The sequence below is a fragment of the Miniopterus natalensis genome, chromosome 9 (genome assembly GCF_054644295.1).
Source record: "Miniopterus natalensis isolate mMinNat1 chromosome 9, mMinNat1.hap1, whole genome shotgun sequence".
Lineage (NCBI taxonomy): Eukaryota > Metazoa > Chordata > Mammalia > Chiroptera > Miniopteridae > Miniopterus > Miniopterus natalensis.
Window position 1 is genome coordinate 79,919,768 of NC_142089.1, and position 288,358 is coordinate 80,208,125.

Here is a 288,358-nt window from a genome sequence, read left to right on the forward strand (position 1 = left end):
AGAAGGCCCATGGCTTATCTCCACCAACACTCCCTTCAATTTTTAAAAGTTGCAGTACACAATCATATCTTACGAGCAACAAATCTGAAGACCATACACATGTAAACAGGTTGGTATATTATGATCAAAGAAAACAAACAAAAAGTTAATCTGAACTTTCGGTTGTAGAGGGCAGACCGAAACCACATACTAACCTTAGCTGTAACCAAAACTACAAAAATGACAGTGCAGTTCTGTGTGCGCATGCGGATGCACAGCATATATGTTTATATACACCTATGTACGCACAGTAAACGTACTGCATATAATATAGATAACTATATGTAGTTAATACAGCTTATATGTATATATACGTGTGCGTGTGTATAAAGCATAACTCCACAAAGGAAAAAGGAATGGGAGAGGAAATCATAGCTAGGAGCCAAGTGGAAACTGATTTAGCAGGTCTAAAAACATCAGGGCCTACGCCGGTGGTACTGTCTGTAAAAGAAAGCTGCAATCTAGTTTATACTGCAAAATTCCCAAACGGCTCAAGAGTTTGTGGTAAGGAAACTTCTGGAAGTGGGGTTAAAACCAAATGATTAGTTTAAAGGCTGTCTAAGAAGCAGCCAGATGTTCCCAGGTCGGCTCCTTCCCACGCAGCTGGGCAATGCCTTCCATCTTCGCTCCAGCAGAAGTCTAGAGTCTCTTCTCCAAAGAGGGTAAATGCCGAAGGTCATGGGACAGCAGACCCGGCTGAGAGCAAGGGTGCTGCCCTGACAAAAGCGATCTTCCAAGCCCTCTTCCTCTTCTTCCTTCTGGAAGGCATAAGATCGAAAGAACCCTCCTCTCTGGGAAATCTAGCAGCCCCAGAAATATGGCCTAAATACGTTACGGATTCCCCAGGAAAAGGCTCGCACAGCCACCCTAACTGAGGCTCGGCTGGTGAGACCCGGGACTGCGTGCAGCTTACGCCCTGGTCGGCTGTTCCCTGCACTACTGCTGAGTATGACGAGGCACCGAAGCCTGACAGAAACCTGAGGAAAGCTTATGACATTTATTCTAATATCTAAGACAACAGAATCAAACAAATGGGAGACTGTGCAGAAGGAAGAAAACTTCTAAAAGAGTATTCTTCTCAGAGAAAGTAAGAAATAAACAAGCCTCTATAAAAAAGAATATTCAGAGAGAAAACTTCTTATAAATTAAGAAAACCCCACAACACTGCAGAAACAAAAACACAAGAAGGTTGTACGATAAATGTGAGAAGTTTCTCACAAAGTAGAATAAAGACAAAAGAGATAAAACATGAAGAAAAATATTTTAAAATCTCTAAAGACCAGGATAGGAGATCCAACCACTAACGATGAATTAAAAACAGGAGCAGAGGGAGTCAAAGAAATAATTAAAAAAAGAACTTCCAGAACCTGAAGATGTTAGACTCCCCACTAGGAATAGAACGTCACATCCAGAACTAAATGAACTTTAAGAAAACAGGGAAGAGCAGAAGGTTCTGCAACAGAGACAGACAGACAGACAGACACTGCAGAACAACAGTGCAAAGGATTGATATTTGGAGGTAAAATGATTTCCAACTTAGGTTTCTATATCCAGCCAAGCAATCATAAAGATTTTCATACATATTCAAGGTCTCAAGAACATTACTTCCCACATACTCTCTTCTCAGACAGCTTCCAGAGGTTAAGCTGTGTCACTGGGGGAGCAAACCAAGAAAGGGGACAGCCCGGGACACAAAAGCAGTTGGTCCAACACAGAAAAGAGGCAGGCGGAATAAAATCCCAGGGGACGACACCGACGGGAGGCCCAGCGTGACAGGCGTGAGGCCGACCGAGCGCGCACCCAGGCCGACCGAACCAGAGGGGGCTGTTCAAAACGCACCCGGTGAGCCTCGTGTCTGAACACAGGGCACGGGCATTTGCATGGCCTGGCTGGAGGAAGTCCTGGGATGAGTGCAAACTACAGAGAACGCAGAGAAAATACAAAAAGTAAACAGGAAAAGGCTCTTCCTATAGACTGGCTTTGGCACTGACTGGCACTTACACAGGCATAAGCTGCACACGGATTATGCTCAAACTAAAATGAACACACTGGGACGAACGGTTAAGGGACGTGTGGGTGTGCGGGAGAGGCGATGAAAGTGCTGAGCGCTGAGGTCTCACCTGCTGCAGTGAGACCTTGGCGACTGAAGCTGAAGAACTAAAAAGCAGCCACATAAACCTGTTAACAGAGACATGGACGTCAGTGTGAAAAGAATCATTTCTGCTAACAGCTGAGTGGACGGCTTTAGGGAGCAGGCAAAGGGGCAGGGAGATACAGCTCTGTGGGATCTCTGGACTCTGTGAAGTTTGTATTTAATTAAAAAATATAAAAGGCAACATGACACATCTGCTACTATATAACAACCCACCAATATTCCCGAGGGCTTCCCGGGTGCCAGCGGCTGGGCTAGACCCTGCCGCCGCCACACTGAGGCAGCCCAAAGGCAGCTGGCTGCAGCACATGGTGCTTCACGGAGGCCCTTCCAGGGTCGGCTGAGAGCGGGGCACAAGGACACGGAGAAAACAGCTCATGGTCACGGGACACTGCGCACACAGCCAGGTGAGGCCTGGCTCCAGCAGCCTGTCACTAACGAGGGAAACTTGACAAGCACTTTGAAAGGGGAGACCAGAGGAGGGCAGCAGGAACTGCCCAGGCAACCGGGGGGTGACTTAAGCAGCGGGTGCTGAGGAAGAGCCTCAGAGCCCGGCCCTCAGGAGTGTCACACTGTGCTGCGGCCCGGATGCTTGGTGATCTCTAGGAAGATGCAGCGCTCTTGGCAGCCCCTGCAGGGAGTGAGGAGAATCGGTGCAAAGCGTTAAGCGTCCCTGATTCCTTCCTCACCCCTCTGGTCGCTATGGCTGTCTAAATGCCACGTCTAGCAAACCCTTCTCAGTACTCGCTCTTTGGACATACCTGCAACATTTTCACTCCGACAGCACCTGATCCTTTATTCTGACGGGCTCTGTTCTGCCCCTGACTTTTGTGACCCTCTGGCCCCACTCTGCCGGCTTCCTCTCCTCCCTCTGTGCTGAGTCCCCTGTGAGCCTGCCTTGGCAATTAAGTTCAGGGAGCGGTTTGGTTCTTGGGATTAGTGCCTAGTTAAAGGGTTTGTAGGCAGGTGGGACAGGAATATTTTTTAAAATGTCATCAAAATAACAATACCAACCACAACAGTATCAACAATGATCAGAGCAACACAACCGTGGGTGCCAATCATGGTGACGATGCTGAAGACACAGCAGCCAGCTCAGGGCTAACCTCGTCCAAGAGTTCATGGGTCCAGACAGGAGAAAGGTATCTGACATCCTGTCGGCTTTCATTAGCCAAGTTACAGCAGGTAACCCAAAGAACCGGATCCTGTTTGTAAAACATTCGCTGTTACGTATTCATAACCTGGCCAGGTACAAACAGGCTTTCCAGTGACACGTAGAATAAGACTAAACGTAAATGTGGATGAACAGAAAATGAGACATCAGCACTAAAAACATGACGACTCTACTATATAAAAATGTAATCCGTGCTTAAAGCAGCTAAAGTCATTAAAATTGTTGTTTTAATTGCAGTATGCATGTCAAGTATTCAGTCTGTCTTTTCCACTTTCAGAGCAGTTTATAAATCCTTAGGAAAACTTTTATGATAATACTGCTAGGTAAATGCTTAATGGCAAAAATGTATGCAAGTTTCAATTTATAGTCGAGCATACTTATTTAAGCACATATTAAATGAAATATAGTTAACTTATTTTAGAAACCTCACCTTTACTTAAAAGCTGATTTATAACTTTTGGAAAACACATTATAACATCCTTATGCAACTAATAATGAAACATCCCCCACCACGCGACCCAAACCGAAGCGCACGTGACCACCTTTTACGGCGCCTGGGCCTGAAATGCAGTCTGCTCTTCTTCCCTTTGGGAAGCTCACAGCAAGGCTGCGGTGGGCAATGGGGCAGTGGCTGGGGGCCCGGCCCGGCGGAGCAGAGCTGGCCTGTGTCCCTGGTCACTTCCAGAAGGTGCCTCAGTACAGGCCACAGGAAGGCACAGTAAATCCAGTACCTCTGCAGCACCGAGGGGAGCCCTTTGCTAGGTGAGTGCAGCCGGGCCGACCACACGTGGATGTGCCAAACCCCAGCCACCTGGTGTGAAAGGCAAGCACCTCGAGCGACTTCAGTTTCCTCCCGGCTCCTCTTTGTAAGCTTGCTCCAAGCCTCTCAGAATTCGTCTTACCTTGTATTCCGCTGTTTCCTCTTAACCACTAAATTCTTCTTCTGTAGCTCAAGCAGCTCTTAAAATTCCCCTTCTTTCCAAGAAAAGCCCTTGACTTGTTGGAACAGTCATCCTTGAACCACCTCACTTGGGTCTGGGGTTTTGATGTGCCTGCCTCCACTCTCCGAGCCGTGAAAGCACTTACTGGTCTGTGTTGCTTACACTTCATACCCCCTCACGTCCTGAGCTGTGTCACCGGTGCAGGGCCAGCAGCAGTGTGCTCCGCTGGCTGCTGGTGGCGGTGACCTTAAGGAGCCCGACGCCTGAAAACTCTGAGTGCGGCAGAGCCCGCCTTGGCAGCCTGTAGTCTTAGAGATGCCACCGACGCCTCTCTAAGCCTTGATCACCTCATCTGTGACATGCACAAAATACCACCGAGCTCCCAGTGTCTTCCCAAGGCTGCGGGAAGTGCTAAGTGAGATGACTTAGCACAGTGCTAGCAAATGATAAGCCCTCAACAGGAGAGAATTAGCAGGACACCCGACTAAAGCCTTCTGACAACGATTAGACAGACATAAGGTAAACTGGGATTTAAATATTTATTCTGAGTGTTAAAAAGTTATATAGCTAATAAAAATGTCGAAGTAAAGATGCTTAGGGAAAAAATGTCAACTAAATTACATCTTCTATTGAAGACACATTCTTTATTGGCTGAATGTTCTACACTAGATATTTAAAATAACACAAACATTCAGTATTGCAGTTTTATAACTTAATCCATAGCCATGTTAGCTACAATGGTTAATGTGCTTAAGAGAGACAATATTCTTTATATTTCTTAATAAGCTTGGCATTTCAAATAAGGGTATTCTGGTTGAAATAAAGCATACACCAACATCTTTCTCAGCTATTAATTCAGGAGAAAAAAGAGAGAGAGAAACTGCAAACCTAACGCTTTATATGGAACAACTCTAGGGCACCTAACGAGAGTCACCCGCACTGGGAATCTTCGGATTGCCCGTGCTCTGGAGGCCTCATGTTTTCATCGCGGCTGAAGCAGCCTGGAAGCAGGTGAGCTGCAGGTGCATGCTGCTCTTGAACTTGTTCAGCAGCTCCTCCAGGAACCTGCAGGGGCAGAGACAGGTTACAGCCCGACAGAAGGGAGCTCGGGAAAACATGCAGGAAGCCACTGCGCTCTTCACCTACGGATTCCTCACCCAGCTAGAGATCAGTCAGTCACAGACGGCAGTAAAAAGGAAAACACATATTTATGTTTACAGAGAAGACTCTCCCTCCTGTTCCCTTGCCCAAGATTAGAGCCCCTTCCTAAAACAGACTGTTTGCACCTGTGCATTTCCTTCACTCACTTTTCAAAAATTTACATACATTGAAACGTTCTTGTTGGTACCCAGTTCTCTGCATGCTGACAGACGCATCTTAGCAGCCAAACAGCTCCCAGAGCTGGGACGCAGAACAGGCCCAGCCTCTTCCAAATTCTCTTGGCTGCCCCTTAGCCACCTGTCCCTTTACCCCCACCCCAGGGCATCTACTTTTCTACTCTCCGTTCCTCTTATTTTGTATATACTGACAGGTGGTAACTAAAGCCAGAAGAACCAGGGTTACTTCAAACTCCACTGGGCAAATCATTCTACTACTTGACAATTCAATTTGTTTTCTTAACTGGTCTGATTTGTCCATATAACTTTAGGATCAGAAGGGATCTTAGATTCATCTGGTTCAGATTAAGCAACCAAGAAGTGGGCTGAGGTCAAGAGATGAGTTCATGGTTTAACAATGCTCAGTATTAGGACACTGTCCCACCAGTAAAGCAAATCTATAGGGGAAAAGTACTTTTCTAAATGCTCAAATGTTATAAAATACTCTATTTATAGAAGTAATCTTCTGTTACAGCCAAAGGATTTGCTGTTAGAAATAACTCTTGAGTTTTATGTTGTGCATCTGGGGTTCTAGTTATTTCAGCGCTGGTGTTTTAATCAGCAGCATCACTGTAAGCGGTGCTTCAAAATGTGCACTAACTTGTTGGAGCTGTGGCTTTGAACATCTGTGTGATCAGCATGTGGCACTGGCTCCCCATTAGCCAAACGAGTTACTATCCACCCCACCAGTCAGGCAGCAGTTCTGTGAGGCTGAACTACTGTCTGAATACACACACGGTTCAGGGGCTCGGCCTTTATCAGGAAACGACATTCGGCAAGTGGCTGAACATAGAGTTCCGAACGTTAAGGGTACGCTGCAAACAACCAGCCATTACTGTGTGCTTCGCAAGTCCTGAGCAGCTCTGACAAAAGCAGAGCACAAATTAGACACAAAGGATCTTTGTGGCTCTTTGTTCTCTACACTAGATTGCTGTTTGTGTGTGAGAACTGCATTGCTTATGTGGCACACAGTATTTATAACTATATACTTTATAGAGGATACATTAAAGTCACTGGTATACAAATATTCTGTACATATCCTGTGAAATGTGTCCTCACGTGAAATAGACCTGTCTTTACCATACTGAGAGAAAATAAGGGTAATTGTTTTAATCTTTTATCATATTCATTGTGAATAAATGAACATGTTGAGAATCAATTCAGATGAGCCTGAGAGTCAGTGTGGGAAGGAAGTGGGAACATGGCAGACAGGGCTGCGGGGGAGTGTGGCTCACACAGCCACCCCCTGGCCCACTTAGGAGCACACACGGGGCCCACAAGCACACGAGCTGATCTGCTGCGACTCTCCCAAGCCCAGTCCACGTGTCCATGTGACATTCCCCACTCAGTTCAGCCCCACGTGTCCTCTGCCGAGTCTGCACAGCCACCTGTGCTAGATCCCAGGCCCCACCCTGAGTTTTCAGGCAGCTGACCACCACCATAAATATGTTTACGGGCTGACCAGCCCAGTGCAGAGGTGGGCAGACTTCAGTTACCTCAGAGAATGAGTAAAGGTCTACAATGTTCCCGCTGCCTCAGCTGAGGGTAGGCTGCGTGTTCCTGCAACTGGCCTGGCCTAGATTTTGTCTCAAGTCAGAATTTCCTGTTACACAAGTAGCAAAGTTTAAACTCAGACTGAGACAACCAATACTGTATTAGTGAAACATGTATAACTTTACTATATCATATTTACAAGCCTATTCTCTCTTAGTGCTTTATATTAGGGGAGTACAAAATGTACACTACTGAGCTACTCAAAGGAAAAAGTGACTGAGCCCTGCATCTTAATACGCTGTCCTCTCTTTTACATTTCTAAGTATTAGCTTCTTAAAAATTTAAGACAGTGATACTGTTCACTGAGTCAAAATAAACTTTCTTACATTTTCTATCCTAGTCACTTAAAACAAGAAACTAGTTTCTAAGTTGTCATGATGCCAGGAGAAGGCTGTGCCGTATCTGCGCTGGGAGACAGCAAGGCCAGCCCAGCACCATGCACCATGCCCGGGCTCAGGGCTGTGCCCACGGCCCCTCCTCAAACCCAGCCCTCCTTAGGCAAGAGCCTGCGGGCTGCCGGCCCCGCGCCCGCCTGCCCCGCGCCCGCCCCGGCGCGCACTTACTTCTTGTCGGCTCCGCTGGAGAGCTGGGGCAGCGCTTCCAGGGCCTGCTTGAAGCTGGACCTGGAACAGAGCAGCAACGGGCTGAGCAGCTCCCGCTCCTCGGGAGCACAGGAAACACTAAGGGCCGACGGGCACCTTAATATCAAGAAGCTGGTGCGACGGGAGCGCGCGGACAGGAGGAAAAGCACGAGCGAAAAGCGCCAGCAAAGGGGGAGTGCCGTGCAGACCCAGAGGCTCCGTGGAGCAGGGTCGAAAGCTCAGGGAAAGGAAGCAGAACTTGGAAAACTGAAGGAGAAACCTTGGAATTTTATAGAAGGACACTCCTCGTGGTTGATGAAAGCTGAATGAGGACATTTAATTTTTTAAGAAGTCTTTATATCAAAACAAAACTGAACTCTAGATAAAACAACTAGTCAGAATGGAAACTTAGTAGAAAAAGATCTTGTGAAAGATCAAATGGGGACATTTATAGTATTGATGTGTCCAGGCCTGACTTACAGCCAGTATCTTATAATAACTGAACACAGTTTTATAGAACTTAGCTATTATTATGTTTAAAATTTGTAGGAGAATGGAGCGATGTGTATGTGTGTGTGTGTGTGTGTGTGTGTATAAAATGCAACATTATTTCATTTCATGAAAAAGAAGAGAGTGAATTTTATTTAATTCTCACCTGAGAATATTTTTTCCATTGATTTTTAGAGAGGGAGGAAGGGAGGAAGGGAGAGAGGGAGGGAGAAGTATCGATGTGAGAGACACATCAATTGGTTGCCTCCCACATGTGCACTGACCAGGGCCAGGGATCGAACTTGCAATCCAGCTACGTGCCTTTGACCAGGAATCGAATCCATGACCCTTTGGTGCATAGGCCGATACTCTAACCACTGAGCCACAATGGCCAGGGCGAAAAAGAATGAATTTTAAAATCACCAATTTGGTACATTTAGCTTGTTAATGTAAAAAGTACCAGAAAAATTACTGAATCAAATGAGTAGCATTTTAGGGGAGATTATTTGATAACAACTTGCACCATTCACTAAAACAGCTGACTAAGGCGAAGAAATAAGTGTGATTACTCATGACTTGAAAGTGCTCTCCGATTTGCACTGTAAAAACATCCTCCTTGGTATATGCCAGAAAAGAACTTCTGAGCAGTACACACAATGCAAAGTCCCAACAGAGCCATAAAAAGTGGCACTGGATGCCCAGTTGTTTCTGGTGGCGGCAGGGTGTGGGTGCGGGGCAGGTACAGTCAGTGGGACCCTTAGCTCCCTCCCAGCATGAAATCAGCTCCCCCTCCCCTGGCGTCCAGGGAAGTCTCTGCACATCCCCACAATCCTCATTTTCTGTAACTCTCTTCGCAATTAATCAAATAAACCGGATGCTATTACTCTTTATTTGTACATTGTGACAATGATGATGAAGATGATACTGCCTATTATTTGTAGGGCACCAACAGTTTAGAAGGTGGGTTGACATAGTTTCTCATTTAATTTCCCCAAAACTTTGCCTACAAAGTATGACCGTCTTCCTTTCACACTGAGGGGCTCAGGCTACGCGAGGCCGAGAGAGTGAGATGAACACACGTCCTTACAGGAGGCACCATGCACATCACACAGGGAAGGAACTGTCCATCCTCTGTCATTCAGCACTTGGTGTAAACATGACGGCTAGGAAAAGGGGTGTAGGTAACTGACCTGGGGGCCACCTACACATGCCTCTGGGCAGCCATGATGAACAGGGGGAGGCAGCTAACTTTGTCGGGAAAAGGATTTAAGAGGTCTTTCAGCGGTGAGCTGGCGTAAACCACGTTATCAGAAGGTGGAAATGAGTGAGTGTGCACTGCACAAAATACGAGTAAACATCTGTCTACCGCTGGCTTCTCATGCACTCCAAAAGCGTCACCCGAATTTCCTGGGTGATGTCGCCAGTGGAGTCAACAATTCTGTAAAAGCAGCAGTCAGTGCTGTTTCAGTCCACCTACGGTATTTCAATGATAGAAAATCCTGACTTTCATTCAAAACAGCTAAAAATTATCACCAAATTTCCACTACAGAGTTTTGCAGAGAAACCACAGGCTTCCTCTGGTGCTGACAATCACGGCGCAGGGCCTGTCCTCGGGTCGCTGTAAGCAGCTCGCTTCTCTCTCTGCTCCCTGAAGGGGTGCTCAGCTCCAGCACGTGTGCGGCCCGCATGGGTCTTGCAGGGTGAAAAACGTGAAATGCTACCAGATCTTTTTTCCTCTACATTATGCTACAGATCTCCAGTCTTAGGAGTCCGTGGCTCAGTATAGGTGTACGCTTTTAAACTAAAAACTTTATCAACCAAATATAACATTTTCACATCAGAGAATCATGAGCACTCACTGTGACTAATCTTTCTGCAGGGTTTACACGGTGTAAGACAAGCTTATTTCTGAAGAAGCTCAGATAGAACCGACAGCCTCTCACCTGCTTTCGGGAGTCAGGTAGACAGCCACAGTGTCCCTCAGCGCCCAGATTTCAAGCCTCGCCTGAAGAGAAAAAGCACAGAGTGACAGTGAGGAGCTGTGGTGATTATCACATAGCAGGAGGCAGGAGGGAGCCCGTCCCCAGCCTCTTACCCAGACACTACTGACAGAATACCACAGGCACCGGGCCACCTCCACCCGTGACTATTAGTGATGAGCAGACTTCTGGAAAGAGTCCAAAGAAGTCAGCTGTGACAAAGTTCCCCGACTGAAAATTAACTCACAGTCACGTATGACTGAGTGGAGGCAGGGAGCTAGATATCTTGCCCTAAAAGGCACACACTACACAAGGAGTTGCCAGCAATCTGCGTTCACTGTCTAAGCAGTACTGTTCCTCTAGCCTGCCCGTGCGAGGAAGGGGCCTGGACACTGCCCTGGACACTGCCCCCCCCAGGCTGAGGAGGCAGCTGGCTGACTCCCTTACGCCTTTGCCCTTCCAGGCGCCCGGCACGAACCACAAACGCTGAGCTCAAGTTCTACAGAGCCAACGCAGTGCCTATTAAAATCACAGCTGGCTTTTTTTTTTTAACAAAAATTGACAAGTTGGTTCCAAACAGACAAGACAATCTTGAAAAAGAATAACACAGTTGGAGAAACTCACACTTCCTGATGTCAAAACTTAGTACGAAGCTACGATAATCACGGCAGTGTGATGCTAGTACACGGACAGGCACACAGGTCAACAGTCCAGGACTGAGTGTCCAGAAATAAGCCCTTTCAGTTATGATCGACTGATTTCTGACAAGGATGCTGAGACCATTCAACGGACAGTCTCTTCAACAAGTGATGCTGGGACAACTGGACATCCTCATGCAAAAGACTGAAATTAGATCCCTTCCTTAACACAAACATTAACTCAAAACATAAGCAATAAAACTGTAAAACGGAGTCAATCTTTGTGACATTGGCTGGGCAAGCCTTCTTAGAAATGACATTGAAGTACAAGTGAGAAAAGAAAAACTAGATAAACTGGATGTCATCAATATTAAAAAGTCCTGCGCTCAGAAGGAAACCATCAAGAAAGTGAAAGAACAAGAGGTCGCCTTTCACGTAAGGGTGGCTGTCACCCAAGAGGCAAGCGGGCAGAGGGACTGGAACCTCAGGCACTGCTGGCCCGAAAGTGACAGGGTCCAGCCACTCAGAACACAGCCCGCAGCTCAATACAAACCAGAAAGAGGACCCACCCAACCCAGCAATTCCACTTCTCGGTATACAGCAAAAGAAATGAAAACATACGCCCACAAAAACCTTGTAACTGAATGTTCACAGAGGCATCCTTCATATCAGCCCAAAGTGGAAACCACCCAAATAGTCACTAGATGATGAATGGGCAAATAAGATGTGGCATGTTACACAGTGGAATATTATGCAGCCATGAAAAGCAACGGCGTGCTGAGCCGCGCTGCAGCTAGTGAGGGAAATCAGTCACAGAAAACCGTGTCTGTATGATTCCATTTGTATGAAGCTTTCAGCATATGCAAACCACGCAGACAGAAAGCAGACTTGTGTTTGTCTCGTGCTGGGGGTGGGGGAATGGACAGTGACTGCTAACGGGCCTGGGGTTTCTTCCTGGGGTGATGCCATGCTCTAAAATTGATGGTGGTGACGATTACACAATTCTGTGAACATAGTAAAAAAATCGCTGACCTGTGTGCTCTTTATCCTGTGGACACACTGCACAGCATATGAATTACAGCTGCACAAAGCTTTATGGCAGAGAGGCTAACACGCTCATGCTTGTTTGCAAGCCTGAAGAGGTGAGGCCTGACTCAGCGCCGTGCTCCTCCAAGTTCTAGAAGAGCCTCCGGCGAGAAGCCCACGTCCTTCGCCTGACTAGGCACCCGGTGCGGCTGGTGCGCACGAGACAAGAGGGAACGGCCCTGTTCTCCGGGACCATGTAAAACGTCACGGTCACAGGAGACACGGCAGGTTCTGCAAATTAGAGCTAAATGCAAAATCTGTAACCAGCCTTAGATAAAAGCTGATTTAGTTAACATACAGTATATTCAGTAAAACTTTTCTGTTTGGAAAGCAATTGTTTGGTCTCCTTTTCAGTGCTTTAGAAGCTAGAAAAGCACTTTGTAACTAGAAAGCACATGTATGACAATTTACCTCTACTGTTTACGCTCTAGTTTATGTAAAAGACATACCTACAAGGAAACTATCAAAGAGAAAAAATATGGTGGAACTTTTAGTTAATATTTTAGAATAAATCACTGTATAACTGATTTTCATGTAGAAATTTTATTCAAACAACGTGTTTTAATTAACCTATGACTTATGCCAATTATAAGTTGTCATTATTTATAAAACATACAAAAAACTGCATGCCAAAAAAATCATGCTAAAGATCAGCTAAAATCACCAACCAGTCTCTGCACTCCTCTGCCCTGGCTCTCGGGAAGGTCTGAAAACTCATGCCCTGGCCTTTGATATGAACGACTATTAGAGATCATTGACCTGGAGTCTTTCTCAGTTATCCGCTCAAAAAAAGATGTGAAAACAGCTTTCTCAACGGGAAAGGGTGAAGTGGGGGTAGTTACACTCATTGGGACTTTTTCAAAATAGAAAACGGCCAGCCCAGTTCCCAGGAAGTACAAAATGTTAGGAGGCCGAAGAGTCATGGTGGCCGGTTGTCTCCTGGACATGTGAACCTAAGTCCTCACTCAATGTCATCGACAGGTTCTTGGAAACTGTGAGGACATTCAGAGAAACAATGTACAATGAAACCAATTTTACCAGGGGCTAGTGGCCAGAAACAAGAGTTAAGTTCCCATGGCACATTTATGGTCACAAAAACACCACCAAACTTCTAAATAAAGACCCCAAACACTTCCAATATCAAACACTGAAATAACAGGTAGCTATATATATATTTAAGAAAAATTAATATAAAAAGTAACATTATCATCTTCCAACCCCCTTACTCCATTTCAGGAGTGTGAGTGGCAGAAGCCCACCCTGGCAGCCGAGGGCACAGGTAGGCCCCACCCCGGACAGGGCACCCTTCCATCATGGGGCCCACCATGCACCCCACTCACTCAGAGGGGGGACAGTGTACACACGTACACAGCTCTGGGATATGGGAGTCCCCAGAGAAAAGCCCCCTAGACGTGGGGAGAACACGCAAACCCTAAACAGACAGTGGCCCCAGCCAGGAATCAATTTCTTTTCTTATCAACGTTATAATGAAATGACGTTGAACAAAACAAGGGTATCTGAGGACCTGCTGTCTATGGAAGAAGTCGCCGATCTTGGTACCTCTTCCTAAGCTCCGCCCACTAGCTTGGAGAGGGATTCTGCATCTGGTAAATGGGTTGCAGAGGTCATTTGCCTGGAGGGGAGATTTTTGTTATAATTTCAGAACTGCCTAGGTCAACTGTAGTTGCTACAGCTTCCTTTTAATTAATGTTCAGTATCACAACATTTATGCTACTGCTCTCCTGCAACAGAACTACTATAATAATCATTACCTTTCAACTTTATATCAAAAGTTTGATAAATCAAATTTTTGGAGAAAACGGGCGGCAACTGGAAATACAGCAATTTTTGTAACAAATTTTCCCCTAACCAACTTGCCAAATTAACAAGTGCTTTCCATTCCTATTGCCTACGAATATTTTTGTATGAAAATTTTCCAATGTACAGAGGCTCTGAAAGAATTTCACAGTGGACACCTGTAGCCCCACAGAATCTACCATTAACATTAGTAGCATTATCACTTATCTATCCAATGATCAGTCCATTGCAGGGCTTTACATACTTCACCATGATGATTAACTACAGTAGATTGTTCAATTCTTTTTTTATTTTTTGAGTTATAATGTACATACTGCACAATTGGCAAATCTCCAGTGTATCATTTGATGAGTTTAGACTGACGCATACACCTGAGCAACGGAAACCGTAGAACTACCCTGTGAAGGTCCTTCAGGCCCCTTCCCACCCAACCTCAACTGCCCAGAGGAAAGCCCTTTCCTGAGGCTTTTCTGCCACAGATGAGAAACCCACAGTCATGTGTGTGCTTCGGTGTAAGGCTTCCTTCACTCAGCCGAGTGCTCCTGAGATTCACCCAGGTGGGAGCAGCAGTTTGTCCCCCTTCATGCTGAGCATTTGGTCACATGAACATACCACAGCCTGTTTATTCTGCTGATGGACACCTGGGCTGTTTCTAGTTTTGGGCTATTATAAAGAAACTGGTTATGAGCATCTTCTATGTTTTTTTAAGAACGTATGTTTTTAGTTCTCTTGGCTAAATACCTAGGATTGGAATGGCTGGGTCACAGAGAAGATGTATGTTTAGTTTTCAAATAAACTGCAAGCACTTTCCCCAAAGTAGCTGTAAGATTCACATCCTTAACAATGTGTGAGCTCCAGCCGCCAACGCTGACCAGTCTTTCACGTGCCGAGTGGCCGTTCTGACTCCGCTGAATTATGTGTATGCTGGACCTTCGGACGTTGCCCCAGGAACCTCTAGAGCTCCGTTAATTTTTTCCCCAATTATTCTTTTCTCTGTTTTTCATATGGAATAATTTGTGTTCACCTACAAATTCCCTGATTTTTCCTTTTGTCCTCTCTACTCTGCAGTTATTCCGATCAAGCAGATTGTGAAAAATTCATATACATACATAGTCCTCTTTGGAACTTCCATTTAGTTCCTCTCGTAAGGTTTCCCTTTTTCTGCTGAGATTTCCTATCTCTTCATTCATTTGAGCCCAGTCTCCTTTACATCACTGAACACAACTGCTTTAAAACCTGTGTCTCTGAATTCTAACAACTGGGTCATCTCAAAGTTGCTCTCAGTTAGTTGACTGTCTTTTCTATTGAAAATGGGTCATGTTTTCCTGTTTTGTTCTGTTTGTACATTTCAATTAAATTTGGATTGTATCCTAGACACTGTGCATGTTATGCTGTGGAGACTCTGGATTCTGTATTATGCCTCCGAAGAGTGTTGATTCTGTTTTGCCTGTTTTAGCAAGCAATTTACTTATTTGGACTCAAACTGAAAACTCTTGGCTCCTGGGAAGCATTTTAACTCTCACTTCAGTTCTTTTGGCCTTAACTGGGCTGGCTGTAGTGGAGTCCGCCATGCATATATAGTTCAGGGGCCAACTAGACACTTAGCAGGGTATACACACAACTTGTAGCTCTGGCTTTCTGGAACACCATCCTTGCTTTCCTGGAGTTGTGGCTGCCCTATTCTTCAAGCCCAAAAGATGCAGGTCGTGTGGAGTTTTAAGTATCCCCGGGCCTGCCTTCAGACTAAAAAACCCATAAAAAGTGGAATTCACCCAAGTGTCATTTCTCCCAGAATCACCCATCAATGGTCATTTCTCCAGTGTCTTCAGATTTTTCTTTTTCTTTCAACACTTAACATTTCTTATATGTTATTGAAGATTATAGTTGGTGTCTATAGGGGCTTGGCCTTATAAGAGCTTCTTCAGCCATTACTGGAAGAAAACGGCCAGGACTTTTTAAAAACACACAACGTTCCAGGCCACTGAGCACCCCATGCAGGTCATGCTCCTATCTGCCTGCACACCTTGGCTCCCAACGAGTGTATTACACGCACACCAAGAATAACTTGGTTTATATAAGTTATATTTGCTATTGTGATTATGTAATTTAAATAACTATGACATAAACCAATGGGATATAAGAGCAAAGAGACCGTTGTTTCTAAGCAAACTACATTGAATAGTTTGGAAAGACTTATTAAAAGTTGCTAAAAATTTCTTGTGAAATTAAATGTAGTGAAGACAACTATAAAATAAGAAGAGAAAAAAAATCACAGAACCTTAGAGGGAATCTGCATTCAACTACTTCCACCAGGCTGGTCAGGTCCTGCCCTGCCCTAAGGACAGGAACTCTGGACCCTGTAGATGAGGCAGGAGGGTATGGCTACGCAAGATACACGGTGTGGCCTCAGATCAGAAGAGCCATAAAAACAACTACACACGCACATGCTCATGCACCCATACACACACAAAACAACCCCGACCGTCTGTCTAGGATGACACTGAGGACTCAGAGCACATGTGCACGTCTGGATGAAATGGAGTCGATGTGCCCGGAGAGGTCTGGTACCTGCAAGGCTCCGTTTCTGCTGAAGGATGACACACACTGCATGAGTCGACTGAGCTCTTCAGAAACTGCTTCCACCACCCTGGACAGGACCCGAGGCACTAATTCTTTGGAAACAGTGAACACCTGAAAGAAGGTTTAAAATAAGGAGAAATGGTGCACTATGGGGACTTGTCCTGACAAATTTGTTAAAAACAAAGGAATGCACAAAAAAGTTGGGGGAAAAGACCACCACAAAAACCATCAAATTAGCCTCTTTTTTCCAGTTCCCCATATCTCTTAGGAACATCTAATGATAGCTTACCTCTGCATGCACCGCAATTATATTCACCAAGGCTTCTTTTAAATAGTTTCTGACACCTAAAATCAAGGTGGGGGAGGGAAAAGGCATTTAATGGAAAGGCGAGCTGCCCGCCCCCTGCTGGCATCGCTGTGCACAGTACAGTTTTCTAAGGAGAAACAGAAAGTAACACCGCTGCTGTCTATTTCCTTTAGAGAGCCAAACGGTGAAAGGACTATTTTTGTACAGGCTTAAAAAAAAACTTAAATTATTTAAGAGTTTTCTTTCATTTTTCCATTCTGTCATTGTTTATGTTCTCTATAACTGTTGGTCAGTCTCCTTCAAAATTGAAATTTTAAAATGTCCTTTGGTTTCTTCATATATGTATTCTTCACATACATGCATATACACACTCCAATTAAGACAAAAAATAGACACCAGAAGAATAGTTACCAAAACTTATAAAACATCTGCTCAGTATCTATTATAGCATCATACTTCCAAAGGTAAAAGTTAAGCAGAACTATTCTGATCTTTAAAAAGTTACTTCTGGGAGAAACTTCTGACAAAACCCCACTCAATCTGATTCTGTAAGGCGAGTTAATGACTGGACAAAACACAAGATTTCAGATGGCACAGAACTAATGAACACGTTTCACTCCAAAGCAGGCACACACGAGACTTAGTGGACGAGTCGGAAGTCAGGTGATCTTGGACCAGACCCCAGTGTCTTAAGCTACACACTGTAATTTCTGCAAGAGGACTGAGCTGCTTTCTCTTCTATGATGAGTGTAAGAATAGTGCCGATCTCGTAGGTTACAGTGAGGATTAAAGAAGATAATGCATGTGATGGGCCCTGGTAGTCACAGGGTTCATCAACACAGCTTCCTTCATAATGAAGGCAGTTAATTTTGCAAGAAAATATGTGAAAACAAAACACCACTCTATTGTACCTCCAAAACAATGACTTCCCCTTGGAGAGGAGTGACTCCGAATGCCTTCCAAATTAACGGCACCCCGAGATTCCTTCTCTGCAGAAGAGGGCACACCCTCCTGCACTGTGAAACCGGGTGCTAGCAGGATGGTGCGAGGAGAACCTTCCCCAGCATCATCAAGCTAGTGCCTGCTGAGGAAAGTGGAGACAAAGGCGAAGACTGTAACCAACTGTTTCCATGGCATCTCCAGAGTCTAAATGTATAACTAGCTTTTGATTTGTCATCCACGATGGTGTATAAATAGGTGCAACAATTTCTTTTGTGGAGCCAATTTCATGTATATTTCTTTGGGATATGAAGGTTCAGGTGTTATTAATTACATTTTGCTAATGAAAAAACAGAGAGAGCTGAATGAAGAATAATTAAATATAATACAGAAATTAGTTGATTCTTCCTGAAAAAAAGATAATTGCAAAGTAACAAGTCTTACCTGGGAGGTGGGAGAGAAGATACAGGGAACTATTATAAGTGAAAGTGAAATAAACTGACTGCTCAAGGCCAGAAAAGCTTCCTTCCTGCGAGAGAGAAGCCACGCCAGAGGTGCTGCCTGGGCTGCTCGCTGCAAGAGCTGGGGCCCGAGGTCCAGCCTGGCTGTGCCCTGTCCCGGTGACCACGCTCACCAGGCCCGTAGGCCACATCTTGTTCCCTGCTCTCAGGGCAGCTCTCCAATGTGATGGGGGGAGGCAGGGAGGGGCAGTCTGGGTCCCTGCACCCAGGTCTAGGATCTTAAACTGCAACCCCGTGGAAGTGTAGCTCATAAATGCAGACACACATAAAGTGTGCATGGTTACTAAAAACACAAGCACATTAGGCCAATGATGATCTAAGCAACTTACGAGTAAGGAATTCAACAGCCTCTGCCCTCCATGAAAACCAGGGTCCCATCAATGCTACTATGTGAACAAACCTCAGGAGTCTGGGTTCTAGCAATGTTCTAGTGACGATGACTGAAAATAGGAGGGCAGTTTTTAAGTTTAAAATTTTTTTAATGTTAGAGAGAAGAGTGGGGCCAGAGTGCTGACTAAAAAACAAAGAATTAAACTTAGATGAAGCAAGACAGTGCCACATGCTCATATGCTATAAACTCAACTCCCACTCTGACCCTGACAGGAAAAACATTTCCTGGCAAGAGCCCATCAGACTAAGCATTACTAATAAAACACCCTGTAAAAGAGATAAATCTAAATTACTCAGTACAACTCTAAAGAAAAAGCTGTGAATAGGAGGATGAAAGCACAGGACACTTTCAGCCAGTAGAATCCTATTTCTGTTGATATGAAATTTGAAAAAAACAACGCCCAAGCTTCCTGTCTTACGCTGGCCATAGGTTTCACAGGGATAACGTATTGGAAGGAGCACAGAGCCTTAACCTCGGGAAAGGAAAAAAAGTCTGGATTTCTTGGAGACCTTATTTTTGTCAACAGAAAAAAATGAAACAACTACCACCACCCCGTGTCCCCCAACAACATAACAAACTGCTCCAGGGGTAAGTGGTGATGTTGGAAAGGAGAAGGGGGAAGTGTGTGGTCCTGAGGATGAACAGAAAAGAGCAGGGCTCCCAGTCAAGTCCCAGGAGGTCAGAAAGGGTTCAGGGGGACAGCGCTAAACTGAACACATCTGGAAAGGGAGCGCTAGCTCAAGGCCGAGCTCAGTGAAACAGGGCTACAGCCTCCCGAAGTGATGCATAAGCTGGTGTGCTAACTTAACAAGAAACATTTAAAACATATAAACAAATCACTGATTGCTTCTCTCCAAAGCTACCCATTGTGTTAATAGAGAGATAAGTTTTTTTGTATTTCCTACTGGGATGAAACTGTTTATTTCTAAGGGAATGACTAAAAGTTCTCATTCCTTTAACATAAATTTGTTGCAATTTCAGGCCACACTGCTAGGCACACCTCAGAGGCAGGCAGACACTAGGTCCTTCCATTAGAACACGTAAGTACCCAATAATAGTAGGACCTCACAGTGCTTAATTATTTTTACCTTCATTTACTGGTGTTTATATGTATCTATCTACTTGTATGTAGAAGTTGGAGCTAGATGGCTATATGAAAGGGTTTTAAAAAAATTTTTGTACTCCAACTTAATGTGTGAAACATTTACTTGCTATTTCTATTTCGTGCAGTTTTCAAAGGTTAAAGAATAGCATTTAGGGAGAGGTGGCAAAGTCAGGGCCTAAAGACTAGACAGTGTCTAGGGAGTGAGGTATGAAGGGTTATAAACATGACACAGATAAGATCTCTGTGGTCTTCCTAGTTAAGAATTTCAATTCCTTTCTCTCTTCACTCTGTTCTACAGCCAGCTATCTAATGAGAAACAAAGCCAGCATCAAACCCTGCTCACCTGCCTTCCTTTCCCAGCCTACTCAGGGGGCCACACTGAGTCCTGAAGATGGGCTTCTAACAAACTAAATGCAGATTAACCCTTGGGCTTGTCTGTTTCTTTAAAATGCTGCTCCAATTCAATTGCAAGAGGACTGTCAGTTCAGTCAAGTCTGCACCAAAAGAGGCCTGTCTGTACCAGTGGCAGGTGCCAGAGGTTTCCTCGCTTGCTCCATGCGGCACTGACATCAAAGAACGCCACCAAAACACAGCTGGCAGCAGGTGGCAATCTCCTTTTCAGGAGCTAGAGTGGCCAGTTGCTCTAGTCTGACTGGGAAAAGAAAGTATGGAAATCATGCCAGAGGATAGAAATGCAGGCCTCAGAGCTGGAAGAGACGAGACCTGGGTTTTGGGGAATGTGAAGTTGGGTCTTCCTGTGATTCCACTGACAGCTGGGCCACACTCAGCAGACTCTTCCTTGAATGGAAGGGGCAGATTTGGAAAGTAAGACCGAGGTGGCAAGGACACCAAGAAGGACGCTGCCTGAGAAAGACCCCGGAGCTGTCGGAGGAGGGCAGCAATATGTTCTGCTGTCAGCGCCGGAGGCCCTGAGGCAGACGGGAGAGGAAGTGAAGGAGTGTAAAGGGACCACAGTCATGGCGCTTGGGGTCAGGTCCATTATCGTGACCATTTTGTAGTTAATTTGGGTTGTATGTGTTCCTTCTCTTCCCACTACACTTTATTCTAATTTTAATATTATTAACAATAGAGGTTAATGATGACTTTTAAGTTTATTGAGGTAATAGGAAAAACACTCAATGTAAAGTCAGAAGACTTGGGGCCCACGCTCCGGCTTACCTGTATACTACTAATAAGGCCTCAGGCAAAAATAAGCTCACTTTTTAGACAACTGCCTTCTTTGCGAAATGTACAGATTACAACATGTTTTGCTAACAAAGCTGTTATAAAAATGTAACATGTTTATTCCTTTATTCCTCAAATATCTATTGTGTACGTACCATGTGCTAGGCATTGCCAGGTGGTGGTGTATGTGTATCTCGGGTGATACTTTTTTAATAAAGACATAAACAGTTGGGGAAAAGGCATGTATGGAAAAAATACACTAATTTCTCTTTCTGAAACACCTGGTATAGAAGTCTTGTCACCTAGCTGCAGATGTCCAACTTGCAGGTGGAGCCCCTCCGAGGGTGCCTGGAACTAGCAACAGGTGAGAAATGGGGGCACAGGGAACCTGGGGACAGCTGGGGGTGCAGGTGAGAACTGAGGGCAGCAGGCAGCCTGGACACAGATCAGAGCTACTGGAACGCTCTATGACCGGCAGAGACTTGTCTGTTATGATGTTCTTGCTTTGCTGGTTTACAAACATCTCTGGAAGTTGGCATTTTAGTGGAACTCTTGTGCTGGTTTTGAAAAGAAAGGCTGAACACCACATACTAGGGAGGCTGGGAAGGCTGGCTCCTATGTGACATCTGAGCAACGGCCGGAATTAGAATTCTACAGCGTGGGGCACAAGTAGGTTTAGAGTTGTGAGTTGCGAGACAGAGCTTATTCTTGTGTTATTTATTAATTATTGCATTATTTCCCATGGAACCGTAAACCTACTTTTTGCAGCACCCCATTTATATGTGAACAGAAGGCAGAAGCAGATGCTAACCACAAATACCCATGTACTTACTAAGCAGTCACCTTTGGGCAAGTTTCTGAGCGGCTCTAACTTGTCATTCTCTCTTTATAAAACAGACACCATGTATTGAATGAAATGTCGCTAAGTAGCTAAGGGTAGCAGGGGGTCAGCATGTGGAGGCAGTGCGCTGGCCACGCCCACCGGCGCCCCCTTCTGTTTCCCTGTGGTGCTGCCCTGGCTGGCTCCCCACCGAGCCCCACCCCTCCTCCGAAGCAGCTCCCCATTTGTGCAGCTGCTGGACAACCTTTCTCCCCTGTCAGACTGTCAACTATAAGCACACGGATCACCTCGCTTACCTCATCTTTGTATCCCCAGTACCTGCCACAGTGGCTGGCCTGTAGCAGATGCTCAAAAATATTTATGAGTTAAGAAATCAAAGAAGACAAAGACCATGTATGCCTTGCTCACTAGTAAGTTTCTAGGATTTAACTCTCTTAAATAAATGGATAAGTGACTGCATGAGTGAACAAATACATCAGAGAAAAACATAATTAATTCTACATCTGAGTCATCCACTACAAATGTAAGTTGCTCAGTTTATGTGCAAAGGAGGCATCCTCTGCTACAAAGTGCATCTCTCCCTTCTCACAGGGTCCTTTTGAAATAACTTTTTAGAACTCACTTGAAAAATGCAATTTGAATTAAGGAAGTATAAAACATTGTAGAATAAAATATTGCTGAGGCTAAACACGTTTGTTTTCTAAATGTTTATTTTTCTAGCTATAAATTTAAACACAGCTTATTCCAAATAATCATGAATGCTCACCACCTGCTAGATACTAAGGCAGATGCTCAGATATATCAGAACACAGTGCACACTCCGTAAGTGTGTCAGGAAATCTAGGTTTTAGTTTCAGCTTCAACAGGAGCAGCTGAAAATGCCACCTTTATGGTACAACTGGGGAAGACGCTGCCCAGGAGGACAGTGCGCACAGGAGAAATAAGGCAAACAGATCTGCTCCTTGAAATCACAGGCACGTGCTGTGCTATCATCACGTAGCAGTAAGTGCTGCTCTTACAAAGACTCCCCTTAGGTGAACCCCCACGACTTCCCACGCTATTTAGGCAAGAGAACAAGAACATTTAGAATATGTATCTCCTGTACTCTCTGAATATGAAATTAGAATGTGTCATGATATTTGACCAAAAAAGTGTCCCCGCCCACACAGTATCAACCTAGACTATCACTTAGCAATTAATCTAGTGGCCCAGTGTGGAAATTCCCCATGGAGAAAACAGAGCTCGTCGCTGCTCTGAGTGAGAACTTGTAGGCTTCCTTTCGCAGGGTGGGCTTCCTGTAAGTGGGTCTGCTGGCCGCACACCACCTTCAACAGCAAGGGCTGTGTTTTCATACACCACAGTAGAAAACGAGTCTTTTTTCTTGCTGTATTTGTCAGTTCCCTCTTTTATCTAATAGGGAAGGCACCTGACTTTTAGAAGCAGCACACTGCTAACAATATTTCCTGACTCTACTCCAGATGCTACAGCAGTGACTGAGAGAGCAAACCCACACAAAACAAAGTCCCTGTCCTCACAAGACCTACATTCTAGTGGGGACACATCCAGATTTAAGGAAACGTGACCATCTTGCACATGGGCGAGGCTTACATCACCTCCGATACAGCACCAGAAAGCAATCACATGGAGCAAGGTGATCCACAAATAGTAAAACCCACACTGGCGCACAGGGAGCTTCCATTTGATCAGAATCCTCAGCACTCTTTGTGGAAAAATGAAAAAAGGTTCCCTGGTCTGTTGAAAAGATTTTAGTTTTTCTCATGTGCCAATTTCATGAAATACTGCCTAGCAACAAACTATCACAGACGTAAAGGTGGGTATGCAATGCCTCGGGTTTAAATCTTAGCTGAGAATCAGCTAATTCTCTGGGGCTTCAGGTTGTCTTTGAAGAGATATACTTTATAAACTGAAATGGGTACAAAGGCAACTTTGATTCTTCTTACAATTAATAGTTTGGACAAACTGCTAGGCAGACATTAAAGAATAGTAGACATTTTTGATCGCTCAAGCCTTTATTCTTGGTTATTTTTTTTAAAAATTATGTGTTCACTGCAAAGGGGTAAAACAAGAAAGAAGTGTAAGCTTTCACGGTAACAAGTAAATGTGCAAGGAGCTGCTCTCTTCTCCCTGGTTCCTTGTGTTCTTCCAGGTCTTTCCTACGAATGCTTTTCCCTAAACCATGAGATCATGCCACACAGTCTCTCCCTGAAACCTGCTGACTTCATTCACAGTACCCACAGGATCCTGCCAGGCCAGTGCACACACGGCTCCCTCGGACTTCTCAACGGCTGCCCGGCCCCACAGGACGGCGCCCTGGCCCTCCCCGGCTGCTCACTGCTGTGCTCGTTCGGGTGCGTGTCTGTCCGCTCCCAGCTGCTCCCCGGCAGGCGGCCGGGGCCCTTCCGGCGCCACAGCAAGGCCGCAGCGGGGGACTCACGGCACATCCTCGGGGCATCTTCCTAGGAGCGAGCTGCTCATCCCAAGGTTTTGAGTTACGATGGATTCTGCTAACCTGTCGTTCAAAAGGCCACAGAAAATTACACCCCTGATTCATGCCTTTTTATTTAACTTGGACTCTCTTGTTACTATAATTAATAATAACCATAATATATACACCTCTTCAACTATGACGACAAAACTTTCAATTAAAACACTAAAAAAATTTTAAGCTAAATACAAAGGTCAAAGGAAATTTACTAAAAGTTACACAAGAAATACTTAACCTGACTGTAACGACTGTCTGAAAAGGGCTGGAGAGAAAGAACACTGTAATTACAGAAAACAACTGCTATACTATCTGAACCTTTACCAAGAATGCAAACTTTTCCATGAAGCACTTCCTGTCATAATTGGAAGACACTCCTTCAAACGAACCGATTTCAAGGTACGCTGCCTAATGTTGTTTTGAAACATGATTCTCTTCAGTCAATAGTATAAAAAAATCAAACTTTGGAAACTCTGGAGTTACCACTTACATTATAAACCACATTTCCTGTTTTTAACCCTGTGCCCTAAATCAGTTATCGGTCCTAGTCTACAGATATAAATAGATTGAAAAATACTATAAATATCCCACAATGTACTTTTTTTGGGTCAAAATGAAACACTACATGAAAGAACTTTGAAGTATTATTTTTTCACGTAAATTATCTATTCAATCACACTCTGAAGACACATCATTGAAGGTACTGCTTATTAAAAACACGGCAACAAGAAACTGTAGCAATAGTGCCAGACAAATAAAAAGTCTAAATATTCTGCAACAAAAATACCTTTTGTTTGAATAGAGTTTTTTTTGTATGTCTGTGTGCTTTTTAATCCTCACCCGAGGATATTATTTTCCATGCTTTTTCAGAGAGTGGAAGGGAAGAGAGAGAGAGAAACATCGATGTGAGACACACATCTGTTGGCTGCCTCCTGCACGGGCCCCAACTGGCCCGGGATCGAGCCTACAACTGAGGTATGTGCCCTCGGCCAGGATGGAACCCAGGACTCCGCAGCCCGCAGGCCTACGCTCTAGCAGCTAAGCCAAACCAGCCAGGGCAGAATAGAGGGTTTTAAGTCCTAGGTTTTCATGTTTTAGTTCACTTATTCCTAAGTTAATCAATGTCTTTTGCTATATAGGGGAGTCAAAAGTGAATATTCAAGGAAAGGACACCATTCATATGAAGTATATGAATGAATCACTTCAGCCTCTACAGTTTTCTATTTTCTTCTCAGGATCTGGGATTTTTTTTTTTTTTGGGGGGGGGGCTTTAATTAATATGATCTCCTAACTTTTAAGTGAATAGGAAAACTTCCTTCTATGAAAACCGAAAATACTACAAGCAGTGAAAACAACAGTAAAATGATTTCATGGTTTATTTTCTCCATTTGCAAGAAAGGATTAAACTCACAAGAATTTATTTAGCATTCGTACACTTCATAGGCACCTTTCAAGACTAAATACAGGCAAGGGAATGACAACCGCTCTCATTTCAAAGTTAAAGTCAGATGTATAAAACAGACTGGTTATACTAAAAAACTGTTATAGAATACTTTATACATTTAGCTTAGAGTATCAGTTTCATTTGAAACTTGATACACTAAATTTCAGACTTAAAGGCAAAATTTTAATTAATATTACATTAACTGATAAATCAAACTCACTTGTTTCAATTTAGTCTTTTTCATTAGACGGCAACTTCAATTAGAAAAGTGAGTGACAAGAAAATGGGATGCATTCTATATATGCAAATGAGTGTATTTGTTTTACAATATGAGGCATCACATTTATATATAATATTTCATAAACCGGTCTGTAGTAACTGCTCAATTTTCAAAACCTCCATCGATCTTTTTGACCGAGTATTGGCCGAGGTTTTGAGTTTTTTAAAACTAAGAATGACTGCCATTAAATGAAGACTAGTAAGCGCCTAGGAGAAGCGGGGCTGCAGAAGCGGCTCTGGAGCCCTGGCTCGCCCTTGGCCGCCGCGGGCGCGAGCAGCGCCGCAGACGCCCCCGGACGCCGGGCACTGCCCACGCTCCGGCGCCGCCACCGCAGCCCGGCCCTTGGGCTCGCTGCCATGGAGCGCAGTAAGGAAGCGGTAAGGTACAGCCCCTATTCTCAGTGCATGATTCCACGTGCAATTTAAGACATAAAATCCCACTATTACACGTTTCAACCATTAAACTAAAGGAAAGGCCTTGAAATGAAAGCGGAGTTGTAGTGAGACTGAAGGGGAAAGTAAATGTGAGAAGCCCACAGCTAGCCTGGAGTCTGAAGTCTCGCTTACACAGTAAGAAGTCATTAAAACGACAGGAGTGCGCGGGGCGCGGCCGGCGAGGCCCTGCGCTCCCGCGGGGCGCCTGCCTCCAGTCCACCCAGGGCGCCGCGCAGGAGGGGCACGAAGGGTGCGTTTCGCGGGCAGAGCGTGGTTTCTTTGACTCTCTGTAACAAACTCTTCATTCCACTATCTGAATCTAAGTTATTTTTTCTCTCTTGGAGACTTTATATAAACAACAGTCCCCTGCTTTTCCATCTTCGCTACCAATGCTTGCTTTTATCACTCTACCCAACGTGTTGCTTAGGGCTCTGCTAGTTTTGTGCAAATTCTTTATCCAAAAGTAAAAGCAACCTCTCTATTCTTACTAGCACCCTCACCACTCCTTACAATGACCTCTGTAACTGTCGTACTTAGAAATGGTCCAGCATGATTTGCCAGGACCGAGTCACGCTGGACACAGGCTGTGTGGCCTTGACTAAGCTGCCCCGGTTTCCTCAGCTGGGGGCCTCGCTCCGGGAAGGGGAAGCGCTGCCTGCTTTCGGCTGGCGAGATGCGCCTCAGACAGAGGAAGGCACAAAGTACTTTTTCAATCCAACTATTTACAAAATACTAGGATATGCAGAACTACACAGTATTGTTACCGTCTGGTCTGGCCCATCTCCAGTGTCCCATACACTTCTCCGGTCAGAGTGACGGAGAATCTGGAGACAGAAGGACTGTGCTGAGGGCCTGGTTCTAGTGCCTTCAATAAGCCGAACCTTTTCTAGTTCTCCAACTCTTAAGAGCCACCAAGTGGAGAAAATAATGCCTTACCCCAATGGGGGGACACAATGCAGTGATGTGTATGAGTAACAGTTAAGCTGTAAAATATTTTAATTTAAAAATGGACCAAATGATGTGTCTTAAGAAATTTATCAAGCTTTCGATAGGAGCCAAACAAATTGATGTTTGGTATTTTATTTTCAATGCTACAAGCTTTAAAAAAACACAAAAATGGGCCAACCTTACAGCTCTGTCTTTCCATTCACACTGTTACGGCTTGACCCCAAGTTCTCCCTCATTCACAGTTTCTAAAGCAACACACAGACGCAGGAAGCAACACCTGCATTCCTCCTACAGGCACCTAAAAACATTAGTACTACCTGTATGAGATGTTTTCTTATCAAGAGAAAAGGTTAAGACAGAATAATTCCCAACTTGGGAAACCATTCATCCAATAAAGCGTTCACTTGTTCAAACACATGCTGAGAATCTATTATATAAAGGGGTTTCTTATGGTGGGGACCCCATAGGTGACTAAGGCATGGTGCCTGCCATTAAGAGACATAGTCTAAAAGAGTAGTCTTCAAACTTCTTTGATTATGCAAGTAATAGGTAAAAGAATTTTATGCCCTTTTGATACATGTGTTTTTGTCTATAAATACATATAAGGTTATAGTATATGATATACAACTTCTAATTTATAAAGATATCTACCATTATATTACTACATTATACAGAAATTATATAACATGTAAACTTATAAAACATATAATTTATATATATGTACATTATGTATTCCATGCATAAGAAAAACAAATCAGAAAAGAAAGCAATAAAGAAATAAAAATTATTTCATTAGTTTAAATAAGCTAGGTTATGCTAAAATTAAAAAAATCACCACCCTAAAATGCCAGCAGGTTAAGACAACAGCAAATGTATTCCTTGCTCATGAGACATGTCCAGCAAGGGGTCGCTGTGATTATTCAGGGAATCTTAGGTACTTGGAGGTTCCACATGACACAAGCCCCCATGAGCACAGAGCAGGGGAGGGGAAAAACCATGGCTGGGACTCAAGAGTCTGGCCAGGGTCCCTGCACTACAGCCTGGGCCGTGCCTGGCCTTGGCACGTGGAGCAGCACAACCCTCCCTCGGGAGAAAAATGGGGACTTCGATGAAGGGAAACAGAACCTACTATGATTTTTTTTTAAGGTTTACATTTAACAGTATAAAAAGTATTTCTGAATGGAAATCACGATTTAAAGGTCTGAATCTAAGTTAACTTTATTTGGATACTTGGGTTTGGTGGCTTTCACAGCTGAAAATACTAGCACTATACAGCCTCACACAGACATGCGTTTGGAAAAGGTGTGTATGTAACTGGCTGGACTGTCACGATACTCTGTTGCCAAGATTTTTATGTTTGCAGATAGCTTCCCCTTGCTGTTAAGATGAAGTATAAGGTGCACATAGTAAAATGTATAAATCTTAGGTGTATAACTTGACAGTTTTTATATTTGTAGCAGGTAACCACCATCCAGATCAAGACACAGGCTATTTGTCTCCAGCACCCAGCAGACCGTCTGCACTCCTTCCCAGTCAGCGCCCCAGCTGAACTCTACCTGCAGTGGAGGGTGACCACGGCCCTGACCTGCCCCACTGACCGGCCCCCAGACCTGGGAGAGCGCGCAGAAGCAGGCAGCAGCCTCCTCCTGGGTCTGGGGGAACCGTCCCTGTGGCGCAGACAGACAAGGGCGTGTTCTCTCTGCTCCCTGGAATTTTACTAGGCTGTACCACAATGTATGCAGCCACTCTGCTGCTGATGGGCATCTGAGCTGTTTCCGACGTTGAACTCTATCGAAGTAGCTGCTTTCAATGTCGCTGCCCGTGTCTTCGGTAGGCATGAGCACTCAACGCCCTTAGGGACTACACTGGCCTAAAAGCTGGTTCACTGCAAAGCTGCATGTGTACCTTGAGTGGCACTGTACCCAGTGGGGGAGAAGAGCAGCGGTGTGTGTCCCACCGAAAGCACTTCATTGTCAACCTTACTGCATGTGTAGTCTTGCTGAATACGGGCCCACGCATCCAAAAGTAAATCTTGCTGTAGTTTTTTAAAAAAAGGATTTGACATACCCATTTTCCTTAGCATAAAAAAAGCTATGCCACAAAACTTAAAAGAAGAGAAAAAAGTCCAAGAATATGCACTAAATCTTCTTTCAATTAATGTAACCCAGTCACAGAGTACAAGAATATTCATTTCTTTCACATCCATCACATTTAGAGTCTCTGAAGGTGGATTTCTGTGATTTCATAAACCTATTATTAAACTCCTTCAATACACACACTTGCTGAAAGTGACGTTTGTTCTACATATAATTCGTAGTCCTCGCTGCTGTGATCACAGGCTGTCACACATTTGCAATTAGAAATGACAGTAATTTCAAAAATGAAAAATGGGTTTTCAAATACATCATACTTATGAATTTACTTTGGTTGACATGCACACATTTTGATTGTTAGTATGAGATATTATTTGAAAATTGAAGTAAATTGATCCAAAGGAAAATCTATATCCCAAGTACTGTGCTGTGAAATAGAAATATAAAGATTTTACTAACACAATCTTTAGTTGGTTTTGTTCATGTCTACTGCTTCAATCACTTAAAGTCTAGCCCCACACTGAGTTTTGGGTTCAAACTACACCACTGCTGGACTGTTTATTCAACACAGAATTCACCACATTAATGAACTTGCTGATAAGCGATAAACTGAAGCAGAGGAGAAAAGTCCCAGTCTTGTCAACCAAACAATCTCCACGGCCTTAGTTAACCTTCCACCTGGGCCTCGGTCTCCTGAGCTGTTAAGGGAAGGATGTGTCTACCGTAGACTCCCAGGAAATGTTCACGACGGTGTTGTTTTAAAAACACATGCTCAAAGTTTTCCACTGTGATCTTCAGAACAGTCATCAGGATGGCAGCTGTGCGGCACTGTCAGTACCTCGGGCATGGCTTCTGCTGCCTATTAAGACGGTTAAGGACGCTGGATGTGATTCACCCAATAACTACTTACTAAAGTGTCTTTTCTCTCTCAGATTCTCCCCTGGAATTGGGAGAGAGACAAAGATGGAGATGGCATTTCTGACCTCAATTTATGACAGATGAGAGGACATGAAACATACAGAGAATCACGAGAAGAGTGGGCGCAGCTGCCTCGCATCGTGTCTGGCGGGCACCGTAGCCACCCGCAGCTCTCGGGGCACGTCCTAATCAGGGGTCAGAGCCAGGCAGGCCCTCCAATGCACTCTAAGGCTTTTCACGGACCGTTTAAAGACAAACACTTTTAAGTTCAGGGTGAACATTAACCCCAAAGCTAACCGAGGTCACAAGGAGATAAAAAAATAGATGGGGGTGCAGAATATATACCTGTCTCGGTTATCTTGGTGTTTACCACGGCGTGCACACTTGTGAAGTGTGTAAATGAGTTTTAGAAAAAGATTCTTAGGTGTAAAATAAGACAAAATCACGTAAATTAGGAAAACCAATCCCTACCACTTTCCATAGGGCCTAGAAACAGAAGCTCCACATTCACAATCACAGAACATACGCCCAGTTTTTCTAATGCCTCACTGACCAGGAGATGCCACGGTAGAGGGATGTGACCTTCCTGCCAGGCTGGCAGGCTCTGTGGCACTAAGGAGTGGGCTTAGCTGGTGCTGCCTTGAGCAGGCACGATGGTAGTGCTGGGATTTAAGAAACACCAGGTAGTGGGACTGTTTTTAACACTGTCCAATTCTAGAACAGACTTTTAGACGAGATTTAATGAGAGTTAGGTTTACAAAATGTCAGGGGTACAGGGAAGATAGAGACAAAGTGTGGAAAGAGTAATAGAAAGTTAAGAGACAGGAAGTTTTTTCCTATTTCCTATTATTTCCTTCCTCTCCAGTGGCCGATTCCACACCCAGGACGAACGAGCTCGGTGCGCACGGAACACCTTCACACACTGCCAGCAGGGGCACTCCAGGCTGTGGCATCAGGAGCCAAGGCAAGCGGACAGGACCCCAGTGAGAGAGGGTACAATGTGGCTATTAAAAAAAATAACAACTACTATCATGAGTTGAAACTCTTTAAGTATGCTCAAACCATGAGTTAATAAAAACAATACAAAATAAAAAATATCTTGTTGATCACCTTTAAAATTATGAGGCAACTAACTCATTCGGAAAACTCCTAGGTAAAGAATTAAATATTCACCCTGACTTTCCTGTAGGAACCGAATAGCTGACAAATTTTCTTATTTTTTTTACTTAGTGTTCCAGCTAATGAGCTAATGATCGTCAGTTTGCAATCCCTAAAAAGGACTGGGTCATGGCAACAATTACATGTAGTACTAAGACCATTAGATGAAAGGTTATGACAAACTTTTAAAGGGTGGATCAAGCTACCACTTATATCCAATTTCAATCTTACCATAAAAAAAATGAGACAACCAAACACGATGTACCTCCTGGAGGTAGCAAACAAAATTAAAACAAAATCAAACCCTGCAACTGATGGAGCTTCTTTATTAGTCCCACATTAATAGGAAACAAGGGACAGAGGAACATAAAATGATACCATGAAGAGGCAACCTGAAAAGCCCAGAAAGTGAGAGTGTCTACAGAACAAACAGCCTGATTTATTCAACAGAGAAGCTGAAGAGGGATCCTAGAGAGCAAGTAATAAAAAAAGTAACCAGACATACATCAACCAAAAGCAACATGTAGACTTTGATTAAATCCTAATTTGAATACACTGACTAAAAAGCTTTCATGAGAATGTTGACCATTGATGGGATATTTGATAAGATTAAGGAATTAATTGTTAATATTTTCCAGATCAGAAAAGGTATTGTGGTTATGTTTTTAAAAAATAAGCCCTTATCTGATCTGTGTATGGATGAAATGATCTAATGTCTGGGATTTACTTCAAAATACTATATCCCAGAGGTAGTGGGGAGCAGAGGGGTACAGATAAAACAAGACTGGCTATGAGCTCATAATTGTTGAAGCTAGCCAATAGGTCAGCCAAGATTTGTCAGAAAATGTCCAAAATAAAAAAGTTGAAAAATGACTTTGACTGTTTATTTGCACAACAGTACATTAGTTTATCCTGATGCCAAATAGCATAGTTTACAGCTATCAATTTAATCCATAATAAAATAAGCACTTTAACAGATAAGGCATGCGATGGAGACAATATGTAGGCCACAGGTCATCTCAAAGTTAATAAATTTCATATTGAAGACCATTAGAGCCAAAATTTAGCTTTATTGAAAAATGCTTGGCAGACAAAGAAATTATAACCAAATGTCCAAAGCGTTGTACAAATGGTTTTACAGCACTAACTTAATACATTAAACTGCTTATAAAAAGGAGAAAATGTCTGGGGGGGAAAGTGAGATTAAATAATAAAACTATGATTTAAAAAAAGATGACTATGATTATGTCCTTTTAGAAAATGTGAAGTTGCTTTTCTCTTACCAACAGAGCAAATACAAGTTTATTAAAATCTACTTCACAATACTTTTTAAGTGAAATTAATAAAAATAGTCCGAGGAATTAATAAAAACTATTTTCCTCAGAGTTCAGTGCAGGAAAAGGTCATTGACTTAGACTGCTCTCTTCAGAGATGACGCTCACTCACTTGGCATCTGTTCTGATCAAGAGCAGAGTAAGCTGCCAGCTGCTCCGTGGCCAGAGGGGGAAGGCCTGTGGCCGACTATCATGGAGGAGCAGCGCATCACTGAGGGCCACCACGCACATTCCAATCCACAGAGAAGGTTTTTAAGTGTCAAACAAACAGCCCCAGGAATATGAGGTTCACAAAGTTCTGCCAGGCTCCAACAGTCTTCAGAATAATTTTGGAAAGGTGAAATTATATTTAAGAGATACTGGGTGTTATTCTGTAATAGTCTAATTATTTCTAAATGGGTAGTTTACATTATTTTTGGTAACTGTTATCTAATCAACCAAAGTTCTCTCCTTGGACATTAATGATTACAAGAAGATAATTCAATCTCATATTCTGTTAAAAACATATTTTACTCTTAAAAACTAAACTGTAAATTGGCGTTTTAGTTGACGTTTGTTTTCCCCTATCATCTCTGGCTGGAGTAACTTATGCCAAAATGTTTCTCATTAATCAATCAACTGGTTCAATAAATCTCTTGCCAAAAGCTTACTATGAGGTAGGGCCCATTCAGAAGCTATGGACAGAGCTGAGAAGCAACGTCAAAGGCCTGGAGAAAGAAAAGCTGAGGGCAGGCAGCCGCTAGGAGAGGAGCAGGCATGCGACTGGTCGGGAAGCAGGGCAGCCAGCCCGGGAGAGGCCGAGGAAGGAACCGTGGACACACATGCAGCTCAAGCCACAGGCAGGACTGAGAAGGAACCAGAAGGGAGGGAGGGTCTGACCGCTGGACTCCATCATCCAGAAAACCAGAAGTTGGCTGTAGAGTGAAAAACACTTCAGGGTCAATTTATTTCTTTACAAACTGTCTTTACAACTGATCCTTTAACTGCCGGCAGAGGTATTTTCTTTGTAATAGGCATTGCTGTGTAGATTCTGAAGTTACTCTGCTTCTCTGTATATTAGTAGAATGCACACCTATTTTATTTGCTGAATCGGCTCCCATCTTTTGCCTGCATACCCAGAGCCAGCCATGTCTCGGAGGTTTGGTTTCTAATGAGAATGGAGCCCCCCTCTGGGCTGGGGGAGTGGGACTGCCCGACACCCCTGGCCTCCCGTCTCACTCCCTACTCCTCTCCTACAGATGGGGCTTCCCAGGGGGCGGCGCATGGACGCGCCCACCTGTGGCTGGGGTGAGTGAATGTATTCAACCCCTGGGAAGGGAGCTTGGTCCCTTTCTTCTTCCCTCTCCACCCTGGGCCCGTGAGGCAGATGGATTTGCTCTGCAGTCTTGGCCTCTCCCTTCAGCGGCTTGTTTCAAGGTGGAGGCTGGCGGCTGGGAAGCTCACCTGGCTCTTCCAGCTACAGCGTGTTCTCCAGGATCGGCTCTGCACCTGCTGACTCTACTGTCTTACTCAACGGTCTGAAACGTGGGCAGAGAAGAGGGCTGTTATTGATTCCAACCCCCCCAAGTTCAAAGTGTTCGCCTGTCTTTCCTTCCATTTAGGCTGAGATATTGATGGGGTGAGAGCTCCTTCTCCAAATCCAAACATGCCTACTGATCAGTGAGGAAACCCAGAAAGCAGCCTTCTCTGCGTAGGCCCTGTATCACCTGAAAGGGCACTTTAGTAAACTCCCTGAAAAACTTCAGAGAAAAATTTTCCCCATGGGTGGTTACAATTTAACAACTGATGAGTGTGATGCTTAAATAGGGGGTGCCAATTTCACGATACAAACGGGGAGCAGCCTGCCCACCGCTTGGGAGTTCATGCAGAAGTGCGGGCAATGGCTCACTGAAACACAGCAACCTAGCTCAAATCCCAGAACAGCATTAGGAGGAGAGTGCTGGGGAAACACGACCACCACCCAGGATACTCTCCACATGGCAGTGGAAATATATTTTCCTTAGGTAAATACAAAGGAGGAAAAGGACAATTTAAAAGAAAATACGCAGCACAGAAGTTGTTTTTCATATTTTTCCCCCTCACATAACCCAACGGATTTTAATTTTAAAGGGAGTCCAAGTAGATACACTTTGTAAAAATAAACAAATATAAACTCATAAGAGAAGACAGATCTACTTTGGCACGTAACTCTTTTTTGCCACCTAATGTTTCACCGAAACACCTCCCTTCTCACACACACCACCAACCACCCAGGAGGAGAAGCATGCGCCACAGGTGCTCCTCAGCAATGCCCGGCTCATTGAGGCGCCCGGGCAGGGAGGGCAGGGAGGGCAGGGAGGGCAGGCAGGGCAGGAGGTGGGACTCCTGAGTCCGCCGCCTGGCTCTCCTCACGGCCCCAGTCCCACAGGAGAGCGCACGAGGCTGAAGCAGGGCGAGTGCTGTCTCGCTTAAGAATCACCACGGCTTCATCTCAAACTGTGCACGAGCTTCCCCTACGCCAGCTTCTCTATTTACATTTCAAAGGTGGAAATGAGGAACAACTTGGAAAAGTTGTAGAGTACCTCGTATCTAACAGACTTCATATTTGCTAAATGTGTGAGTGAAAATGTATTTTCTATCTGTAGATTAAGAAAATATTTTATAGACTGAGTAGAGAGAGTAACAGATTCATTTCACTTTTTAATTCTAGTCTCAGTGTTGTAAATACATATATTTCCACCTCTGGCCAGGGCACAAAGTATGAATAGGTCCTTCAAAATTTACTGGTGAACAAGTGCTAACTTGCATAACTGAAGCAACATTTTTAAATTCCTTTAGGAGAATGTACTATTACTATTCAGAATGAAAAAATACCATATTTTCCACTGAATTTATATATTTACTATTAGTCTAAGGTGATGTGTGTTAGAAGTGTTTGTGGTGGAGTGCAAGGCTGATCAGAATTAAATACTCAGAAACCTAAGCATATACGTTCTTTTTTACAGGCAAAAGGAAAGAAACCATTATTTGTACAGTTGATCCTGGAAAATATATGGAGTTTGTATGATGCCGTCTTTTAAAGGTTAAGAAGTTTATCAATAGAATCAAGAGAAGTTTATCTGAATGCTTTAACAAAAACTGAAAAAGGAGCTAAGGGGAGAGAACCTGAAGTTTAGTTAAACAGAGGGGAGAACTTTGCATATGGCTTTATTTTTTAATTGACAGGAAAGTAAAAGCAGTATATATTCAGTGGGAGGAAAAAATCTTCTAATACTTACTCAGGCATTCGTTAGGACACTTAAGGATGGGGAAAGAGCTGCGAGACGCAGCGATGACTGCAACTACGTGGGTGTCATCTTGTGAAACATCAGTGTGGCTCCTGCCTCAGTCAGTCAGCAGAGCCAACCAGTGACTGCCAAGCAGGCCCCGCCAGGCAGCCAACAGATGTTAGAGGTGCAGAAAAATCTAGGTAACTTAGATAATTCACTTTCTTAGTTTAACATTCCAGCAATGTCTCTAATATGCATAATTGAGCAGTGACGTACACTAAACTATGTGAACTGAAGTAACTGATTTTCCCCTTTAATTTCTAAACATATATGAGAGATTCAATTCCTGCTGTGAAAAGAAGTTTTACATACTTAATTTTAAATTTAATTATTTTTTCTAGCATAAAACAGTTAGATACACTGCTGAGTGAAATGTGAAAATGCTTGCCTGGCAATTCTCCCCAAGTTGTAAATATCTCTATTACATTTAATAATGCTGTTATCTACCCCACCCAAGCTCACAATCCCCTCACCTTACTCCAAGACTTTGGGGATGGTCTCCCCTTCACACCTCCTAACCCACAACCATGCAAACTTGCCATCACTATATTAATAACTTCCCTTGACACTTCACGTCAAGTACATTACTTAGCATTTTTGGAAACCTACAGGGGCTTGGAATGTCCTACCATACTAATTTCAACTCCCAATCCTACCGGTTCCTCTGGATACCCACATGAGGGCAAGTCTGGTCGTCACAGCTAATAGGAGCTGGGTCTCGTCTCCAAGTCCCAAGGCCATGCGGATCAAGCAAGAGACCCTGGTAACCAGCATATCCAGTTGGCTGGTCACCCTCCATGTGAAAACTGGCAATTACACTGCTACCCCCTTGACTGTAATTCTAATAATCTCTGCAGCTATACAGAATGAGTCTTGTGGGGTTTTTAAATCAGATATTTGAAGAGCGCTATTAGATCTGTCCCTAACCCTTTCTCCAGGCTAAAACAGTCTGTTCTGACGACTGTTTCTCATGTAGCCTGGTTGTATGACTATATAATGACTCCAGGACACAGGAATCGGCCTCTTCTATCTCTGGACAAATTTTTATAATTGTAACTATTATTTCACTGCTGCGCAGCCACGTCACAGAGCACTTGGAACTGCCAACGTCTAAAACCTTTAGAGTGCATGCATGAGCTCTTACTGTTACCTCTTCCCTCCTATTGTCACCCTCACAACTATCCTTATACAATTTACATGTGACTTTTTAGTTCCTAATTATACCCTGTTATTTTTTGTATGCTCTTTTGTAGTAATTAAATTTTTATTGTACGACTTTAACTTTTTTTCTAGGCATTAAATTTTTTAGGTAAAATTTATATACGGTGCATGCACAGATCTTAAGTGTACAATTTGATGGGATTTGCTGAAAAGTGCGTAACTGTGCGCCAGCTCCACAATCGTGATGGAGGACATCTCCAAGGCTCCGAAACAGTTTTCCGGAGCCTCGTCTTCTCCAGCCCCCAGCACCCCCACAGGCAGCAACCGTGCTGGTTTCTGTCAACACAGATGAGTGAGCCTGCACCTGAAGGTGGGTTAAATGGAGCCCTTCCTATATGATACACTCTTCTGTATTTGGATCTCTCACTTAAGCGTCATGTTTTGAGACCTATCCACATTGCTAGGTATCAATAACAAGATAAGCTGCTCCTCATTGCATGGACACTCCTGTGCTGCAGAAACTTCATACATTCTCCTCCTGATGGGCAGTTAGGTTGTTTCCAGTTTTTGGCTGTTAAGAATAAAGCTGTCATGGTCACGCTGTGCAAGTCTATTTGTGCACGTACTTTCTGTTCATTTAGGAAAATTCCTAGAAGTGGAATTGCTGGGTCCCAGGGTAGATGTATGTTTAACTTTATAAGAAGCTGTTTCCAAAGTGGCTGCACCATTTTATAGGCTCAGCAATGTACGAGCTCCAGTTGCTCCACATCTTTGCAACATGTAATAGTACTATCAATCTAATTTTAGCTATTCTAGTAGGTGGGAAGTAGTATCTCTTTGTTTTCCCTGCATCCTCCAATGACAATACTGCATACTTTTCATTTATTGGCTACTTATGTATCTTCTTTTGTGAAATGATTGTTCATATATTTATCCACTTGTTGCAGTATATCTGTTGGAAATTACTTGGTGTCTCTGTCAAAAATCAACTGTGTATGTGTGGATCTATTTTAGTATTTTTTATTCTGTTTCATGGATCTCTTTGTCTATCCTTATGCTAATGCCATACTCCCTTTATTCCAGTAGCTTTAAAGTCTTTACATCAATTAACGTATGACAACTTTCCCATTCTTATGGTTGTTTTAAATATTTAAAGCCCTTAACCCTTATAAACAAATTTTAGGATCATCTTGCAATTTCTACAAAAAATCCTGTTGAGGTTTTGATTGGGGATGCACTGAATCTATGGATCAATTTGGGAGAAGTGACTTAACAATATCGAGACTTCCAACAGAAAAACACAGCATATCCCCCACTTACTTTGGTTTTAATTTCATTCAACAGTAATTTCCAGTGTAGAAGCCTTAAATGTCTTTTGTTCAATTTACTCCTAATTGTGTATGTTTTAATGCAAATAAAATTTTTATAAGTTTATTTTTCAATTTTTGCTGCCTATTGTATGTTAAATACAAATGATTTTTGTATATTGATTCTGTATCCTGACAATTTAGAGTAGCAGTTTTGTAGATTCCTTAGAATTTTCTACATAAACAATAATGTCTTGGAGTGAAAACACTTTTACTTGTTTGTATTATTTTTCAATATTTTTCTTGCTTTAACAACAGCTAGGATCTCCAGGGCAATGTTGAATAGAAACAGTGAGAGCAGACATCCTTGATTCCTTTCTAATCTTTGAGGAAAGTATTCCATATTTCATCCTATAACATTAGCTATAGAATTTTCATCAATCTTTTAATCAGGTTTAGGAAGTTTCTTTCTATTTCCAGTTGGCTGAGAGTTTTTATCATGAATAAATGCTGAATTTTGTTAGGTGATGTCTCTGAACCTATTGAGATGACTATATCATTTTTCTTTTTAAGACTGTTAAGATAGTAATTGATTTTCAAATATTTCACTAACCGTGCATGACTGAGATAAACTCTACTTGGTTATATGTACAGATAATACTGCTTTGATTCACGAAACAAATTTGTTAAAACTCTTTTTTTACAATGTTCATGAAAGATACTGGTCTATAACTTTTTCTCCTTGTAATGCCCTTGTCAGATGTTTGGTTTGGGACTATGTGGGCTTTATAAAATGAGATTGAACATGTTTCCTCCTCCTGTATTTTCTGATAAAGTCTGTGTAAGACTGGTATTAATTCTCCTTAAGTGTTTCATAGGCTTTACTAGTAAAACAATCTGAACTTGGAGTTTTCTACAAAGAAGTGCTTTTGATTATGAATTTTAAATTTAGTAAATTTTAGGGATTTTTCTCCATCAAACAATTGATTTTAAAAAAAATAAACTAAAAACCAAAGAACCCATTTGCCTTTATATTTACCCACATATTCAGCATTTTCAGTGATTTCATTTCACCTTTAGATGTAAGTTTCCCCTACTGTTCCTTTCTTCGCCAGCATTCCTTATAGCACAGGCCTGTGGCTTTCTGCTGGAGTAGTAATCACCAGGTGCTGCAGGCTGGAGAGCCCTCAGGGGACAGCTATATACACAGACAGACCTCGGGCAGTACAGGTTCACCTCCTTCAAAGGCTGAAGCATTCCTTCCAGTTTCTGTTTGCTTTCTAGGATTCCTCGGTGCTTAAAATGCTTGTTTTCTATATTTTGTGCAGAGTTTACAATTTTTAACCATGGAAGGGTTAGCCTGCCTGACAGGTTCTTCCACCCTTTCTGGAGACCAGAATTCCTCTGCAGGTTCTATTTTTGATTCAGTAGTAGTATAATTAATAAAGATGCTGCCTGGCGGGGCATGGCTCAGCGGTTGAGCATCGACCTAGGATCCAGTCGATCAGGGTTCGATCCCCGGTCAGAGCACATGCCCGGGTTGTGGGCTTGATCAATGACTCTCTCATCATTGATGTTTCTGTCTCTCTCTCTCCCTCTCTTTTCCTCTCTCGGAAATCAATAAAGATATATTTTAAATAAATAAATAAATAAATAAAGATGCTAAATCTGTCACTAAAGTTAGGATGTTCCAGCAGAGGCTGACACAAAGCATCACAGAAACTCTGTAAGTACAATGTAAGATAGGGTTAGATAGCTAACCTTACTAGATTTATCTTCATAAATTTGGCTATAGTGGTTTTTACTACTCCATTTTTCAAATGGCTAATAAAATGTTAAACGTTAAAAAAAATCTTCTTGCAATAACTAGAGACTTCCCTCTGGACTAACATTTAGATCCTCTGGCTATAATTATTCTAGCAATGCTAATTCCAAAAGCCTATCAGGAAAAACTGCCAAACGACTTGCTGAAACCTAGATTACCTGGTGTCATTTTTGGACTGTCAAATCAAGTGTGTGTCTATGAAGAAAATTAGTGTTACATGCACCTTTTCTTTCATGAGTGTGATGACTCTCTGGATAATTTTCCTTCATATTTTAAAGATAAAAATTTCTTTTTAAAAATAAAAATGCATGCTCTGTGCAAGTATTCAAACGCAAAATTTTAAAGTAGAAAATTAAAGTTTTGTGAAATTCTACTTCCCATCCTTGCAAAGATACATTTGTATATGAAAAATTGTACATATTGTAAATGATGTATTCTTTTTTAAAATGAGGATAATAAATGCATCTGTCTACCAAATATGTAAACAGTATCTCTGAGTATGTGTGTGTGTGAACCTCATGCATTGTAAAGGTATGTCCACCTCACCCACTGTAAAGGCTGCTTAGTATTTAATTAGATATATCATAATTTGCTTAACCCATTAACTAATGAGAGCACTTAGGTAGTTTTTTAGATTTTGCTTATATAAAACAATGCTTCAACAATAAACATCACTGTACATATTTTCTTTGCTTACTTGTCTGATGTTTTTCTTAAGATAAATTCTTAGAATTTCTAAGTAAATTATGTATGCACATACATGCACGCATATATACATAAACACACATGTATAAGTGTTTGTGTACAGTTGTGCCAATCTACTTCCTAGGAAGATGATGGCATAGCATGTTTCTTGGTGTCTTTGCCAAAAAGCAACTATTATCAAGCTTTTTAACATATGCCAAATGACAATATAATGCAATCTTAATTTAAATCTCTTAGTTTTAATATGTTTTCAAATTTACTGGCCATCCTAGTTCTTTTGTGAATTTCATGACTTGTGTCTTTTCTTCTACCAGGTTATCTGTCTTTTTCTTAATAGGTTTTCAGTGGAGGTTATGGGCTCTTTGTCTACCATGACAACACAGTGCTTTTAAGTAGAGGCTGCTGGATTTGAACTCTGAACCCCAGCACCACCACTTCCTAGCTATGTGATCTAGGGCAATTTATTTACTCTCTTCTGTCTGTGCTCAATGGCTTCATCTAGGAAATGAGGGTAAACTGTCACTTATTTCTGGAGGACTAAATCAGATAACCTATGTAAAGTCCTCTGCCTGGCACACAGCACATACTCAGTAAGAGATAACTATATTACCATGTACGTACACAACAGCAAATGTGTGTATATAGAAACGTGTATATAAGTAACGTGTGCATAAATACATACATACATATAGCATATACAATTTACTTCTTTAAAGGGCCCACAAACACTTTAATGATCCATTTGCTCAAAGAACAAGTTTTTGAGGTCTGTAGCTTTCCATTTTCGGGGGGGGGGAATTCTGTTTTCCTTTCTCCATTCTTCTGACATTTCTTTTATTCCCTAGAAATGCTAAACTGGCCTGAGTTTTGAATTACTTACATTACCAGATGCATGAGATCACGTATTATGAAGTAGCTCTTACAGAGACAGACAATGGAAACGTCTAAAAGATAAGATTCTGAGACGGAGAGATCTAATGTAAAACAACAATTCCCTTGAGAAGAAGGAGCGCAGATTTAAGCTGAGCTGAGATGTCCTTCTCCCCGAGTTAGATTCCCATTTCCCTTCCTCGCCACGTTGACAGGCTCTCCCAGCACATCACACTGCAGCGACAATGGACATCTAGTAATGCCCGCTCACGAGTCAAACAGCACTACAGGGCCAGAGGTCTGGCATGTTACTGACTATGGAAAATTATTCTGCTCCGGATTATATATATCAGTAATCAACTCTTTATGCATTTATATATTTTTAGAACTGTACTATGTTTATTCATGCCACGAATATATAAATGTCTTCCCTTCCCCTTATAATTTCAATGACTACAATTTATATAAAAGCATTTTGCATTAAAAAATCACTGAAGTGCCCGGCCGGGCGTGGCTCAGCGGTTGAGCATCGACCTGGGATCCAGGCGATCGGGGTTTGATTCCTGGTCAGGGCACATGCCCGGGTTGCGGGCTCAATCATCATTGATGTTTCTGTCTCTCTCTCTCCCTCTCCTTTCCTTTCTCTAAAATCAATAAAGATATATTAAAAAAAAAAATCACTTAAGTACTTTACCTACATAAAAATGGTTAAAATTCATTTATTAAATATCTTTAAGGAATATACATTTTAGATAGAAAAAGTTAAAATATTTAAGTAAAAAGTTGAAGAATTTTTACTTATTTAAATATTTATTAGATGTTTTAAAGGCTAGAACATCCATGTGTATTTATAAATGGAGACCAATCATATTCTTAATTTAGCTGAAATTTATCAAATACAAATACTCAGAGCGCTTAATAACTGTGGACAACAGAACAATTAAACAGTCAGTTAGGTGACTCAGAACTAGCCAGAATAATCTTTCCTGACATATATACAAATAAAGAAGAGACAACAATTTAAATATCCAACTGTCAGGTTGAAAAAGCAAAGCTATGGCTTTAATGGTATCTCGAATCATGAAATTACTCAACTGAAATTTTAAATTACTACATACAGTATCAGAAACTAAATTTATTGCTAGCTTCAGCAATAAGTAATTGGTTACCTATGTGATTTATAAATTTCAATTTGGTAAACCAGGAGATGAAAACTCTAAAGACAGCACTAAGGGTGTTAACTGAAATTACTTAGAAGATGAAGTCACAGCACTTTGGCTGTTCACTTTACATGAGGTCTCAGGTCACCTTTAATCAAACTAAAAATCACTAGATGACTATGCAAGACTGAGGTTCAGTCAGCGATCACAGTCAGAAGTACACAAGAACAGAACTAAGTACAGTTTATAAAAGTGAAATGGACACTGACAACACGAACTGCTTTTGGAAACAGAGGAAGAGAAAACAGACTGCTGACATTGCCACATGCCCTCTGCTAATGAAAGTCTGTTTACCTTAAAAAAAAAAGGTTAGGTAAAAACACCACACCACTTAATGTCACACAGGCAGCAGAATCAATTTTGTTTAAAAAATTATCCAGAGGCCATAAGCCATTATTACTCACACGAAAGGCTTACTAGTTCAATTATTCAATTTCATGCTGAGAAACTATGGAGGGAGATATCCTCGCTGAAGCCGTCCTAGGGTCCACCATGGTGTGACCCCAGCCTCTGAGGTGCTGTGAGCTGACTTAAGGGAGGGGAAGACCTCATCACTGCTGTTTGCCTAAGATACCCTGAAATAGGTGAACTGATAAGAAAGCAAGCCTGCCTCCTACTCAGTCAGGACCTCTGTCATTGCTGTTGATGGTCTTCAGCATGCTCGAAGGACTCCTGACTTTGTCAGGAGAAGCTGCAAGTCAAAGGTGGGGTGTGGCGTGGGGTGGGGTGGGATGGGGGTGGCGAAGAGAGTCCTCCTCTGCATCACTCACAAGTAAATTGTTTCTCAATAACATTTAGACTTTAAATGGAGACAGATGTGAGCAAGTTCATAGAGATTGATGCTTAGTGACCAAGTCCTATTTGTTGTAGCAATCATTAAACACACAAGAAACTTGCAGTAGCTGTGTCATAATTTTTCCTATTCTCACAGAAACATCACAAGTAATTTGATGACCTTGAACATATCCACCAGATAATTTAAGAATAATGTCAGTGCTAATAATTATGTTCAATACATGCTAATAACTGAATATTAATTTTAGTAAACTTAAACTATCCCTGAATAATATGTTACATTCAGCAACGCCCCATAGAACTGCTTTTATGTGTTGGGTAGATATGATACTTATATTTTAATTCAGCTGCAATTGCTCAAAATTTAGGGAGTGCACAATAACTACCATATAAGAATTCACAGGACATAAGAAAATGAGTGTTGATATGCTCATTTTAATTCAATTCAATATGAATGTTCACTGTGTACTATTTATTAAAAAGTGAACAATGATCATGGAAACTATAACATCATATAATTTATTTTCCCACTGGAAAAAATTTGAGAAAAATAACTGCAAAACCATACAGCAAACACTTGGCAGATAACAATTGAGGATGACCTGCACATTTAGCAAGACTGCATACTAATAAAATAAAAATAGTCAAGAGAAAGCAAGATAAGGCGGAGGTGGGCTGCCCAAGGGTGAGAAGCAGTAACCAGGCTGGTTGGCAGAGTTCAGGCTCTTCTGTCTGGTCCTCCTAGGACTGGGGTGACATTCAGCTCTGCTAAGAGCTGCCGGACAAATTTGAAAGAAACCTGGAAACAGTTTACCACCAGCAGGCTAAGAACCCAGTAATATCTCAGTATTGCACATTGTTACTTTGAGTAAAAAATAAAACCATTTTATTAAAAAATCCTTCTGATATCTGTCCTTTGGAACCTACATCTTTCAGTTACTACTCTATACAAATACTTAAATAATATGAAGTCTGGGAATGTGAAAGGAAGCTCCTCAGATCTTTATTTAAAAATTCCCCTAATACAAGGTAACAAAAAGATACAAAATAAATATACATGTATAATGTACACTACTAAAGAGAAGAGAGGTTAAAAGGTATAACAGGAACAGGAGAACCACCCTGCTGGTGGGAAGGAGGAGGACTTCTTGGAGAAAGCACGCAGAGGTGGCCCTGAAGCACAGCAGGTCAGCCAGGGGTGATGGTGACCAGGCAGTGAGGCCACTGGCAAAGGCACCTGTGAGCTCCCAGGGGTCACCCATGCAGTTAGGAAACGAATATTTACTGATTAGGCACTAGGAACCAAGCAGCAGTCTGGATACTGGACATACAGAGTTGAGGACAGAAGATTTTGTCTGTCAATCTGCAAAGTTGTGAGCTCTCGCGGTGGCATTTCTCACTTGAACTGAATAGAATGTTATTATCACTTCATGTTTCTCTGCTGGAATCCCTGTTGGGTATGTAACATAATATATATGGTACATACACTATATTATATTTCTAAAATCCAAAAATATTGAAATTTCAAGTCATCTGGGCCCAAGACTTTTGAAGAGACTGCAGATCAAAAGTCCCAGAGACTGCTGACTGAAGATCGTGAGATGCCAGAGAAGGAGCATTTGTTGTTGAAAGATTTGTTCACTTAGTCAGAGGCCATGCTGACCACAGGTCAGTTTTATCAACAATCTTGTGGTAATGAACTCACAAACTATGACTTAGGGATTTAGCTTTATAAGCTCACTCAGAATAAAGGCTCCTGCTAGAACTACATTATAACATTCTCCCTGGAAATCCTCTTTTACAAATGAAATAGGAGTGATTTTCACAGGTAGCCTAAAGTACCATGACTGTTCTCCACTGGCCATGGCATTTCTTCAGGTCGGATGGCCGATCCAGTGAGACCTGAGTGACAAAAGGGAGTCTAAAGATATGGGAGAACTGCTGTCTAAGCAAAGGAAAAGCAGTCTTGCAGAGGCAACCCAAAGGCCCCGTGTCGGAGCGTGGCTGCAGCGGTGGGCGGTGGAGGTGCACGAGGCACGGAGCTGCTCTGCAGATTGCGCTGTGAGTGCAACGGGAATATGCTGCAAGGATTTTCAGCATGAAACTGACAGGATCTGATTTAAACTTTAAAAGGATATATTTGGGACACAAACTATAACCCAGTTTGGTAACAGCAGAGTCGTATAGAGAAAGGTAATGGAGTTCAGAGAAAAAGATCTATTATGACCAGCTGTAGGTAAAAGGCTTCATATGACTCTCTCCCTCCCTCTAAAACCAATTTTTAGAAAATGTGATAGGTAGCTTGGTTTTATGTGCTGCACACTACTAAATACAAGGAAACCGTATTTTATTAATCAAAGAGTTTCTCTGACTTAACAATCAATAGTTTGTTCCCCCCTCACCGAGGATGTGCTTTTTTAACTGATTTTATAGAGAGGGAGGGAAGGAGGGAGAGGGAGGGAGAGAAAGGGAGAGAAAGGGAGAGAGAGAACGAGAGAAACATCAGTTGCCTCCCGCATGCTCCCTGACCAGGAGTCGAACGCGCCACCTTTTGGTGCAGGGAGATGCTCCAGCCAACTGAGCGACACCAGCAAGGGCACAATAGTTACACATATGATAAAGTAATATACGGTAAAGCAACGTAACAGACTTCCGTTTGACATCACAAAGACCAGACCGGAACTGTGTCAGTCATTCTCCTGAAGGTCAATTTTCTTTGCTAAATTACTATGATAATCTTACTCCTGCACTTTTTCCTTCTACCCTTCACCTGTCAGCATCAATAATTAGGTCTTATGTAGACGTGCCCAGATTTCTTAACTAAATTTTTTGATGATAGTCACAAAGTCGTTGCATAAACTGTCGAAGTTTGTTATACCTATGCAATAAAGGGATAATATCTCAGGAAGTAAGTATGCATTACTAAAAATGATCACGTATTGTAAGATATAATTAATTATTCTCTGGAGTTCAAAAGTAACTAAGTCATTAAGTATTAATAATTAAAAAGTGTACTAAATTCCAGACTATCAAGAAATAGGCTTAAGCTAATAAAAAGTTACGAACTAAAATCTCTTAGTAAATATAAGAAGTGTGAATAAAAAGCATTTTAAGCATATGTTAATCGATAAGAAGCATATCCATATTTATTACTCTAGCTGTATTAGACTATTTTTAGAGAACCTGAATAACTGAGACCACTTACCTGTTGGAGGCAGGCAGTCTTTCCAATCGAAATAGCCTGCATAAATCCCAGGTTCCAAGGAGCCAACGATGGGATCTGCCTTCAACTCAATGTAATTCTCAAACAGTCTTTGGTCTAATTCTTTCAAGGAGGCCATGCTAACCTAAAAACACATAATAAAGAGTAATTATAAGGTGTCCATTTGAGGGTGAAGGAAAAGGTAATAATGTAAATTTAAAAGTACTTCAGCATATTTTAAAGTACATATCAATTTTCCTACAAAAAACACATCTTTATTTTATTTATGTACAGTAATGAAGACCATTTTTATTTTTAGTACAGCTCTTCCGGGGAATCAGGATGAATCCCATGTGTGGACTACAGGTCATTTACAGAACGTCCAGCCCATGTGTACTGGGAGTTCCTGCCGGAGGTGGGAGTAGACAGGGTGAGGAGGTTAGTGAGCACCAGTCCAACAAGTCTGTGCCGCCTCACTGGCACCCAAGAGGCCAAGCAGTGACAGTGGGCGCGTGGGGCACCAGGTGTGGGGAGTGAGGGGGTCTGTGCCCACATTCCTCTGCAGTTACAGCGGGCGGGTGGGGCACCAGGTGTGGGGAGTGAGGGGACTAGGCCCAGGGTCCTCTGCAGTTACAGCGGGTGGGTGGGGCACCAGGTGTGGGGAGTGAGGGGGTCTGTGCCCACATTCCTCTGCAGTTACAGCGGGCGGGTGGGGCACCAGGTGTGGGGAGTGAGGGGACTAGGCCCAGGGTCCTCTGAGGTGGACTGGTAGCCTGGCTGCTTCCACACCACTGATCATGAAATACAAGCTTCTCTTCAATATCAGACCAGGCTTTAAGAAAGCTAATGTTGGAAACCAAACCCACAGCGAGAGTCTCACAGCTGCAACAAGAACACCTGTTAAGCAGTGAGATTCAACTGTAAGAGAAAAGGCAACAACTAAACTTAGAAAAGTAATGAAAACCCTTAATGAGATTAAAGCATAATAAAAACTAGACTTCATGAAGATAAAACACGATTTCCAAAGCTAGCAACGGACTAGATTAATTGAAGAAACTACTGGTCACTGTAAGATTAAAATTAAGTGCAGTTAAGTACAGGAAAGCACAGAGTAAAAATGTAAAGATGTAGAAATTATGAAGTCTTAGAAGGCAGATCCAAGAGCAAAAAAAAGAAATAAAGTTCAAGTAGAGAACTATGAGCAGTTAGAGAAAAGGTAATAATTAAACAACCAATAGAAGAAAATTTAACTGGATCTAAAGACAGAGTCTGTAATCTAAATAGGCTTGCTGACTTCCAGGCTAGACTGATAAGACACTATACACATCTAGGCAAATACTATTAAAGTACCAGTTTTCTAAAATAATAAAAAGAGAAACAGAAATTCTTTCAGGCTTCCAGATAAAAAAATAATTCACCTACAAAGGAAAACAATTGGCCTGACATGAGCTTTCTCAGATGCAGCACTGTAACCAGAAATCACTGGAATCACATTTGTAGGAGTAAAAGAAATGCAATTCAAGAGTCCTTACTTAGCTAGGGCACCATTCACTAACAGAGTCCAGAAACATATTTTTGAATACGCAAAACTTCAAAGAATACATCACCCATGTAACCTGAGAAAGGGCTCTAACCTAAAAGCAAACACACCAGACTGAGGAGAACAACTGAGGAAACAGTGGTTCTATAAACACCAAAGAAATTAAACCAGTCACTAAAATCATCTCACAATGAAAATGCCAGGCCTAGAAGGTTTTACCAGAGAATTCTTCTTAATATTCAAAGAACAAATAATTCCAATCTTACACAAACTTTTCCAGAGGGAGGAAAAGGAGACTCTCTCTAGTTCATTTTATAAATTAGTAGAACCTACATATAGCAACATGAATAAATATCAAAACGATATTGAGTAGAAAAAGCAGGATAGAAAAATACATACCATAGAACCCCATTTATGCTATTTAAAAACCCAAAACAGGTAATATGAAACAAAGTATTGTTTCAAATCCACAAAGTGCAGCAGTGACGCCACAGGGAAAGGAGGGGGTGCAAACAAAGGGCAGGCACGGAGGACTCTGGACGATGCTCCGTTTCTTCACCTGGGTGGTGGGGGCGCGTGCTCATTTTATTATTCTTATATCTACATAAGATCTATTCTTTTGGAAAGATAAAATATTAAATAAAAGGGTTTTTTTTAAGAAACATCAATGTGAGAGAAACATCAATTGGTTGCGTCACACATGCCCTGACCGGGGCTGGGACTGAGCCTGCGACCAAGGCACGTGCCCTTGGCCACAATCGAACTCAAGACCCTTCAATCCTCCAGCTGATGCTCTAACCACTGAGCAAACCAGCCAGGGCTATTTAATAAAAATTTCTGAAAAAAGTGTGTAATCTGAAAAAGAAGTATACCAATATTAAGCTAACCCAAGGTAATGCGCTGAAATGCTATTCTGGGGTGTGAAGGAAGACGGGTCGGAAGAGGAAGATTAGATTTTCCCTGTACTTCGGGAGAACAGGTAAGGAGAGGCCCGAAGGGGCTCTTCACAGGACCAGACGTCTGTATCCGAGATAGGCTTGAGGGGTGACAAGATGCTGTCGAGTCGAGACTGAGGACCCGGCATTCCAGACAGTACAACACAGGCTGTAGGTAAATGTTCTTACAGTAGAGCCTGGTAAGCTAATGCTGAGTCAACGAAGGAGCAGACAAATTGCATGAAATGTCCAAGGAAAGATGAGAGGCTAGCGGAACGGGGGGCGGGGGGGGGGGCGGGCAGGGGAGATGTGCCATGGGAGAAAGGTTCCAACTGTTCAACCGCCAGCCTAAGGGACTTAGGTTTTCCTCTGCAGACAGAGAGGAGCACTGACCTGCGGGAGGGAGAAAGGGCAATATAGCCAGGCCTGTACCTCTCAAAGCCCATCCACAGATGAGGAGCTGGAGAGTGAAAGAATTGAGAGATTAAGCAAAGAATTTGGGAGGGAGGCTCCTACAACAGCACAGTGGTGACAGAGGACTGAGTTTAGACAGGAAGAGCAAATGGGAGAGGCGGAGTCAGGTTCAGAAGACGGTTCCGGGCTGAACTGAGAAGGCTCAGCATAAACCCTCGTGGGGCATGGAGTCAAGAACGATTGCCAGGTGCCTGGCCTGCTCATTCAGCAACTACTGGCTAAGACAGAAAGCAGATAAAGAGAAGCTGATTTGAAGAAAAAATATTATTTTTGTTTGGGCCAGTTGATCTGAAATCACAGTAGAAACTTCTGATGAAGATGTCTGGTAGGAAATAGAACTGAATCCTAGGAATGCTAAGAAGGTTAAAAATAAATATTTTGGGAATCATGGGCCTGGATGATAAATGAAGCAGCAGGAGAGGATGAGGTCTCCTACGGAAACCGCATAGAGTGTGCGGGGGAGCAAAGTGCAGCCCAGGAAGAGGAATAGCAGAGGGAGGGTGAAAGACAACTATCTAAGGCGTAGGAATTTATCTGCTCAAGTTCAAGGTTTCTGATGTAGCAATCCCACATCATGCTGCAGGACTGGTGAACCAATGGTTTTCCCTATTTACTTCCTAAACCTCCCTAACTTTCCAAAGAGACTTAGAGCCTTTCTCTCATCTCTGCAACACCACCTTTTATGTGAAAGCTTATATCCTTCCTTGATTTGGGAAAGCTTTTCTGAATTACTTTCTGTATTGGGGAAGCAACATTATAAATTACATAATTTATAAATTATAAGGTCTTTGGGTCCTTAATACTGTACTATCACTTTATGTCTGTCTGTTTCCTTCTTCCCCTTCCCATTTACACAAGGGACTCCAGGCCACTAAATAGGGTTGAAAATTAAGTTCAGCCCTGGCCAGGTAGCTCAGTTGGTTAGAGTGCTGTCGCGATAAGCCAAAGTTTTGGGTTCGATCTCCTCTCCGGTCAGGGCATATACAAGAAGCAACCAGTGGCCCTGGCTAGTGTGACTCAATGGGCTGGAGCATGGTCCCATGCCCTGAAAGGTCCCGGGTTCAATTCCTGGTCAGAGCACATACCTAGGTTATGGGTTGGATCCCTGGTCAGGGTACATATGGGAGGCACTGATGTTTCTCTTTCTCTCTCTCCATCTCTTTTTCTCTCTCCCCTTTCCCTTCTCTCTAATATCAATGATCCTCACTCTCTAAAATCAATGCAAATATCCTCAGGTGAGGGTTAAAAAAAAAAAGCAGAGCAACCAGTGAATGCATGAATAAGCGGAACAAATCGATGTTTCTCTCCCTCTTTCCTTCTCTCTCCCTCCCTCCACCCCTCCTTCCTCTAAAACCAATAAATAAAAATTTAACAAAAACTTAAATTCAGTATTTAGTAGGCAGGGACACATCTAACCAATTTATAATTCCTGCCCGTAGATCTTAAATTCCGAAATGGATTAATTTACAACTAATTTATTTTATTAAAATAGCCTCTAAACAAAATTTAGCTAATTTGTATTATGAAGAGATGGGAGAAATAAAACAAAGTGAGGATGTAAGCTATAGTCATTCATATCTGTGAATTCAAATGGTTTGATACAAAATTTAAGAATTATATACAATTAAGCTAAACATAATCAAATATGAAAATATAGCACATATGGTTCAAGTGACACAAAAATCTTTAAAACTGATTGCTGTAGGTAAAGAATATTCCCTGGGAGTATTCAAAAAGAAAACTGCCCTCCTCCAACCCCCATGTTGGAGCAAAACCTCAATCAAGAATTTAATGACAGACTTGTTTAATGACTACAGTCCCAAGTAAACTGAAAATCTGCAATTATCAAACTCTAAATTGGACGTTTGCTTTATAACGACTAAAACAGGTTCAAATAGAATTTTATATATGTAAAAAATTTCCTTGGAATTATATAATTACAGCTACTACAATTTTCCTATTCCTTTGGTGCATTTCCATGGGAGCAATTTTGTTATTTACTTTAAGATACATGGTGCTGGGCCAGAAAGCATTCTGGATTTAAAATGAGAAAACTTAATGTTGGGTCCTGCTTTACTCTGCTACTAAATAGGTCAAATCATTGCTTTCTCTGAGCAACTTTCTATATGAACAAAATGGAGTTAATATGCTAATACCTTAATTACTCCACAGGGTTATTTGAATCAAATATAACTATATATAGGAAATCATTCCAGCTTTAAATGATCATTGGTCACTAAATTTAATAAACTCCTAACCAGCACTTGGTTATTTGTGTACTATTCCATATTAAAATTCTTTTTACTTCTGAAGATGGGGAACAAGATTTAGGGAATTAACACCTGGTCATTTTCCTTCTACTGGTAACCAGAAGTACCAATGAGAAAGCAGGAGAAAATAAGCCCAGGTGAAGCCTTGGCAAACCACCAGCTCATACCTGGAAGGAGGCCTGAGAGAATGTCTAGTGTCCAGTGACACTCAGCGAGAAGCCCACAGTGAGCCTTTATCTCCAAAGGGAAAGAGCGGGTGCCAGTAACTCATGTGACCTGCACGCCCTGACTTTTCAGGGATCTTGCCTCTAGAGCTCTCTGTCATTTGAAAACAGATTGTGAAAAACAGCAGCAGTAGGCAACCTTTTCTCCCTTAACGTAAAAATATATTTTACTTGGTTGGCAACATGTAATTAATGAATTTACTCATAACAAACCGAATGAATACAAATGCTATCATTTAAATCTAGTTCACTATTTACACAACTGAATAATCTCAAATATCACTGGTCAATTAAAAAATTTCCAAATTTTCAATGAGAAAAATAACCTACCACTTATTCTAAGCTGCACCCCCAATTCCTTCATGTTACTTTGGTCTCAAAATGATTACAAAGACTAGTGACAGTATCTAAGCCTATTTATATGTCACTTTCATTCTACTTCTTAATGATATAAACTGAAACAACAGATAGTTCCTATTTATAACTTTAAAAACCTAAAGAAAACCAAACTTACTGTTTCTGCTATATGTAATTCCTATTCATTTCATGTATTTTTAAATGATTAAAAGTTCAAGAAATATATTGGTGTCATTATTGTTGCTGCATAAAAACAAAGTGTCCACTTTTTACTGCAAGAGAACAACTTACAATTCTCACACAAAAATTTCTGGAAATAAACTCGACTTTTGGCGCTACAGCCTAAGTCACAACATTTCTCATCAGAATGATTAATCTTTACGAAAAGACAGGAAAGCAAGACAGAGCCACCCACTTTGATATTTTCATTCTTTGAAAAAAAAAATCCCAATCAAGCTCATGAACTGGAACCATCATTTGTAAAAAGCATGTAATCAATCAAGAGTACATTTGATTGTAAGATTAACAAGATCATTATCTTTCTCATTCTTTGCACTGAGAAAACTGTACTGACATTAAAAAGTGGTTCCAGCTTAGTTTTACTTAGAAATCTGATAAACTTTTGCCCAGGAACCAACTAACCTTTAATAACAGGGTTGCTTCATTTTTTCCTTCTCTGCTTACTTAACAACACAAACAACAAAACAGGGCTTTCTGAAGCCCTTCTCCACTGACACAGGGTCATTTCTGTTCAACCTCACTACACCCAAGGAGGAGTGTGGAGAGTATGTGTTTTTCAGGTAAAATATTAAGCAAGACATTAAGCCTCCCACAGCTGCTGTGAGCCTGCCTCGTGCATGAGTGTGCGCATGTGTGCATGAGTGTGCTTGAGTGTGCGTGTGTGTGCGGGCGCGCACGTGTCCATGCTCAAGCACCTCGTAGCTGCTCAAGGACTAAAGCGCAAGCATCGCTGCAGACACGCGGAGAGGGGAGAAAGTGCAGACAGGCGGGGAGAGGTTTTTCCTGCAGGCTCAGGGCATCTGCTGTTGGCTCTAAGTAAACATTTTAATCTAAAAGGAGCCAAATTCGAGATGATTCTTAAAGGTTTGGGTTTTATGCCTGTCGGTCATTATTTTCTTTCCTCGCTTTTGAGTACCTTAGGTGGGGAATAAATCAGCTCTAACCTTGGGGAACTTTGCTCTTGAGGAAAGAAGAGAGTATTAAATTAATTATTCCAGGTGAATTATGAGAAGGACGGGAATCGCATAAAGACAGAGTGGGATGAAGCGGCGGAAGGAATGTGGGTGTGGGGCGGGCAAGACAAGGAAAGAACAGGAAAGCAAAAGAAAGGGTGCTGAGAAAAAAGTGTGGAAACTAAACTGATAAAACAACCAACTTGTCCATTTAACATAATTCATTTACCTGTGTTATTTTCTCTATTCCCTGGAAGTTGTGCTTTTCAAAATGTTCTGCTATATTTAGGAACGTGTGACGTTGCAGGTAGCAGCAATTACTTAGGACTATCAAAAGTTGCTGTTCCTAAAAGTAAAACAAATTTTTAGAAAATTACATTTATAGTAACAAACTGAGAGTCTAACAGGTCTCATTTACCACTTATTACATTTAATTATAATCTCTTTGTATTTAATATCAATATTTAATACTTTGGTTTTCTTGGCTCCTCTTTCCCAATATTAACAGAGAGAGGAACATAACACAATTCTACAGCTCTAACTGCTCGTTATTACATAATACACTAAGAGTCAAATACTGCTGGCTTTGAAATGTAACAGCTGTACAGAGAAGGACATTGATGAAACACAGTTAACTAAAGTCGGATCAGCTGATGTTCAAACAAAAGCAGTTCTCGTTATTAGTTATTCTACTTAATACTTTGTGAAAAAAGCTATAAAGAGGATATTTTTAAGTGATTGCAAAAAAACTGTAGAAACTCTCAGAAAATCGTTTATAAGAAAATTATAATACAATCCATATGATGAGCTCCTTCAAAAACGTGGAACTTCACAGAATTTTTTATGCAGGACAGTCTCCCTCTCTTGGGGAGTGAAGGACTGACTCCCCAGTGTCAGTAATAGACAGGACTAGAGCCCCATGTTCAATACTCTCCAGAGTTCTAGCTGCTTAAAGTCCTTTCTCATCAAAACCACAGGCCCCAATGCTGATAAATAAAACATCTCTTACCGTTCAGAAGAACCATTTTTGTGAATGAAATTCCAGGAATGTCATCTGTCACTGCTGCTGAGGCTCACAGAGAGCCCTTTCCTGGTGCTCCCTTAGGTGTAGGAGCATTCTCTGGTCAAATGTGACTAATTTAAGGCCTTAGTTTAAGATCCTTTGACTAAAGACTAAGGCTAAAACCAATTTCCAGGAAAACTTCTCACCCGTATTTGTTTCCTGTTTCATATGTAATCAGAGTAACTTATGATAAAGTCAGTATGATAAACACAGAAATAAATAGGCCCCTGTCCTTTGAGGTATATAAACCACAGATGAAATATACTTTTTAAACTCAACTGCCAAACTGACAAATTATCTCTCTCAATAATTTCATTTGGCCCCATCAAATTTTTAAAAACTTTCTAAATTTAATGTTCAGACACTTAATATGTTCCTGTCTTTATTTCTGGCAGAGTGTATCTATTCAATGCCTTCTCTGGTCAACAACAAGTATAATTAAAAGGCCAAAGAATTAGTAAGGCACCTTCAAGCAAATGAAACACTGTTGATGGCCCTGATGAACTCTGGGTGGGAAATGGAGTGCAAAGCAAGGTAACGAGGGCTATGGTGTGTAAGCTCCTCCACACTCTGTGTTTAAATGGCAAGTAAAATCAGAGACAGAACAGCGAACAGCACTGGAAAGGTGCACAGGTGAGGCTGGGGGCTGGGAGGCCATATTTCCTTTTTGCCCCACACCTAGTGTTACCCTTATGCGGTCCTTGTAAATAAAGCACATGAAATAAAAGTAAACATAATGTCTCACCAGCCATTCTACACATGCTGCACTCCCTGAAATTCTCATCTGGACTCCCAGTTAGAAAATCAATTCTTAGTTGCCTTACCCTTCACCTCTTCCCTCCAAATATTAGCCTTATCTAGGAGTCCACCTAAGTCTGCTGCATATTCTGACCCCTACTGACTTTCTTTAGTTGAAGAAAAATGGTTCTTCCCCCAAAATGAAAAAACTACTTGAGTGATTTAAAGTCTTATCCTTAGTAAGTGTTCCCCCCCAATCTAACCATTCAGAAGAAATAAAAGTGGAAGAACAATGAAATAATCAAATTCTTAATAACACAATCTAATAATCAACAGTTTATTAACAATTTAGATGAACGTATGTGTTTGAAAATAACAACCCAACCTATGAAAGGTAGCACTTGCAGATTATGGGCTAGAACCTCATGTATTATTTCAATTATTGCTCACCAAATATCTGAGATGTAGGCATGACCATCCCAATTTTGTCCAGGAAAAAACGACGCCCTCAGTGATATGCCCAAGGTTATCCAATTAGTAAGAAGCAGACCAGGACAAACCAGTCTCCGACTTCAAACCTAGACCTCTTTCTATCTTAACTGCCTCTGCTGGATAACAGAACAAGACCTTAAGAAGATTTCAATAATCTGGACCAAATCTAAAAAGATACCACAGAAGGGGGGAAAAATTAGAAAATAAATTTGGTACCAAATGAATAATTTTGGGAGTAAAATGGAAGAGGTAAGGTCTTGTGAGTAGCAGAAGCAAGTATGAAACTTGGGGGGTTTGGTTGACAGCTCAATTTAAGTCAACAGAGAGATGTAACCTAGTGTGTAGTTCTGGCTGCTTCTCAATAGTCAAGGTCGCACTGGAGTCCTATGTCCACCCTTGAAGAAGAATCAGAGTAGACTCAGAGAAGAACCGTACCAAGTGACTACAAGCATACGAACTGGGAGGTGTCTACGTGATTTAGAGTGTTAGTTAGGAGAAGGGAAGTTTCCAAGCGTACACAGCAGCTGTTTTCAAACACTGGAAAAATTATCATGTAGAAATTAGACCTGTTCTAAAAGACAAGAAAATGGCTGGCAAGGCCTCTCTCACTTTAGGAGGATCTTTCCTCTAGCTCGTGTCCTTCTTGGCCCTCTTTCTATGCTAGCAATGGAAAGAATGGTTTAAACTCTCCCATCAACTTCCTCAGCTCCTGTTCACTCTGACCTTACAGATGGCCCCTAAACTGTCCAATGATGTGGTTCCCCACCATCACACACAGCCTCCTACCTGCCAACACCATGAGGCTCCAGTTTCCATCTGGTCCAGCCCAATCCTCCGCCTGTCTCATATACTGCCAATATTCCTTTGTCTAAGTGCTCTTTCCATCTGTCTCAGGAACACTGTTCTATCTGGATTTCCTCTTTGGTTATTCCTTTACAGAAAACTTCAAGGCTCTCTGCCGTCCATTAAACACTGGTTCCCCCCAATATTACTTTTATATATTTGGCTTTCCTGTCATTCTACCAGTACTTTTGCTAGTATTGTCATCCACTCCCAAGCCTCATATTGCTGATTCGTAATTCTGTATTTAGAGTTTTCTCCTGGGGGACAAATAAGTATATCTAATCCCCCACTAAATATTTCTACCTGAATATCATTATCTAATAGATCTGGTCCCAAACCAAATTAATCTTTCTTTAGAACCTATTTTTTCTGAATTCTCTCTGTCAATGGTACCATTATCTACCTAGCCACCCAAGTAATTAAACCTAGAATAGATTTTATTAAAAATTAATTAAATTAAACTTTTCCCAATATGGGAATATAGACAGGTGCAGCCACTGTGGAAAACAGTATGAAATGTCCTCAGAAAATTAAAAATGGAACTGATCTTTGACCCAGTGATTCCCACTTCTGGGACTATATCCTAAGAATCCCAAAACACCAATGAGAAAGAATATATTCACCCCTATATTTATAATTGCTAAGATCTGGAAATAGCCCAAGTGCCCATCAGCAGATGAGTGGATAAAAAAGCTGTGGTACATTTACACAATGGAATACTATGCAGCTGTAAAAAAGAAGGATCCCTTACCCTTTGATACAGCATGGAGGCACCTGGAGACTATTATGATAAGTGAAATAGGCAAGTCAGAGAAAGAAAAGTACCATATGATCTCACTAATATGTGGAATCTAATGAACAAAATAATCTGATGAACAAAATGGAACTGGAAATGTGTATGCATGGAACAGATTGGCTGGTGCCTGAGAGGAAGGTGTGGGTGACTGGATAAAGAAGGTGAAGGGATTAGCTAAAGAGCATATACACATACCCCATGGACATGGACAAAAGCTTGGCGAAGGCCAAGGGAGGGGGAAAGAGGGGTGGGTGGAGGTGGGCAAAGGGTGGGGGTAATGGTGGGGACACCTCTAATAATGTCAACATTAAAAGTTTCCAATATAAAAATTAAAAAAACAAATCCCTTATTTAGAAATTCATATTTATAAAAATAATTGTAGAAATTATGTAAGGCAGAAAATTTAGGTCTTATGTTTTCTTACTTGATACACACACACATGCACACACACACACACTTCAAGCTAATGACAAACCAGAGAGGGTTATTTTTTTAAGATAGCTGGAGTTTGGATTTCAACAGCTATAATTTATACATGTGATAAAGTATGTGTGAGAATCATCCTTAAATACATGAATATGTTTTAAAAAAAGTGTATACACACACACACACATATACGTGCATATATACACATAAGTGTTTTGTTTTTGCCATGGAACTTTGTGTTCAAATAAAATGGTATTAGGGAACTTACAGATATAAAATAGAGAAAAGCAGAGCCTCTCTGTTTAAAGGGGAAACGTGAAGGGAGCAGGCGTATGTCCTTTGCCTCCTCTCCAACTTTCAAGCACCAGGGAACTACTAGGATACCTAGTTCACACTCAAGAACCTGCATGATGTAGAGAGTAGGTGGAACTAGTTAAGATGCAGCTTCAGCTAAAAAGACTTTAAGTGCAGACTATATATAAAATTGTACTTTTATTAACATTTTCACAAAATAAAACACAACTCCAAAGTACAGAGTAGTATGCTAAAGCACTAATGCAGTAGGTAATTGAGATGGATTTATGAAACAGTCATTTCATAGTTTTAAAATGACATGTTTCGCTATCATCTTAGTTACTTATTGTCTTACTTACAGAAGTCAAACTGAAGTCTTCATGAATACTTCCAAACAAATCAGGGGAAGAAACATCAATGGAAAGACTGGATATAAAAACAACAAAGAGAACAGTTAGCACCAAAGCCCTAAAGTAAAAAATGCTAATAAATGCTATATGTCAACTGCGCCTCAATAAAAACATGCAATGAACCTTATGTTAATTTGACTTTAAAACCTTTTGGTCAGTTCTCTGGGTAGTTGGAATAGAGATGGCAGAGGAGGTAGATCTTGAGTTCACCTCCTCCCACCAACACACCAAAACTACACCAAATACACAGAAATAAGCACAGCAAGACAGGCAAAACGAGGAGACGGCGAAATACGTTCTAAACAAAAACAGGACAAAACCCCAGGAAAAGAGCCTAAATGAAATGGAGATGAGCAAACTATCCAACAGAGCTCAAAGTAACGGCTATAGAAATGCTCAGTGCTTCAACAAAGAGGGAGAAAACCTACCAGAGTGAAGAATACAGTAACTAAAATGAAAAAAACAACTACAGGGAATCGATAGCAGATTAGATGCTGCAGAAGAACAAATCATAGATTTGGAAGACAAAGTCGTAAAAAATCAACTAATCAGAACAGCGAAAAGAAAAAAAGTATGGCGGATCTCTGGGACAACACCAAACATACTAACATGTGCTTGTAAAGAAAAAGGAACCCCTGCTTACGGTGCTGGGATTGTAAATTCGTGCAGCCACTATAGAAAACAGTATGGAGGTTCCTCAAAAACCTAAAATAAAATTACCACACTATCCAAACGTCCTCTCATGGGTATTTATTTTAAAAAAAATACTCGAAAACACTAATTCAAGAAGACATATGTACCCTATGTTCATTGCAGCATTATTTACAATAGCCAAGTAATGGAAGCAACCTGGGTGTCTATAGATGAATGAATGGATAAAGACACTGTGATACACACACAGAGGAATATTGTTCGGCCATATAAAAGAGTAAAATATTGCCATTTGCAACAACATGTGTGGACGTAGAAGGTACTATGGTAGGTGAAGTCAGTCAGACAGAGAAAGACAAATACCATATGATTTCCCTTACATGTGGAATGTAAAACACAAATCAAATGAACAAATAAAACAAACAGAAATAGACTCATAGATACAGAGAACCAACTGATGTCAGATGGGAGGGCGGCGAGGGAAAGGAGGAAAAAGGTGAAGGGGATCAGAGGGGTACGAACTTACAGTTACACAGTAAATAAGTCACAGGGATATTATGTACAGCTAAGGGGATATAGTCAATAATGTAACAGCTTTTATGAAACAGATCGTTACTAGAGTTATCACGGTGATCACTTCTTAAGGCATATAAATGCGGAATCACTATGTTCTACACCTGAAACTAATATAGTATTGTATATCAACTATAATTTTAAAAAATTAATCTTTTGGTCAAAAATCAAATAACTTTTGGTAAGTTTCTAATATTTAACAATTAATAGCTCAAAGTAGACACTATAAACTATTAACATGGGCCATATGAAATTTGCTTTTGGTCTCCCCGATCCTGACTTAATTTAATTTAAAAACAAATCATCAAGGGAGAAAATAACACAAAATTTAATTTCTAGGTACAGACTTACATAATTGAAATGACTGTGACTATCAGAATCTCCATGAAGCTTTTTCAAGCTTGCCTTCATAGTTAACCATTTACAAGTGAGTTGAGTTAGGGAATTAGTTAATAGCTCACAAGTTAACAGATATACAAAATTATGAAGGAGGGAATACCATAAATCTACTGATTAACTTATAGATATAACAATAGCAGGAATTCTTTTCTTTAAACCTGACCAAATGATTTTAGATTTCATAAGGAAGACTTATAGATAAAAATATCAAACAATATTTTAAAATAGAGAAGCATAAAAATATACCAATCTAAAAAATGTTAAAAAATAAACTAATGATAATGGAAACAACACAAGCTGACAGAAAATACAGAATGAGTGAAACAGAATGTAAAATTCTGAAATAAACTGCATTATATATTAGAACTCAGTAATGCATGAAACAAAAATTGTAACCAAACAATAGGAAGGAAAGACTTAATCAATTGTATCAGGGAACTAATTAATAATACAATTTCCTGGTGGATTAATATGTTAAACATACAAAATCAAATTAAAGGAAAATTAGAAGAATTAAGTATTTATTAAGTCTCAGAGAAGTGACAGTTTTCTATACTGAGAGGCAAAAACCAATACCAGGAAATAGATAAAGAGGAAAAAAATTATCCATTTTTCAACTATGAATTTAACAGGGATTTATTTCAGCATTGTGTGTGTCAGAGCATAAATCTTAGGTGCACAAAAGTTACACAAGCCAATGTCATTCAGAAAAACTAGATTTTTAAGAAATCTTATAGCACATTCTGAAAAAATATTAGAAAATAAAAGAATTATCATGTGGATTTGTAAATACCAAGAATCAGTATTTGTCCTCTGCAGCGCAAATAACAAAGCCTGACCCAGAATTAATCCCACTAACATAGTCTTTAACAAGAGTATTAGTGAAATCCTCTAAACCAGGATCGTAAAAGTTAACAAATAAGAGTTATATATTTTATTTTCTACTTTTTTATAAAACTTCATTTGAATAATTACTGAGCTAATCGTGTGTTCAGTTTGCGCAACATGTCTCTAGTAATGCAAAGATGAGTTTAGAAGATAAAGAAATTATGGAAAGAATATAGGTCAAATGTAGAAAAATGTAACTTTCATATAACAATTTCTCTCTCTTACTGGAAGTCTTAGGATATAAGACCAAATATATAACATCAGTCTGTATTTTCAATTGTCCTAAATGCATGAATGAGATGAATTTCAGTTTTACGTACTGTGTAGTATCTACATCCGCATCAGGCTTGGTGCTCAATTGTTCCAGACAATATATAAAAATCTAAGTAAAAGAATATGAAGTTTCAGTGACATGAACTCTTAGATTCTAATCTATTTCAACATTAAAATAATTTTATGTAAATATAAAATTCAGAAATACGTATCCTTATAAGAGGTATGTATTTATGAATGTATGTATATATATCTCCCATGATACAATATACATCTATCAAAGTATATTGCATAAGTAACAGAAAGTTAAAAGCACCTATATTTTGATAGATATTGAACTTGCATATATTTTAGAAAAAACACCTTTTCCTTTCTCTCACTCACGCACATGCTCAACTTTCTTTGTGTGTCCACAAAGGACTGGTCCCAAAGAAGGAACTGCACACTCATGTCATTTCATCCGAACACAAAACAGGGAGAATATAAATGAAATATTGGAGTACTGTTAAAACAAACTGGAATTTTACCTTGACCTTTGTTACCTTACTTACTATAAACTATTATATACTGATAAAAATACATATATTTACTATAATGTATGTTATACATATATTCTAAATAAGAGGGGGTTGACAAGTAATTTGCATTATTTCAGGCTCAGGGTATCAGTGTTTTTACTTTATTACCTGCATGATATTGATGCTTAGTTGGCAAACCTCCTCTTGTGTTTTAGGTTGCTGAAAGACCTGTAAAGAAGAATTTTGGTGAAAATTTTTGGACTTACCTAAGAAAATAAAATTTTATGAAGTTCAGTATAAAAAGTAAAACTGCTTCTAGTGTGTATAACCTTACTTTGAAAAGGGACATGAATGAAGAGCTGGACTACAGGTAGCGAGGGTTTCTACCTGCAGTGATTTTGCTCTGAGAAGACACTGATGTGGAGCTGCTTAGCAACACCTAAGTCACTTGTTTCCCTGGTATACAAAGTGTTAACAATGCAAGCAGTCTACCTACAACACTTACATTCACATTTTTAACTTTCATCAGCCTCTCTTGGAATCAAGAAATCAACAGCCTATACATATAAATGAAATAAAACAAACCAAGCAGTCAGAGGGAAAAGCTCTTCAGCTGAAATGACTCAAAAATTTACAACTGTGATTCCCAACAGTTCATTGGGAAAGTCTGCAATAGAGATGGAATAGAACAGAAAACTTACACTGGCTTCTCCGGGCTTACAGTCTAGAACTCCTTTAAGTGATTGCAGAGAATGGACAATGCACTGTTCAAACTGGTATGGCTGAAGGGAAAAAAAACACATGTATCTTAAAATTCAAAATAAGCAATGGTTATTAAGATATTAAAAAAAGTGAATATAGCCAAAAACTCTCAATTTTTCAGATTTTATGGAAAGAAACAGAGAAACAAACTGATAATCCAGTCATCGAGGGCCATAGTCTGAATGAGCTCGATCTCTCAGATCTTCCACATGCTGGTACTGTTCAAGAAAATTTAACGTTAATAATGAGCTGGAAAAGACCCAAGATCTTTAAATTAAAAAGTCATGGCAGTCATTTCCTACATGCATTAAATCAGAAAATTAAATTTGAAAAATGTGCAACAAATAGCATTCAAGAGAAATTTGAATGAGTCCCATCATCTTAGCTTCTAACTGTATTTAAGGTTTTACTTTGTGCCAGGCATTCTCCAGGTGATAGGAATATAAGAGTAAGAAAGACAGAGTTCTCATTAAGTGTAAATTCCAGGGAGACATTAACCATAAAAGAAAGATCAACAGAGCTCTTTCAAAAAACTCTTTTTAAAAGTAAAAAGTACAGAAGTAAAGTAAGCACAAACCCAAACTAATTGTCATGAAGAAAACAAGTGGAACTCAGAGAAAAAATGGTGATGAGGATCTGTTCTAAACAGGATGGTTAAAGGCCCGAGACAGTGAGAACATTTCAGCTGAGAGTTGAAGGACAAGAGGAACCAGTCCCTAAAAAGAAAAGGGAAAGAGGGACATGAGCTCGGAGAGAAGAGCAGTATGTGCCTAGGCCACACCCAGGGTGGGCAGAGCCTGACGGGGCTGAGGGGCCACAGTGTGTCACAACCACTGAGCATGAGCTTGGACGCCAATAGATGAAGCAAAGGATCCGGATTCCATTCAGGGCTGTAGAACTGTGCAAGTCTCAAAGCTCCATTAAATCAGCTCTGTGCAAAAATCTGCAGTAAGAACCTCTCCTCAAAGCACATTTCAATTTTTAAAAGAGTTGGGGAAAAAGGAGAAAGAGACACCTGTATACAAGGGGAAAAGAAGGCAAGCTTATTTTCCAATAAAAAGGAACCCAGACTTAATGAAAGCTAAAACAGAGCAACTCTAATGCCATTTTAATACTGCACTTGGGAGCCACGAGAGGGCACCATGAAAAACACTTAAAAGCAGAAGTACCAAAAAAAAAAAGGGGGGGTTGGTGTGTATAGGATGAAATACTAACTGTGCAGAGAGTATTTTAAGAGTCAAAATGTTTGCCAGATACCTGATCTTATCCAGCCAATGTACATGACTCAACAGGAATGAAAACCTAAGATGTTAACATAATAGAATTAAATCCAAAATTCAACTGTGGGCAGTTAAATGTTGAAATTCATGTGTGGTAATTGAGATTTCTTCTGTTAAAATATGAACTAGGTTTTCTTATTTTTGTTTTATATCTATATTAATATAATAAATGGATACTGAAGATCCCAATGAGCAGTTTCAGTTGAACTAGAAGTAAGTAATAGTGAGGAAACAGTGCTATCTCTGCATATTACAGTGAATCACCAATTTGGCTGACCAAAAGGAATTCCCACAAATCATTCCAGTTCTTCTGAAAGAAGAAAATTCTCAGATTTATCCACATTTTAAAAAGAGAGTATATTCAAGATGAGAAGAAACCAGGACGCTTCCCAACCAGCTCCTGCAGAGCGTGGGAGTGAAGTTCACACTGACGATGATACTCCAGCTGAAAGAACAGTCCTAAGGAGGCAAAGCTGTGTTCATTCCTCTAACGTGGTAAAGGAATGTTTTCCTATCTGTCACAGGGAAGGAAAAACCGAATCTCATTTCAACCAAATGGTTCTGGTGCTATAGAAATGTTCACAAAATATACATTAGAGATATGTAATTTAAGTCAGTGTTCAAAGTAAGAGTTTTAGTTAAGTTAAAAATACTCCAAGCTGAAACCTAGACTTTTATTCTAAGCACTGAAACTTTCTCTCTTAAGTGAGGTCCATGCTGAATGGTGAGACCCATGCTCAGCGTCATCAAGCCTGTCTTGTCGGCATGCTTCTTCAACAACATCTGATGAGCAGGACTGTCTGGCACCACGAGTGTAACTTTCTGTGGGCCATTCAGCTACAAGGAGCAGTGTGTTTAGTTTTCTGGCTTGTGTGTGTGAGGCCCAACGTGAAGTTAGTTATAGAGGAGACAGTTTCTTACTACTACAGTTAAAATTTCATTTCCACAAATCTCAGCTGGAACAAATCAAAACCAAGCAGCAAGGGAACTTGCTGTCTCTCTGCCCCAGCTTATTTCATTTGCAGTAAGTTTTTCAGTATTTGATGGTCCAAGGGTCCCCTTCTTTAGCCTGTCTTCCAGACTTGCTGTGATAAATCAGTGGGAGAGGGTTACATGAAAGAGCTTTGAAAATACTACGGCATAACAATAAACTTAAGATACTATTAGAGCCCGGCCGGGCGGGGCTCAGCGGCTGAGCGTCCACCTGGGACCCAGGAGATCAGGGTTCGATTCCCGGTCAGGGCACATGCCTGGGTTGCGGGCTCGATCAATGACTCTCTCATCATTGATGTTTCTACCTCTCTCTCTCCCTCTCCTGTCCTCTCTCTGAAATCAATAAAGATATAGTTTAAAAAAAAAAAAAAAAAAAGATACTATTACAGTGGCCTCAGTATTACAGGTATTAGTTGAATGAATAAAACTCCTTTATTGCGCACAAAGCTTTGTAGTTCAGTGCCCTATTGTACAGCATCTCATTTAATCTGAACTAGCAGCACTGTGAAAAGTGTTCTGCTGCTTCCTTAACGAGGGCAGAGGTTAGTGGCTTCTTTAAGACTGCATGGCTATGACAGAGCAGAACACAGGACTGAACCAGACTGATTCCAGAGCCAGTGCGGCATCTGCTCCGATACCAGCGCTGTCCCGCAAAGGTATAATCTGAGCCCCAGACACAAGCCATGCATACAGTTTCAGGTTTTCCAGTAACCTCATTAAGAGAACTAAAAAGAAAAGCTTAATTTTAATAAAATTTATGTAATGAAATATATCAAATTATTATTTCAACATGTAATAAATATAAAAAGTTGAGATATTTCACATTCTTTCTTTTTGTACTGAGTCTTTCAAATTTGATGTGTATTTTACATGAGCCATGCTTCAAGTGGCTGCTGTATTGGATGGCACAAGGTCTGTCCAACCTCCTTCCTCTAAATATTTAGTATGATGGAATTAGTTATAGAATAGTTTGTATTTAAACACAAATCATTATGAAAAAGAAACCAAATGAATCAAAACAGGTTTTTTAATTAAAAAATTCCTTTAAAATATGGTTACGAGGGATTATTTAAAATAACAAGTTCCCCTAATTTCAAGCATGATTTAATTTACAAATATGTGGAAGGAAGCACTGCTCTCCTAAACCACATTGTTATACATATAAAGGAAGGGACACTTGTACACATTTGTGTCAACTGAAGAAAGAGCCTTGACCTTTGGAGAAACAGAAGGAAAAATGTCAACTTGTCAAAAACTCAATTGTGAAAGGAAGACTGTCAATTAGAAATGCAGAAATTCGAGGAAATAAAGAAATATTACATGGGATTATTGCTTCTCAACAACCTGACTCAAATAAGTCATGGGGACATAATGTGCAGCACAGGGAATACAGTCAATGACATTATAATAACTTTGTGGAAAAAATGGTAAAGGGGGAAAAACCTGACTTCGCCACCACTTTATAAATTTGGCAAATCAAAACCATTTTATTCTAGTTTCCTTACCCACTCACTGAGTAGGCAGAAACTGGTCCATGACAAAGACATAAAACACGGTAACTGATGAAAACTATTCTCAAAGGTGGTTTTTTGAATCCTCACCCGAGGATGTTTTTCCATTGCTTTTCAGAGAGTGGAAGGGAGAGAGGGAGAGAGAGACACCGATGTGGGAGGGACATCGACTGGTCGCCTCCCGCACGCACCCCGACGGGGCCGGAGATCGAGCCTGCCACTGGGGTACGTGCCCTCAACCAGAAACAAACCCGAGGCCCTTCAGGCGCGGGCCAGCGCTCTAACCACTGAGCCAAACCGGCCAGGGCCAAAGGTATTTTGAAAACCTAAAATTCCCATCTGAAAAAGTGATCATTCTTCTGAATGAAGAGATCACGGCCACCGGACCAGCGTATATATCTGGAGGAGTTTGCTGTTGTTTTGTTTTGGCCTAGAAACCAGCCATAGCATTTTTTTCTATCCTGCTTTTATGAAAAATTCAAGTTGCTGAGTAACTTAGAATTAAGCATAATCTCTTAGAAAATACAGTGAAACAAAACTAGTAAGTGATACAATGAAAATGATTATTCCAAAAAAAGTCCACTTTTTATTAATTTTTAAGTATGTGTGGTTAGTGTTCAGTAAAAATGACCCTGAGAAGAAAACTTTAAGTAATTTATTTTTCTATTTCCAGAAACTATTTAGCTTCAATAGAGAGCACATGCTCCTTATTAATACAATAAATCATTTACTTCGAATATAATATGCACTAATGATTAGCCATTTAAGAGAATTTAAACTTACTAGAGAAGTCAGCCCTTCATTATCCACAACCCAGTCCTCCTTCTCAGCCAACCTCTTCACTTCTGTAGGGAAAACAAAGACACGAGTGCTTTTCACTTTAGTTATTTCCCTGAACTTTATAGAGATACAAATCTATGGGTTAGGGTTTTAAATTGTTTTTTATAGGTTTGTAAAACATTGGTGAAACTAGGTACAGAATTTAATTCTGGTAGACTCAAGGATTTAAATGTGATCACTGGATTTTTCTAATAAAACATTAATGTAAGTAAAATTTTTGACTACATAGCCCAATTTGGAGAATGCTAGACTAGGTTTAATACTAATGTTAGACATTTATTACTTATTCAGCACCGCTGATAATATTAAACATGTACAAAATAACTCTACAATGTTTTTTTCCTTAAATTTCTAATGAACAATTTAGATTCTGTTTTAACCCTATGCATTCTTGACAATGGCAGTCTGATTCTCACTTGGCTAAAGGAATGTGACCTGTCCAAGCCTTTAGCACTGTGGTCTGGTTTAGGTCCCTGAGAGGAGGAGGTAGTGAATTAAGAGGACACTGTTCAGTTTCTCACTGGATTCCACTCCTTTTCCATTTACAGAGTGTATTAGCACCAATTCTGTACAGACGTGAACTTCTTACTGATGGTAATGATGATAGTCATGCCTAAAGGGCAGCCTTGTAATGATAATCTTAATTGTTTTTTATAACTGTATGCAAAAATCCCCCAAACTCTAGAAAGTATGAAGAAAATGAGCACTACCTATAATTTCTGCTACTTGAAGAACCACTGCTAACGGTCTTTCTTCTGATTTTACATTGCTCTTTCTAAATTAAACTTTTCAAATACACATATATATTTTTTCAAAAATGGGATAACAGTTTATATACATTTTATATTCTACTTTTTCTACTTAACATTGCCTAAGGATGTTTTTATAGCCTTAAATATTTTTCAAGTATATCCATCTTTATTTCTGCATGGTCTGGTGTCTCAAATTTTTTAGAAATTCCTTTTGAGAAAGTTCTATTGAGCAGCTACAGATGTTCTAAAATATTCAAATTTCCATAAACTTCTTGGTTTCAATGATTTGGAAACTAGAAAGAGGTGACATATTCAGATAACCATTGTCTAGTAAATGTCATCAATTTTTCTTAATATACCTTCCGCTGTGTGTTGCAGTGTGACCACCACACAACGAACTCGGAGATCCAAAATAAGATCCTGGATCGTCTGTAACATGTCATTGGGAATTTCAAGGGCAGTCAGTGATTCATAAGTAAGCCTATATAATAAACACAATGAAACAAAAGTGAGCAGAGCGCAAACAAAGCAGCCCATCACCATTTTGGCCACGCTGTAATAATTCATCATGGAGCTTAGAAGCTGCAATATTATGTTGAAAATAAGATAAAAGTAAGACCATAAGATGGATTATAATATAACACTAACACTATGTTAAACAATGTAAGATGCACAACCAGTATGACACGCTCATCAAACGTAAGACCAGGAGGCTTTGAGAGCTGCTAGATGACACAGGAAACAGTGGGGCAGAAGGACACAAAGTAAAATTCTTCGTAGGATATATTAAAAATCTATCACATCCCGAGTATTTATTTTGACAGACAAAAAAATTTACCCTTTTCAGGAAAATGTGTTCCTGTTTACCTTATGGTCTGGATGACATGAGCGAGCCACTGTCCAGAGAGCTCAGGCTTCACCTCCCAGCCTCCATACTGTCTCAGGCCACCCTCAGGGATGCTGAGCGGGAGCAACGCTCCACGGATCAGCTTCACGAGACACTGCATTACTTCCTGAATCATTTTCTAGACAATAATAAAGAAATAAACTGCAGTAAAAGTCACTAATTTGATTAAATCAGATGAAAGATTCTGCTTGAGAGAGGATGAATATATTGACCGTAAATAGTCTTCTACTGTGATTGAGAAAACCCTACCCTGTGAAAAGTCTACATATTTATCCTTAACTTACCTTAAAATCATTTTGCCTTTGCCTGACGTTCTTCGATCTTTCAATCTGGCCTGACTTCTCAGCAGTCTTAAAAATTAAAAAACAAACACACATTTATCTTTTGAAATAAGTTACAAAAATAAGAAATGCTTTAGGGGTTGTATACAGAAAACCATGAAGTGTGGCTCTAACTTGATGAAAAGAACTGCATAAGAAACAGTCTAACTTTCTGATTAAAGGGTGATTAACAGGAACCTTTCTTATTCTAGCAAAAAGTTAGGAGTCTTCCTAAAACACAAAAGTACAATTCCCAAAATGAACATAAGTATTAACTGACACTACCTTTCTTTATAGGGACATTTCTTAGGTCATTTTCATCAAAAATCTGATATAGTTAAACCTAAAAGTATCATACCCATGGTAACATTCTCAATACCATTTCTCACTGACCAGAATTGAAATAAAGATGAACTCCAGATTAATGTCTAGTAATCTCAGGACATCCATTCCACTCCCTTGACAAATATTTTTATGCATATAAGCATTACATCTGACATTTTATATTTAAAAAATTACAAATCATTGCTCTTCTTCAGAGGTTTTACAGTCTACCTTAGGATAAAATATATGACAGAATTCTGAAATTAATTTTTTATCTATTTACTGATACCCATGATTTCCTCTGATATTTCTCTCCTCCTTAAAGTAATGTGCAGATGACTACATTGCATTGATTAAAGAGAAATCTATTCAATTGAATTTCAGTTAACTTTTAATTACCAACTTTCCTAAAAACTAAATATTATTATATAAAATGCCTTAGAAAGGCGAGCTTAGGAAACTTTCCAAATAAAGAAGTAACATAATGGTACAATGTAAAAGAAAATTCTGGTATTTCATTAACATAATATAAAAGTTATCTTTTAAAGTTAAAACGTTCATGTATTATTGGTTAAAGACAAGTCAAGAAAACTTTCACATTAAGAATAATTGCATTACAAATGATGATATTGACCTGAAGTTAATTTTAAAACATAAGTAATGTTATACATATTTTATGTATAAGCTAGGAACATAGTGTATAGAGTCGGTTTATATAATGAATATTACTGACGTGAATGCATAAAAGAAGAGTAAGGACTGCAAATGTTTTCAACAAAAATATCAGACACACCTGATAAAAAGTTGTCAGCATACACTCAGACAAACAACTTTTCAGGCTCTAATCTACAGTTAACTGAAAATTTTATGTTAAAGTATGCAGCTTTATCACTTTTTCTTTCTGGAAATACACTTTTGCTGTGAAATAATTAAACTTTAGTTTCTGAAAAGAACCAAACCCAAAATGTACCACAATAATAGTTCAATAAGCAAATTCCTAAGGTCACTGGCAAACAACACTCAAAATTCTTTGCACACCAAGATTTAACTCAGAAACTGATGTTTTTGTCCCTTTATTTTTATGACACGTGAGAAGTGACTGAAGTGCTTTAGAGTTGCAGTGAGAAGTGACTGGAGAGGTCGTGTGAAGAGCGTGACAAGCTGGGAGAGGCTGCAGTTACCAGGGAACCAGGAGGGCATCTTAGGCTGCAGGAGGGCAGGAGGGATCCGGAGGAGAGCTGAGATACTCAGAGGCTTCTGAGGCACAAGTGGCTGAACCTAGTGATTCCACTGGGAGTTTCAGCAAGAAAGGAGATGTCAAGAGTGACTTCCATCTGAGTCACGACCACTCAGGTAAGTCCAAATGGCCCTGAAGCTGTTAGTCTACTTTCTGTTTCTGTCAGGGTGACGCTCTGATTCAAAACAAGACTTGGTGATAGAGTCGCCCAGGTGTGCAAAAGCAGACACGTGGCCCCTGCTTACTGAGCCGATGAAGAGCTATTCTCTAAGTGCTGAGTTTTCATCAGGTCTCTGTCTTAGGTACTTACTCTTTTTCCTTTATACTCCCTCACTAATTTATTCTCAGAGCTTCAAATATCATTTCTATCTAAGGCCGTTCTACTTTGGGACCTGCACCTAATTCTAATGTGTATGTGGGAGGGGGAGGGGGATACGAGGGGCTCCCCACACAACAAATAATTCTCCAGACCCCAGCTGGGTGTCCGATAATTCAACTCAATGTTGACATTACCAGGAGTCAAATTCCACAGTTAGTGGTTCAGTCCTGCAAGACTGCCCCGGCCCCCCTCACCACACACAGGCACACACACACAGGCACACATGCGTGTACACTCAGATGCCAATCACGAGCCCAGGTTATCACCTGTGCTTCTGACTGACTGGCTACAGGCTGAAGGTTCCTACGAACCCCTCCTCAGTTCCAATAAATTTTCTAGAGTGGCTCAAAGAACTCAGAGAAACATAACACTTGCTAGATAACTGACTTATCATAAAAGAATATAACTCAGGGACAGACAGATGGAAATGACGCACAGGGCAGGGCAGGGCACCCCTTCTCTGAGCAGGCTACTGACACAGAATCTCCACATGTTCACCAACTCAGAAGCTCTCTGAACCTTTCCTTTTGGGTTTCAATGGAGGCTGGGTTAAATCATTGGCCACTGGTGACTAAGCTCAGTGTCCGGCTACTTAGGAGGTTTGGGGGTGAAAGCTCCAACCATCCAATCACATGGTTGGTGTTCTGGGCAACCAGTCCTTCAGCATTAGGTGGGGACCCTAAGCCACCTCATTAACAAAAGATACCTTTATTATTCCTCACTTCAGAAATTCCAAAGGTTTTAGGAGCTCTGTGCCAGGACAAAGACCAAATAGATATTCATATATCATATATCACATTTTCAAATTCATATATACAGCCCAAATCTTTCCTCTGACAATTTGAATTTCAGATTGCCTACTTGATATTTCTTCTTGAGTAAGTCACAGGAATTTCAAATGCAACACATTAAAATGAAGAACTGAGATCTTCCCCCAGTGAAGTTCTTTCCCAGGTCTTTCTAGGAAAACGGCACGCCCACGCCCTTGGGAGCCGAGGGAGCTGTACCTGAATCCCTGTCCTCATCACCGTCATGCAACCCATTGGTAATCCTGGTGAACACTGCTTCCAAAACACATACAAAACTGGTCATTTTCTCTCCAACTCTACCAACAGAACCTTAATCCAACCACTGTTTCCTGGCTGGACGGCCTCAAGAGCATCTCACCTTGGTTTTTGTTCCCTGCCAACTCATTCTTGAACAGGCAACCAGAGTGGTCTTTCTGAAACCAAAAAATCTGGTCAGGTAACTCCACCACTCATAGTTTTTCCATGGCTAGCACAGCACCTAGAATACGAACTCCTTCCCAGGCCTGCTCCCTGCCTCGGCCCTTGCTTCTCTCGGCACACTCGCCCACTGCTCAGTATACTCTGGATGCTGTGTCTTTCTTCCTGCCCAGCTCCTGTCCCGTTTTGTGTGTGTTGCTCTCTGCCGAGTGCACCCTGCCTGATGCTTAGTGTAGCTGTTTCCTCCTCTTGCTTCAAGTTTCAGTTTCAACAGCATCTCCACAGATACCTTCCCTGACCTCCAGCCCACCACTGATATTCTTTCTCTTAACACTCTGTTTCTAGTATAGCTGTTACCAAAATTTAGGATGGAGGGGAGAGGACATGTTTATCTTGGTCACTATTTTACCTATATTGTATGTATGTATATTAAAATTTGTGGGTGTATCATATGTGTGTACATGTGTGTGTTTCAGTACCTGGCACACAGAGGTTTTTCAGGGCATTCAATAAATATCTGGTGATGAAGTACCAAGGTTAGGGCTCTTCAGAACCTTCTGGAACCCATTTCAGAAGGCATGGTGGCCCTGAACACCACCAGCTTAACTGAAAGGGCTTCTTTAAAACACCTGAGTCTCCACACAGTAGGCTGACCCTCTGAAGATCTGTGGGCATAACCCTGTGATATGCTCCTGAAATGTCCAGCAGATCAATGCTTCTCCTGGAGACTTAAGATGTCAACAAAAGGGAGGAGCAGAGGTTTAAGAAATGTGTGTGAATGCTGGGGCCGGGAGGACTGTTTTAGGTGTGGATTTAGATGTTGCTGAGAAGCCAGAACCTACTGTGATGTCAGGAGGTATCCTGTAACAGGGAAATCTACGTTAAGGACATGGTGATGCTTAATTCTCTGTGTCAACTTGACTGGGTCATGGATGCCCAGAAATTTGGTTACACATTACTCTGGGTGAGTTTGGGAGGGTGTCTCTAGATGTGATTAATATTTGAATTCATAGGCTGAAGGAAGCTGCTTGCCTTCCTCAATGTGGGTGGGTCCTGGCCAATCAGTGAAAGGTCTGAATAGAACAAAAAGGCCAAAGTAGGGGGACTTGCTACAGCTTGACTGCCTGAGCTGGGACATTTGCCTTTTCCAGCCTTCAGACTGGAACGGAAACAATGGTGATTACCAGGTCTTAAGGCCAATGGCTATCAAATGGGAACTACACAAGGGCTCTCCTGAGTCTCCAGCTTGCTGACTGCAGCTGAGCGTGAGCCCTGTTAACCTCTATAATCATGTGAGCCAATCCTCATAATAAATCTTTGTCTTGACATATATGGCTGGACACAGAACCAGCATCCTCTTGATTCTGTTTCTCTGAACCCTAATAGAGTCCTGGGCTAGTGCTGTGGAGGAACGGATGGAACTCTGAACGAAAGGTGTCATTTGTCTCAAGGAAGGGTCATGCCAATATAAAACTGTGACATATCTTGACCGTCAGATGGCGTATTTTCTAGTTGTATCTGCCATAGCAGCTGATACTGAACTTTTCATATATTGGGCTTGTTCACTGGGAAGATTATTTCATAGTCCTTTGTCTGTGAAATATTTTCAAATCAAAGAAAAAAGTGAGAATCAATTATTAAAATACATGTTAAAATTAAGGCAAAATTTTGTCAGAACAATTTTGCCCACCACACATGCTAATGAATACATGATGCCATCTACTGCACAGAATTATTTTATGAACTTCAAGGGCCCGTCTCCAAATATGTGAAAAATGGAAGGTAAGGGGTTAGCTGTGAGGAATACTTCTTGCCATCATTAATTAAAAACAGCTTTCTTATTGTTTTAACCTAATGAATAATTGAACACCTCCAACACACTGAATTATGTAAGTCTGCTCTATTTTTTAAATCTAATTTTGAAACATAAAATGCTATATACTATAAATTATAAAACTTTTTAAAATTCTGATTCCTACTATTTAAAAATTATTTGTATGCTTTAAAATTTTCATCCCAAAATACCCTGTATTTAAAATATATCTTAAGGTGAGATCTTAACCTACAATTAACCATTTCGTTAACTAAAAACCTTAACTCTTTCCTGCACACACAGACCAAAACTACTTTGTGGTGAGACCAACGGCTAGATTTCACTGTTTTGATTCACATATGTTACTTTACATGGGCTTGACTAGTTTGAAGAACTGACTATTTTTTAAACTGTTGAAAACTCCATCTAACTCTTCAACGGATGGGTTCTTAATGAAACAAAGTTCTATAACAAGAAATTTCAAGCAAACTGGGTTTTTAAATGTTACAGAGCTTTCTTGTTGAGATAAAGTAGTAACTATCAAAAGCCCAGAGCTCTTCCCATCTTTAAGTTTCTGGATCTCACTCAGAGAATGAAATGGTAGACACACTTTCTTAACTCTCCCATTCTCTTCTGCTGCCCTTTGGTGTCTTTTTAGCTTTTCAATAGAGGGTAAATAGTTTAAAAACATGCCCAAATATGTAGAGAAATTATATTTAATTAATAATTATTACTATAAACTTCTAAGAAAAATTCATAAATATGATTAGGTAGAAATACTACAGACATTTCCAACTCGGAACAACTAATTAAAACAATTTTTCAGTAGTAATGTTCATGAGTTCAGAAGTAGCTCATTTATTTTACAACTAGGTATAACCTGTAAGGAAGGAAAATGTATTCCCTTTTACTAAAATACCTCTGGTCAAAAGTACCTGGGAATTTTACAAACTAAAAAGACCCACAATAAGGCAACTACTGTCGATGTGTGGTCGACCCACAGGAACTGATCCAATTGGAAGGAAAAAAACCACTTGGCTGGAAAAGAGCTAGGTGTAAAATCCATTTCCTAAGGGGATTCCTCAGATGAGTTCACCCACCTTAACACTGCTCAACACTAATCTAGCAGTGCTATCCAGTATTTCTTAATGCTATTAAACTGTTCACTGAATACCTATATGCACCAGGGCAATGAGATTAAAACCACAATGAGGTGTCACCTCACACCTGTCAGAATGGCTCCATCAACAAATCAGCAAACGACATGTGCTGGCGAAGGTGTGGGGAAAGGGGAGCCCCAGTGCACTGCTGGTGGGAATGCAGACGGGTGCAGCCACTATGGAAAACAGTATGGAGGTTCCTCAAAAAATTAAAAATGGAGCTGCCTTCTGACCCAGTGATCCCACTCCTAGGAATGTATCCTAAGAATCCTGAAACACTAATCAGAAAGAATATATGCACCCCTATGTTCACAGCAGCACAGTTTACAATAGGTAAGATCTGGAAACAGCCCAAGTGCCCATCAGTAGATGAGTAGATAGAAAAGCTGTGGGACATTCACACCATGGAATACTATGCAGCTGTACAAAAGAAGGACCTCGTACCCTTTGGGACAGTATGGATGGACCTGGAGAATATTATGCTAAGTGAAATAAGCCAGGCAGAGAAAGACAAACATCACATGATCTCACTTATATGTGGAATCCAAAGAACTTAATAAACTGATGAACAGAATAGATTCAATGACATGGAAGCATGGATCAGACTGACAAATGTCAGAGGGATGGAGGAGGGCGGGTGGGTGGAGGGGGAGAGAATAACCAAAGAATTTATATGCATATATGTACAACCCAAGGACACGGACAATGCTGGGGGGAGGGACTGGGAAGGGAGATGGGACGGGGTGGAACGGGTCATTGCAGAGAAAAAGGGACATCTGTAATATTTTAAACAAAAATAAAATTTAAAAATTAAAAAAAAAATACTGGAGTAAATGTTTATTCCAAATAATAAGAGCAAATTCTTATTTATCTTCCAGACACTGAAATAAGCACTTCACTTATGTTAACTCACTCAATTCTCAAACTAGCCTTATGGAGTGAGCAGAGAAGTGAAGTTATTGCTAAGGGCACAGCTAATATATGATAAACATTGAGTGTTTCTAATTCGACACCAGTGTTCCGTACAAAAACATGTGAGCACTATGTGGCCATGGCACCGATATGGCAACATCTAGCCTTCCCAGGCCTCATACAAGCAACCTGAGTTAGAGATGGAGCAGATTAAAAGAGGAACTAGGCGAAGTGAGTGGTGCAGCTGTCCCACTGTGGGAAAGGGCAAGAAACCCAAATCTGTTCTCAGCATAGTAGTCATTCAACTCCAATCCAGACAAGTGAATAAAAATGTGAACTGATGGGGAAATGTCTGAAAGCAGAATGTTGAGAAATTTTTTTTCAGGACACCTGAAAAACTAAAATTAAAGCACTTTCTTCCTCAGCCAGCAATAAGCAACTTTGCATTTATGAAGGTCAGCCAAACCCTACATTTATTTTATGGGAGACTGACTTTCTCTGTATGGCTAACTTTTCAACATACCTTTTATATAACCAAGTGATACAAAAAGAATATAAGAAAGTTGTGACACTCATTATTGCTAAATATTTAAATGTTCACTTAGAAAGCACAGTAGCTGATACACATTGAAATTAAAGGCAGGAAAAACACAGTGATAACTCATGCTGAGGGGGCTGACTTCCCTACAGAGGCTGTTTTCTGATGCATTCTCATTATTCTGTTTTCATGCACGAAGTAAACTTCATGGTTTAGGTAACTAACCATTCGTAGAAAGAAGAATCTAGGGATCTACTAGGTTTAAAAGAAACAGTGGAAAAATAAGAATTAAATATACAATGGGGAAAAACAAAACAACAGCTCCAGAGCCCAACTCTTCTTCTTTAAGAGCAGCATACATGTCCGCGGTCAAACAAGGCTGGATGGGCCACTGAAGGCCGTATACCCAGCCACTCTTCACCAAGGAGAGAGGTCCTGAACCACAAACAAATGCTTGGCACAAAAAGGCAAAGACTGTACAGCCCTTTCCACATCCATTGTCTGCTTTGGCAAGTGCGAAAGTAGCAGGAAACAGCTTTACTGTCAGGAAGATCCCGACCTCCCCAGCTCTCCCAGGGCTGTAAAGAGTTCTCTCTGGAGACATGAAGCCAGAGCTGCCTTCTGCATGTTACAAGTGGGGCCTCCCTAGCAGCTGGAGGCAAAAGGTATTAGAGTGTCTATTCCAGGACCCAGGGGCCTCTTGCGGGCACCTGAAGTGACACTACAGAGTGATGAGTCTAAGCTCCAGTACTACACAGAGAAGTCATAACCCCTACGCTACCAATGATGATTAAGGCACTAAGTAAATGTGTGACCTGCGAAAATATAAAGGCTTATAGCAACTTCTGTAGAATGACCACGGGGACTAAAGAACAGAACCTTTACATTCCATCCACCTAGGAAATCGCCTAATTATATGAATTATTTCGAACCCGTGTGCAAGCATTTTATCCTTTGCTCACAGTCCACTGCACAATCATTTCACCCACAATTTCACCTAACACTATACTTCATTCAGAATCCCTGAAAATATTTCAAATTTTCTTTTTTTCTTTATCTCATTTAATCATCACAATCATCCTTGGAAACAGATATACTCAATATTTTCTTTTTACAGTTGAGGAAACTGAGTCCCAGGACAATTAACTTATTCAAGGTCATACAGTTATTAAGTGCTAGGGCTTTATAAGGCTTTTAACTAATCTTAAAATATCTGACACTAGTTATTGGTGTTTTAAGGTTTTAAAAAAGTCACTTCAGAATCTAAAATTTTTAAGACTAAAAACACACAACAACTCAGCTATATCTATAGTCATATTTGTGTACATACCTCACTGAAAAGGCTTCCATTAACATATGAAATCCAGAGTTTCCAGAAGTTAGGCAGCTGACTTAAAAGGAGCTTGGTCAATTTTTCAACAAATGCTACTCGGTGGGGAGATTTGTACCTCCATGCTGGGGGGAGAATGAAACACCATGAATATACTTTGAATCTGGAATAAAAACCTGTTTACACACACAGCCATTCCCGCCTGCAACTGCGCTCCACTTGGCTGCAAAGCAGTAATATGCCATAATATGCCGAAAGACCAGCATGTCGTCTTCCCATCACCCCACCTCCAGGCTGCACTCTCCCCAGAAGTCCCTGCTTTCTCCTCGGGCATGGCCAGCAGGGCAGGGGTAGGGGCAGGCTGTGAGGAGGGCACAGCCCAGAGGCAGGGGGCACTTCACAGAGGAAGTTGTTTTGGCTTTTCAACGCTGTTTGTCTTCAGGATGTTTTATTTCTCTTTAAAAAGTCATGCCTTCAAACAGCAAAGTGAGGCAAAGGCAGGGCTGCCCCACAGCCAGTGTTTAAATTTTGAAGCTAATATCAACTTATTAGAAATGCTACTATCTACCCTATGCAGTGAAAATTCAGTAAGAAGTCAAGTTATCACAAAGGAACATATTCAAGAACAATCATGTAATGAATAACTCCTCCCGAAACAAAGAAATTTAAGAAAAAATAACACTTTTGAAGCCTCTTGGGTTACATGTAGCTTAAGGCAGTTATTGTAGTAAGTGGGAAATGAGGTCTTACAGCTTTCCTACTGGAAGGCTAAGTGGGCGGAAAGGCAGCAATCCTGCGAGCACTGGTCACTGCCAGCCCCTCCGCCTCTCCACAGCGCTCACTTCCCCGGTCCCCTTCCCTCCGCACCTCCATGCATGCCCGGCAGGAGCGGGCAGAGGCACCCCCACAGCCCAATCCCCAGCAAGAGGAGGAGCACTTGGGGCCAACTTCTGACTTCTGCTCCGCAACTTCAAAGCAAGTCAAGAAAGGGAGCTTTCATTAATCCCTCCATCAACTACCCACTTCCTTTAAAACACTCCCAGGCAAAATAATGTTTTGTGGCTTAATATTACCATTATTATCCTAGTGGGAGAAGATGGATTTTATCCTCAAATGGGAATGTTTAATAACGTTCTAAACAGACAATATGTGGTTAGAAAAGAGGACTCCCGTGGTACACAGTGAAGTCTGCCACCCACCCTTTGTCTCCACTGCCCAGTTCGCAACTCCAGCCATGAGAAACCACTGTTATTAGTTTCTTGCGATTCTTTCTGAAATGTCTTTTATATACAAAGGCAAAGAGAAATATGTATTCTCCCTCCACCCAAATGAAAGCACACTAAAAACACAGCTTTTTTTCACTTAGTGAGTCCTGAAGTTCTCCCATGTTTCCCCTCCCCCACAGTTACATAGTGTTTCATGGAAGTATCATTATTTACAAAGTCCCCTCCTAACGGACAGGACTGTTTCCAGTCTTTTCCAGGTAACATCAGTGCTGTACCTCATCATTTAAGCATATGTGCAAGTACAGATGCTCCTCAGCTTACTATGGGGTTACAGTCCCATAAACCCACTGTAAGTTGAAAATATTGAAGGCAAAAATGCATCAAACACATCTAACCTACCAAATGTTATAGCTTAGCCTCGCCTACCTTAAACACGATTCGAAGCCAATATCCCCCCAAAAAAACAAAAAACTGGCAACACAGTATACTGTAGAGCGCTGGCTACCAGCCCACATGACTGCCTCGCTGCCTGGGAGCAGCAGCTCACTGCGGCCCGGCCTCACAGGCCAGTATCCAACGGCGCATCCAACCCAGGGGAGGGAAATCGCAATTCAAAATTCAAAGTATGGTTTCTACTGAATGTGTACTGCTCTCATAGCATCATAAAGTTGAAATACCATTAAGTCAAACCATCATTAAGTGGGGGACCGTTTGTATAAATATAGAATAAATTCTCTTGGATCCAAGGGTACACAGAGTTGTGGTTTTGACAGGTATTATTAAAATGACCTCTCCAGGGATTATTTACACACCCACGAGCAACACATGCAAGTTACAGCTTCCTTACAACCTCACCAATGAACAAACAGACCACATAAAACCCAACACCATAAACACTGGCGTTTTTTGTCAAGCCAGTATCTCACTGCAGTGTTACAGTGCCTTTTAGCTTTTATTATGACTGAAGTTGAGCACCTATTTATATGCTTAAGAGCCATTCAGACTTCTTTTTTGTGGTCCATAGAGCCTCTTAATTTATTGGGCAGGTTAGTCCTTTGTCTATATTATGAGTTGCAGGGAAAGCTTTAAATTCACTTGTCATATATGGGAAAGGCACGGTCCTTACTTAGGTGCACACTGCAAACTTGCACTTGTTCAACCAGCCAACATTTCCTGACTGTCCACCTTGTGCTAACTCTGTGGCCGCACTCCAAGGTCTGTCCATGAGGCTCACCATGGATTGATGCCCAACAGCACAGGTCCCCTGCAGTTAAATGGACAGCCAATGAAAGGGGTCCTAATGGTAACATGACATGAGTCTAGTGAGATAAGAGGTATATCTTATCTGCAGACAGAGCTGAAACAGACTCCAGAGAAGCACTAACTGCTTTCAGAACAGCAGGTAGCATGTTACATAGCACAGGCCACGGCCTAGTGTGTCTTGGGCCAGTGACAAGGTAAAAATAGGACAAGAAAATCTAAACACTGAAAGAGCATTGGAAGACCTGCCTCATACAGTAGGAAGTACTCTTACATGATTTATTCCCAAAATCGATGTTTCAAAAGATGTGAGCTCCTCCATGCAGCTACACTGACCACGATTTTGTGTATCCCTCTTGTGAGAAACTCACCTGGTATGCTTGTATCACATACGCTTTGCAGGGCTTGTTTTAAATTAAAGTGAAAGCAATCTAACCTGAACACAAGTCCCCAGGGGCTATGAAGTTGGACAAGCTCTTTGTGCAGTCTGTCTGGCCTGCATTACTACACATCCATAGATTCTACATATATATATAACCATCATATATAAACGAGTTGGTCTCAAAGATCAGTCTGTCACAGAGAATGCCTCCACCTCAAGCAAAAAGAGGAAACACAGCCTTTTCACCAATCTAAAAGAAAAATTTGTTTTGAAAACTACAAAATAAATGAACATAAAGTAAACTCAGCTACTCTCATGTTAAATATATCAACCAGTAAGTATTCTAACTGCAATGATTTTATGATAGAAGTCTTTAAACAATTTAAGTAAGATTCCAAGAGGCTTCCAAAAAGATTCCTTGAGCTGAATCTTTTTATGGCACATTAATCAGTAAAATTATTTTGTCTGAGTTCACCATAGTATGGAGTGTTAACGTAAGTACTACACAGTATTGTCAGATCACCATGCTGAGTGGAAGTTCTGCAATTACTTAATGTGTTGGAACAGTTCTTGGAAAACAGATGGGTTCCTGTAGCCTACTGCCCAATGACAGAGAACAATTCTTAGTCTCCTGTTTTATTTTATCTTTTTATTAGTAGCAGATTCTTTATATCTGTGTATTGATGTAATAAGAATTCTTTCCCCCCCATTCCTAAGTATACTTCATTCAAATTTTGATCACTGACATGGAAAAATGATTTTGGATTTTCTTTTCTTATGAATTCAACATGCACCAGTTAAAGGACTCCTACATACTCTCTCACTGGCAGAATACCTTCAAGAGGTATTTCCCAAGACTAACGGAAAGAACTAAGTGGATATGGTAGGAATGTCCAAATTTTTTTGATAGAAATTAAAAGTATGTAGGCTCATAAAGTTGCTTTGATCACAAAGTTAAGAACAAGTTTCTTCAACTTTATTCATACCTATTTTTTAATATAAGCAATTTTTCAAAATGTTCCAATTTCAAGTAATAATTTTAGGGAAAATAAACTTGAATTATTTTACTTCCACTTCTAGCAATGTTGGAGTAACAAGAATTGGGTTTAACCTTCTTCAGTCATAAACAACTAGAAAACTGGAGGGAAAAGAGATAAATAGCTGTTTTGAGACACTTAACAAAGAATGGGAAAGAAAAATGTGTGGAGAGTCTACATTTGCCCTGGCTTTCTGCCTGCTGACAATTTCCAGATGACAGAGGCATAGGGAGGAAGAACCTAAACAAAGCCCAGTAGCCTGAGTTGGAAAGATGAATTTCAAGGAGGTGGAAGTGAACGGGGAAATGCAGGGAAGAATTCTGCAAAGTAAGGAGGAATCTGCAGAAAACAAGCTCCAAAACTCTGCATAAGGGTCTTCTTTACCGAGTACTAGGTCCAGCATACACGGTGTAAGATCAAGATTCCCACCCGGCCAGGTATAGCTCAGTGGCTGAGCATCAACATATGGTCCAGGAAATCGTGGTTCGATTCCCAGTCAAGGCACGTGCCTGGGTTGCGGGCTCGGTCTCCAGTGGGGAACATGCAGGAAGCAACCCTTCAACGACTCCCTCATCATTGATGTTTCTCTCTCTCTCCCCTTCTCCCTTCCGCTCTCTGAAATCAATAAAGATATATTTAAAAAAAAAAAAAAAAGATTCCCAGAGATCACATAGGCAGGGAGACTTTCTAGTTCTCAACAGCCTGAGGGAACAGTCCTTGCCAATTACCTGGGCCATTCAGTGAGATCTAAGAGATCCTACCTCAGTTGTAGGGCTGAAGTATCCCTAGAGTGAAGGCAACTCTAGACCTGCTCTAGCAAACTTGCAACAGGTTTTGAATGGATCAAACTTACTGCAAGCAGCTGATAAAACCAAGTCCAGGGCTCTTCAAAGTAAGGCAACAAAACCCTGACACTCGACACTGGATATTCAGTGTCTGGGAAACAATAAAAACACGAAACAATAAAAACACGATTAGCCATGCCAAAAGGCAGGGAAATGTGAACCACAACCAGGCACCAGGAAAAAAATTAGTCAACAGTAACAAATCCAGAAATAATGGAGATGACAGAATTAACCAATAATGGCAAGCTGTCCTTAGGATGAACATTCATTCATATTTATTAACGAAAGCTTAAAAAAATTCCCTACTTCAATACTTGTAAGAATAACATGAAATACTTCCAAATAAACTTTAGAGGTATCTGAATTTAGTATAAAGAAAGGTATTTCTATTACTCTATTTGGATTTTTTAATTTCTATTATTGAGGTTAGAATCAGAAATACCAGTGACTAAGAGCATCTAACTGGCACACAAATGCATTAGAATCAATATATTTTAAATCTCATATAGGTAAATAAATAGGTAAATATCAACCTTACAAAGTTTAGAAATGTAACACAGTACAATCTGAGATGCCTTATCTCATGAAAAAAGACTAACAATTAATTTTTGATTAACAATAAATCCTTCTTTCCAAACCAAATTTTAAAATTCATTAGTAAGATGTCTTTCTCTGTATTGACTACAGAAATTACTTTGTTGCAAAATTCATCTTGAGTAAGTTCTCACAGAATTTTTTCTGTGGCATATTTTTAAAAATTAAACCACAGCAAAAATAAAACTAGACTCTTAACCTAATATGTTGAATAATACTAACCTGTGGCTACTGACTTATTAAGAAATCAAATGGCATGTATTTAATGTACAACGTAAGATGCATTTTAATTATTTAAATTTAATTACTGGGTAGTTACTTAATAAGAAGAGATGAGGACTGGTAATATTTAGCAGTAGTAATAGAACTAATTATGGAAATTTCCAAGAGAAAAATGTTTTAAATTACACAAGTATCAATTTAAAAGACAAAATGGGCATAAAGAGAGACACTTACTGTCATCTCGGCCAGACTGAAAGCTGCTGCCCCGCTTCAGCGACGCTGTCTGGCTCAGATGGCCCAGTGCTGAGGGCCGCACATCGCTATCCAGGTCCACCACGGGACCGTGCAGGCCTGCAGTACCTGGAAGAGAGGGGACATTCTGTCAGTTCTATCTATTCATACTTAGTTAATTTCATTTAAAAGACTGCTTCTCTGAGTTATTTCTTGCTCATTTTTCCATTCCTTTAAATACAGCATCTACTAAGTAAAATAAAAAATATTTCCTCTAAATAGCTTTTAAAAGTCAGTCCCACCATGGCGGATTTGGAGGATTCAATCCATTACTTTGGATTAATACAGAGATGCAACAAATCATGGAGTGAAGCCTTTATGGCCCTTTAGAATGGATGTTCAGTAAAGCTGGGGCGGGGGATGTTCTAGAACATAAAAACCAGCACGAGAGAAACCACTTTTGAAAAACTACTTGGCACTGGGAAGGGAAGACACAGAGGTCTGAGTTTTAATGGAGCAGATCCACAGCACAAATCTTTGACTTCTCCCTTAAAACTTAAATCTCCAATCCTGTTTCTTTCTTTCTTTGGGATGCGGAATCTGGGATTTCTATCAGGGATTTCTATTCCTGATGCCAGTGCCAGCCAAGCTTGTGTGGGTCCTCTTCACCTCACAGTTGCTATTCCAGGAGCCTCATGTGTCACTACTGTCAAGAAATTCTCATTGTCCTGGATTAATATCACTGAAATATTCCAAAATGTCCCCAGAATTCCAACCCAAATCATTCTTACAACCAGGAAACATTTTTTTCTAAAATGAGTATCAAGAGCTATTAGGAACGGAATCTCACGTTGCTAAATGTGTTATTAAGACACATTTATTCACTTTAAGTGGTAAAATGTTCCGTTCAATAGACAGAGGTGCCTATAACCCCCGCCCACTCTGAGCTCTTCAGTTGAGCATCTTCCAACAAGCTGAACTCAATGAACATTTAGAGTGCTTTCCGAGCACAGGACACTAAACATTCCCTGTGAAAGTGCATCACACACCTCCCTGCCTTATTTTCCACTCTCTCCCGAAAGGCCTCACTCATTCCTCTTCTCCCCTTCAACTCTCATGCTTTAAAATGCTAACTGCATCAAGTCCTGCCAGTCTCTGGGTCAGAAACTACTTTTTCCGGGGTAAGGGTTAAACACTGTATCTTGGTCCAGTTACTGGACTTTTGCAATAACTCCCTCAAAATACACGGAGTGACACTGATCCTAAATTAGTCAATAAAAACCCTATTCCTTATTTCATAAATTAATAAAATATTAAAAGCTTACATATTTGTTTTCAGGTGCAAAAAATAAAACATGTTTGTAAAATAATAATTTTATGCCACTGATAATGTTAGCTATTCAGTAACACTGAACAATTATTTATTGGACAGCTCCTATGTGCCAGGAACTGTACAGACCTTGGGGATAAGATGATGAATAAAAGATAAGGCCTTGTTCTCAGGTGTTTACATTATGGTGGTGGAGGCACAAAATAAAACAATAAATAAATAAGCAAAATACAGTAAAAAGTGCTATGGAGAGCCTGTTTTATGGGATCGTCCTATCATGAGCAACTTACGGTGCTATCTCCTGTATTCTCACAAATTCTACCAGGTAGGTTTTATAGAAATAGAAATTAAGTCATTTGAACAGATTTTTTTTAGTGGAATACAATTTTATTGAAGACTTAAACTGTGTTTCAACTATTGTGCTAAATGCTTTACTTACATGCATTTCTACTTTGGTAAACATATTTAAAATACGAAGGTTTAAATAATTTTAAGAAAACAAAATAAATGTAATTCAGGGTAAAAAATACAAACAATGGAAAAATAGTACTTTTTATAACTGATTTTTTCTACATTAAAGAGGAATTCATATAGTCAGCACTACTATATATTCTATATAGAATTCAGGAAGTTAATATCAAAATACCAATTTTCTGAAACAACTTCAAAGTATAAAGAGGCTTGAACTTAGTATCACATTAAACATTTATATAAAAATTTATAATTTATATTAAAATGTATATAAAAAGGTACAAGAAACGAATGCTTTAATTTAAAATGTTACATGTTACTCTTGAAGGTTTCAGGACTTTAAATTTCTGACTAAAAAGGAAAAGACTTCCTAGTTTCCTGAAAGTACACTATATACCATTCTTACAAAAAATATAATTATCATTAAGTAAATTTTCAGAAAAAGTTTTTCTACATAACTGATATGTTTACAACTTTAATCTAAGTTGTTTAAGATTAAGGTATTTATGTAGCTTAATTTAAGTAACTCGGATTCTTAAACTGTTAAAGACTGATTTATCTTTCCCTGAATTAAGAATATGCTGTTCTTCTATTAGAAACCATAGCATAATTTTCTCGGATATCAGTAAAAGAAAGATAACATGAACTAAGTTCTTAATTGGTGGTGTTGAAGTACCAGCAAGTAGGTCACAGCAGCAGGAAGCTAGAACAGCAGTCCACCCCCGGGACTAAGGGCATCTGTAACACATCTGCAAGGCGTGTTTCTGCTGAGTGGCCAAAAGAGGGAGCTTCAGCACTGCACACAGACACTGCCCAGCAAGCAAAGAGGCCATTAACTCAAATGGGTTTTACTCCCTACCATTTTGAACCTTTTTTCTGTCAAAAAGAAAGGTCTTATGATGAGTTATTTTACAGGAAATTAATAGAATTATCCTTTGAAGAGAAAATTAGTGAAAACATTTTAAATTTCAGTTGTCAGAAATCAAGTATATTTAAAAAACCCTCGAAGATTCAGATTCCTTTTAAATTTTTACCCCACAAAAGAATTAACAAATATGAAGTGGTTTTGATAACAAAGCATTACTAAAAAGAACCAAAAAAAAAGAATGAAACAGAAAAACATTTTCTGTAACAAAATCAGCAAAAGGTTTTAAAATATCTTACAAGAAGTCAGTTTATTTTCTCTTGATTGTTTAACCTCACAATATGATAGCAATACCTCCTGATGTGCTTAAGAGAAATATGTCTATTTCTCATGGAAAATATATGGTTATAAATGAGAATAATTATGAAGTTTCATAATATCATGCTCTGATTTACATGCAGCTTATATGCAACTGAACAGTAGTATTTAGCACATTTTCCCTGAAAACCTACATTATCTGTCCCTTGATATCCAGCTGAGGACAGTGTTTAACTGTATACACACACTTCAGTTTTTTCATTAGAATGTTAGCTCGCAATGGGACATTTTTTAGGTGTGATAAACTAAAGTATTTGTAAAATTGCATCTGACTTTGTCTTCTGCAAACTTAATACTGCATTAATATGAGTTACGAGAAGTTATGTTTTTTCTTGACAGTAAATTTTCTCTAGAAATGAAGTGCCTATGGTTTTTTCTCGATGGAAAATTTTAAGAGCCTTTTAACAAATAGGATTACAGCCTCTCTGCCCTCATTTGTGCTGATATTAACAACTGTTCCCTATATTTGAAACTGGGGAAGGGTTTAATTCTACTCAAGGTTCTCATGGCTATGCAATTGGTATGGGGTTTTGCAGCTAGCTTAAGGAGTCATAATAGGTGCTTTATCACCTGTAAAAATTAGGGCTTGCAACTATGCAATTTTTAAAGTCTTTTTTAGCTATAAAAGTCTGATCCTATTATATGAAGTTTAATTCTGAAACTTTAAATCACCACTGAGAACAAAATGGAAAATATGCTTATTCTGCTCACCACTGCTACAATTTAGGACACTGATTAGTGCTGTCATCTACATGTATAAAAGGTCTGCCTCTACACCGAGAGCATATAGAAAAACGAATCCTGAAAAGTGCATCAAGAAACTATTACAGGTGACCAAAAAAGTAACAGTGAAAACGTCATCAGAATTTTATGATTTTTATTGTGAACCTTACAGCTTAGATATTTTAAAGGCACTAAGGAGAGTAACCAATAAATGTACTCAGATAAATAAGTGCTTTCAAGATCCAAATTACTTGGCTATAACCTGTCAAAGTTATCTGAGAGGAACAACTCCAGAATAAAGACTACGCTAGAGAAAAAACTGTACACAGGAGCACACCCAACAGCATGAGCACCACCACTACAGTATTTGTATAAAAATAACAGACAAAATTCTAGAAGTTCTTTGGGTGTAGCTCTATCTTCTAAATTCCACAAACTAGTGTTAGAGTTACAATTTTACCAATATATCAAAGAAAAGGTAAGTATCTTATCTACAGATGCTTGAAAGAAGCATCTTGGAAGAAAAACTCCTTTAAGCACTTAAAATTTCTTGAAAAGACCAAGCTTCTTAATTACTGACAATCAAGGTCAATAATTTGATTCTCCAGTTAAATAAAGCTTCTATAACATGCTACTAGCACTCTCAAAAGAAACTCTTTTTCTAATTGTGAATACACAGGAGTAATTTAAAATATTAAAAACAAACAAAATTAGAAAAACCATTTTTGGATATAATACTACATTTTGCTTTAATATGAGAAAAACAGAAAATTTCTTTCAGAATTTGCAGAAGGTACTTTCTTCACAATACTAATAAAACAATCCTAGTCAGGTCACTAAAAGGATAAAAGCTGCAGTATAGAAATAAGTTTAAACTGCTTTATTTTCTAAGAGAAAATTAACTAATAATATTTTACAATTCGCTATTAACAAACTGAAACATTTGCTATTTTTTCCCTTCAACTGTGAGATTTCTACTAGATAAAAAGTCTTCAGCTTTATGCTAATCTATAGATCTGAAAAGATTTGCAAAGCTCAAAAACTTAAGGGTTTATATTAAAATGTTGATTCTTACCAAAAACTGATAGTGACGTTTAGAAGACTTTATAGAAAACGCTTATCATACCTAGTATTCCAAAGACTTCCAGGAAACCTTATCATGTATCAATCAAATCCTTTCAACTCAAGCTGTGCAAGTTTTCCCTATTTTAAATGAAAAGCAGTCAATATTTGTTTTAACAGGCCCTATATAACATAAAGGGCAGAAGAGACCTTTCTTCAGGGGAGCCAGCAAATGTGGAGCCAGGTGAATAAATTCACTGTATTTTCTCATCCTTTGTGCCTCTTGCAGGTTTTCTCACAGTCTAGGATAATGTGGGCAACACTGATCTATAGCCCCAACTCTCAAAAGGGCAGCTGACTTCCTCACTGCCCTTAAACACCTTTGAACACATTTTCCTGAGCACAGCGGGCCCTTGTCCCGTGTGCAGCACGACCACCCACTGTTGCTTGTTGACCAAACATGCAGGGCCAGGAGCCTCCACAGACACAGGCAGGATGGGATTCCTTTCAAGCACAACACACAGAAGAATTTCAATGCCAAAGCTGGGGGGCAGGGAGGGTGTATCAAGGCAGAATTACAAATTCCTCATGAATTAGACCTGTGTCAACAGATAAAAATGTTCTTTTTGATCTTATGCTTCTGTAGATATTTAAGGTTCCTATAGGAGCATTTCCTCAATTTAAAGGGGATCATTTAGTCAAATTAAACAAAGGGAGACATGTTTAACATGCTTTGCTTCACTCTTTAGGGTGTGAGGACTGTCCTTAATAGGTCCCAGGCAGAGATTCTGATGTAATATTATTCACAACAGTAGTTGACAAAAGAAGAACAATTTTAAAAGCAAATCCACAGGTGTGAACTTTGAAGAAGCATTTATTAGCTAACACTGGCTATCTAAGCAAGAACCGTAAAAGCTGGATGGGTGATTAAGCAAAACACAATTACTTGTTTTAATTACAGTGCTACACTTTTCTTGCAACTATATATATAGATTTAAGTAGAGAAAACATGCTTAAAATATATAATAGACTTATTACCAAAATGACAGAAAACAGAATTAAAATGTTTGTAATGATGAATTTTTTCAATTACGTTAACGCTAGCATTCAGTGTGTGCATGACATTCATTCTCAAATTCTTTTTCTCTTAAGGACAGGGGATGTGCTTTAGACACGAAGTGGCTCCCAGCCGCAAGAAGTCTTCTTCCAGATATACAGTAAGTAAGCCCAGACAGCAGAAGAGAACCAGCTGCCAGGATAACAAATTGAAAAGTCTTTTTGACATAAGCCTGTTGGCTGGTCTGATCTAACAAAGATAGATCATTCATTGTTAGGTAAATAGGATCTAGTATAAAATAGAAGAAACAAGCAAAGAGCACTTAATCCAACTCTTTTCTAGGATATTCAACAGCTGTTATTTTACTATACAGGATCTACAAATGAACACTATGGTATTCAAAAAGTAAATCAAATTCTCAACTCCTAGGTTACAGACTTAAAAACAACAAACTGCTTAAGTTACCAGCATTAATTACCAAACTTAATTTTAATTTGGAAACTAAAACTGTCTTTTCAAATTAAATTAAAAAGCAAGTCTACAATCATTATGTAAAAACCCGCTAATCTGCATTTAAATAATTAAAACTGCTTATATAAACTTATACTATTTATAAACAAGAGTGACAATTTCTAATAGTATGCATCAGAAATTCTAACGGCACACAAGTAGTTGTAAATTTAATCCATGGCACAATGAGTATCACCTGGGTTTTTTTCTCTTTGTGAAAAAAGACAAAAGGAAAGGGAAAATCAGACCACCAACTTTGCTGGAAAGTTTTTTTCATTACAATCATAAACTGGTACTTTTCTTCTGCTTCTCTCTCTTGAATCTATTTTCTTCTATACATACCTCATAGCTTATAAATCGTAAAGCAAATAAATAAAACCGCACTAGAAGCATTTAAAAGCATTTCATCTTCTAAAGCCAATTTAAAAAGTGCTCTGTAGTCACAACATGCAAAAGAACAAGTGTGCAGATAAAGCTGGGGCTGTGGAATCTACATTTGAAGAGATATAGTTGCAGGGAGAAGGTAAACATCAAATTAATGTCTCATATTGGTTCTTGCTGCAGGTGTGCTTTCCTGTTTTCTTTTAAAATCAATTTCTATTATTCTGTGTTCATACTGTTATGATAAACATTCAGAAGATGAACTATTTTTAAATCTCCAGAAAATAAACTTCATTAAAAAAAATCTTCCTAATGTACAACTTCATTATAGCAACTTTAAAATAAAAATTATAACATTATTAAAATTTAATATGTGTATAACGACACATCGTTACTGTTTTTTTAACCATGAAAATATTTTTATAGTCCCACAGAAAATTCAATGAATCTGCTGCCAGTTTTCTAACAGAGGTTGAAGTTTAATCAAGTATCAAGTAAAAGTCTACCTAACTCTGCATTATGGAAATACCAGAATTATATTTATTAATACTTAATACCTCACTAATTAAAAACAAACTCTAAGTTATGTACATAAAGGTCAAAAAGTATCAAGAAAACATGCAGTATGGTTGTACTGTGTAAATTCACAAAATTAAACATAAATTGTAAAATATAATTGATGTATGCATTTTATGAGCTTTTAAATGGAAAATACATATGGCCTTTTTATATCTTTAGGTCACTGCGTAAACAAACATTTTTATTTCAGCAAGTAACTCACCTAATTATCTACTCAATGTCTGGAATAATTAGCAGAGCAGGTATTAGCCCAGCCTCTACAATGTTCTCATTATTTTTCTTCTACAATAAATCCATACGGGGATAATTCACAATAAACTTTTTAGGTGTGACATAGCATATATATTTAAGTTTTCAAAGAATACCTGAGCCACATGTAAATGTATTTCCTTCTGTTATGTGGCTATTTTAAAGAATCTCTTGCCTACTTAAGTTACTGCTCCTATTCTAATGTCCACCCATGTGTCCCATCCTAGTATGTCCTTATGGAAAGTCCTAATTAAGTGCATATCTGAAAGAAGAGAGTAATTCCTCTGTGAGCAGACGGAAGCCTTTCCCTCGAATTATTTCACATAGCCAACATCTATTTTAAGAGTTAAACCCATTTTCAGAACAAAGGAAAAAACACCTTTGAAGTCTACCTTTAAAAGTCCTGTTTGGGAATGTCAGTAGGGGGTTAACCAAAGGCTTTTCCTGGCAAGAAACCTGAAGACTTAGTCTAATTTTGGATCTATTTCACAGGAATTTTAAGGGACAAATGACACTTCTTATAAGGTGGTAAAAGTTTTCCTTGTGCAACAGTTCAGGATACAGGGCTGGTCTGAAAACAGAGGAACCGAAGCAAATGGTTAACCGTTCAGGCTGCAAAAAAAAAAATCACTCTTCCATTAGTATTCAAGCTTTCAGGATGAGTGTTTAAAATGTTCATCTTTATTTCCTATCTTTGTCTCCCCTTAAAAAAAACAAAAGATCATACATGGGCTACAGAGAGGTAGGTCACGGAAGTGAGTGCAGAGTGTTAGGGGACAATGGCACAGTGAGCTGAAGGTGCAACAGTAATCCCGTTCTTGTGCCCTAGAGTTTTTAATATGGAAGATGCCACCCTCTTAGTATCTGCTATTACTATAAAAACTGGAATCCAGGGAAATCCTTATGCAGTGTTCATAAGAATATCAACCTCATGACCTCCCTCTGCTGACAAGTGCTTCATAAACAAAACAATCTTCCCTGGAAAAGGTACCTTTTCTATGTAGGACTGCTGTCTCTAAAATCTATCACCATCTTCACTCATGAAGTTTTCTCTGAAGACCACAAGATTAAATACAATTAAAAATTTTCCTCTCAAACCCCCAAGTAAAGACTTTAAGTCTCAAAAAAAGTATATATTAGAGACCAGCTTTACTTAAGACACAAAGAAACCTTTTCCTGTCTGAAACACTTCTAGTCTACCTATTTAAATTTGTATTTTATTTCCCAAGGCTGTCTCAATTCTTAACCACAGTCCTGCCTGTAGATTTACTTAAAAAATTACAACTATTTCTCTTCTCTAATGTTAAAAGGCCAAGCACAGACTGTAATACAAGGACTCAGAACTTCTTTAGATTTAGAAAACGGGTTCCTGAGCATAGCTGAGTAAAAATCTAAGCTTCGTAACAAAGCGCTAGGGAAGACGCAGGCATGGTCACCAGCATGTTCACCGTGTTCAGAAATCCTGTGAGATGGAAGCATGTGCTCCAACAGTAGAACACAGGCAGGTCTTGTGCAACGTGCTGTCCTCCCTCACTGACTCAGAGGGCGTGACTCTGGTGGGATGGTGAGAAGTCTGAACCACTCACTCCTCCTGCCACTTCTCAGGCATGAAGAAGCTGAGTTGTTACCTGGCTTCTCTGAGATACCGTCCTCACATGCAGAATAGATCTAAAGTCATCTATTGAACATCTGCTGGGAACAGACAATTTTCCAGTTTTCTTCCACAACTAAAAGGTCATAATTATGAGAGGATGTCCAATAGAAAGTCCAAATTACATTTAGGAGCCTTTCTCCATATTATATTATTTATATTATGGCACTTATAAATATCAATTAAGAGTCCATCATGAACAACTGGTCATAGCTTATATAAAAGAAAAATTGTGCTTATTCCCAGCAAACTTATAATTAAGGCAAATATTTTATATTTGCATATACCTCTACATATATACAGCCATATACCCATACTATATGGTATAATTACATAACCTGTATAAATGTAACTAAGTGTATATTAAATAGCTAACACGTAAAAAATGACACATGCAAGCATTAATGACGACAACCAGAAGAGTATCTTAGTGCAAAGTGGCCAGAGTGGACCATGTTTACAGGAGGCTAATCTTCCATCCAGGAAACACATATTCTTTCTATGTCTATGTAGGTTTTATGTCATTTGCCTTTGCACTGAGTATCAGTTAAAAAGCCATGGTATTAATGTACTTAGATACTGAAGATATTAAACTGCTTCTGAATTTGAAAATTACATGTACTTAAATATCTGATAATATAAAGACCTCACTAATAATATTTTAGGTAATGATAATGGTTTCGTTAAAGTTTTTTCAAAATTACATAATGAAATAATTATGGATGAAATGATGTGACCTACTTCAAAAATAATTCAGGGCGAGGGAAGCGGTAAAAACAAATGAGGGTACAGATAAGGTTGGCTATGAGCTGATAACTGTTGAAACATGGGGGGTTACTGTATTACCCTTTCTGCTTTTAAGTATGTTTGGAATTCTCCAAAATCAAATAATAAAAGCTCCTTCTGATGTGAGCTCGATAGAGCACACCAATCTTGCAATTCACTCATGTTGTTTACATTGGTGAAAGCTGCTGACAGCAAGAGAGGGCACAGGTAAGCATGTTCTTCTGACTGTCAAGGACAACTAAATAGTACCTATAAATATCTGACCAATGAATTTTGGAAGTTTACGTTGTCTTGTTATGAAACCCGTAGAGTAAGTTCAAAGGGTTGTTATTTTTTTACTTCCTAATCAAAAGACCAACTTATGAAAATAACTTTAGGTAAAGCCTGTCACTAACAAATGGATCCATTTAATGTACACTATTTTAATTCTTTCACAAGTGATGAGCAAGTTTTGCAACAAGCTTGGTCAGAATGAATTCAAAAAGTAGGATTCCAGTTACACATAAGCTACTGTTGTTTTTTTAAGAAATATTGATTTTAAGCAGTTCTGGATGAATACATACAGCAAAACACAACATCAAGATGACAGAAGGCATCATCAGATAAAGCTACTCTCCATTTATCGTCAAGAAAAATTCAGACCCCTGGCACTGTAACAGTGGTTATCCGATATTTCAGATATGGATGTGACAATGAGATATGTGAAATTTCCAATCTGAGTCTCTACGTTGCCCTCATAATATACACACAACGCCGAAATTCAAATATTTTCGTAACCAAATTATACAGATTGTTTCTTATAGGCATAAGCAGGAAAATCCTTTATCGGGCCATGTACCTTGCTAGTTGTCTGAAGAATATCATCACTGTATTTAGGGGAGTGGAGAATGAGGTGCTATTTATTGAACACCTACAAGGCATGTGGACTATGTCTCCATGCCTCTTTACCTGGATAACTGACGTTTATTATTTGGGTTCAATGGAAATATCACCTCCTTGAGAAAACTTCCTTGGATCTCCCCCTTACTGGACTGGAGTAGAATTGTGTAGTTCCCACTTCACAACACTTTTCAAAATTATACTTATGTAATAAGTACTTACATGATTTTTTAAAATATATTGTCTCTCCCACTAGACGACAAAGTCCAAGAGGTCAGAGGTCATGTCCGTCTTGCTCGCCACTGTACTTTCAGTCCCCTGCACAGCATCCGGTGCACTGATTATTAAGCCTGGCTGTACCTTAATCATCTGGAAGCTTTAAAAAATGCTGATGCCTGAACTCCACTGCCAGAGTGGAAAGTACTCTGATTCATGACAACACTGTGCTATGAAGAAGTAACTGTGAAGTCTTCACTGTACTTCCTTCCGTGCCAGGGCTGTTCTCACGTTACTTCCCTTACTCCTGGAAACCTTAGGAAGTGTCACTACGCCTTCTTTCATATCATCCATTTGGCATCTCAGGCCACTGCCCCTGCATTTGCCAAAGTCAACACCAGCCTCGGTGCTAAATCTAAAGGACACCTCAGTCTTATTCTTCTTTTAAAACCCTAGCTGATCACTCCCTCCCTCTTTGCTGTGGCGGGATCATACCCTCCTAGCCCAGGAATACCTCCTTCCCCCTGCGGGTTTCTCTTCTTCCAGCCCAGTAGATACTGCTCCCCAGGATTCTATCTTAAAGTTTGCTCCTTTGTTTTCCATTTTTTGGGGTGGAAGCATCAACTCCCAGGAACTATCTGTATGCAGGCCATATTCAAATATCTCTCTTTAAATCCAACTACGACTGAATGCCTTGACTTCACATCCAAACAAAAGGGAAAAAAATCGTTTTTCTCCTCTAGGCTCCCCAAACTAAATGCTGCCATCACCCTACCTAGCTGTTAAAGTCAGGTTCTAGTTTCTGAATGGCTCCAGGACCCATCCCCTTCTCCACATCCACCACCTCCATGCCAGCGAGATGCTTGAGCTGCCACTGCTGTTCCTCCCGCCCCTGCACTGCCCCGGGCCCACACCCTCCTATCCACTCACCACACGGAACACAGAGTAGTTTTGTTTTTTATAATCCTCACCCCAGGATATTTTTTCCACTGCTTTTCACAGAGTGGAAGAGAGAGAGAGCAACATCCATGTGAGAGAGACACATAGATTGGCTGCCTTCCACATGTGCCCTGACAGGGGCCGGGGATCAAGCCTGACACCGAGGTACATACCCTTGGCTGGAATCAAACCCGGGACCCTTCAGTCTGCGGGCCAATGCTCTAACCACTTAGCAACACTGGCTAGGGCCAGGGTGGTCTTTTAAAAAATAAACCTTATTGGGTCTTCCCCTTGCTTCAAACCTTTAATGGTTCCTACACCACCTTCTGGATAAGAGTCCAGATCCCTAAAGCAGTCGACAAAGTGCACCCAGGACCTGGCACCTCCTGACTTGAGCCGCTCTGGGCATGCTCTAAGCTCTGGAAACACAGCGTTCAGCAGCCTTCGCTTACTTTCTCTGCCTGGAATGGTTTTTAGCTCTTTCTTCTTCCCCACCTCTATTTCAATCGGCCAATACAGACACCCCGCAGATCTCAAAACCTGTGGCACTTTCTTCAAATCTTGGAATGTCACTTCTGTGACCTCAAAACTCCAGCTCAAGTAGCTGTTCCTAAGAGCTACTACGGACTTGGAACATCCAAGGCTTAGAAAGGAGCACACTGTCTTCTACTTGTCCCTTTCCCTGTTCCTCTCCTGCTGCTCTGGAAGCTTCACGTGAGCCAGGCTCTTGTCTGGCGTACAGACCACTGTATCCTTAGCACCCAACAGTGGCTGGTACACAGCATTCAGGGCATTCAATGTTGTGAATGCAGCTGCAACTTCTTCCTTCAAACTTACCTCGGGGTTTCTGCAAAGGTTGGTCCTTTATTTCAGACTGGGGTGGGGGGGGGCAGCAGCTACTGCACATCCTCCTGGCTCTTAGCCAGCATGGAGCCTGCTCTGAGACACCCTCCCACCCCAGCCATCTAACGCACACTCCTCGGTTCTCCTCTCTCATGACGCCGTTACTTTTCTTCATATTACTTAGCTAACCTTTGGATTTGGTTAGTGACATGTTTAATTCCACGTGGGCAGGGACCATGTCTGTTTTACAGATAATGGTGACTATCTGTGCTTAGCGTAGAGCCTGGTACACAGCAGGACTCAACATATATTCAAAAAAATAACAAGTGGACTATTAGCTGTCATCAACAACTAATACAATTTCTAACACCATGTTGCTTCTCACAAAAGTTTAACTGTCCCCTAACTAAATCTTTGTCAATACTGCCCGTCGACCATAACAACAGGCATATTTAAAGAACTTTCTGTTCTCTTATTCAGGTATAATGCTAACCAGGGGCAAAAAAACAAAACAAAAACCCCACAGATAGAGGTATCAAGAAAGGTATCTACTCATTCCTTTACTCATCAAGTGTTACAGTGACGGGTGACGGGCGCACGCATGGGAAGAGTGCAGCCTTGCCTTTCAGGTCTTGTATATAGCCCTCTCTGCAGCCGTGCATGAGCTGCAGGATCCATCTGTGTTGAGCTCCGATACACTGCCACGCAGGGTCACCTGGGGCGTGGAGGTCAGACAGGTACCTGAAAAAGAAAGGCCGAGGATGCCCGAGTGGGCATCCTCGACACAGCCATGAACAAGGGTAAAAGGAAAGCGAGCATATTTCAAAAAAATCACTTTTTTTAGAAAACCTAAAATTTTATCAGCTAAAATTTTAAGCAGTTGTTAGTATTAGTCTCTAAGGGATTCAAATTTTTCCAAGAAGTTAACAAATAACAATAAAATTGCATTTTATAAAACTAGGATTTATAAAATGACAACAGAGAAGACAAAGACCGCTTGCGATAATCCAATACACTCAGCGAGAACTTCCCTTTGTACGTATTTACACTCACTTCCCAGAGTGCTGCTCCTCAGTCCTGGCTTTCTATAAAGCACAGGTGGGAGCCAGCAGAGGACACCCAGGGAATATTTTTTCCATTTCAGTTGGTTTTTATTCCTCTCTGGTCTGAAACATGGTCACTAGATGGCACTGTTCTCTAGACAGTCTAAAAAAGGGTTAACTGAAACTTAAAGCCATTTCATTACAGAGAGAGACTTGGTGACAACAAGCACCTCTCTCAAGTCTAAATCCTAATCCATGATTGAGAAAATATTTCTTTAGAATATAGCATAGATGGGCATTTTTCATAGATTTAATGTAGTTCTTAAAATATTTAAAGCCTTCTTTGTACCTAAAATATCCAAACCCAGATAGACAAGTGAAAGATTTCAGTTGACAGATTTCTGCCAAGTATCATTCAAGATTTGGCACTCTGCTCTCACAAAATATATAAATATAACAAGTTAAATCTAATTAAATCAACTCCAAAAGCTGAATTTATCGTCTTAAAATTACTCTTACACCATAAGCTGTCTGTTGTCTTGAGGTTAAAGACTTTTGTTTGATGACACTTTAATTAATGGTTACAAGCTGTGACCTCTAGCCAAATCTTAAAAACTCAGATCACCCGATGCCTCTCTCCTTACTCAGACAGCCCAACGTGCAGCTAATCAGAGGAGAAACGCTGAGTAGTAGGTGAGCAATGAGTAAGATGTTAAGAAGAAATCTGACATCACATTAGGAACCATGCCCCTGCCCCTGCCCCTCCAGGCTAAGGAGAGGGCCGGTTTCTGAGAAGAGCTGGGCATTTCTTTGTCCTGCAAAAGAGCCCATTAAACAGCTTGGCTCACACCGCAGAGGCTGCCCCAGAGACAGCCTGAGAGCTGTCCCTTCAACTCCTCTATGTGACTCTCTATTTACAGTCCACAAATAGGCTGTGTCTGTACAAGTAAGTGAAAAGTCAGTGAACAGCATCCCTACAAGAAAACTACAGTCTAACAAATTACATTCAGCGAGGCATAAATAATTCATTTCAAAGCTTTCAAAACCCAGTCAGATTCTCCCTCTCTCATACGGCTTTCCTCTTTTATTGACTGGAATATAAATATGACAATTAGGATGTTGTGCCATTTGTCCAAAAAACGTGATTTTATTCTTTCTTGCTAAGGAGACCTTGTCTTCACATTCTCCTTAGATAGGTTTGTTTTGCCTCCAAATACTTCTGCAACACTTTCTCCTAACACTTTTGCTCATATAACCACCTCAGCTTTGTATTAGCTGCAAAATATAGGAATATCCTTTTAGGAAAGCCGCTTCCCTTAAATTTTTTACTTATTCTTTTAACCCTCACCCAAGGATATTTTTTCCATTACTTTTCAGAGAGGATGGAAGAAAGAGAGAGAAACATCGATTGGTTGCCTCCCAAACCAATTCCCACCTGCAACTGAAGTAAGTGCCCTTGACGGGAATCGAACCTGAGACCCTCAGTCCTCAGGCTGACGCTCTAACCACTGAGTCAAACCAGCTAGGGCTCCTTTTAATTTTAAACTACGGAATTAGGAACACAGATGATCTATTAAAAGGACTCTTTCTCGAGCAAGAGAAATCAATAAGCATTTTTTGCTTAGTAACTTTTAAAATTGTAAGTCTCTTTAATACGGTGACTAGGTGCTTACAAAATTTAATAATAATCCTCTTTCTATTGTCTTATTAATGGGTATTACATTGAAAGTTTTATAAAGAAAGATAAACATGTTCTCTCAGAAATTCTAGTGTTCAGTTTAAAAGTACAACCTGTGCTACACTCTTCCTTGGTTAAATGATGTAATCCAATAACTTTCTTCTTTTCTTTTAGTAAGTAGCTTAAAAATAAGTACTAGTTTCATTTCGAAAATATTTGTTTAGAATATGACACATATTGTTACCATTTCTTTGAAAGCTGTGTATTAAAGAACACTTTGTAAAAGACTTTTTTTGAGGGGAAAAAAAGTTAAAATATGTTGATGATGAGCATAGGATCAATATTTTAAAATTTAAGAAGCAAAGTTTTTAGTCCTATTCTGACATGATTTTTAGTAAGTGCCAGGAACAGGGTCACAGTGACATGGGAAGACATATATGAAACTTTGCTTCTTGCTAGAAAAAATGAAGATCAAGACAGAATAAGGAGAGTAAAAATAATCGGAATGTTTCTAATTAGATAACACAGAGAACAAGAGTAAGACAATACCGCGGTAATCTGAGTTCACGCATACCAAGCATAACTTCAGTTGTGTAAGAGAACCAACAGACGTGTGTTTGTTGGTGATAAAGCTGTCGCTGTTCCCATGAGGGACTCACAGTACCTGTCTCATAGATTCCAAAGTCCAACAGATAGCTGACCTGGTTGTGATGTTATTTTTTCTATTTATTAATAAAAAACTTAATTTCAAAAGACTAACAGAATTGCTCAACGTCTTCTCATAGCATCAAAAATAAAGATTAAAAATAAATGAAGTAATGGACATTGTTATTGACATTCTTGTTCTTTTTCCTTTAAAATAACAGGATAAAAGCATTTAAATAGGCCATTTAGAAGACTGTTTTTAAATACCTACCATCTTTTAAATGCTACCCAGTAGGTTAACCAGTCATAAGAACCACACTTCAGTTATCTATATAAGATAAGTGAACCACACTTCAGTAACTCACTACATAATGTAATTCATACACTCAATACAATTTAACTCATTACTATCAGCAAATTTAATAGAATAAATGTCAACAGTAAAATAAATACAAAGCATAATTAGAGAACACAGACAGAGCACTAACCAACTGTATCACAGATAAGACAATTAACTTTCCTGAAACTCTGTTTTTTTATATGGGTAAAAAAAAGCACTTGGATAACTAACACATAGTTTATTTCTACAAACCAGAAAAATCTTCAAATACATTCTTTCTTATGAAGGTAGCTTAGAGAAAAGCAAAGACAGGCTCTGAAAGTAGACAAACAGGAATCCTACTACTAGCTGTGTGTGCTGAACACACAATAAAATCTGAGGTGCCCTGGCCGGGGGCTCAGTTGGTTAGAGTGTTGTCCCATACACAAAAAGGTTGCAGGTTTGATTCCGGGTCAGAGCACATACCTAAATTATGGGTTCAATCCCTGGTCAGAGGCATACATACGGAAGGCAACTGGTTGATGTTTCTCTCACATCAATGTTTCTTTTCCCCCAACCACAACTATATGAGGCTCAGTCTCCTCACCAGTATACCCGGAATAATACAAACACCCCACATGGTGGCTGGGAGGCTCAGAAATGATAAACAGCACATCCAGCACGGTGCGCATGGTGGCCGGGCGCACTGCAGGCAAGGGGTAGTGGCAGCAATCAATTTCGGCATTCTCTACTCCACTGCGAAAGCCTCCTCTCCCTTTCCTAATAGGCAACACGAACATGCTGACAATGCCAATGGCTCGTGCTCCAGCATCACTAGGAACAGGACTGCATGTGGGGCCCTGTTCCTCCACAAGTGCAAGCAAAGCAGCAGCTTTCACACCAGACCCTCTTTCCATACTTGGGAATTATTTTCAATGGTCACATAGTAACAAAAGCCAAATGCATAAGTATATGTAGTCTGTTATCATTTTACAACTACCTAATAGTCAACAAACTTCACTAATTAAAGAGACAGGGTATTAGGTCTGAAAAATAATAGCTTATTCTGAGAACAAAGGTCACATTCAAAATATGACAACAGAAAATAAAGTTAACATTTTTAAATCATAGATATAACAGCTTAAATTTATGTGCTTTGTCTCCAAATCCTGATATAAACACCATCTATCATCTATCTATCTATCTATCTATCTATCTATCTATCTATCTATCTATCTATCTATCATCTATCTATCTATCTATCATCTATCTATCTATCATCTACCTATCTACCTATCTATCATCTATCTACCTATCTACCTATCTATCTACCTACCTACCTATCATCTATCTACCTATCTACCTATCATCTATCTATCTATCTATCTATCTATCTATCTATCTATCTATCTATCTATCTATCTACCTACCTACCTACCTACCTACCTACCTATCTACCTATCTACCTATCTACCTATCTGTAACTTACTACTTAGTATGTGCCTGGTGCTATATTAAATTCTTCAATGTATCCTTGATTATCTCTGCAACTACCCTGAGACAGACTGTGTTAGCATGTCCATTTCAGAGATGAATAAACTGAAAAAGGAAACTCAAGTCACCCGAAGTGAACAGCTAGTTCCCGTTGGGCTACACTGCTTCTATCTATGGCCTTCTCGTCATACCCTGTGATGTCCATCACTTTCATTATTACTTTCTTTTCAAGACTAAAACCTTTCAGAATTTTCTCTACCGCTGAGCCATGACCCACTCTTGTGGCATGAAGAATTTCCCACATAGTGTGTGACAATGATACACTCTTAAACCAGGGGTGGGGAACCATTTTTCTGCGAAGGGCCATTTGAATTTAACATACAAAATTATCAACTTAAAAATTAGTTATGAAAAAAGCCCCTAGATTTATTGAATTTCGAGTCCTGTCTGCAGTTGTCTTGGCAGGGCCAGAGCAAATACGGCCCACAGGCCAGACGTTCCCCACCCCTGCTTTAAACCGTAAGGGAGGTCCTCCTGCTCTGCTGCTGGTGGGTGCCCACAGGGTGCAACACCCACACCATCCACTAGGTTAGGGAAGCCCTTGTCAAGCAGGAGGAAGAGTCACTAAGCAAAGAGGCTACTTTTCCTTTCCCCAAATAGGCAGGATTATCCTGCCCTTAAAGAGTACTTGCAAATATATTAATATACAAAAGAGTTCAAGTGTCCTGCACCAGGAATTCCTGTGTTTTCCCTTTCACTATTTCATCAATCTCCTAACTTCCCCAAATTAGCTTTAAGAGTTAGATGAAGTATCCAGTACTATATAGATATATGTGATTTGTGAAAATTTTTGCAGAAGGTTTACCTTATATAACGTTTTTGGTCATGTAAGGTTGATGGTGTCTCAAGCAATTTATCCAGAAGTAATTCTCTTAAAGCTTCAATCCGTGTTTCTACTTCAGCATAATCTATTTTTAAAAAGAAACAAATATACAAGATTTACAGAGTGGAAATTTAAGATCGAATTATGGAAAGCAGAACAGCAGTTGCCTGAGGAGTGGTGGACTAAGAGGCTCAAGGGAACTTTCTGGAGAGATGAGAACATTCTATCTGGGTGTGGGTTACAGAGGTGTGTGCATTTGTGCATTTCACTAAAGGTAAATTAACTACAATAAAAAACAAAATCAAGTTTTCTGAGTCCTTATGGAGTTGGGACTTAGAAAGTTAATAAAGCACTGTGATATTTCTCCTAGCTGATAAAGCATTACCATAGTGCATTTTAGACTTTTCTTATTGTCTTATTTTCTGTACCTGGCATTAGATCTCATTTCAAAAGTTGTTTAGTTTACTTTAATGTAGGGTTAGAATTCATTAAATATATAAAGTTTTCTGAAGAAGGAAGATTAAAATGTAGGTTTCCATCTCTACAAAATATCTATAATTGATTCTTTCCAATGAAAAAGATTTTAAATAATATCATGGTTAGTAAGTGGCAAAGAGTCTCTAAGCCTAACCAATCCTATAGCTGTGGTTGTTCATTTTCACTACATCTTAGTAAGAAAAGCCATATGTTATTTTTGAGGTAACTGTTTTACATTTTAAAAAGAGCACCATATAAACAAAAACTAAAAGGGATGTAACATTCTTTGCAGAATACATCCCACATTCTTCCTGTAAAAGGAAAGGAGAAGATCTAAAAGCAATAAACAAGTCTTACATTTCTTGAAAACTTGCACCTCCGTCTTCCCAAAGAGTGACTTGGCCTTTTCATAATCATTAATAACCACATCATAATCACCCTTTAAAAGAAAAAAAATATTTTGGAGACTGTCAGTAAAGTACAATGAAGACATATGGTTAAGATAAAAAACATCTTAACAACTCTTTAAAATTCATGACATCTATAACCATAGGTATATAAATATGTACTCTACCTTTTGAATGTTCCTTTCGATATTTAGAGGAAGGTTAAAAAGAAACTTAAATCGCTGGAGCACGTTGAGTGCGTTTCTAGTGGAATCTGCCTTGTCCTTTCGACCTAATACTTCTTGAAATAATGTATCTGCAGTGTTACTTGCTCCTATTTTAAAAGAAAAAAAACTTAGATAAAAATTGATTTTATTCAGACCAAAAAATCCAAAATGTGAGACTGCTATTGCAGCTTTACACTAAAACTCAACAAACTTTTTCAAAAGTTAGCTATAAGGGGAATCTTTCATGCTGTGCTAACACACAATTTCCATTTTGCCTGCTAAGTCTTTTCTTCTGTTAAAAATGGTATCCAATTAAAAATAAGCATATTTACCAGATCCACATAAATTCTCTAATGTGAATATACATTTATTTTAGTCACTCTTCTGAATTTTATAGCAACTATGGGCCCCTCGGTTACTTCATTAATTCAGACAATAGGTCAAAACACACACATATACACATGTGCACAGGCACATACACTAGTTTAAATTCCCTGGATTCAATATCTACATATGTGGTAATACACAAAACAAGAAAAATATTTTTCAGAAAAGTTGTTCAAAAGAAGTATTTTAGAACAAGTCCTATTTCTTGGTAAAATTATCTCTTTGTGTAGCAGGCACAAAAAATTACATAAGCATTAAAATGACAAACTTCAACGTATCACTAATGAATATTTCTTAAATCGGCTAATTCTTATAATGTTATACACAAACTGGACATTTTATATATTTTTTTAACCTAAAAGACCTCAAACTATATGAATCACTGTAATGAAAGAGTTGCTTTATCTAAAGTGAAATTTACTGTGTTCAAAAATAGTTCAACTTTTTCAACTTATGAATTATTTTTAATTAGCCACAAAGGGAGAAAAAGAATAAAGTGTTTTCAGCTGTTTGATCACTGTACATAAAAAGTTTCTACATTATCTGGTCTAGTGACTGTACTTTAAGCAAAATGAAAAAACTGCCTCGGCCTCACTGGGTGGCTTGCATGCCGTATTCTCCACTCCACACTGTGGGTGGGCTGATCCTGTTAAAAGTCAGCTTTGTAACATAATTGTTTAATCTAAATATTGTTTAAATTCTGTTGAAATTTTAAAAGCCTGATATAAAAACTTTGTTTTGTCAAAATAGCTGCTTTCATCACATTCTATTTCATGTGGAATACTAACTTTCTGCTCTAAGATGAGAAAAGCACACTCTCTTCTTGCCTCCAAACCACACAATGGAGACGAAATGAGTACTGCAAATCTGATTAGAGTTTAAACTTTTTTCTTCAAAGAAAATTATTAGTATTTGTTTATCATGTAAAAATATAAACTTCATGAATTGAGGCTTAATAAATGAATAGATAGGTGAAAGAGATTAGATATTTTTAAAAGGATGATTACTTATGTCTGAGCTGTGGATACTAAATCCCTAAGCACTTCTTTTATATACAATGAAGGAATTTAGAGCAAAACGTATGAGAGTTCAAAATTAGATTTTTCTCATCTTATTTTAAAGATAATAGAGAACACCAACTAACAATTTTAACTCCTCTAAAAAGTATGAAAACCAAGTACAGGTAGAAAAATCCACTTATAGTTAAATAAAACATAAACATTTTATAGAGAAGAATTTGTAGGCAGAAATTATAATTTTTAGAGAGAAATGTATGTATATATAATTTTAAGTCATGCAGACGGGAATTATAAATTATAATCTTAATTTATATATAATTTCTGTCCATAAATTATTATTCTGTTATGAATTTTACTGCATTCACAATAAAATTTTGGGAGTTCATAACTCTTTGATAACTAGACAATTATATCCAGTAATACAGTAAATGATAGCAGTGGAACCAAGATTTGTACAAACAGATAAAAATTACCAGGAGTTCACAAAGTGCATTTTATGTCTATATCCTCCAGAACCACCAATAAGAAAATGAAACTGAGTGGGAAGCACACAATGTTGCATTGTAAAGTTGTAGACTGGACATTAACATAATGTTATTAATCAATGTTACCCCAATAAATTAAATTTTTTTTAAAAAAGAAAGAAAATGAAACTACTGAATGACATGGCCGTGAAAACCGTAACATGGGTCTTGCAGTTGGCAGAACAAATCCTGATCTTACAACTACCAGCCCTGGGCAAGTCTAGACCTGAAAATTGGTCCTTTCTCAACACCAGCTCACTGGGGAATGACTGTCACCATCTCAGTTACAGATGTACCCCGAACACTAACAGCAATGAGGCTATAATAACACTGTGGCTGCGACTGTTATAATCGGGCTGACTGAACAATAAAATTTTCCTCAGCGTGCGATGGGACAACATGGATGGAATGCGAGGACGTTATGCGAGTGAACTAGTCAGAAGCAGAGAGAGACAAATACTGCCTGGTGTCACTTACATACAGACTCTAAGATAGGTGAACTCAGAAACAGAGAGCAGAACGGTGGTTCCCAGGGGCTGAGGGGAAGGGGGGAAGTGGAGAGGTGTTGACCAAAGTACGTCCAAACTTCCAGTAAGAAGATGAGGAAATTCTGGGATCTAGTTAATAATACTGTATTATACACTTGAAAGCTGCGAAGAGCAAATCTCAAATGTTCTCACCAAAAAAAGGATCAGAATTCTGTGACCTGCTGGAGGTGCTAGCTAAAGCTAAGGTGGTAATCAGACTGCAATATACAAGTGCAGCAAATCAGCATGTTGTACACAATGTTACATGTCAATTACAGCTCAACAGGCTGGGGGAAGATGGGAAGAGTCACTGCAGCAGTGCACACTGACCAAACGCACTCCTTCCCGTTCACTTTATATCTTTAACAATGAAAAAACATTTTAATTGTGCCAGGAACTCCTGTCATCTAGACAAACTAGGCATGTAATTCTAATGGTGTCTTACAATTTCAAGCATGTCTGTTTAAAGTAAACAAGCTTTCTCTTAGTTTGAAGGGACCTTACCGGTCCTTTTCATGGCACTGACACCTGAGACAGTATATCACAGAAGTGATTTTTAACTTGTGGTCTCTGCTTGATGTGGAGAGGGTAGAAGAACCCCCCCCCCACACACACACAAACATACACTTTATTCCAGGCATAGGCAAGTTAAATGAGATTAGGAAACATTAAAGTGCCTGGTAATTTAAGGTAATTTAAAAATGTATACTTAAATTCATAGCAAAACCAGGGCCACAAAGAGACCTAACAACCTACTTACTATATGTGTCTCAGTTTCTGCAAACAGAATGCAAAAAATGGAAAGATAGGCTGCCATGTGTAACATACTGGTATTACATGGATAGCGTCACTGCCGATAGCTGAGCTTGTTTACAGAGCCATGCCTTACGCTGAATTATACAGCACCACATGAACTACACAGAACGGAATCTTAGGGATGAGAAGAGAGCAGCAGTTGGTTCCTACTGCTCATCAGAGCCAATCAGTCCCATCTCTTCTCAGCTCCCGTTCAGTGATGTCAGGCTGGCAGCTTGAGGTCAACCATGATGGGAGAATCTGCACATCGGAAACACTACCATTAGGGTAGTTTTCTTTTTCCTATTAAATACCAGTTGTTAAACATTTACCATCACACCACAATCTAATCACTACTTTTTGTCTGTATTTTCCATTAGACGATACATTCTGAGAAGTAAAGCATAAGTTTTATCTTCATATCCCTGGGACAGAACTAACAGGTGCTCAATAAATGCTTACAGAGCAAGGACTAAAAATCTGTCTCTGAACCCAAGCTCAGCACTCCTTCTACTTAAAAGGTGGTCCCGGCCAATAGAGCCTCACTCTGCGTAGTTTGTAGGACCATACAAATAAGGTGCAGCTGAAACTGAGAAGTAATCTACATAATCAATGGGGAAATGACGACTGTTCTGTGACTTTTAAAAACTCTGTTGAATATTAAAAACTTACTGTGGGTTATAAATGAGTAAGAATATTAAAATGCAGTAAAACTATTATTTATTTAGTACACTATTATTTAAAGCATTAGAAACACTGAAAATTCAAGTGTCCTATTTCTTTTTTAAAAACGTATCAAGATTGCTTGTCATGTTTTTTCACTGTAAAATCTGTATGTGCCAAGCACCTTTTCTATGCTCTGACACACTGCCATTCCCTTTCTAAGCTTATCCCTCGCACTTTCAACGTCCTGGGTTATCTGCGCGTCCTCTACGCTTCGCCTCCTGCAGGACACCGTCTTCCTTTCCCCCACACTTCCTTCATTTCCATCAATAAATTCGCCATCATGGAACTGCTCCGGCTACACAGCCTGAGACCCTCGAACAGCAGCAGTGTCCCATCCCCGCTGTCAGCAGCTCCTGCTATTACTCCAGTCATGTGAGATTTGAATTTTAATTACAGTTACCACTTTTTGTTTCTTAATGCATTTTCATCTTTGTGGGCCAATCCCCTCTTAATTATCCATTTCTGTGAAATTTCATGTGAGTTTCTCTCTGGGAGACAAGGAGGCCACACGACTGCCCACTTTGCTATCTGTGAGTGAACTGAAACACGTGCAGTGACCAGTCACCGATGGACTCGGACGACACACGGGTGGTCACTGATTACTTGCACATCTGAAGAGCTAGCATCTGAGTTTCCACTTTATGCAATTATAGCAAATATACTGTGGCAACTCAAATCTGAACGGTGTTTTGGGGGAACAGGTGTATTTAACTGGACAGTGGTAACTGAAATTCATGTATATTAAAACCATTCACAGCAAGGTCAATCTATAGTTTAAAGTACAAATTTGAAGCCAGATTTCTAGACATAAATCCCAACTCTACCACTCACTACTTATAAGACATTAGGTAACTCAACTGATCTTTCTGGGCTTCAGTTTTTTCATCAATATAAGGGAAATAACAGTACAAACCTCAGTTATTGTAAGGACTAAATATATATGGAATGTCTCTAACCCTTATTGAGCACTGCAAATGTTTTCGCTCTTACTACCACAGCTGCTACTAAAATACTTATGTTATACTGTCCATACTCGCATTGTCTAATAAGGTAGCTAGTAGCCACCTGGGGCTATTTCAATCAATTTAAATTAATTAAAGTTAATAAAAATTAAAAATGCAATTCCTCAGCAATATAGCTACATTTTAAGTTCTCAGTAGCTACATTTCCATCACTGCAGAGGTTCTATTGGACAATGCTGTCCTATGCTCTTGCAATAGGTAAGAAAATAGAGTTGGATATGTGAGTTTGATATAAATAATAGTCATCACTTCATCAGTTGCTTGAAATCAGGAAGAAATTACTAAGTTAAAGGCAAATCTGAGAAACACGTCAATGAAAACAAAAGAATTTCAATGAAAGGCTTTAGCACTGATAAATTCTGAATAAAATGGACTAAGGTTCTTATAGTTAACATTATCCATTAAAATTTAATTTATAGTGAGAAAGGTTGCCCAAATTTTAAAAACTTTCATTTAAAATAACTCAAGAAAAATGTATATAAGTTAGTATATAATTATACACAAAATTAAAGCATTAATAATAATCTAAGCTAACTAAACTATATTCACACTCATCAATTCTTCCCTCCTTTCCAAAAGAAAAGAAATTAAATTTTCCATAGTACTTCTATAGCTGCTCTTCTGGTTCCCCAGTTACACAGCTTCTGAAGTCCTGGGTAACTGTGACACACCTGTGGGTGAGGACATGCTCGCAGAGCTGAGCACCCCACACTGGACTGAGCAGGGTACATCTACACAGCCGGTCCTAAATAAATGTTGGTCAAATTGAATTAGCAAAACTTTATCATAAGGTAGTAAACATCAACAGCAAGTTGATAAAAATGTTCCTAGAAAAAAGGTACTGCTATAAAGGAATACATTTTAAGAAAAAAATTATACCAGGAAGTCTTGAAGGAGAGTCTCATAAAGAAGTAACCACTTATGTTAAGCACAACTTCACTCAAAAAGAATAAACTTCAATAGAAATAGATGACACATTTCTAGAAAAGGTTTGTGGTTATAATGATTTCCCTTACAAATTTTATACCACAAGTCCGAAGGGAGGATGCCCTAAACAGTTCATAAAAGAAAAAGATTATGTTAACACACTCTGCTAAACCTAACACTTGAAATGGATCTTAATTTTTTCAAAACCTTAACAAGTATCTATTTTCTTTTACTGATAACAATGATATACTTACTATATACACTTGTCCTTACAAATCACATTCGAAAAGTTAATGAAATAGTATCATTTTTTAATCCTCACCAGAGGATATTTTTCCCGTTGCTTTTTAGAGAGTGGGAGGGGGAGAGGGAGAAATATCGATGAGAGAGAGAGACAGACTGATTGGTTGCCTCCTGCACATGCCCCAGCTGGGCACAGGGAACCTGCCCCTGGCCGGAATCAAACCCAACCCTTCAGTCCGCTGACACTCTAACCACTGAGCAAACCAGCTAAGGCAATAATCTCACTTTAAAATATATATATCTTGGTTTAATGACAATTTCTATAGTGAAAACAACATCCTTCCAAGGCCTTAATATGTCTGATTATGGTAATATAGAAATAGCTTCAGTAAATGTTTATTTGGGCTGAATTCAGAATATATTCATTTCAGCCAAGTTGGTGACATGGTTCTCAGACAAAAACAAGGCAAAATCTCAAGGCAAAATAACAACCACCACCAGAAGGAAAAATATTTAAAGCACTGTTAAACTCATAAATTGAGGAGAAAATCTAAGTACCAAATTCTACTACCAAGGAAAGTCTATGTCAAATTAAAGCTTCCTTCTAGAAAATACTTTCTTATCAGAGATCCCCAGATTTATGAACAGATATTTACAAAAAAGCTCAGTAACTGTGCTCATAGAAATAAATTAAGCCAGAAGTGCAAAAACTAACTTGGTATCACAGTCCTGCATTCACAGGGCCACTAAAGATCTGCTGCTCTGCTGCGATGGTTCCTCATTTCTTCAGTTATTCTTAACTCTACTATGGGAAAATCACAGACTATACTCATTTTAACAATCAAGGAGATTCCTTTGGGCATTGCTGCTCAAAGGAAATGTTTACTATACGCATGAAAGAGGATAGTTTACTTTTAAGCCACTAATATTATAATAGGAATTGATTCATCTGATGAGTTTTTTCCAAATCAGTATTGTAAGTACCTGAGAGATGGTACATCACAAAAAAGATATAAAGTGGATAGATCTCCAAATTCCGCATGTGTCAGTTTCTTCTGGCCTAAGTTTTTACAAAATGTCTCAGAATTAGAAACACTCTTAAATATGTAGCTGTCTTAAATTCATTTTGGAAAAAGGCCAGGTATAAACAAACAAGTGACAACTGAAGCATCTGTTATTCTGGTAGCTGATAATATTTGCATTAACACTGGCAGATTTTTGAAGATGCTTTTTCAGGGTTTTGGTTAATAAAAAATCCTGGTTACTGCCTCAATGCTTTTCTTGGTCTCTCTTCTTTTATGGTGGCAAATTTTACTTATTAAGAAGTATATTGGCTTATTTTCAAATATATAATGCAAAAAAAAACCCCAGGACATTTATTTTCAATATTTTTATTCCCTTTTATGTTCATCAAGTCATTACTATTTAGAAATAAATACTAAAATGCAACTTATTGCCTTGTTCTGTGAAACCAAATCCAAGAACTATATTATAGCTTGTTATAAAGTCCATAAATAGCCTTGGGTAGCAGAACAAAACTTACTGTTCAGAACGTTCTCCAGTTTTTGCGTCATGGATCCTTCTACTTTTTCCGTTCCATCCGCTTCGAGTTTTTGATGGATGGCTACAACAAAATGTCCAGTCAAAATCTAGGCTATTTAAGTGGGTGGAAATACATTACATCAAAATGACATTTTTAAACAGACTTTCAAAGTGGTCACATTATTTTTACTGCTGGAAAGAAGCATAAATGTACAAAAATTCTGCATAGACTCAGCAGAGTAACCAGCAGACACCAGTCTAAATTACTCGTCATTTCACACTGTTAAAATAGTACATTATACACATTATCATGTGATCCTCAAGGCTGAGTGGTAACAACAGCTGAATTACAAAAGAAAAGTGAGACTTAAGTAAATAATATCTTTCATATTTAGTGACAAGAAAGTTATACTCATTTTTCGGTTCACCATCTGCAAATTAGAAATACACCAAACTAGAAATATTTAATTTCAGTCTTGGGACATAACATGGCAAAATACTTATTATTCATGTTCTATTCATACTATAATTATTTCATTGGAAGTTCCGAAGGCATACCTAGTGACATCTACCATGAATTTGTGGGTGCACAAATTACACTGGAGTTTTCCGCTATTACTGACATATGTATACATAATTCTTATCAAGATTAACAGGAAATCATTTAATAATTTATATTTTAAAATTGTTTTGCATACCAAAGAGGGGAGGTTTTAAACAGAGCAAATCAAGTTTAGGTGAAGCACTTAGGAAATTTTCAAAACAAAATGACCAAATACAACTTCAAATTCAAAGTTATGACAATAAAAAAAGCAAGCCAAACATCACTTGAGCCAGGACCATAAGTAAAGCACTATGATACACTTCTAATGAATACTGCTCTTGTAAGAGGCCAATGATGTATGTTGTAATATTATTTCTATTTCACAGATGGCAAAACCATGGCTCAGTGAAATTAAATTAGTTGACTGAGGTCACAAAGCCAATCCCAAAATTTGAACTCAAGCAGTCAGATCCCAGAACAAAAACTTCACCCCATAGTGTTCATATAGCATAGGTAAACAGCAGCAAATGTCTAAGTCTCTGTTTTCACATCTGTAAAATGAAAATTAACAGACTTATTACGTCAGTTGGAAACTGCATTCAGTTGCAAATAAAAGGACATCTCTCAAAACTAAGAGCTGCTAAAACAGCTATTTTTTATTTCATTCTTTCACATAATTTGCTCTAGCAAAAATTCAAATGCAAGCTGTGTAACTCCACAGGTTTCACAGCCAGGACACTGAACTTAACATCACTCTCGTGTTAGCTATTCTCCAACCCTCAAATGAGTGTCAAACTCTTTCCTAAAAGGAGTTTACTGGTTCTGCCTCATCTCCGCCAGTCATCCTATCAGTCATGGGTGGCAGATTTCTGGGGAAAGTCTAAGCAAAAAAAAAAAGAAAAGAAAAGAAAAAGTGTATTTCTTTAATAAGTTACAATCTGTTTCCCTTGACTCCTTGGCTGGAAAATTCAGGGTCAAATTCAGTACTCAAATGCAGTACACAATTATTTTCAATGCATGATAGCATCTATTTCTCTGCTTCTTTTAATTAGTTCCTAATCTTGATCTTGCCCTTTTTTACACTTATTTTTGTAAAGCAACCTGAAATTTTGTTTGAAATTCTAAAATAGACTGTTTCTCTCTTGAAGAAACACATTCATTGAAAAATACATTTGGGGGGAAAATCAGCCACTATAATTTTTATTGTCTTGGCTGATTCAGGAATGAAAAAATGTTATTTCTTTAATGTTTCAAGTTTGGATTATGTGGTAATAATAACATAAAATATTTGCAAATATCAAAGCCTAAACTTAACTTGTATTGTACACAAGTTAAATGAGGAAAAAAACCACTTCCCTACCTTTAAGGAAAGGATATAAAAATAACCAAATATTAAAAAGCAAAACTAGAAGACTTCCATGTTCAATAAAAACAAATCTACTCCTTCTATTTACTGAAATGCTGCTGTGATTTTCTGACTGTTCAGTTGATACACTTGCATTTCACTAAGCAGGCACTTCATGGGGGTTTGTCCATGGCAATGAGACATACTATATCTTACAACAGCCCTGCTTCAAATGTTACTTTATAAAGTCAAAATGAGCATTAAAGGGAATCACGCAGCCACATTTTCTGTTGCTAACAAAACCCATCACTGATCAGCAGGTCAAGACAAGGTGAGCCTGGCTCCCCCCAGCTCAGTTTACAGCCCCTTTCTGCTGACAAAGCGGCTTCCTGCAAACCATCTCCACCATAGCAGAGCCACTGTCAAGCTGTCAGCCAAGCATGAGGACTGAGAGACATCGGGATCTGATAAAGGCAATCCTGTTTTCCAGAAAATTAAACCAAATAACCCAATGTCTGGTTCACTTGACCTTTTATTTTCTCTGAAAACATTTTTAAATAGTATGACTCTATAAGCAACTCGGTATATGATCACAGACAGGTTTGTTATTGTTTCTAATCCATTGAAACTTTAAGCAGTTGAACACCATAAATTTGTATTTTGGAAACAAACAAAAAAATGTATATAAAAGTTGTAGTCAAAGAAAAAAATCAGAGTTACAGAAAGACTGCCTAGTAATTCACTAAAATTATTTGATTTTAACTCTCTAGTAAAATGTAGACATCAAAAAGGCAAAATTCAATCAAAATTATCATATTTGTCCATGCATTTACATAATGCCATTACTAAATGAGGCACTAGGAAATGGCGTATGTGTACAGGCAATGTCCCTAAGGGTTCCTTGTCAGGTACGCTGTGGTGTATACATTCTAACCACTGTCTTACTACTGGCCTGTGTGACATCAGAATATTCAAGCTAGCCTGGCTGGGCGGGGCTCAGCGGTTGAGCATTGACCTAGGGTCCAGGAGATCGGGGTTCGATTCCCGGTCAGCGCACGTGCCCAGGTTGTGGGCTAGGCAGCCGATCAATGACTCTCTCATCACTGATGTTTCTCTCTCTCTTTCTCCCCTTCCTCTCTCTGAAATCAATAAAGATATGTTTAAAAAAAAAAAGAAAGAATATTCAAGCTAGGTCAGAGATTGACCAACTATTTCTATAAAGAGCCAGACAGTAAATATTTTAGGCTTTGTGGCCCAGATAGGGCATCTATAAAGTGTTCTTCCTCCCTCCCACCTTTGTCTTTTTTAAAAAACAACCCTTGAAAAACATAGCCATGGTTAGTTCCTAAGCCTGTACAAAGAAAGGCTGGAGCCTACTTTGGCCCAGGTGCCAAACTCTTAGCATAATATTTACTAATAGAAAAGACTAGAAAGGGTTAGGGTAAGATGTATTAATAATTTAAATTTATGAAGAGCTTTTCAAACATTTAGTTTCTACTTCTTATTCTACCAAATTTTTATGAGTGGCTAAACATACATAAAGTACATTTAAACTGTTTAGGTAATCTGTGATTCCTTTCCTTTCTCAGTTATACTGGAAAAAAACAAATAATAATATAATTGCAACTACTACATAGAAGACTAACAGGTATAAAGGATTTTCACTTAGATGATTGAATCTTACATAACCATACTTGCCTAGATTATCTTCATACATTAATATGTATGTAACAGAATGTGCCCAAAACAATCAATGTGGCTCACACCAGCTGGAGTAGCTATAATAAAAGTAACCAGGAAGGGGGCACCATTAAGCAACATGTGTTTAGTTGTCAACTATATAGGTGACAAGTTTAACGGGCAGTCAGGGAAATGGTCACCGAAACAAAGGTGGCAATCAGATGGCACTGACAAAGTAAAGAAAGCCTGTAATGTTGTGAGATGCTCCACAAACATCAGTGTAACCTAGGAGGACTGCTGTGAGCAGTAGCTGGTACGAAACCCTAACTCATCAAGACTTCAAGGAATTGGAAGAGAATGGCAGAGAGACAGCCATGGAAAAGTGAAAGTATGATGCTAGAAATATTTTTGTAGGATACAGTAAAGAAAAACCTATAATAAACACACTGAGGTTAACATGGGCAGATTAGTGATGCCAGACACACTTCTTGTCAAGTTCTAATTAAAATACTCAGGGATACACACAAGAAAAAAAACTGACCACAGCATAAAAACTTAAAAGATAAAGAACCACACAAGAGGGTAATAGCTACTATTGATACCTGGTTGGGATAGACTGAAAAACATCCTTGAACTTTGTATGAAATAGTCCACTCAATCAAAGAGAAGAACACAGAAGATAACAAAAAGGGCCACATCAGGTAATCTAACAACACGATTTACAGTGAGAGCTTTGGTTCATTCGATATAAGCACAACCTCCAGAGGGACTGGAGAGGCCAGCCATTGGGGCAGTTGACTGTGTCTATGTAACGGAGCCCCAGTAAAAACTGTGCACACCTAGGCTTGGGTAAGATTCCTTGGTTGGCAATACTCCAGGCACGTTGCCTCACCCCATTACCAGGAAAATCAGTGCTGTCCATGATTCCACTTTGAAAGACAACTAGACACTCCATGCATGAACTTTCCTGGACCAGCCTTCCCTTGGCTGATTTTAATCTATCTTTTTTTTTTTAATATATCTTTATTGATTTCAGAAAGAGGAAAGGAGAGGGAGAGAGAGAGATAGAAACATCACTGATGAGAGAGCCATTGATCGAGCCCACAACCTGGGCACGTGCCCTGACCGGGAATCGAACCCCGATCGCCTGGATCCTAGGTCAACACTCAACCACTGAGCCACGCCCGGCCGGGCTTAATCTATCTTTTTGATGCAGTAAACCATAACTGTGAGTATAACAGCTTCTATTGAGTTCTGTGAGTCCTCCTAGCAAAATATCAAACCAGTTGGTGGTCTGATAATATGGAATTGCCCCTAATTTGGCAGTTATTATTATTACATTTTAATATAATGCCATCAAAATAATCCAAGCAACCAAAGTTACAAAGTAAACATGTTTTTCATACAAAGGAAAACTGGCAGAATCAAAATTAAAGAGGGAGATTTGTCTGACAGGTTTATTATCAATAACTTAGATTTAAATAATATAGTTAATCAGGCATTAATAATATATCTATCAAACAGTGTGCCCTGAAGAGAACATGCCCCACTCCACCTATTTTCATCTTTGGCACAGTAACAGAAAATTGACATACATTAAAAAATACATTTGGCCCGGCTCAGCGGTTGAGCGTCGACCTAGGATTCAGGTGATCAGGGTTTGATTCCTGGTCAGGGCAGATGCCTGGTTGCGGGCTCAATCCCCAGTCGGGGACATGCAAGAGGCAGCAGGACAATGACTCTCTCATCACTGATGTTTCTCTCTCTCTCTCTCTCCCCCTCTCCTTTCCTCTTTCTGAAATCAATAAAGACATATTAAAAAAAACTAAAAAAAACCCTTTGTTTTCATAATATCGTAAGACAAAAACTAACTTTAAAATACAAGTCTACAACAAGCAATTAGATCAAAAAGGAAAAGTAACATTTCAAGTTTTGAAAACATAAAAATGGCATCACTAAAGAATCCATGTAAATAAAGGAAGAAGAATACACAAATAAACTGAGTTGATAATGAGAAGGGCCTAGAACATAAATTTTATTTACTTTTATTTTTTAATTTATCTTTATTGTTGAAAGTATTACAGATGTCCCCCTTTTGTCTCCATTGACCCCTTCCCCCACTTAGAACATAAATTTTAAATAACTTAAAAATTATAATGCAATGCTAACAAACATGAAACTCTTGATAAAAGAGAGAATTTCAGGAGAACCCAAACAAAAACAAAACATAGAAAGCAGAAATTTCAAAATATATATCTATCTCCAACTGCCAGTGGCCTTCCCCCTTGAACCCACTGATCCATCAGTGTCCTATGAGAAGAACAAGCAGGCACCAATGGCCTCCTGATGTGATCAAGCAGGAAGCACACATTACCATGTGTGGACAAAAATCCTGAATCTCACTAATGTCCAAATAGATAAGTCCAAAACAATATAACAGAGACTAAAATAAGTTAGATAACACCATGAGAAAGTAATCAGTCAAATCCAGACTATGAGATATCCTACAAGACAAACAACCTTGTTTCTTCAATAAATCATTAGCATAAAACAAAGGACAGGGTAATGAAGGTGAGGGGGTTGTTTTAGTTTAAAAGAGGCTTAAGAAATTTAAAAAAACATATGAAACACCTGGACCTTATTTGGATCTTGATTTGGCCAAGCCAACTTAAAAAAAAAAAAGTTGGAGGATAACTGGGGAAATCTGAATATGAACTGGGAGTTAGATGAGATTAAAGAATCATTGGAACTTTTGTTAGCTGTGATAATGGCACTGTGGTTATGCAGGTAAATGTCCCTGAGGGGTGGGGCTCATGCTAAAGCTCACAGGACAGAAATGTCATGCTGCTTGAGGTTCCCTGCATGAGACGAGAAAAACACAAACCAACCTACCAACCCTGACGAAGCAAGCAAGCGTGGAAAAATATTAACAACTGCTAAATCTAGATGATAGGTAGACAGGATAACTGTACTATCCTCTACTTTTAGCATGTTTGAAATTTATCAAAATAAAAAGTAAAATAAATTACCTGAGCAATTTATTAGCTCTTTCAATGTATTAGCTCTTTCAAGTTTCCAACATATAATTCCTAATCTACATAACCCATTTCAAAGTACATCATATACATATAAAGATTCATATGATTCTGTATAACTTTAAAACCAAAACATGACCAATAATTAGCATTTTAAAAAATTATACATCAGCCGAGATGGTGTGGCTCAGTAGTTGAGCATCAACCTATGATCCAGGAGATTCCAGGTCAGGGCACATGCCACAGGTGTGGACTCAATCCCCAGTAGGGGGCGTGCAGGAGGCAGCCAATCAATGACTCTGATCATTGCTGTTTCTATCTCTTTTCCCCTTCCTCTCTCTGAAATCAATAAAGAAATATTTAAAATAAATAAATAAATAAAAATTATAGATCAATTTCACTTCAGACTATAGTTAAAAAAGAGCTACTAATAAATCAAATGCTACAGTATATTAAAATACCCAAAGGATTAACCTAAAGAATACAGATTCTAACATATACAACTTTATATATATTTCCAATTTTGTAATATGTACTCATATAAACTAAGGGAAAGAACCCCAAAAGGAAATACATTAACATATTAATGTGATTATCTCTAGAATGGAATGATAATAGTTCTTGCTTATTACTCATGTTTTATATTTTTTGTAATATGTAATTCATTTACCTAGAAAAGTAGAAAAGCTAGGTATATATGCCTAAAATTTTCAAATTTACTATTAAAATCATTTTCTATATGGAACTGTCAGTTACTTACTAGTAGTTGGTCAGCATTATCTTGGTTACACACCCAAGGATATGTTTTTATTGATTTTGAGAGAGAGGGGGGAGAGAGAGAGAGCGAGGGAGAGTGACAAACATCAATGTGAGACAGAAATATCGACAGGTCACCTCCCATATGCGCCCCAACTGGGAACTGAACTGGCAACCTGGGCATGTGCTCTGACTAGGAATCGAACCTGCCACTTTTTGGTGCACAGGACGATGCTCCAACCAACTGAGCCACCTGGCCAGGGATCTTTGTTAAACTTTTAAGTTACTAATATACTTCTAGGGCAAATGTCTAATAAGTGAGACCACATAAATTTAATACACAAAATAAAACTTCTTAAAATCTAACAAGAGTGAGGCCACTTATAGAAGTAAAACCATAAACAAATAAGTACAAATATATGTGTACATACAAATATGTATATTTAACAAAGGGTAGACAGAAAAGTCAAACACATGTTTTTCCTAAGTGAAATAATTTTAATAATAATAATCCATGAGAATGGCTAATCTATATGGCAAATTATCATGTGTATAGCTACGAGACATATTAACAACTTAACTCTACTTGATAGCACTAAATCTGTCATATATGCTCAGATTTCTATTGTTGACATAATAACACTGACAACTTAGAATATCAATAAGCACAAAGAAAGAAAAGCACACCATCAAAAAATATGGGGTATAGAATATTTATCAAAGAGAGTACCTAACTTCTCTGTTCCATCCTAGGCACTCACATTTTACTCCTTCAAAAATGTAACTTCTACCTGCAAGGAAAGACCTGTGCCAGGTGCACATTTCATTCATCAGAAGTCAACTGTGCATGCTGGCCTAGGAGGAAGGGGCTTTAAAAATAGTCAAAGAATGTTTGTACTTTAAGAATACAGATTAATTTAAAAACTTAGACTTTCTGAATAGAAGAAGGTGTGGCCTCCTTGTCCGGTCAGTAGTTAGCTATATAGGTACCAGGTTATAGGTGTCTTCGCCTTTTAAAAGAATTGGGCTAACTTTTATGAATACATTTTATTTTTCACTAGATAAACAATAAGCTGATTTCCATTAAAGACAGTTTTAGGGGGGGAAATCTACCTAACCTCTTTCCCTGAAATTTCTAAACTATGTAATTTCTATTTAATAGTTTCCCTTGCATATACAGATGGTGACATGCACGTGAACAGTTAAATATTGCACGTGGGACTGGTGGGGTGATGGCTAAAAAGAATGACACCTCACTATCAGTCCCCAAACCACACAATGGGTCACATTTACAGAATCAGTCACGTGTAAGATACTGATGACTTGGATTTTTAAAATTCTAGACTTTCACCCGTTGGGATTTAATCTCTTATTGGCCCTAGAGACTGGGCATTGTGGAGGCAAAGTGGTCTCCTATTTCACACACGTACCATGTCTACAAAAGCCTCAGAGACAAATATTTAAAGAACCAAGCCTTCAAAGAGATTCCAGCCTAGTCTGCAACAAATATTTATGGTACATTTTAGATCTCTACTTTTATAAATACAGACCAAATGTCACACCCTGTAAACACTCTGCAAACGCAGTGTCAGGTTTCTATGAGAGCCACAGGCAGATGGCTCTGAGGGCCACCTTACCTGAGAGAGCATCCTGGGCCTCAAAGAACGTGCTAAGACCCCCTTTCACACACGCCAGGCTGCCCTCACTCTTCTTGTTCGCCTGTCTCTTCAGGGTGGCCGCTGCCATTTTGAGCCGTTCAAAACTGAAATGAAATAAAGAAACCGAAAGTCTGAAACTCCTAACAAGCAAGAGAGAAATAAGACAACACATTAAGTATAAAATACTGAAACCCACATTAAGAAAGATACAGACTAATATAATATGTAACCAGATGAAAACAAAAGCTTTCAAATTCTTACCTAGAGCTAAAACTTTTATTGTGAATGCCAAAATTACAGCAACTAGAAAAGAGATTAGCACCCCTCAAGTGGTCACTCCAAATACAGAAGACCCTTAAGAAGTAAACATACATGTAGATATTTTTATGACCAATATATAGCAGCATATATATGCCAGGTAAGGAGTTCTGAATATCATCTCCCTGCTGTTAAGGCCTGGATCATGCAGTGGTTGGAAGCCATCTAAGGAGGATCTTCTCTGTACGTTCACCTGTATATTCTGGACACAAGTGAGCATACTGTCCTTACCACATCAACAGCCAGTCTTGCCATTAGCAGTGAAATTACAGAAAAAAATGGGGGAGCTTTTCAATTCACAATCTAAATAACTAAAAAGACCACAATATTTTAGCTCTACATCTCAAGCAGAGAAAAAAATAGGTAGTTCTCTGTATTTCAGAATTTTTATTTCTATTTGAGATAAGAAATTTGGCTATAAAACTTTGACTATATGGAGTGTCATGATAGCCATACACAGAAAGTAGATCAATTCTGACTTATGGTAATAGAAAGTGCACATCCATAATGTAAAATTAGAAGCATCTCCTATAATGAAAGATTTCAGACATTTGCTTTAAAAATTTATCAGGCTGAATTTATTCTATGTATATACCAACTTTTCCTCATGTTATCTACTACTGGTTTTCCTCCCAATAGGTGAAGAATTTCTCCTAAATTATACTTTAACAAGTTGAATTTTCAAGAATATAAATTTTAAGCAATATTACATTCATTAAAACATTTTTATTAAATATAATTGTTTTCAAAGTCTTGCAAAGAGTTAAAAACCTGATCTTGTAGAGAGTGGGTAAAACGTAATTAGCAGATAAAAAGGAGTACTTTAATTTTCAATATATGACCTTGTGTATTTTTTGCCTAATTTTAAACCGAGTCTTTGCAAAATGATAAACCAAGTCACCTTCCTTTGCTCTATGGTCTGGGAAGTAGGCGTGATTCCTACTTTACACCAGGACTTGAAAGTTTTGTTATTTGCGTAGAGAAAACTCACAATTGGGCACATCAGTTTAGCTACCCAGCTGAGACTCCACAAAGTTTTAATGGGTTGCACAAATAATGAAACTGACAGAAACAACATGAGAGTAAGAAATAAGGGCCCTCTAATTAATAATCCCATTTTATAAATAAGAAAATAGGTACCCTGAGATGTTCACGTGCTCTGAAGTGGCAGAGCCAGATCTAAAACCCGCATTGCTGTACAATCCTATGAGCTGCACTCAAGTGTAACGATGCATAGTCAACAGTCCCACATAACTAACCTGGTGGTTGAGTGGTTCTCTATGAGGTACCAGGCAGCTGAAAAATTCTCACTTGTAAAATCAGCACTCATTCCAGGAAAGAGCATTTCCAGTTCCTTCTGGGGAAATTTACTTCTGATGGAGAAAAAAAGGTTATAATATATTTCAAGTTCTACTACTTACAAAGATGTAGCAGACATCCAGGAATGCCTAGTAGAATGGATATGAATATAAACCATTATGATTATTCATCTACATTATGAAGCCTGTATGTGTGTACAAGATACACTTCCTACACTTCAGCGGATTTCTTATATATCTATTTTGATTATATATATGATAGGAAATTCATTAAAATATAGAAATTACATTAACACTAGAATATAAGATTTAAAGAGACTAAGCTGATGCTTTATAAAAATCTATCCAAATAAGAAATCAGTCCCTAATCAATGGGTAAAAATAAAAATCTAGATACAATGAAATTTAATAATATTAAATCAGTTTGTTAAAAAAACTTTAAAGCTGTTTTAAGGCATACCATGTTCAAGTCTGAAATAATTTTAAGAAAAGCTTATGATAACAGGCAATACATTATCTGCAGCTCACTTTAATACCTACTTTTTTTTTCAATCCTCAGCTTAGGATGTTTTTTTAATTAATTTTCGAGCAAGGAAGGGGTGGGGGGAGAGAGAAAGAAAGAGAGGGAGAGAGAGAGAGAAACATTAATGTGAGAGAAACATCAATCCATTGCCTCCGGTATGCAGTCCAAACCAGGGATCAAACCCGTCACCTCCTGATGTATGGGACAATGCTCCAACCAACTGAGCCACAGTGGCCAGGGCTCTTCCCTATATTTTTAATGTCAACTTCTGGATCAACTCACTTACATATTAGTTCAAATACTAATTAAATATCTACTATAGGTCAGACTCCATGCTAGAGGTCAGACAGTTGTGTCAGAGAGCAACAGTAACACGGGGAGCCCTTGCCCAAAGACGGCTTATTAGCTAGCAGCCCTAACTACACCCCATCCTGCCCCTGTGCAGAATGAAGTCCAAGTTCTGTAGCCAGTCTCTCCATGATCCAAACCTACTTACCTCTCAGGACTTGTACCTACCACTCTCACCCTCTAACCCAAAGCTTCAGCAACTTCAAAGGCATTATATTTTCCTGCACACATGCTTGTTCTTACTTTGTTACTCTGACTGAAATGAGCTTCTAACCCCCATACACTGAATAAGCCTAACTCACAGGGTATGAACAGAACAACATTATTTTATAGCTCAGTGTCTCTTTGTTTTGTTTGTTTATTTGTGGGTTCTTTAAAATTATCCATTGCAATTTTATTATGCATTAGGAAGCTTAACTTAAAAACCAACAGCACAGTAAAAAGATGTCATTTCTGTTGATAGCAGAACAGGTTTTGAAATATATTTTCTTTTAAATGTATTTAGTCTGTATATAATCTTTGTAAAAGATGTATATATATTTTTGTCAACCCTTCATTAACTTTATTTAACATAATTTTTATTGTTGACACTATTATATGTGTCCCCTAATGCCCCCTTTGACAACCTCCACCCAGACCCCTCCCACACTCCCTCTGGAAATCACCACACTTGTCTGTGTCCAAGGGCTTTGTACATATGTTCTTTGGCAAATCTTTTCACCTTCTTTCATCCAGTGCTCCCCCACACATACCCTCTCCTCTGATATCTGTAAGTCTGTTCCATGCATCCATGTCTCTAGCTGTATTTTGTTCATCACTTCATTTTGTTCATTAAATTCTACATACAAGTGAGATCATATGGAATTTGTCTTTCTCTGGCTGGCTTTTTTTACTGAGTACAATAATCTCCAGGTCTATCGATGCTATAGCAAAAGGTAAGAGTTCCTTCTTTTTGTAGCTGCACAGTATTCCACTGCATAAGTGTACCACAGCTTTTTTATCTACTCATTGATTGATGGGCACTGGGGCTGTTTCCAGATCTTGGGTATTGTAAATCACACTGCAATGAACATAGGAGTACATATATTCTTTCTCATTGGTTTTTCGGGATTTTTAGGATATATTCCCAGAACTGGGATCACTGGGTGAAAGGGCAGATGTATTTTTAATTTTTTTAAATTCATCTTTATTATTGAAAGTATTACAAATGTCTTCCTTTTTCCATCAATCCCCTCCACCCTGTTCCCCTCCTCCCAGGCCCTCACTACACTATTGTGTGTTAATGGGTTATGCATCTATGCACATAAGTTCTTAGGTTAATTTCTCCCCACCCACCCACCTTTCCTCTGAGATTCATCAGTCTGTTTGATGCTTCCATGTCTCTGTTTCTATTTTGTTCATCAGTTTATTTTGCTCATTACATTCCACATGAGTGAGGTCATGTGGTACTTGTCTTTCTCTGACTGGCTTATTTTGCTTAGCATAATACTCTCCAGGTCCCTCAATGCTGTCCCAAAGGGCAAGTGATCCTTTCCCTTTTACAGCTGCATAGTATTCCATGGCACGAATATCCCAGATGTTTGGTATGATTTCAAACTTCTTGAACTTGTAGAGACTTGTTTTGTATCCTAACATGTGGTCTATCTTTGAAACTGTCCCATGTGTACTTGAGGAGAATGCATATCCCGCAGCTTTGGGGTGAAATGTTCTGTAAATGTCAATGAAATCCATCTGATCTAGTGTGTCATTTAGAGCCACTGTTTCCTTACTGATTTTTTTGTCTGGAAGATCTATCCAATGAAGTTAACAGGGTATTAAAGTCCCTTGCTGTGACTGTATTGCTGTCGATCTCTCCTTTAAAGTCCTGCAGAAGTTCTGTGGGTTTTGGGGTTTTTTTTTGCTTGTGTGAGTCTTTTGTTCTAAGGTGGGTCTCTTGTAGACAGGATATATTTGGGGTTTGTTTTCTTATCCATTCAGCTAACCTATGTCTTTTCAATGGAGCATTTAATCCATTTACATTTAAGGTTATTATTGGTAGGTACTTATCTACTGCCATTTTATTTCTTTATGCCTATGTTTTTCATTCTATTTCAACTTCTTATTACATCAGACTCTTTAACATTTCCTGCAGTACTGGTTTGGAGGTGATAAACTCCTTTAGCCTTTTTTTGGTCTGGGAAGCTCTTTATTTCATCTATTTTGAATGATAACATACATGCTGGATAGAGTAGTCTTGGTTTCAGATCTTTGTCTTGCATTAGCTTGACTACTTCATGCCATTCCCTTCTGGCCCGTAGTTTCTGATGAAAAATCAGCTAACAGTCTTATAGGAGCTCCTTTGTAGGCAACAGATTGCTTTCTTCTTGCTGCCTTTAAGATTCTCCCTTACTCTTGAATTTTTTGTATTTTTAATTATGATGTGTCTTGGTGTGGGCCTCTTTGGGTTTTTCTTGCTTGGAACTCTTTGTGTCTCCTAAACTTGTGTGACTTTTTCCTTCACCAGGTTACGGAAGTTTACTGCCATTATTTCTTCCAAGAGGTCCCCTAATTCTTGCTTTCTACATCTTCTGGCACTCCTATAATGAGAATATTGTTACCTTTCATGTTGTCCCAGAGCTCCCTTAAACTGTCCTCCTGTTTTTTGTTTGGTTTGGGGCTTTTCTTGGTTCTCTGAGTGATTTTTTTCTGCTGTGTCTTCTAATTTGCTGATCCAATCCTCAGCTTCCTTATAATCTGCTGTTTATTCCTTCCAATGTTTTCTTTTAATTTCTACTATGTCATTCTTAATTTCCTTCATAGTTTCCATATGTTGTCTCATGCAGTTGAGCATTCTTATGATCAGTATTCTGAACTCTATATCTGATAGATTGTTTATCTCCATTTCATTTAGCTCTTCTGGAGAATTCTTTTATTCTTTCATTTAGGGCTTGTGTTTTTGTCTCCCCATTTTGTCTGCCTTTTTGTGTGTTTTTTCTATGTATTAGGTGAATCTGCTAGAACTCCCAGTCTTTTGTATGGTCTCTGGTGCAGGTCAATGTCAGATGTTGTTTGAGACTCGCCTTGAGTATTCTGTTTGAAGTTTTCCACATTCCACAGCTTGTGGTTCCCTCTGCTGAGGCTGAGTGTGTCTGGAAAGGACCAAGATGCACACCAAGTCTGCTTTCCCAAGGCTTGGGTCCAGAAGCAAATCAGGTGAAGACTCAAAGCACCCAGGGGCTGATTATTATTCAGTCTCTTAATGAGCCTCAGGCTGTAGAAACTCCTAGGATGGGGCAAGAGGTTTGTTTTCCAACAGGATGGAGCAATTGTTTCCCCCCTCATCCCCCAGGCAAAAGTTGTTTGGATGGTAAATGCCTGCCTGAGACAGATATTCTCTACCATATTGGGAAATAACTCAGCAATGAATCCAGAAAGCTGCCCTATGAGCTCTATTCCCCAAGCCAGGAGCTCAGGATTCTCCTCACACAGAATCCTGTAATCCACTCTGCCCTCCCTCCACAGGAGCCCAAGGTGAGTGGTGGCACAGGAGGCTTTGTGCACTGTCCCTGAATTTCCAGCTGTCTCCCCATGGCAGAAAGAAACCCTGCTGCTTTTCATAGCCAGATGTTATATGGGCACCTTTCTCAGTTCTGATGCTCTGGGTGGGGAAGCCCAGCTTGGGGATTAGACCCCAGAGTTCTCAGTGGGAACCCCCACAGCTCAGATATCCCTCTGGACCTTCGGCTGCTGCCTGTGGGAGCCCATCCAGCCCTCTGTGCCTCTGCACTTCCTACCAGTCTCTATGCGGTCTCCACTTTAGGTAGTTGGTTATGAGGGTGCTCTCCAGCTAGTCTTCAGCTGAGGTTGATTATTCAGGATGATTTGTCTATATTTTAGTTGTAGTTCGTTCGGTCCTGGGAGAGTGTCAGTGTACCTTCCACTCACTCTGCCACAATCTTGGATTCTCCCCTTTTTAATTTTTTGAGGAAACTCCATACTCTTTTCCACAGTGTCTGCAGCAGTCTACACTCCCACCAACAGTGCTCTAGGGTTCCCTTTTCTCCACACCCTCACCAGCACTTGTTTATTGATAATTAATGGCAGCCATTCTGACAGGGGTGAGGGATACCTCACTGTAGTTTTAATTTGTCTCTCTTTGATGATTAGTGACATTGAGCATTTTTTCATATGTCTATTGGCCATCTATATGTCCTCTTTGGAGAACTGTCTATCCAGGTCCTTTGCCCACTTTTTAATTAGATTGTTTGTCTTCCTGGTGTCGAGTTGTACAAGTTCTTTATATACTTTGGAAATTAACCCCTTGTCAGACATACCATTAGCAAATATGTTCTCCCATAGAGTGGGTTCCCTTTTCATTTTGTTGACGGTTTCTTTTGCTGTGCAGGAGCTTTTTAGTTTGATGCAGTCACACTTCATTACATTTCTAAATACAAGATTTACAAAGCACCCCATCAAAAAAATTTTTTTTAATTCCTTACAAATATCTACAAATATTTATACCCATAAAACTTTCAAAGGAGTACTCTGTTAAAGGTAGGCCCTAGTACATGGTTCATTTATTGGTGTAGCAAAATGCATGTAAATCTGTAAAGCTTTCTCTGTCCATTAAACAACTCAAAAAATTAGCAAGACACTTATTGTGAAACTGAGCTTCCTAAGCCATCATATTTTATAAAGGAATTTGATGTGTATATTCCCGTGAGATTCAAATGTCAGGTAAACAATGAAAATGAGACTTATTGAAAACAAAAACATACTACACAGAGCTGTTAAGGAAGAAGTGTGATAAATGAGAAGAGTTGAGAAGTAGGACACAGGAGATATGGGAAGGAACAAATCACAATGCATTATATGAGCCCAGTGTCTCTTTAAATTTTATTCAATGGGGGAAATTATCACTATCCTGGAAGAAAACGTTGGCAGGTCTGATGACTTCTGCTCACTCTTATCTGACAGAGACTTGATGCCACATTATTACAAAGCCAGCTTCAGTTCAGAAATTAGGCAACCTAGTACAAGATAAACATTCCATCTTCACCCAAAAGTATTACCCGTTTGAGCCCTCAACTTGCAGATGACCAGACCCATTAGACACAAATTTACAATGGCTTGGAGCCTGCTCTCTCCAGTGAGGTGCTCATTTAGACCCCCCCAAAAAAGCCTCCCAAGGCAGACACATCTGCTGTCCACCTGCAGTGTTCTAGTGCTCTTGGGTGCCAGGGCTTCAGTCTCATAACTATGCGGAACATTTGTACCTGAGGCCCCGTGGAAGCCTACTGAGCAGGCGCAAGTGAAGAGCACACATTCTCCACACCTTCCCTTCACAGCCTAGTAGAGCTCTCAAGAAATCTTACAAATCTTCCCTCTCTCTACTGGCTGTTCTACTTTATCCCTTCACATTCCCTAAAAGTGCAAGGAATGTAGACATCAAAACTGGTTCTCCATGACTTACTTTGTAAACTCTAGACTTCTATCTTAAATCCAACATTTATTATGTTGGTACCTAAATCAAGAGAGAAAAAGGCCCACAAACTATGACATTTTCTTTTTAAATGGGGGAGGGAGGAGACTGCATAACAGTGTAGTAACAAACAAGATGATGAGATGAAACTTTAAGACAATCATGGACATCAACCTGGCTTCCCCTCAGTTTTAGTAACTCAGAGACTAAGCCAACCTTACATCTTTCTTCACTGGCTTAAAAAGTTAAAAGTTTACAATTTAAATCTTCCTCATAGATGTGTGTGTGCGTGTGCACACATGCTGCATAAGCTCATTAGTCATTTCACTTACAGAGTCTTTGAAAGGGAGCTGGAGAACTCTGCATTTTTAGAAGTTTATTTTGGTTTGGATTCTTCATGCTGGTTTGGTGTTTTACTTAGAAATAAAATCCTGTCACCTCTGGAAGTTTTTCTCATTTTATTTATTTGTACATCACGCTTCCAGGTTAGAACTTTTGGAGAATATAATGACTGAATGGAGACATAGGCTGAGCCCTAGCTAAGTAACTAGAAACCCTGCTTCTGATACGCATTGGCAATACCCCATGGCTCTAGAGTGCTGTTTCAAGAATCCTGTGGCTTTGTCTAAACTGGAAAGAAGGGCCTGATGAATGAGTATGGTGTCATCTGTGTGAGGTAGAGGTGCACAGTGGCATGCCTATGACTTTTGTCAGCCTTACTTCTGTCCAATACTTAAACTGAAGTTCTCTGTAATCCTAATTCATTTGCTCAGAAAATTAAATAATCTTAACAGGGTCAAAAAGTACCATAGAATCATCTGATAGCAACTAAATCCCTGTAAAAATCTATATGAATTATTCAACTATGTGAAATCTTCATCTAAAAAGGAAGAGCTCCAAACTCAAAGATTAAAGACACAGTTGACAAAAAAGCAACAAAAACACCTGAGAGCTTTTTGTTGTTATTAATCCTCACCTGAGAATATTTTTTCACTGATTTTTTTTTTTTTTTTTTTAGAGAGAGGGAAGGGGAGAAAGAGAAATATCGATGTGAGCATCGACTGGTTGCCTCCTACATGCATCCTGGCTGGGGCTGTGGGTCAAACCTGCAACCCAGGTATATGCCCTTGACTGGGAATTGAACCTGTGATCTTACAGTGCATGGGCTGAGGCTCTAACCACTAAGCAACACTGGCCAGGGCCACCTGAGCTTCTTTATCCTTCACTCAAGCCCTGTAGTTTTCATTTTACTTTTCCAGTTTCACCAGTGTAAGCAATTTAACTGTTTAGGATATAACCTTTTTATATGTGCCATGTATATACAGTTTTGGGTTTTTTTTTTTTACCTTTTTTCACTTTATTGAGGCATAATTGACAAATTTGTAAGATATTTTAAGTATACATCTTGGTGATTTGATATATGCTACATTGTGAAAGGATTCCAACTATCAAGTTAACACATCTATCACCTATTTTTTTTTTTTTTTTTTTATGAGAACATTTAAGTTCTCTCAGCAAATATCCATTACATAATACAGTGTTATCAACTATAGTCACAATGGTTTATATTAGATCCTGGGAGGTCTGGAACCTGCACAGCAAGTGGCTGGCTTTGGACAGCATCAGAGAAGTATACAAAAAGCCTCACTTTTTTCTTTTTTTTTCTTTTATATATATTTTTGCTCTTAATTTTTCTTCTTTTTTCCTTCATATTCCTTATTTCTATCTTTCCTTTTCTGATTCTATTTTCTTTCTTTTTTCCCCTCTTCCCTTTCATATTTTTTCCTTTCTTTTTTCCTTCTCTTATGCATCTTCTCTATTGTCTTTTATTATTCTTTTTTTTTTCTTACTCTTTTTGTGGTTGTTTTTGTTTTGTTTTGTTCTGTTTTGTGCTGTCAGTACAACTGCATGCCCGACATGGTCAAAGTTGAGCCTCACAGTCAGCCAGACATAGGGTTGATTCCACCCACAAATGGGTCAATAGCAATCAAGACCTAATTACAACAGGAGGGCCAACATAACCCACACAAGAAACATTCTCAGAGCATCCAGCTCAGCAGATCAATGAGGCTGCACCACTGAGTCTCACAGGACATCTACTACATAAGGCCAACCCACAAAAACTGGGTGTCACAGCAGACATAATACATAGAAACAAACACAAAGAGACAGCCAAAATAGGGAAACAAAGAAATGAGCCCCAAAGGAAAGAACAGGAGGAATCTCCAGAAAAAGAGCTATATGAAATGCAAGCAAGCAATTTATCAGCTATAGAGTTCAAAATAATGGTTACAAGGCTGCTCTAAACTGTGATTATAAGCATTAATCCACCTACTAGTACCTCATTTTCCATGTACTATTAGTTCTCATACATATAGCCTCTTCATGCACCTAAATGGGTCAAGGAGAGTTTGAAAAGTATTGGATCTTACTTATGGTGTGTCTTCATGTGAACCCTCTTTGGGTTCATCTTGTTTGGGATTCTCTCTCTGCACTTCCTGGACCTGTATGTCTATTACCTTCAGCAGGTTAGGGAAGTTTTCCATCATTATTTTTTCAAATAGGTTTTCAATTTCTTGCTCTCTCTCTTCTCCTTCTGGTACTCCCATGATGCAAATGCTTGAAGTTCTCCCAGAAGCTCCTTACAATAGCCTCTTTTTTTTAAATTCTTTTTTCTTTTTGCTGTTCTGACCAGGTGTTTTTTGCTTCTTTATATTCTAAATTGCTGTTTTGATTCTTGGCTTCATCTACTCTACTGTTTATTCTCTGTAAATTATTCTTTAATTTATTTAGTTAATCTTTCATTTGACTGGTTCTATTTTATGGTTTCTACATCCTTTTTTATGCTGTTGAAATTATAAGATCATCTACTGTTCTGCTAAATTCACTGAGTATCCTTATAACCAGTGTTTAAACTCTGCATCTGGGAGATTGCTTATCTCCATTTTGTTTAGTTCTTTTTTCTGGAGTTTTGTTCTGTTCTTTCATTTGGGACATTTTGGCTGCCACCCTGTGTTTGTTTCTATGTATTAAATAGAGTTGCTATGTCTCCCAGGCTTGGTTAAAAGCAGCAAGAGAAAAGCAGTTGATTACCTATAAGGGAGTTCCCATAAGACTGTCAGCTAATTTCTCAATGGAAACTTTGCATGTCAGAAGAGATTGGCCAGAAATATTCAGTGATGAAAAGCAAGAACCTACAACCAAAATTACTCTACCCAGCAAGGCTATCATTGAGAATCAAAGGACACATATGGAGCTTCCCATACCCAAAAAAGCTAAACATCAAACCAGTATTACATGAAATTTTAAAGGATTTTCTTTAAGAAGAAGAAAAAACAAAAAGTTATCAAAAATATGAATAAAATGGCAATAAATACATATCCTTATCAAAAACTGAATTAAAAACACACACAAAATTAACAAAGAACAGAAACAGACTCACAGATACAGAAAACATTTTGATGGCTGCCAGATGACAAGGGGGTTTGGGTGAAAAAGGTGAAAGGATTAAGAAGTACAAATTGGTAGTAACAGAATAGTCATGGAGATGTAAAGTACAGCATAGGGAATATAGTCAATAATATTCTAATAACAATGTATAGTGTCAAATGGGTACAATATTTATCAGGATGATCACTTAGTAAGTTATATAATGTCTAATTACTAGGATGTACACCTGAAACTAATATAATATTGAATGTCAACTGTAATAGAAAAACAACTTTTAGTGATTAAAAAAAAAAAAAAAAAAAAGTACTGGATCTTTTGGTCAAAATACTATTTCCTAGCTCCCAACCCCTCATAATCATTACTAAAACTGAATTTATTCTATGATTTTTTATTAAAGATATTAAACTCTTTCTCAATCTCTCTCTCTCTTTCTCTCTCTCTATATATAGTATTTAAATTGAAAAAAGAGTATTGAGACACTAGGAATCAGACTTACAAGAATAAGACAGGAATTATATTAAAAATGACAAAATTCTAACACAAAGATGTCAAATTATTTGCCCCAAATCACACAATTAAGAGTCAACTGTTATCAAGTGAACCAACATTCATTCCCTAGCCTCTCAGACAAAACAATTCCACATAGCCTGTCACTAGTACCTTCCCTGAATAAATACCAACTATCTTAAGCAAATCATGCTTACTTATCACATTCTTCTTGCTACTTATTATTGAGAGATCTTGTTTTGACCAATGATGTCTGAAAAAAAATCTACTGGAACATTTGTAGAAAAAGTCTCCATACTTTAAAGGAGAAACAGAAAGACATAGCATCTTCCTGCCTTTAGATATTACTTGTTTAATTTTTTTATTGTGTATTTTTATTGTTTCAATATTAGAAACTGCTAAAGCCATTTTGCAATTATAAAGGAAATCAATGTTATGCTAAGGGTAGAAGAACAGCAAACCCAGGCTCCTTACATCTTACTGCATCACTGACTCAACCAATCATGTAGTCTACCATCTCTGAGAAAATAAATCTGTAAGAAAATAAATCTTTATGTTTAAGCCAAAATCAATTTTCATTTTCTGTTACTTATAGCTGAAGGCATCCTCAGTCAATATTCTATCGCAAAATATGTCTAAATATATTGGTCTTTTACACAAACACCTCAAAATGAACGTGAAATAGAAGGTCGGGGGGGGGGGGGACAATAAATGACAATGCCAAGAACAATGCAGCTCTATGAGGAACTTATCTGCAAAAAGAGAGATGACTCATCACAGTATTTAAAATGGGTGGAAAAGTAGAAAGTAGTGGAGTAGAGCTCAAACTCTGGGTTCAATCTGAAGTTTGCTAGATTTGTCTTATAACCTTAGGGAAGTTATGTAACTTCTCTATGGTTCCATTCATCATGAGGCTAATGGTATCATAACATCTTCCTCTTAGGAATGTTTAAGAATGAGAGTAGACAATGCATGTGGAAGGCTTAGCAGTTTCTGACACAGAAAAAATGTTCATAAATGTTATTTGTGGTTTTTATTCTTTATACTTAGTTTTTTTATTTTACAGACTATTTTCATAAGTATCATAATATTTGATTCTCATAACAAATATATATATGTGAGTTATATATTCCCATATTACAATGAGGAAATAGCCTCAGACAGGTTGCATGTAAACAGTCGAGATTTGAACCTGGTACTCCCATTCTCAAATGAAGAACCAGAGAATCTTAGGTATTAAAATAAAACCACAACTACAAATCTAGAAAATTAGAAATTTAGGAGGAGAGTGGAAGGAGAATTGATTTGGAATGCGGAGAGTTGCTAATGGTCTTAACAACAGTGCAGCACTATGTCAATGGAGAGTTAAAGCACGTTTACTCTCAATAACAGGACTTGAGGCTCTAACCAACCAAGTGATGGCTTAACAAGTCAAAAAGGTAAATTCTGAGTAATTCAAATTAAATCTACACTTTAAATCTAATAACATGAAATTGGAGAGTGAAAGCAACAAATACTCTGTAAATTCATGAAATCTTTTCATTAAAGAATCATAAAAGTTTCAGTAGCTGACAACACTTGCCACCCCTAAAATATATGCTTTCTATTAGATGGCAGTATAAGTGCAGATTTAAATCTAAACCTATAAAGGTTTAAGACCATGTCATGAAAAGATCCAGGTATGCTGAGTGGTCAGATAAAACTAACAAGAATGTTTTTAACATATAAGCTTTGCTTTCAAGTATGAGAAGAATTTGCAGTAATGACCCATGAGGAAGCAAAATAAAATTAACTTTGAGAAAAACTCTCACCAGCCCACATGGAGTGAGGCCTGATTGCTGTTGTGTCAGTCTGTGTTTACATGAATAGAACATGTTTTCTTGATTTGGCAGATGGGAAGAAGAAAGGCGGGGGAGGCTAACCCCAGTAAAAGCGGGTTTATATAGTTCTTTTAAGAATGTGTATAATATACTCAATTCTTTTATTAAAATTTTAGCAACATTTTTTTCACTCTGTTGTATTAAATGTTATGAACTTGTTTTTGGTTGCCTGTGTGTTGTTTTTTTCTTTTTTCAGTCTAATATAGTTTCTCATTGTATCACATCCCACAAATTTGTTTTTATGACATTTCTAAAAGGTCAATTTACCCAGGGCTCCTCTCTTCTAAACTCATACAAAGAATTATTTTGCCACCTTACTTTGTTCTCTAAATGTAGCAAAAAAAAGTGGTCACCATTTCCGCTTATTAAAAAGCCAAACTGATAAGAAGAAAATCAGATCTGTATTACCCATAAAGCCCATGTGGAAATAAAACAGGTAATAGTGGTACACCAATTGACTACTCTAGATAGCCATTCCCAGGTAACAGTTCCACAAAAAGAGTTGTAGATCATACAAAAATAGAGGCAAAGTTCCATTTTTATGCCCTCACTCCCAAATATGTACTATCTCCAAAAACATTATTTATACATATTCTCATATTAGGCAAATGTTATTTTTAAGAAATGAAACCTAGTAAAAGCTTTAATACAGACCTGTTTTTTCCTTCTTTTTCAGTTTTAATAGTCTGTTTCCATTACACTTTAACCCATGCAAAGAACATATACATCTGTGACAAGCAGTATAATAAATAGCTCCGGCAGGGTGGCTCAGTTGGTTGAAGCATTGGTCCCGTGCACCAAAATGGTTGTGGGTTTGATTCCCAGTCAGGGTACATACCTAGGTTGCAGGGTTCAATCCCTGGTCTGGGTGTGTATAGGAGGCAACTGATCAATGTTTTTTTTCTCACATCGATGTTTCTCCCCCTCTCTCCCTCTCTCTCTCCTCTTCCTTCCTTCCTCTTTCTCAAATGGATAAATATATCTTCCAGTGAGGATTAAATATATACACACACACACACACACACATATATATATAAAGTATATATGTGTGTGTGTATATACATATATAAGCAAATCCTAGTCTCAGTTCAAAGTGAAGTTATTTTTTTCTGAGCAATTAGTAACATTTTTATAACTATCAAGGCACCATGTGTGCAAAACATCAGTTAAAAATTTAGGAATATGAATTACTTTAGCAGTGGAAGGCGGCCAATAAAATGCCAGGTGTTAAACTTGTGGGATGAAATAGGACAGTATGCGTGTAAGGCACACCAATAAAATGTGTACTGAACTCTGACTCACACCGGAGCACCCAGAAAACTATACTCTGTAGTCTCACTTGCTTTTTCATCCTCAGGTGAACTGGTCACAATCCTATTGGCCCCCTCATTGTTTCACACTGTACATGACTATCAGCTGAAGAGAATTTCCATAAACTTCACGATGCAATTCCCGGGAGCTAGCTGATTCATCTTCCAAACGGTATTTTATAACAGGTAGTCATAATTCTTCAAAATTTCTGTACTATTATATTTCAACAAGGAAGTAATATTAAAACCCTGTAACCTTTCTCCGATGACATTTTTTAAATATTAAAAATAGGTCCTCTTCAGCCTTTTAATTACAAAAGAAACCTCCAAATGACATAAATAAACAGAAATAAAAGAGTTAAAAAATGCTCTTAGTGATTCTCATCTAAATGTAACACCATTCTCTATGGAGACCAAAGCTTTTACTAAAAAATAATGAGTCAGAGAAATAAAACCCACACCACCAGTATTTTAACATCTGCTTCTCCTTTCCTGTTCTCTTCTTTTTCTAAAATAAGACTTCTCTATCAGAGGTCAAAGTTCAATAAAATAAATGCATTCTAGCTGACATTAAAAAAAAAACGGAAGAGCATCTGTCTGATCAAAAGGCTCTCTTCTCTTGGTTTATATAACTATGCATACTTTCACCTTTTACTTTCTTGCTTCCTCAGGTGTCTGCCCTCTTTCTTTTGACTGGGAAAATTATAAAAACTTTAAACAGACAAAAACGGTTACTGGATGTCCTCTCCCTGTCTGGAGGGCCTTCCCAGTGTTTTCTGATTCTATAGGGATCTGTGCCTTTCTTTGTCTCTATTTTGCAATTGTGTTATAGAAACAGAAGTTAACTTGTGGAGGGCTGATGGTGAGTGGGGATCCTTGGCCACATTATCGGGTGAAGATACAACTAATTACCACGCAGAAGTGGCCGGTTTTGCACCTTTTAGTGTTCCTCATTGCCTTTTCATGTCTCTTCTCTGGAATTCCCTTTGAACTGGTTTCAGTGGTTTACTGGTTTTCCCACTAACTAATGAACTAATAAAAGCTCTGACACATGTTCATTTTATATATGTATGAATGTCATGACTTTACCTTTTCAAAAATTATCCTTTAATTATCCCATGGATGAGCACATATTACTTAAACGTAACAGCTCAAAATAAATATTACTGCTAATTTTACCACCATTTAAGCCTTCCTTGAATTATCATATTATACATAATACTCTTTTAAGATTTTAATACAATTTATTATCCTGCCTTCTTAATCATTAAAAGAGATTCTTCTCCTAAGTGGCAGAGCACTGAAGAGTACATACAAATGAAGAGGGAAAAATCACACCAATAATGATTAGCATTGATCAAGCACTTGCTATGAGTGAGGCACCACTTCAAGGCACTGCTCACTCACTGAATCCTCACAACCACCCTGCGAGGAGGGACTCCAAATACAGCAAAGAGAAGTAAAGTAACCTGCTCAAAGTAAAACTGCCAGTAAGGGCTAGAGCTATGATTTAAACTCAGAGTATGTCTCCAGGCTAAATTGGATTATGGCTCAGAGAAGAAAGCAAAAAAAAAATTTTAAAGAGCTGAGCACTTTTAGTGCCATTATTCCTGGCTGTTGTTACCAACATTATCAAAGGAATGCATATTATTATCCTGAAACCCATTTTTAAAAACTGCTATTAGAGAGAGTGCAAGCCAAACACCTTTGTGGGTAGCAGCAGCAACAGGAAAAACAGAGATAAAAGGTGAGCGGACATGAGAAAGTAAAGAGATCAAACGGGATGGGTTGTATGAAAAACTAAAATTTAAAGAAATTCACATTATGATAGTAAACATCCAATTTAATCCTAACTTTGATAGTTTTGTCTAACACTTGTACAAAATTCATACAACATTCTTATACCCCAGTGTCCATGTACAGAACTGGTTCTTTATGTAAGAACAATCAAAAGGGCCCTTCTGCTCTACACTTCTTCTGTGGCAGACCTTGGAATAAAATTAACTGACTTTTGAGAGGCCATTAAAAGTCTACTCATGCTTGAAACTGCGCTCAAATAAATATCTAGCAATTACCATTCTTTTCTGGACTTTCTTGATTCTTAAACTCATAATTTAAAGAGTACTGAAATCCTTAAAACAGCTCCAGAATGACCCACACTACAGAAAAGCTTCAAAGATGTGACCTAGAACAGCCCTAGCTCAGGAAAAGCTGCTCAGCCTCAGGACTTTTTCAACACATGATAATGTCCCAAGACAAACACTTAATGCCTCCCTCTCAGCTAGGGGTAAACCCCAGCAGGTGAAAAGCAGCTTGCTATTTGAATTACTAATGGTGTTCAGTGTAGGCTTCAAAGTTAAATGTATAGATTAGTGGAGAATATTCTCCCTGCCTAGAAAAACCTAAAATAAAGCTATAGTTAAAGTGTTAACAGAATGGCTCTAGCCCGTTTGCTCAGTGGTTAGAGCACTGGTCCACAGACTGAAGGGTCCTGGGTTCAATTCCAACCAAGGGCGCGTACCACAGTTAGAGGATTGATCCTCGACCCTGGTCCAGGTGTGTGCAGGAGGCTGCCAATTGGTGTATCTCTCCCACACCCATGTTTCTTTCTCTCTCTCTCTCTGAAAAGCAATGAAAAAAAAATCCTCCAGTGCAGGTTTAAAAAAAAAAAAAAAAGTTAAGCCCAGCCAGCGTGGCTCAGTGGTTGAGCAGCTCACCATTTGAGCACTGACCTACCATCTAGGAGATCCCAGTTCGATTCCCGGTTAGGGCACATGCCTGGCCTGCAGGCTTGACCCCCAGTGGGGGACATGCAGGAGGCAACCAATCAATAATTCTCATCATTGATGTTTTTCTCTCTCTCTTTCCCTTCTGCCTTCCTCTCTGAAATAGACATGTTTTGTTTTTTTTAATTTAAAAAGTGTTAACAGAACGAATCTGTCATCTTCAGTAAATGTTTATAAAGAAACATACTATACATCACTACATAAGCAGAATCACTAAGACCAGAAAATAAGACAATTAAGGTATTAGAAGAACTGATTACGTAAGATGCAAGGATAAAGGTATTAATTATAAAAGTTACTTACAACATTGTTCTAGGATCTAAGAAAATTCTAGATTTGATTACAAGGCATCTTGAAAGATATCACCTGCCACAATTCTAGTAAAGTAAGTCTAAATTAAGTATGAATTATAGGCAAGGGTTTGTTTGGTTTTTTTAATATATCTTTATTGATTTCAGAGAGAGGAAAGGGGAAGGAGAGATAGAAACATCAATGATGAGAGAGTCACCGATCAGCTCCCTCGAGCCCGCAACCCAAACATGTGCCCCGACTGGGAATCAAACCCCGATCGCCTGGATCCTAGGTCAACGCTCAACCCTGAGCCACGCCCGGCCAGGCTAGGCAAGGGTTTTAAATAAAATGAAAGACTACATTGGGCCTAATTACTCTAAATTTTTCCCCAAAATACGAAGCACATGTAAAATCCTTTTTTATTTCATACTTGAAATAAATACTCAAGTACCATCTAACTATTTAAACTTATGAACTCCAGAAAATGCATTCATTCTCTTATCATTAAAAATACTAGTTATTCAGCCTGGCCGGGCGTGGCTCAGTGGCTGAGCGTCGACCTAGGATCCAGGCGATCGGGATTCGATTCCTGGTCAGGGCACATGCCCAGGTGGTGGGCTCGATCAATGACTCATCATTAGTGTTTCTGTCTCTCTCTCTCCCTCTCCTTTCCTCTCTCTGAAATCAATAAAGATATATTTTAAAAAATAATAAAATAAAGAGTGTAAATGACTCCAAGAAATGTACAATTAAAAAAAATAAATAAATACTAGTTATTCAAATAACAAGTGCTGTGGAACTGTAAATTGGCGCAGCCACTATGAAATGGGGTATATGCATCCCTTTGTTTATTGCAGTGTTACTGACAATAGCCAAGATATAAGAGTAACCTAGGTGTCCATCAATAGACAAGTGGATAAAGGAGATATGATTAGATAGATGATGATGATAGATAGATAGATAGATAGATAGATAGATAGATAGATAGATAGATAGATAGATAGATAGATGGATGATAGACAGATGATAGATAGATAGATGATAGATAGATGATGATGATAGATAGATAGATAGATAGATAGATAGATAGATAGATAGATAGATAGATATAGATGATAGATAGATGATAGATAGATGATAGATGATAGAGATACAATGGAGTCCTAGCCAGGTGCTCAGCTGGCTGGAGCATTGACCCATACACTAAAAGGTTGTGGATTCTAATCCAGTTAGGGTGCGTAAAAGAGGCAACCAATCTTCCTCACATTAATGTTCTCTCTCTCTTCTCTCTCCCCTTCCTCTCTGTCTAAAATCGATAAACATATTCCCGGGTGAGGATTAAAAAAATGGAATATTACTCAGCTATAAAAAAAGAATGAGTCTTGCCACTTGTGACAACATGGATGGACCTAGAGGGTATTATGCCAAGTGAAAAAAGTCAGAGAAAGACAAATACCATATGATTTCACCTATGTGTGGAATCTAAAAACAAAATAAACAAAACAGAAACAGACATACAGATACAGAGCACTAACTGATGGTTGCCAGATGGGAGAGGAGACAGGGTATGGGCAGAAAACATGAAGGGATTGAGAGATACAAATTTCCAGTTATAAAATAAATAAATCAAAGGGATGTAATGCACAGCATAGGGAGCATCGTAATAATGTTGTATGGTGACAGAAGGTTACCAGACTTGCCATGGTGATCACTTTATGAGGTATATATAGATATTAAATCACTGTTGTACACCTAAAACTAATATAATACTGTATGTCAACTATACTTTGATTTTTTAAAGAATTAGTTATTAAAAATTTCAAGATAGTTTTCTTCGCGAAATGTAAATTCAAAAAACTAAAAAGGTAAGTAGTTTTCGCCCAAAGTTTTAATTAATGGAAACATTAATTGGCAGCAAAACTGATGAGATTTCAGAAATAACACTAGTCTCCCAACAATGAAGGTGTCTTAAATCGTGCTTCCCTGATGTTTCCAGAGTTTGACTCTCTAAATATATAAAACTTTTTATCAACTGAAAATAAAGGAAACTGAAGGAAAAATGGTACTTACTTTTCAATCTCAATGCCAAGTGGGTTAGCAGGACGTAAGGACAAGGGAGGAATTCCTTTATTCCTGTCAGTACGCATATCATAATAATTCATTTCATCAACCCACACAGCAGACTGGTCCAAAATACCTACCAAAACAAGGAGCACATCCTTAGTAAGATACAGACACCTCCAGGAACTTTCTAAGTTTTGCAAATTGCTTTATTTTTTAAGGATCTAAATGCATGCTAAGGTAATTTTTAAGAAATTTGAGGACACAAAGACTCTAAATTTTTTTTAATGCCTGGTGGCTTAATTAAACACACTAAAAATCTACTTTTAAGAAGACAAAAATAATACCTTTTGGCTCATGGTTTCATTGAACATTACTCAATAGAGAAAACAAATTAAGCCTCTAATAAAAATTTCTGCTAAAACAAATGTATTTTACCAAAAAATTACAATTAATTTGGTAAATTCAATAAAATATCCAACAATTCCTTATATAAAGATACCAAACACCTTCCAAGGAATGCATAGCTTATATAATGGGACTGACTCAGATTCAGGAAAAATGACTCGGTAGTTCCTATGAAAAAAATATGACCTCTGAAAACAGCACCACATCCTCTTTGGGGCTCCTTGTCACTCATCTTGGCATATAACTTAACAGTTTACTCTCTTATGATCTGGGCTGCAAGAGAAAATGGGCAAAGTACCAGTGAGCAGAGAGGAGGGGCTGGGGACTGGGAAGGCTTCATGAAGGAAGGATATTTGATCCCAGGCAACTTCTAGATGCATGATCCTTTGTGATCCACTAATTTTATCAGCACTCACATTTCTTCAATGATACAACAGGAAGGAGACTCTGTGAGGGGTTATGCTTAAGTCCAGATAGTTCTAAGTTCAGTTAGATAAGCCTTTATTGAGCCTACACTGTGCTAGGCCCTGGCAGGGAAGAGGTCAGAATAAAATACTTTCCAAATACGTTGTCTTTATCTGCTGTATAAATATGGCATGAAATAATGCTGGATTCTGTCAAAATGTTTTAAGTTCCTCCAGAAAACATAAAACAAGTTCCTTATTTAATTGCATAGTTCAGTTTTTAAAGGTGTAATATAAAAATGAGTACATAAAAACAGTGATATTGTATACATACTTACACATGTATGCATACACATATAATATGTACATATGTAAGTTCCATTTTCAATTTTCCCTTGAATTCCTTAAATTTCTATTTATAAAAAAAAATCTAGGAATTTAAGGAAGATAATGCTGTAGAAAAGCTCTATACTCTAAGACAGAAAGCAAAAACAATTTGTGAAATCATTTACTTTTCTATACCAGAGAGAAGTACAGTCTGGGTTTCAGTGCACCTCTGATATTCCTACATTATACGAATATTAATCAAGAACTGATCATGTGCAAGACATTATAGAACCAAAAAGATGAATCTGACATTATTCTTATTTTAAGAGGGAGGGTGGCCATGCTCAGAAATTACTATGAGAAAAATAAAAACTATTGGTTAGCAGCAGAGCAGTTAAGACAGGACCTCCAGGTCTTTTCCCTTAAAGTTACAAGCTGGACAGTTATAATTCAACAAAGGGTTCCCTGCTGACACAGAAACACGTCCTGCACTGAAACATCTGAAGGAGGGCGCATCTCAGCTAGCAATGGAGACAGGAGAGGGAGGGGACAAGACAGAAAGGGAAGCTGTGGGGAGACTACCTGCAGAGGCTCCGTAACAGTGAAGGGGTGAAGTGTAATCACCACTGGACAAACTAGAAGGGCAGAAACAGCAACGGGGCCTCAGTGGCTGACACACAATGAGGCTAGGCCCTGGGTCGGGGCAGAGAAGAGAGCAGTCAAAGAGCTCCACAACCAGCCTTCACTGGACAAAGGATTCAGCAGATGTGGGAACCACCCACACCTGTGGCCTGGCAGGCAGAAAATTCTCACTTGGAAGATCGCAAAAGGACAGAAAAAAACTTCCAGCCTAAGTGATCTGTACTCGTTGTAGCTAAATACACGAGGAAGAGCAGAACCTCACACTCACGAAACCACTTCCCCCACCAAACCCTTTTGCACCCATCTCCACGCAACCTGGTAGAGGCAGCTGGGTCAACTCAAAGCAGCTTGCCTGAAAGCTTCTGGCTGCTGAAAGCAGCACTGAGAACAATGAGAAGAACCACAGCCAACCACTGTGAATTTTCAAGGGTGGTGCCCCAAGACTTAGGCTGGGCAGGATCACCCACCTCCTTAGGAAATACCAGGAATATTCCAAGGACAGGCTGTACTGTTGCTCAAAGATCCCAGAAGCCCCAGCAGTGCATAAGAGAAAATAAAAACTGGAGCTTTAGCACCACCTACTGTAAAACAAAAGACATCCACTTATCAACCTGCTAAACAGTGAAATGTCAAAAATACTTTTTTAAAAAGTTTTCATTCCTACAAATGCACAGGCAGAGAAATAACCCATCAAGCACAATGAATAACCAAGGAAGCTCAGAAAGAAAGTAAAAATCTCTAGAAAATAAACTTAAGACATGAAATACTGTGATTTAAATAACAGAATTCAAGACTGCAGTTCTAAAAGAACTCAGAGTGACACAAGAAAACTCAGAAAAGCAATTCAATGATCTCAGAAATAAAATCAACAAACAAAAGGAGTACTTCACCAAAGAGACTGAAACTAAAAAGGAATGAAACAGAAATTCTGTAGATGAAGAAATCTATAAAAACAATGAATAATGAACTAGCAAGCTTAGGCAACAGAGCTGACCAGATAGAGGAGTGAATTATTGATACAGGAAATAGTAACCCAGAAATGAGTCAGGTGTTAGAAGAGAGAAACTCGAGAGTAAAAAAAAAAACCTGAAAGAAATCTACAAGAACTATCTGACACCACTAGAAACAGCATAGTAAGAATAAGGAGAACACCAGAAGGAGAAGCAGGAGAGAGACCAGAGTCTATTCAAACAAATAATCCATGAGAATTTCCCTATGGAAAGAACTGGATCCCCAAATCCAAACAGCTAACAGAACACCTAATTATCTCTATCCAAAAATGCCTACTCCAAGGCACATTATATTAAAACTGTTAAAAATTAACAAGGAAGACTTCCCATGACAGTAAGGGAAAAGAAGATGGTAACCTATAAGAAAATCCCATTCGATTATTATCAGATTTTTCAGCAGAAACCCTAAAGGTAGGACAAAGAGGAATCAAATATTCAAAGCAAGAAATCATATCCAAAAAAATAATCCAGCTTTAGAAATGAAGAAAAAAAATAAAGGGTTTTCCAGACATACAGAAACTGAGGAAACTTACCACCACAAGCTCTGCATTACAAGAATGCTGAAAGGTAATCTTCTACTTGAAACAAAAAGACATAAGGATACAAAACTATGAGCAAGATACTAACAGATGCAGGAAATTTCAACCCTTGTTCAGAATAGGGTATTAAACACTGAAATATAACACAAAGGTTAAAAAGAGGTAAAAACATTAAAAGAAAAAGACAACAGCTACTGCTATTGGGAAGTCAATGAACAGGGATAATTTGTACAACAAAAACATAAAAGGGGGGTGGGGACTGAACTTGCACAGGTAAATAGAGATAAGATGCAACCAGGGATAAGATGCAACCAGAGTTTCTTGCACACAGGAAACTTTTTTTGTATAAACCTAATGGTAACCACAGAAAAGAAATCTAGAAATGAGACACATGCATAAAAAAGGAGAAAACGGAGTGGGAAAAATCATAGGATGCCACCAAACTGAAATAAACAGAAAGACAAGGGAAAAAACAAACCAACAACAACAAAAATGGAGACACAGCTACCAGGAAACAGATCAAGTGGCTGCAGAAAATCCTCACATATCAATAATCACCATAAATGTAAATAGACTTAATTCACCAATTAAAAGACACAGGGCTGTGGGATGGATCAAAAACCGAAATTAACTTTATGCTACCTTCAGGAGAAGCAGCTCAATTGCAAACACAAACACAGACTCAAAGCAAAGAGGTGGAAAATTATACTCCAAGCAAATGGCATCCATAGAAAAGTAGGTGTAGCCGTAATTATATCAGGCAAAGTAGATTTCAAGAAAAAAAAGGTAAAAAGAGAAAAAAATCATTTTACAATGATAAAGACAATCCATCAAGAAGATATAACACATTATAACACATGCACCCAACCTTGGAGCACTAAAATACAAGGTGGGGCTTGTAGGTTTGCAACTGTGAGTACATGAAACACAAAGTTTATTCTTGTATTATTATTTATTATTTTCCATACGAACAACTGTAAACCTACTTTTGCCCCACCCTGTATATAAAATAACTACTAACAGAGTTAAGGGTAGAAATCGACAAAAACACAATGGTAGTAGGGTACCTAAATACCTCATTGACAGCAACAGATATATATCATAACAGAAAATCAATAAGGAAATATCAGCCTTACATGACACACTATACCAAGTGGACATAGTTGATGTTTACAAAGCTCTTCATCCAAGAACACCAGAATATATACTCTTCTCTAGTGCATTTGCAACATTCTCAAGGACAAACCATATGTTGGAGCATAAAACTAGCCTCAACAAATTTAAGAAGACTGACAACATACCAAGTATATTTTCTGAACACAATGCTTTGAAACTGGAAATCAACTGCAAAAAGAAAATAGATGATGTGTAGAGATAAAACAACATGCTACTAAACAATGCCTCGGTCAAAGATGAAATAAGAGATGAAAAGATACGTAAAGACAAATGAAAATGACAATACAATATATATATAAATTTTTGAGCCAAAGTGGTAATGAGAGAGAAATTTACATCATTACAGGCCTACTTCAAGAAACAAGAAAAATCTCAAACAAACAACCTAACATTTCACTGTAAAGAACTAGGGAGGGGGCCCGGCCTAGCTTGGCTCAGGGTTGAGCATCAACCTAGGATCCAGGAGATCATGGTTCGATGCCCAGTCAGGGCACAAGCCGAGGTTGAGGGCTCGATCCCCAGCAGGGGGTGTGCAGGAGGCAGCCAATCAATGACGACTCTCTCATCATTGATGTTTTTATCTCTCTCCCTCTCCCTTCCTCTCTGTGAAATCAATAAAGATTTATTTTTTTTTTTTTTTTAATTTTTTAAAAACTACGGAGGGGGGAAAAAAGCGAAGCCCAAAGTCACTAGAAGAAAAAAATAATAATAAAAATTAGAGCAGAAATGAATGAAATAGAGAACAAAAAGACAATACAAAAATTAATGCAGCAAAGAGCTGGATATTTGAAAAGATTAATAAAATTGACAAACTTCTGGCTAGATTCACTAAGGAAAAAATAAAAAATAAAATCAGAAATGAAAGAGAAGGTACAAGAACACTACGAAAGGCTATACAGCACCAAATTCAATGACCTAGAAGAGACAAGTTCTTAGAAATGTATGACCTTCCTAGATAGAACCACGAAGAATTGGAAAATATAAATAATCCACAGTAAGGAAACTGAAAGTCATTAAAAACTTTCCAAAAAGTAATAGTCCAGGACCAGATGGCTTCAGGGAGTTCTACCAAACATTCAAAGAAAATTTAACACCTATCCTTCTCACACTTCCAAAATATTAAAAAAGAGGCAAAACTTTCTAACTCATTTTATGAGGCCAACATTACTCTGATACCAAAACCAGGTAAGGATAACACACACACACAAAAATTATAGGCAAATATCTCTGATGAACATAGATGCAAAAATCCTAAACCATTACTAGCAAATTGAATACAACAATCCATTAAAAAGATAATACATCACAATCAACTGGGATTCAGTCCAGGGGCGCAAAGATGGCTCAACATATACAAGTCGATGAATGTGATACACCACATTAACAAAGTAAGAGACAAAAATCATACAACCTTATCAAAAACACAGAAAGGTATTTGACAAGATGCAACATTCATTTATGATTAATAAAACTTTACTCAACAAAATGAGTATAGAAGAAATTCCCTAAACATATAAAGACCATATATGATAAACCCTCAGCTAATATACTCAATGGTAAAAAACTAAAAGCTTTTCCTCTAAGATCAGGAACAAGACAAGGATGTTCACTTTCACCACATAATACTGGTTGTACCTCACCAGATCAATCAAGTAAGAGAAAGAAAGAAAAGTCATCCAAATTGGGAAGGAAGAAGTAAAATTGTCACATTTTGCAGATGATGTAATTCTTTCTAATTAAAACCCTAAAGATGTCACCAAAAAACTATTAGAAACAATAAACAAGTACAGTAAAGTTGCAGGACACAGGATCATTATAAAAAAGTCATTGCATTCCTATATACAAATATTAAATTTCAGGAAGAAAAAAAAAAAACGACGACAATTCCATTTGCAAATGCAACAAAAAGAATAAAATATCTACGAATAAACTTAACAAAGGATATGAAGGACGTATACACTGAAAACGACCAGGCATTGTTGAAAGAAACTGAAGACAACATGAAGAAATGGAAAGATATTCCATATTCATGAACTAAAAGAATTAACATAGTTAAAATGGCCATATCACCTAAAGCAATATACAAATTTTAATGCAATCCCCATCAAAATCCCAATGGCATTTTTCAAAGAAATAGAATTAAAAATCCCTAAGTTTTTATAGAACCACAGAAAACCCTGAGTAGCCAAAGCAACCCTGAGGAAAAAGAACAAAGCTGGAAGTATCATACTCCCTGATTTCAAATGATACTACAAAGCTAAAATAATCAAAAAGCATGGTATTTGCCAAAAAACACATCCATGAACCAATGGAACAAAACTGAGAGCCCAGAAATAAACCCATATCTTTGGGCAACTAATTTTCAACAAAGAAGCCATAAACATATAATGGAGAAAAGGAATACTCTTCAACAAATGGTGTTGGGAAAATTAGAAAACAACATGCAAAAGAATGAAACTAGACTGCTATGTAACACTGCTACTTTATACAAAAAGTAACACAAAACAGATCAAATACATAAGTATAAGACCTGAAACAGTCAAAGATAGGTACTAGCCTTATGGACTTTGGTCTCAAAAAGGATTTTATGAATTTGACCCCAAGGGCAAAGGAAGTAAAAAGAAAAATAAATGAATGGGGCTACATCAAACTAAAAAGCTTCTGCACACAAAAGAAACTGACAACAAAACAAAAAGGCAACCAACTGAATGTGAGAAAATATTTGCAAAGGACACCTCCAATAAGGGGCTAATATGCAAAATATATTTTAAAAATCATACAACTCAACAAGAAAACAATTGTTCCCATTAAAAAATGGGCAGAGGACCTGAATTGACTCTTTTCCCAAAAAGACAGGAATAAATGGTCAACAGATATCTGAAAAGATGCTCAATTTCACTAGCTATAAGGGAAACGTAAATCAAAACCGCAATGAGATAACCTCACACCTGTTGGAATGATTATCAATAAAATAAGAAATAACAAGTGTTAAAGAGGATGTGGAGAAAAGGGAACCCTCATACAGTGCTGGTAAGAAATTTTTTTCTGTTTTTTAATTCTTTTTTTTAAATTAAATTTATTGGGGTGACATTAGTTGATAAAATTACATAGGTTTCAAGTATACAAGTCTATGATAAATGATCTATCTGTACATTGCATTGTGTGCTCACCACCCAAAGTCATATCTTCTTCCATCACCATATATTTGACCCCTTTACCCTTTATGGTCCCCCTCAACCCCCTGCCCTCTGGTAACTACCATACTGCTCTCTGTGTCTGTTTCTGTTTGTTCATTTTTCTTGTTTGTTCATTTGTTGCTTTCAGTTTTATATCCCACATATGAGTGAAATCATATTGTTCTTAACTTTTTCTAACTTGTTTCATTTAGCATGATATTCTCAAGATCTATCCATGCTCTCACCACTATGAAAAACAGTATGGAGGTTCCTCAAAAAATTAAGAATAGAACTAGCATATGGCCCAGCAACCCCTATTCTAGGCATCTACCCTAATAATTTGAAAGCATTTATGCATAAAGATATATGTGCCCCTATGTTCACTGGGGCATTATACAGCGCAGCCAAGATGTGGAAACTACCCAAGTGTCCTTTGACGGATGACTGAATATAGATGATGTGGTTCATACATACAATAGAATACTACTCTCATGTGGGAGATAAAAAAGGAAGCAACAAATGAACAAACAAAACAAACTCATAGACACAAGCAACAGTACGGTGGTTACCTGAGGGGAAGGGATATGGGGGAGAGGCTTAAGAGAGTAAAAGAAGTCAAATATATGGTGACAGGAGACTAGACTTTGGGTGGTGAGCACACAGTAAGTACAACATACAGATGATGTACTACAGAATTATACACTTGAAAGTTATAAAATGTTATTAACTAATGTCACCCCAATAAATTTAATTTAAAAAAAGAAAAATTATTAATTTATTGAACACTTACTTTGTGTAAGGGGCTATGTTAAGCACTTTACATGTATCTTTTAACTCATTTAATCCTGTAAGGTAGGTAATATGATTACTCCACTTTTACCCACAAACAAAGTAGGCATTCAAGTTCCAGTGTGTAGTGCTAGAGACCAGATTAATAGTCAGTTTGGGTCCTCAGACCATGTTCTTAATCACTCTAATATGAGAAAGCAGGTGTTAACTATATAAAAATGTAACATGTAAAGTGCTATGGGGTACAATAAAGAGTTATTTTTAGTTTGAAGAAATAAAGCACCTCCAGGTAAAGCAACACTTTGTCCAGAACTGAAAGGATGGAGAAAAAGGAAGAAAAGAGCAGTTATTTAGATAATATCATTGCTAATTTGGCAAAATCAGGAGGACATTGCACCTCAAATCTTAACCATATAACAGAAGAAAAAAAAATATATTCAAAAAATGTATTCAAGAGCAAGGAACTAAAACTGTCACATGAAAATGTTAAATGAAAAGATTTTATAAAGAATTTATAATGACAGTTCTGTCAGGATCATCACCCTTTGGTGCCTTTTCAAAAGTAATACAAGTTTTAACCAATATATCATTCCTGTCAAAATAAACATAAACAGAATCTAAGTTAGTGAGATATAACAGTAGGTAAATTTTAGACTAATCTACCAGTTCTAAATTTTAAAAGACAAAACCCATTTAAATTTTCATCTTCAGAATAACATGATGAAAGGTAATACCTATTTTTTCAGGTTTGAGTAGCTTGAAAGAGACTGTTGAGGTTCCTTTGCCACCTGACTTGGTTGTAACAATTATGTCTCCTTTGTCATTTTTGGCTTGTCCCACTCGACATACTATTTTACTTGCAGACATCCATTCTGCTGTCAGGAGGCAGTTATGTCCACAAATTGTCAAACCTGAAAATAAAAGCATGCATATAACAAAGTTCAAAAGAACAACTGTAAGAGCTCATCATGTCTATTACATTGAAAACAATTTTGCTTTCTCTTAGTAACACAGGCCTTTTCAAGAACTGAAAAACAAATAAAGCAATAACAAGGTTCAATAATTATTTTTATTATTGTATACACCCAATATTATTTGCAAATATACCAGTCTCTACTGATTTTTGTCTAATCTTTTACGCTAACATTTAAGACTTCTTTTAGATTATATTTAAGTTTCTTCAAATATCAATGGAATTAGATAATAATGCCCATAATAATAATGTGTAGGCATTCTAGATCACTTAGACTATGAGAATCTTAAATTGCTTTCATGGGTAGTAGAAGGGAATTTACTGTTATTATTAGAAATCTAAGATACTGATATAAAATTCTAAAGGGTAAATGTATATATCATTCTCTAAAAACATTTATACACCTTCCTGAAAATAACCTGCATAACTTTTACTAGTGTTCAATTATACATGGTGTAACAGAATGAACTAAATAAAGTAGATACTTTACTTTAAGCATAGCCTGGAGTCTGGTAAATCCAGTAAGTGTTCTCAGGCATTACTGATTTACTATTTCATTTTTCATATCTGCTTATTATTCCTCTAAAGACAGTTCATGCTGCCTCAGTGCTTCCCTAATGATACTGTCACAACGTTACATTCTGCTTTCACAATAAACTGGCACTCCGAAAAGTCAGCTCATGCCTGGCAGCTCAGGCCCTGATTCCGTACAAATTACAGTTTAGGCAGTAACCAAACAGGGAGGCACTGGAAGATTTCAGTGAGGAAGACATGGCCCCAGGTGGAACACCGAGAGAACTTGCCACTAGTCTACTAACTGATTTCCTCTCTACTTCCCATTTCCACAGAACAGGTACCAATATAATAAATATTTATGGAGAAAATAACTCAAAGTATGGTGAAGACCCAGCCAATCCACACTTTCCTTTCTCACTATATAACTGTGTATACTGCTCAGCAGTCAAGTTTTGGCAAATATAATTTTTTTTCCAGGAACACCTGCCTAATTTGGTTGAAAAAACATTGGGAGGGATTCATGCTCTGTTACAACTTAAAGCACTATTAAGTAAGAATGTTATATTAACAATGAAGGAATAAAAACGACTACATTTTTAAGACATTTATTGAAATAATGAATTTTAGAGATTTCCCTAAAACATCTATTATTTATTCATGTTTGAAATTTTGTTTTACTAATAAAGCACTTAAAGATTCTTTTAAGATCAAGTTTTCTGTTGTTTTTTTAAAATGTGTAATAACATTCACACATTTTTAAATGTATTCGTAATTCAATTTTTTTTTTCAAAATGGGAATGTCTTAGATATCTTTTCTGATAATCAATTTTTGTTACAAAAAATTTAAACAATTTAAGAGACTGAAAGCATCTCTGGAACTCCTTTCCATCTCCAAGATAAGTACTTGTGAAACACTTCAACGCATGTTTGCTCAAATAATTTTTATGCATACATATATCAGTCTGTGATTTTTTAAATGAATGGGAAATGTTTTAATTTACAAACTGTTTAATTACAGATGGTAGGCATTTTTATATCACTCAGGTCAATACATAACTTAGTATTTTTTAATTTTACTACATCAAAAAGGTTCTTGTGATTTTAAATATTAACTAACTTCAGAAAGGAGAAAAACTCAACAACAAATGTCAGCTGACTGTGAAGTCATTCCTAAAGTGAGTTCCCTGCTAGAGAACTATCTTATGATTAAAACTGAGGAATGGGAACAGCTACCAGCTACAGAGACATGAAGTCTTAAAAACATGTTAAAACGAGCAAACATGAATAGATATCCGTAATGGTACATGTTGAAAAAATACTCCCCAGAACAAGAGTAGATTCATTTGGCCATACCTGCTAACAGTGTTCCTCTGATTTAATGTGTATCCTGCATTTTAACTAAAAAAATTAATAATCACCATATAATTTTAAACATAGATTCAAATGGATCATTTTAAATGTCATGAGAATTCAATAAGATCATAAGACCTAGTTCTTAAGCACACTTTTGCTAAGTTACTGAAAGCTAAGAAATCTGCTTTGTGAAATATAATAACATCTTTTTTTTAAGTCACTTGTAGAATTCCAAATAAAGTGTTCTTATAGTGTTTTACTTGGCTAGTGTAGATATCATCTGAGTTAAAAACACTTAAACAATTTAGTAGGTTAAGTTTGCTTTTTTAAAAAATGGTTTCTTGGCAATGCATAGGCAGGTTGAAAGCTGAACTACCAAGGTTTATAAAAGTAATACACATTTAGTCAAATAAGAATAGCACTGCCTGAAGCTAAAGCAAGATTATAACTTACATAGACTAGAAACCTTCATGTTTAGGAGCTCACAATGACTGCCAATTAAAATGTGGGACATAACCTCCATCTGTATGGATTCTTTCCATACATTCCGGGGATTTTTCCACTTTGGATAAAGAAAATTCTGAAATGAGTTATATCAAAAATCAAGATGGGATTAGATAAGACTATCTTCATAAGATTAAACTTAACTTTTATTTACTGAAGACTCAAAAATTGTAACTAGAGAAACAATATAAAGTGAGCCATATTTAAACACTAGCAAAAAGAATTAGCTGGGAAGTGTAAAATTAAGTTATTGATAAACATAATGTGGAGCTTCAGTTCACTTTCTCTTTTCAAAGGGGTTTCTGAATGGCCGAAAACAATCCGTCGATCAGCAGCTATAATGCAAGAAAAACAAGTTCCAACTCATAATCTCCAGTACTTTACCAAACTAAGAAAAGAGTCAAGAGAATGTCTGAATCCAGATAAATGTATTTGGGAAATGAGAATGTATATTCAGTAGCATATACTAGAGTCTCTCCCTTTCTAATTCTCAATGGATCAGTATAACCTCACACAGAGTTCAGAGGAAAATAATCTTAACTGACCATACAATTATATTTCTAATTTGCTCTCTTCCCTGGCTGTATCTAACACTCATTTGTATTTTTTTTAAAAAGACTTAGTGGGCCCACAGGGCGTGGCTCAGTGGTAGAGCATCAGCCTAGGATCCAGGCGATCAGGGTTTGATTCCCGGTCAGGGCACATGCCTGGGTTTCGGGCTCGATCCCCAGCAGGAGGTGTGCAGGAGGCAGCCAATCAATGACTCATCATTGATGTTTCCATCGCTCTCTCTCCCTCTCCTTTCCTCTCTCTGAAATCAATAAAGATATATTTAAAAAAAAAAAAAAAAGACTTAGTGGGCCAGAGCATTTTTTTTAAGTCCTAAAAGAGATTAAGAAAAGCCACAGTGAGAACCACTGACAAACATCAACGTTTAAGTAAGTCAAAGTACAGGCTTCCATGTTACCGAGGGAGAGAAACACACTATGCAAACCAACATCTAATAATATTTGTGCTGTATCAACTGGATGCATAGTATTCTGTCATTCATATCCTTGAGCTTAAAAGAATTAAAAAATATAAACTGACCCTAAAAACTAAAACTTAGTTTGCTCTAAATATGTAAGTATTAGGGGAGCCTAAATAAAAAGGTAGATTAGCATGGGTGAGAGTGAGTCTGAAGATTTTTGGTTGAAGTCCCCAGGCTCGGCAGGCAGAGGCCATGCATTTCAGATCAGTGTGGTGCTCTCCACCACGAGGGAGCAACCACACGGCAGAGAAAAGGAAACAAGTAAGATCTACGGGTCACTCGATGGGAGGGACTCTTTTAGGAGGAATGAGGGTAAGAGCCTAGTGGTGACATCACCAGGAGATGGAGTTTAGGCTTAATCTGAAGAGCAATAAGGAACAGAAGAGGCATAATTCACAGAGCACCTGAGAAGGAATACAGACAGTTGTACAACGAAAGGAAAGCTAAAGAGGGCAAAAATAGCTGGGAGACTATGTAGGCACCCTAAGCAGGAGAGCAAAGCGGAAGAAATGGAGGCACAGCTCAGCTATGGGAAACTTTCTGAAGGGCTTGGTGAAAGACAATATAGACAAGATTTGATAAAATAATGATTTTTAACAGAAAAATCAGAAAATCAAGTAATTCTTTCATTTTTATTCAGATTATTCTGTACAGACCACAGTAATATTTTTCTATCACCTTCATTATTTCAAAATAATATACCTTGCATCAACTGTCCAACATAAAAATATACTTGCCATGGATAACAGCATAGTCTTGCTCTTACCTACAAGGTCAGCCGGGCCAGTCCCCAGGTTCTCCCCTCTAATCGTGACTTTGGTCCATGGTATCCCTTCATTTGGAGAGATGCCTGTCACAAGGGGGGGCTGTCGTGAACGAGACATTGTGCTCTGTTGAGCAAAGTGGAGATCTAGTTACAAAGGGAATCTGTTAAAAGAGAAATAAAAAAAGGATTAATGCCAACAGAGATAAAGCACTGACTCAAAATACAAGAATTCTAGATATTAGGTACCAAAACATAAAAAGTATTCTTAAACATGAAATTCTGAATTTTTCAGTTGTCTGCCAACATCTACTGAATGTTAAATTTACTAAGAACACTCTAGCTAGTCCTGTGAAGAAAATATCAGAAAAATAACAGAAAACCAAGCCCTTAGTTCTATGAATGTTCAACACCATGACAGACAGAGCCTAACGTCACCATTTGTCTCCATGACTACACCTGAATCCCAGATACATGCTAGAAACTGTTCTAGTCCCAAAGTTGTTTAAGGGAGATATTCTGATTCATTGTATTCATAAAAAATAAATTATATTTATATTCCGATAGGTGTGCTGAATTTCACTTTATTTTTGTATTATACTTAGTATAGCAATTCTTTTTTAATATGTTCAAATCAATATATGAACATTGTACAAAACTAAGGCAGAAGTGTGAACTGGAGAAAATGAGTTTCTGAAGTCGAATACACCTGTATTCAAGTCCTGCTGCTCCCATTCACTAATTCTGTTCTAAACCTCTGTTTTCATGTGTGTAAAAAGGAGCTAACAGAACCTTTCAGAAGGTTACAATTAAGATTACATAGGATGATTCTAGGAAAGCACATAGGCAACTAATAAATAATAAAACCCCACTAATGAATACTGCAGAACTCCTTAAGTGCTCAAGGCTTCAGATGCCCCAGAAGATGAGGGTGAGGTTCAGAACAGAGAAGGAACTTGCTAGTTAGCTATCTCTGTATAGTGAGGAGCAGACACGCCAGCCCCTGCCCTTACCCTGCAGTCAGGCAGGAATTAGTTTAGTCCCTGAAGAAACTAAAAAGCAAGGGACCAGTACTCAGGGATACCAAGCAAAATAGGGGTAATTAAGTGTCAATGTGCAAAGCAAACTGTGGAACTCCTCAGGCCTCTTCCTGACCCTGCACTTATCACCACTGTCAGCAAGGTGTATAAGCGCCCTCCACACCCTGTCCTAATAACTAGAATATTATTCTCTAGAGAAATTGAAGAACCCTAGGAAAAAAGAACCAAAGATCCTGACATGTAAGGGTCCGCCCCAGAAAGGGAAGGGCTACTTGCAGTCAGATTACCTGATGGCAAAGCCTCTTATAGGCAAACTGCCTTTACACAAACTAAACCAACCAGCTCCTCACAGCCTAACTCTAAAACATACAAGGACAACCGAAGACTATAATATGGTCAAGGGAAATATGGAAAGAGAGATGGAAATCAGATAAACAAAAAGATCCAGAGGAAACAGGTAAGACAGGTATACAAGCTGAATTGTGTCGCTTCCAAAAAAATCATGTTGCAGTCCTAACCCCAGGTACTTCAGAATGTGACAGTAGCTAAAGATTAGACCTTTAAAGAGGTGATTAAAGTAAAATGAGGTCTTATAGAGGGCACCTAATTCAGTGTGACTAATGTCCTTATAAGAAGAGGAAATTAGGACATAGATACACACAGAAAGACCATGTGAGGACACAGGAAAAAACACCCATCTACAAGCCACGGAGAGAAGTCCCAAAAGGAACCAACCCTGCCCTACAGCTCGGTTGAGCACTTTCCCAGGTACGAAAAGGTTGCTGGTTGGATTCTCGGTCAGGGCACATCACCGGTTGTAGGCTCAATCCCCAGTAGGGGGCGTGCAGGAGGCAGCTGATTGATGTGCTCTCACATCAATGTTTCACTTTCTCCCTCTCCCTTCCTCTCTCTCTAAAAATCTGTAAAAATATATTTTTTTAAAATAGAACCACCCCTACTGACACCTTGACCTTGAACTTCCAGCCTCCAGAATCATGAGAAAATAAATTTCTCTCGTTTCAGCCACCAGTCTTTTGGACTTTGCTATGGCAGTCCTAGCAAACTAACACAGCAGGTAATAGAAAAACAAAAACAAAACTTCCAGAGTATTGTCAACTTTGATCCCAATTTAGTAACAGCAGAGGGAAAACATTTTTATCCCTAAAAGAACAGATCCCATGAAAAGGGATCAATCCAAAAATAAGGGCTCTTGAAACCTTCAAAAGGGACAAAAGAAACAAGATTTATATCATCCTATCAATGTAGGAACTGATCACTGGTTTAACCAAATGCCATAAGGCTGCAAAGAGGCAGATGTGTGTTTGGGGAGCAGAGAAGGAAGAGGAAGACGGAAAGGAAGTTATAAACTTTACAACTATCAAGATAATGACAGATTACACACAGAATCTGGAAACTTGGAGATGGATGCCAGAGGAGAGAGCTAAGTGAGTTTGGAGTATGCTGTATAATAAAGATTGTGACTGTACTTTGTCCCTGGTTTCTGGAGGGAGTCTAAAAATCCAAGGAGAGTCTTTGTTACTCATAAGCCCTCAATATTATAGGTATGTAATATTCATGACAACTCAGTATCATGGCTGGACAAAACCAAAAGAACAACCCTGTGATCAGAGGGTTGGGGTTTTGAGCCATGTGATATAAACCTGATGTCCTATGGAAAAAGGGAGGGGGCTAGGGACTGAGTTCAATCTCATGGCCAATGATGCACTCAAACCTATGTGATTTATTTAATAAAATTAAAACAGCAAAGCAACAACAAAAAGAGAAAAACCAGAAACACATTACTATCATCCAATAAACCAAACGAGACAACTCAAGGTTATCTAGACTCCCCTCCTTTCCTACTGAATCCCCTGAATACTCAGAATCTGCTGGTCAGAACCCAAAGTCAACTATTCCTCTCAATTCTATTGTTGCTCCCCTAGTTAAGACCTTCATCTTCTCTGCCCGGACACTGAAACAGACTTCTAACTCAGCAATTTTCAACCTTTTTCATCTCATGGCACAGATAAACTAATTAGAATACTGTGACACACCAAAATTATATTTTTTGCTGATCTAACAACAACAAAAAATAGGTATAATTTTGATTCATTCACAGCAAGTGGCTATTGTTGTCATTTTTCAATTTGACAGTCTAAGGGGAAAGAGGTCGGTGCCCCTGACTAAACAGTCAGGTACTGCATGTTTTAAAAATTCTTGTAGCACACCGGTTGAAAATCGCTGTTCTGATTTTTCTGCCCCTACTAAATCTCCACTGCAATCCACTCTCAGCAAACACCAGAGTTAATTTTCCAAAATACAGATCTCATCAACACCATCCCCTCATTTAAAAAAATCTCCCGTGACAACACACTGTTCAGTGGTCTCCAGTGCCCACAAAATTCTTAACATTTTATTAAAACCTATGAAAACAAGATTCTTCTATAGTTCCTATTTCGCCCTCAGTCATTTCCCTTAGTCATCTGAAACCTACCGTATGAACCTGTTCACCTCTTATGAACAGCCAAGTGTTTTTATGCCTCATGATTTCCTTGATCTTGTTTCAATTAAACAGAAAGTCTTTTCAGTTTTGTTAGATCCTTACCAATATTTTGAGGTCAAGCTTAAATGTTACTGTTTCTAACAAAGTCTCCCTGATCCTTCCTTCTACAATGCTTCCGTTACATCATTCTAATATTTGTTGTATTAAACCTCAGATATCACATTTGTGTCTCCTCTTTGAGGACACATGAGATTTAATCAATTCTATATCCCAATGCCTGTGTTACAGTACTGACACCAAAAAGCATGTCACGTGATTGCTGAAAGAGGTCAAATAACTGTTTTCTGAATGTTTCATGGTATTAATGGAACACTGGAATTATAACAGAACAAAAAGAAGGAGAGGACAGGGGTAGGGGAGATGTATCACATACATACACAGGCAAACAAAATTTAAAAGACGCTTGTACACAATACCATCAAAAAGAATAAAATACTCAGAAATAAGTTTTACAAAGGAAGTACAAAACTTGTATTTTGAAAACTACAAAACACTGTTGAAAGAAATTAAAGACGATCTAAATAAATGGAAAGACATGGATAGGAGATAATATTAAGATGGCAATACTCCCCAATTCAATCTACAAATAAAATGCAATCTTTATCAAATTCTCAGCTGGCTTTTTTGCAGAAATTGACAAGGTGATCATAAAATTTTATGGAAACAGAAAAGACTCAAAACAGTCACAAAAATCTTGAAAAAGAGGAACAAAGTTGGAGGATTCACATTTCCTGATTTGAAAGCTTACTATAAAGCTACATAATCAAGATAGCATGGTGCTGGCATGAGGACAGATATATGTATCAATGAAATCAAACTCAGAGTCTAAAAATAAACCCTTACATTTATGGTCAAATAATTTTTGAACAGAGAAAATATAATTTTTTTAACAAATGGTGCTGGGACAACTTGTATTACGTACCTAAATGTAAATGATAAAACTATAAATCTCTTCAGAGAAAGCATAGGATTAAATCTTTGTGACTTTGGGTTAGGCAAAGCCTTCTTAGATACACCACCATGAGCAACAGAAAAACAAAAGATCAATTTGACTTGGTTTTAATCAAAATTAAAAACTTCTTTAGGTTCGAGTGTCTCCTTCCCTCTGAGTTATTTCTAGATTTCTACTTTGATATCACCAGTTCTTTCCTGCAGCTGCTCAGCATTTCCTGAGCTGGCCAGCTCATACTCGATCTCTTTTATTGAGCTCTTCATCTCCACAATCTCTACTTGGTTCTTGTTTAAAGTTTCAATCTCTTTGGTAAAGTACTCATTTTGTTCACTGATTTTATTTCTGAGTTCATTAAACTGTCTATCAGTGTTTTCTTGTAACTCGTGTTTTTTCAGAATTGCAATCTTGAAAATAGGAAAGCCACATACAAAAGAATGAAACTAGACTATAGTTGGTCTCCATGTACAAAAATTAACTCAAAATGGATCAAAGACCTAAATATAAGACCTGAAACAATAAATTGCATAGAAGTAAAAATAGGTACTAAACTTAAGATCTTGGTCTTAAGGAGGATTTTATGAATTTGATCCCAAAGGCAAGGGAAGTAAAGGCAATAATAAATGAATGGGACTGTATCAAACTAAAAGGCTCCTGCACAGCAAAATAAACCACCAACAAAACAAAAAGGCAACAAACAGAATGGGAAAAGATATTTGGAAACAACAGTTCCTACAAGAGGTCAATATCCAAAATACATGAAGAGCTCATACAACTCAACACCAAACAAACAATCCAATTAAAAAATAGGCAGAGGACCTAAACAGATACTTCTCCCAAGAAGGCATACAAATGGCCAACAGATATATGAAAAGATGCTCAACTTCACTAGCTACTTGAGAAATGCAAATCAAAGCTACACTGAGATACCACCTCACACCTGTTAGAATGACTATTATCAACAAGACAGGTAATAACAAGTGTGGAGAGGTTGTGGAGAAAAAGGGAACCCTCATTCACTGCTGGTGGGAATGTAAACTGGTACAGCCACTATGGAAAACAGTACGGAGACTCCTCGAAAAATTAAGAATAGAGTTACCATATGACCCAGCAATCCCTCTTCTGGTATCTACCTGAGAATTTTGAAAACATTTATTTGCAAAGATATATGCACCCCTATGTTTATTGCAGCATTATCTACCATGGCCTAGACATGGAAACAGCTAAAGTGTCCTGTGATAGAGGACTGGATAGAAAAGATGTGGGACATACATGCAATGGAATAGTATGCAGCCACAAGAAAAGATTAGGCATTGCCATTTGCAACAATATAGATGGATCTTGAAAATATCATGGTAAGCAAAATAAGTCAGAAAAAGTTAAGAACCATGTGACTTCACTCACACATGGGATATAAAACTGAAAGTAACAAATGAACAAACAAGAAAAACAAAGACTCATAGACACCGACAACAGTACAGTGGTTATTAGACGGAAGGGGGAGGGGGAAGTGAAGGGTAAAAGGGGTCAAATATATGGTGACAGAAGATGATTTGACTTTGATGGTAGGCACACAATGCAATATGCAGATGACATATCAAAGAATTTTGAAACTTACATAATTTTATATACCAATGTCACTCCAATAAATTTAATTTGAAAAAATTCTGTGCTTCAAAGGACACCATCAAGTAAGTAAAAAGACAACCCACAGAAAAGGAGAAAATATTGGCAAACAGTGTATCTGATAGGAAACTTGTATCTAAAATATATAAAAAACACAACTCGGTAGTAAAAAAATAAATACAATTTTGAAATATGTCAGTCACTGGGGAAATGAAAGTCAAAACCACAATGAGGTATCATGTTATACCCACTAGGAAGCTATAACAAAAAAGGAAAAAAAAAAAAAATGTGTTAAGAGAGGCTGTGGAGAAATTAGAACCACTGTACATTGCTGGTGGGAATGTACAAGTACTGACCAATTTGGAAAACAGTTTGGCAATTCCTTACAAAGTTAAACATAGATCATTAATTCTATTATTCATCAATTCCACTCCTAAGCATACACTCAAGAGAAATGAAAACTTACATTCGCATGAAAACATACATCAATGTTCACAGCATTAGTAGTTAATAGCCAAAAAAGTGGAATCAACTCAAGTCTATCAACTGATGAAAGGGTAAATAAAATGTGGTATATCTTGCAATGGAATATTATTTGGCATGAAAGAAAAAGGAAACAGGAATGAGGTACTCACATGCCACAAAAATGGATGATTCTTAAAAACACTATACTAAGTCAAAGAAGCCAATCACAAAGAACCACATACTATATAATTTAAATTATATATAAATGTCTGGAATAGGCAAATCTACAGAGATATAAAGTAGATTAGTAGTTGCCTAGGGCTGGAGAGGAGGCTGGAGGCTGGGAGAAAATGGAGAGGGACTGCTAATGCGTATGGCTTCTCTTTCTGCAGTGATGAAAGCTCTAAAACTGATTGTGGTGATGGTTGCACAACTATGTGGCTATACTGAAAACCACTAAATTTTATGCTTTAAATGGATAAACTGTATAGTATATGAATAAAGCTATCATTAAAAAAAAAATTGAAAAAAGTCTTCAGACAGTAACTTTAGAGAGAAGTTTTATAAAGGTTATAAAAATTCACTAGGCTATTTCAGAGGCCTTCAAAATCACTCATTTAATACACACATATATTGGATACTCAGTTTTCATCTGAGAGGACAGCCCGACCTAGCCAGCACAAGACAGCTAAAACGCAACCATAAAGCCACAGTCTACAGCCTGAGGAATCAGAGGATGGAGCTTTGTGCTAACAGAGTAGCTAGAAAAAGAGGAATAAAATCCTGGAGAGGAGGGAACCACAGAGGCAGAACGAATTTTACTGAAAACCTTAGACTCCAGGGTGCACAGGAGGCTCCAAGTAGCACACAGATTACAGCCTGAAGGAGGAAAGCAGCAGGGATTTCTTTTTTTAATCCTCACCCAAGGATATGTTTCTACTGATTTTACAGAGAGAGGAAGGGAGGAGAGGAAACATCCATGTGAGAGGGAAACATCAACTGGCTGCCTCCTGCATGCACCTCGACTGAGACTGAACCCACAACCTGGGTATGTGCCCTGACCAGGAATCAAACCCACAACCTTTCGGTTTACAAGATGATACTCCAACCAACTGAGCCACGTGGGCCAGGGCAGAAGCAGTGATTTCAACTGCTGCCCACCAGAGGGAAACAAGAGTAATGCCTGTTTAAAAAACAACAAAAAACAAAACAAAACACCAACATTCATCAGAAGAACAGAACAAAATCCAAAGTCTTTAAAATGTATTACCCATATACCTAGGATATTATAAAAATAACTAGACCCGTTTAAAAAAAATGTGTAAAATATGTAGCCCCTTAGTCAAGTAAGAAAGACAACAGAAATGCACCCCAAGATGAACTAGATCAGAATTAGTAAACAAAAATTTGAAAGAATCTGTAACAAATAAGCTATTAAAAATATATATAATCATAACGAATATATGACTATCCTAAAAAGCAAAACTGAAATCATAAAAACAGAAATAAAATGAAAATTCTAGAACTGAAAGGTACAATGTCTAAAAATCAAAAATACACTGACTGGGTTGAATAGAAGACAGAAGACAGCTGAAGTCAGTGAACATGTATATAGCTCTATAGAAAGTATCCAATATGAAGAACAGGAAAAAGTGTAAAGGAAAAGGAGAGATTCAGTGACCTGTGGAAAATGCCAAGCACTCTAATGTAAGAAGAGAGAGATAGAAAAGAAAATAATATTTGAAAAGAAAATGCGTGAAATTTTCCCAAATTTATTGAAAACTATTATTCTAGTTCTCCAAGTCCAGCAAGCACCATGTAAGATTAAGACAAAGAAGATCACACCTAGACATACTGAAGTCAAACTCAAAGAGAAAGAAAATCTTAAAAACAATCAGAGGGAAAAAAGACATTATATTAGGAGGAATAGCAATATGGGTGATGATTTCTAATTAGAAAAACTGACAGTCAAAAGACAATGAAACAGCCCAGCCTACATGGCTAAATGGTTGAGCATTGACCCATGAACCAGGAGATCACGGTTCAATTCCCGGTTGGGGTACATGCCCAAGTTTCGGGCTTGATCCCCAGTAGGGGGCATGCAGGAGGCAGCCGATCAACGGATCAATGATTCTCTCTCATCAATGATGTTTGTCTCTCTCTCCCTCTCTCTTCCTCTCCCTGACATAAAAAAAACAAAAAACAAAAACAATGAAACATCCTTAAATTGCTGAAAGGGAAAAAAAAAAAAAAAATCACAAATAAAGGTTTTAAAAAAGGCATTTTCTGATGTTGGGAAAACTGGGCAGCCACATGCAAAAGAATGAAACTGGATCCCTGTTTTACACTACATACAAAAATCAACTTAAAATGAATTTAAGACCTGAAAGTAAGACATAATAATACCATAAAACTCCTACAAGAAAACACAGGGGAGTAAGCTTCTTGACATTGGTCTTGGCAATGATTTTTTTGATTTCACACCAAAACCAAAGGCAACAAAAGCAAAAATAAACAAGCGGGACTACATTAAACTAAAAAGCTTCTGTACAGCAAAGGAAACCATTAACAAAATGAAAAGGCAACCTGTGGGATGAGAAAAAATATTTGTAAACCACATTATCCAATAAGGGGTTAATATCCAAAATATACAAGGAGCTCATATACCTCAAAGCAAAAAAACAAATAACCCAATTAAAAAATAAACTGAGGATTTAAATAGGTATTTTCCAAAGGAGATATACAAATGGCCAAGTACATGCACAATATCACTAATCATCAGGGAAATGCAAATCAAAACTACTATGATATATCACCCTACAACTGTTAGGATGTCTCTTATCAAAAAGGTAAGAGATAGCAATTGCTGATTGTGGAGAAAAGGGAATCCCTGTACACCACTGATGAGAATGTACACTGGTACAGCCACCATGGAAAAGAGTATGGAGGTTCCTCAATAATTTAAAAATAGTTTTTGGCAATGGGTTTACCACCAGAACACAGGTGTCATGAAAACCACTGCTAAACCTAGGCCAAAATGGATTAGGAAAAGACTCATATCCAACATCGTTGTCACTGGACACACAGATTCTACCTCTACTAGTCATCTGATCTACAAATGAGGTGGGATTAACAAAAGAACCATCAGAAAATTTGAGGAGTCTCCCGAGATGGAAAAGAGCTCCTTCCTCAAGTATGTATCTATCTTGGGTAAACTGAAAGCTATACGTGAGCATGGTATCACCACTGACCTCTCCCTGTGGAAATTTGAGACCAACCAGTATTATGTAACCAGCACCGATATACCAAAACACAGAAACTTTATCAAAAACATGATGAAAGGCACATCTCAGGCTAACTGTGCTGTCCTGATTATTGCTGCTGGTACAGATGAACTTGAAGCAAGTATCTTCAAAAATGGGCACACATGCCCTTTTAACCTACACATTGGGTATAAAACAATTGCTGGTGTTAAAATAAGTGGATTCCACTGAACCACCCTTCAACCAGAAGAGATATAAGAGCATTGGTAAGGAAGTCACCACCTACATTAATAAAATATAACACTGGCACAGCAGCATTTATGCCAATTTCTGGTTGAAAAGATGACAATATACTGGAGCCAAGGACTAGCATGATGTAATTCAAGGGATGGAAAATAATCTATAAATATGGCAATGCTAGTGGAACCACAATGCTTCAAGCTCTGGATTGCATCCTGCAACCAATTCATCCAACTGACAAGCCCTTAGACTGTTTTTCTCAAATCCAGCGTGGTGGTCACCTTTGTTCCTGTCAACATTATGACTGAAGCTTTGAGTGAATCTCTTCCGAGAGACAATGTGAGCTTCAATAGCAAGAGCATGTCTGTCAAATATGTTCATTGAGGCAACATGGCTGTTGACAGCAAAAATGCCCCACCAGTGGAAGGAGCTGGCTGCATGGGCCTGGTGATTATCCCAAGCCATGCAGGCCAAACCAGGGCACATGTGCTGCAATGCCACACAGTTCATATTGTTTGCAAATCTGCAAAGCTGAAGGAGAAGATGGACCGTCATTATGAAAAGTTGGAAGAAAATCTTGCAATCTGGTGATGCTGCTATCACTGATATGGTTTCTAGCAAGCCTATGTATGTTGAAAGTTTCTCTGACTATCCCCTTCTGGTTGTTTTGCTGTTTGTAACATGAGACAGACAGCTGTGGGTGTCACCAAAGCAGTGGACCAGAAGGCAGGTGGGGCTGACAGTCACCAAGTCTGCTCAGAAAGCTGAGAAGGCAAAATGGATATTATCCCTAATACCTGCCACCCCAGTCTTAACCGCTGGTGGAAGAACAGCATCAGAAGTGTTTGCCTCAATTGGCCATGACAACAATGCATTGCTTTGTAAAACCTTCAAACAGAAAAAAGATTTTTGTGGACCATTTTGTGTGTGGGTGTGTGTGTATGCGTGCGCACACGCAGTAGGTTTAAGTTAGTAGTTTTGAAGATTAGTACTTTTTAATGGAAACCACTTGACCAAAAATTTGTCACAAAATTGAGACCAATTGAAACAGAGTTTAATGAGGAAAAAAATTAAAAGTAGAACTTTCATATGATCCAGCAATCCCACTTCTGGATATATCCAAAGGAAACGAAGTAATTATCTCAAAGAAATGTATGTACTCCCATGTTAACTGCAGCACTATTCACAACAGCTAAGATATGGAAACAGCCAAAGTGTTCATCCAGGGATGAATGACTATAGAAGAGGTGACACATACACAAGGGAATATTATTCAGCCTTAAAAAGGAAACCCTGTCATTTGTGACAACAAAGATAAACGTGTAGGACATTATGCTAAGAAATAAGACAGACATAGACAAATATTGCATGGTATTAAAAAAAAAAAAAAAAACAGGCTAACTCACAGAAACAGAGTAGAATGATGGCTATTAGGGTGTTAGGGGTTAGGAGGTAGGGGAGGGGATGCTAAAAGGGTAAAACTTGCAGCTATAAGATGAGTAAGGTCTGAAAATCTAATGGTGTAGCATAGTGACTAGACCTGATAATACCATATTGTATAATGGAAATTTGCTAAAAAAAATAGAGCTAGGTATTCTCACCAAAAAAAAATGGAGGGGGTAACTATGTGAGCTGATGAATGTAGTAATCAACTCAATAGTGGAAATCCCTTCACAAGTCTATGTATATCAAATCATCAGGTAGTATACTTTAAGCATATTACAATCTTATTTGTCAATTATACCTCAACAAAGCTGAAAAAAATATATATTCTCAAATAAATAAAGTTCACTAGAAACAAATCTGTATGACAAGAAATGCTAAAGAAAGTTCTTCAATCTGAAGAGAAATTGCACCAGCTGGTAACCTGTAAGAAGATTTTATAATGTGAAAGGGTGAATTCATCAGGACAAAACCATCTACATGGTGTATACACCTAGTAATAGAGCTTCAAAACACATGAAGCCAAAGCTGGATATAGGGAGAAATAAATAAAGCCACAATAGTGGTTACAGATCTTAATATGCCCTTTAAGTATGGAGAACAGTAAGATTAAACAAACAAAATTCAAGAAGGCTATAGAAGATAAGAACATTATTGATCAGCTTAACTTAACTGACACTTACAAAACTTCTTTTCAAGTGTTTATAGAACGTTCACCAAGACAGACTACATGCTGGGCTATAAAATAAGTCACAACGAATTCCAAAGACTGAATTCCCAAGCACTACAAAAGAATTAAATTAGAAAGCAATAGCCATTCAAAATAAAGGAAAGTAGCCAAGTACCTAGAAATTAAACAACATATTCCTAAATAACCCAAGGTCAAAAAGAAATCAAGAGGGAAATAAGAAAATATTTGGAGCTGAAATGATAATGAAAATATAATAAAAATTGGTGGGGCACAGACAAAGCAGTAAAAGCTTATACTAAAAGGAGAAAGATTTACAATTAAGGATCTGTTTCTACCTTAAGAAACCAGGAAAAGAAGAGTTAGTTAAACCCAAAATAAAGGGGGAGGGGGGAGGAACTAAGGAGGCCAAATGAGGAAAATAACAAAGAGCAGAAATCCTCCTCAGGAACAGGAAATACAAAGAATAGAAAAGAAAATGTAAAGCCAAAGTATTTTGGCTTTTTTTATTTATTTAAAATTAATGAAATAAATAAATCCTAACAAAATTCTCTTTCAAAAAAGAGACACAAATTACCAATTTCAGGAATGAACAAGGGAATAACTATAGGTACTAAAGACATTTTTTAAATAGTAATAAAGAACTATTATTAACAACTTTATGCCAATGAATTTGACAACTTGGATGAAACAAAAAGTTCCTTAAAAGGACAAGTTACCAAACTAACAAAAGATAAAAAGGAAAATCTCAAAACCTTCATATTTATTAAATAAATTGAACTCACTGTCAAAAACTTTCCTACAAAGAAAACTTCATACTAAGATGGTTTCACTGATGAAATGGATCAAACACTTATGAAAAAATACCAAGCCTCCATGAAATATTACAGAAAACAGAGCAGAGGGAAGACATCATGACCAAGTGGGGTTTATCCCAGCCATGCAAAAAGTAGTTTAACTTTCAAAACCCAATCATTGTAAATCATGTTAAAAATAAAAAGAAAATCTGTGTTCAACTAAATCTATGTAGAAGAAGTATTTGACAAAATTCGACACCCACTTATAACTAAAAACCTTTAACAAACTAGGAAAAGATGGGGTCTCCTCAATCAATAAATGACAATCAGAGGGAGGACACCTACCATCATACTTAACGGTGAAATATACAACGCTTTCCCCCTCAGACCAGTAATAAAGCAATGATATCTCTTTCATCTTGTCTATTTAACACTGTTCTAAAGGTTCTAGTCAGTACAGTAAGGCAATAATTAGGCTAAAGAAATAAATGGCATAAAGATCACAGGGGAAGAAATCAATATTTTCTATTTGCAGATGACATGATTGTTTATATACAAAATCCTAGGGAATCTGCTAAGCAACTAACAGCACTAATAACTGAATTTATAAGTATTCATGATTAATAAACAAAAAGTAGTTATTTTTTGCCCTGGCAGGTGTGACTCAGTTTTTAGAGCACTGGCCCACACAACTGAAGGGTCATGGGTTTGATTCCCAAGTGAAGGGCATGTACCTGGGTAGCAGTTTTGATCCCATGGCTCGTCCTGTCCTGTCACCTTCAGGAAGCAACCCATTGATGTCTCTCTCACATCTCCCTCCCTCCCTCCCCCCCCTTCCCTTCCATTCTCTCTAAAAAGCAATAGAAAAAATATCCTCGGGTAAGGATTAACAAAATAAATAAATTAATTAAAGTGTTAGCAGCTCCTTGCATCTGTAAAGGACAGCTGCTTAAAAAAAAAATAGTAGTTATTTTCTATATTATAGTAGAAAATAATTAGAAACTGGAAGTTTTTAAATTCTATTTGATAATATTATAAAACTATATATATTTAATAAAAATATACAAGAATTCCACACTAAAAACCTCAAAATATTGCAGAAGGGGAAGAAAAGAAGACCGAAATAAGTGGAGATGCAAACCATGTCTATGGATCAGAAAACTCAGTAATATTAAAACATCAATTCTCCCCAAACTGATATATAAATTCATGTAAGCTTATGTGGAGAAATTGGCAAGCTGATTCTAAAATTCCTACAGACATTCAAAGAACCCAGAATAGCCAAAACAATTTTAGGAGGGGAGAATGTTTTCACACTTATGGTGCATGACTTCAAGACATTATAAAATATCTACAATAACCAAAATACTATGTTGCTGGAATAAAAATAACCTAATAGATCAGTAGAATAAAACAGAGTTCAGAAATGAACTCACATTTATATAAATAGTTGATTTCTGACAAAGGCAACAAAGCAATTCAAGGGAAAGAAAAATATTTCCATCAAATGGTGCTGAAACAACTAAGTCACCATACAGGGGGTAAAACAACCTTAACTGCAACTCACCCACTTACAAAAACTAATTTAAGATAGATCATAGACCTAAGCATTAAAAACTAAAATTATAAACCATAAAGAAGGTAAAATAAAAGAATATTTCCATTGCCTACATATAGGTGAAGATTTTTTTCCAACATGACAAACAATAACCATATATTCAAAAATCTGCTATATTTAAACTTCATGAGAACTAAAACCTTCTCATCAAAAGAAAATAAACAGACAACCATAGGCTGGCAGAAAATATTCTCAATAGCTACATCTGACAAAGGAATTTATATAAGTAGCATACAAAGAACTTTCAACTTCGTAAGAGAGAACACCCAATTTTTAAAAAATGAGCAAGAGACTCTTCACAAAAGATTGGCCATGGGTCAGGAGCATGGATCACAGTTTTTAATGTATATAATATGTATGATTGATAGATGCATAGTAGGCAGGCAGACAGATGTATTTCTTCCTAGTTCTGTACCCTGAAAGAGGCTACAGGCAATAATACAAAAGTAGTAATGAGCACACCTAGCTTCTAAATACCAACATAGTATTTTGGTTATTGTAGATATTTTATAATGTCTTGAAGTCATGCACCATAAGTGTTAAAACATTTTCCCCTCCTAAAATTGTCTTGGCTATTCTAGGTTCTTTGAATATCTGTAGGAATTTTAGAATCAGCTTGCCAATTTCTCTACATAAGCTTACATGAATTTATATATCTGAATTTATATATTCAACTTATTGGAATACCATTCCAATAAAGGAGTCCTTGGAGAAACGGCTGATTTCAGGGCTGAGGCTGAGAGAGTACAAGGTAAGGCTGAAACACGGTTGAGTCAGCAGGGGATTACAGTGTACTCAATGAGTAATGGGGACGTGTCAACAGGGTATAGGGGTCACACTGAAGGAGCTCCCAATTCCAAATCGGAGACAATCTGAGCATCAAAAAAATTGATAACAATAGATTATAATCTACTTAGAAAAGAAAATATGCAACTCCACCCTAATAACATAAACCAATGAACAAATATATAGGAAGGAAAAGAAAGCTCTCCCTTACTATATAGCAGGTTAACTAATAAGGAAGTCTGGGTGAAATCAGAAATTAAAATCACCAATGTTGAGACAGACATCATGTCCTGTTAGATGCCAAGGATCTAACATTACTTCTGTGATGTTCTTACCAAAAATACGTAACTCAAATCTAATCAAAACGATTATCAGACAAACCTAAATTAATAGACATTCTAAAAAATAACTGGCCTGTGCTCTTTGAAAATATCAGTTCAAAAATAACAACTGTTCTATATTAAAGGATACTAAAGAGACATTACAATTAAATGTAATGTGTGATCCAATAATACAAAAGTAGTAATGAGCACACCTAGCTTCTAAAGATTTTAGAACAAGAAAAAAAATGTTTTTCTATAAGCACATAATTGGGAAAATTGGTATTCACGTTAAATTGCCTTACTTGGATAAGTGTACTATGGTAATATAAGAGAATGTCTTTGCTCTTAATTACATACTCACGTACTTAGGAACAAAAGGATTATGCTTACACCATATTTTCAAATGGTTCAAACAAGTCTATAGAGACAGACTAATAGAACGATAAAAACAAATGAGGAGTGGCAGCAGGAGTTGTGGAGGCAGTGGGGCTGAGCTGCTGGGCTTCTGGGCTGCGAACTATGGGGCTGCAGTGGGCAAGTGGCCAAGAAGGACCCTGTCCAAGAGGAGGTGGCTTCCCCAGCCACTGCTGGAACTGGGAAGTCTCACGCAGGAGGAACTTCTGGCTAGCAGACCCCCTGAAGAGTGGAAGGCTGAAACACTGCCCAGGACGAGCTTCTCGAGTTTGCCAAAAAGCAGATGATAGCAACACAGACGCTACAGAAGATGGACAGAACCGGAGAAGGAACTGAAGAACTGAAGTCAAAACCTGCTGCAGGAGGGACTGGTGATGCACCAGAAGAGTGCAGGGAAACCGCAAATACTACCTTTCTTCATTCTCCATGAAGACATGTGGCTTCAACATAAAATAAAGCCACACCAGGTTTCAGGTGCACTGTTCAGCAGGGAAGGTGCCAGTGCTCCGTTTCCTGCCGTCTGTCTCCCAGCTCTCAGAGCACTTTCACACACTTACTGGAGGAAAAGAACCAGGAGCCATTAAAACTAAGACCTGACTACCAGGATCCCGCAGCGTATCTCACTTTCCATTCCTAGGGAAAAACCTTCAGAATACCTGATTGACTTCCTTAAAACTGGGAAGCTTATCCTGAGTGGATGATCATCTGAAAGGCATATGGGAAAAATTTTCTAAAAAATAAAACAAACATTCCAGGGAGGTTTTAAATTGGGTGAAAGAAGTCAACATGAGAAGGCATGTGATTCTATTTATCTGACATTTTAGAAAAGACAAACTATAGGTATGAAGAACAGACTGATAAGTGCGAGAGGTGAGAGTCTTGTAAGAGGCGGGTATAATTATAAAGGGAGCTTTTTTGGAGTGATGGGATATTTATGTATCCTGATTGTGGTAGTGGCTACATGAAAAATGAGTTAAAATTCATAGAAGTGTACCATCCCTGCCCAAGAAGTCAGTTTTACTGTATAATTTTGAAAATAAATATTTTTTAAATTAAAAAATGGGGCAAAAATAAACAATTGGTATGTCTGATAAAAAGATTTACGCTTGTTATTTACCATTAATAAAAAGGTTTACAAGACTGAGTTACTTTTACTATTCTTGAAAGTTTTCTGTAAATTTGAAATAAAAATTAAAAATAATGCTTTGGCCCTGGCCAGTGTGGATCAGTGGTTGAGCACTGACCCATGAACCAAGAAGTCATGGGTTCGATTCCCAGTCAAGGCACACGGCCGGGTTATAGGCTAGACCCCCAATAGGGGGTGTGCAGGAGGCAGCCGATCGATCGATGTTTCTCTCTCATCACTGATGTTTCTATCTATCCCTCTCCCTTCCTCTCTCTCTAAAATCATTAAAAACATATTTTAGATAATTAATAGTAATAATAATGCTATTAATATTAATAAAATTAATATTAATTGTAATATTATTAAAATTAATAATGCTTTGGTAATCTTTTAAAGTAAAACAAAACTACATCAAATTAATATTCTTCCGCCAATCAACACACAAGACCCACTGTCAGTCAAAGCCAAAAGATATTTATTCTCACATTTAACATTAGCAAAATGCACAACAAGCAATGAATAAACTGATATTAAAAACAACCACACTAGGTAATTTTGTAGTTGACACAAAAAATTATAGAAGTATCAGAAATAAGATGTGATGTACTATTGGTATCTCTTTAAATATGTTTCTAAACACAGACAAGAGAGTTTGGAAAGATTGTTTTGAAAATGTACTTGAAAACTATTATAAACTGATAAATCTAAAATTTAGTAAGGTAACATATATTAATAAAAACTTTCATGAGAAAAAAGGCATATTTCAACACAAAGTTTCCAGAGAAATTATACTGCCACAAAGATACCATAAAACTGCTGGAAAAGCAAGTATTAAGAATAAATAATTAACCTGCCTCACTGATTAATGTCTACAAGCCAATTTCTTTTTTTTTTAATACATCTTTATTGATTTCAGAGAGAGGAAGGAAGAGGGAGAGAGAGAGAGAGAAACATCAGTGATGAGTCACTGATTGGCTGCCTCCTGCACGCCGCCGACTGGGGATCGAGCCCGCAACCTGGCATGTGCCCTCAGCGGTAATCGAACCATGATCTACTGGATCCTAGGCCGACACTCAACTACCGAGCTACGGCCAGCCAGGCTACAAGCCAATTCTTGACAAAGGAAAATGCTTCAATCAATTGGCATGGAAAATTAAACCACCACTGAGTGGTGATTTAATTAACGTGACGCTATTAAACCCTATCTGCAGTATTAGACTATAAAATATAGGGTGTCCCAAAAAAACATATATACACACTTTGAATAATTATAAAGGCAGTGTTCATTAAAATACATTTCATTTTCAAAATTGAGCTATCAGCTATTTTTTTGGAGGGACACCCTGTAGATAAGCACGTGGCTTCAACTGATTACTTTGAAATCTGGTCTAGTTCACTTTATAAATAACCAAATTTTAAGCAAAAATATTCCATAATCCTTGTTTCCAGAAAAATAGTGTGATGAAAACTTAATACATGGGTATTAAACTATAGGTATAAAACTTAATACATAAAGCTAATTTCATCTTTTGAAATAAGAATGAGAGACAAGAGATAAAGTAGCTAGTCTTATGTAAGAAAAATTATTACAGATACAGAATAAGCCATTTTTATTAAGCAATATCCCTGCACAAGTATGCTAATAATAAACAAAGGATTAAATGATAAAAATGGGCAAATGATAAAGGTTGACCGTACTGAGTTATCTACTGGCAATTTTACATATATGCACAAGTGTAGGTAGAGGAGCTTCAAATTATTACATACTAGCTCTTAGCCTAAGAGCCAAACTACACAGGTATATCTTGTCAATTACCAAACAGTTATAGGTTTGCTAAAATAAGAAATGTAATACTAATGCTTCTCCAGACTTATGTCAATATACAAGCATTTTTCAACTACGTAGACCTGAATGGGGTAAACAGGACTAGGAGGACCCTTACAGGTTAACCAGCCAATAGACATTTGTCTAATTCCTTTTGATATTGGTTGGCACTGATGTTTATGTTTATTCACTAAGTTACTCTTATACTTATAAACATATATTTATGAGCAATCTTTCTTAGTAACTTTTAGCAAGTATATTTCGTGGAACAATTAAAACACATTTCTAGATATAAGAAGGCAGTTTAATACATTTCATCAATGATTTATTTTCTTTAATACAGTAAAACATAAAGGCATTAGTGTTTTCTTGCTTCCTGGTAGCATTTCTCTAAAAGAAATTAATGAAAGAAGCTAACATAATTTCTAAATTTGATGCCTTGATTTCTTTTTTTTTTTTTTTTGAATGTGAGGTCTTGATTTTCCATAGAATTACCATTTTGTGACAAATGTCTTCCTACCTGCAAGAGCAAACGTATCTTCACACAGGACAATATGACAATGCCCTTCAAAAAGGTTTTAAACCTTTTTTCATTTAAATTTTATCTTTTTAGATATCTAACAGATGTAAACTAGATTTATTTTAATAAACAAAAGTACATCCAAGTTGTAAGTCTTTTAATTAAGCCTTGATAGACTTAAAATATAGGAATAGTTTGGAGACCTGGGTTCTAAACTGGATTCTGATATAAACAATTAAAAACCTTTGGCTACTTTTATGCTCTCTGAAACTGTTTTCTCACCTATAAATAAGGTTGCTAGATGGAATCATTTTTTTTTTTTTTTTCCTAATCAGAGAGAACTTAGCCCTTCATCAAAAATTGGTGAATAAATGTACATTAAAATGTTTCAGGTTAGAATGTTTAAGATATATACATGTAATTTTTATGATTTTATACTTTAATTAACTTTTTTGTTTTGTTTTACTTTTGTTTAAAATATTACAGATGTCCCTTTTTCTTCCCAATGACCCGTTCCACCCCTCCCCCTCCCCCTCCCCAGTCCCTCTCCCGACCATTGTCCCTGTCCTTGGGTTGTGCATATATGCATATAAATTCTTTGGTTATCTCTCCCCCTCCACCCGCCAACCCTCCTCCCTCTGACATTCGTCAGTCTGATCTATGCTTCCATGTCATTGAATCTATTCTGTTCATCAGTTTATTAAGTTCTTTAGATTCCACATATAAGCGAGATCATGTGATGTTTGTCTTTCTCTGCCTGGCTTATTTCACTTAGCATAATATTCTTCAGGTCCTTCCACACTGTCCCAAAGGATACAAGGTCCTTCTTCTTTACAGCTGATGGGATCATTTTTAAGGCCCCTTTTAATTCTTGATCCTATGAAAGTCTTACTTATAGAACCAAGCTTTTAAATTTGATTACTAATGTAAGACTATAGAAACAGGCACTTCTTAGCTTTTCACAATTAAACTAACCTATAAGATAATGTTATTCTAAAATTTTTGTATTTATTATAAAGCATTTTTTACTTGATCACTAGGAAAATATAAATTTTTAAGGCCTCACATTCAGATGTTAGAGTTTTAGATGGCCTATTTATTTTCCTTTAATAGCAACATATCCCTGCAGATTAAGTAGAGGAATAAAGTATCCTCATTTTCAAAAATTACTTTGCAAAGGCCCTAGTGTTTTTGTTTATGAATTATTAAAAGTAAAGCATTTATAGGCCCTGGCCGGGTAGCTCAGATGGTTAGAGAGTCTTCCCCATATGCCAAGGTTGAGATTCAATTCTGGGTCAGGGCACATACAAGAATCAACCAATGATGCATGAATAAGTGGAACAATAAAGCAATGTTTCTCCCTCTCTCCCCCTCTCTGTGTGACCCGCACTGGTCTCTCCTTGTTCCTTAGCCAGGGAGCACCAGACCATGCAACCATGCGACCATGCAGGTCTAGCAGCTACCAGGGCCTGCAGACTACACGGGCTCCAAAGGAATATAAAGCAGAAACTCTGGGCACTCGCTTTTGTTTTGACCTTGCTGAAAACATGGTTGGACTTTATGCAAGGCAGGACAAACAGATGGGAGACTGGAAAGCCAGGAGGGGAACTCCTTTGATTTTACATCACAAATAAACTATGCCACACCACAATTTCCCATGTGAATCCTTGAAATGCTTTTCGCAAGATCCCCGTGGAAGGGCCTGTTTTCCACCATCAACAAATTCACCATAGATTAAAATGTAATTATTTGTTTCCCAAAGATAGATGGGGAGGGGGAAGGGGGGAAATCTGAGGGAAGGAGAGGGGACAAAATAGGTAAAAAGACAGACTTCTACTACAGCTTGAAAATTCTCAATTAATTAATAAATCAAAGAAAATCTTGGAAGGTTACTAGAAACAAGCACAAGTCATTTCTGTGTTATGGCATAGAAAAGAAATCTGCAGATCTTACTTTCTCACTGTATTAAAACATTTGTTTTGCATTTTCATCTTGCATTTAAAGGCTACAAAAATGCTGATGAGGGCAGGGGATTTAAAAAACATTAAAAATAGCTTTCCAAAAAAATCTCCACAAACAGCTTTGGAAATATTTATCAAACAACTGTGTGTAACTCAGAAGTTAGAAAGTAAACAGCTTCACAAAGCTTAAACTATAACTCCAAAATGGTTATTAACAATTTCAAAGATACTTTTGAAGTACTTCTGAAACCAACTCTTTAATCTTATATTATAACCCTCAGATTACTAAATCAGAATCTATTCACACTGAAAGATATCCTAAGCAGCTAGAAGTTCAAGTGACTTGCCTAGGTCTCATGTTTCTGTGATCTTTCTGCAACATCATGAATGGAATTCAGAAATCAGCAAATAATAGTAATAGTAACAATAATAACAAATTTAAGTATTTAATCACCAAATCTAGTGGGAAATTATTCATTACTGATGGAAATGTGGTCATGCAAATTTACTGAGTCTGCAAAAATACAGGTTGCAAGGTTAATGATTTTTCTTACTGCATCAACCATTAAAAAACTAAAGTTTAATAAAACCTCCCCTCTCCATGAGATTTTTTTTAAAATATATTTTTATTGATTTTTTTTTTTTTTTTTTTTTTTAAAGAGAGAGAGGGGAAGGGAGAGGGATAGAAAAATAAAAACATCATTGAGAGAGAAACATCTATTGGCTGCCTCCTGCACACCTCCTACTAGGAATCAAGCCTGAAACCCAGCATGCGCCCTGACAGGGAATTGAACCTGCAACCTCCTGGTTTATGGGTAGACTCTCAACCATTGAACTACACCAGCCAGGCCTCCATGAGACTCTTAATCACTGTACCAGCTCTTTAAAACCCCTCCTTCCTCTTCTCAAAATAATAAAGCCATTAATAATTATTTTCTAAATGGAACAACAATATTTTGGGGGGGGAATGGAAAAATGGTTGACATAAAAGTTACACACAAGAAACATCTTGGTCCACATAAACTTGACTTTCCTTGAATTCTTGTGTAAGATGCATTATTAGTGAGCCTAATAAATAACCACCTCAAACTTTGCAGATGATAAATCTAAAGCCATGAATATTCACTAGTATGTATTTTGAAAAAAAGACACACAGCTTAGCAAAGGCTATGTAATGCATATGAATGCTAAAAACCTTCTATCTTTCAGATACCATACTGAGCTCTCTAAATTAAGAAAAATCCCTCAGAAAATGTTTATACTTGCTGAAGTTCTCATTTTACACAGTAGCATTTTATAATAAAATAGTGATCCAATTATTTCAGGATTCAAAATTATTTTTATTTATTTTGTTACAATCCTTTTTCCCCAAAAAAGAACTGAAGTAGAAAACTGGTGAGGTTTTTTGTTGACATCTGAAAAAGTAGGAAAAAAACTGGCAAAGCCAATAAGCATAAAAATTAAATACCCAGCCCAGCTGGCATGGCTCAGCGGTTGAGCATCGACCTATGATTACAGGTCAGGGCACATGCCCAGGTTGGGGGGGGGTGCAGGAGGCAGCCGATCAATGATTCTATCTCTTTCTCCCCTCCCCCCTCCTGTCTCTGAAATCAATAAAGATATACTAAAAGAAAAAATTGCTATCTGTAAAAAAAAAACTATTCAACTCTTTCACCATCATGCAGTAGTGAAAGCTTTACAAAGGAAGATGTGCCCGACAGAATGTACATCCCATATAAGCCAGTGAGGTACAGACTCTTAACCAATTCACTCAGGGTCTGTTTCAGCTTTGAAAATACCATAGCTTTATTTTTTTTTTAAATATATCTTTATTGATTTCAGAGAGAGGAAAGGAGAGGGAGAGAGAGAGACAGAAACATCAATGATGAGAGAGTCATCGATCGAGCCCATGTGCCCTGACCGGGAATCGAACCCTGATCGCCTGGATTCCAGGTCCACGCCCAACCGCTGAGCCACACCTGGCCAGGCACCATAAGCTTTAAAAAAATATACAGGCTGGTTGAAATTTTATGAGGCAAGAAATAAATACTGAAAAGTGACATACGAAGATGAAGAATATTGCTCAAAATATTGCATAAGGCCATTGTAGGATTTATTTTTGTCCCTCAAAAAACTGCAGAAGCTTCCTATTATTCACCCGCACGTGCACCATGCTCTCCAGATTTCTATTCTGAGGCATACCCTTAGCAGGCGTTGGAGAATTTCCAAGATCGTTAAAATAGCCTTTTATAGACACTATATCAGTTTCTACACTTGAGTGCATTCTGCCATTTAGATTTGCTTCAACAAGCACTTGATCACCCACGTTTGCCATCCTTTCTACAATGCTCTTCAGTCTTCAAAATTGGCAGATAAATGAAACATCACAGGCTTGATCTCTAAGCTCTGGGAAATCTTCCCAAACCCTTCTGGAAAGCACCCTCACAGGCAGATCCAACCTGTGGGCAATGGCAGCTCCACAGCCACCATGAGGCTGGGACAAAAGCCTGTTGGTTGGCTGGAGCTTCAGGGCAAAAGCATTCCCTATGCTTCTCACTGCTATGAACAAATGCTCAGGTACCAGCTCTAAATAAATCTCGTTTAACTCTTCTGACACACCTTCCATGGGAAACCGGCGGGAGAAGTCTCCCCACCTCACCTCGCATCACTCCCTCACCTCCTGAATGACCCTGGAGTCAGTGGTCCCAAAGCACAGCTTGCCCTGGCACACGTGAAGCACAAAGACTTTTGCCAACTTTAGAACCTATGGCATGGACAAAGAGTTCTATAAAGTTCTTGCAGGCGATCTTGGCATAAAACTTCATGATGCCATAAGAGTGGCAGCCAGAGCACAGTCAGAAGGGGATCCCACATGCCATAGGCCCTTCAGGTCCCAGGTATCACCCCTCCACATTGCACCCAGCAGAGGCAACACTGGGTTCTGCTGGTCAGCAGGCCACCTGACAAGGGCTACAGAGGACTACAGATCTGAGGCGTCTAAAAACACTGCCTCCATTCCCATCCTCAACTTCCCTCCACCTCCTCGCCTAAAAAGAACTTCACTGTTCCCACTCTGATGATAAAAACAATAGGAATTACATTGCAGAAACTTGTAAATATTTTAAACTGTACGAAGAAAAATAAAATCACCACTCAGATAACCACTTTTCACCTCACTGGTATATACACTAATACTGTCTTCATTAATCAAGAGGTATATATGGATATAGTCACATGTGCTTTATGAAACTGTTGCATGCTTAGTAAACATTCTTCAACCTGATTTTCACACATAAACTATATGATGGAAACTTTTCCATGTTGGTAAAAACAAATCTACATCATTTTCAAGCTGCTTTGTGCTCCATTGCATGGATGCATAATTGATGACATACTTGGTATATATGAAGTACATGGTAAACACAAAACAAAAATCTACAAGATATGTCGAAGAAATAAAAGGAAATCCAAACATAACACTACAGAAAGCCATCAACATAACAAGGGAAGAGAGCAAGAAAATAAGAAAGGAACACAGAACCATAAAAACAATCAGAAAACAATGAAATGGCAATAACTACATACCTATTAACAATTACTTTAAATGTAATTGGACTAAAAGCTCCAATCAGAAGACATAGGGTGGCTGAATAAAGAAAATAAACAAGGCCCACAAATAAGCTACCTACACAAGAGAGCCACTACAGATCAGAAGACACACACAGAACGAAAGTAAGGGGGTGGAAAAAGGTATCTCATGCAAATGGAAACAAACAAAAAAAGCTGTGATACTTTTATAAAACAAAGGCTGTACCAAGAAACACAGAAGGGCATTTCACAATGATAAAGGTATCAATCTAACAAGAGGGTGTAACTCTAGTAAACCTTTACATACCCAACCAAGGAGCACTGAAATATATAAAGCAAATACTGACTAACATAAAGGGAGAGATGACAGTATTGTGTTAATAGTGGGAGACTTTAACACCCCATTGACATCAATGGATATTCAGACAGAAAATCAACAGGGAAACAGTGGCCTTGAACAAACACATTAGACCAGATGGATTAAATTGATACTTTTGGAGCATTTCACCCCAAAGCAGCAGAATATACATTCTTTTCAAGCGCACATGGAATATTTTCCAGGACGGACTACATGTTAGGACACAAAACAAGTCTCAATAAATTTAAGACAACTCATATCATATCAAGCATCTTCTCCAATCAGAATGGTACGATTAGAAATCATTTACAAAAAAAAAACACAAGCAAACAAAAACCTTAAAACCACAGTCACAAGGAAGCTAAATAAATAACATGTTAGCAAACAACAGGTTAAGACTCAGATCAAGGAAGAACTCCAAAGATACCTTAAGACAAATGAAAATGAAAACACAACCCCCCAAATCTGTGGGGCAGCCAAAGCAGTTCTCAGAGGAGAGCTTATAGCAATACAGACCTTCAAGAAACAAAAAAATCTCAACCAAGCAATCTAACCTCACACCTAAAGGAACTAGAAAAAGAACAAACAAAGCTCAAAGTGAGTAGAAGGATGAAATAAGGATCAAAGCAAAAATAAATAGAGACTAACAAAACAATAGAAGAGAATAAAACTGAGAGGGTTCAACCCAAGGACACGGACAATGGTGGGGAGAGTGATTGGGGAGGGGGAAAGAACGGGGGGGGGGAACAGGTCATTGGGGAGAAAAAGGGACATCTGTTTATACTTTAAACAGAATACTTTAAACAAAAATAAAAATTAAAAAAAAATTAAAAATAAAAATAAAATAAATAAAAAACCATAAACAAAATTGATAAACCTTTAGCCAGACGCATCATAAAAAAGAGGACCAAAATCAATAAAATCATAAAAGAAAGAGAAGTGGCAGCTGATACCACAGAAATACAAAGGATTAGAAGAAAATACTATAGACAATTATATACCAACACATTGGACAACCCAGAAGAAATTAATAAATTCCTACAAACATACAATCTTCCAAGACTGATCAGAAAAAAAGAAAAAAATCTGAACAGACTGATAACTACTAATGAAACGGAATCAGTAATAAAAAATACTCCCAATAAACAAAAGTCCTAGACCAGATGACTTCACAGGTGAATTTTACCATTCAAAGAATACCTATCCTTCGCAAAATATTCCAACTAACTGAAGAGGAGAGAAGGATCCCATACTCATTTTAGGAGATCAGTATTACCCTGATACCAAAACCAAAGACACTACAAAAAACAAAAATTACAGGCGAACATCCCTAATGAATATAGATACAAAAATCCTCAACAAAACATTAGGAAACCAAATTCAGCAATACATTGAAAAGATCATACACCAGAATCAAGCGGGATTATTCCCACTTGATGCAAGGTTTGTTCAATGTCCACAAATCAATTAACATAATACACCACGTCAAAAAATGGAGGATAAAATTATACGGTCGTATCTAAAGACGCAGAGGAAGCATCTGACAAAATCCAACATCTATTAAGGATAAAAACTCTCAGCAAAGAGGGGCTGGAATATACTTCAACATAACAAAGGCCATATGACAAACCCACAGCCAACATCATGCTCCATGGGGAAAAGCTGAAACCCTTTTCTTTATGAGCAGGAACAAAACAAGGATGTCCACTTTCACTCTTAACATAGTGCTGGGAGTCCTGGCCACAGCAAATGAACAAGAAAAAGAAATAAAAGGCATCCAAATTGGGGGGGTGGGGGGGGGGGTGAGTAAAACTGTATTATTGCAGATGACAGGATACCCTAAAGATTCCACCAAAAACTATTAGAACTAAAAAGAATTCAGTAAAGTAGCAGGATACAAAAGTAACATTTAGAAATGCGTTATCTTTATACACCAATTATGAGCTATAAGAAAGAGTAATTAAGAAAACAACCCCATTTACAATTACATCCAAAAAAAAAAAAACAACCCTAGGAATAAATTTAACCAAGGTCGTAAGACCTGTATTTGGAAAACTATAAGACATTCAAGACAGACACTGAAAAATACACAACTGGAAGAATATACCATGCTCATGAATAGGAAGAATTGACATCACTAAAATGTCCACAGTACCCAAAGCAATCTACAGATTCAATGCAATCCCTACCAAAATTCTAACGGCATTTTCACAGACCTAGAACAAATAATCGTAAAATTTATATGGAATCACAAAAGACCCCAAATAGCCAAAGCAATCTTGAGAAAGAACAAGTTGGAGGTAATCCACTACCTGATATCAAAGTGTACTGCAAGGCTAAAGTAATCAAAATAGCATGGTATTGGCATAAAAATAGATACATAGATCCTATGAACAGACTAGGGAACCCAGAAATAAACCCATTCCTATATGGTCAATTAACCTATGACAAATGAGGCAAGAACGTACAATGGGGTAAAGGCAATCTCTTCAATAAATGGTGTTGAAAAAACTGGATACATGAAAAAAAAATGAAATTAGACCACTTTCTTACACCATGTACAAAAATAAACGGAAAATAGAGACCTAAATGTAAGACCTAAAAATCATAAAACTCCTACAAGAAAATATAGGTAATAAACTCTTTGACATCAGCCTTAGCAGTATTTTTCAGGCTATGTCCCCTATGGCAAAGACAACAAAAGCAAAAATAAACAACTGAAACTACATGAAACTAAAGAATTTTTGCACTGCAAAGAAAACCATCAACAAAACAAAAACCCAACCTACTGAATGGAGAACATATTTGCCTCTGATATATCCAATAAGGAATTAATATCCAAAATATATTTAAAAACCCATACAGCTCAACATCAAAAGAACAATCTGATTTAAAAATGGACAGAGGCCATGAAAAGACATTTCCCTAAAGAGGGCATACAGATTTCCAACAGACCCATGAAAAGGTGCTCAACATTATTAATCAAGGAAATACAAATTAAAACCATAATGTGAAACCACCTCACACCTGTCAGAATGGCATCGTCAATAAATCAACAAATAAGTGTTGAGGAGATGTGCAGAAAAGGGAACCCCCGCACAGTGGTGGTGGGATTATAAATTGGTGCCGCCACTATGGAAGACAGTAGGAAAGCTCCTCAAAAAATTAAAAACAGAACTACCTATGACCCAGCAATTCCACTTCTGGGTATTTATTTGAATAAATCTAAAACACTAATTCAAAAACATATATGCACCCCTATGTTCACTGCAGCATTATTTACAATAGACAAAATGTGGAAGCAACCTAGGTGTCCACTGATAGATGACTGGATAAAGAAGATGGGGTATGTATATACAACAGATATTACTCAACCATATAAAAAAATATTGGCATTTGTGACATGAATGGATCTAGAGGGTATTAAGAGAGTGTGCCACATTCCCAAAACTTACATGCAGCCAACACTGGCCTAGACATTGAGACCCCTGGGAACTGGAACCAAACTTTATAGGGTGATATTAATCTAAATGAAATAAGAAGGACAAAGACAAATAGCATATTATTTCACTTCTCTGTGGAATCTAAAAAACAAAATAAACAAACAAAACAGAAATGAACTCATAGATAGAACAAATTGATGGTCGCCAGATGGGAGGGCAGTTGGGGTAATGGATAAATAATGTCAAAAGGATTAAGAAGTAAAAAATGCCAGTTATAAAAAGTCATAGAGATGTAAAGTACAGCATAGAGAGTACAATCAATAATATTGTAATAACTATGTGTAGTTCAAGATAGGTGACTGGAGTGATTACTTCATAAGTACATAATGTCTAATCAATAAGTTGTATACCTGAAACTAATATAATACTCTATGTCAACTGTAAAAAATATTTTTAAAAAAAAAAGACCCTCCACCAACAAAAGGACTATAACTTGAAGGCTCAAATGATGGTTTGTATTTTTTAGCAATAAAGTACTTTTAATTGACGTATGTACACTGTTTTTTAGATATAATGCTACTGCACACTTAAGAGACTACAGTATAGCACAAATATAACTTTTACACACACTGGTAAACCAAAAAACTTCTGTGGTTCACTTTATTGTAGTGGCCTGGAACGAAACCCGCAAAGTCTCCAAAGTATGTCTGTAAAAAACAAACAAAAAAAAAAAACACACACGCATTACACACACACACACACACACACACATATGACCATTTAGAATTTTGGAATACTTAGTTCCAGAAATTTTTTCTATACTTATTAAAATCATTCTAATATATAAATGTATAATACATTATATGAAGCTTCCATAGGAGAGTCTTGCAACCAGATGTTTGGGAAAATTTCAGCCTGCCAAAAGCCTATTGTGAGAAAAGGGAACATCTGTCCAGCTGACATCACCCAAGCACCGAGAGCTGCTAATAAAAAGGTGACCCCTTGTCCAAACCTGGAGGCCTATGGTTTGGGCCGTGCTTGGTGGTTACCATCCTCTAGCAGCAATGCCAGGCTAGCACCATCATCACTCCTGCCCCTGGGGCCAGAGACAGCCGGCAGGCCACAAGCAGGTAAACCAGGTCTACCACCTCAGCTGGTAATGCTCAAAAAGTATCAGCTTCCTTGAAAACACATCCAAGGCCTAGAGAAGGCCCCAAATCTTGCAATAATTAGTGACAGACTCTTGTTTCATGTGACGGATTCAATGGAAATCCAAGCTCTGGACTAATAATTTATATGAGCATTTTCAGCTTGTGCAAATACAATATATATTTTTTAATTAATGTAGATAATATAATTATATATTTATAAATATAGAATTTTATGTGTTATCATTTTAAAATGTACATAGAAAAGGTGCCTGGAAGTAAGTATTCTAAAATGCTAAATGGTTTTATTAACAGTGGTAATATTATCAGAAATTAAACAGCCTGTCCAAAGTCACAGCTAGTAAAGTGACAGAGTGGGTTTCAAAACCAGGCTTTAGCTCTATGCTATTCTAATTCTCCATGTGATTTATTTTCACTTTTTATTATGGAAAATTTTAATATACATAAAAGAAGAGAGATTAGCACAGCATAGGGAACCTCCATTTTCCCATTACCCAGCTTCAACATTTTGTCTTTTATTCCAACTACCTCTCCTCCTCAAAACATTCTTACGTTGTTTCTGAGGGAATACTTTTAAGGGAATCCCAGGCATATCATTTCATCCATAAATATTTTAGTTTGTACCTCTACAATAAACTTTGTACCCAACCTGAGTTCAATTTTTCTATATTGTCTGAAAAATCATGTTACAGTTGATGTATCAGAATAAGGATCTAACCAATGCTCCTATGACCCCCAAAAATGTACACATATTTTAACAGCTAATAGCTCAATTTTGAAAATGAAATGTATTGTAATAAACACTGCCTTTATAATTATTCAATGTGTGTATATACATTTTTGGGGACACCATATACATGAAACACACATAATTTTCACTTGCTAGGTAAAATACATAGGGTAATGTAAAAGACATAAGGTCATGACTTCTACTATACACATACTTTGCCATAAATGGCACAAAAAATTACATATTGTATGATGTATGATTTACTTATATGAATGTTCAAAATAGGTAAACCCATAGAGACAGAGAGTAGGTTAGTGGTGGCTAGAAGAGGAATGGGAAAGAATTGATAGAGTTCACAGTTTCCTTCTGGAGTGATAAAAATGTTCCAGAATTAGTGGTGATAGTTGCACAACTTTGTGAATGTACTAATTTTGCTTCAGAATTATTTGGGGCATTAGATTATCATTACCACCACAAACAAAGAACCAAATAAAAAAGAGGGGAGGGGAGGGGGAGACAGGATACAAAAGGAAATACAGGAAGATAACATTTTTTTAAAGAGCATTTGAGCCCTGGCTGAGTAGCTCAGTTGATTAGAGCACCATCCCAATATGCCAAGGTTGCAAGGTTCGACGAATGAATGCATAAATAAGAGGAACAACAAATCGGTGTTTCTCTCTCTCTCCCTCTCTCCCCCAATAAATAAAATTTTTTAAAATAATAAAAAATAAAAATAAAAAAGCATTTGACACTACTAAATTCCTAGTCTTCTGATTCAAGATCAAATGAGACTAAAGAAACCTTGGCAAGGACTGAAAGGGTGAGGGAATGGAGGAAGGCTTTACACACCCAGCGATGTAAACTGATTTCATTTATAGTCATGTGTGGCGAAATGACGTTTCAGTCAATAGCAGACTGAATATATGACGACAGTGGTGTCATAAGATAATGGAGCTGAAAGTTTCCTATCACCGAGTGACGTCGGTAACCTCTGTAATGGCACAGCACATGCATTACTGATGTGTGTGTGGTGATGCTGGTGAAAACAAACCCACTGCTGCACTGCCAGTCATACAAAAGTACAGCACATACACTTATGCACACTACACAGTACTGGATAATAAGGACTCTGTTACTGATTTATGTATTTACTATACTACACTTTTTATCATTATTTTAGAGAGTACTCTTTCTACTTAGTAAAAAAAAAAGTTTGCTGAAAAACAATATGCTGCGTTACACCTACCGCAGTTTCATACATCCGTGTCTCTTGACTGTATCATTTCTCCTGTGCTTTGATTTAATCTCGTGTTGTTTTATAAATTTAGTGTAGCCTACATGTACAGTTTATAAAATCTACAGTTGTGTATAGTAATGTCCTAGGCCTTCACATTCACTCACCACTCACTCACTGACTCACAAGCAACTGCCAGTCCTACAAGCTCCATTCATTTTAAGTGCCTTAACAGGTGTACCATAATTTATCTTTTATAATCGTATTTTTACTGTACTTTTCTGTTCAGATATGTTTAGAAACACAAATACCAGTTACAATTGCCTACAGTACTCAGTATAGTAACATGTTATACAGGTTAGAAGCCTAGGAGCAATATGCCACCATACAGCCTAGGTGTGTAGTAAGCTGTAACGTCTAGGTTTGTGTAACTGCACTCTGTGATGTTCCCACAAAGACGAAATTGCCTAATGACGCATTTCTCAGATTTTATTCCCATCGTTAAATGCACAGGACTATACTGCAACTTAGGGTTAAAAGTGGCAGAAAAAGCAGAACTACAATAAACTACACATATTAACTCCTCTGAAAATGTCAATGGCCTAGACTTTCTAGTCCTGGACAATACATCAATAATAGCATCGCCATTCCAGCAGGACTGCAGGGAAGACAGAGAAATGAACAATCAATACAAAATCCCAACTAATACTGACTCTATACACGCTTACTTAAATTACAAAATATGTGACCACCTCAACAAGGAGTGAGAGAGGAACAAAATGAAGAAACTATTGCTAAGCCATTTAAAATGAAAGAATTAGAAAAAATATATTGTTTCTAAATTTATATTATTGCATAAAAACAGTTTCATTTGTCTCAACTTGTCAAATCTTTATGATGAAATAAGCCAATTATTACTGTTAACAAATATAACTACAGTAAACAGGCATGCCAAAATCAATGTAGATTCTCAAAAAAGGTCAAGAAATCAACTGTCAGCTTAAATTGGTTAATTTTATTAAAATTGTTAAACCTGACAATATGTCATGTAACTCCAGATTTTTTTTATATAAGCAGAGTTGGATTAAAGTGACCTAAATTTTGTATAATAGCTTTCCCAATTTCTAAAAATACATCAACTTTGTGACTTATCTTAAATTTTCTGCTTTACTTCTCTAGATGTACCTCAAATGAAACTTCTTCAAGGCCATATATCTGACATAGTGAAAGCAAAATAATCACAGCACTCATCAGTGTCATTAACATTTCTGAGCCGAGAGGGATTTAAACAGGCAGATGCTATGTAAAGTGCCTGATGGGAGAGACCGGTTGCAGAGCTGAGACTGCACCACAGCTGTGAGGGATTGAAGCTACTAGCTATGGAATCAAGGTTTGGAGAAACTCTGGGCACAATTCCGGCATCCGAAATAAATTAAAGTAAACAGTATTGCTCTCTCTCATCCACTCTGTTAGCAGCCTCTGGGCTGAGTGGAGACCACACACTCAGACCACACAGAGCCAGCTGAACTCCTCGCACGCAACATCTACAAGCTGTCACTCCGCAGCACAGAGGGGGGAGAAGGAAAGGGGAGCGCTGGGGGGAAGGGGGAGTAGGAGAGTGAGAAAAGGGCAGGCAGAGAGAGGGAGGGGACTGAGGAGAGTCTCCTCTACTTACAGCTGGACAGAATGATGTGTGGTATGGAAAAGGAAAAAACCTCCCTGAGAAAACAAGCTGGTCATGGCCTTGTGTAGCCTTGACCTGTACTCCCCCATACCAATTTAGCAGTTGATGAAGGATTAACAAAGCGTCCATTTAACATCAATTAACCTCCTAGCCATTACAGGTCAAAAGAGAAAATTACCATTATAAAAGCATTTCATTAAAATAAAGACGAAAAGCCACATTTTCTTATAATTTATAATAATTACTTAAATAAATGCATTTTCTTTTATATTTATTAGTTTTAACCATCTGCCGCTTTCCTTTAATGAAGCACACAAGGTAACTTTAAAGTGTTTCTTCAAAAGATGTCAGAAATTTTTAATTTTATAATCTTCCCATATTTCTCTGTGGCACAATCTTTAATTTTCCAAAATATTTCTTGGTAGAATAAAAGACAGCAAATTATTTTGTTTCACGTAACTTCAAAGACTAAATATACATATAAAAATAACTAGTAGCAGTTATATTACTGGGGAGGGAGAAAATGTAACCACAAAAACAGGTTTAGAATTTTTTTCTATTCAGTTAAGAATAATTTTGGTTTTTAAATAGCAGGCAAGAAATCTGAACAAAACATGTGTACAAGTGTCTTACCCTGGCAGGTCCCCAGAGGCCCAGCTCAGCTAAGAAGATTAAGGCCAGGAACTGGGAATATAGAAGTCCCTATTCACTGAAGACTTGGAGAACGTTCACCAAATAGACCAAGAAAAGCCTCCGGATGTTAAAGCACTATTTTCTTATATCAAGACATAAAAAAGTAAAAGCTTCCCCTCACAAAACACCAAAATATAAAAATAAAAATTCCCAAACCCTATCATCTCTCCCCATGCTACTCAAACTTGCATCATGAGATAGCAAATCAGAAAGGTAGAGTCTCATGACCCCAGGCCAATCCCACGGAGATTCTACAATTTAGCCATTTGTGTACACATTAATGTTTGAGAGGCACTAGGTAGGCTTATCTAGTCCAAAGCCATCTTGGATCCAAAGGATCCAGAAAAATCTGGTTGCCGACCTGCATACTGAGTTTCGACAATAAACTTATACTCAACTAAGTATTGCAGGCCAGCCAGCAACATAATCAAACTACTGATTTCACCACATCTGCCTTGGGTCAAATTCAACCTAGCCGAGGATAGACCTGCCCTGGGGCTGCGCTGAGGGGGCCCCAAAAGGGATCTCCCAAAGAAACTGGGAAATGGGTCTTAAAGAATGGTAATTTACTTTCCTCGGTATTCTGTAAACTCAGACTCTATTATTCCTGAGCAGGGTCAAGGTTAAGTTATATCAGCTCTGCCACACACTTTACCATCTAACAGCACAGTCGGATAAGTGTTAGCGACAGGGTCATGAACTCTCTGGTCCAGTTTTCTATAATAATCATCTCTCTCCTGTTCCATCTCAAAATCATGGTTAACAAAATTATAACCATGAACCAATTTGAAAGAATCCATGGGGTACAATTTTTACTATGAAGACTCACTGGGTCTCAGAAGGGACATTTGCAGAAAGGAAGCACTGAACAGATAAAAACATCCCTGCTTTTCTGGCTTTCTGTTTCCTTCATTACCGCTACAAAGAGCATAAAAGTGAAATATACTGTTTTTTAAATAAGAGCATAAGTATTTATATTTTAATTCATTTGGAAAAAATCCAATGATTTTTTTAAATAACATAAATAGCAATTTTTCAAAAAAATTTTTTGGATGGGGAAAAAAATCTTCACCCCAGGTACAACATCTGGAGGTAAGGAATTAAAGGAAAGAGAATGTATGTGAGGTGTCTAGGAAAGAAGACTGAAAGCAAGATAGTATACAGGGGGAAAGTCTGTCAATTTGGCTCTCCAGAGCTCCCACACAACTGATCTGTTACATAAATACTTGACTACCTGGCTCTTCTCTTAAAACAAGCACTGGATTCCATCTTAATTAGAAATGTTAGTTAAAAGTCTCCTTCTTTATTCCCATAAAACCTTCTGCCTCAGCAGGCTAAGTCTCTTATTAAAGAGCAATTACCTTCACTACATTTCACAGCCAAAAGCTGTAGGTCTAACTCATTCCACTGGGCATTGATGACAGACTAAAAATGAAACAGGCCAGTGCAGATCCATTACCCCTTTACTAACACCCCCCTAAAAAAAAAGTGAAAACAAAAGACTAAAAGAAGATACACTACTTACTGCACGAAAGGAGAGGAGTTTCACGTAAAAGCATGGCATTATTCACTCATCAATCTATTGCCAATAGTACATATGTCCCTACCACTCCCTCTTTAGTAGACTTAGAACAGGTGAACAAAACATTACTTCTTGATATTTTTAGGAAACATAAATTTTCAGGAAAAGAAAGTGTGTTTTCCCCCTCAGACAAAAAGATCATCTGGACAATATTATCAAGTAAAGCTGACAAGAAGCTCTGGGGAAGGACAGAAAGGAATTTTAACCGGGGATGTGAAGTCAAAAGCAGAGGATGCTTTCTTACTGTTGCGTTTCGGTTTTGCTCTATTGCTGTCTGTCTCTAAGCCCGTCTAAAGGCTGACAGGAAGGAGCCTTTGCCAAGAAATAAAGGACTGAGTGAAATGCTCCCAAACGCAAGAGTAGATGGGACCCAGGGCCCAGGTTCAAGGATCGTCTTCATGTAAATGCAATCTCTTTCAGTGTAACTGGAAAAGAGAAAAGGTTTTTCAGGAAAAAGAGCATGGGATTCTCCTCTGCTAGTTCTATTAGTTCTGAAGTAGAAGGTAAGATTGTCTACTAACAGTACAGATTATATGAAAGGATGAGGGGTTTCAGAGGAGTGGGAAGTGCATCAGATAGATTCTTCAAAGAAGAGAACCAGGTGCTGACAAGGAAAACTCTAGAAGTCTTTGATGGGCAGTTGGAATTGGTGAACATGCATTTATAGGGGTACAAAGCTAGATGCTAGGATTTTTCCCTGGTCTCAGCAACTCAGTTCAAGCATTAAAGAAGGTAAAGAAATGAGATGGTCCAGGGCTGAGAATTTGCCAGCCAGAGAATACAGATGGATAATGATGAACTGAGCATACCAGTATAGAGTGACCAAAGGTCTGATTAAAGAACAGGGGTAATTGAGGTAACTGAGTGGGGCTTAGAAAGATGAAAGACTTATAAGCAAAGAGCAGTAGGTTTGAGCTTTGCATTTCAGAAATGAACCAGTTTCAGGTTGGGGCACATCAGTCCTGCTCCCCGACCCCCAAGCACATCTCAGACAATTACCATACCCCTCCTCCGTGGCTCCCAGCTCTCAGTGGGCTCTACTTTTGTCCCTCCAGATGTTGATAGTTTCTCTTTGGGCCTCACTATCTCCTGTTTGTTCGCTCACGCTGCCAGGCCTCTGCAGGTAGTCCCTTTATTAAAATCTCCTTATTTGAACCACCTGGCAGGAATTCCGACTCCAGCTGAGACCTTGATTTGTCCAGATACTCATTATGTCAATCACATGGGGCTTCCATTAAAATTAAACTAAAACCAAATATTCCTAGCTTTCTGTCATTTTGTCTTTCAGTAAAATTATAACACAATGAAAGTTAATATCATATACTCTCCGTGAAACCATACCACCAACTTACACCATACACAAGAATACACTCAAAATGGATAAAGACGTAAATGTTAGACTTGAAACCATAAGAATTCTAGAAAAAAACAGAGGCAGTGAAATCTCGGACATTTCTTGTAGCAATATTTTTTTTCTGATATATCTCCTTAGGCAAGGGAAACAAAAGAAAAAATTAACAAATGGGGGACTACATCAAACTAATAAGTTTTTGCACAGCAAAGGAAACCATCAACAAAATGAAAAGACGACCCACTGAATGGAAGAACATATTAGCCAATGATACATCTGATAAGGGGTTAACATCCAAAATTTATAAAGAACCTATACAATTCTACACCAAAAAACAAACAATAGAGTTAAATGGGCAAAAGACCTGAATAGACTCCTCCAAAGAGGATGTATGAAAAGATGTTTAACATCACTATTCATCAGAGATACAAATTAAAACCACAATGAGATATCACCTCATACCTGTCAGAATGGCTCCATCAATAAATCAACAAACAACAAATGTTGGCAAGGATGTGGAGAAAGGGGAACCCTGTGCACTGCTGGTGGGAATGCAGACTGGTGCAGCCACTGTGGAAAAAGTATGGAGTTTCCTCAAAAAATTAAAAATGGAACTGCCTTTTGACCCAGTGATCCCACTTCTGGAAATAAATCTTTAGAATCCCAAAACACTAATCAGAAAGAATATATGCACTCCTATGTTTATAGCAGAGTTATTTACAATAGCCAAGATCTGGGAACAGCCCAAGTGCCCATCTGTAGACGAGGGGATAAAAAAGCTGTGGGACATTTACACAGTGGAATACTATGTGGCTGTAAAAAAGAACTCCTACCTTTTACAACAATGTGGATGCACCTGGGGAGTATAATGCTAAATGAAATAAGCCAGTCAAATGCCCCAGCCAGTTTGGCTCAGTGGTTAGAGCGTCAGCCAGAGGACTAAAGCGTCCCAGGATCGATTCTGGCCAAGGGCACATACCTTGGCTGCATCCCTGGCCCGTCTGGAGTGCATGTGGGAGGCAACCAACCAATGTGTCTCTCACATGGATGTTTCTCTCTCTCCCCCACCCCCCTTCCACTCTCTGAAAAGCAATGGGGGGATTATATCCTCGGGTGAGGATTTAAAAAAAATAAATAAAAGAAGCCAGTCAGAGAAAGACAAATACCATATGATCTCACTTATATGTGGAATCTAACGAACAAAACTGAGGAACAAAACAGAACCAGAATTATGGTTCTGACAGATGTCACAGAGGGGAGATGGGGAAGGGGCTCAGACGAGAGAAAGGACAGTGAAGAGAAGAGCCAAAGAACATACATATGCATACCCCATGGACTCGGACAACAGTGTGGTTATGCCCAAAGGGAGGGAAGGGCAGGGTCTGGGTAGAGGTGAGTAAAGGCGGAGAAAATGAGGGACATCTCTAATAATGTCAACAATATCAAAAATCATATACCGTCCACAATCACATAACTCTCTAAGTGGAAAAGGCCTAAAAAAATTCATTTTGATGAAACTAAGGACCAAACCTGCCAAAAGCAGCACAGTTAGCAAGTAGCAAAGGGAGAACTCATTCAGTGCTGCGCAATGATTACTAATGCTAACTTTGTGCCAGGTACCAAGTGCCTGCTTGGATCCACCTGTGCAGTTTACATTCAAATTAACTAAAATCCAGGTTTCCCAAGTCCTGGTGTCCACTGTTCTTTCCATTACTGACACCAAGATTTACTGTAAGTGGGAAATAGTAAATAGAAGGAGTTACTAAAACCAAAACTATAAGTAAAGCAAACTGTATGGTCCACCCCAGTATTAAGTTAAAGAATGTACACAAAGTTTTTGAGCAAACCTAATACAATTTTTAAGGGGGGGGGGGAGCCTAATGAGTTTCAAATTCCTGTGCCTGACCTTCAAGTCACTCCATAATTCAAAATGCACGCACCTACCAGTCAGTGGGCCTTTGTTACTGGTGTTTCTGCCCAGATGTTCACCTGCCTTCCCTCTGAAGGCCACATCCTTCCCATCAAGGTCTGACCTCCATGAAGCCTTCCCAATTACTCTACCCCAAAAGATCCTTCCCTTCTCTGAATTCCTGCTGTACTTACACACAATACTACTTTAGTTTTTAGCTATTCTTTGAGAAGGCAAAAATGCCCCTTCTGAATCTAGGCTCACATTATTTTATTCCCAATGTGTGTCAGGCATATGCTAAAATTGGTAGATAGAAAAATGACTGAGGTTAATCCCTGTGCAGCAAGAGCTTAGTCTTGACAGATATGTAAATACCAGTAACAGCTATAGCCCCTAAGACAACACAGGGATAAGATAAGTGCCAAGTGATTATAGGATTCACTGAGTTGGAAAATTTCAAAGCAGGAAAAACTCTGAAAAATAACCTAGTTTTATGTATTCTCTTAACTATAGGAAAATGGAGACTGAAGCCCAAAGAGGCTAAGTAACTCAGCCCAGGCTACAAGGCAGATTGGTGGTTGCTTTGACTACTAAGCCAAAATGCCTTTTGACTCTCTAATTTTCAAGGATACCTATACCTGTGTCCACAACTTCAAGATTCACAATTTCTATAAATTACTTTAAGTATGTGTGTTTATATCAATAATAATTCTTTTAAAATAACATAAACATAGACTGAATCATGTGATCACAACTGAAAACTACTGCTACACTACTGGATTTCACCAGCCACTCTGGGGAACCCATGACCACATTCTTCGGGTTCTGAGATCAATCGACACTCTAGCATTCTGCTTAGCACCATGGTCAATGCTATTTCACATTCCAATCCATCTCAAAATCCTCCTACTCAACACTGGCCGAAAACTCATCCATTCAATAAACATTTAAGCTCCTACTGTGTGGTCGCTGCTGTACTAAGAACCCCGGCTAGATGAAGAGGAGTAAACTGGAGAATGGGTGAAAAAATAACTGAGAGGCTAACTGTATAACCAACATTCCCTCTATGGCCTGATCCTGCCTCCGCCTGACCCTAGAAATTGGCCAAAGCCCTGTACTAGAAGACTGCCTCTGTAACGCTTTCCCCTAAGATTTATACAACAGGCTCTCAAATACCTGTGCAATGGAAATTCGACTTAGCAGGTTAGCAACTGTCTTTTCAAAAGAAAATAGTTCAAAATGACAGTACCGGAAATTAAATGCTTGACAAGGAAAAAAATCATTTTCTGAAACTTCCAATCCTTGTTCCAAGTTACACTGGGGGATTCTCTGCTTAAAATAATAGTTTCTACAGAAACAGGAGAACACTAAGTAGGACGCACACATCGCCCCTTCTGTCACCTGTGCCTGCGCCAGCAGCTCTGAGGCACAGGGGACGCGAGCTCCCGCTTTCCTGCGCCCGTCCTCAGGGTGCGCGGGCCGGCCCGAGCCCCGCACGCGCGGGGTCGCCCCCCGCGGGCAGGCGGCCCGCGCCAGCCGCGCGGGAAGCCGCTTCCGAGGCGGCGCCCCCAACGGTTTCATTACCTTGGGCTGGTTTTTAGAATTTTTTTTAAAGTTTCCTTGTAGGTTTACTCCGATTCGTAAAAACAATGAAACGAATGTTCTCACTTATTAGTATGATTAGCCTTCGGCGACTAAAACGAGCTTGTTTCCATTCAAGACGTGCTCACTGGGATTAGGAGGTGCTCGCTGGTCCCGCGTCCGCGCACTCAACCGCGGGGGGCGAGCCCCGAGGCCGAGGCCGGGCCGGACCGCAGGTGCGGGGCAGCTCACAGGCCGGACGGGCCGGTCACGCACCGCTCCGCGCAGGTTCCGCAAGGGCGCCACCCCGCTGGGCCAGGTCCGTCAGGTGGCAGCGCGACGACGGTGACAGTCGCCTGGGAACGGCCCGGACGGCCCTCACCGGGGCGGACGTGCGCGGGCCGCGCCTCCCGCCCGCAGCGGCCGCACCGACACAGCCGCACACCGAACGCAGCGGGCACGGCGCAGGGCGCAGGGGGCAGGGGCGGGGGCAGGTCCGCGTCCCCAGGCCCAGCCCCGCAGGGCGCAGGCGGCGCCCGGACCGCGGCTCCCCTCCCGGTTGGACAGAGGCGGACGACAGACGCAGGCCGACCGCCGCGCCACCCGCCTCTCCAGCAGCGGGCCTGCAGCCGCCGGGCGTGCGGGCCCGACACGTACCTCGGCCTGCCTGCCGCCCCTCCCGCGGCTCCAACAGCGCCCGGGCCGCTCCAGCGAAGACCCGTCGGGCGACCCCAAGCGCCGGCCTCCACTTCCGCCCGCCCGGAGCGCCGAGAGCGTCGATGCGCTGGGCAGCCGACCGCCGAGTCTGCGATGGGCGGGGCGAGGCGCGCGGGGCGGGGCGAGGCGAGGCGCGCGGGGCGGGGCGGGCGAGGCGCGCGGGGCGGGGCGAGGCGAGGCGCGCGGGGCGGGGCGGGCGAGGCGCGCGGGGCGGGGCGGGCGCGCGGGGCGGGGCTATCCCCGCGGGGCGGGGCGAGGTGGGCCGGTTCCCTCCCGGTGCAGCGGCTCGGCCGAGGCCTAGGAGTTGAGGTGACACAGAAGCCGCAGGGCCCCGAGCTTCGGGGAGAAAGCCAGTGTGCAGCCCGCAGATCGCGAGTGGCGGTCGTTTAAATCCCGCCAACTCGGCGAGCGCGCCCTGGGCACAGGCGCCGCGTGTACGAAGGTGGATGACAGGCGGTCACCTCGGCTCTGGGTTCGGGGGGCTGGGGTCACCGGGGCATGACAAGAGGACAGGGCATGTCACTTAGGGAGCGACTGCAGCAGTCCAGGCAGGAAAGGACTCGAGGACGCGGAAGGCGGCGCCCGGACAATGACAAAATACTCCTCTGGGTGCTTCTTGTATGAGCCAAAGGAGGAGCAAGGCCGTCGCGGAGCCCGGCCGGCGGCGCCGCGGGCCCGGCGCGATCCCGGCCGCGGGCACGTGCTGTGCGGGCTCGGCCCGCGCGGGGCCCGGGGCAGCAGCCGTCCGTGTCTCTCTCCCGTCTCCTCTCCCTGGAAAGCGGGGTATTGTCCGCTGGCGAGGGTTAGAAAACCACCGTGAGAATGGAGGAGCGCCTCCGGGAAAGAGGGGCCTTGTCTGGGGGGATGTGGAGCAAACCCAAGGGAACCGGCAGGTTCCCGGGCGCCGTCGGCCCTCGCGTTCCCGCCCCTGGCGCGGGCGGGCGGCGGGGATTGGGCACAGGCCGGGTTTGCCAGGCGGAAGGAGCGGGCAGAGGGCTTGGGGCCCGCGGTCGGCCTCACGGGAGGGGTCTTTCTGGCCGACCCGGCGCTGGCCGCTGAGACTGGAAAGGGCGCGGACGACCAGGGTGATCCCTCTCTGAGATGACTCTGTTTCTGGCCTGTTATCCTGGCTTAATCATCAAAAGTGCCCCTTCTACTGTCAAAAGTGGCCCCGTTTGGACAATATATGGTCACCCTAAAGTCACCCCACATTGCAAAGAGCTGGAAACAAGTGGGGTCAGACAGTTCTCCCAGGCTTAGGAGGGTTCACCCAGCTGGCTCCGAACCAGGTACGTGGCAGGCACCAGGAGCCTGAGCTCGGCTCGGAGTGGAGCCGAGCATCGGGGTGAGTTTCTCGGAAGAGTTTACCTGCCACTGGGACTGTATGTGATGAGAGTATCCTACCTGCTTCCAGACCAGAAGTTCCCGAGCGCAGGAGCCCGTTGGAGTGACCGGTGACAGCTGAGCGGCGAGGAGCACAGCCGTGAAGCAGAGGCCTAACCATGGCGAGGGTGCTGCCTCCTCTCACCCCAAGAACTCACACGGGCACCACACAGCCTTCATCTTTGGCCCATCTGTATGTATCACCCGAATGCCCGCCCGAGAGCATCCACAGCAGAGGGGCAGCAGTGCCCAGGATGCCTTGACCAGCCTCTGTCCTGGGTAACCCCCCTGTTTGTACACTGGGCCCTGAATGGAGTAGCCCTGGTGGCAGCGATGGAGCTGCCTCTCAACGAGGCAGACCTACAGGGTGCGACCTCCCCCGTCAGCTGCAGCTGCCAGTGTGCAGCCAGCGGTATTGTGCTTCCCGCTAGAAGACCAGGCAGCTTGGTGGCAGGCTCGTTTCCACAAACCCAGATACATATCCCGAGTCTGGGTCTGTCTTCCTGCCTGCAGGGCCCTGGCGAGCATTGCTCTCTGGTTGCTCACAGTGTTTGGTTTATCATCGTGGAATTTCCCATAATATCACCTGGGACCGGGGACTGCCTGTAGAGTGAAAGAGATGAGAAAGGGGACAATACCCCAAGATCCGCTTATTCTGCCGTACCCCACACACCCGGAAGTGGGGAGACAGAGCATGACAGTGTTAGAACAGCCTCTGAGGCGCGGCCAGGGCTCCGCCTGGGGATGGCCTTTCACGGGGTTGGGACGCTGTGCTAAGGGATACCATATATATATATATATATATATATATCAGGATGCAGTGTCCCTGATTGAGTCGCAGTCCTTCTAGGGGAGGACGCTCTGCCAGGGGACACAAAGTTCCACTAAACCTAAAGGCCTCTCTTCATTTGGGCTTCTCATATAAGCAACAAAAATCAACCCTTATCATCAGGAGGAAATGGGACAGGAAAGATTATTTCTGGAACTCAGGACTCTCACTGGACATCTTTTCCATGCCTGGTGATATCAGTTAGTGGGCAATGAAGCAACCTGGCAGGACATGGCAACCATGGCTTAAACCCTGGTCTGGGGAAAAGAGATACAGGGACAAAAATCTGGGCCTCTTGATGAAGGAAGCAGCCCAGGCCAGCAGAAGTGCTAGTCGAGGGTGAGGGGAATCTAGAATGGGTGATACGGGGGGGCATAATGGGAATCACTATGGCCTTAAGACCAACTGTAGCAGGAGCCCATAGCTCAACTTATCAGTACCGCTGATGTGGGTGTGACTGGACATCAGCGTGAGGAGTCAGTAACTGCAAACTGAACACAATATGGCATGTGAGGGATGGACAGTAACAGAGGCCATCAGAGCCAACCCATATTTCTCTGCTGGCCCTCGGCTTTCTGAAGCCTGCTTCCTGGGAAAGCCTGCCCTGCGGAGCTCAGGGCTTTCTTCCTGGGTGCAGGGCAAGCGGGAAGCACCGACCAGAGTTCACTGGGCCAGAAGCAGGCTTCAGCCAGACGGGCTGCCTCCCTCCTGCGGTAGCTGGGAGGCATGTTATTCAGTGTATTCCAGAGTTCCCCTTTAGACTGAGCCCCAGCACCCTCAGAAAGACACACCTTTTATTGGCTTCCTTCCCTTTTCTCACCTGGCTTCCCCACACACCTCCTGGTCTTTCCTGCTAGCCCCTCTCAAGTTAAATACTATCCCTTGAAACCATATCTCGGGGACGGCTTCTAGGGAAATCCAGCCAAGATAGTCATTACCATAGACCAAAAACAACCTATACTTATTATGACTCAAATATCTTTATGTGTTGAATTTGCACACCTATAAGAGAAATATATCCCAAGAAAAAGAAGGTGATATTTTGTATGGACACTTTGAGTCCTGGGGCTTAGCATGACTTCGTTTTTCTCTCCCTTACATGGGAAGACATGTCAAAGTTGCTCCAACAAGCAATAGCTCAAGTGTCCTGGGATCATCCATTTAAAAATCAAGAAACATGAGTCAGAGGCCTGGCAGCAGAGCTTGAAAGGAAATGAAGTTTTCTGTGTCCCTGGCAGTGGCACCCTGCTCATGGTGAAACCAAACCCTTTTCTTGTCTCCCCTTTGGGTCTCAGTGACAGGCCATTTCTCAAGTGAGGTGATCTTGTCGTATGAATGGCTCTTAAGGATTCACAGATCTTTCCTAGATTAAAAAAAAATGACAATACTGTATTCCTGAAACAAAAACACTCAAAAGATGAAAGAGAATCTTTTGCTAATATAAAAATTACTGGTGGTATTTTCTTTTCTTTTCTTAAATTTCTGGTCTGTATCCTAAAGCCAGCTAGCAAATGTTGGTGAAGTATATGCAGAAGCTGACAGCATATAAAATAATTAAACATAAATTGTGGTAGTGGCTATTGAGGCAATTAAATATCATTATAGCTTTGTGTTTTCATTTCTGTCTCAGATTTAGTTTGACCTAGAAAAGCTCATTTGAAGCATGAAATTTCTTTGGTTTTAGCCTTCGGAAACACTATGGCAGACACAATTTCCTGTTCTTCAGATTTTTTAAAAACATAAAATGAACAACTAACGCGTTTCATGCTGCATGGCATATCAGTTTGTAATGGACTATATTAGTATAGAATCTAATCCTTAAAACAACAACTACAATTTGCCATAGCTTAGTGATTCCTTTTACCAAAGACTGACAATTATTTGGTCTTCGGTTAACTCACATCCTAAGGTCCTTGCTGACAGATCCCTGTCGTATCCATCATTGTAGATGCCACAGAGCCTTATACAGCAGGTGTTCAATACACCAGCCGCCAGTAAAAGCACTCACCACAACTTGTACATATATTATTATCTATTTGTTTACTTTTTTTTCTCCTTCCACTAGGATATAAGCCCCTTGAGGAAAGGGACTTTGTACTGCTCACTCCTCTCTCACACATAGTAGATGCTCAATAAATACGTATTGAATGCAAAACTGAAAATAAGAAGACGACTACATTATGATAGTGGTAGAGTTGGGTCTATTTCCAGTTGCCTATTTCAAAATATGCTTAATGGTCACTTAAGGCCAGAAAAATATGAGCAAAATTTGATACATAAATCTTGACACTATAGGAATGATTGAGATGTTCCAGCAAGCACCACCCAATTTTGTCACCCTTCACTGGAGTCTTTTATGGTTTATGATCACAAGGACAATTAAAAATCCTCAAAGGCTGTAACAATTACAACTCTGTTTTAGCAGTTCTCAGATTGGGCCTATCGGTTAAGGAAACCCCTTGCCTCATTTTATTTTTACCTTAATCTTGCTATCGTGAAATGCTGGCAAATGCCTCTATGTCAGCATCTATGTTTCTCATCAGCTTCAGAGCTCTGTATATGCACAGTCCTTAAAATAGTCAAATGTCTCCAACCAATTTTACAGCAAAGCAGAGCTCTGTGGTTTTCTACTTACTTGCTATTGCATATTTTATTTTTAAAAACTAAATAAAGCTGGGTCTACATAGGAATATGGTGTTTCAACAGTGTTACTCCAGCCATATGGCCGCCACTGCCACCCAGCACAATGCTGCAGCTGTGTTTACCACCTGTGTTTATATCGGGGTGTGCCGGCCGTGGGTTGTGTCTGTAGGTGGTCTGGAAGAGAACAGAGGAATTGAGAAAGTCACTCGCAGCGGGAGAGATATGACAGATATGGAACCTGGGGAGAGGGAACTTGGTCAGAATGTGAAAACTACTCATCTTCTTGACCAGGAATCCCCCTTCCCTGCCCGGCCTGCCCGCTGCTGCAGAGAGGGCAACGATGACAATCTAATTCTTAGTTTTCTGTAACTAGGAATGTAGACCTATTTATCTTCTAAATGAAAGAGTTACAACTGAATGCAAGAGAGCATTTTAACTTATTTTAAACTGCTAGGTGTCGTTTTTTGTTTGGAGTTTGTGTGTGTGTGTGTGTGTTGCTTTTTCTTGTAAAACTTTTCACTTGAAGATCTTATATACTTCGGTGGGAACAAGGCCAGATTGCGCTTTATCATTAGTGTCTGCAATCCTAGAAAAGGCATGGAAAATGGGACCCTATTCCAAGTTTATTCCACTCGTGTGATATTTCCCCTAACAGCTGGGGCTCGGGCAGCAGACTGGCTGGCTGGCCATGCTACACGTCTGCTGTCGGCACTGCCACCCCGCTTGGAGCAGAAGCACCAGCTACAGTTTCATTTGGGCCGAGAGATATGTGCTGGCCTCTTGGCTTTTGTATAGGATTCGAAGGCTTCCTTTATGAAGGCTTCCACCTTCCCAAAGTCTCAGAAATGCCATGCATACAAATGGTCTGCCTGGCTTCACATCGCATTTCTTTTTGTTCTAATATAACACAATCTTAATCTGAGTCCTTTCATTGCTCGGGTAACACCTAGGTTTGTCACAAACCCAATAAAAGAGTTTAAACTCCCTAAAGGTCGTTTTCTCATCCTCTGTTTGCAAGGAGATTTCGCCCAAGTTGTTGACTCAGCTGTGCTCCCCTTGAGGGTATTGAACAGAGTTGCCAGGGGCGAAAGGAGCACGAGCGTGTGCAGCCCGCGCGGTGTGCCCGCCGCAGCTGGGGCGTGGCTGCTACCACCGCACCCTGGAGGACCCGACTGCCCGCCCGCAGCAGCGGCGCCTCCTGAGCACAGCTCCCGGCAGCTGCTGGGCTGGCACCGTGGCCGGCGTCCTGGGCCAGTGCCCCAGAGGGCAGAGCTCTCCTCATACTTTCCATGGTACGAAGGGATGAGCAATACGTGGAAAATTAAGAGCCAAAGATAATTTCCAATTTACCCTTTAGACTAAAGCCCGAACCTTTGTTCTTTCTGACTGAATGCTGATAACGAAAGCAATAAGCGTAGAGCGTAGCCCATTGATTTGAGTAAGAACTTATTTTCCCACCCCCGGTGGGATCTGAGCAGTGAAATACTAAAAGTAAAGAACAAAAATATCCATGGTCCTTGAAAAGTCAAGAGCTGACTATAGAGTTGTATAAATATAGATAGATTGATTTATGTAGCTAGAGATACAGTCTGTTTTTACTTACGTCATCGATGGATTCTCAGAAGATGTGCCTTTAAGTGAAATGACGAAACCGGTTTTTCCGTAGGTTCACTGATATGAACATAGTTAAGTGTCTGCAGCATATTTCTGGTCACAAAACATCACCAACCCTCTAAGTAAAGACAACAGCTCTAATTTTAAACTGAAATAAATATGAGCTGTACATATATTTAAGAAATATTAAAAAAGTCAGATCATTATTTGCCAACCTGTTTATTCCAACTCAGGGTCAAAAGTGGCTGGAGCCCTCCCGGAAGCTCAGGGTGCAGGCCCCGCTCCGGACGGGACTCCCCTGGGTCGCAGGCCCGTCACGCCCTCCACACGCGCAGACTGGGCCACGCAGGCGCAGGCCCGGCTCTGGCTGTGGGAGGAAACCCCACAAACGTGTGGGAAAGTGCCCACTCTGCAGAGAGTGACCCCAGCTGGAATCAACTGGGTGTTTTTTCTCATCAATGTTATAAAGAAATGACGTTGAATGAAACTATGTTATTCAAGGACCTATGTATAGATGAATTACCCTGAGAGTTCAGAAGCGCACATTCTGGGCCAGGCCTGATCAGATGCATGCTTTGAAAGCTGGAGGGTTCCAGTTACCTCATTTCTAAAAGAAGGTGGTCAGGAGGGAGAAACTCGAAAGTCACTTTAAATTCTAAAATCCCATGACCACCCTTTTCAACAAACAGCCCTTCTGCAGTGAGTTTTGGCTGAACTGCAGGGCCTTCTCTCTGGCAACTTTGTCTGGCCAGCCGTCTGCTCAGGACAGGACACATGGGCAGTGTTAGTGGAGTTTTTCCTAATAACCCTGTATGAAAGTGGCAGGGGATCATGCTAATTTTTCTTGTTGTTCCGTTAAAGGGATTTTTTTCTCTCTTCTATACCTTGTTTTTGAATTTGTTACCTATAAGGCAAGCCATTTTAAAACTGAGAATTTCTTGGTTGCTTTCTATGACTTTGAGGCAGACTTGGGCCCTTTTCTGATTCCAGAGCTTTTTGCTCCTGTCCTGGGTCACTTTCACTCCTCCTCAGCCCTGCCTTGTGCACTAAGGGCTTTGCTTCCTAGTCTCTGACTAGGGTACTGTGGCAGAAACCAGGTTGGCTGTGAAGTAAAGAAATAAAGAGGAAAACAAGTGAAATACATGAGTTGCATTTTCAACTTTGTTTTTATTGAATTCCTACTTTTCCATGAAGTAGCTTGCTCTAAGCGTGGCCATACTTTTTCAGATGCTGGCTGTGTGGGTCTGTGTTGATCTGCATGACTATTATGTTGTACATGTATTTAACATGATGCATATTCATCCTACTAACATAGATTAGAGGCTCAAGTAAATGCACACACATGAATGATAGATTTTATTTTAGCATGTGAATATGTTTTCTTTCTGATAAACAACAGCATTTTAGGACTGTAGACTTGAAAGAGTTTCTAACAACGTTTTATTTGAGAACAAATGGAGAAAATCTCTCTATGTAATTATAATTTTCTCCTAGAAATTTATATACTATATTTACTGACTTCAAATTGTGAAAGAAAATTCCAGCATTTGCTGTTAGCCTTTTCACGTCATTTTGTGCTTCAGATACGCTTAATTATAGTGTTACGGCTGCTGTGGCCTCCTGTTTGTCAGCATGTATTTGTTAAAACACACTGAGAAGTATGTTTTATTCATTAGGAAAATCAGTTTTAAAGCAGAATTTATAGCCCATATTTCCCTTCGTTATAATGCTGGGAAAGGGAAATGAAATGCACTGCTGTACCAATCCTCCCCCCCCCCCACCATGGGTTTTGGCACGTTTTAAGAGAAATAAAAGATAAATTAATCCTCAAAGAATTTAGAATGTTCTTCCTGAACTGGACAAGTCAGCTTCCCACATCAAACAGAGAGAGGAGCTTTTTGCATTTTCAGTTGATCTTCTATGCTTGCAGGATTTTCACATTGCTTTTCTTTTTTTGGTTTACAACAAAGTACTTCTTTCATTTAAAGATGTCTAAGTTCCAAATTGTATACATTAAATATGTGCAATTTTTATATATCAATTATAACTCAATGGAGCTGTTAATAATTTTTTAAATGTCTAAGAAATGTGTGTTTAACTGATCCTAGAGGCAGTGCAATCTGAAAGCACTTTCAAAAAAGTTTACTTTCTGCACAAAACTAATTGCCTAGCTACTAGTTCAGAGAGCTCCTCTGTATGTGTATGTTACAGCAATTCAAGCTAACAGACAATGACACAATGCCTCTTGTGCTCTAGGCATCACTCTTTTTTTCTACATGTCCTCTCTTGGTTTCTATAAATTAAGCTAAAATCCCATAATGATTATTGTCATTTTTGCAATATTAACTTTCCAAAAACAAAATAAGAAAACCATATTTTGGATTGTGGAAGGTGCTGAGGATAATGAAAAATCTTGATTTTGTACTTTAAAAAAATTTGTGCCCAGGTCTTATTTGATAAATATTTACAACTAGGGCTAATACAAATTGACTGTCTAAGATGATTTGTTGAGAGAAAATCTTTGACAAATAGGAATGTAACAGTTGCAACTCTGAAAAAGCTGTCTTTCCTGCTGGCTTTTCGATCTTAGTCTAATGCATTTACATCAGCAAATTTTGAGTGGGACCCAAAAAAGGACCGTTCTTTTGGTTATGCTTATTAGAAAACATAATTATGTTAGTAGTATTTGGGGATAGAAATAATCCCAGGCACAAGACTATTGGCACAACTCATCTTTTTTGTAATGCAAGTATGAGTAAGCTCACTATTGTAAAATGAAAGTGACCCACACACTATTAGCCCTTAAAATTTTTAATATACTTATTTAATGAACTTATACTGGAAGAAATATACATATTGTAGTACACATTACCTGCACACATTCACATTATTGTGATTTCTGTTGGAAATACAGAAGTACAGGCATTTGTAAGCCTCATGTGAGGATAAGTAAGTAATTAAATAATTACTACTATTTTTGAAAAACATTTGACAATAATAAATCATTCAAATGTGTTTTAATCCAATATGACCATCCTGGCTAGACATGTAATAACTACACGTTAAACAGTTTTAAATGACCAGAGATGTTATACATGCCATGAACCTGAGTAACTAACTTAGAATGCCGGCCCTCCGCACACAGCACAGTTCTTGAAGGCATGCAGTTCTGACCTGGAATCAAGGCTTTCTACTTCATCTGATGAGATTTCATATTGTCTAAGCATATAGACAAATGAAACAGCAAATTAACTTTTATAAACTTGACAGCCTTATATTTTTAAAAGTAGAAATTAGAATGTTTCACACTGTAAAAATATTTTAATGAACTCTTCTAAGAAGCCTGGCTAAGTTAGCAAGCAGCTTATTTAAATATGAAATAACTGAATACATATAAAAAAGTCACAACTTTGATATTATGCTGTCTTTTTCCAGCTTATCTGTAATAATTATTAATAAAATTAATATTGCTAATGATATTTACAATTAAGAATCTTCAACTGCTGAGAAACACTTAGAGACAAAAATCCTTATTTAATGCACAAAATCAATGGGTGTCTGAGCTGTTAAAATCTCCATTTAGTTTTGGATCCTGACACACCCCAAGTTCTTCTCAGACCATCATAAGCATAATGCACACAGAAACCCTATTTGCAAGTCCAGGGAGTGCCCATGTTCCAGGGGTGATCAGGAATGGTGGCCACCAGAACAGTCCAGAAGACTGAAGCAAGCATTTCAGTTTGTGGGTGATGGTAGCAACAGACACCAACTCTTATTCCTTTTGCATACATAACTCATCTTAGATTCATAGGGATTGATTGTATCCAGCAGCTTTTTATTTCCTGAGAATCACATTTTCATGGTGAGGAAAAAAAGTTGCTACAAAACCAGAAATGGCTGGCAGCAGGCAAGTGAGAACTACAAGCCAACTCATCAACATTGAAAAGAAAAAAACAGAGTGTAATTGGACAGAGGAGAAAGCTGTCCATAGACTGACTTTGGTTTCTTCTTTCTTCCTCCCCCTTGTCCTTGCTTTCTTCTTTCCATTTTAATTTTTGAACAGAGCAGTGGTTCTGAGAAAATCAGTGTGTGTGTTTTTTTAACAGTAACAAGTAACTTCAGTAACTTGTCATTTTAGCTTTCGCTCTTGTTTAAGCTAAAGGCACTGGCAGATTAAGGCAGGTCCCCCAAAACTGCACAAAATGTCCCCCCTCAAGGGGCCTCACTCTCTGTCTTTGGACAAGCCTCGCCTGACAGGTGGTCCAAAGGCTGGCTGTGGTCAGGCCAGCAGTAGACACCAGGGGTCAGTGCCCGCTGCTGCCTGCCACCCCCCGCACGCACACGCACACGCTCATAAGAAAAGCTTGAAAATGGCATTTGGAGGTCGCAACTACTGAAGAAAGTTGCGTGGGGTGAGTGAGGACAGTCCCACTGGAAATCACAGGCCAGATGGTGGGTGTAAGGAACTGGGAGGGGGGAGAGGCCGTGGGGACTTGAGGACTTTTGAATGTTTAGATTCTATTTTGTTTTAGCCCTGTTTTAACCCAACTTGCATCATCCTGTCTCATCAATCACAGTTTAAATATTTATTTTCCCCACATCTCTTTCATCTTTAATGTAAATTGAGGTCCTCGGCAGAATTCTATGTAAAAAGGAACAGCATTCTAAATTTTAAAAAATTCTCTGATTTACACATTTCTCTTTTGTGGCTGACCTGCTCATCACAGGAAGATTGTGTACTGACTGGTATTTTGCTTTCAACAGCTCTTAAGATCATTTGTGAAGAACTGTGTTTGGGAGGATTGGGGCTTCCTAGCCACAATGCCCCTTCTCTCCAAGCCTTAGAGGGAGTAGACAGTCTTCACTGGCAAATCCTTAGGCCCGGGAGTCTGCTAGGTACCTTGCTCTCTTAGTTATATCACCTCTTTCTGTCTTTATTACAAGCGATTATTCAAAAGAACCAGCTTATATTCTCCAGAAAAAAGAAACCGGGAACCGTATGCTTTGGATAACTAATCCAAATCAGGTGAGTTGTCAGTTGTTTACAGTCGAATGTCAGATGTAGAAAACCAATACATAGATCCAGTAATTCTGTTACCCAACACTGCACATATACCCCCGTTCTCTAAGTCATTAAGTTTCAAGAGAAAGCAAAGATGAGAGGATATTTCATACTTAACACTTTTGTGATTTTTGTTTTTCGCTCACCGGCTTGTCAACCTTGTCCCTCCTCAGCTTGCTCAACGGATAATGGCCCATCCTGTTATGTAAATCCTCTGGCCCAGACTTTGCATTTTTATTATGAATAGTTTTGAAATTTTAGGCATTCGTTTCTTTTGGGCAGTGCCTAAATTCAGCTACGACTTATGCCTATGCCCAAGCTGGAAAATACACTCTGGAGTCACACATCTGAAAGGAAATGGCAGCTCCCCGCATACACAGGAAAGGGTAAGTCAAAGAGGCAGTTCTTGTGTATTCTGTGAAGTACGAGCCTATTAAACATACTTGAGTGTTGCCGTTTGACATCTAGGGAAGAAATCATCATCCCTACTAAAATTTATTGCTAATGCCAGTGAAGTGGAAATAGTGGGAAACATTAGAAATATGCAACTTTAATTTTTGAGACTTTGTACAAATAGTAAAACACGTCTTTTCTCATATCTGTTAAGGCTTAACTACAAAAGGCATGCCTCCAAATAGACTATGAACCAGCGGCATTTCTTAAAGTATAATTCAACATAACCAGACAGGTATGTGAAGATGCTCACTACTAGGAAAAAGTGGCATGAATAGTGTGAGTTCCTTTTAACATTTTATTCTGAAAAAGTCCAATGGAAAAAAAAGAATTACTAAGTAGAATATGTTTGAATTTACCAAGCTAGTGAATGTCTGTGAGCTTGTTTTCTAAATTACTCAACTATATATGTTGAAAGTATTTTACAGCTTATGAAGAGCTATATAAACATAAAGTGTTACCATTATTATATGCACAGCGATTCTTCAGATACATAGTAAGTATTCTGTGAAAAACCATAATTTTATTATTCAGTTTATATCTGTAAGTATTCAAAATAGGTACATTAGCTTATAGGCAATATTTGCATAGCCCAAGCAGATTTTTTCCTCTTTTGCATCTGTAATATAGAAACAAAATCTATGTGGAAAAGAAGTCCTATTTATGAATTATAGTAAGGCATTAATAAGTTTGACACATATACTTATTTTTTATGTGAAGATATGATTTATGTCATTGTGGTTTGTGTCAATTTATAAAAAGTGACTTAGAATAGTTATTTAATACCATTAATGGTTTGATTAAAATGAACAGGTGAAATTTTTTATTTCTCAAGTCAGTTGCCCAAACTAAGTAGGACAGAGGTTTTTTAAGATGTTACTTTCAGCCATGGCACCATGGCAACCTTTGCTCCGCGGAAGGTCTTACCGTGTTCCCACTTTGAGGTAAACCTATGTACAGTTAGTGTGCCCATTGATTGCAGCAATGGCAGAAACGCATATAGGTGAAGGGAAGCGCCCTCTCAAGATTTAAAAAGACCCAAAACACTAGACTCAGTCTCATTTTAAAGACACAAGACTGGAACTGTATTTGCCCCTCACTTGACACTTTTGGGTAGTTGAATTACAGTAATTGTCTTTGGTGACTAACTCTATTTAACATGTGTGTATATTTGCAACCTTTCTAAATCTTTCAATATATTTCATGCAAAACATATGAGATGTTAAAATTTCACTCTCTCTATGTACTCTTAGTTCAGAGGTGAAAGATGCAAACATCCACGATGACATCAAAAGTCACTTTTAAGGTGTAAATTCTGTCAGCCATGTGTATAAATTTAATTCTTGCCAAAATGGTGTTTTTACACAAATTCATTGAAATAGAGTCATCTTTGCGTGCTAGGCAATACAAAATTTACAGCAGTGTAGACTATTAGAACAACGTGGTATAACATCTTGATAAAATTAAATATCTCGCTGTTAGCCTCCATAATCCCAGTGAAGAATGTGCATGCGGCACGGGAGGCTGGGGCTTGTTTGAGCTCCCAGGGCTGCAGTTTGGCCAAGCGAGCTCTTTAAAATATATTAATCTGACAGAAAGTTTGAGCCAGTGCACTTTATGAAGATTTAGACATGGGGAGTGAATTGTTGAATTTTACCAAGTATTTTTTACAGTTACCTCCTATTTATGTTTTATTTTTTATAGTAACTGAGCACATCGCTGTTTTCCCGTGTCGAGGAGCACGCGGCCCCGCGTTTTCGGCCTCGCGCGCGCTGCTGACGGCGGTGACATTTAGTTACAATCTGCAAAAGCCGGGCTGCAAACGCAGGCGGGCGCAGCCGGCGCCGGCTTTTCTTCTCGGCGGCGGAGTTTGAAACTGAAACTCTGCACTGCTGAGAAAATGCCATGAAAATATAACCCGCTGCATTCCAGGAAAATAAATAAGCAAGGCCACCCAACTTTTCAATTAGTGCTCGTGCAGGATGCAGGAAACGGCGAGAGATCCGTCCAAGGCGCCCGAGGCCGGGTCGCGGACACGGAGCAGCGCGGGGAGCCGGGAGGGGGGCGCGCGCCCAAGGCGGGGCGCCCGTCTCCAAGGAAAACTGCCCCCGAGGGGGCCGGTACTGACCGGAGCCGCCGCGGGGTCACGGCCCGGCCACGCCACGGCTGAGCCCCGGCCCCCGGGTTTCGGGTGGGGCCCGTGTCTCCGACCAGGCTGCGCTCCGAGGCCCCGGGGCTGCGCCCTCGGGCGGCGTGGCCCGCGGGCCGACCGCAGCCGGCGGGGAGGGGCCCGGGTCAGAGGCAAAGGGGCCTGTAGGTGTTCTCAGTTCCCTCCTGAGTCCCCGGGAGATGCGGGGTAAGTTCAAGCTCACGGCGCAGAAGCTCCTCCCCTTGGGTGCGCGCTTCGGCGAAGCTCAGCTCTAGTTCCAAAGCCGAGAGGGGCAAGGTGGGGAACAGTGGGCTGCTCCGGCCTGCACCCCCAGACCCCCCCTTTGCAGGCCTTTCTTTCTGTTTCACTCTCCCGTCTTCACTGCAGCACCTGGAGTTTACAGCTCATCACGTCCAAGTTAAGAAGAGGAGGGTTGGCTTCTCAGTGGCCTGAAGTGGCTTGAGCTTAATTATCGTTTAATTATTTTAAATTTCAAGTTACACTAAATTCTTTAATCGGCTCCACACTGCATTGAGAAAAAGTAAATCTGCACACCTGATTTATCTGTGCAACCAAGGAGTGAAATGACTGAGGAGCTACTACGGGCCACAGTTGTTAAAATAAGAAATAAACTCTCAGTGACCTGGCCATCTACCGCTGCGGGCAGAAAGAACGAGCGCTGTGGGCAAGGACAGGCCAAACGCCCATCCCTCCAGCTGAAGGTGAAATACGAATTCAAATCACATTTTGTAGTTATTTAAATAACAATGCTTTGTATTCGCAGTACGTGTAAGGCAAGCTTTTTAAAATGGAAAAGAGCATTTCATACTTCTCAGAAACAGAGCGAATGGGAACAAAAGCATTGTCTGCGTTCCCCCCCTGGCTGATTCCTTCTAGTTGAGAGCATTTTCTTGGCAAATCAGCTACTTGGTGAGGTTCGAGAGGCTATCATTTTCTTTTCACAGTGAAACCAGGAATTTCATTCTTATCCAACACTGCGGCATTTCCTATCATTGAGCTCGAATGGTTTAGGATTGTGCCCCTTACCTAGTTCTATACAAAATAAGGCGCAGGCGGAAAAAACCCAAACCTCTTTCCATTTGCAGTGGTTTCAAATATATGCCTTTCGATGTAGTGCATGGAGCAGCTCGGCCCCAGGGAGCCCCAGGCGGCAGCCCTCAGAGCTGCCCAGGGCCCGGCGGCCCGGCGGGCTTCTGCCCCTCGCCCAGCTCCACGCCCCCCTGGGCTGTCCCCATTTCTCCTCTTTCCTCCCCTCTTCAGCACCATGCCCCAGGCGCTCTCCCTGCTCTCCACATTCCAGCCTGGAGCCTGCCTCCAGGAAAGTATCTAATGAATCTGCACTGATGTCTAAGTTATCCGCAGGGTTTAACTTACTCATTCAATGCCCGTTTTCAGGTTCCATACTTGGTGAGGACTCCGAGAACCACAGAAATGATGCTGACGCTTGTACATTGGGTAAGATACCCAAACTAATAGCCGTAATGCAGGCTTTGGGCTCCATGGCAGAGTTGGAAGGAGGCTTGATCCCATGTAGACCAAATCTCTGATTTTATAGATAAAAAAGTTAAAGATTAGAATGGGACCATTGACATGACTGTATTTCCACTAAAACTCAATAGGAACCTGCTGGCATCGTGTTTTTCTGGGTTGCTTCAATATCTATACCTTTCTCATGTGGTGTAGTAGATGAAATTATTGTTTAAAATATTTACTGCCCCTCCTACAGGCTTTTCCCTCTGAGGGAATTATACAACCTCATCCCATTGACGTCAGCCTTAACCATAGATGTTTTTTGACAGTGCAACAGGAGTAGAAGCGACCTGTGCTTGAAAAGCGATCACATAATCTGTCACCTTCTTCAGCTGCAGTCCCGGGAGAAAGAATGAATGGAGCAGAGCCACAGCCAAGATGGGTGCTATTACTGAGAGATGTTATAGACTGAGAAAGAAACCTCTGTTATAAACCCTGAGATTTCAGAGTTGTTTGTTATTGCGGCTAAACACAGCCTCAGCCAATCCATACATTGTATTGCCACGAAAACAGATCACTTGGTCTTTGGTTACTTATTCCATCCTGTGCAATTTAAACTTGATCAGGGTCATTATATACACCATGATCGCATTTTTTTGTACTAAGATCAAAAAGTGAATTCATGGAGGGCAGACGTCCACATGCTCTGCTCCGGGGCTTCATGGGACAGTCTTAGCATTTTGGAGGCCAGGCCTCGGTGGATAGCAGTACATCCAGACAGCTATGGATCCTGCTTCCCAGCGGTAGCCTGGTACCCATGTACTTATATTTGACTGCATTTTTCAGAAGCATCAGCTTAGCTGCCATGAGAGGAAGAGGTTCTCCAAGAAAAAGTGAGGAAAGTGAGCTTTTTCTCTTGGGAACTTCAGATGGCCTCCACTTGAGACATGTGCTCTTGAAAGAAAAATCAGAAAAAAAATCACCATGTATTTATCAGACAGGAGTAAAACAGGCACAGAGCATATTCAGCCTAAGGAATCAAGAATGTCTTCTTGGCCTGGCCGGTGTAGCTCAGTGGTTGAGTGTCAACCTAGGAACCCAGAGGTCATGGTTTGATTCCAGGTCAGGGTACGTGCCAGGGTTTTGGGCTCGATCCCCAGTATGGGGGTGTGCAGGAGGCAGTGGATCAATGACTCTCATCATCGAGATTTCTATCTCTCTCTCCCTCTCCTTTCCTCTCTCTCTAAAAATCAATAAAAACATATTTAAAAAAAATAAAATAAAAAAAGAAAGTCATCTGGGAGGAGGCAGCTTTTCTGCTGGACTTTGAACAATGGATAGGAATTCAACATTCAGAGATAGCAGAGAACACTTTGCCCCACAGGCTCATTCTGATCAGATGCACTACCCAAGGAAGGCCTAAAATGTTTCGGAAAGTATGTTGCCTCTTCCAGAACAAATGTTTAACTCAAAGAATTAATATTTACTAGATTAGACAACAGTTTTATTTGTTTGTTTCTGTTTGTTGTTTAAATGACAGAGGGTCTGAAATTTGATCTCTCACAGCATTTTGCTTAGTTCGATTTCTCATCTATCATTCGTGCTCTCTTGCCTGAACACAGACCCGCTCAGGGGCAGGGGCAGTGTTTTGCCGAGCTATTACCCTGAAATCTACTACAGTTCTTAACACGAATGAGCCACAAATACTTATTGAAGAATAAATGAATAAATGTAGGCCTTTCCCATTCTTACTTACATGTAGAAAATATGCACTTTATGAAGTGAAGGAACTCTGTGCCTCTCTTTCACATGTAGAAAAAAGTCAGAATCATTTGTCAAGAATTACCCAACATTTATAATGACCTTTCCCGAGCAGCAGTTCAAATGTCTTCTTTTCTTGAAGATCATAATGCACAACAATGCCATGAATCTTCCTGTTTCATATGTAACCATCTGTGCCTCTATAAATTCATTTGTGACTACAGTTTTTAAAGTGGAAACAAGCAATGTCTAATTGCCCCTTGAAATTGATTAAAACTGCAGCTTTATTTCAGCTCAGTGTTTTAAATGATATTCACAACCACCTGAATTTCTGGTCCTGCCTCAGCTCGTGTCCGTTTCTGAGTCTTAGAGCTATGACCCTTAGAGGCCAGGGAAAGCTGTCCATTGGAAGGTGGTGCCCTTCTGAGACCATCTCTCCGCTGGCCGCTGGCCGATATACAGCTGGTGGGAATTACTCGAGTCCTGGTAACATGAAAAAACCACACAGGATGCCATGGCTGTCTAGTCTAATATAGCTTTTTAAGAGGTAATAAATTTATTAGCATAAAATGGCCTAGAATGATTTATATAAGCAAAATAAATAGAGGGGTATCAATGTCTATTGTCGCCCCCGCTTGGGAGGCAGCGTGGGTAAACACGCCGCGCCGCCTGGGGCAAGGGAGCGCTGGGCGGGCTTCAGCTTACTAAGGGCTTAATGGAAACAAGGCCTCCAGTTTCCCAGCGCTGTGGAGCCGCCCGAGCAGTGCTCCTTCAGCATTTGTTTCCTTCTCCTTCCCCATCATAAATACGTGCAGGGATGTGATAAATCACGTACAGCGATGTGATAAATTAGTGCTGTTTTGATGATTACTATTTGGTAAATACTTCTGCGCACACGGCCCTTGGCTCCATGCTCACTGTACCAGCTCGAGCTGGTAGGTGCTCACTGAGGGCTTTCCTTTCGCTTCCCCTGCCCTTAGATCCCCTCCCTCCCTCCCTCCTCCCACTGAAATACAAACCAAACTGTAGCCTAGTTAGAGCTTGTGGCACATGGCCACCTTCATATAGCAGTCCACTCTGAATTTAAATTTGTCACCATTTTCCTCAGAGGGAATGGGAGAGAAAATGAATTTAATTTAGTATAAAATAATAAACACTTCAGGGCACTGGAAACATCTGTGGTGTTTTAAGAGCTGTTATCATTAATCAGTCAAGCATGTTTACCCAGACCCATGATTGCTTAGAAAACTGAACCGCATGCCCTCAGTCCTTCAATGAGAGATGGCCACCAAAATCCAGGCGAAGGGTGCAGGTTCCAGTAATCATTACATGCCTTGACTGGCTCATGAATGTGGTCTCTTTCATGGCTAAAAGGTGACATAAACCAGTAGTTTGGAATATTGTAAAGCACTACTTGTATTATTGTTACCTTGTGGTTCTTGATTTTCAGCCAAAGCATTTCCTGTGGTTCTGCTTTTTAATAGTTTATCCTGTTATAATTTTGAGATGCAGCATCTTCTGCATGAATTCTCTTTCTTTTAGTTGTAAACCAGCCATGGGAATTATTATCGTTAGCTAATTCTTACCACGTAAAAGGAAGCATGGCATTTGCTCCGCAGGAGAAAGTTCTCAGGACTCAACAAAGTATGCTTGGCTTACAGGGTCTACAGGCTAATCTCAGAGCCGGCGGGGGTCTGGGGCGGGAGGAGAGCGGGACATGTCTCTTGAGTGTGCTCCCGCAGGGCACAAATACACATTCCCAATAACCTATGGCGAAAAGGAAGCCCAATTCAGGAAATGTAGGGCCTTAAAAATAAGCAGGTTTCCTGTGTAGAGCAGAATTTGGCCTCCGATAAACACATATGTGCTAGTAAGTAATAATAATTAATAATAATTATTATTAATTATAATTATTAATTATATTATTATTTTGTTAGTGGATTAAGCAACTAAGTGAATTTGGTACCATTTTCTGCAATGGAGAAGACTGGAGAGATTTAGAGAAAAGCCAGGAACTCTATTTTGGAAGCATGAAGTCTGAGATGCAGAGGTGTCAGAACTGGACATGAGAATCTTAAGTTGCCGGGGAAAGGTCAGAGCTGGGGATTAAGCTGGATCTTTAAAGCAAGGGTCTTGGATGAGATAATGAACGAGGGGAGGGTGAGGAAAGGAGGAAGAGCCTGGAGGAGGAGGAGCCCGTGGTGTTGGGGGGAAATAAGAGCATTTCTGAGGGAAATCGTGCTTCTGGAAAGGGGTGGTCAGCTGTGTTAGTTCTTACTGAAATGTCACGTCAAGTGACATTGGAATGGAAGCTTGACCGGGGAGTGTGGTAACTGGAGCGACTGGCAACTTGGATAGGAGGGGCTTCAGTGTGACGGTGGGGTCAGAGCCCCCCAGGAGTGAGCCGTGGAGAAGAGGGAGGTGAGGAAGTGCAGACAGCCTGGCAGACAGTGTCAGGGCACAGGCTCCGGGTGCTTCGAGTGCCTCTGCCTGGGACCAGGCAAGCCCGAGCTCTTCAAACTCTGAGCCTTTAGGATGGCACGTCTGTCAGGACCGTGGTGTTCTCAGTTCCTTTCCTATCTTTTCAGGAAAGATAGAGAAGCTGCAACGATGGTTCTGTTGCTTAAAGCTATTGAAGCCGATTGACACACTCACCTAAATAATACTCTAATTGGCACAAGGAAATTTGTGGGTATAATTTGAAAGTTGAGGGGTTCTGTGTTCTAAAACAATCTACAAATTATGCTTTTCAAGTAACAGAAAGTTTTCCTGCCCTCTAAAGTTACTGTAATGTGCTTAATACGCAAAATAAATAAGACGTCTGTAATAGCAACGAAGGACAATTAGACAAATCATATAATTTTGGAAGTCATCATTGGTGCTTCTTAGCCTAAACAGGTCTTCTTTCTTGTTATAAATTGAAATGTGTCCCCCACAAATTCATATGTTGAAGCCCTAACCCCAAATGTGTCGTACTTGCAGATAGGGCCTTTAAGGAGGTAATTAAGGTTAAAGAGGCCATAAGGTGGGGCCCTAATCTGATAGGACTGGTGTTCTTAAAAGAGCGCACGCACACACGCACACACACGCACACACACACACTCATACACACACTCACAAAAGACACAGTGATAAGATGGCCATCTACCAGTCAAGGAGAGAGGCTTCAGAAGAAATCAACCCTGCCGACGCCTTGGCTGTGGGCTTCCAGCCTCCAAAGCCTGTGGTATTTTGTGGGTGTTTTGTGCCTCTTTGGTACAAGCAGCTTTGGCAAGCTAAGACAGTCCCATTCCTACATATCTAGTCAATCAATTTTGCTATAACATCTCTTGAATTTCTCCACTCTCCACCAAACCCACTGCTGGGGTTCTACTGCAGATGCTTATTACCTTCGTCCTGGGCAATCAAGATGGTCCTCATGTCGGTCTCAGGTCTGCCCTAACCAATCCATCCTTCACACTTTGTCCAATTAACTCGTCTCAGAGACTAGAGCCAGGAATAGAAGAGGAGTCAGAGTGTCCCTTTAAGGCACTTCCAGTTTGGGGGAACTGAAGGAAATCTGGAGAGGATGCTCTCCAGGGCCACAGGCTCTGAAGCACCGCAGTGTACCAGGGAGAGAGCAGGGAGCCATGAACCCAGGGACATGCTGGGGAAGGGCCAGTTCACAGCAGCCATGGATCTTGCCTGTCACGGGCTGAGGCATTTTTTCATTCATTGATGTGTTCAAATAATATGCTATGTAATGAGTACTTGGCACCCCAAATCCAGTGGCGAACAAGAAGAGATCAGGGACTTCATTGAGCTTACATTTGGGTGGGTGGAGACACAATGGATACATCAATAAATGAGATGGTTTAAGGTAGGGAAAGATGCAGTGAAGATTGTGAAAAAGGTAATGGATTGGTGCAAGGGGGGACTTTTGACAGAGTCATTAGAGAAGTAGAGGAAGTGACAAGGTACCGGGGACATGAAAGATGAGAAGGAACCAGCAAAACAGGGAATTACACATCAAGTAGAGGAAACTGTGACTGCAAACGTAGATAAGATGGATGAAACAGAAGGACCAGGTGGAGGAAATGTAGGTAAAGAGCCTTGGCAAGAGTGAGATGATGTAGTTTCTTGTTGGTTGTGGAGTGTGCGTGTGGGAGGTGAATGGTATTTTCTTCTCATTAGAGTGGGCACCCACGGGAGAGTTGTAAACTGGGAGACGATAAGATTAAATCTATATTTTAAAAGGTTATTGTGGCTGCTGTGGAGATGAACTAATTGTTGAAGGTAAGCCAAGGGGAGGTGAGTTAAAGGATGCTGCAGGGCCTTGGGTTAGAGATGACAGTGATTTGCACTAAGGTGCCGGCACTAGAAATAGTGAGGAGATGTAAGGTTCAGAACCTACACTGGTGGTAAAGTTGCCAGGATTTGTAGTTGGGTGGCATAAGCCTGTGAGGAAAAGAAAGGAGTTGAACGATGGTGATACAATGAACCGAGAAGTATAAGCAGTATTAGGGGACCAACCTAGACCTATGATTTGCCTGTGTAAAGTTTGAGGTGCTTTCTTAGATATTAAAGAAAGGGTGACTGGTTAAATACCACTTGGGAAGTAAAAGAATGTAGGAGGAGCCACTGGATTTGGCCAGACTGAAAACAGTTGGCGCTTTTGATAAACACCAGTTTAGCTGAGTTATGGGGATGGAAACTTCTTTAAAACAGAGTGTATAAAAGAGAGAATATGAGATGAGAATGTGGGAAAGTTTGGCTGGAAAGAGAAAGAGACAAGTGGGGTTAGGATGGCCAAGGGGTGTGGGGTAAAGGGAGAGGCCTCGTCCAGAGCAAGAGTAAGGCTTGTCTGTCTGCTTTGGGGATCGGTGTGTTCAGAGGGGCGAGGCTACTTGAAGGGGCCGGGATCCCAAGTAGGTTGAACTACAAGGGCGTTAGAGAATAAATACTAATGCTGAAAAAGCTAAAGTTGAAGAGCCGAGGTTTTTGCCTAATTTTAATATTGTTTTTTGAAGAGCTTATCTGTTTAACAAGTTGAACATGTTGAAACCTTGGGGAAGATATGTTTCTAAGTCTGTAGACAATCTACAAATTTTTGCAGAACAGAGGATTCATAATTAAAGAATTAACCTTTGTCTTTCTGTGCTGTTAATATTAAAGTCTTTAGTAGTGACATATATAAATGACATACTATAAATATTAACATTAAAATTATACAGTTAAGGAATAATCTAAATAATTTAATTACTGTTCAAATACACACTAGAGATTTACCACAAAGTAAAATCCTCTCACTATATTTCTAGCAGATTAAGGAAAAGGTACTTTTTCTGGAGGGGGGCCACTCAATAGTAATAGAGCAATTTTTGGACTTGAAAACTTCCATTAAATTCTGTTGTACAGACATTTGAATGCCCTCTCCTGCACTCTCCAGCTCCAAAGCAGTCACCACTAGAGGGAGTACAGCAGGCCTTTGAGTGAATGGAAGGGAACCTCCGCAACATGCTCCTCTGGACTGAAATGAGGAAGGAGATTTAAACAACTTTTGCATCATATCAGTTATTGCTCATTCATTGTTTACCTATCTCCTGGACAGGAGATTTAATAGTAAAAATCAAAAAGCTAAAGTTAGAGAATTGAAGTTTTCTTCTGACAGAATATTTCTCTAATAAAAGCATGCCTACTAAAAATAAGGTTCAATATTTTTAAACTTTTGCAGAGACATATAAGTTCCTAATGCCTGTAAAGATTAAAAATCAAAACCCAATATGAAATAATGACCTATTCTAAAATAACCCTCCTTTTGTATTCTGCACTTAACCAGCCTTAACAGGAAATAAAAATGTAGCTTTTAGCTGCTATTTCTTTGTGGAATTAAAGCCAAGGAGATCCCCTTCACTTTCTTACCACTTTGTTCCCTGAGTTTAAACATTCAATAAATTCCCAGCCAAAAGTATCCCTTCTGATACTTTTCTGTGGTTCCTTATTATCGTTTGTAGGATACACTGTGGTTCTGTTTACCTCTGCCTGCCGTTTCCAGGCCTTTGTGGTTTCCTCTACAGCTGTGGGTATTTCTTATGTGAAACCACAGGTCAGTACAGAACCACAGAACTGACAATTAGAATTTTAGCCACTGTCCTGTGGGGTTTTAAGAGCCACAACTGATTCCATGCTTTAAATCCAGATCCTTAAATTACTACCACCTGGTGCCTTAAATAATCATGGTTCCCCCAGGGGTCCTAGGTCAGCCTTCCTCAGTGTTCTGGATTGTGTGTGAGTGCATCTCTAACGGAGCGCTGGCAAACCCCCTCACCAGCCGGGGGTCTTTGAGAATGAGGCTTGGTCTTTCCTGTGTGCTCTTGCCCCTGTCCCCATCGCCTAGAACCCTGCCCTTGTAGCGTGAGTGCACCTGTCCTGGGGACTTCATTTTGAGCAGTGGGTCTCAAACTTTAGTAAGCACCAGAATATTCCAAAGAGCTTGAGAAAATGCACCCCCAGAACTTCTGGCTCTGTAGGTCTGGGAGGGGGTGTTAACGAAAAATTACTCATGACGTTTGTTAAAGACAGTAAGGAAGACTTTATTCAAAGGGGCTACCTTGACAGGGTTTTGTAGTAGGGGAGAGAGAGTGGGCTCCACTCTGAATACAAGGAAAAGCAGGGATTTACAGCCAAGGAGCAGAGTGGCGGGGGGGGGGGGGGGATCAGTGGGTGGAAAGTTACCAGGAGGAAACACCAGGGCAGAGGAGGATTCTGGACAAACTGCCCTGGCCGGAGGAACCAGACATCACCAGGGGTGCTGAGGATGGGGAACCTGACTAGATATGGAGGACGACCAGATATTAAGGGTGAGGGAGTCTGGCCAAACCAAGTCAGCAGGATTCTTGCTAAAACTGGACCACACACAGAAGAACACGGAAGCCCAAAAGTCAGGGCCTAGCTGAGAACAGAAGCCTGACTAGAGTTTGGTCAAGGAAGAGTCTTGGGGACAAGAGTTTGTATTCTCGGCAGGTTTCCAGATGATGCTGATGCTCTTGGTCTGTAACCAAGTTTTGAGGTGCACAGGCTTGGAAAGTCGTGAGTTCCCTCAGGAAGAAGATACACACATCGTTGCAGAGTTCAGCTCAGACTGAGGGGCTTCTGTCTACTTGTGGAAAGAAAGCCTTCGTTAGAGGCATCCTTGAGCTTGGAGCCGAGTAAGGTATGTGACATTTATTAATATAATGGGACCCATGGACATAGACGGAGGATGGCATGGACACGGAGGTTAGCTTGGACGTGAGTGTACAGTTATTTCTCACTGATCCCTTGTGCTATTAATACTACAATGTGTCTAAAATATGAATTATTAACTGCTAATGCTATTTCACAGAGGAAGTGTTTGCCTGGATGATATGGTCAGGGGAATGTCCCTTTCCCATATTTTTGGGAGGGGTGGGTTTTGTCCTGGCTTGAAATGGCAAGCAGAGATTGCTGGAAGAATTAATCTTTGGTTCCCATCATTATGGATCTGTCTCTTGGCAGCAAACTGGGTTCTTCCCCTCTGAGTGAAACCCACCTAGACCATTCCCTCACTCAACCTGAGCTCCTGGAGGCTGAGTCTCACTAAGATCCCACAGATGGCCTGGCCTTTTTTTAATCTGTTTGTCTGTTTCTTTAAAGGCACCTATAAACACAGCTTCTAAATTCATGCTTCTCGAATCCACGTGTGCTCTCTGCCATGTGTGAGAACACATAAAGCACAGAACCAGCATGGCTCTTCCTGGAGTCATAATTTTTCTGGAGACTTTTGGTGGAATAGAAAAGTCTGTTGGAGTAGCCGCTTTGAATAAAGTCTCCCTTACTGTCTTTAACAAGTGTCGTGAGTAATTTTTCTTTATGCCCCTGTGCCCTGTGCCACAGCGCCACCCCTCTTCTGTTTCAGGATGGCGGACAGTCCCCGTGCATGCTTGCTCCCCAACGCCCACCCTGAGCTGCTGCATCTCTCAGCTCCTCTACCACGGGGCGTTCTCCAAAGCAAAAGTGCTTCCCCAGCCAGCGGTTGGACGCCTTGGAAATGCCAAAGGAATTAATGCCCCTGGAAGCAACCCTTAGTCACTTGGGGCAGGAGTCCATGTATACATTCTCCAGCTTCCAGTCCTTCAAAAGCACAGTTCTTGGGGGTGTGCACCGTGTACCTACCAGTCTATCCCAAGGAAATTCAACTTCATTTGCCCACAGTGGCAACCAGCTCAACTATACTCTCCTTATAGCTTTGTTTCCTTCCCTCTCTGTTCTCTCACTTGCACCCAAATTTATTCTCAGGCTTTGCATTGCAGGAAATGCAAAACTAAGATACAGAACACTCACTATCATTTAAATGCAAAATACGTAGAGTGGAAAATTCACACAATTTTAAGATACACAATATCACTTAAAGAATTGAGGGTGGAGCTGTAATGATGCATGAGACATTCACTTTTCCTTCCATAGGAAAAAATTAGAAAACAATTGCTTTAAATTCTACAGATTTTTTATTTCCTCTTTTCCTACTGAACTGTCACACCTCAAACCTCTGCACCTTGTCTTCAGACCCCCCTCTCCACTGGAAATCCTAAGCAGTAACATCAGATTGGCCAAACCCAATGGGCAGTTTTGAGTTCCTGTTTTCATAGACCTCTGTACTGCCTTTGACAGCAATGGCACCATCTTCTGTTTGAAACTCTCTTACCTAATTCCTTGTTCTTTTGGGTGCAAACTTTTGGTCTCTATCTCTTTGATGATTCTTCCTTTTCTTGCTTAAATCCGCTGAAGTATGGCATTTCTGTTCATTTTGTCTTATAAATTCTGATTTTTCTCATGTTTCACTTATTTGGGACATTTATTTTTGGTTGTTGTATTTTAGAATACAAATAAAAAGGCAAACCATTTTAAAATAAAATTCCTTAATTCATATTGCTTCTGAAAGGTTAAAGTTGGTGGTGCTTGGGCAGGCTAACTAGCTATCTCAGACAGTGAATAAAGAAAAATTGAATTGATTTAAGGAAACGGAGATGGGTGGGGATAACCTAAGGGAAATGAAACTGGACAACAAATGGGTCCAGGCTGCCTGTCACTATTTGAGCCAATTAAGCAGAGAAAGGGTTAAATTGGATTTGAGCGTTTATTTCAATAATGCCGGCAGGATGGGAGAGCAGTTGGTCATCCTTGAAAATCTGCTCTACCACCCCCCCATAAGCCAGCTGCTTATATTGGGTAGAAGGACAAAGATTACATGGGAAAGTAGGAATTACAGGCATGGAGAAGTAGGCAAGGTAAAATGCAAATAGGTTACAGGCAATGAGGGCTGGGGGTTCAGTAGGGTGGGCACCTCTGGGACTTCACTGTTTCGGGGACAAGGTTATTAATCTTTCCATGAAGATAGGCAGTTCTCAGAAAAGGAGAATGAACCACATTCCAGGGTTAACCACATTCCATGTCCCAGGGCATGCAACTCTCAGCCAGGTTAGAAGGTGCTTTCTCTAATCAGAACAGAACAATCAAGAGTAACAAAGCATAATTAATATTTCTCATAACTACAGCTCATCCCTTTATTCTATTTCTGCCCCTACCAGAAGGGCTACACAGCACTGAGCCAAAGGGTATTGGGTCCGTGATGGCAGCAAAAATATACTTGGGATGGTGAGACAAGGAAGAGCACAGAAGAAGCAACAGGAGAGCCTGGGCCGGGCTGCTCTGGCTCACTGAGAAGTTGGAAAGAGAGAAGGGGGCCTTGGAGACGGGTTTGGAGGGTAAGCTCGGGATGAGCTGCTGCTGCCCACTGCTCCCCTGGTTGCAAGTCTCCTGGGGTCCCCTCAGGGAAGAAGGAGGAAGGAGATGGTGTGGTGTGCTCCCTTGGTGGGGAGTGTGTACTGAGTCCTTTGTCCTGAGAATATTTCTCTCTCTCTTGCAGGTGGAAATCTTAGGGGAAGTCTCAGGGGAGGGTCTCAATTGATCAGTGCCAGGGCAGGGGGTCATTAGTCAATGTAGCTGATCCTCAGGCAGCCACGGGCCACTTGTCTGGTTTCTTTTGCTTTTGTGGGCCTGGAGCTGAAATACAACTGAGGCCTAGATGTTATTTTTAGGGAGAAAAAGCTCAGGGAAGATCTAAACCACATGACCAGCAATATGCTAGGGGAGGATAGGTTACCCTGGGGACAAGGTTCTTATTTTCCCAGTTTTGCCCCTTGCCAGGCATCCAGGGCTTTCTGCCCTGCTGAGTTTCTGTACATGGCCCATTGTCCTTGCTATGCTCATGTTTGTCTAACAGTTTCCACTTATATCAGAATAGAAATAAGATTGGAACACCTAGAAAATTCAGACTTGACACTGGACATGCTATATTACTTCTTGTAGCTCCTCAAATGCACAGTGACAGATTAATGTGTCAACTAACATGAATTGTCATTTATAAATCAGGTATAAGTAGTGATCTGTTTGATGCTTAGTACATCTCCTAGATTATTATATGGTATAATCTTATGTAAGAGACTATAGTGAAGTGTGTTTAATCATGAGAATAACAATAGAGAAAACATTTGACATTCAAGAAATAAGATTTATATATCTTAATGAAATTAAAATATGGTTTTTGTACAATGCATCTGATATATGAGAATGCATCTTCAATAATATTATTTTTATAAGAGAAGTTTCAAAGATATATTTTAGCATAATACTGCCAAGCAGCCTGCGATTTTCTGGCCAGAAATGCCTAGAGTTGTCTAGGCATCAAAATACAGGCATTTTGAAGATCAGAGAGGACAATCTCAACCTGAAGTTAAAAAAGAGAACTTGCCACAGCAACATGATTATTGAACTTTTTCCCAAAAAAGTGAGGATTGAAAGGTTATTATTTTACTGGAACACTTATTTTATTCCAAATATCTGTTTTAATAATCATTTAAAAATTTTTCTTCAAAGTAACTAGAAATATTTTATCTTCTCTAGCAATAATTTATGTCATAGGAAGGGCTTTCTTCATTTTTCAGAAACGAGGTCACTGCTCAATTGTCTCACATTTTTGTCTTCCCATATTATCTGGTCACCCCTCTCTCATCTCCTCTGCCCTCCCTTCTTTTTTCTCCCCTCCACTTTCCTACTCCCTTTTCCTTCTCTCTTCTTGACACTCAGGGTGCTCAAATATTTGTATCAGTAAACTGTACTGTGGAGCTCAAGAAGAAATATATCTGCCAAGAAGGACTCCTCATGGTTAACTGGGAACAAATGAATAACTAGAATCTGGCAGCCATTGCCGATAGTGGTCTCTCACTCACTCTTCATTTCAGGGAGAAACTAAAGATTAAACCTTCAGCCTTCTGCACTGTGCCCCTGCCATCTTATAAAGGAGTTCCTGGTATCATCTTTCCACTAGTGGGTTGAGACCTGCCCCATCCAACTGGAATGGCACAGCTATATCTTTATTTGCATTTATACTGACCAATTAGAATGGCTATATAGACCAATCAGGTCTCAAGAAGCTGATCAATCAGGACAGTGCTATTTGGACCAATCAGTTTGTGCAAATTTGTAGTCCTCATTTGCATAAAAATGGACCAGTTGAGACCCAGGGTGGGAACTTTATGAAAGGCACCCTCCCTGTTGTATCCATGGATCCATCTCATTTGCAATTTTCACAGGGGCTGCATGGCCCCAGTTTGCAAACTGTTCACTGAAATAGTTTCTTCTTTTTCTGCTCCTCAGGTTGGGGACTTTGGTTGACAATACCCTTCCCTCTTTATAAACATCGTGTTTTTCTCTTTAACTCTTAATTGAGTTATGGAAGTGTAGGTAATAGAAATGTCACATATGAATGGAATGAGTTATGCAAATAGGCAGTTGCCATCTCTCCCTAGATAGGCAAATTTTTTAATGACCTCCCTGGGAGAAGAGAGTCAAGGGCATATTCTAATTTTAGAGCACAAGGTTTAGGATATCGAATGAATACAGTTATGACATGATTTGAAAATGAAATGCATTTCTGGAAGTCTTTAAATATCCAATGGTGCTAAGGTAAATTTTACTATATTCATGATTATTCATTTTACTATTTCTGTTTCCAGTTATTCACCATAGATCTTATATGAAACCTGTGGCAAAATGAAACAAAGCACTATTCCTGTTTTCAAAAGAGTTCAGTTAATGCATTCACAGCTATTGTCATTTTCCTAGTCAAAGATGGCATTGTTGGAATGAGCATACATAAACTTTCTTTCCCACTGAGTAGCCCACGTGAAAATGCTTATTTTATTTTTTCTTATAAGAATAAGATTGCAGTCTTTCAACAGAGCATGCTGATCATGCCATCTGGCACATAATTTCTATGCTTAAATTAAGCTGAGAAATCAATTCAGTGTTGAAAGATATTATCCGTTTAACATTTTTTCACCTTCAAGCAATTCGAGAAAGTAGGGCAAAAAATAAGTTTTCTTTTCTAAGTATGTGAATTATATAGGTTTTGAATATTTTCTTCCACACAGAGGAAAATTATAATTTATAAGTGGATAGCTATGATCTACTGGGAGTTCTTGACTTGTAGTTATACAAAAACTATGGTGATTACCACAGTGAAAGGAGGGTAGAGGGAGATAGATAGAAGGGGGTAAAGAGGGGATAAATGGTGATAGAAGGAGACTTGACTTGGGGTAGTGAACACACAATACTATATACAGATAATGTATTATGTAATTGTACCCATGAAACCTATATAATTTGATTAACCAATGTCACCCCAATACATTCAATTAAAAAACCTATCCAGTATAACTGAAGCATATTCTGGAAGATCAGGTGATTGTCAGTTGGAGGTTAGTAGCAGTTAATGGATGGTGTAATTAACTGAGTATAAAGACCTGTCTTAAATGTTGGAGGCAAAATGGCAACAGGTGTTAGACTGGACCTGGGTTCAGCAACCTCAGTACTTGAGTTCTGGCTAAGAAAGAATTCAGAGACAAGACTCAGACTATAAGAGAACATTTATTTAGAAAGTCACAGAGGTAGAAGAAGGGAGCCATAGAAGAAATGTGTTCAGAAAACAAGTTACAGAAGCAAAAGAAGGGCTCTTGGAGCTTAGAAGAAAGAGAGGCAAGGAAAACATGCCTTGGAAGAGGGGGTGGGGAAAGGCATGGTGAGCTCTACAGAGAGAGCCGCACAGGGTCCTCTGTCTTGAGGGTATTTATCTGGAGGTCTCGGGGGAGGATCACAATAGAACAGTCATTACACATTTCCAGGTATGTCCTTTCAGGGTTGTGGTCTCTACTGATGGGTCAGTACCCTGGGGGGGGGGTAGAGGGGTCATTAATCATTGCTGCTGGCCCTGATGTCAGCCATGGTGTCGCTTGCCTGCTTTTGCTGCTTTTCTGGGCCTGGAGCTGAAACACAATTGAGGCCTAGATGGATTTGATGGGGGTCAGAATCTCATTGTCCTGGGGCCTTAATGCTTAAAGGCTATTCCCTGACCTCCTCATTCCTTCCCCCATCTAAGGGGGTCTAACTTGCATGACTAGCAACATGCCAGGGGAGGAAAGGTCAGGGGAGGGTTAGAACCACATGACCAGCAATATGAAAGGTCAGAGGGTCTAAAGTGCATGACCAGCAATATGATAGGGAAGTAAAGGTCACCCTGGGGTGAGGGTCCTGGTGACCTTCTGTACCTGGCCCATCACCTTGCTCTGCTCGTGTCTGTCTAACTGCCTGCCACAGAAGGAGCTGTTTACATTTCGTTCAGACTTTCCTTTGTTAAGCAGTTTGTGAGTTCAGGTTGTAGCCAATGGTAAAGGTACAAATAAACCAGTATAATATACAAATTAGGCTGCACCTAGCACTACCTAGGAAGTTAAGTAACTAACAGGTAGTGGGAACTCAAAAAAACAGAGACAATGGCTACCTTTTAACTAGAGAAGGAAGGACTCCAGCAGGATCCACTGTCAGCTCCTTTCCCTCTCCTAGAGGTTGTAGATCGATGCTCACACCTAAGACATTCTCAGTGAATAGCTTAGGGCACGAATAACCTTTGACCAGCCTATAGCTTCTAAGACAGATTGGAGCTGATTGATGAGCAGCAGTACACTCAAACATTTGTGGAAAATGCCATCAAAAAAGAGCTTTGAATTGAAGGTATAGATTCATATGGTGTAAGAATGGGGAAAAGATAACCATTAGTTTGAATTTCTGCTTTCATTTCTTTGGGTTACTTTAAAAAGTATCCTTAAGTAATAGTTAAACTTTAAGTTTTGCTTTTTAAATAAAGAGTCTTTTTTAAATTAAGAAAGAATGGGCAATTTACATTTATTGGGGGAGGAAGAATCATACAGGCTTAACCATCTGGAGTCACACCGTCGTCGGTCTTTGATGGCCATCTGCCAGCTGAGGCCCTGGCACACCTGGCGAACTGCCTGGAGCACTCAGGAGGGAAAGAAAACTTAAGTGCTTCATGCCAAAGGAAGTTTATGAAGTAACTGCAAGCCCTGAAAATGGAGTTTTTAAGGAAGTGTAAATTCTAGCTCTAGCTCAGCAATAGATTCACAATCTGTATGGAAAATAGATACTGTAATTTTTTGTTACAGGGACTTTTCATAATAATAATAATAACAATAACAGTATTTGAAGCACATTTATGTGGATTATGCACATGACCTACCACTTGTGCTAGGAAATGCCAGCCGATGAAACATTTCCTAAGGATTTGTCTGTAAGTACACCTGAGAAGGAATTTGTCTGATTGATGCCTTGGCTTTCATAGCCTTTAAGCAGTGAGTCAACAAGTCCCATTTGGAGAGAAGAAAGCAAATGTAACAGAAGCAACTCCAGGAGAACCACCTCACTACTGTACAGACCTGAGCCAGACCCACCTTCCTGGGCTTGCCCAGCGCAGTATCTCCAGCTTTTAGTATCATTCGAGCCACCAGGGGGCTTCTCCAATTTTTCCATTTGTTCAAGAAATTAATTTTAAAAGGTGAATTAGAAAACTATTAAGTTCAAACTCAATCTGCTTCATCATTTTGCCATGGTTTATAGTTCTAGCAATGCCTTCCTGCTCTCCTGACCATTCTTGTTAACTACTGCCAAACACTACAAGATACAAAAAAATAAGTTAGAAAACGAATTACCCACATTTTCGAGGCTGGGAAAAGCATAAACTACAGGAATTCTAATAAAATTCTGATTCTCATACAATTTGAACTTCCTACCTTTGCAATATGAAATGTACATTTTATATACAATTTCCATGGCAACTTACAGGTGTTAAATTAGGAACAGGAGTAGAGTCAGACAGGGGATAATCTAACATAAGAGCTACAGAGTTCAAACAAAGTTTGTTTCCTTTTTTTATATTATCATCTGGATGTCTGCAAAATTTCATGCAAATCAATCTTAATTTATTATGTGTTTTGGCTCTTTAGTAAAATATTCTGACCATGGTATTTCTACATTTTAGCTGTAAAATTCTCCATAAATAGGGCACTTAATATAATGTTTAATATTTGGAATGATTCAGTCAGAACAAGAGCCCAGAAGAAGAAATACTTAGTCCAGGTAGAGAAATCTAGTTTTTACCAGTTTCCGAGAGTATTTCTAGTACCCATGCGTTCTTCAGCCTTAGGGGAGTGTATTGGGAAGGCAGTGTTCCCAATATTACCCTCGCAGTTCGCCCACCGCAGATCTGGATTAACTTGGGTCCAGCTCTGCAGATCTACAGACTGTCAAACGAAGTGATTAGTTTGCAAGAACTCTCAGGTGAATTTGGGCTACCAAAAAGATTCTGCTGGTACCCTTGGTAACCCAACCCCGTGCTCCTAAGAGCCTGGGCTTGGCTCTGCTCGGAAACTCCCTCCTTCACGTTCCTTTTGGAGGGTGAGCGCGGAGGAGCTGTCGGGTGATGAGCGTGCCTGCCCGGGCATCGCAGTGGCCGCGGGTGGGAAACACTGAAGGGTGAGGCTGGGACAGTTATTCTCAGCGGCGGCTGACGAGGCCTGTCAGGTGGGTCCAGCATTTGGTGCTACTCAGGGAAAGTCCGAAAATGTAGAGGCCTCTTCAGCTTTAGCGGGAAGAGCTGGAGCAGTGGCGCAGACAGACATTCCTCGGAAGGCCTCCCGAGTTTTTATCGGCGTGTGTGTGCGCGGCCTGGGTTTCCAGGGCAGTCGCGTCCTGCAGACCACCCGTCCGCCTCCCGCAGGCAGGGCCTGTGTGGTTTAACATTATTGGGGTTGGGCTGTTGTACTGACTCGTGACGGAGAGAGATCAGTGTCGGGTTATTTGGATTTAGAATGCTCCAACTCATTTCTTTTCCACATTCCGAGAGGATTTCTTCCCTGAGAAAAAAAAAAAAAGAAGGGGGGGGGTGGTGGAAAGCAAGTTCCAGTGTTTTTTTCAAACATAATCCCTAATATCCTTTCTGGGTTCTCCCCAAAAGGACAGTTGCTTTCAGAAGGAAAATATCAGTTAAGACAAGCCACCCTGTCGCTGAAAGCACCTTTACAAAGTCATCTGGCCTTCTTGCAGGACCACACTCAAAGCAGAGACCACACTATCTCTTTCTTTAAAATCTCCAAAGTGTTTTTGAAACTGTTAATAATAATAAACGAGATAAGGGAATCCAGGTGGCACGGCGGTGCAGCACCCACAGCAGTTCCTCTGTGTGTTAGGTGTCAGCCAATTTGCAGAACAAAGCTGACCATATCCCATACGTAGGATTTTAAAAAGTGAAGTATTATGTACCTTTCACAACATGTGCTTCTGCTTACCCTTTGCCAGCAGCCGGCGGCACCTGTGTTGGTTTTAGGCCACTGCCTGCGGATTCTCTGACAGCAGAACTCTGCTAAGTTCCAGTTGTTATTTCACCTGCGGAGCTGGAGCAGAGACCTCCCGGAACTTTGAATCTGAAGCAATAACATTATTGGGAAAACACCACCACATTTGCAGCATATTAATTCTGTTTATTAAATGCTCAATTAAAAAACATTAGTCCTTCTTAAGGGTAATAACATACTTATAAGGTTAACATAGTGCTGATGTGGTTTCTGTGAGAAAACAAAATAAAACTTGGCTATCTCAGTGAATTATATTGTTTTCAGATATAGAATAGTCATTGTTTGCTATCCACCACGTACTGTGCTAAGTACTGCACATATATAACCCCACTGAATACTTCTAATAACCGTAGGAGAAAGCTATTAGCATGCCCATTATCTAGGGAAAGATACAGGAACTTTAAGAGGTAAAGTAACTTGCAAAAGGTCCGCCAGACAGTAAGTCAGGTACTGGACGCAAACCTAAGCAGACTGATTTCACAGCCCAAAGTCCAACCGCTAGAGCGTGTCTCACAAAGGATGGACTTGGTGCATGAAATACTTTCAGACAGAACTTGGAGGAACTTAACTTTTTCTAATAGTTGTGTGTTTATTCTTGATGTGCATCAGAGAATAGTCAATCCATCCACTTCCCCCCACCTACACCATCGCTGCGCCCCCGTCCCTCCACCCCGGTTCCCCTTCCCCCGGATCATTGCGGGAACTTCCAAAGTGGCTTCCAGAACTGCTAGTCTAGGGCAAGCTGGTCACCCAGAGCCTGAGTGACATTAGGAATGGAAAGCACTTCATGTCCCTCCCCTGCTGAAAACCCTCCTGTGGATTCTCAGGGCACTCAGAAGGAAGTCCAGATTCCTTTCCAGGACCTGGGAGGCCCTACCTGATCTGGCTCCCGCCTCACGTGGAAGCCTCTTCGGCCTCTGGCTCTCCTTTTCCCAGCCCTCTTGCTGTTCCTTGGGTTTGGTGGACTCACTCTCACGTCGGGGCGCTTACCCGTCTATTTTTCACTGCCGGGCCTTCGTGGGATTTCATTCACTCAAATATCACTCCTTCCGAGGGTCGCTTATCCTCCTTTCCCTGCTCTTTGCTCCTGACGTTCTCGTAGTGTTCTTTACAGCACCGAGCCGACGTATTTACAGGATGCACTATCTTTCCTGCTTATTGACTCTCTTCTCCATTAGAATGCAATTTTTGTGAGAGACTTTCTTTGTCCATCCTAGTCCCAGCTGTGTTTCCAGCTCCCAAAAATGTGTCACAAAGTACATGTCCAATAAATATTTGTTCCTTTGTTATCTTAGAGTGAAGACAAAGGAAGATTTGGGAAGAAAAATGTTAAGGGAATTTAAAGAGTGTTATTAAGAAATAACAGTACAATGGCATAAATGGTGAACATGGAATGATAATGCCTGGAGTTTGAAAAACACCGTATCTACTATGTTCCACATAATCAGCTAAAAGTGAGATTATTGCATTTTCTGTAAACTTTAAATAAGGAACAAGATTCGTACATAAAATCAGGTCCACCGGTTAAAGATGTATATCTGCCTGTGTAGACTAGTAGATTTCTGTAGAAGGCTAGGGTTGCCTCTAGAGTTTGGGTAATTAACTGGCATTATTAAATAAATTGAAAAATCTTGCTATCTTCCCAGGACAAATGACATGAACTGATCTTCAGATAAATAAATTTCTGGTATAGAAGCTGAGCAGTGGCGAGTTGGTAACATCTTGTTTTCATTTCACTATGTTTGACTGTCACCAGACACCTAAATACTATCAAATTCTATAAATTAGGTAAATTGTGTTGAATTAAGAGTTGGATGGAACCAGTAAGAAGCTGGTATGTTAAAAGGGAAAGCATTTGTTATTCTATTTATATTTACATTAATCTTGAGCCAGCCATGGAAATCGAGTTGTAGCCCAAAGCCAGAATGCAAGGAAAGAATTTTCACTCTGAAACGCTGCCCATAACTATTTCTTCAAAACTACGATGTAGAGGAAAGACATACAAATTACAATTTGCTTTTTAATGCTAAGGTTGCATTAAGAGTCTATAATTGAATATATGAAGAAAAGATAATGCTGAAAACTGAAGTGGCCTGACTGCTATGAGGATTTTTGAGCTGATTGGTGAACATGGAGCTGCTTCTAAATGAGCAGGAGCCCTATCTCCTTGAAGCCTCTTGTCCTGGTGGGTGTTTCAGGCCCAGTGAGCCCTGTTACCTGCACCCAGGGCTCGTTCCCTGCTCGCTCTAATCATCGCCCCAGCTAGTTTCGGCCCCACTCACTCGTGATTCTAATCGCCTTTCATCATTCCTGGAGCGAACATGTACCACTAAAAATACCAATAATCAAATCTATCACCAGAATGAACAGAACTTGAAGGTTTAAGAATTTTAAATGGGAAGAAAAACAGGGTGTGGAAAGTAACCTAAGAACGGCAGCTGTTAACTGATTGCTTGTCATTCCCAGCATTGAGTTTCTTCTTTGGGGGGTCAGTATTGAAACATTGGAAGGTTTTGCCAAGATCTATTGGCAATAAGAAATGTTTCTATAATGTTCATTTGATCCAAAAGTGGGTAAGGGAGAAAATCTTCTGAATGAGTGTACCCTGCTTTACAATTCTGATTCAGCAGCAGCGCGAAGCCAGAGGGCTGCTGAATACTTGCATTGCAGACTCTAATAACCATGGCCACTGACAGACTTGACTCACTCTCAAAGGCTCTTAGGTGTAATTTTTCCTCTCATCATTATTTGAAATAGGTGAACATAAATTACCTCCTTTTACTCATTCATTCATACAAGGATATTTAGTGCATGTCAACTGTGTGTCAGGAACTTTTTTAGTTGCTGTATATACAGCAGAAACAAAATGCCAAAAATCCCTGCACTCCCAGGGCTTACATTCTAGTGGGAGAGATAGACAATAAATACATTTTAAAAAATATAGTATGTTAGATGTGACAAATACTATGGAGAAATAAAGAAGGAATGGGGACTTTAAGGCAAACACTCTAAGAAGAGACAAATAAGGTCATTTTATAATGATAAAGAGCCAATCTAATAAGAAGATACAACATTTGTAAATATGCATTCAACATAGGAATATCTAAATATATAAAACAAGTATTAACAGACCTAAAGGAGGAAAATAGACAGCATTGCAATAACAGTGGGGGCCTTCAGTATCCCACTTTGAATAATGAATAGATTATCCAGGAAACATTGTACTTACACTCCACATGAAACCAGATGGACTTGACAGATATTTACTAAACATTTCATCCAACAACAGAAAGATACACATTCTTCTTAAGCACGCATGGGACATTCTTCAGGATAGATCATATATTAGGCCACAAAGCAGTCTTAATAAATTTAAGAATACTGAAATTATATTAAACATATTTTCTGACCACAATGGTATGAAACTAGAAATAAATTACAAGAAGAAAACTGAAAAATTTACAAATATGTGGTGATTTAACAACATGTTGAACAACCTATGGGTCAAAGAGAAATCAAAAGGGGATTGAAAAATATTTTGAGACAAATAAAAATGAAAACAGAACACACCAAAACTTATGGAATGCAGCAAAAGCATTTATAAGAGAGAAGTTCATAGTGATAAATGCCTACATTAAGAAAAAAAAAAGAGCTCAAAAACAACCTAACTTTATACCTCAAGGAACTAGGAAAAAGAACAAACTAATGTTAACAATAAAAGAAGGAAGGAAATGTTAAAGATCAGAATGAAAATAAATGAAATAAAGACTAGAAAGACAATAGAAAAGATTGATAAAACTAAGAGCTGTTTTTTTGAAAAGATAAACAAAATAGACAAATATTTAGCTATACTTACCAAGAAAAAAGAGGACTCAAATAAATAAAATTAGAAATGAAAGAGGAGACACTGCAACTGATATTACACAAATACAAAGGATCATAAAAAACTACCATGAACAATTATATGCCCCCAAATTGGACAACCTAGAAGAAATGAATAAATTTCTACAAACATACAATCAACCAAGACTGAATTATGAAGACTAGAAAATCTGAACAGAGCCATTACTAGAAAGAAGAATGTCATCAGTAATAAAAAACCTTCAACAAACAAAATTCCAGTACTGGTTGGCTTCACTGGTGAATTCTACCAAATATTTAAAGAAGAATTAATACCAACCCTTCTCAAATGCTTCCAAAAAATAGAAGAGGAAGGAACACTTCCAAACTCATTTTATGAGGGCAGCATTAACCTGATACCAAAACCAACCAAAAGCACTGCAAGAAAACAAAATTATGGGCCAATATTCCTAAGGAACATAGATGCAAAATCCTCAACAAAATATTAGCAATCTGAATTTAACAATACATTAAAGTAGCATATACCATGATCAACTGAGATTTATCCCAGGGATGCAAGGATGGTTCAACCTCCATAAGTGAATCAATGTGATACACCACATTAAGAAAATGAAGGATAAGTATCATATGATTATTTCAATAGATGCAAAAAAATCATTTGGAAAAATTCAACATTAATTTATTTTTTAAAAAGCTCTCAACAAAATGTGTATAGAAGAAACATAACAACATAATAAAGGCCATATATGACAAACTCACAGTTAATACTCAATGGTGAAAAGCTGAAAGTGTTTCCTCAAAGATCAGGAACAAGACAAAGATACTCATTCTTACCACTTTTATTCAACATGCTGCTGGAAATCCTAGCCATTGCATTTGGGCAAGAAAAAAAAAAGGTGTCCAAATTGGAAAGGAAGAAGTAGAACTGTCTCCATTTTCAGTTGACATGGCATTATATATAGTAAACTTTAAAGACTCCACACAAAAACTTTTAGAGCTAATAAATAAATTTAACACAATTGCAGGATATAAAATTAATATATAAAAGTCAGTTGTGTTTCTATACATTAACAATTAACTGTCAGAAAGAGAAATTAAGAAAACATTCCCACTTACAATTGCATCAAAAATAATAAAATACCTAGGAAAAAAAATTCACCAAGGTGTAGAAAGATCTGTACATTGAAAGCTATAAAACATTATAAGATAAAAGAAATTGAAGTAGACAAATGAATCTGTGCTCAAAATTAGAAGAATTAATATTGTTCAAATGTTCATACTACCCAAAGCAATCTACAAATTTCAATGCAATCCTTATCAAAATTCCAATGGCATTTTTTGCAGAAAAAACCCCAGTCTTAAAGTTTGTATGGAACCAAAAAAGACCCTGAATATTTAAAAACAATCTTTAGAAAGAAGAGCAAAGTTGGAGGCATCACACTACCTGATTTCAACCTATATTAAATGCTATAGTAATCAAAACAGTATGATATTCAAATGAAAACAGACACATAAATCAATGGAACAAAATAAAGAGACTGAAATAAACCCATTTATATATAGGTAATGACAACAGAGGAGTCAAAAGTATGCAATACAGAAAGGATATTCTCTTCAATAAATGGTGCTGGGTAGCCACTTGCAAAAAAGTGAAACCTAACTCCTCTCTTACACCAGCTACAGAAGTCGACTCAAAATGGATTAAAGACTTGAATGTAAGATCAAAACCCATAAAACTTCTAGAAGAAAACAGCAGGTAAGCTCCTTGACACTGGTCATGGCATTGACTTTTTGGATTTGACACCAAAAGCAAAGGAAACAAAAGCAAAAATAAATGAATGTGACTACATCAAACTAGAAGCTTTTGCACAGCAAAAAAAACCCATCATCGAAATGAGAAGGCAACCTATAAATGGGACAAAATATTTGTTAATCACATATCTGAAAGGAGGCAAATATCCAAAATGTACAAAGAACTCGTACAAAAAAATTGAAAAAAAAGAAAACAATGTGATTAAAAATGGGCAGGGGAATAGAATAGATATTTTTCTTTTCTGTTTTTAAATTTTATTTTTATTGTTGAAGCTATTACAGATGTCCCCACGTCCCCCTCCTTTTCCCACCTCCACCCAGCACCCTCAACCCCTTTCCTCTGGCCAACATTATGCTGTAATCTGTGTCTATGAGTTATGCATATATGTTCTTTGGCTAATCTCTTCACCTTCTTTCATCCAGATCTCACCTTCCCCTTCTCCTCTAACAGCGCTCAGTCCACTCCATGTATTCATGCCTCTGTTTTAATTTTGTTCATCAACTTACTTTGTTCATTAGATTCCACATAAAGGAAAGATTATGTGGTATTTGTCTTTCTCTGACTGGTTTATTTCACTTAGATAATAATCTCCAGGTCCATCCACACTTTTGCAAAAGTAAGATTTCCTTCTTTTTAATAGCTGCATAGTATTCCATGGTGTAAATGTCCCACAGTTTTTTTATCCACTCATCTACAGATGGGTATTTGGGCTGTTTCCAGAGCTCAGCTATTGTAAATTGTGCTGCTATGAACATAGGGGAGCATAAGTTCTTTCTAATTGGTGTTTTGGGTTTCTTAGGATATATTCCTAGATGTGGGATCACCGGGTCAAAAGCCAGCTCTGTTTTTAATTTTTTTGAGGAAACTCCATACTGCTTTTCATAGTGGCTGCACCAGTCTGCATTCCCATCAGCAGTGTACTAGGGTTCCCCTTTCTCCACACCCTCGTCAGCACTTGTCATTTGTTGATTTGTTGATGTTAACATTCTGACAGGTATGAGATGATATTGTCATTTTAATTTGCATCTCTCTGATGATTAGTGGCTGAACATTTTTTCATATGTCTCTTAGCCATCTGTATTTCCACTTTGGAGAAATTTCTATTTACATCCTTTGCTCATTTTTTAATTGGATTGTTTTTCTTCCTTTTGTTAAGTTGTATGAGTTTCTTATATATTTTGGATATTAAACCCTTATCAGATGTATCATTGACAAATATGTTCTCCCACACAGTGGGCTCCCTTTTTGTTTTGTTGATGGTTTCTTTTTCTGTGCAGAAGTCTCTCATTTTGATGTGGTCCCATTCATTTATATTTCTCCTTTGTTTCCCTTGTCCTAGGAGATATATCAGCAAATATATTGCTATGAGAGATGCCTGAGATTTTGCTGCCTACATTTTCTTCCAGGATTTTTATGGTTTCACGACTTACTTTTAAGAATTTTATTTATTTTGAGTTTATTCTTGTGTATGGTGTAAATTGGTGGCCTAGTTTCATTTTTTTGCATGCACTTGTACAATTTTCCCAACACCACTTATTGAAGAGACTATCTTTACTCCATTGTATGCTCTTGCCTCCTTTGTCAAATAGTAGTTGAGCATAATGGCTTGGGTCAATTTCTGGGTTCTCTGTTCTGTTCCATTAATCTATATGCCTATTTTTGTGCCAGGCTGTTTTGATTACAGTGGCTTTGTAGTATAACTTTATATCTGGTATTGTGATCCCTCCAACTTTGTTCTTCTTTCTCAAGATTGCTGTGGCTATTCCACATAAATTTCTGGAGTATTTGTTCTAGATCTAGTGAAATATGCCATTGGTATTTTAATAGGAATTGCATTGAATTTATAGATTGCTTTGGGTAGTATGGACATTTTAATGATTAATTCTTCCAATCCATGAACATGGTATATCCTTCCAGTTGTTTATATCTTCCTCTATCTCTTTTTTTCAACCTTCTGTAGTTTTCCGAGTACAGGTCTTTTACCGTCTTGGTTAAGTTTATTCCTAAGTATCTTAATTTGTTTGTTGCAGTGGTAAATGGGATTGTTTTTTTAGTTTCTCTCTCTGAGAGTTCATTGTTGGTGTATAAAAATGCCATGGATTTCTGGGTGTTAATTTTGTATCCTGCTACCTTGCTGAATTAATTTATTAAATCTAGCAGTTTTCTGGTGGAGTCTTTAGGATTTTCTATGTACAATATCATGCCATCTGCAAATAATGAGAATTTTACTTCCTCCTTTTCAATTTGGATGCCTTTTATGTTTTCTTCTTTTCTGATCACTGTGGCTAGGACTTCCAGTTGAATAAGAGTGGTGAAAGCAGACACCCTTGTCTTGGTCCTGTTCTTAGGGGGAATGCTTTTAATTTTTGCCCATTGAGTATGATGTTGGCTGTAGGTTTGCTGTATATGGCCTTTATTATGTTGAGGTATGATCCTTCTATTCCCACTTTGTTGAGAGTTTTTATCAAAAATGGGTGTTGGATTTTGTCGAATGCTTTTTCTGCATCTATTGATATGATCATGTGATTTCTGTCTTTCAGTTTGTTTATGTGAGGTATCACATTTATTGATTTGTGAATGTTGTGACAACCTTGCATCCCTGGAATAAATCACATTTGGTCATGATGTATGATCTTTTAAATGTATTGCTGGATCTTATTTGGTAATATTTTTTTGAAGATTTTAGCGTCTATGTTCATCAGGGATATTGGTCTGTAATTCTCTTTCTTTGTAGTGTCTTTATCTGGTTTGGGGATTAGAATAATTCTGGCCTCATAAAAGGAGCTTGAAAGTGTTCCATCCTCTTGTATTTTTTGGAATAGTTTGAGAAGTATAAGTGTTATCTCTTCTTTGAATGCTTGGTAAAACTCCCCTATGAAGCTGTCCAGGCCAGGGCTTTTGTATGCTAGGAGTTTTTCTATTACTGCTTCAGTTTCATCAGTTGTTTTTAGCCCATTCAGGTTGTCTGATTCTTTCTGATTTAACTTTGGACGATTGTATTTTCACACAGGATGAAAGTGAAGGGATGGAAAAAATTTTTCCCATGCAAATGCAAATGAGAAAAAAAAAAAAAGCTGGGTAGCAATACTCATATTCCACAAAATAGACTTCAAACTGAAGGCCATAACAAGAGACAACAAAGGTCACTACATAATACTAAAGGGATTGATCCAACAAGGGGATATAACTCCGGTAAACATATAGGAACCCAATATAGGAACTCTTAAATATATATATATATATATATATATATATATATATATATATATATATATATATAAAACTTCTGGAGGACTTCAATGGAGAGATCCACAGCTATACAGTATTAGTAGAAGACTTTAATACCCCACTGACTTCACTGGATAGATCTTCCAGACAAAAATTCAAAAAGGAAACTGTGACACTAAATGACACACTAGATCAGATGGATTTAACTGACATTTACAGGACATCCCCTCCAAAAGCTGCAGAATATACATTCTTCTCAAGTGCACATTGGACATTCTCAAAGATAGACCTCATGTTAGAACACAAAAGAAGTCTCTACAATTTCAAGAAGATTGAAATCATATCAAGCATCTTCTTAGATCACAATGAAATGAAATTAAAAATCAACAACAGTAAAAACACTCAAAAACATTTAAACACATGGAGGCTAAATAGCAAGTTATTAAACAATGAATGGGTTACCAAAGAGATCAAAAAAGGAACCAAAAATTTCCTGGAAACAGATGAAGATGAACACACAGCAACCCCAAATCTGTGGGACACAATGAAAGCAGTCCTGAGAGGAAAGTTCATAGCACTATAGTCTTACTTGAATAAACAACAAACACTTTTAATAAACCATCTAACCCTACAACTTAAAAATTTAGAAAGAGAATAACAAGAAAAGCCCAGAGTAAGTAGAAGGAAGGAAATAATAAAGATCAGAGCAGAAATAAATGACACAGAGACTAAAAAAACAATACAAAAGATCAATAAAACCAGAAGCTGGTTCTTTGAGATTGATGAACCTTTAGCCAGACTCATAAAGAAACAAAGAGAGAAGACCCAAATAAATAAAATCAGAAATGGAAGAGGTGAAGTAACAACTGACCCAACAGAAATACAAAGGATTATAAGAAAATACTAAGAACAACTATATGCCACCATGCTGGACAATGTCACGAAATGGACAAATTCTTTGGAAAATATTCATTCATTCTTTAAATTATAATTTATAATATTTGGTACAAAAGAATATTTGGAACATCTGTGAAAACTGTGAAGTATAATGGCAGCACATATACTCACACTGAAACTAATGTCATTCCCACTAATTGGTGTTTCTCATGTGCTCTACTTACCAGCCAGCAGTGAGTAGTATCTCAATTTTCAAAATTATTTTCTTATCTTAAAAAACAATATTCTCATTTATCTATATTTTTGACAATATATTGTTTACATTTTCTTGAGCTTGACAATTATATCTTATAATTTTAAGTAGTTTGGGACTTTTTTTTACACTCACATGACATTTCTGTAAGTCTTCCATGTCATTATGTATAATTCATTAATTTTCAACTATTGAATAGTAGCCCATTGTGTAAGTGGAAAAAAATCAATTTATCTATTTCTTGTCATTGGATATTTGGGGTGTTTCTAATTTTTTTTTTTTGTTATTATGAGCTGTGCCGCTATAAACATGTCTTATGATACAAATTTTTAAGTTTTCTAAAGTGTATAGCTAAGAGGGGTCAAATTTTATAAGATAATGACAATTTTTTTCCCAAGTGGCTATGCCATTTCACACTTCTAGTGGCACTCTGAAAGAACTCATATTGGTCTTCTTCTCTCCAAAATTTTATATTGTCAGATTTCTTAATTCTTGCCAATTTTTGGTATCTTCTTGTGATTTTAATTTATACATTTGTAATTACTGAAGTTAATGGTTTTGCCATATGTGTTAATGGTTTTGCAATATGTAGTTTTCTGTGACTATATTACTGAGGTTAATGGTTTTGCCATATGTGTTAATAGTTTTGCCATATGTAGTCTTCATATGTAGTCTTCTGTGAAACATCTGTTTGAATCTTTTAGTTATATTTCCATTGATTTTTTTTTCTTGATTAATTTTTAGAATTTCTTCACATATTCTGAATATGAATCCTTTGTCAGTTATATGTTACAAATAATTTCCCCTAGTTTAGTAACTATATTTTCTCTCTTACAGTGATGCCACTTGATTAATAGCAGTATTTAATTTTAGCACATATTATGTTTTCTTTTATGACTATAGTTCTAAATTTTTTAGAGAATTGTTGTTTTCACATTTATGTCTTCAATCGGTTATTGATTTTTTTTCATGGCGTGAGGTAGGGATCCAGTTTCCTTCTTTTAAATCCATATTGACAGTTAATTGCCTTAGCACAATTTATTGACTAATCCTTACCTTTACCACTGATTTGCAATGTCACCTCTGCCAATTATGAGATTTCCACATATGCACAAACCTGTTTCAGGTCACCTTTCCTTTTTTTGCCAATATTTTTTAAAATCTGTATGCCAATTAAAAAAAATATTTGTACTAGCTATCTGGTGGGTCAATTCCTTTACTTTTTACTTCTTCATTAGGAATATTTTATCTACTCTTGGTCCTTTGTTCTTCTATATTAATTTGAGAGTTAGCCTACCAAATTCCACAAAAGCTCTGTTGGGCTTTTAGATGGAATTGTTTAGAATCTATACATCAAATCAATTCTTTTAAAAATTAATTAATTAATTAAGAAATATTTATGATAGAAGAAGAACAAAGAAAGCACTACAGTAAGTCCTGAGAATAAGAAAGTGAAGGAACAAGACCTCTGAACTCAACAAACTTGCAGTCTAATAAGGAGGTAAGGACCCAGACACAACTACAATACATCAATAACAGCAACCCTTTTATGGGTTTATCATGAGCCAGACATTTTTCAAGCAATTTACATATAGTTATTTACTTAATACATAAAAAGTCAGATGAAGTAGATATTATTGTATTTTACAGATAAGGAAATTGAGGCCCAAAAGTAGAAACAGTCCAAATATCCAACAGAAAAATGGATGAATAACTTTTTTTTTTAACTTTCAGATTTTTTTTTTTTTCCAAATATGTTTTTTTAAATTGATTTCAGAGAGGGGAAGGGAGAGGGAGGAGAGATAGAAACATCAATGACGGGAGAGAGTCATTGATCGGCTGCCTCCTGCACACCCCCCTGGGGATCGAGCCCACAACCGGGGCACGTGCCCAGACCAGGAATGGACCCGTGATCTCCTGGATCATAGGTCGAAGCTCTACCACTGAGCTACGCCAGTTGGGGGATGAATAACTTTTTTAAAATAAATGTTGACACATTGACCTATTATACAAAAGTTGAAACTGAATGAAGTATACAAAAGAACATGAAGACTCAAAGAAATATAACGAAGAGGAAACAAATGTAGTGCAATTTACAAAAGAATTAGATGGGATTGATCAGATGTTGAAGGGAAGCGTGTGGGAGGAGCCTGCTTGCTGCCCTAATAAGCACGGGTAAGAAAGCCATAGCCCTTGGCCCAAATCTGGTTGGCTGTTTTTGTAAATAAAGTTTTTCAGAACACAGCCATGGCAGTTCATTTATGGGCCACTGATAGCTGCTTTTGCACTACAACAGGTGAAGATGAGTAGTTGTGATAGGGACCACCTGGCCTGCAGAGCCTAAAATACTTACTATGTGACTTTTTAGAGAAAAAGCTTGCCAAGCCCTGGATCTAGTTTGGTTAACTGGGTAAATGAAATACACTGAGCTTTGAAATCCACAAGATGAGTAGTTTACCTTCGGACAAGTTGAATTTGAAGTATGGAAAAATATTTGACTCTTGATTTTCAAGTGAGTGTTTGAGCCACTGTACCTTAGGCACTTACCAAATTCTGACATTGCATTTTACTCTGACTTTAGATCTTTTTTAAAATTTAGGGCATTGGGAGTTTTCTCTGTTTTCCTTTTGAGATCAGCTACATATTTAAAACTTTAAATGATCAACTCTAATATTTTTTTGTTTTTATGTAAGCTGGAGAATCCTTCATCTGTATATCAGATTGATTAGAAGTTCTATTTCTGTTTTTTATACAGATTGTTGTTAAAATTCGGTCAGACATTGACTTGTGGTATCTAAAGTAATGTAGTCAAGGCAAATATTTCTGATGATCTAGCTTGATACAAGATCTGAGCTTAATAAGCCGGCAGAACAGGAAGTTAGCATGATTCTAATATTATTCTGATGTAATATGAGTTCTGCCCACAGTAGTACTGAAAGAAACTGTGTCTAAGTAAAGATTAAATTTTCTACTGGAAGTACTCATTTTTATGGCCACTTTGGAAAATTGTTTTACAGTATATTCTAGAAGTGAACATGCCTACACCCACGCATAGTGGGTGCACAAGAAATGAGCACTGTGTCCACCAAAACATGTGAACTTGACTGCTTGTAGTAGTTTTAGTCACAGTAGCCACAAAATGGAATAAAATCAAGTGTCCCCCATGGGGAAATGAGTAAGTGAACTGTGGCATATTTGTATAATTGAACACCACACAGAAATAACAGAGACCATAGAACAATACCGGGAAGTCTCAAAAACAATATGGTGAACAAATGAAGCCAGGTGCTAGAGGTGCTATATGATTCCACTTCTGTTTGAGGAACAGGCAAAGCTAATCTGTGATGCTGGGGCTCAGAACAGCGTTTGTCTGTGGGGGTTCAGGGCAGTCGTTACTGGGAAGATACACAAGAGAGAATTTTTAGGTGCTGAAAATGTCCTCTGACTTGATTACACAGATCTGTTATAATACATGTAAAAATTTATTTAGCTGTACTCTTAAGATGTGTGTACTTTACGTACGTTATGCCTCATTAAAAAATAAAAGGTCACATTATTTTAGTAAGTGCCTGGAGTGCATACATTGTACATACATGAGAGAGACACTGAATACACCCATCCAAAAGCTTACAATCTCCTATGAAAATTGTAGATATTGACTTTTATTCTTGCCCCAAAGAAGTTCAGTTCCACTTCCTAGTGGAAACTGGCTATAGAGATGACCAAAGACAGAGTCAATTTTATTCTCTAAGAAAGTTTTGGATTTTTTCTGTACTTAGCAATTATTATTTGAGATTTTAGAATTCCATACAGAGAAGAATGGGAAATCACAGAGGCAGGTGTTTACAGTTGTCTTAACTGTAGATGAACCTGAGGCTATGCCTCATGTGAAGCCTGACTTTCTGTAGTTCTGTTTTCTAATGGGCCTGCCAAGATGAACTAGCTGCAAAGATATTCCCATGAAGTTGAAGAGTTAATTTGGTTGATATGAACGTAATTAAAGTTTTGGCATAGTTAATATTGAGCTTTTTCTTCTTGTGGTAATTCAGTTTCTTAAGGTCATTCTTAGTTCATGACAGTTAAAATATGCCATGTATACAGTTTAGTTTTACTTTTAAATGTATTTTATTATATGATAAATCTTTGAAAATTTATGCTCCACATATGAGCTAGATGGCAATTATTATTCAGGACACTTAACTATTGAATTTATATATCAAACCCAGCTGCACAGTTTATGTTTTACACTTTTCTGATTTTCTTAAGTTTTCTAAAACAAACACCTGTTACTTTTAAATCAGAAAAATAATTGTTTGTGGTATATAATTTATTCTAGTTATTATATAATTCACATGTATTATTTTATGTTGTATAAATCTATTTATTTGCTCCACTTATCCATCCTGAATTTCCTACCCATCTACTAGGGACTCAGTTGTAATGTTCAATGAGCAACTCTCTAGGTTATCTTATCTCAGACCAAACCTCTTCTCTTCTTTCCCGTTTGTAAGTCTAGCACGCTCATAGGGAAAGTGACCCAGGCCATTAGCCACGGTAACGTCTCCTTCACCTTCCATATTCTACCTTTTGGGAGTTTCCCCCATTCACCCCATCTCTTCATCCTTTCCTCATGGTCCCTCCAACCCACCCTTTATAAAGTCAGAGGGGTGACCTTTTTAAAACACAAAGCTGATCATAGTACATTCTTGTCAAAAACACCGTTGCCTCTTGCACTAAATTCAGACGCCCTCGCGTGCCCACCACTGGCTCAGTGCATCTCCCCTCCATCCGTGCAGCCGCCGCTGGGTCACCGCGCCCCCCTGCAGTCATCCTCGCCTGCAGGCGAATTTAAGCTGCTGCCCACGACGCTCTTTACTATTCGCTCCTTCCCCGATACATCCGCCTGTGCAGCTTTCAGGGCTGGAAGGGCCCTCTTACTTTGACTAGTTAAATCTACTCAGTTTTCACCGGAAACACCGCTAGGGTTTGCAACACCATACCTGTGTTCACCTGCTTTCCTCAGCTTGATGTCTTTATGGACGCTCTTCGCGTCCCAGGCCTGCCTGTTCCAGGCGATTGTCACGGCCAGGGGAGCTCATGCAGACGGAGGGTCCGCTCTGGGACTGTGAAGCCGGGTCTTCCCATTTACTTAGGGTCATCCTAGCACCTATGAAAAGCAGTTGCGTGGATGAGCAGAAGAGCAGGCACCAGATGGTTTGGCTACATTTTTTTTATGCCATGGATGTATGGGAATATGTTTTAAAGTAATTAATGCAAACAGGATGCTGAGAAATTGGCCAACCGGGGACATTCTTGAAAGCCAATCTGGATATTTTAGATGAATGAATGCCTTTGGACTTGGGCTTAGATTAAGGGAATTGGCTTGTCAACTTGCTTTGCTGTGTAGATACAGCTGGTGTTAGACATTTGCATTTAATTAAATTTGACTTGCTCTGATGTCTAAATCTATTTTTGACAAGGAAACCTAAAAGAAAAAAGAATTTGCCTTGAAAATGCCTTGTGAAACACTCAGGACTATATGAACTTCTTTATTCCACATAAATCAAAATATGCTTTTAAATTAGTAAAGAGTGCTCAGGATGCGGGAGAGCCAAGTTTCTGTCACCCTCCATTACACAATGGGGAATAGGAAGGAGAAGACAGAAAAGTGCTGGGGACACAGTGAGCCAACCACTCTGGTCATCTTCCTGTGGCCTAATTTCAGCCACTGTGTGGAGGGGGATCAGTCACGTAACAGATAAAATGAAGATTCTTCAACTGAAACATTCTGTGTAGACAAAAAAGCCTACAGCAAACGGACAGTGCCATCTGGAAATTAATTTATCTACTTGTGGTGTCTTAGAGTCCCAATAAACTTATTGTAAAAATATTAAGCTTCTGAAAATGTCATAACAAATGGCCATTACATTGTGTGTATTTTAATATATTTTTTCCTGTTTTACTATCACGATAACTCGAAATGAACTAAGCAGGTGCCTCACGGTTTGAGAAGCAGTTGTTTCATGGTTTAATTGGTCCCAACTTCAGCAGCCACCAGTTTGCTAGGGATTTACTTCGAACATTTCAATGACAAGTGACTAAGTCCTCATGTTTAAGTATATTCCGAAGTGAATCACATACAGAGAACTTGGGAAAGAGAGAAAAGACAAAAAGTACACATGGCGAAGCTTTTTGTTTGTTTGTTTCAATGTTATGTATAAGGTTACTGCCAGATGTTCACATTTCATCTTGACTGAATAAAAATCTTTACTCAAAATGTCAATATCATTTAATAGCAAAGGCAATATAATTACGCTGTTCAATAAACATTTAACAAGACACAGATATTTTCAGCTAAGGGAGGACTTACCCGAGCGTACCTTTTAGCAATTTAGTAGTTAAACGAGTAAAAAAACAAAACAAAACCTTTTTTTCCTACAACATCTGGAGAACAGTCTCTAATTTCTAAAGTTTTGGAATGAAAAGCCACTGGGCAAATTTATTGCTGTGAACAATTTGCCAGTTGTTTACCTTTATGCCAATCTTATGCCCCTACCAGACAAATATGTTTCAAGTGTGTTCTCCGTATTAAAAAACAACAAAAAAATCAGCAGCTTCAGATTCCTGGAAATGAAATGAATGCCATTCAATTCACCAATTGTTATCCAGGTTTTAAGATGTCATCGCCCTCTTAGCACAGTGTAATCAGACACATGGGAAAGAATAGTGACTCCTTCACTTGCTGCATTTTCCTGGCCGGCAGCACCCTGGGAGGAAGGAGGGTGGAGGGTAAGACAGGCTTTTCAGCTTTATCTCAGCTGGTATCTTCAAGCTCCTCCTCTTTCCTTGCTGCTACAGTGCAAGAGAAATGAATATGAACGATGCTATGAATAGGTTAAAGCATCTACCGGCCTACAGGAGCCACTAGTCCTTCCCATGCTTGGCAGTGTCATCACAATAACATACGGAATGGCCTTGAGTAGCATCGACAGCCTGAAATACTTATGTTGCTCTGTATTTTAATCTATTTGCCAAAGTCCCTCTCTTTTAATTTTTTTTATAAAGGTTTTATGGCTGAATTAATTTACATGCCTGGTTTAGACAATATTGGGCTGCATTTTGCTTTGAAATTCATGACATCAGTCATTGACATACATCAGATGTCAAAACTTGGATCTTTGTTAGAGCAACACCTTGTATGAATTAGATACATTTCTCCTAAGAAATACAAAGGATGTACATTCATAATGTGCATCTTTATAGGAACCACTTGACTTTTCAAGGGTAAAGTGTAGGCTCGGTTTATGGGTGAAGAAATACAGATTAAAGGTGGTTTAATCAACCTTAGGAAAGGTTGGTTCTCACTGGGAGAAGAGGTCTTTAGTGGGAAGAAAGTTGGGCTATAAGTCAAAAGACTGGGGTTATACTCTAAATTTTGCCATTAGCTTTGAGAAATTAAACAAATCACCATGCTTATAATGTCCTTGTTTCTCCACCAGTACGTGGAGGCAAATTTCAACTCATTTTTTATATCTTCAGAGCTGCAGATACAGAGTTGCAATGAGTATCTAGTTATATGATTTCTGTAAAAATCTTTTGGTAAAGAAGCACAATTGTATAGACATTGAATGGGAAAAGGTCTTCTAAGAAGGCAGAACTAGGCCTTGTATTGACTGGAGGTATACTTCCATAGGCAACTTGTCCTGGGAGAGGAGCTTCCTAAAGGGACTGCTCAAGGAAAAGCAGATTGGCACCATAAAGCTAACGGTTGGGTTTTTGTTCTGCTGAGTAGGTTATGCAAAGTGAGGGTGTGAGCTTAAAATGTGGATTTAGTAGAAGGAGTTTTTATAGGTCTTATAGGGAAAGAAGAGAGCTGAGTTAGTTGGCAAGGAAGAGGAACTTTGAGAGGAAGAACACAGCTGCTTAATGGACATTTTGATTAACTTCTTTTGGGAAAGTGTGCAAGTCAGCTTTTTACCCATATCTATGAATCCTAAGAGAACAACCCAGTTTTCATCTGGGCCTTGTTAAGCTGGACTGCTCTGAAGACGAGAAGCGCTGGTTTTAAGATGATGTGGGCATTGGATAAGGTTCCCTGTTGTGCCCTTGCTTACTTTAGGTTACAGATAAGTCAGGAGAAGGAAATGTCTGCTCAGGCTACTGAAAGATACGTCAAGATGAGCTATAAGAACAGCGTCCTGTCACTGTGGTGGGATGAAAGATCACTTTAAAACAATTCTGTCATATATTTAAGTTCTTCACAACTTAGGTCTCTTCACTAGTAGCAATCAAACGAGACAGTCTCGCCTGTCTGGTGTGGCTCTGTTGGCTGAGCACCGTCCTGTGCACCAAGAGGTTGCCGGTTCGATTCCTGGTCAGGGCCCAGGCCCAGGTTGCAAGCTCGATCCCCAGTCGGGGCGCGCAGGAGGCAACCATCGATGTTTCTCCCTCATCAATGTTTCTATCTCTCTCCCTTAAAATCAATAAAACATATTTTTAAAAAATAATTTTTTATTCAGGTGCAACCTCTTTTATTGTATGAACAAATACAATATCGTTAATTTTGTCCTCATATTTAAGTTTAACCAACTGAGAGGACTTTATGCTCTTAAAGAGCAAGAGAAAATCATTACATATGAAGAAGCTGATGTTTTATTATAGCTCCCATTGCATAGTAAGTAGTGTACAGTAGTAGCTATCATTATTTTTATCTTTATTATGGAAAAGGCTGGCTTGTTAAAAATATGAAATAGGAGAAATGCATCTTCCAGTTATAGAGAATTTAGCTCTTAAGTAAATTAAATTCAAAATTATCCAAGGATTCTGATTTCATTGGCCTGGGCAGTTTTAGAGTTCCCAGGTTGAGAACCACTGTCTTCAATAATTCCACAACTGGATTTTTTATCGAGAAGAAAGAGGAGCATGCCTGTTAGAATGGTTATTATCAAAATGACAAGAGATAATAAGTGCTGGCAAGGCGTGGAGTAAAGGGAACCCTGGTGCACTGTTGTGGTTCTGTAAACTGGTACAGCCAGCAAACAGTAGGGAAGATCCTTAACAAAATTAAAAAACTAAAGGAGATGAAAACACTAACTTGAAATGATATTTGCCCTTTTGTTTCCATAGCAGCATTATTTACAATAGCTAAGACCTGGAAACAACCTAAATATCCACTGACAGATAAAGGGATAAAGAATTTGGGGTATATATAATGGAATCTTACTCAGCCATCAGAAATGAGGGGATCCTGCCATGCCATTTGGGACAACATGGCATGGCCTTGAGGGCATTATGCTAAGTAAAATAAGTCAGACAGAGAAAGACAAATATATGTATGATCTCACTTAAATGTAAAATCTTTGAAAAAAGCAACCAATCAAACCCCAAAACTCACAGAAAAAAGGGATCAGGTTTGTGGTTCTGAAAGTGGGGGTGAAGAGAGGGAACTGGAGGAAGGTGGTCAAAAGGTGCCAACTTCCAGTTATGAGGTAAGCACTCGGATGTAATGTACAACATGGCAACTTTAGCTGACTCTGCTGTATGCTGTTGTGAGCCCTGAGAAAGGCAATACCTACTGAGTAGGGCCCCTGGTGGCTAACTCAGCTGAAACTAAAAAACCCAGGGCCTGGCAGCCATTTCTACACCGGGGCCTCTCATGCAAACTGCCTCAGGGAGAGCCTGCACTCACTCCTGCCTGCGCTGTGTTCCTGCAGCTGAGCCAGCCCTTCCAAAGGAGCTCCGGGAATTTTATTTTAACCAGTAGGACTGAGACTTGTCCCATGCAATCAGTTGTGCAGCTATGTCCCTTATCAGTACCTTCACTAACCAAACACAGCTCCTCCATGCTGACCAGTCAAGGTGGTGCTTTATGGACCAATAAAACTGAGGCTTTGGAGTTGTTATTTGCATGAGGCCTATATGTCAGCCCTGCCCCACTTTCCCTGTCCACCCAAGGCTGAAGGCTGCATTGTCCTGGCTGGAGCAGAGGGCAGCCGACCTGGACCAGGGCCGGTGGAGCGAGCAGAGCTGTCTAGCTGGAGGGGGCCTTGCTTTCACAGCCACGCTGGATCACAATCGAGCCGTTTGCACTAATCAAGTTCCCTTCTTCATTGCACCCCAAGTTGGAGATTCCTGTTGGTTTCGAATTGTCACCAACAATCATTTGCTGACAATATGTATAAAATTGTTAAGAGTTGATCCTAAGAGTTCTTGCTACAAGAAAGATTTTTCCTGTGCTTGATTTTTATTTTTATTGTATCTTTATGAGATGATAAATGCTAACTAAACGTATTAAAGTAATTATTTCATAATATATGTAAGTCAAACCATTATTTTCTACATCTTCAATTTATATACAGTGATGTATGTTAGTTATTTATGTATCCATAAAACTGAAAAATATGTAAGAAATTAATAACAGTTTTACTTGTGTAATGTTTTCATTATGCTGGTTGTGGTTGAGGAATGGGGCATTGACCATATTTAACAGGAACTATGACAAAGTTAGATTTTGATATTATTTTATTTCCTCTTTAATATTCATGTATGTCTTTGGTTCATTGTTTTTTCCTTAGCTTTTCAGTGGTCTTGTTTTCTAGTTTAGTTCAAATTGTGTTTCTGTAGACAAAAAATACGCTTTGCCTAGCTGTCTGACAAAATTCATGCTTTTTTTGAAACATCAAAGAGCAAATCCTGTTTCTTCTACGAGTTGATGATAGAAACCTTTGTTACTATTCCAGTTGTGTGTGTTGATGCCTCACTGTTAGTTTAGTTGGCAGTTCCCTAGTCACGTGTGATGCTGATTGTCTTTTTCTAAGGTTTTTTGCCATCCGTAGATTTTCTTTGGTGATGACATGTCTTTTGCTCATTTTGTAATCGAGTAGTTTGTTTTCTTTTTTAATTCCTTTTTTCATTTCTTTATGTATTTTGACAACTTGTATGTATTTAAGGTGTAAACATGATTTGATTTACATATACACAGTGAAATGATTACTACAGTAAAGCTAATTAACACATTATCTCCCCACATAGCTTCCTTTTTTTTTTTTTTGGGTGTGTGATAAGTGCACCTGATATCTACTTTCTTAGCATATCTCTATAGTATCAATATAACATTATTAAGTACATTATATCTCTAGACTTACTCATCCTACGTAACTACAACTTTATAGCCTTTGACCAACACCCTCCATTCCCCACCCCACCAGCTGGTATCCATCGTTTACTCTGCTTCTGAGTTTGATGTTTGTTTTATTTTTATTGAATTTTAAGAGGTGTTTTCTTTAAAATCAGACACTTGTTTCAAAAACATTTTCTCCCAGTCTGTGGTTTTTCTTCTCACCCTCTACAGAGCATCTTTTGTTAACAGAAGTTTAAATTTAAATTTTTTCATTTTTTTTCTTTCATGGTTGTGCTTTTGGTATTGTATCTAAGAAGTCACCAAGCCCTTGGTTACTTAGATTTTTCTCTTATGTTATCTTCTCTAGGAGTTTCATAGTTTAGCATTTAGGTCTATGGTTCATTTTTAGTTAATTGTCATGAAAGGTGTAAGGCCTGTCTAGATGTGTTTCGCTTGTTGGTTTTTTTCTTTTGCATGTTTATATCCAATTTTTCCAGCACCATTTGTTGAAAAGATTATCCTTTCTTGATTGAATAGCCTTTGCTTCTTTGTCTAAGATCAATTGATTACACCTGTGTAGGTCTATTTCTGGGACTCTAGTCTGTTTCATTGTATTTGTCTATTCTTCCACGAATACAGTCTTGACTACTGTAACTTCATAGTAAGTCTTGGAGTTGAGCAGTGTCAGTCCTCCAACTTTGTTCTTCTTCAGTATTGTGTTGATTTTGCCTTTGCATATAAACTTTAGATTTTCAGTAACCATAAAATAACTTGCTGGGATTTTTATTGGGATTATTGACATCTTAGTATGTCTTCCTATCCATGAACATGAGATAGCTCTCCATTTATTTAGAGCTTTGATTTTTTTCATCAGACTTTTATAGTTTTTCTTGAAAGATCTTGTACATATTTTGTTAGGTTTATACCTCAAGTGTATGTGTATGTTTTGGTGCAAATGTAAATGGTATGTTTTTAATATCAAATTCCAATTGTTCATTCCTGGTACAAAAGAAAATAATTGAAATTTGCATATTAAGTTTGTATACCAAATCCTCAATATAAATGATTATTAATTTCAAGAGTTTTTTTGTGTGTGTCAGTTCTTTGGGATATTCTACATAGATGATCATATTACTTGCAAATAAGGACAGTTTTATTTTTTCTTTCCTAACCTGTAAACCTTTTATTTCTTTTTCTTATCTTACTGCATTAGTTAGAACTTCCAATACAATGTTCATTAACAGTGGTTAAAAGGGGTGTCCTTGCTTGTTAGGAGGAAAGCACCTAGTTTTCACCATAAAGTATGATAGCTGTTGATTTTTAAAATAAGTGATCTTTATTAAGTTGAGGGTATTACCCTCTATAAATTTTTAATTAGAAAAAAATCATACAAATAATAAACACAAACACATTCTCAGGGCATTGTATGTGCATTTTTAGTACTTTATATCTTTGCCAATGTTTCCTGCTGTCAATTTAAAAAAGATTTGCCCAACTGATAGTGTAAAATTTTATTTCATGTTGTAATTTGCACTGCCCAGCCTTCTAGTGTGGGTGACAATCTTTTCACATTGTCAATGTTCATTGTTTTATGTGTGTGTGTGAATTTTCTGTTGATAAACTTCCTACAGTTTCTTTTGGACTGGCATTTTCTTAGTGATTCATAGGAGTTTTTTATTATGTCTAATAATACTTTGTTTTATTTGTTTCAAACATCTTCCCAGTTTGTGGCTTTAAGAAAAACGTGAAGAAAAGGCCTCTTCTGTCACACAAAAGTTTTACATTTGTGTATAGTTAAATTTAACCCCTTTTTCCTCTATGAAGAGAGTATGTTTTTCTGTCATATTGAAAAAAATCATACAGTACCCTAGGATTAGAAAAATATTCTCCTTTATATTCTTCCAAAAGTATGCTTTACACATTGAAGTCTTTAATTCATCTGGGGGTGGGGTGTGAGAGAGAGAAAGTAGGGACATAATTTTATTTTGTTTCCTCATTGCTCAAGAACTATACACCACATACTGGTCGGGGCACATGCCCGGGCAGCCGGCTCCATCCCCAGGGAGGGGTCTGCAAGAGGCGGCTGATCAGCGACTCTCTCATCATTGATGTTTCTCTCTCTCTCCCTCTCCCTTCCTCTCTCTGAAATCAGTAAAGATGTATTTAAAAAATAAAAGAAAATAAAGCATTTTCCCCTTCTGGTTCTTTTTCAAAATTTCTTCTTTTTGGTCCATATTTCTTTCCATCTTTATTTCAGGATTAGTTTAACAAACTTCATAAAAGCTCCTTAGGATTTTTATTGTAATTTTTTAAATTTATATTTTAAATAAGGGAGAATCGATAATTTTTTAAATTTTGAGAGTCTTTCCATCCATGAACATAGTTCAGCTTTTTATCTATCCAATTCTCCAATTTTTCTTGCCTTTTAATAATGTTTGGTGCCCGGCTGGGCATGGCTCAGTGGTTGAGCGTGGACCTAGGATCCAGGCAATTGGGTTCGATTCCTGGTCAGGGCACATGCCTGGGTTGTGGATTTGATCAATGACTCTCTCATCATTGATGTTTCTGTCTCTCTCCCTCCATCTCCTTTCCTCTCTCTGAAATCAATAAAGATATATTTTAAAAAATAATAATGTTTGGTAATCAATGAAAGAAAAGTATTTCGCAACTTTTGTTAGATACCTATCTATGTGAGTTATTCTGTTCATTGCTATTGGAAATGAGATGTTCTTTCCTTTCAATTTTTGAATTTTTATGGCATATTGTAAATATTTTATGAGTTCCTTTTGTATTTAGGCAATCTTGTTGAAGTTTTTCATTAGTTTTAATATTTCTGTAGTTTCTTTTGGGTTTTCTATGAGAATGTATTACATGCAAAAGAAAGTAATATTGGCCCTTTCTTTTCAATTCTTACACCTATTATTTCTTTTTCTTGCTATATTACATGGTTGGGGTCTTTAGCCCAATGTCTACTCTATTTATTTATTTTAATATATCTTTATTGATTTCAGAGAGAGGAAAGGAGAGGGAGAGAGAGACATGGAAACAGCAATAATGAGAGAGTCAGTGATTGGCCGCCTCCTGCATGCCCCCGACTAGGGATCGAGCCTGCAACCCAGGCATGTGCCCCAACCAGGAATTGAACCCCGATCACCTGGATCCTAGGTCGATGCTCAACCGCTGAGCCACGCCCGGCCAGGCCAATGTCTACTCTTAATGGCTATCTTTTATCAAATTAAAAGACATCTCTTCTATTATTAGTTGCAAATAAATTTTTTATTTATAATCATATATGAATGTTCAATTTTAGTGACTTTTTTTCTCCATTTATTAAGATGATGATAGTTTTTAAAGCAAGTACTCACAGAACTAAAGGGAGAAACTGACAGAAACACAATCATAGTAGGGGACTAATTACTCCATAGATAGGCCACCCAAAGAGAAAATCAATAAAGAAATATCAGCCTTAAATGACACATTAGACCAAATGGACATCATTGACATTTACAGGGCCTTTCATCCCAGAATATCAGATTATACAGTCTTCTCCAGAGCACATGGAACATTCTCAAGGATAGACCACATGTTGGGTCACAGAACTAGCATCAACAAATTCAAGAAGACTGAAGTTATACCAAGCATATTCTCTGACCACGATGCCTTGAAATTAGAAATCAAGTGCAAAAAGGAAATAAAAACCCCTCCAAATATGTGGAGATTAAACAAAAAATGACTGGGTCAAACAAGAAATAAAGGATGAGATCAAAAGATATATAGAGACAAATGAGACAAATCAAAACTTCTGGGATTCAGCAAAAGCAGTAATAAGAGGGAAGTTTATATCATTACAGGTCTAGCTCAAGAAACAAGAGAAATCCCAAGTAAACAACCTAATATCACACTGTAAAGATCTAGAAAACGAAGAACAAAAGCCACCCAAAGTCAGCAGAAGAAAGAAAATCATAAAAATAAGAGCAGGATTGAATAAAAGAGAGAAGAAAAGACTATACAAAAAATTAATACAACAAAAAGCTGGTTCTTTGAAAATATTAATAAAATTCACAAACCCTTGGCTAGACTCACTAAGGAAAAAAGGGAAAAGACCCAGATAAACAAAATCAGAAATAAGAGAGACATCAGACATCACAGAAATACAAAGGATCATACTAGAGTTCTATGAAAGACTATATGCCACCAAATTCAATAACCTAGAAGAAGTGGATAAGTTCCTAGAAATATATAACCTTCTTAGACTAAATCATGAAGAACTGGAAAATCTAAATAGACCAATCAACAGCGAGGAAATTAAATTAAAACCATCAAAAACCTCCCAAAATGTAAAAGTCGAGGACCAGATGGCTTCACCAGTGAATTCTACCAAACATTCAAAGAAGATTTGAAACCTATCCTTCTTAAACTCTTTAAAAAATCAAAGAAGAGACAATGTTTCCTATTACATTTTATGAGGCCAGCATAACCCTGACACCAAATCCTGGCAAGGATAACACACACACACGCAAACTACAGACCAGTATCTCTGATGAATGCAGATACAAAAATCCTAAACAAAATACTAGCAAATCAAATACAACAATCCATTAAAAATCATACATCGCGATCAAGTGGGGCTCATTCCAGGGGCACAAGGATGATTCAACATATGAAAATCAATCAATGTAGCGCACACATCAACAAAGAAAGGATAGAAATTATATGATCTTATCAATAGATGCAGAAAAAGCATTTGGTAAGACACAACATCCATTTATGATTAAGACACTCAATAAAATAGGAATAGAAGGAAATTACCTCAACATTATAAAGGTCATATATTACAAACCCTCAGCTAATATCACAGTTAATGGTGAAAACTGAAAGCTTTTCTTCTAAGATCAGGAAAAAGACAGGGATGTCCACTCTCACCACTCTTAGTCAACATAATACTGGAAGTCCCAGCCAGAGTAATAAGGCAAGAGAAAAAAAGAGGCATCCAAATTGGGAATGAAAAGTAATAGTGTCACTTTTTGCAGATGACATGATTTCTTTATAAGAAACCCTAAAGACGCCACCAAAAAGCTGTGAGAAACAATAAACAAGAACAGTAAAGTTTCAGGATACAAAATCAATGTTCAAAAATCCACTGCATTCCTATATACCAAGAATAAAATATCAGGAAGAAATTTGATAAAAACCCAACAATTCCTTCTGCAATTGCAAAAAAAGACAAAAAGGAAAGAAATACCTAGGAATAACTTACCAAAGAACGTGAAGGACCTATATACTGAAAATGCAAAGCATTATTTAAAAAGATTGAAAAAGACATAAATGAAATGGAAAGACATTTCATATTCACGGATTGGAAGAGTAATCATAGTTAAAATGCCCATATTACACAAAGAAATATGCAGATTTAATGCGATCCCCTTCAAAATCTCAATGGCATTTTTTAAAGAAATAGAACAAAAATTAATCAGATTTACATGGAACCACATAGAACCCCAAATAGCTAAAGCAACACTGAGTAAAAGGAACAAACCAGAGGTATCACACTATGTGACTTTAAATTATACTACAGAGCATTGATGATCAGCGCAGCATGGCATGGGCAGAAAAACAAACACACAGACCAGCGGAATAGAATTGAAAGTCCACAAATAAAATCACATGTATATAGCCAAGTAATTTTTGACAAAGGAGTAAAAAACATACAACTGGCAAAATAAATGGTGCTGGGCGAATTGGAAAGCCAAATGAAACGAGACTAATATTTGTCCCCATGTATGAAAATTAACTCAAAATGCATCAACGATCTAACTACAGGACCTGAAACAATAAATTACATAGAAGAAAACATAGGTGCTGAACTTATGGACCTTGGTCTTAAAGAGGATTTTATGAACTTGATCCCAAAGGAGGGCACATAAGAGCAGAACTGAATGAATGGGACTGAATCACACTGAAAACTTCGGCACAGCAAAAGGAACCGACAACCAACCAGAGGCGGCCGAGCGAGTGGGAGAAGGTCCCTGCAAGCAACTGTTCCCACAGGGGCCATGCCCAGAACACAAAGAATTCACACAGAACACCAGGTAGACAGGCAATCCAGCTGAACCTGGGCAGAGGACCCGGACAGGCACCTCTCCCAAGGAGACGTACACGTGGCCAGAGACACATGGGACGGTGCCCGACGCGCCCGGCCGCCGGGGAGGCGAGTCCAAGCTGCACGGAGGCCGCCGCCCGCATCAGAGGGGCCGCTCTCAGCAGGACAGGCAGGGACAGCGTGGAGAGGCCGGGAGGGACCGCCACCCACTGCTGCTGGGGCGCAGCAGGACAGGCAGGGACAGCGTGGAGAGGCCGGGGGGGACCGCCACCCACTGCTGCTGGGGCGCAGCAGGACAGGCAGGGACAGCGTGGAGAGGCCGGGAGGGACCGCCACCCACTGCTGCTGGGGCGCAGCAGGACAGGCAGGGACAGCGTGGAGAGGCCGGGAGGGACCGCCACCCACTGCTGCTGGGGCGCAAACTGGTGCAACAGGTGGCGAGTCCTCAAAAATTAAGAATAGAGTTATCCTTGGCCCCAGCAATCCCTCTTCTGGCATCTACCTGACAATTTTGAAAATGTTTATTCGCAAAGCTATATGCGCCCATGCTCATGGCAGCATCGCTCAGGCGGCCCAGACACCGCGCGGCCACTTCAAGGGCACGGCCCCTTCCTCAGCGGGCCAGTCCCCGGGCCCACCCGCACCCCTTCCTCAGCGGCCAGTCCCCGGGCCCACCCACACCCCTTCCTCAGGAGCCCAGTCCCCGGGCCCACCCGCACCCCTTCCTCAGGAGGCCAGTCCCCGGGCCCACCCGCACCCCTTCCTCAGCGGGCCAGTCCCCGGGCCCACCCGCACCCCTTCCTCAGCGGGCCAGTCCCCGGGCCCACCCGCACCCCTTCCTCAGCGGGCCAGTCCCCGGGCCCACCCGCACCCCTTCCTCAGGAGGCCAGTCCCCGGGCCCACCCGCACCCCTTCCTCAGCGGGCCAGTCCCCGGGCCCACCCGCACCCCTTCCTCAGCGGGCCAGTCCCCGGGCCCACCCGCACCCCTTCCTCAGCGGGCCAGTCCCCGGGCCCACCCGCACCCCTTCCTCAGCGGGCCAGTCCCCGGGCCCACCCACACCCCTTCCTCAGGAGGCCAGTCCCCGAGCCCACCCACACCCCTTCCTCAGGAGGCCAGTCCCCGAGCCCACCCACACCCCTTCCTCAGGAGGCCAGTCCCCGGGCCCACCCGCACCCCTTCCTCAGCGGGCCAGTCCCCGGGCCCACCCGCACCCCTTCCTCAGCGGGCCAGTCCCCGGGCCCACCCGCACCCCTTCCTCAGCGGGCCAGTCCCCGGGCCCACCCGCACCCCTTCCTCAGCGGGCCAGTCCCCGGGCCCACCCGCACCCCTTCCTCAGGAGGCCAGTCCCCGGGCCCACCCGCACCCCTTCCTCAGCGGGCCAGTCCCCGGGCCCACCCGCACCCCTTCCTCAGCGGGCCAGTCCCCGGGCCCACCCGCACCCCTTCCTCAGCGGGCCAGTCCCCGGGCCCACCCGCACCCCTTCCTCAGCGGGCCAGTCCCCGGGCCCACCCACACCCCTTCCTCAGGAGGCCAGTCCCCGAGCCCACCCACACCCCTTCCTCAGCGGGCCAGTCCCCGGGCCCACCCGCACCCCTTCCTCAGGAGGCCAGTCCCCGGGCCCACCCGCACCCCTTCCTCAGCGGCCAGTCCCCGGGCCCACCCACACCCCTTCCTCAGGAGGCCAGTCCCCGAGCCCACCCGCACCCCTTCCTCAGCGGGCCAGTCCCCGGGCCCACCCGCACCCCTTCCTCAGGAGGCCAGTCCCCGGGCCCACCCGCACCCCTTCCTCAGCGGGCCAGTCCCCGAGCCCACCCGCACCCCTTCCTCAGCGGGCCAGTCCCCGGGCCCACCCACACCCCTTCCTCAGCGGCCAGTCCCCGGGCCCACCCACACCCCTTCCTCAGCGGCCAGTCCCCGGGCCCACCCGCACCCCTTCCTCAGCGGCCAGTCCCCGGGCCCACCCGCACCCCTTCCTCAGCGGCCAGTCCCCGGGCCCACCCGCACCCCTTCCTCAGCGGCCAGTCCCCGGGCCCACCCGCACCCCTTCCTCAGCGGCCAGTCCCCGGGCCCACCCGCACCCCTTCCTCAGCGGCCAGTCCCCGGGCCCACCCACACCCCTTCCTCAGCGGCCAGTCCCCGAGCCCACCCACGGGCCGCGGGGCGCAGGGGTGCCGCCTCCTCACACCCTCCTGCGGATAAAGCGGCAGCGAGGCGCTCGCACCAGCGGCCCCGAGGCGCCTGAACCGCTAGGGTTCCCCAGCTCCTGGCAGGGAAGCAGGGCGCAGGGGAGGCCAAACAGAGCTCCACCAGCAGGGCACGGTTACCCACGAAGAAAGCCGCGAGGAGCCGGGACTCCCTGCAGGCTGTCTCCGTCTCCGTCGGGGACTTGGGGACTGCAGCGTCCTGAGAGGAGAGGACCTGGAAGGAGGACAGCAGCAGTGACGGCAGCGGGGTCCCCCCCCCCCCCCCCCCCCCGCTGTCTGGCCCTGGGCGGTGGCTCTCCAGTGGCCTGGCAAGGGGCGGCTGCGATTGACGGTGCTGCGCTTCCTCGGGCGCTCTCCCCGCCCCCCGCCGCCCCAGGAGGTAGCCGCGCCCGGGGTCCCGAGGCCGCGCAAGGGCCCCGACGGGAGCTTGGGCTCCTTGCCCCCGGCTCGTCCGGCGCCTGCTCTGTGCGCCGGGGCTCTTCCTGCCGGCTCCCTGCGCGCAGCTGCCCGCCCTGCCTCCCAGGAACAGGGGCGCCCCTTCAGGCCCGGCAGAGGCAAGGGCCCCTTCAGGCCCGGCAGAGGCAAGGGCCCCTTCAGGCCCGGCAGAGGCAAGGGCCCCTTCAGGCCCGGCAGAGGCAAGGGCCCCTTCAGGCCCGGCAGTGGCAGGGGCCCCTTCAGGCCCGGCAGTGGCAGGGGCCCCTTCAGGCCCGGCAGAGGCAGGGGCCCCTTCAGGCCCGGCAGAGGCAAGGGCCCCTTCAGGCCCGGCAGAGGCAAGGGCCCCTTCAGGCCCGGCAGAGGTAAGGGCCCCTTCAGGCCCGGCAGAGGCAAGGGCCCCTTCAGGCCCGGCAGAGGCAAGGGCTCCTTGCTGTACTGATGTTGACGTGAGACACTTCATCGTCCCTGATGGGTTTCCCTGAGCCCCTCCCATGCCATCTGTCTGTCTGTCTGTCTATTTAACATCATCAATCTTTATATGTATTTTTGAATTTATGTATGTATATGTGTATTTATACATGTATGTATGTATCTATCACCTGTCTATCAATCATCTATTTATTACCTATCATCTATCTATCTATCCATCCATCTATCATCTGCCCAGCATCACCTATCATCTATTTATTGATCACCTACCTATCACTTATATACTCTATTTTTGCTCAGATATTTTGAAATAGATTTTTTTTATTAAGCTTTTCTCAATTACATTTGAGCATAACATCTGTAACGTCTGACTGACATCATAATTGGTACCAGAAATGGCCCCAGAAAACAAACCTTCCAAATGGGATTCTGGCATTGGACTGCTCAGATACCAGAGGGGACTACAGTCATTTGCTAGGAGGAGCTGGGACTCTGGTCGGCTGTAGCATGTAGTGCACCAGAGTTACCAGGGCTGGCAGGAGATCAAGTGTAGGCGGAGGACTAGTGATGGAAGACCAAGTGGCTGTGCCCTTTGGCTGGGGCTACAGCAGTGGTAATCGGGACTGTAAGGTCAGAAATGCATAAGGAAAAAAGAGAAACTAAAAATTGCGATTATTTACTCAGAATATACTCAGATAGTTAGAAAATCTGGCAGCTCTGTAGGGACTTCACACATTCTGTAGCTGCACAGCAGCTATGGCTGAGGGACAAGCCCTGCGGCCCGATACATGGGTGGTGGAGTTGCAGCACAGTGTATGTCCTGCCCCACGGCTCTTCTCTCAGCTGATGGCACTGATGGGAAGGAGTGGGACCCTGAGATAAGGAATGAAGTCATTTGGGCAGACACAGAAGAGGCTAAGAAGTTTAAACCTCCAAATCCCCCTGAACTCTTGCCATCAGGCAACCCATTCCTAATGTATAAATGCCCTTCATGAATGCACCTGAGAATTTTCTAATGAAAGGATGCTGATTCCTCTCAGCTGTGAGTCCCTACCAATGCTAACTGCCTCCAGGCCCATATGGGAATTAGATTCCAGCAGAGCCCGGATGGAGGAGCGCAAGACCTATTTTTGGAGGAGATAGGCTATCTGCCAAAAGAGTTGCAAGATCTTGCCAATTTTTATCTGCTGGTGGCCGGGGAGCATATATAGGAATGCATTACAAGACCAATAGAAACGAAATATAAGGGTTGATTTGGCTGTATATACTGCCATTGGTGTATACATTCATAATTTGGAATTTAATGTGTTGGCTTGAGCCTACTATGTTGGCTAATTGAAGCCTGGACTCAATTGTGACCTAGAGTCAGGGAGGCTCAAGTACGGGAACCTAAGGGCCCAATAAAATGGGAAAGTCGGAATGGACTCTATTAGGTACAACTTGATTAACTACCTTGTAATCAGGCCCTTTCCCTTTTCACTCCCTTTCTCAGTAGGGCCTGGAGGACACCCCCTTAACCAAGGTATTGAGCTGGCAAGGGAGCACCAGCATCTTTGGAAAGCACTGTGTCTGATATCTATAGGCCAGAGATGATGATGGAAGAATCTGCACCTAAAGATGGTGTTTAAGTGGTGGAGCTGAGGTGGGCAGAATTATCATAGGAAGCTATAGGGGGGTGGTAACCATGGATCTGCAGTGATGGCTAATGGACGTAATTGCTGCAAATCAAATAGACGAGCAGCTTACCAAGAAGGTGCTTGATGTGAATCAGAGGGAAAATTCTAATTTTGGTGTGCAGATACCTAACCTAAATCATTGTGATGGGATTCATAGCGAATACCAGTACCCTTAAGGCAGTGCACAGGCCCAGAGCTCCCAGACTGAAGGAGAGGGGAGTCCCTGCTGCAAGGCGGTCACAGCTGCATACAGCCATTCTCCCCACGTCTCCCCAAGAGACCTGGGTGTCAGGTTGACTGCATGCTGGGGAAAGAAAAATATTCAGATCTCTTGTGGTGCACAAGTTTGAGTGGAAGCCTAAGGAGTCAGGTGACTTGAGTGTCTTGGCTCAAGTCTGTCCTCAAAGGGGACCGTAGTTATTTTCTTGAGCCAAGAATATATAAAGAGAAAGATATATACTTGGTTACAGATATAATTAGTATCTAGCAGAATCCCTACCTTGCTCCCGGAGAAGATGAAGTGGAAGGCCCTGGAAATGTGCCTCTTTTCTAATTCGTTCCATGAATGAACACGGTAAACCCAAACGAATAATGCATCCCTCGGTGAATTTCAGAGATTTCAAAGACTTAAAAGATGTAGTACAGTGATTTCTACTTCATAATTTAATTAGCCTCTTCATCTTAATTCTGCTGCTGCAAAATCCAGGTAGCTTGTGATGGATTATTGTAGAGGAGTGATTCTTGAACTTGACTGAGCATCAGAATCACCTGGAGAGGAGTTAAAGCGCAGAGCGCTGGGTCCCACCTCCAGGATTTCTAATTCCTTAGGTCTGGGGTGAAACCTGAGTATTTGCATTTCTAACAGATTCCACCTGATGATAATCTTGCTCGTCCTGGGGCTGCTTTTTGAGAACTTCTGTGTAGCTATTCAGACTTAATGAGGTGGCAATGATAATTCCAGCTGCTCTTCTGGAGGTAACATTCTCAAGCAAATGAACCTGTAGCGGCTGCCATTTGCTATACAGCATTTGAACTATCTAAAGTTTATCCTTGAAAAGTACTCAAGTGGACATGCAGGTGGCCAAGAGACATGAAAAATACTCAAAGTCACTAATCATCAGAGATGCAAATTAAAACAACAGTGAGCTATCGCCTCACACCTGTCAGAATGGCTCCATCAACAAATCAACAAAGGACAAGTGCTGGCCAGGGTGTGGAGAAAGGGGACCCTGGTACACTGCTGGTGGAAATGCAGACTGGGGCAGCTACTGTGGAAAACAGTGTGGAGTTTCCTCAAAAAATTAAAAATAGAGCTGCCATTTGACCCAGTGATCCCACTTCTAGGAATACATCCAAAGAATCCTGAAACACTAATCAGAAAGAACATATGCACCCCTATGTTCATAGCAGCGCAGTTTACAATAGCTAAGATCTGGGAACAGCCCAAGTGCCCATCAGTAGCTGAGTGGATAAAAAGCTGGGGGACATTTACACCGTGGAATACTACACAGCTGTAAAGAGGAAGGATCTTTTATCCTTTGGTACAGCATGGAGGGACCTCAAGATTACTATGCTAAGTGAAATAAGCCAGGCAGAGAAAGATAAATACCATGTGATCTCACTTATATGTGGAATCTAAAAGACAAAATAAATTGATTAACAAAATAGACCCAGAAACTTAGAAGCAGGGAACAGACTGACAAATCTCAAACGGAAGGCGGGGGGTGGGTGGGAAGAGATCAATCAAAGAACTTATATGTATAACCCATGGAAGAAGGCAATAGTGTGGTGAAGGCCTGGGGCAGGGGGTAGGTGCAGGGTAGGAGGGGTCAATGGGGAAAGAAAGGGGATATCTGTAATACTTTCAACAATAAAGATAAATGAAACAAAACAAAACAAAACAAAAGTACTCAAAAACAGTTTGCTTTCACAGGGCATATACCTTTTCTCTCCTTCCACAGGGTTATGTCTGTTTTCTAGCCAACTGTCATAATGTAAACTGGAGGAAAAGCTGGTTATTCTGATATCCCATCGGCCATCGAGGTAGCCCATTATATTGATGATATGCTAACAGCCCTAGTAGGCAGGAAAGATCAAGCATCTAGATGGCTTGGTGACACATGTGCATGGCAGAGAGTGAGAGATAAACTGCAAAATTAAGGGACCTAATAGAGCCATGATGTGTCTCCAGGTCCGGTGGTCTGGGATACGTTGCAATGTAGCTGCTAGAGTAAGGGATAAACTGCTGTATCTTATGCAGCCCACCAGGAAGAAAGAATCACAGTGCTGGCAGGACTTTGGAGGCTGCGTACATCACATTTGGGAGTGTGGTTGTAACCCAGTTACTGGCTGATCCATAAATACACCTTTTGTTTTTTTTAAGCTTGATTGAAGCATAATTTTCACAAAGCAAAATTAAGTTGATGATGAGTTTTGACAAATGTATTCAATTATATGTCAACCACCAGACAAACAAAATCATGATATAGAACCTTTCCATCACCCTAACATGTTTCCTTAGAGTTGCAGTCAGTCCCCTTACCCCACCCACAAAACCCTGGCATTCACTCACCACTTTTTTATCAATATGGTTTTGCCTTTTTTAGACTTTGCATGACACAATCATATAGTATGTAAGTCTTTCGAATATTGCTAACTTTCCTCAGCATAGCAAATTTGAGATTCATCAGTGTTGTAGCATATTCCTGTCTATTGCTGAGTAGTATGCCATTCCTTGGATGTACCAGTGTTTATTTGTCCATCCCCTAACTGATGAATATTTGTATGATTCACAGTTGTGGATGATTATGAATAAAGAAGCTACAAACGATTGTATGAGAGTTCTAGGTGCTCCACATCCCACCAGAACATGGTATTGTAAGTTTCTTTCTTTCAAGCCATTTTCATAGATGAGCAGCGGTTGGTTCATTTGCATATTGCTAATAACTGAAGGTGGTGCACATCTTTGCCATCCGTATATCTCCTCTGGTGTGATGTCTGTTTAACTATTGTGCCTATTAAAGTTTTCTTCTTATTGTTTAACTTTGAGGGTTTGTGAAATATTCTGGATACACATCCTTTATCAGATACGTGATTTGCAAATATTTCCCCCCAGTCTATGGCGTGGCTTTTCATTCTCTTGAGAGAGTCTTTTGCGTAGTAAAGCTTTACATTTTAATGAAGCTTAATTTATCAATTTTTTTCTTTTATGGTTTGTGCTTTTGATATCATGTTTAAAAACACTTTGTCAAGAAAATAGTTCCCCTGTTTCCTGTTAAAAGCTTTAGGTTTAGTTCTATTTTGAGTTAATTTTCACATAAGGTGGACAGTACAGGTCAAGTTTCATCTCTGTTTTTTGCATATATATGCTCATCTGTCCCAGCATAACTCGTTGAAAATACTATCATTCTCCACTGAATGGCTGCTGCAATTTTATCAATGACTTGTTGACCATATTTGCATAACTCTACTTGGACTGTCTATTTGAATGTATTGATATACGTGTCTATCCTTCCACCAGTTCTACACTGCTACGGTTATTGTAAATTTATAGTAAGTCTTGAAATCAGGTGAGGTGAGTTCTCCAATTTTGTTATTATTTTTCAATATTGTTTTGGTTGTTGTAGTTTCTTAGCCTTTTCACACAAACTTTTTTTTTAAATTTATTTTTTTCATCACCATTTAGCTCCTCTATGCCCTCTTCCACCTCCACCCTGCACCCCACAAACACCTCACTGTTGTCCACGTCCATGAATTCTCTCTCTTTTTTTCTTCTTTGCTCAATGCCTCCACTGCACACCACCTCCCCAAGCTGTCTGCCTGTTCACTGTTTCTATTTTGCTTGGTAGTTCAGTTTGTTCATTAGATTCCACATATAGGGGTAAAATTTTCTTCCTTCTTAAAGCAGAATAGTATTCCATTGTGGACATGTCCCACAGCTTTTTATCCACTCATCTACCGATGAGCACTTGGGCTGCTTTTAAATCTTGGCTATCGAAAATAACGTTGCAATCAACATAGGGGTACATCTTGTAAATTTATAGTGTTTTGGGTTTCTTCAGATAAATTCTCACAACTGGAATTCCTGGCTCATAAGGCAGTTCCATTTTTAATTTTTTTAAGAAAACTCCATACTGATTTCCACAGTGGCTGCACCAGTCTGCACTCCCACCAGGAGTGCACTAGGGCTCCCCTTTTCTCCACATCTTCACCAGCACTTGCTGTTTGTTGATTTGTTGATGGAGCCATCTGACAGGTGTGAGGTGATACCTCATTGTGGATTTAGTTTGCATCTCTGATGATTAGTGACGTTGAGCATCTTTTCATATGTCTATTGGTCATCTGTATGTCTTGTTTGGAGAAGTGCCTATTCTTGTCTTTTGCCCATTTTTTAATTGAATTGTTTGTTTTTTGGTGTTGAGTAAGTTCTTTATAAATTTTGGATATTAACCTCTTATCAGATGTATCATTGGCTAATATGTTCTCCCATTCAGTGGGTTGCCTTTTCATTTTGTTGATGGTTTCCTTTGCTGTGGAAAAACTTTTTAGTTTGATGTAATCCCATTTCTTTATTTTTTCTTTTGTTTTTCTTGCCTGAGAAGACATATCAGAAAATATATTGCTACTAGAAATGTTCAAGATTTTACTGCCTCTGTTTTCCCCTAGGATTTTAATAGGTTTGAATCTTACATTTAAGTCTTTAATCCATTTTGAGTTTATTCTTGTGTATGGTGTAAGAAGGCAGTCTCATTTCATTTTTTTTTTTTTTTTGCATGTATCTGTCCAATTTTCCCAAAACACTTTATTGACTAGACTATCTTTATCCCATTATATTTTCTTGCCTTCTTTATCAGATGTTAATTGATCATAAAGGCATGAGTTTATTTCTGCACTCTATTCTGTTCCATTGATCTATACGTCTGTTTTATGCCAGTACCATGCTGTTTTGAGTACTATGGCCTTGTAGTATAGTTTGATATCAGGTAGTGTGACTCCTCCCACTTTTTTCTTCTTTCTCAAGATTGCTGTGACTTTTCAGGGTTTTTTGTGATTCCATATAACTTTTTGGAATGCTTTTTCTAGTTTTTCGAAACTAGATAAGAATTGTGTTTAATCTATACATTGCTTTAGTAGTATAGAAATTTTAGTGATGTTAATCCTTCTTATCCATGAACATGGTATATGCTTCCACTTATTTGTATCTTCTTCAGTTTATTCTTCAGTGTCTTATAATTTTCTGAGTACAGGTCTTTTCCATCCTTGTTTAAATTTATTCCAGGTATTTTATTTTTTGTGCAATTGGAAGTGGGATTGTTAGTTTCCCTTTCTGAGAGTTCATTAATGGTGTATAAAAATGCAACTGATTTCTGGATATTTATATCCTGCTGCTTTACTGAATCATTTATCAGTTCTAATAGCTTTTTGGTGGAATCTTTAGGGTTCTCTATATACAGTATCATGTCACCTGCAAATAATGACAGTTTTACTGTTTCTGTTCAATTTAGATGTCTTTTATTTCTTTTACTTGTCTGATCGCTGTGGCTAGGACTACTAGTACTGTGTTGAATAAGAGTGGTGAAAGCAGATATTCTTGTCTTGTTCCTGATCTTAAGGGAAAATGCTTTTAGTTTTTGCCCATTGAGTATGACGTTGGCTGTGGGTTTGTCATATATGGCCTTATTATGTTGAGGTATGTTCCCTATATTCCCACTTTGGTGTGAGATTTTAGCATAAATAGGTGCTGGAATTTATAAAATGCTTTTAATCATTTATTGATATGATCATGTGATTTTTTTCTTCTTTATTCTGTTAGTGTGCTAGATGACATTAATTGATTTTCAAACCTTGAATAAGCTTTGCATACCTGGCATAAATATCACTTGGTTGTGGTGTATATTTCTTTTTATATATTGTTGGATTCAATTTGATAATACCTTGTTGAGGATTTTTACAATTATGTTCATGAAAATATTGGTCTATAGCAGGGGTGGGGAAACATCTGGCCTTGCCAAGGCAACTGCAGGTAGGACTCAAAATTCAATAAATTCAATTAAATGTTTGACCAAATAAAGCAGGCTAATTTTTAAGTTGATAATTTTGTATGGCCAGCGAATGATGCTATAAATGTTCAAATGGCTCTTGGCAGAAAAAAGATTCCCCACCCCTGCTTTAGAGGGACCACAGTCCTGCCGACACCATGATTTCAGACTTGCAGCTTCCAGAATTGTGAGAGAACAAATTGCTGTTGTTTTAAGTTACCCAGTTGTGATTTGTCATACAGAGTGGCTATGCATTTTCTTCAGTCTATATCTGGACTGATAGGAACAGATAGGAAGCAGTAAGAAAAGCAGCAATGCTCAATTTGCTTTCTCTAGGCTGGATGGCCTGTTTTTGCCTCTTGTCAGTCACTGCTGTGCCAATTAAAGGTGAAATGAAATATTATGAGTGGGACGGTCCAGATGGCAATTGGTAGCTCCATGCTGCCTGAGCCATGCCCTGAACGTGAGACTCCAGATTTTGAGAAACACATCTCTCCAACCATCTATAGTTTCTGACCCAGAAGAAAGGGTTCTTTGCTGGTTCTAGTTGTCATTTTATTGCTTTCTGACTCTAAACGTGTAGGTCAGGTTTTACTCCGTAGGTTCTTCCCTGTGAGCTGCAGGGCAGCACGCTCAGCCCAGTAGGCCTCAGTCGCTCCTGCCTCCCGTTAGAGTGCGTTTACTTTTGGCAGAATGCAACTTCCTGTTTCAGAGAAAAAGGATTTAAAATGGGTTTAAAAATGAGGTCCCCAGGCTCCTTGGATAGCAAATGGCTTTAAAACACAACACTTTAATGGTCTATGAGTAACCGGCTCAAAACAAAGGTATTGAATATCCCTTTAAATGTATATGGGTTTCAAAAACAAAAAGAGAATAGAGCTGGCAACATTTCTTCTGGGTTTTACAGAATTTGAAATGCTTGAGAATTGTCTACACATGTGCCCATACACAACTGCACAGGGTTATAACTGACCTGGAGGGACAGCAGGCCGATAGGTGCAAACCCAAACAGCGTGCAGCTTTGGCGGCTGCACTGAGGGGAGCGTATCTCTCCCCTAAGCTCCCCTCTGTGAAGGGGAAGCAGGGTGCTGGGCGCAGGAGGGGCGGGGGGGGGGAGGAAGAGCGCCAGGTGTCGCTCTAAGTGCTGTGTTGCTGTGTGAATGGAACAATTTGCTGTACATTTTGAGTTGCTAACATTTGGGAGAATAGTGGACAATGGAGCTTCATGTAAACTGAATTTTGTAACAGTGACAGAAAGTAAAGAAAGCTTAGTGCAAACTGATTTTGTGTATGGTCTCACTTTTCTACTGCGTAACGACACTACCGTGATGGAGCCCAAACAAACAGGCGCGTGCTTTATGCAGCAGAGCAAAACCCTTCTGCGGGTAATCACCGCGTGCTGCCTGCCCAGGCCACGGGCTTCCTCAGCGACTACTCCTCAGCAATTTGGGTGTTGAGCTAAAAAATTACTCCACTGGCTTTAGAACAAGGAAGAAAAAAATAAATAAGATCAGTTCTGACGAACCCCAGCATCTGCCAAGCATCTACTGTGTGTCAGGCATGGGGCGTGACACAGTGATAATCAGATGGAGGCACTGGAATGGTCCAGAACTCCGAGGAGCGTGGGAAAAGACAGGGCGTGACTGTCTCGGTTTGCGTTTCCCCAGAGGCCGACACTGAGGCAAGGATGCGAGGACTGCTGCCTTAATCAGGACTGACGTCAGGAACCATGGATAGGGAAGGGAAGCAAGTGAGACAGGGAAGGCGAGGAAGACACTGAAGGAAGAAACTGGTATTTCTCCCAGGAAATGTGCCGAGCGCAGCCTGGTGCCGGGAGGCCCCAGAGAGATGGGCAGTCAGGTTCTCATTCGCACCCAGGGCTGGCTAAGGGCTGCTCCTGGGCGCGCTTGCTCCCCAGCGCTCCCGGCTTCTTGCGTGAAGATCGAGAGAAAGCCTCAGCCTGAGAGCTGGCTTTTGCAGTAGAATGGCCCCAGCAGGTAAAGGGTGAGCTGTCCCTGAGCATCCGCTGAGAATTGAGAGGGTGAGGAGTGGCCCAGCAACAAATGCAAAATGAGGTCAGAGGAGGAAGGCAGCACTGCGGGATGGAGCAAGGAGGCAGAAACTCATGGAAAGGTGTGGGAGTTGATCCAGCTGAAAGATGCGGGGCGCAGGGAGCCAGGGCGGCTGATTTCAGGGCCTTCTGAAAACCTGAGCTGGTAATGAGACTGATCTAGCAGAGTCCGCCCAGGAATGTCCACAAACACAAGCTGAATAGTCCATAATGTGCTCTATTTATATGAATATCGAGATTCAATGTGCAATTTTGAGCAGAGAAATATGAACTATTTTGGTGTGGCAGAGCCTGCCACTTGTCCCCCAACACCCATCCCTTTGTCTCCCACAGCAGCAAAATTTTCAGGTGGGCACAGCAAAATACAGACTTTACTCCGGCCGCTCTGGTAGCCAGCGTGGCCACGTGAGCCAGTCTGGCGGGGGTGTGAAGGGAACTGATGCAGGCAACCCCCAGGCCTCGGCCCCCTGGACGTGCTCCCGCTCCCTGCCCGCCCGGCGGGAATGCCAGCTCCGAGAGGGTCATGAAGGCAGCACTTCTGGGAGAGCACAGCATCAGGCGGATGAAGCCTGAGCGCCTAGAAACTTTAGGGAGTGGAAGCACAAACCATCCCTTTGGGTGTTTGGGAACAGGCTCAACCTATATTCTAACTACAGATTACGGAAATATTCAGGGTGAACTTTGGAGGGAGGGGCAGAGAAGGCCTACATGCGTGTTACGTTTGCCGTGACTCTGGTTGGCACTCTGCTATGCTCAGCTTTTTCATGGTTCTGATGCTTAATTCTCAGATTGCTACTTCTTTTAAGCCTCAGTTTTTGTATTTACAAACTAATATTATGGTGACGAGAGTTTCTATAATACTGGAAGGAGCCTGAGGACTGACAGCCTGACAAGGTGGAGAGAATGTTAATGGAGGGTCGCGGGCAATGGCCCGACCAAGGACGACCTGAGGCAGCCTCCCGTGGGATGCTGAAGGAGACATGCCGCGGGGTGTGACTCTAAGGGAGCACATCTCTGCGTGGGTGTGTGTATATTTAAATGCCAGCTTGAGTGTGAAGCGGACGGACATTGGTCTCGAGGAAGTGAATGGGGTTGGGGTGCTTGGCAGGAGTGCAGAAGCAATCATCCTAAACAGATAAAGCTAATATTTGGTAATTAACAAATTGTGTCATTGCTCATTTGCAATCTAGTTAATAAAATAGTCTACGTTTGTGTGATACAGCCAGTCGGAGATTGTAATTGGATGTGCAGTTGCTCTTGGTTGCTTTGTGATGCTTATGCTAATGTGAGTTTAGAACTTAAGAGTAGGGGTACCTGCTGTGCTTAAGGCTCACTTCTTGGCCAGAGGCAACAAAATAGCTCCATCTGCCCGCATCCTAAGAATAGTCTGAGGCTATTCAACAGCAGAGGGTGCCTCAAAAGCCAGCCTCCCAAGGTTCAGGAGCTGAGTTACACATCGGGTGCACCATAGGGATGGTGGGTACCTGTGGTTACACTCCCCTGGGGTGTTCAGAGAAGGGGCATCCCTTCTGTGAATTAAGCTGCATTTTAGCAAGGCTGGGACCTTTTAGTAACTTTGTGCCTAAACATAAAAAAGTTTCCCAGGGATCATGATGTCTAGCACAGGGTAGGTACTCAGATAACGGGTGTGGAATAAATGAACAAATAATTGACCATTGGCTTGGCGCTAACCGTCAATACCTATGTGATCAACTGTTGAGCGCCTCAGAACTTTAGTAGCCATGTGCTTGTTAGTAACTTGGTCTCCCCAGAGTGATGTCAATCCCTACCTTTTGTTCAAGTTTTTTTCTCTCTTGAAGGTTGAGAGAGATTCAATGCCCTGCCCCTTGCCCTAATCAGCCTCTTTCTGTAGATCAATATGTACACTCGTATCTTTAGCTTTTACTGGGCAGTAATTTTGCAATCCATATGTAATTCATTAGCATGTAAAATGCTCTGCTATTTGAGCCAAAATAATATACAGGCTGTCTGAAAAGTCTGGCAACAGAGGATAAACTTATTTCAAATAGTTTATTAGTTAAATTTTTAAATAATATACTTAATACGTTTTCCCTCAAACTCCAGACACCTTTTTAGGTAAAGTAACTCTAAATTTAAAGCAATATGCCCAATCTTTAGTCTGAAGGAGTACAACAAATGTACTATTTCTTCCATGTTTCAAGAATAATTGGCCACTCTGTAGTGTACTTGTGAGTTTGTTTTAGATGAACAATAGTTTAGAGGTACTTCATCTGAAAAGCTGTCTGGAGGTTGAAGGAAACTATATCAAATATATCTTTTTAATATAGTGTAATATGCTGTTTGAAAGTAAGATTTCCATGTGTTTGCAGATTTTTTGTAGATCCTGTAACTGACAAGTGTCTTGGAGTTGAATATTTTTTGTGTGTGGATCAGTTGAAAGAAAACAAGGACTTTCACATTTGTTTCCAGCATCTACTTACAATATGCTCAGAATAAAATATAAAGATTGAGCTTTTGGCTTGACTCAAACCTGACTCTCTGCAAAAAATATTTTAAAAGGAGAAAATAATAAATTTGAAGTAGGAAATAGGGAAAAGTGCATAATATTCTCCACCGACAAATCTGTCTTTGCAATCTCCCCGAAGCCAGCGCGCTCCACATGCTCTATAAACCCACTTTACAGGGGAACTTAATGGGCTGGATTTGCAGCAAGTTAAATGAGATTTCTTTTTTTAAAGCTGATGCAGGTTTCACAGGCTGACGCCCTTCACTCTTTAAGCGAAACCATCTTGGTTTTGAATCCTTAGGCCCATTTCACCGTCAGCTCTGTGTCAAATGACCCTGATATGAAAGGAAAGCCCCTTCAGGTCTTTGGTCTGGGATGGTGTCAGAGGCAAATCTGAGTTTTGTTCTCATGGCTTATCATGATCTCTTTCAACTTTTGATGTAATTATGTCCAAATTCAAGGATTATATGAGAGGCTCTGGACATTTAGGCCTTCATTCCAGTAGTAACGGGCTGGAGGCAGACCCTCTGCCTCTAGCTACTGTGCTATCTGTCTGTTTCAGCGATTATGGTTTAGGGCTAGAATCTTTGTCTGGGAGCCCCTTTGGATTAACACTTTTATCTTTGTATATGTAAACCTACCATAGGTACCCAAGACTTTCCTCATTAGAAACTTGGTCCCTCAGGGGGATATACTAAGAGTTCATGGTCATTAGGTATATTCCCCAAAGGTATCCAGGTTGGCAAATTTGTGTTCTCAACAAAAATTAGAGATTAGAGAAAATCAATAGAAATAGTAATAACCCATTAAAAATCTTCTAGAAGAAATCTGCTTCCAAAACACACTAGGTTTGTTAATGTAAAAACCTGCTCGCGGAAATAATTCCTCTCCTGAGCCAGCACCTTTCCATTTTCGGGAGCTGAGAGGGCACTCTCTTCTCTGGAGACAGACTCGCTTACACTTTAGATGTGCAGCCAGCACCTCTTTAAAAGTTCCTGAGCCAGCCCTTCCTGGTTTGAAATGTAATATATTTTATGCTTGCATTTTCCTCTAGTTTGGTCTCCATGTGCCTCAGGGGAAATGCTTATACATCCCCCTGACCTTTCAATAAATGATTGCTGGGCTGAGAGACACGTTTTCCTCTGCCTTTGTTTTCCTACCCCAGGTAGCGAGATGTTCGGCAGTGAACCGACTTTCTTTGTGGGGTGGTGGGACCCTGACAACAATGGTGTTTTTATTTTAAGGGACTAATCAACACAGAAGAAGAAATGTCAGTCTACAAATACAAAACTCGATCACCTCAAGTGTGTGGAATTAACTTCTCGCATGGACGTGGAGCTTTGTCATGGACAGACAGCGCCAGATCCAGTGTGCCACTCAACATGACCAACCCCAACGGCCCCTAGCAGCCTGCAGGTAGGCTGGAGGCCCCATTCTGGCCACTCACATCCTCCCTCTCTCCCTCCCCTCCTTTCTTCCTCCTAAGACAAGCACACTTGTATTGCAAATGCAAACTCTATGTAAAACTATAGTTTATAGTCTCAGTTGCCTTTGAAATTGTGTAGGATGCCATGCCATGTAATAGTAACACACTGTCTGGCAGGGCTGGTGGGAGCCGCAGGACTGCGCGCTGTCCCGTCCGCAAGTACTCGGAGGGCCCAAGGCGGTTCCCTGGGGAGGGCCGGAGGAGCATCGGAGAAGGCAGGGTGTGAGCGCGGCCTCCGGAGACCAGTGGGTCGCTGCGTTGCGACAGATGAAATGTGGGAGAGGCTCCGCTAAAGGTAGGCAATGCCTGTTTGCTTGACTAGCATCCTGGCTGAAGAAAAGCACAACAGGCTGGGAACACTGACACTTCTGGAACAGCATGGCAGGCACAGGAGCGCGGGAGCGGGGGCTGCGGGCAGGGCGGCCAGTGGCCTTTCTGACACGTGAGGGGTGAGATGGGGAGGCCCTGAGGAGACGTCAGGGTGCCCTCCACCTGCCTTGATGGGGGCTCCATGCTCCCTCTGATGAAGCCTAAGCCCCCCTCTCTTTCTCCTTGAAGCTCATCATCCGGCGGCCCTTCTCTCAAAGATCACTTCTGAGCTAGATGTTATCAACGCTAAAATTGTGCAATTATTTGTGGAAATCTGAATTCAGAATTCCACATTTCTTTATTTCTAATAAATTTTATCTATTTTTTTTCTTTTTTTTGGCTCTCTATTCTAGGCCTGGAAATCATTTTGGGTGTCAATTCTGTCACCTAGCATATTGGCTGTCCCCCCAGCTTGGTGGTGTGAGATTTTTTTCAAGGCCAACATCAATGGATTTGGCAACACCCTTTAGGTCACTGTGTTTTCACCAACTACAAGCGTATCTAATCACCCAGGCCCCCTTCTCTGTCAAGTCCAACACTGTGCGGAAACCATAGGGCATGTTCTTCTGACCTACATGCCGGTTACCACACTGAAAGGGAAACGCATTCATGTGGCAGGATGCATTCTTTATTCCTTTTACATGCAATCAAGCGATCCATAAACTGTTCCATCACGCAGGCTCCTGGACTTACAGGGGCTTATATCCTCATAAACCCATCATAAGCTGGAAATGCATTTATTACACCTACGCTCCCAAACATCACAGCTTAGCCACACCTACCTTAAACGTGCTCAGAACACTTACATTAGCCTGTGGTCGGGCAAAATCACATCACTGCTCCCCAGCTTAACAGGAGAGTATGGCACCCCGTATTGCTAGCCTGGGAAAGACCAAAACTCAAAATCCAGAGTATGGTATCCACTGAATATGTATTGCTTTTTCACCATTGTGAAGTAAAAACATTGTAAGTCCAACCATCGTGAGTTGGGGACCGTTTGTACAGTTTTCCAGGTGTCTGAACCCTAAATACATGTCTAGAACCCTAAAATTCATCTCGTCCTTTGCTATGTAAAATCTGCACATTTGTCTGCCTCCAGCGTTTGGCGTTCTCCGTGTTCAACACGCTTCCTCAGACAGTGCTAAAAGCGGTCAATTTGAGATTTCCAAATGGGGGTTCTATCCACCAGCACAGCAAAACGTCCCCAGGCACAGGGTTTTTGGGTATTCAAGAACATGAGACAGGAGGCAGGCGGGCAGTGGTCCTGAGGTTGGGCCTCCCCTTGCTCGCCGCCCTTGCAGGTGACCTTCCAGGCTCAGGTAAGACCCAGGGCCCCGGGCGCCCTGCCGCCCTGCCCTGGTCACTCCCTCAGCCTGTTCCTAGGGGGCCAGAGGGCTGCAGGAATCACGCCTGGCAGGAATTTTTTAATAAGTTCAGTAACTACTTCCAGGATGGCTTAAAAGAAGCGGAGTCTGGAATCAATTTGTAACTCTTTCCATGCCTCCCGCTCCGACTTGCTTCCTGACAGGTAGCGGAAGGGTGGCTGCTGGGGGAGGACCTGCCCTGGCCGCCGCTCCCTCTGGGCCGCTGCTCCCGGGGAGCGTGCGCCTGGGAGAAACCAGGGAATAATGTCCCTGGGTTCAGGTGTACTGACTGTAGAATCAGGACCCCTCTGGCACAACAACTGTGACATCTAGTAAGTGAGTGCCGTAGCCGCATTTGGGGTAAGAACAGCTTGGCTTTGCAGTCCTTTTGTTTCATGATTAATGTGACCTGGAAAAGATCCAGGGCCACATTAGCTCTCCCCACTCCTTCGCAGCTCATTGTGTCAATCTCCTGCAGTTTGTAAAAGTTCTCTGGGACTTTTGTCCTTTGTGTACTTTATCCCCAAGTTCTAGTTAAATTTTTGAGAAACTGTGGACCTTAGAGCATTATCCCTTCGCTGGAAAAAGCCCAGGAAATCTGTGAAAACACACCTATGTGCAGTTCTACTCCGCACCCAAATAATAACAGCGTTTCCATTTTTTTCTATTAAATGCCTCTCCGCTCCTGTCCGGCCGCTCCGCACGCCCTTAGAGTGGCTTTTCTTGGTGTGTGTCCCCTTTGTTTCACCCCCGGAAATTGAAGCGCTTCAGGCCTTTTCATTCTTGCATGAAACCTTGGCTGCTTTTTCCTCCCAATATTTGGAAAAGTCGAGGTATCATGTGAGCTGCCAAACAGACTGGGTGGGAATTGGAAACCATCCAGGGCCATATTAGTTCTCTCCGCTCCTTCCCAGCTCATTGCAAACCGCTTGTATCAGTCTCCTAAGGTTTGAACAAGTTCTCTGGGACTTCCATCCTTTGCACACTTTCGCTCTTAACCTCAGAGAGTCTCATTTCAAAACGACCCGCTAACGTGGATTCGGATTAGCATCGGCTATGTAGACCGACCGGCAGAGAAGCGTTTAGAAGCAACCCTCCCTGGGAGGGGACTGGACTCAGGAAACCTTGTCCAGGCCTTAAACTCACTGGCTGTTAGGCGGACGGCTGCGATCTAGCTCCCCCTTTTGATTTAATGAGAACAGGTCAGAGGGCCACTGTAAAGTACACAACACTTCCAGTTTAAAATAGACCTTGGAAGACATTGAAAGAGGAAGGAAGGGGAAGAATGTGGGACTGCAACGGGACAGGGCTCTTTGATCACCAACCCAGCGAGAATTTTAATTAGCTGTGCATGTAAATAACCAAAAAGAAGAGCCTCCCCAAGCTCAGGCTTCTGCAAGTGGAGCGGGAGCTCCGAGGAACGACTGAGGTTTCATGTTTCCAACCGAATCCGTTAGGGAACTCCCGGAGATTCTGAATGAGGAATCTTCCTCGCCTCCATGTATTCTGAGTGAGGGCAATTGTTGGTAATTCAGAAGCTGGCTTTACAACAGAGAGAGGATTATTAGCTACGAATTATACGCTACATGTTTGATTTTTATATGTGTGCGTGTGTGTATGTGTGTGTGTGTGTGTGTATATATATGGAAGAACCATTCTCTTTTCCCTCTGCTCCCCAAGTCTCTCGTCAAGAGCTTTGGGCAGCCCGGCCAGGCGTGGCTCAGTGGTTGAGCGTCGACCTAGGATCCAGGCGATCGGGGTTCGATTCCCGGTCAGGGCACATGCCCGGGTTGCAGGCTTGATCAATGACTCTCATCATTGATGTTTCTATCTCTTTCTCCCCCTCTCCTTTCCTCTCTCTGAAATCAATAAAGATATATTTAAAAAAAACACAAAAAAGAGTTTGGGTAAGATCCCTGGTGAAGGCCGTGAGGATGAGCAGCTTCAGGAAAGAATCCAGGGACCGTTCAACATTTGGAGGTTAAACAAGAGGAAGAACTGGCAAAGGAGCATAAGACAGCAGCCCTGAAGGTGGAAGGAAGGCGGAGAGTGAGATGCGACCCAAGCCAAGAGCTGAAAGCATCTCAGGTGGTAATCTGCTGAGAAGTTGAGATGAAGCCGTAAAAGTAACCATTATTTTGAAGAGAGGTAGGACCTTGGTGAACTTGACAGAGTAGTTTCTGTGAAATAGAGGAAAGAAAGCTCAGTTTGACAGACTTCACATCAGAGTTCAGTTATTCAAGAAACAGGCATACTTGCCCCAGTGAGTGTGGCCCGTTGGTCGTGTGTTGTCCCATTTATCGAAAGGTCGCCAGTTTGATCCCTGGTCAGGGCACATACGGGATCTCACATTGATGTTTTTCTCTCTCCCTCTCCTTTGCTCTCTCTCTCTCAAAATCAATAAAAATGTATTTTTAAAATGAAAAATAAATAGGCATATTCATTACTTGCAATAGTGAGAAATTTAGGGGGAAAATCTGATGTGGCTTCCAGGTCCCCTCCAGACCATGGGACAGGATCTCGCCCCCATTTCCACCTACGCCCCGTGGATCTTCGCCTTCAAGGAGCGTCATGAAGGAGGTCAAAACTCTGAGATGTCTTGGGCACCAGGTGACACAGATTAAGGTAACGGAGGCAGAAAGTCTGTCAGGGGAGTGAGGTTCTGTTCCAGACACAAAGCTAGGGTTGCTGCACGGGTGTGGGGGGAATTTCCATGACGACACTGCATTACAATTCTTTTTTGTGATTTGTTCCAATGTTTTCTTTCACTCCTTTCTTCATTCAAAAACCATTATTAGAGATGCTGGGAAGTAAGGCAATATATAAACCTGCCAAAGTTTCTGCCTTAATCAGTCACATTCAATGAAAGGCATGTGTGCATACCCATATCTTGATGCAGAAGAAGACAGAGGACGGTAAAGAAGAAGGGCAGCCTGGTTAGGCCCCGGAGTGGGAGTGTCCTACCTTGGGTGCGTGTGCGAATCACCTGAGTGCTCGGTCCTCTCTCTAACAGACTGAATCATTCGTCACACCTGCGGGTGAGGCCCTGGCATCATTAGAACCTCCCTATGATTTCAGCGTGCAGCATGCACTGGGGACAGCTGCACCAGAGCGGTGGCTCTTGGAGTGTGCTCCCTGACCAGCAGCATCACAGCCACCGGAGAGCTGGTGGAGATGCAGAGGTGTCGGTCCGACTGCAGCCCTGTCCAGGTAGGACCCCTGGGCGTGGGGCCAGCGATCTGTGTTACCAAGCCCTCCAGGAGATTCTGGTGAGCATTCAAGTCTGAGAATGACTGCATTGGAGAAATCAACTTTCCAAAAGCCCAAAGGAGGAGCGGCTGGCTACAGAGGTGTCATACTTATAACACGTCAGCGCAGTGTGAAGTATCTCCTATGGCCCAGGTCTATGAAGAGCAAAAGAAATACTCTTGCCGCCAAGAAACTTATATTCCATGCTGAAAACCCCACAGAACAATGGGAAATCATATAGAAATATGTGTAAATAATTACACGTTTATGTTTGCACATTTAGGGATGGTGACATCACAAAGACCATTTTTAAGCTTCAATTATACTCTCAAGCTTCAATCACAAGTTGACCACATATAATACCCACAGTCACACTTTCTCTCCTACTGAGTTTCATAGACTTTCTTCCACTTCTCTTGGCATTGCTTGTTGGAAAACTCTGAAACTAACAGGAATTTTCCCCTTTGTGAGTGACTTCCTTTTTCTGCCTGGGTATTGGGAGAAAATGTTCATGGGCCATACAATTTAGTTGAAATTCAAAAACCTAACCTGGATGTGTCTCAGTGACGGATCTATACTTTCTCTTTTGAATCAAGGTGTGCTATTTTCATCTGCAGATGCAGAACTTCACTCATCTCAGACTAACTCTTGATTTGTATTTTACCTCTGATTTTTAAAAACAGAACCCTTAAGTGGGCTAGTCCTTGCCTTCCATAACTATTAAAAGTAGCTAGAAGGAAAGCAGAGAGTGGGATATGACCTAAGCCAAGGGTTGAAAGCATCTCAGATGGTAACCTGTTGAGAAGCTGAATGAGATGAAGCCATAAAAGTAACCACTATGTTCAGGGTAGGATATTTTCGTAGGATGGAATTGTTTTCTTAGATATGATACTAAAAGCATTAGCAACAAAAGAAAAAAGCAGATGAATTGGTCTTCGTCAAAGTTAAAAACTTTTGTGCTTCAAAGGACACTATTATGAAAGTGAAAAGACAATCCACAGAATGGAAGGAATATTTGAAAATTGCATGTATGATAAGGGTCTAATATTCAGACTATATAAAGAACTCTTACAACTCAACAGTAAAAAGATAGCCCAAATGAAAATGGGTCAAGGATTTGAATATACATTTTTTTTCAAAGAAGATATACAAAGAAGGTATATGTAGAAACATAGTTATTAGGCTAATGCAAATCGAAACCGCAATGAGACACCATTTCCCAGCTACTAGAATGGTTGTAAAAGAAAGATGGAAGCCGGTGAGCGGCGGAGAGGACTGTAGATGCTGAGCCCCACACGCTGCTGGTGGGATGCAAACGGAGCAGCCACCTCTGGAAACAGCCTGGAAGTTCCTCAGAGTTAAACACGGAGCTGCCCCATGACCCAGCAATTGCACTCCTAGGCATGCATCCAACAAAATTAAAAACACGTGCACATAAAAACTTCTACATGCACCTTTATGGCAATATTATACACAACAGACAGCCCTGGCCAGTGTGGCTCAGTGGATGGGGCGTTGGCCTGCACACCGAAGGGTCGAGGGTTCGACTCCCAGTCAAGGGCACACACTTGGGTTGCAGGTCCGACCCCTGGCCCTGGTTGGGGTGCATGAGAGAGGCAACCAATCAATTTGTCTCGCTTACAATGATGTTTCTCTCTCTCTCCCTCCCTCCCTTCCACTCGCTCTAAAAAGCAATGGAAAAAATATCCTTGGGCAAGGAGTAACAAAAAAGCAAAAAACAAAACCAAAAAACCAAAAAAACACAATAGGCTAAATCGGGGAAACTCCAAATGTCTACCGACTTATGGTGAAGCAAGGTGCGGTGCAGCCGAACAAGGTGGCATAGCCACGAGATGAACTGTTATTTGACCATGAAAAGAAGTGATACTTAAAAAGCAGTGCTACGCGGATGAAACTTGAAAACATTATTATGTTACATGCTTGGAGCCAGACACATAAGGCCACATAGTACATGATCCCACGCATTTAAAAGTTCCAGGATAGGCAAATCTATGGGGATATTAAGTGGATCAGTGGTTACCTAGGACAAGACTGCGGGAGACAACTGGGAGGAAATAGCAATTCCCACTGGGCACAAGGCTCCTCCTGGGGCGAATAAAGTGTGCAAAATCGATTGTGGCGATGACTGTACAACTGCGAATATACTAAAAGCTACCAAATTGAACACAACTAAGTGGGTGAATGTTACAGTGTGTGAATTATACCCCAATAAAGCTGCTAAAAACATAGTAAGTTTCTGACCTCAGTGCTTCCGGTCGGTTCCATATGCCACTAATCACACCCAAAGGATATGTCAAGAAAAATGAGAAAGTAGCTTCGTTTCTTTGCTTTCTGCTCTCTTGTCTCCCCTGCTCCCCCGGCCGCCTCTCTCTCACTCTGGCTCTGCTAGCTCTCCCTGCCTCACCCCCGGTGCCCCTCGATACTGTGGAGGCCGCCCCTCCTGCGTGTTCTCTGCCCTGAGTCATTTACCAAATTGAAAGGTTTTATGCCCCTTTGCTCTCAAAGGTGGCTCCCTAGTCCCGTCTGTTGGTGCCTGGGATCCAGAAGCACGATTTCTCCAGTCCCCCCTCCTGTGTCCTGAGGGCCCCAGCTCCCCCAGTGCTGCACTGCAGGGGATGGGCTCTGGGGTTCCTGCCTGCACATCCCTTCACCTCCACTCCTGCCACCCGGCGCTCAAAGCCACGCACTTTGCAAGTGGGTCAGGGAAGCTCCCTCGGCCCACGACGAGGGACCAGCCGGGAGAAAAAGGCCGGAATCGAGGCTGGTTGTTGTTATTGCTGCTTAATAAAGGTAAGAAGGGTGAAGCAGGCTCCCACGGAAGCAGATTCAGGCCGCTTCCATTACTCGGCTCGCTCTGCCCGGCAGCTGTTTTCAGGGAGCTGACTGTGAGGACAGCAGAGACAGGTGAGACGGGGCGGCCGCCCTGCTGCAGCATCGGGCCGGGCCGCGGGCTTCCTTCCGCCTGTGCAGCTGGCACAAGGGGGGCACCCGGGCAGTTTCAATTCTAAGTATCCAGTGGGGAGCTGTAAGGAAACATGTCAGCAGAGAAGAGAAGAAACGCGGTTGCTGGTCTTTTCTTGCTGGGAGAAAAGAATGGGGGCCTCAGGCGACGAACGTGAATGCGGGGCCAGCGAGGTTCCTGGTGCTGCTTTGGTCTGACAGTGAGAGTCAGGGAGCAGAAGGAAGCCCATGGAGCTTCGCAAGTGGGAGGGCCATGAAGACTGAACACCAGAGGAGCAGGCCGCGCCTCTCCTGGAGAAAGTCCTGGAGGTTGCTACAGGCACCCAAGCCATGCCTGCTGGACTGGACGCAGCCTCCTCTGCTGAGCTGGCCACGCTCCACACCGCATGCCGGGGGCTGGTCCATCCTCGGCTCCCACGGAGAGGAACCAGAGCCCTTCGTGTGCAGCTGGGACCAGTCCCCTCCTCGGTCTCTCCACCTCCCTTGCCAGGGGCAAGGGGAAGCAATAGGATCAGCATTTCAGAGTTCAGAATGGACCCTAACGACCCGCAGCTAAGATCTTTCCTCCGCTGGCCCGGATATCACCGCTGTGGGGTGAAGAGGTGGCGAGGACTCTAGGCCTTTACCACTCCCTCGTTCACCCCCAGGCGCCCAGCCAAATTCCATCGCTGCCTGGCTGAGACCACCGGGCTCTTCACCCCACTCACACGCTTCTCTGCAGGAGCCCAGGCTCTGGGGTCACCGCCCTACCCCCACACGGCTGCGTACCTACTCTTTTCTGCCCATTCCCCTTCTACCCCCAACTCCTGAAACCAGAGGGGGATTTCCCATGACACTAAGGAAACTTAGGTTTCAGGGACCCTCATGTCACGTGTCCCTTCCAAGGCTGGGCTTTCCCTCCCCAGGCCAGGGAAAGGAAGCTGGAAGCCTTACACGTGAGCCACAGGGGCCCAGGGTTCTGAGGGCAGGCCCCTGAGCAAGAGCATCTGAGTAGGAACCTGGAAACAGTTTTCATTGTGGCATTACCAATAAAAAATTATGGAAATTGAAAGAAAATATTTTAATAACTAAAGAACAAACAATAATAACCACTCAAATTTCCACCAACAATGCCTGAGAAAAGACAGAATTATTTTGCTATTTCCTCTGCAGAAAATACTACAAGATCATTGTTACATGAAAAGATAACTAAAGAAGGTTCCGGTGAATAATAGGTGAATATGTAGAAACGAGGAGCTGCAGAAGGGTGCCAGGCTGTGGTTAGCACTATTAATTGTATTCTTCATGAGTGTTTACTTGTAATCTTTTATTTGTTTCTAAGAGAGGGAGCTCCAAAGATATAGGGCTTTATCCTGAAACAACCTCAATGTATCCCAGAGTATTCCTTGAAGATTTCAGCTCCTGCCTTTGTATTTTTTTCAACTCTACTCCTATCTTAAATTCGACTTTAATGTCTACGGATATGATCTGCCTAATATCCTGGCCTCTGGCTTCCTTCCCACCCTCTTTTTTGAAGACAGTTTGCTCCACTTAACCTCAGTCGCTCATGTCCTTGATGACCCCTTCAGACCTTGTCCGTATTGATGGGGGCAATCCCTCCATCATTTCAGTTCAAGCTTCCCTCACTCAGACCATGACCTCTCATCTCTGTGGTGCACTAGCCTTACGTCCAAACTCCTGCAAAGCCTGGGCCTTACCCAGATCTCATTGCCCCACCGCTCTTTCCCCGCCTCATGCACTTTTCTTGCCCAGTGAGGAGCCTGCGCTCCACCGTCGTGTCCGTCTCTTACATGCACCCTCCCCTCCCCTCTCCTTTCTTTTCCACCAAACCCGCCTAGTTAAAGCCAACTCCAGCCTAACATGCACCATCACATTAGCTGGAGACTATACAACCCCGCTGACCGCTGTTAGATTTGTGGCTGCGGGTCTCCAGTGGGCCTTCTGTTGCGGAGCCTGGACCCCCCTCACCTGGTCCGCTCGCTCACTCTTTCCCCGGCTCTCTCATACCTTCTCCACGTACCTCGGCTGCCACTTCTCACCCTCAGCTGCCTTTCAATTCATTTTCAAAGGACATAAAAACACGCAGAAAATATCTTCTGCCACTTCTACCCGCGATTTACCTGCTTTCTCGCCCCTTCTTTGGTGGCCAGGGGTGGCGTCTCCCCTTCGCTCGCAGGGTGCGCAGCAGCAGGCCCGTCTCCAGGGCCCCCTCCCTCTCCGCCCTCTGAGCTCCTGTCCCCACCGGGTCATTGCGGGCGGTGCGCAGACCTGCTTCTGTGTCCTTCAGCCTAAGCGGCCCTTCTCCAGACCCCGCGTCCCGCTGTGGCCACCACTCGATAACGGCCCAGGTTTGCTCTAGGTCTCCTCGTACTCTCTCCTGAATCCACGTCAGTGAGTTTTTTTACACCTCCCTTATCAAAGTCACCAAAGGCCAATGTCGCTAACACAGTGGTCAAACCTAAGTCTTTATCGGACTTCTATGGCCGGTGGCACTTGGCACGACCATTCTTTCTGTACTGAAACCTTGGCTTTGCTGAGCTCCCCGAAGACGGCGTTGCCTTCATTTCCCCAACCTCCTGGTTCTCCTCGGCCTCCCGGCTGGTCTTTCTTATCTCTCTGACCTCTAAATGCAACTTGCTCCTGAGCTAGATTAATGCTGGACCCCGTCTCTTGTCTAAGTAAACTCACATCTTGGAAAGCCCATCCAGTATTGTGGTTTTAAATATAATTTAACATCCTAAAAGCTCTCCCCATTTCTCTCTCTAGCTCAGGTCTCTCTTGAGGTCTAGATTGGGATTCCTTGCCATCCCTCTGACACCTCCCTTCGGATGTCTAACAAGCCTTTAAAACACACCACCTCTGAAAGCAGATTCCCGGCTGTGTCACTGCGTTGCAGCTTCATGCCTTTAAGTTTTCACGGTGGTATTTGGGTCATTTTGTTCTTCTCTTTAACTCATAGTCTCCCCCAAATCCACAAGCAGATCATGTTGCCTTTGCCTGAAAGACGCATCCTGCGTCACAGCTGCCACCGCTCCACCTTGCTCCTGCATTTGGGGCCTGGAGCAGCTTCCGTTCCTCCAGCCCCTGCGCTTCCACCCTGTGCTTCTTACCACAGAGTTTTCCCCACAGAGTGGTCAGAGTGAGTCTTTAAATATATACATCCGATCGTGTTTTCCTTTGGCTCCAAACCTTCCAAGCTCCCCATCCCTCCAGGGACAATCCACGAGTCTGACAGCGCCCTCCACAGGTCGCACCCCGGTGCCTCTCTGACCTTGTACAAGTCCACCACCCACTCTTGGCTCCGGCTTAGCTTCTTCTTGCACCATTCCCGGCCCAGCCCTGCGTGGGCCCCGGCACGCGTGCTCCCTCTGGCTGGAGCCCTCTTCCCTCGGGTGGCCTCGCATCTCATCTCCACCAAGTCTTTGCTCAGTGCCGCCTGCCTGACCCCCCTTCTAAAGTTGCAGCCTTCTTACCCCGGGGCTTCCCGTCTCCCTCACTGACTTTCCTTTTTCCCGTCACAGTTCTCACCCCTCCCTGTGCTTTGTGTGTCTCCCTTCTCTCATTGCCCTCGCGGGAACGGGAGCTATAGTTTTGTTCATACTCTATGCCCAGTGCCTAGAGGAGTGCCCACTGCATATTAGGTGCTCAGAAAATAATTTTCAAATTAGAGGGTTAACGATAAATTTTTAAATAAAGAGACCGGCAGTGGGAGATGGTAAGCAAGGGCTTTGCAGCAGTTTAGGCAGCAGGTCCCAGGAATGGGGGCCAAGAGGAAGATCGAGGGAGGAGAGCTGGTTGTGACGGAAGGAGCAGGGGCGCATGTGGACAGGGAGCAGCTGCGCCACCTGGATGGCAAGTGACGAATGGAGGACAGGTCCTGGCGCTTGGGTAAGGGAGGCTTCTAGACACACCGGGGACTCAGGGAAACACGTTAGACCACAGAGCGAGACTGAAATTTAGTGATGTTTCAGTCTCTGCGACTTCTGAGATTTCTTATCTTTTTTAACTTTCTTTTATATACTGTAGTTGATAATATAAAATATGCATTATTTCCTCACCAAAGAACTGTAACAGAGAATGACTCTGTGTCCAGTGTCTGTATTATGCATAGAATGTTAAAAACTGAAGACATGGCCTGGCTGGTGTTGCTCAGTGGTTGAGCACTGACTCAGGACCCAGGAGGTCACAGTTTGATTCCAGGTCAGGGCACATGCCCAGGTTTCAGGCTTGATCCCCAGTAGGGGGCGTGAGGGAGGCAGCTGATCAATGACTCTCTCTCATCATTGATGTTTCTCTCTCTCTTCCTCTCCCTGCCTCTCTCTGAATCAATAAGAACATATTAAAAAACAAAACAAACAAACAAACAAATAAAACCACTGAAGACATGAAAGAACAAATTGACTTAAAGGCAGAAGGAAGTTCATGTCACCCACTGTCACTACTTAACAGTGTATAAACTAACATCAATATAATGTCTTACATTATTTAATTACTCTGTTAACTCTAAGAAACACTTATGAACACATGGATGAAAAATGCATCTAGAAATGTCAAGAAAATGTTGATAGAAAGTCCAGTCCATAAGCCTACCATTTGCAAAGAGTGAACCACAGGACAAGGCCATACTGTGGCCTCCTGGTGGTGGGGACATGGGCCAGTGACAGCCTCGTCTGCAGTTTCCCACCCATTGTTGCCTTTTAAAAAAATAGCAAACCACTTGCTCATAAGTAGAATTTTGGTAATTCCCTTCACATTTTAGTTTTATATTTATTGGTACCCTGATCTATGGCTCAAAAATAGTGGAAGCATTGTTACATATTGATTATTTAGTAAAATAAATTATGAACGAGGTTGCTGAGTGGCATTTTGCCCACTGAAACCGAAATAAATAATAAGGATTTTAGAAATCAAGAAGTGAAGTCAGAAGCTACCACAGCACAAGAACAAACAAAACTACCTCCAAGGTGGCCCAAACCACAACATTTAAAAAAATTAAATATGAGATGAAACAGACTTGGAGAATTTAGTGACCATTAAAATAAAAAATTGTGAACAATGATTGGTAACAATAGGCTGATGGATCAACTCTTTTGTTGCTACAG

At 40.0% G+C, this 288,358-nt stretch overlaps 2 protein-coding genes, 1 long non-coding RNA gene and 1 pseudogene across 6 annotated transcripts; 2 read left to right on the forward strand and 2 right to left on the reverse strand.

Annotated features, from left to right (window-relative positions):
* Positions 1–4,608: 4,608 nt before the first annotated feature.
* On the reverse strand, positions 4,609–155,468 carry EXOC2 (exocyst complex component 2). 4 transcript variants are annotated; one of them, XM_016206378.2, is made up of 27 exons: positions 155,308–155,468; positions 150,900–151,076; positions 141,704–141,830; positions 123,018–123,131; positions 121,420–121,544; positions 112,424–112,504; positions 104,672–104,817; positions 104,455–104,536; positions 103,603–103,705; positions 98,181–98,299; positions 84,643–84,768; positions 78,843–78,967; positions 69,888–69,953; positions 69,564–69,721; positions 69,056–69,177; positions 67,888–67,949; positions 63,260–63,340; positions 62,727–62,786; positions 62,088–62,149; positions 59,206–59,272; positions 54,424–54,540; positions 47,205–47,346; positions 16,697–16,752; positions 16,396–16,518; positions 10,250–10,311; positions 7,800–7,859; positions 4,609–5,371 (listed from the first exon to the last, which is right to left on the reverse strand). In XM_016206378.2, exons 1-27 carry the CDS (start codon positions 155,423–155,425, stop codon positions 5,281–5,283), a joined length of 2,772 nt encoding a protein of 923 aa, XP_016061864.1. In that variant the 5' UTR covers positions 155,426–155,468; the 3' UTR covers positions 4,609–5,280. The 4 variants fall into 4 exon arrangements, 3 of the variants coding, with proteins under 3 accessions (XP_016061864.1, XP_087676819.1, XP_087676820.1); XM_087820693.1 differs by lacking the exon at positions 155,308–155,468 and adding an exon at positions 153,461–153,494; XR_001602697.2 differs by lacking the exons at positions 4,609–5,371; positions 7,800–7,859; positions 16,697–16,752.
* A 9,487-nt stretch (positions 155,469–164,955) lies between these two features.
* Positions 164,956–165,511, forward strand: LOC148092518 (elongation factor 1-alpha, somatic form-like; annotated as a pseudogene).
* Positions 165,512–178,789: 13,278 nt separating this feature from the next.
* HUS1B (HUS1 checkpoint clamp component B) lies at positions 178,790–181,587 on the reverse strand. Its single transcript, XM_087820733.1, is given in 3 exon segments — positions 178,790–179,070; positions 179,073–179,710; positions 179,712–181,587. Coding segments are annotated over 3 exon segments (984 nt in total). The 5' UTR covers positions 179,777–181,587.
* Positions 181,588–275,018: 93,431 nt separating this feature from the next.
* Positions 275,019–279,995, forward strand: LOC107532120 (uncharacterized). Its single transcript, XR_001602696.2, has 3 exons — positions 275,019–275,222; positions 279,519–279,650; positions 279,824–279,995. It is a non-coding gene; the product is annotated as an uncharacterized LOC107532120 (long non-coding RNA).
* Positions 279,996–288,358: the final 8,363 nt, after the last annotated feature.

Bases quoted from the DNA above. Each gene is read 5' to 3' on its own strand.
- EXOC2 (XM_016206378.2), bottom strand. From the start codon at position 155,425: ATGTCTCGTTCACGACAGCCCCCCCTTGTGACAGGCATCTCTCCAAAT. The intron at 141,831-150,899 runs GTATTACCTTTC...TTGTTTTGGTAG, and splicing joins ACTCAAACCTGAAAAAATAG to GTATTTTGGACCAGTCTGCT. The intron at 84,769-98,180 runs GCAAGGCTGCAC...CCTCTCTTCCAG, and splicing joins CTATATACAAGACCTGAAAG to GTACTGCAGGCCTGCACGGT.